Source organism: Chlorocebus sabaeus, chromosome 21 (assembly GCF_047675955.1).
Source record: "Chlorocebus sabaeus isolate Y175 chromosome 21, mChlSab1.0.hap1, whole genome shotgun sequence".
NCBI lineage: Eukaryota > Metazoa > Chordata > Mammalia > Primates > Cercopithecidae > Chlorocebus > Chlorocebus sabaeus.
This window is the reverse complement of record NC_132924.1, coordinates 101,633,967-101,879,852: the sequence shown is the minus strand read 5'-3', so window position 1 is coordinate 101,879,852 and position 245,886 is coordinate 101,633,967. Positions and strand designations below refer to the sequence as shown.

General features: G+C 50.4%; 10 protein-coding genes and 1 non-coding gene across 32 annotated transcripts; 3 read left to right on the top strand and 8 right to left on the bottom strand.

Annotated features, from left to right (window-relative positions):
* Window positions 1-4,393: 4,393 nt before the first annotated feature.
* IRF5 (interferon regulatory factor 5) lies at window positions 4,394-16,411 on the bottom strand. 7 transcript variants are annotated; one of them, XM_073009330.1, is made up of 9 exons: window positions 16,395-16,411; window positions 11,867-12,072; window positions 7,713-7,902; window positions 7,183-7,247; window positions 6,686-6,719; window positions 6,252-6,512; window positions 5,666-6,058; window positions 5,458-5,576; window positions 4,394-5,213 (listed from the first exon to the last, which is right to left on the bottom strand). In XM_073009330.1, exons 2-9 carry the CDS (start codon window positions 12,059-12,061, stop codon window positions 4,968-4,970), a joined length of 1,503 nt encoding a protein of 500 aa, XP_072865431.1. In that variant the 5' UTR covers window positions 12,062-12,072; window positions 16,395-16,411; the 3' UTR covers window positions 4,394-4,967. The 7 variants fall into 7 exon arrangements, with proteins under 7 accessions (XP_072865431.1, XP_007981056.1, XP_007981054.1 ...); XM_007982865.3 differs by lacking the exon at window positions 16,395-16,411 and adding an exon at window positions 16,180-16,281; XM_007982863.3 differs by lacking the exon at window positions 16,395-16,411 and adding an exon at window positions 16,180-16,264 and having other exon boundaries at window positions 11,867-12,224.
* A 27,021-nt stretch (window positions 16,412-43,432) lies between these two features.
* KCP (kielin cysteine rich BMP regulator) lies at window positions 43,433-78,890 on the top strand. Of its 7 annotated transcripts, none has more exons than XM_073009325.1 (42): window positions 43,433-43,545; window positions 45,879-46,021; window positions 47,084-47,273; window positions 47,360-47,436; window positions 48,176-48,260; window positions 50,381-50,463; window positions 50,683-50,776; window positions 51,645-51,727; window positions 57,767-57,860; window positions 58,005-58,084; window positions 58,161-58,254; window positions 58,584-58,669; window positions 58,741-58,822; window positions 59,039-59,191; window positions 59,266-59,372; window positions 59,453-59,546; window positions 60,214-60,387; window positions 60,495-60,577; window positions 60,761-60,854; window positions 60,943-61,134; window positions 61,353-61,523; window positions 62,799-62,975; window positions 64,453-64,538; window positions 64,787-64,877; window positions 65,016-65,098; window positions 65,196-65,289; window positions 66,505-66,678; window positions 66,907-66,989; window positions 67,643-67,763; window positions 69,868-69,947; window positions 70,159-70,258; window positions 70,799-70,887; window positions 71,163-71,265; window positions 71,356-71,498; window positions 71,804-71,976; window positions 72,060-72,171; window positions 72,266-72,367; window positions 73,162-73,326; window positions 74,084-74,390; window positions 77,320-77,406; window positions 77,482-77,634; window positions 78,824-78,890. In XM_073009325.1, exons 1-41 carry the CDS (start codon window positions 43,464-43,466, stop codon window positions 77,607-77,609), a joined length of 4,839 nt encoding a protein of 1,612 aa, XP_072865426.1. In that variant the 5' UTR covers window positions 43,433-43,463; the 3' UTR covers window positions 77,610-77,634; window positions 78,824-78,890. The 7 variants fall into 7 exon arrangements, with proteins under 7 accessions (XP_072865426.1, XP_072865424.1, XP_072865425.1 ...); XM_073009323.1 differs by lacking the exon at window positions 78,824-78,890 and adding an exon at window positions 78,258-78,363; XM_073009324.1 differs by lacking the exon at window positions 78,824-78,890 and adding an exon at window positions 78,233-78,340.
* LOC103226872 (uncharacterized) lies at window positions 78,722-83,100 on the top strand. Its single transcript, XM_073009329.1, has 7 exons — window positions 78,722-78,891; window positions 79,173-79,327; window positions 80,873-80,940; window positions 81,144-82,289; window positions 82,373-82,462; window positions 82,658-82,749; window positions 82,834-83,100. Exons 1-7 carry the CDS (start codon window positions 78,722-78,724, stop codon window positions 82,898-82,900), a joined length of 1,788 nt encoding a protein of 595 aa, XP_072865430.1. The 3' UTR covers window positions 82,901-83,100.
* SPMIP1 (sperm microtubule inner protein 1) lies at window positions 83,075-86,271 on the bottom strand. Its single transcript, XM_007982857.3, has 2 exons — window positions 85,384-86,271; window positions 83,075-83,248 (listed from the first exon to the last, which is right to left on the bottom strand). Exons 1-2 carry the CDS (start codon window positions 85,802-85,804, stop codon window positions 83,139-83,141), a joined length of 531 nt encoding a protein of 176 aa, XP_007981048.1. The 5' UTR covers window positions 85,805-86,271; the 3' UTR covers window positions 83,075-83,138.
* Window positions 86,272-86,367: 96 nt separating this feature from the next.
* ATP6V1F (ATPase H+ transporting V1 subunit F) lies at window positions 86,368-89,372 on the bottom strand. The gene is made up of 2 exons (XM_007982856.3): window positions 89,126-89,372; window positions 86,368-86,849 (listed from the first exon to the last, which is right to left on the bottom strand). The coding sequence occupies exons 1-2, from the start codon at window positions 89,281-89,283 to the stop codon at window positions 86,648-86,650; spliced, it is 360 nt and encodes a 119-aa protein (XP_007981047.1). The 5' UTR covers window positions 89,284-89,372; the 3' UTR covers window positions 86,368-86,647.
* Window positions 89,373-93,286: 3,914 nt separating this feature from the next.
* On the bottom strand, window positions 93,287-122,530 carry FLNC (filamin C). 2 transcript variants are annotated; one of them, XM_007982854.3, is made up of 48 exons: window positions 121,892-122,530; window positions 117,386-117,634; window positions 115,707-115,804; window positions 115,414-115,564; window positions 115,207-115,325; window positions 114,899-114,976; window positions 114,535-114,697; window positions 114,167-114,367; window positions 112,690-112,827; window positions 112,173-112,299; window positions 111,888-112,024; window positions 111,495-111,688; window positions 111,291-111,404; window positions 110,191-110,334; window positions 109,867-109,990; window positions 109,610-109,770; window positions 109,265-109,355; window positions 109,007-109,176; window positions 108,671-108,788; window positions 108,318-108,580; window positions 107,328-107,925; window positions 106,410-106,583; window positions 106,125-106,287; window positions 105,684-105,844; window positions 104,732-104,899; window positions 104,528-104,651; window positions 103,880-104,036; window positions 103,615-103,804; window positions 103,377-103,400; window positions 102,979-103,226; window positions 102,469-102,567; window positions 102,055-102,154; window positions 101,595-101,735; window positions 101,178-101,306; window positions 100,910-101,083; window positions 99,781-99,942; window positions 99,502-99,705; window positions 98,914-99,066; window positions 98,695-98,817; window positions 98,316-98,558; window positions 97,855-98,124; window positions 97,625-97,762; window positions 97,240-97,355; window positions 95,907-96,039; window positions 95,631-95,807; window positions 95,216-95,434; window positions 94,341-94,550; window positions 93,287-94,223 (listed from the first exon to the last, which is right to left on the bottom strand). In XM_007982854.3, exons 1-48 carry the CDS (start codon window positions 122,241-122,243, stop codon window positions 94,036-94,038), a joined length of 8,178 nt encoding a protein of 2,725 aa, XP_007981045.3. In that variant the 5' UTR covers window positions 122,244-122,530; the 3' UTR covers window positions 93,287-94,035. The 2 variants fall into 2 exon arrangements, with proteins under 2 accessions (XP_007981045.3, XP_007981046.3); XM_007982855.3 differs by lacking the exon at window positions 102,469-102,567.
* An 8,160-nt stretch (window positions 122,531-130,690) lies between these two features.
* Window positions 130,691-161,865, bottom strand: CCDC136 (coiled-coil domain containing 136). 6 transcript variants are annotated; one of them, XM_038004402.2, is made up of 18 exons: window positions 161,406-161,864; window positions 160,507-160,614; window positions 158,315-158,569; window positions 158,149-158,223; window positions 151,272-151,595; window positions 148,113-148,224; window positions 147,356-147,521; window positions 146,979-147,119; window positions 146,485-146,643; window positions 146,022-146,192; window positions 145,344-145,529; window positions 143,238-143,432; window positions 142,511-142,738; window positions 140,548-141,060; window positions 139,930-140,151; window positions 137,950-138,231; window positions 136,908-137,228; window positions 130,691-131,027 (listed from the first exon to the last, which is right to left on the bottom strand). In XM_038004402.2, the coding sequence occupies exons 1-18, from the start codon at window positions 161,461-161,463 to the stop codon at window positions 130,917-130,919; spliced, it is 3,627 nt and encodes a 1,208-aa protein (XP_037860330.2). In that variant the 5' UTR covers window positions 161,464-161,864; the 3' UTR covers window positions 130,691-130,916. The 6 variants fall into 6 exon arrangements, with proteins under 6 accessions (XP_037860330.2, XP_007981036.3, XP_007981038.3 ...); XM_038004404.2 differs by having other exon boundaries at window positions 130,916-135,057; window positions 161,406-161,865; XM_007982845.3 differs by lacking the exon at window positions 143,238-143,432 and having other exon boundaries at window positions 161,406-161,863.
* A 7,718-nt stretch (window positions 161,866-169,583) lies between these two features.
* On the bottom strand, window positions 169,584-169,655 carry TRNAP-AGG (transfer RNA proline (anticodon AGG)). Its single transcript has one exon. It is a non-coding gene; the product is annotated as a tRNA-Pro (tRNA).
* Window positions 169,656-179,811: 10,156 nt separating this feature from the next.
* OPN1SW (opsin 1, short wave sensitive) lies at window positions 179,812-183,445 on the top strand. The gene is made up of 5 exons (XM_007982851.3): window positions 179,812-180,223; window positions 180,507-180,675; window positions 181,000-181,165; window positions 181,785-182,024; window positions 183,316-183,445. The coding sequence occupies exons 1-5, from the start codon at window positions 179,869-179,871 to the stop codon at window positions 183,433-183,435; spliced, it is 1,050 nt and encodes a 349-aa protein (XP_007981042.1). The 5' UTR covers window positions 179,812-179,868; the 3' UTR covers window positions 183,436-183,445.
* A 1,077-nt stretch (window positions 183,446-184,522) lies between these two features.
* On the bottom strand, window positions 184,523-217,461 carry CALU (calumenin). Of its 2 annotated transcripts, none has more exons than XM_007982852.3 (7): window positions 217,358-217,461; window positions 208,071-208,302; window positions 201,957-202,150; window positions 197,059-197,225; window positions 196,281-196,341; window positions 188,317-188,516; window positions 184,523-186,928 (listed from the first exon to the last, which is right to left on the bottom strand). In XM_007982852.3, the coding sequence occupies exons 2-7, from the start codon at window positions 208,289-208,291 to the stop codon at window positions 186,824-186,826; spliced, it is 948 nt and encodes a 315-aa protein (XP_007981043.1). In that variant the 5' UTR covers window positions 208,292-208,302; window positions 217,358-217,461; the 3' UTR covers window positions 184,523-186,823. The 2 variants fall into 2 exon arrangements, with proteins under 2 accessions (XP_007981043.1, XP_007981044.1); XM_007982853.3 differs by lacking the exon at window positions 201,957-202,150 and adding an exon at window positions 201,690-201,883.
* A 7,628-nt stretch (window positions 217,462-225,089) lies between these two features.
* On the bottom strand, window positions 225,090-241,828 carry GARIN1B (golgi associated RAB2 interactor 1B). 3 transcript variants are annotated; one of them, XR_005242360.2, is made up of 8 exons: window positions 241,532-241,828; window positions 240,230-240,414; window positions 238,088-238,340; window positions 233,851-233,972; window positions 232,105-232,408; window positions 230,264-230,301; window positions 226,757-226,924; window positions 225,090-225,742 (listed from the first exon to the last, which is right to left on the bottom strand). XR_005242360.2 is itself a non-coding variant. In XM_038004405.2 (7 exons), the coding sequence occupies exons 1-7, from the start codon at window positions 241,775-241,777 to the stop codon at window positions 225,729-225,731; spliced, it is 1,032 nt and encodes a 343-aa protein (XP_037860333.2). In that variant the 5' UTR covers window positions 241,778-241,828; the 3' UTR covers window positions 225,090-225,728. The 3 variants fall into 3 exon arrangements, 2 of the variants coding, with proteins under 2 accessions (XP_037860333.2, XP_007981032.3); XM_038004405.2 differs by lacking the exon at window positions 232,105-232,408 and having other exon boundaries at window positions 230,264-230,307; XM_007982841.3 differs by lacking the exon at window positions 232,105-232,408.
* Window positions 241,829-245,886: the final 4,058 nt, after the last annotated feature.

Here is a 245,886-nt window from a genome sequence, read left to right as displayed (position 1 = left end):
CAATCTCTGCTCACTGCAAGCTCTGCCTCCTGGGTAGTAGTGAACATACTCTTTATTGCCAAAAGTTTCCTTGAACCCCTAGGTAATCCCTCCTTCCTGCCTCTTCCCATCTATCCCTATTTCCACGTAACCACTGGTTTTCTGTCACTGTAGATTAGTTTGCATTTTCCTGAGTTTTTAATAAATGGAATCGTAACAATCTGTTATGGCAGTGGGGCTTTGAGCTAATAACGGCGGAGCTGTATTCTAATGTGATACATCTGGCAGTGTTGTTGATATACTGACACTTCTCTGCCTTTTCTTTGCCTGTCACTTTAACTTTTTCACTCCTGGGCATAAATCCTCAAGCTATAGAACAATAGGAATTGGTGAAACAAATCTTCCAGCATAACATCAGTGGTACACAGGGTTTTAATCTCTAAAGAGGCAATAATAGAAAGAGAGAAAAAAACTTGAGTGTCTAGAGTGATAATCAGATTCCAAGGATTAGCACATTGCCCCAGCCATCCCTCTCATGCTCTGGCTAAATAATAAAACTTTTAAGTGTTGTCCAACCATAGGTCCTTGAAATAACCAGTTGATTTTGCTCTGTTTAAGGAATTTGGCTGTTTTCACAGGTAATTATGTGGGGAACTGAAAAAAACGTGTGGAAGACTTAATGCAACCCTCCCAAGCCACTGAAAAACATCCTGTGGAATGCATATCTAAAGCTATAGCTTTGCAAACAGCCCTGTGTTATTAATGGTGTCAGAACCTCACTGCTTACTTAAGCCTTACAGATTATTTGAAGGGGCTGCTCTGAAGCTTTTGGCAGAGCAAGGATGCCCATCTAGATTTTAATTTAAAAAGGAACTGTTCAGGATCAGCTCACCTAATGGAGATGCTGTGTTTCTGCATGGCATTGTCTAGTAGAAATAGGATGAGTATCTCCCGTCCACGTGGGCAGGTCAGCTAACTGCATCTGAACTTGCCTAAGTCATCTCCCCACAGAATTGTCTTCCCATGATAGGATTAGCCGTGAAATGTTGGTCAAGATTATGTGGAACACGGATCATCCATTGGGGCTATTTCCAGCAAGACTGTACTAAAACACAGTAACTTGTAATCCTTATGTATCTGAAGGGAATTGTTATAAAGAACAGTAACTGAGAATGCATGCCTAAGACATAAAGGAAATTGTGCTTTTGAATGGCATCAACATTCATGAGTTTATGTAAATGTCTACCTTCTGTGGCCCTGATTTAAGTGAATCATCAGATGAAAGCCACAACCAAGAGACCTTAAAGGTTCAAGATTTTGCAACCAGATGTGCCTGATTCTTTGGGATAGATTACCAGCAAATGAGAATATTGCCTTCCAAGAATGCTCCTTCAGCAAAAATGGGAAAAACCATTGATATCTTCTACTCTACAGAGACTGAAAAGGGTAGGTTTTTTCTTTCTTTTTTTTTTTTTTGAGATGGAGTCTTGCTGTGTCGCCCAGGCTGGAGTGCAATGGCGGCATCTCAGCTCACTGCAACCTCTGCCTCCTGGGGTCAAGCGATTCTCCTGCCTCAGCCTCCCAAGCAACTAGGATTACGGGCACCCAACACCACACCCAGCTAATATTTGTATTTTTAGTAGAGATGGGGTTTCACCATGTTGGCCAGGCTGGTCTCGAACTCCTGACCTTGTGATCCGCCTACCTTGGCCTCCCAAAGTGCTGGGACTAAGGGGTGAGCCACCGCACCCAGCCAGGGTAGGTTCTTTATGTCAAAGAAAAGCTGAGAGTCTTAAAAGGGTATATTTAGTTGGTTATAAGGATGAACTTGGTGGGGACAAGGAGCTCGAAAGAAGGGAGAGAAACTGCTGGGGCTAAAGGGCTGCGTTCATCCCCAGGGCTGTGGGCATCAAGGTCATGTGGGTTCCAACGTAAGCTCCAGCACAGGCCACCAGAGCAGTCAAAAGTTACTACCAAGGGGAGCCCTAGCCTGGCTTCAGAGCAGTGAATTGTACCACAGTGGCCTGCCCTTACCTCTGGAGTTTGTTACATTCATCACTTCTGGGTAATGTTCATCCACAACTGGCTACTACAACACAGAGATCTTATAAGTGACAGACAGGTTTTTTATTGTTGTTTTCATTTTATTTTTAAGAAACCAATAAATAGAAATTCAGGGAAGATTGTTGGCAGTTACTCAACTGCTAGCAGTACTGGGGAAGTCAGCCCACTCTGGTCGCGAGGGGCACCTGGCCCTTCCAAACCTCCCCAGTTCGTCTACACTCAGTCTCCCTGCTCCACCATTCATCAAGGGTTGCAAACTCAAATGCCCTTAGGGACACGGAGAGCAGTGAAAGGAAGCAGGCCAGGAGAGGACCATATTGAACTGGGAGAATATTCCCCACCCAGAGTTCCAGCTGATTATTGCCTTTGAGGAATGTGTGACAGCGTTTTCGTATTTGCCAGTGTTTTGGAAGAAGCTGGAAACCAGGTATGTGACATCTCCCATCTCCTAATCTCAAAACATTGAAAATTTCAAGAGGGAATAGAACTGCACAGGCCTGTGCGGAAAAGAGGTGCACACCTTTGTAAATGATTGAAAACTAAGAGTACAGACAAAAGGAGCGCTACGTAATCACTGTACTCTAGTTGGTGAAGTTTAAGAGGATGCAGGTGAACAATTCTAAAATCACTGTACCTGTGTACATATAGAACATCGAGGAGGATGAAGAGTAACTTTATGATAGAGAAACCTATCACTACCTCAGTCAGAAACAGTAATAAATAAGGTTAATAGTATGCACCCTTGACATGATATAGTGGGAATGATGCTTCACCTCTGTGGTCTTCCATACAAAAACCATGAGAAACAGGTGGGACACAGTGGTTCATACCTGTAATTTCAGCTGTTTGGGAGGCCACGGTGGGAAGATCACTTGAGGCCAGGAGTTTGAGACCAGCCTGGGCAATATATTGAGACGAGGTCTCTTAAAAAAAAAAAAAAAAAAAAAAAAGGCCGGGTGTAGTGGTGTGCACCTGTAGCCCCAGCTATGTGGGAGGATCGTCTGAGCTCAGGAGTTCAAGATTGCGCCATGGCACTCCAGCCTGGGCAACAGAGCAAAGACCCTATCTCTAAAAACAAATGAGAAATACATCAGATAAGCCCAAACTGGGGGACACGCTTTAAAAAATGGCTGGTATTCCTCAAAACCATCAAGACCAAAAACAAGAAAAGTCAAAGAAACTGTCATAGACCAGAGGAGTCTGGTCTATGTCACATCAAGTAATGACAAGTGAATGTGACAAGTGAATGTAATGTGATACCTTGGATAGGATCCTGGAACCGAAAAAGGATATCCGAAAACCTCGTGAAATCCAAATAAAGAAGTTGAGTTCATAGTAATTGTCCACATGGTTTCATTATTGTCACAAGCGTGCCATAGTAATGTAAGATGTTAACAATTGGAGAAACTGTGGGTCCTTGGGCACTCTATTAGGAACTTTTCCATAAATCTAAAACCATTCTAAAACTGTTTATTTAAAAAAATCTGTACGGGTCACTTAACCATGTGAAAAGCTACTCGACCTTGCTAATAACAAGAAGTGGCACTGAGATAATATCTCACCTGTCAGGTTGACAAAAATCCAGTGATAATATATTCTGTGGATGAGGCTGTGGGGCCAGGTATCCTTGAACATTTGTGGGGGTTTAATCCATTTTGTGTTGCTGTAAACGAAGACCTTTCTGGATTATTTACACAGAAAAAGGTTTATTTGGCTCACAGTTCTGATGGCTGGGCATCAAGATGGGGCATCTGCACCTGGTAAGGGCCTGGGGCAGCTTCCACTCAATGACTGAAGGCAGAAAGGGGGCTGGAGTGTGCAGAGATGACACAGAGGAAATGAGAGGGGGTAGGTGCCAGGTTCTTTAGCAACCAGCTCTGAGGGGACTAAGAGTGAGCACTCACTGCCCCCACCTCGGGGGACAATATAATAAATATATTAAATATATCAGGATGATTTGCATGCATTGCCCTGATATATTTAATAGCACAGGAATGTACACGAGAGAGTGACAGATTTGAATGGTCCCAAATGCAGCTGCAATGCTAGTCTGCCCTTTTTCACCATTTCTTATGGGAAAACTGATTCTGACAGTTTTCCAGACTGTGCACACATTTAAAAATCCACACCCTTGCTCAGCCAGCTTCCTCCTGGAAAGGAAAGCCAGCCAGGTGAGTGTTTATGAAGGCCCAACTGACTCATCAGCCCAGAATCCAGGCCCTCCCAGTGCCAATGGTTGCAAGCTGGGGGCAGGTGCTTGGGGAGTGGGCCAGCGGGCATCCGAAACAGGGCCTGGTGGAGCAGCATGGGAGCAACTGGTAGTAGAAAAAGGAAAGAAACAGCTGAGTCTGTTTTTAACATTTATTAATCCAAAAATACATAAAAATTCTTTCTACTCCAGGTTCTTGGGCTCTCAAGAAGGGGGGTAGCTGCCAGCCTTAAGCATCTGATGTGATACCTAAGTGCTCACTCATATTATCTCAGAGGAGAGGGAGATGAGGAAGTGAGGCTCAAACCAGGGAAATCAGGGCCATGCCCTGCAGAGGCCCTGTGCGGGGGACTTGGCCCACAACACTCTGGCTTTTTCTGCCAGAGGAAATGGGGCAATCACAAGAGTGGGCCACCCTTAGGCAATTCTTCCTATACAACTAGGCACCAAGGTTGGGGGAGTTCCTTCCCTGCTCATGGCCGAGTTTCTCGAGAGCCAGGCTGACCAGACCAGAAATAATTGAGACAAGGACAGATAGGCCTGGGAAGGCAGGGGCTCGGGCCTTTCTCCCTCTTCTTCTTGGCCCACATCCACTTCCAGGAAACCCAGAGGTAGGACCCTGCAGCCAGCCAGGTGCTCACTGGGGCTGTCACACCTCCACATCAGTCCACACAGCCACCCAGGAAGCCAGGGCCAGTCACCATCTGCAGCCTTGTTACTGCATGCCAGCTGGGTGCATGGGCCAGGGCCCCTGGCCAGCGCCAAGGCCTGCCCCAGGAGGGGCCTGGGCCACAGGCTGCAACCGCTGCTGGGACTGCCAGATGTGATGGAGCTCCTTGAACTGCTCCACCATGTGGTCTTTGAGGTCTGGGTTTGAGATCTGTAGCCGGATACTATCAGCTGACCAAGATAGCTCCCCTGAGAACATCTCCAGCAGCAATCGAGCTGCTACAGGCACTACCTGGGAGGCAAAGAGGAGATGAGACAGGGAGACCCATGACAGGGCTGCCAGATCCAGCTGTGCACGAGGGCAGCCATCAGGGGTGAGTAATAGACTGCATTCTCTGGCCCTGAGCCTTGATGGTCTCTGGCAGCCAAGTTCACACTGCTCAGGGAGCCCTGAGCCTCCAGCCTGGGGCAAGGGCCTGGCCCCAGGATTCCCCAGTTTTCAAGCCAAGGCCAACTTTGGGGCAGAGGAGACGTACCTGTACAGTAATGAGCTTCTTCTCTCGGGGTTTGCGGTCAGGCCATTCTTCCCCGAAGCAGAAGAAGATCTCGAAGGGTGGTGGGGTGTTGGTCTGGCCCTTCTGGAACAGGATGAGCTCTGCATCAAAATCAAGGTCCCTAGTCAGAGGCTGGAACCACACCCCTGGGCAAGTGGTGGCCAGGAGGACCACGGCTTCGGGCCCTCACCATTGAGAAAATGCTCCAGGCTGAAGAGCTTGGTCTTGACCTCCCGCTGGATGGGGTTGGGGCATGAGTCATGGGCTGAAGCACAAGGCCCACTCCAGAACACCTTGCACTGACACAGGCGGATGGCATACAGGTCCTGGCCCTGTAACTGGAGGATGAGCCCGCGGTCCAGGACATCCAGCAGCTGGTTCGTGTAGAAGCGCTGCTTGTCGCTGGGGATGTCCTCAGGGCTGGGGAAGCGCACTTGCTCCAGGCTTATGGGGCCAAAGAGTTCCACTTGCTCCTGGGTGGCCTCCAGCTGGCTGTAGAAGAGCCGGCAGCCGTGGGGGTTGCTGATAGTGAGGGCCCGGGGTGGCCGCCCCCGGTACTGAAACTTGATCTCCAGGTCAGTCACTGTGGGGCAGAAGGCAGGCCCATCCCGTCCTTGAGCCCCGTGCCTCCCCGTTCTGCAGCCCAGTGTCCAGGCCCAGCCCCATCAGCTCTCCCACTTTCCCCTCCCAAGGAGCTGCAGCACCCTCCACCCTCCTTGCCAATCCTACCCTAATCCCCCAGCACTGCTTCCCCGTGCCCAGCCGCGGGTCCTTACGAGGCAGCATGTGGGGGCTGATCAGCAGGTCAGGCAGGAGCTGTTCGCTTGCAGGGGGCAGGCTGGCAGCCAGGGGCCCAGGCTCCAGGACCTCAGGGAAAAGCTCCCTGAAGCCAGCAGGGTTGCCAGGGGGAGGAGCCAGGGGTCTGGGGTCTGGAGCAGGGGGACCCAGCACCACGGGCGGCTGCAGTGTGGGCGGCCACTTGACATCGTCTTTGAGTAAAGAATAGGGTGCCATGTGGGGGCCAGACTGCACTGCATCTACAGAAAGTGCATGTGGACGGCTGTCAGTGCCACCTCCAAGAACTGCCTCCCGGGCCCACCTACTCCCAGCCCTGGGCCACCCCAGCCTCCCATTAGCCCCCTCCCAGGTACCTATGGTACCTGTAGCTTCTCTGTATACTAGACCCCCAACCACCACCTCCCGGCCCCACCTGTGAGGCTCAGGCTTGGCAACATCCTCTGCAGCTGAAGGGACACCACCGGCAAGGGAGGGAAGAGATGGGAGAGAAGGGAGGACAAGTCATTCCACTGACCTGGGGCTGGGGAAGTAACATGCAAGAACCACGAGGCAACTGCCCTAGCCTCAGCTTAGCTCAGGCAAGACCCTGCCTCCGGTCCCAGCTTGTCCATCCCAGGCAGGTCAGAAAAGCCCTGTGCCTCACTTTCCTCATTTGCCTTCTACGGGGAGTCAGACCTACCAAGCCCCGACTGCTGTGTGGGTCACACATGCCGGGTAACGACAACGCCCCGGGAAAGAGCAGGTGGGGACTGTGCTCCTATCATTCAGAATTCCAGGAGAAGAAACAAGGAGAGGAGCCACTGAGAGGGCCATGGGGCTCCAGGGGAGTGGGACTGCGGAAACCTAAGGCCAATGGGGACAGCAGAGAGCCCGTCCAGGGCTCCACCTGCCTCCTCCTCCCACACTCACCTCTTCCTCTTCCTCCTCCTCCTCCTCTCCTGCACCTAAAGAGTAATCCTCAGGGGGCTGGGAGTCTGCACAGCAGGGAGAGAAAAGCAGGGCAGTAAGGGAGTCAACGTCAGAGGAGAAGCAAGATCCCCTGAGAGGCTGCCTGTAGCTCCTGTGGAGCTTCTGCCCTCCCCAAAGCTGTCCCAACACGGGGTGCGGTGGAGAGTACAGCCACCAGGATTGGGAAGGACCTCCCCAACTCCATGGGCCATGAGACCTCGGCTGGAGCCAGAAGCCAAAACGAGAGCAATGGTAAGGAAGAAGCACCCAGGTCCCTGACTGCATGCCAAGCCATTCCTAATCTGCTAGTGACCCATCCCAGCCACTCCTGGGAGCCCTGGGTGTCATGACCTAGCAGGAGCCCCCGCATCGTGTCCTGGACCACTGCCCACTAGAGGGGCCCTGGGCCTGCCTGCACCCAAGAGCTCATGACTGGGGGCCGGGACTTTGCACAGCCTCCCAGGTGGCCCACAGAGGGCTAGGCCTGATACCTGTGGGAGCAGGGCCATTGGAGCAGACCTCGTAGATCTTGTAGGGCTGAGGTGGCATGTCCCGGGGCCCATCGTAGAAGAGGCGGAAGTCCCGGCTCTTGTTAAGGGCACAGCGCAGGTTGGCCTTCCACTTGGCCGGATCAGCTTCATCCACACCTTCAGTGTATTTCCCAGTCTCCTTGGCCCAGGCCTGGGGCAGGAAGAGACAGCCACCACAGAGAACCTTGTCTCCACCACAACCCCAGTCTGCCTACTGTTCCGTAGGAGACCCCACTGTGTGGGGAGAACGTCGGCCACAAGCTGAGCCTCGCTGAGCCCCAGACCTGGTTTGCAACGTGGAAGTCTGCCACAGTCCTGCCCCAGCCCTAAGGCTGCCAGCAAGCTCCATGAAATCTAGGGCTATGAGATGCATCTGTAGTCCCTGCTCCTGGGAGAGTGAATCAGTGTGATCTCTAAGGAGGACAGCGTGGGGGATAAGGATGAGCACTCTAGAGCCAGGCTGGGTTTGAATCTGGAATGTGCCCCCTGCCAGCTGTGTGCCAGGCCACGTCACTGCCTCCCTTTGTCTTGATCTCCTCACAGTGCTCACCTCATGGAGTGGCAGTAAAGACTCAAGGGGTTGATGTCGACTGGGCACAGTGGCTCACACCTGTCATCCCAACATTTTGGGAGGCCAAGGTGGGAGGATCGCTTGAGCCCAGGAGTTGGAGACCAGCCTAGGCAACATAACAAGACTCCTGTCTCTACAAAAAATTAGCTGGGCATAGTGGTGGGTGCCTGTGGTCCCAGCTACTCAGGAGGCTGAGGTGGGAGGATTGCTTGAGCCAGGAAGTTTGAGGCTGCAGTGAGCCATGATCAATCATGCTCTGCACTGCAGCCTGGGCAACAGAGTGATACCCTATCTCAAAAAAAAAAAAAAAAAAATGAGGGGGGTTGATGTCCGTAAAGCACTCAGAACTATGCCCGCACATAGGACGGGCTTGAGACACTGGAGCTGCTGGTATTATTTTGAATGGCAATTAGGCGAGGTGAGGACTACCAATGCTTATTTCTACCCTTTAACCCAGCTCTTTGATTTCTAGGAATTCATCCTAAATATCATAGACGCATTCACACAAAATATTGCACAAACAAGGTTATTTGCAGCAGCACTGTGTGTAAAAGATGACTGAAAATACCCAATGCAACATCCATCAATGAGGGGCTGGTGAAATTATGGCCAACCCATTGAATGAAATACTGGGCAGCACAAAAAAAGAAAAAGCAGGAAACTGTTTACATACTGACATGTAGCAATCATCAAGAAGTATGAAGTATAGAAAAAATGCAGAGATCTAGCATTTCTTATGAAAATAGAGGAAAGGATAGTGCATATTTGCTTATATGTGCATAAAAATCTCTCAGGAAGGCTAAACAAGAAAATGATAACACAGCTGCCTCTAGGGAAAGGTTAGGGAGGGGAGTAGGTGGTGGTGAGCCAGGGAAGGAGGGAGACTTTTTGCTCTAAACCATTCTATGCCTTTTAATGTTGAATTTTGTGACTGTATTACCTATACAAAAATTAAAAATGGATTAGCAAAAGAATTTTGGAAAGGTAAGGATCAAGTCCAAAAACTAAGAAAATATGTATCCAGAGTTTTAAAAAAATAAGCATTGCCTTTGACCCAGCAATTTTTAAGTCTAGGAAATCAACCCTCAAAATAATTGAGGTTGAAAAAAGGGGAAACATTAAGACAGCCTGCATGACAATGGGGGTTTCAAGTTCAGGTTTTAAAAGCAACCTCAAGTATCCAAAAACCCAGACCCGGTGAGCAAATTGTGCTAAGCCATTCCAGTGGAAATTCTACAGTCACGAAAAGTGATGTGGACGTATGTTGGAAAGGAAAGCTGATCCTGATATAGGGTGAAAAAAATCCAGGTTACAAATCAAGATATATCACTTGATTCCAATTTTGCATTCTATATACACACACGTGCAAAAAAACTAAAAATGTAAGCAAAAACTGTTATGCTAGGTACGTCCTAGCATTAAGATTACTGGAGAGAGCACAGTGGCTTGCGCCTGTAATACCAGCTACTCAGGAGGCTGAGGTGGGAGGATCACTTGAGCCCCCGAGCTTGAGACCAGCCTGGGCAACAAAGTGAGAACTCATCTTTACAAAAATCAAAATCAAAAAATTAGGCTGGGCATGGTGGCTCACGCCTGTAATCCCAGCACTTTGCCGAGGCAGGTGGATCACAAGGTCAGGAGTTCAAGAACAGCCTGGCCAAGATGGTGAAATCCTGTCTTTATTTCAAAGACGGAAAAAAAAAATTCATAATTGAGGTTGAAAAAAAGGGAAACATTAAGACAGCCTGCATGGCAATGGGGGTTTTAAGGTGGCGGGCGCCTATAATCCTAGCTACTTGGGAGGCTGAGGCAGGAGAATTGCTTGAACCCAGGTGGCAGAAGTTGCAGTGAGCTGAGATTGCGCCACTGCAGCCAGGGTGACAGAGCAAGACTCCATCTCCAAAAAAAAAAAAAAAAAATTAGCTAGGCATGGTGGCTTGCAACTGTAGTCACAGCTACTCAGGGAGCTGAGACTGGAGGATCACCTGAGCTGAGTTGGAGGTTGCAGTGAGCTATGACTGCACCACTGCTCACCAGTGGTGCAACACTAGGCAACAGAGCAACACCTCATCTCAAAAAAAAAAAAAAAAAAAAAAAAGGAGGGGAGGGGGTATATATGTACAGTTGTAATATGTCAGTTAAAAAAAAAAGATTGGGCCAGGCACAGTGGCTCACACCTGTAATTCCAGCACTCTGGGAGGCTGAGGTGGGCGGACTGCTTGAGTCCAGGAGTTGGAGACCAGCCTGGGCAACATGGCAAAGTCTCTACTAAAAGTACAAAAAACTAGCCAGGTGTGGTGGCAGGCACCTGTAATCCCAGCTACTCAGGAGGCTGAGATGGGAGACTCACCTGAGCCTGGGAGGTAGAGGCTGCAGTGAGCCAAGACTGTGCCACTGCACTCCAGCCTGGGTGACAGAGTGAGACCCTGTCTCAAAAAAAAAAAAAAAAAAAAAAAAGGAGCTGGTCAACAGAGTTAGGCCCTGCCTCTAAAAAAAATTAGAAAATTAAAAAATTAAAAGATTGATGATATATCTGAATCTTATATTAAAAATAGTTTGTTCCCAACACAAAGAAATGACAAATGTTTGAGATTATGGATATGCTAAGTACCTGATCTGATCACTGTACTTATCAAATCATCACTGTGTACCCCATATATTTATGGGGGTATATTAATTTAAAAATAAAATTTTTAGAAAGATGATAGGTGGGCCGGGCGCGGTGGCTCACGCCTGTAATCCCAGCACTTTGGGAGGCTGAGGCAGGCGGATTACGAGGTCAGGAGATCGAGACCATCCTGGATAACATGGTGAAACCCCGTCTCTACTAAAAATACAAAAAATTTAGCCGGGTGTGGTGGCGGGCACCTGTAGTCCCAACTACTTGGGAGGCTGAGGCAGGAGAATGGCAGGAACCCGGGAGGCAGAGCTTGCAGTGAGCCGAGATCGTGCCACTGCACTTCAGCCTGGACAACAAAACGAGACTCCATCTCAAAAAAAAAAAAAAAAAAGAAAGATGATGGGTGATTGTTGGCTTCCTTTAGCATATGTGTGCACTGAACTAGTCCTCATGAGTAATAGCAATGAGACAAGAGCGAAGGGTGAGTAGGACAAATTATGGGAAGGCCTTCTGGGGACCCTCAGTTCCCACATTGCTCTAGGGTGAAGGTTAGAAAAGGTGTGCCCTAGGCCGGGCGCAGCAGCTCATGCCTGTAGTCCCAGCTACTCAGGAGGCTGAGGCAGGAGAATCGCTTGAACCCAGGAGGCAGAGGTTGCAGTGAGCTGAGATTGTGCCACTGCACTCCAGCCTGGGCTACAGAGCGAGACTGTCTCAAAAAAAAAAAAAAAAAGAAAGAAAAAAAAGGAAAAAGGTGTGCCCTGTGGCTACGTCTGCATCCCCTTAGTCCGGGCCTGGCATCAGTGGCAGCGTGCTAACTGGGTGGGTGGCCAGTCTTGAGGAGCTGCCTATGTGTGTGTTATATGCGATCCTCTTCTGGGGACAGGGTGCTCTGGAGGTCCAGCCAACCTCCTCGCCAGGGCTTACCTTGAAGATGGTGTTATCTCCGTCCTGGCTGGGACCATGCCTCGTGGCATGCCTCCAGGGGATGTAGAATAATTTCTTTTCCCCGTTGACCCATTGAAGCCCTGGGTACTGGCAGCTGTTCACCTGGGCCACCAGCCAGGGCTTCAGCCGCACGCGGCGGGGCGGGGTGGGAGCCCCTGGGATGGACTGGTTCATGGTAGAGGGGTCTGCAGGAGAAAGCCAGGGGGAGCCTCAGCAGGTCCACAGGTGGACGGGGACAGGGTGCTCAGAGGTCAAGCTGTGGGCCACAAGGGATGGTCTCTCCAGTCCATCTAGGTATTTGAGGCCAATCGTCTTTTCCAAGCATCAACTTTCTTGTCTAGTGTCATGGAATTTTGTGTTTGGGTGAAGGGAAAGAGAGTTACGAGTTAGTGAATGCTGCGGGCACAGCCCCAGACGCCCTTTACCGGGCGGAGGCATCCATTCTCCAACTGCTAACAGTAGCGAGCAGCCCATTGGCCAGAGAACTGCCTTCCACTACTTACCCCACAGGTTAGGCCCACCCCTCGCTCTTGAGGGGTCAGCCCACAGCCAGACTGCCTGACACAAGGGACAAAAGCCTGGCTATCTTGTCTCAAGCTAGGCTACTTGGGGCAGCCAGTGCTCCGTGGGATCAGCCTGAAGGCAACCTCCCGCTCAGTCCACACCCCTGGTTCAATTCTTCTCTGCCCAAGTTTTCTCACCCCCTATCCCCTGAGAATCCCCTCCGGAGATGCCCTCAGCAAGAATCTCATCTCAAGCTCTCAAGGACACCTGCCCTCAGAGGAAAGCAGAACATGTGAATGGAGGGTGGGTTTCTTCACCCAACTCTCAGAGCTACCTTTCTTCCTCAGTTTCCCTCCAGGAGGAAGTTCCCCAACCTCAACGTCTTTAGATGAATCCCATCAACCAACTCAACCACCTCCAACGACAGCGGCCACCAAACTTAGATGTTACTTCTCTAGGGCCATTCATCTAGATTCTTGGTCCTCTCCCTTCTCCTCCCACTGGACACGCATTGGTGTAGCACTTAGGAAGGCCCTAATGCCTGCCGGAGCCTGTTAGGAAGTCTGCAGGAAACAGAAACCACAGCTCTAACCACTACCTACCCAGGGGCACAAGCCCCACCTCTCAGGCCACAGCTTCGCTGCCTCCCTGGAGTCAGGCCAGAGGGACCCTGCCTCCTCCCCTCCACACGCCAAACTCCCTCTCCAGCCCAGAACCGGAAACTCTTCACAGTCCTGAGCCCCCTCCTCTCCCTCTCTCCTCCCCTTACCCATGCCCTTGGCCCTTCACTTGAGACCCCTGTGTGGAAGACAGAAAGGACTGGGCCATTATACAGCACAGCCCATCAGAAGTGAATGTGTCGCTCAGCAAGTAAGGAGCAAAGGTTCGAGCTGAACTCCCTCTGTCTTTCTGGGCCTGCTTGGGCCTTGCAGCACGGAACCTCAGTTTCCCCTGAAATTCCCTGCCCAGTACCTTTTGGGTTTGCACCTGCCTCGTGCTGCCTCTGAGCTGCTAGTGTCTCACATTGTAGGCCTCCCTCAGAGCCCAGCTCGGCTGCCTCCAACCCAGGAGATGTAAGGCTGGCCGGCCTTGCCTGGCCCAGGGGCTGGGACTGGGAGGTGTTCAGAACGCTCCAGCCCTGCCCCGACCTCAGAACATGGGGGCTTAGTTCCGCTTTCTGCCCCAGCCTCCACCCAGCCCCAGGGGAAACGAAAGTGGCTGGACTGGGACAACTCAGAAACCAGACTCACTGTGGGCTGAGGGAGGGAGCCGAGTGGGTCCCCCAGACCAAATTTCCAACCTCCCACCCAGAGCTGTTCCCCACACCCCACACCTGCAGGCAGTCTTTGTGCATTTAGTGTGGTTTGTAGCATGGGTGTGCGCCCACCCATATTTATATTTGTAGATCCCTGAGAGGCCTTGACCCTAGAATAGAGGGGTGCCAGTCACCAGCAGCACACAATTCTGGCCGAGTAAGGGTGGACAGAGGAAGCTCTGTCTGTGCAGAATCGGGGAGAGCTTCCCTGATGACCCCCTGGGCTGAGGCCGGGAGGTGCTGGTGCCACTGGGGAGATCAGAGGGTCCAGCTGCCTGCCCCCTGCTGTCAGTCCAGCAGTCTGGCCCTGCCCAACACGGCTGTTTAATACAGAGCAAGGTTTTGAAATGACAACTCCGGCCTCAGTGTCAGAGGGCTGCATCCATACAAAGAGCTTAGGGAGGGGTGTGGAGAAGGAGCTCCCGCGACAAGCCCGTCTGTGATGAGCGAGGGTCTGTCCACCATGCCACAGAAGGGACTCAGCCTCAAGGCTTTTGCCTGTAGCCAGGTCCACACAAGCTCTAACCCAAGCAGCATCCATCCTCGCAGAAGCTCCCTCCTGCCCAGAAAAGGGCTAGGTCTGATTTAGACCACCCTAATCAAGGCCCATGATTTTGGAAGTTTGGTGTCAGAACAGGTCTGCCATCGCAGGGCTCCGGAGGCTCTGGGTGAAATGCATGCAGCCCTAGACCTAAGTCAATGGACCTGAGCCCCAGAAAGTGGGGAAATCCAACAGCTGAGGGCCTGAGGAAGCCCCTACAAGTGTGTGAGGCAGCAAAGCATCCAGTGGGCAGTCCTAGAGGACCTGCTGAGGTGGGGCGAGCCCACAGCTCACCCCAGAACCCTGCTGGAGTCCCAGGAGACAGTCCCCCCACTACCCAGGAGCTGCAATTCGTGGGCACCGGGGAGCCACTAGGGAAGGAAGTGCCACAGCAGTCCTAGTAAGAGTGGCCAGACAGCAGGAGCCCTGCTGCTCCCAGGGTTGGTCTGGGTCACATGTCTCCTTGCAAATCCACACCCAGCTCAGGGAGAGGACAAGGGGTTCCCTGTACAGGCCCTGACCCCAAATCCCACCCCTCCGGGTGAGCTTCCCACACCCTGGGCCCTGCTGCCCACCTGGTCCGACAGGCTGAGGCTCTGGGGCAAAAGGTGCCCAGGAAGAAGCTTCCTCCCAGGGTCAGGGTAGGGGAAGACCAGGGTACAGGGGGAAAACCCCAAAGTAGGGCCTTTAGATAAAAAGGGGTGATTTCCCAGTGCTTCCCTAGACTCTTGGAGCCCCTCAGCCCCAGCACCCCAGGCCCCATAACTACTGGGGGTGGGGACAGGAAGGGGAGGTCATGCCAGAGGGCCTTCTGAGGGCCTACAGTTTCCTACATCGATACAGCCAAGCCCTCTCTGATCCTGGCCACTTATCCTCATTCTGGGCCCTCGAGGAGCCCAGGCCCAGCCCAGTCCTCCGCCCCTGCTCCCCCCTCCCCTCCGCCCCCACTCCTCTCGCGGGCTCCGCTGGGGCACACCCCTTGGGCCAGCCCGCGGAGCCATCCCCACCTCCAGGGTCGGCCTCTGGACCTCTCCTCCTGCTGCTGGAGAAGCAGCACCCCGTCCTCGCCCTGCTGTGCCCAGAGTGGCTGCGAGACTGGGAAAGTCCCCTACTCCCGCCTCTGCTCCCGGGTACCCGCTCCCGCCCCTCCCGGGGTCCGGAGACAACCATCTCCCCACGCATCCCGGCCATGCTAGCCTCACTTTTTTTCAACGTTTAGCCTCTTCATTGTTGCCTTCTTGAGTTCTGGGACAGGACCTACGGAAACCAGCCCAGGAGCTATTGCGCCCCATCCTTCTCCGCTGCTCGGGAGACCGGAGTCTACCATTCCCGGCCGCAAGCCCAGGGACAGACGGAGCCTCTACCTGACACCATCTTCCCCCAAACTCTTGCGCAGCTCCTGCCATTGGCCTGAAGATCCCGAGGGATGAACGCTTTAACCTCAACCTCTTTTCCAAAAGGGTGAGGGTGGCCCGGTAAGAGCGAGGGCGAGTGCATCGACAGTAAGGATCGGGCCTCGCTCCTCAGGGGCCCAAGCCAGTCTCCAGCAGGATGCCCAGGAGCCCCCATTCTGGGCGATGGCGAGGGAGAGGGAGAACAGCAGAGCCGGCGCCCCCCGCTCCCCGTAGCGGTGCCGACTCAGCCGCCTGGGTCACGGGACTCCCCGGGCGCCAGCACCCCAAACCACGCCTTGGAAGTCCCAGGCCGGTGGGGCGCACCCTGCTCTAGGTACCCACCCGTTCTCGGTCCTCAGGCGCAGCTGGACGCGGACCCCGCCCTACTCCAGTCCCCATCCCGCCGCCCGCGGGTGCCTGGAGGGCGCGGGCCCCAGTCTAGGCCTAGACTTGGGGGCAGTAGCCGGCACCGCTCCCGCCACCCTCAGGGCGCGCCAAGCGGGGACGCAGAGAGGAGAGCGCGGCGGACTGGACCCACCTGTCTGCGGTGCGCCTGCGTGGCTGCGCTCGGGAACACCGGCCGGGCGGCGGGACCAAGCTGGGCTCTGCCCAGGCTGCACCTCCCGCCGGTCCGCCAACCAGCCGGGCACTTCCGCGTCTCACCGCCCCCGCCCCTGGGCAGCTGCTGCCGAGCTCCGGGCGCGGGCAGTGCCCCGCCCCGCCCCGCGAATCCACTCCGGGCCCCGCACTGACCTGGCAACTGCAGATCCGGGCTGAGCCTCGGGCCAGGCCCAGGGCCTCCAGGGAGATGCCAGTCGGTGCGGTGCGCTAGACTGGCCACTGGCTCTTTTGGCAATCTGGAACCGTAAAACTGTCATTTGACAACCCCGTGCCTCCCGCTGCAGTGCTCGGTTGGGCCCTGGGAGAGGGTGGGGGTGCTTCCCCACGCTGGTCCTCCTGGGCTGCACACAAATGAGGGCGTAGTGTGGCCAACCCACAGCCCCAAGCCCTCCTGTCGCCTGTCTGCACCCCTGGCGAGGGCAGCTGTCGCCCCTAGAGCACAGTCGCTGCCCCCAGGATCCAGACACCCCTTCCAGACGTGCTTGCAGGCAGGAATCCTCTAGTCACTCTGTGCCTTTCTCATCCTCAACCCCTGTACCTGTCTCGCCCCAGCTCCCCTCCTAAGTCGCCTTCCAATCATCCCAGGGTCAGTGGCGTGGTCGCCTGTCCCACCTCCTCTCACTGCTACCTTGACCGTCCATCTGTGGTTCTGAACCGTTTTCGATTCCATAAAGAACCTCGCCCCAGGACCTCCACATTCACACCTCCTGTTCCTTCTCTTCAAAATTTCTGTTTCAGCATCACCTTCTCTGGAAAGTCTGCCTTGACTTCCCCTCCCGCGTGGGGTTCCAGGGTGCAAAAAGCTTCCTGGTTAATTTTGCTTATGATTTTGCTATGGATAGCCAGGGGTTTGGTCTAGGTCTGGCCTCTCACCGCACAGAAAGCCTATCACTGAGACAGCTTTATTGACGGGGAAGAAGGCTTTATTCTGGTGACATCGTCGGTGATCTGGTGAGAGGGAAGACAAACCTTCAATTCATCCCTCCCCTTGACTAAAGTTAGGGGCTTATATAGCAGGGAAGGAAAACAAGAGGGATAAGGAAGAGGAATTGGTCAACAGGCAGCAGGTGTACTGATGTAAGTGTCTCAAGCTTCAGTTCTATGAGCATCTGGCTTTTTGGAAAATTGGGTGGGTTTCAATTTAGATGTCTGATTTCCATTCGAATCAGCTTACTCAGGAACCCCCCTCCTGTCTTTTCATTGTTCCTTTTCTTTTCTTTTCTTTTCTTTTTGATATGGAGTCTTGCTCTGTCACCTGGGCTGGAGTGCAGTAGTGCGATCTCAGCTCACTGCCACCTCTGCATCCCCGATTCAAGCGATTCTCCTGCCTCAGCCTCCGAAGTAGAGATGGGGTTTCACCATGTTGGCCAGGCTGGTCTCGAACTCCTGACCTCAGGTGATCCACCCACCTTGGCCTCCCAAAGTGCTGGGATTACAGGCAGGAGCCATCGTGCCAAGCCGAGCCTTGTGTTTTTTTAACAAATAAAGTAGTATTTGTTGACGAATCAGAACTTTGACCTTCCCTCCCCTCCCTTCTCCTGGGTTGAACTTTACCTTTAACAAGTTAAAAAAAGACACTCACGTGTTGTGTTTTTTTTTTTCTATTCTGTATCTTTCCCTCTTTCCTGACCTTTGTAACCCTAATATGAAGTGGAAATATCATTATATATATGTATTTTATTATTTGTATCTGCTGAGTATTTCATTATTTCATATTTTTAAAATTTAAAGTATGGATGGGGGAAATGTGAATGGGTAGATCGTTTTCTATTTCTTTCTTTAAAAATGAAATTGCTAGACCAGGCACGGTGGCTCACGTTCGTAATCCCAACACTTTAAGAGGCTAAGGCAGACAGATCACTTGAGTCCACCAACCTGGGCGATATGGCAAAACCTTGTCTCTACAAAAAGTACAAAAATTAGCCTGGCGTGGTGACACTTACCTATAATCCCACCTACTTGGGAGGCTGAGGTGGGAGAATTGCTTGAACCCAGGAGGCACACCACTGCACTCCAGCCTGGATGTAGAAGTGAGACTTTATCTCAAAATAATAATAATAAAATGAAATTGCTGTTTCATTGAAAGTGGCTCCCCACAAAATGGGAACCTTTTCCCCTAGAGGTCAGTTATGCTTCATAGAAAAATATTCTATGCTGGTCCAGAAAATGTATCTGGAGCAATAGCTAAGAAGAACCTTCTTTTATTATCAAATGCCCCTCACCCACTCTGAGGGACCGTGAGACCGTAGAATTCTGCCGTCTGCCCCCTTCCCACTGTCCATCTTGCTCAGGTGAGGCCCTTTCCTTAGAGCCTCTGAACCTCAAGAAGCAGCACGGACTGCATGCAGAGAAGGGGCTGGCACCTGGCTCTGCTGTGTTCCAGCCAAGTGGCCTTAGGCAGGTCCTCAAATCTCATTTCCTCATCTCTAAAAGGGGGATCATGTTACTGAGCCGACAGCATTGATATGGGGCTCCTGGGATAGAGGCTGTTCAGGGGCTCAGCTTGGCTCGGGTCCTGCCTTCCCTCAACTGAAAGAACCTGAGCCAAGAATCACCTAGGGCCAGAGACATGGCCTGGGAGGAAGGAAGGACAGAGAGCAGCACTCCAGTGCTTCCAGGATCCGGGATCCCCTGGCCTCCCAGTGCCATCCTGGGGGTGGAAGAGCAAGTAGACGGGAAGTGAAGCCACACCCAGCCCCTGTGTGAGCGCTCCCAGTTCCCCCTTGATGGGGCAGGAGGCGGTGGGGACAGGGAGGTCTGTCCAGGCCCCCCACTCCCCACGGTGAGAGGGCCCCTTCCCCCATTTCCCCTGGCTGGAGTATCACAGACTGAGGGTGTGGTAGGAGGCACCCTCCCCTGACTCAAGTAGCAGCTACGCTGTGTGAGTGAGAGTAGAGTGGGGTGGCAGGGGTGGGGGACGGCAGGGGGAGGAGGGAAGCCGTGTCACCAAAGGGAACTGAAAGAAACCCAGAGGCCCATTGGGCAGCTGAACAATACACCCTGGCTCTGGAACAGCCCCCTTCAGTGCAGCCTGGGTGGATGATAACTGCCTTTGCCTCTCAAAACCTCCACCCCAGGAAACCCATCCCCTTAGCCTGGGCTCTCAGGAGTCCGTAGGATGGCCATCCTATTTCTCAGAAACCCCAAGTTTCTGAGAACTTGTTGGCTGGACATCAGGCTCTGAGGCCAACAGGTCTGAGTCAAATCCTCACTCTGCAATCTAGAATTGCGTGACCTGAGCAAGCCATTCACTCCCCCAGAAACCCCATTTCCCATCCATAAAGGAGAATGGTGACCCCAGTGTCACAGATAGGCTGTGAGTCTACATTCAACAATGCTTCTCAGGCATGTTGTACCTGCCAGGATAAAGTGGTGGACAATTTCTACTTTGTCTAAAAACCCCTGCCCTCCTAGAGCTTCCATTCTGCAGAGTAAGATAGACAATAAATCCTCAAGTAATGAAACTGGGTGAGGCCTTCAGGGGCACCTCACAGGCTATGACTTTGCTAGGGACAGTCACTGGAAGGTTCAGACCTGAGACATGACAGTCTGATTTAGGTTTTAACCCCTCTTGGCCAGGTGCGATGACTCACACCTATAATCCCAGCACTGTGGGAGGCCGAGGCAGGTGGATCACTTGAGGTCAGCAGTTCAAGACCAGCCTGGCCAACATGGGGAAACCCCGTCTCTACTAAAAAAAATACAAAAATTAGCCAGGCGTGGTGGTTCATGCTTGTAATCCCAGCTACTCAGGAGGCTGAGGCAGGAAAATTGCTTGAACCCAGAAGGCGGAGGTTGTAGTGAGCCGAGATCGCACCATTGCACTCCAGCCTGGGTGACGGAGCGCGACTCCGTCTCAAAACAAAAAAGAAGAAAAACCACCTCTGGTTCTTGTATTTGAAGTGTTCACTTGCTTTGAAGTTTCTGGCACATAGAAGTGGTATCTTTTTTAGGATTAATGCCCAGGACGCCACGGCTGGGCCTTCCCCCCCATTTCTTACTAACTAACACTGGCTCAGAGCTTTTTGGGGTGTGACCTGGAAGTCCCCCATTCAGCCAGCCTGTCACATGAACACTTCTACACTTGGAGTCCCCACCTTTCCCAATCCATGGCTCTGTCTTCACATGGCCTGTGAAGGAAGCTGCCCGGGCCCTTGCTCCAGGCCCTGACAGGTCACCTGTCCTCTCTGATGCCTGCAACCTGGCTCTTGTCCTTGTCCGTGGAATCTGTTCTGGCCTCACACCATCCTCCAGGCCTTGGATCCGCAGCTCAAGCAAGCCCTGAAACCCACCAGAACTCCCCGACAACTCCAGTCTCTGCTGGCCTCCTGTACCTACCTGTCTTTCTCACTTCAACCCTCAGATCTTGGGGTTTCACTCTTTCCTAGATTTCTCACCATTCCCTTTAAATAAATGTGCTGAAGCCCTCTCACTTTCCTCTGGGATTCCTCTCCCAGCTCAGCTCCCTGAGTCTGCGCCCCTGCCCCCCTGCCCCCTACTGCGGGCCTCCAGGACACCAGCCCAGAGGTTCTCTCCTCCCCTACTGGCTGCACGTGGTCTGATTCAGTGTTTCTAAAACTTGCTTAGCTCAGCACTGTGCTCAAACCACTTCCCTCCTGGCTCCTGGGCTCTGTCACGGACGGGGTGGGATGTCCGTCCTTCCCGCATGTCTCGAGGGCTCGCTGTGGAGCACGAGGCACCTGGACAAGGAGGAAAGGGAAAAGGACAAAGTCTAGCTAGAGACCCCAGCCTTCTGGGGCCCTTGCTTTGTGGGGACAGATGCCAACCCAGCCCCACAGGCACCAGCTGAAGACCTCCGGTACGCTCTTTTGTCCCAGAATGAGCCTGGTTGGAGCTCAGCATCTGCAGGTGTCCCCACCAGGCCCACGCGGTCCACCTATCTTTGATGTGCAGTGCAGGGGGCCCCCGGCCTCAGACTCCAAAACATTTCTGAACCAGATCCGTCTCAAGCCCTTGCAGCTTAGAACCAAGGCTAGGACTGCTCCTGGGCAGGATGGTGGTCCCTCCCAGGTGGGCTCAGATGGGAAAGGGGGAGAGACGCAATTCTCTCCAGGATGGCAGGGCCAGCCCAAGGGCATGGGGTGCTCTCCTCAGAGTGGTGGGGAGGTGACAGAGCCACCCTCTGCGGGGGACCTCTCCAGGGCTGACCCCGATACTCTCTGGCCTGCAGTCACTGATGTGTGAGGTCATGGGAGGGGTGTGGGGTATGACATTCCTCTTGTGTGGCCTCTCGACACTCAACCATGAGGAGGCATGTCCCAGCGGTCCCTCTCTGGCCCCTGAGGGGTGGGGTGTGGGGGTAGGTTGCGAGTTGAGCGTTTCAGGTGTGAGGCAGGGAGGAGAGGGAGCACTTGGGGGCTGGCAGCTGAATGGAGTTGCAGGGCCTGGTGTTTGGCTCTTGCCAGCTGCTCACCCCGGGCCAATACTATGACCCTGTGGGTCAGGCCTTGGGGGCTCTGGGTGGGGCACCTTCCAGGAGTCTCTCCTGTTCCTGTAGCCTCTGATTCTGGGGGCAGAAAGTCAAGAAAGCAGAGAGCCTAGGGGCTGAAGAACCCTGTGGGGGCCGTGGGCCAGGACCCCCTCTCCTGTCTTGAGCCCTTTCAGGGAAGAAAAGGGTGTCAGGCCTCATTGGAGGGGGTTCTGGGGGCAGGTTCTTACCAGGCCAGTGTCCTGGAGCCTTGATGCTTTGCAGCTCTCCAAGCCAGGAGCCAACTGAAGCCCGAAGCCCACCCAGACCCCCGTGCCGAGCAGACTGGACCCCTGAGCGCGCCAGTGGACCCGTGGATTCAGGAGCGTCTCCGCCAACCCGTGCCTGTCTCGAGGATCAGGTCTCCTCTGTGTCTTCCAGTCCGTCCTCCTCCTTTCTCTCCTGGAGCAGCACCTCCAAAGCCATGGGGATACTGGCATACCCTGATAACCTGTCCAGGGGCCATTGCTAGGGAGCGGGGGTGCAGGAGAAGTTAGGAAGAAGAAAGGGGCACCTGCTCAGGCAGGAAAGAGCTTATGGGGCCTCTTCACTGGCTCTAAGGAGGCTCTGCTTTGCAGTAGCAGACCATAGGAGAGCCCAAGAGGACTGTGCCAGGGGTCAGACAGCCGAGCTCAGAAGGGTGGGGCAGTTTACCCAAAGGCACACAGCAGCTAGTCACATGAGGCACTGGCACTTGAACCAGACTAAACCATCAGTGACATTTTATCCTTTGGGAACCAGACAGACTTGGGTTCAGGTTGTAGCTGGATGAGCTCAGCAAGTTGTTCAACCTCTCAAGTCTGGGTGTCCTCACTGTGAAATGGAACTAATGATACACCATCAGCAACAAAGAACTGCTGTTCCGTGGTGAGGATCAGGCCCAGCCCAGCGCTGGACACACAGTGGAAGTGATTCTACTAAACATAGCAGTAGCTGCTCCATAGAACATGTCTGGTGCTCCGGCGGTTCTGGGCGACTGCCTCACCATGACCAGCTGTCCTGCCTGATTCCCTGGGGCAGTCAGAGCCGGGAGGCATGCAGGTCCCCACTCTCCCTCAACTCAGAGATCCCTAGACTGCCCCTGGACCACGCCCTCCTTTTCCCCTCTCCCTCCACTGGGCCTGACACCTTAGGGGAAGGGTGGAAAGCAGCTGGCTGCTGGCGGCCTCCTTCCTCACCCTGGCCCTGGAGTGTTCTCTATGTAGAGAAGGAGGCCCATGTACTGAAAGAATGATCATGGACCCCCAAAGAGCCTGCCTGCCACCCCCTACACAGGCTGCCTTACTATAGGAACAGGCCCAAGAAAAATCAAGAAACGGGGAACGAATTAGGGGATGGGATGTGGGGAAGGGTCGACCACGAAGGGACGGCATGAAGTGATGGGAACTGTTCTGTCTCTTGACTGTGTCAGTGTTTACACAACTCTCCGCCTTTGCCAAAACTCCTAGAACCGTACGCTAAAAAGAGTGAATTTTACTGTATGTAAATGTAAAAATTTTAAAAATGTTTCATGATTCAGAAGATTCAAACTCCAAATGTCAAGAAGTTTTGGCTGGGCACGGTGGGTCATGCATGTAATCCCAGCACTGTGGGAGGCTAAAGTGGGCAGATCACCTGAGGTCAGGAGTTTGAGACCAGCCTGGCCAACGTGGTGAAACCCTGTCTTTACTAAAAATACAAAAAACTACTCAGGCACAGTGGCGCATGCCTGTAGTCCATCTAACTTAGAAGGCTGAGGCAGGAGAATCACTTGAACCTGCATTCAAAATAAAAAAAAAGGAGTTTTTAGGAAAAGCTTAACTAATTTATATGGTTTGCATTTTCCCTCATACCTAAACAAAAGACTTATATGTAACTATGTCTTAAATAAGTCTTTCAAGTATGTTTAAAATAAAAATTCTAAGTAATTTTCCTTTTTTTTTTTTTTTTTTGAAATGGAGTCTCGCTCTGTCACCCAGGCTGGAGTGCAGTGGCACGATCTCGGCTCACTGCAGCCTCCGACTCCCTGGTTCAAGCAATTCTCCTGCCTCAGCCTCCCAAGTAGCTGGGACTACAGGCACCCGCCATGATGCCCGCCTAATGTTTGTATTTATAGTAGAGACAGGGTTTCACCATGTTGTCCAGAATGGTCTTGATCTCCTGGCCTCCCAAAGTGCTGGGATTACAGGTGTGAGCCACTGAACCCAGCCCTAAGTAATTTTTTAAAAAATAAAAAAGAAAGAAAAATAACAGATCCGAGAGGCATCCTTCACAAAGAGGCAAGGTGGTGCTGTCTTCTCTCCGCACTCCTTCCCTCCAGTCTGGCTGTTCTGGGCCATCGCCGAGTTGTCCTGCCAGTCCCTCTTCTGCTTCCCTCCAAGCTCTTGGGAGACTGAGCACTGTCTCCAGGGATTTGGTTATGTCTATCAGGCTCCCTGACTGCCCCAGGGACCCAGGCCAAGAGTCCACCCTCCATGTGGGTGGCTTCAGGTGAGGGTCCTGGCAGGAGACAGGTGATATTGGGCAGAGGAGAGTTGAGTGAAGTGGACACTTGCAAAGGTGTACACAGGGTTCTGAAAGCTACTGTGGAACTTTCAGGCATCCAGGGCTTAGCATCAGCTGGGAACCACCTCCACCCTCAGAGGGGCCGTCCTTTGGGACCTTTGCCAGGGGAAGATTGCAGGCAGAGGGAAGAAATCCCTTTTGTCCCATTCTCTTGGCCTCCTGTCTCTTGCCCATACCTCCTGGTGGGAGGGGCAGAGCTGGCCCAGGGGCCATGCATATTCCGAGTGCCCTGGAAAACAGGACTGGTGGCAGCTAATGAGGGGAGGGAGTGCTTTCCTCTTGGCCCCTGGCAGGGCTGGGAGGGAACTGACACTGAGCTGGGCACCTGCACACCTGTGCATGTGCATTCTCTGACCTGCATACCCCACTGCAAGTCATGGTATGCTTGTTAATCACCCCTCTTGCTCCAGGTGCATCTCCCAGGAGAGTCAGGGGTTTGGTGGAGGCCACATGGGCCCACCAGCCTTGACTGTCCAAGGGTACAGGGGCAGAGAAGCAGTGAGGCCCGGATCTCATGGGGAAGACCTTGCAAGGGGCTCTTAGTCTTTGGGTTCCAGGAGCCAGCACTGGGATTGGGGGTGAGGGCCAGGGTGGGAGGTCAGAGGCCTAGGGCAGGCCCTCTCCTCTGCCGTCTCCCACGTGGGTCTTCAGACACTGTACCCCTACCTCTACCTTGGACCAGAGCGTGGCAGGCAGCACCCTGCACTACTGTGTAGTGGACGCCAGGAAGCTGAGCATCACTGGGATGAGGGGCAGGGGCCTGCAGTGAAGATGAAAGGGCAGTGCTTCCCTCCCGTTATGCACCCCAGCCCCAACCAAGAGCTGAACTCTGTTCCCGCAAGCCCTCAGTCGGGCCCCTGTGGAAGTCTGAGTGAGTGGCAGGGCACCCTGTCCTACTGGGTGGACTCCGGTGTGTAGGTGACCCTGGGTCTTCACCCATGGCACAGGTGTGCCGTGGTCTCTGGTCTGTTTCCAAAGATTTCCAGATGTGCGGAGAGTGGGTTCCAATAGGGACCTGGTGCTTTCTCAGCAGGGCTTCAACTGACCAGAGAAGGGAGAGCATTTCACTGGCCTCCACTCCCGATGCCTCCCCACATCAGATGCCCCGCTCTGCCCTTCATCCCCTCTTTGCCCTCTAGCCAGTCCCGGCTCAGGCCTTGACACATTTTAGGATGTGCAAGGGAAGGGTGGGGCAGCTGTCATTCCCACTGAGCCCTGCCCCGCTTTTATTGGCCCCTGGGGCAGAGGGGAGTGTGGACAGTTCAGGGCTTCATGATAGGAGGCAGTCAAGGTGTGGGATGGGGGTGGCAGAGGAAGCTGCCAAGGCAGCCTGACAGCAGTGGTGCCCAGACCCTAGGACATAGCCTTTAATGCTCACCCCTGGCCCCTGTCCTAGGGCCAGGACATCTATTTTGACTCATAAATCTGAGGTGATCGCCAGGGCCGTGCAGCCCAAACACATGCCCATCAAAGCCACAGCCGCTGTTTTGCTCACTGGGGCCACCCTGTGGCCATCTCAAGGCCCCAGTTCTCCTCCTTGGGGCTCCCTTATCCCAGGCCACGCATCCCTCTTCAGGCAACTTTCCTGCCGTGGCCTCCGCCCAGGACCTTTGCTGTGTGCAGCTTACCTGGACGGGACAGGAAGACAGTATAGTATGCTGCCCACAGGTAAGCCCTAGACCAAACATGACGAAAATCACTCAAAAATGTAGTTAAAAAATCACTAAAAGATTTAAAATGTCCTACTAGAAGTATTCACTTAATGTAAAAAAAAAAGCAGTGAAGGAGAAATAGAGGAGCAAAAAAAGACATGAAATGTTTAAAAATAGCAAATGGAAATTCAACTATGTATATTGATAATGTGAATGGATTAAACCAGGGGTCCCCAACCCCTACACCGTGGACTGGTAGTAGTGTCTGGTCTTTTAGGAAGTGGGCCTCACGGCAGGAAGTGAGCAGCAGGCAAGCAATGAGCATTACTGCCTGAGCTCCACCTCCTGTCAGATTGAGGTGGTATTAGACTGTTATAGGAGGCCAGGCACAGTGGCTCAACCTGTAATCCCAGCACTTTGGGAGGCCAAGGCAGGCAGATCACCTGAGGTCAGGAGTTCGGGACCAGCCTAGCCAACATGGCACAACCCCATCTCTACTAAAAATATAAAAATTAGCCAGGCGTGATGGTGGGCACCTGTAGTCCCAGCTATTCGGGAGGCTGAGGCAGGAGAATCGCTTAAACCCAGGAGGCAGAGCTTGTAATGAGCCAAGATCTTGCCACTGCACTCCAGCCTGGGTGATAAAGTGAGACTCTGTCTCAAAAAAAAAAAAAAGAAAAAAAATGATTCTCATAGGAGCTCAAACCATATTGAGAACTGCACATGAGAGGGATCTGGGTTGCACACTGCTTATGAGAATCTAATGCCTGATGATCTGAGGTGGAACAGTTTCATCCTGAAACCAGCCTGCCCCCACAACCACCCACCACCACCACCCTCCACTGTCTGTGGAAAAATTGTCTTCCACGAAACCGGTCCCTGGTGCCAAAAAGGTTGAGCACTGCTAGATTAAACAATCCAACCAAAAGGCAGAGATAGTCAGACCCAATTTAAAAATAAGATCTGTCCAGTTGTGGTGGCTCATGCCTGTAATCCCAATACTTTGGGAGTCCAAAGCAGGATGATTGCTTGAGGCCAGGAGTTTCAGCCTGGACCACATAGAGAGACCTCGACTCTACAAAAAATAAAATGAAATAGAAATTAGCCTGGCATGGTGGCACACACCTGTAAGTCCTAGCTACTCAGGAGCCTGTAGTGGGAGGGTCACTTGAGCCCAGGAGTTCAAGGTTACAGCTAACTGTGATGAACCACAGTACTCCAGTCTGGACAACAAAGAAAGACCCTGTCTCCAAAAAATAAAAATAAAATAAAAATAAATTAATTTAAAAACATACAAATTAAAAACAAAATCCAACAACATGCTATTTACAGGAGGCACACTTTAGATTTAAAGATATAAATAGATTTAATAAGAGGGTAGAAAAAATTGATACCTACCATCATGGTGACGCACACCTGTAATCCCAGCTACTCAGGTGACTGAGGCACGAGAATTGCTTGAACCCAGGAGGCTGAGATCACGCCACTGCACTCCAGCCTGGGTGACAGAGTAAGACTCTGTCAAAAACAAAACAAAACCAAAAAAAACCGAAAACCAAATATGCATCCGAAACTCTAGCTGAAAAGTAGTATTTCCCCTCCACTTTGAACAGCCCTTGAATGACCTGCAATTGATCAATAGATTTTGGAGCGAGAGAGCCAGCACACTGATCAGGAGCACTAACAAGGAGGTAAAAGATCCCTGGAGAGTGAGGAGTGAAGCCCCAAAACTGGTCCCCAAGGAGTTAGATACCAAGAGTCAGGAAGATGTGCTGTGGTAGGAAGCCGTGCATTAAGATATTGCCCATTCTTTTGAAGTGATAACCAAGAGTGAAATGTTTGCAAAACTTTAGGAAAGTAAATGGAGGTATTATCAGAGTCATATGGCATCTGTTGTCCTAATGTTGTATCATACTATTTCATATTAATTTAAATTTATTGTATCATGTTTCGTCATGTCACCAATTGTAATTATGCAAATATTTATGTACCACTAAGAAAAAAAAACTGCCAAATAAGCCAATACAGTATTTTTATCTGTGTTTTAGCTTTTCTTTTTAAATGGTCTTTTGAATTTATTTAGACAAACATGTTAATTATATATAATTCTTGTGAATAAACAAGGGGAAATGTAAGAGGAATAAAAAATTAAAATTCTTAAAAATATTATATATATATATGTACATATATGTGATGATGATGAAGGGGCTCAGAAGTTTATTAGTCAAACTTCCAAGCAGATGAGTAGAGCAGAGCCAGAAACTCTACCCTAAACTAGTAGTTCACAGTGACTATGCTGATACCCAGAGGTTTGTCCTGATCAGTTCCGAAATGTGTTGCAAGGAATTTCTTACAGCAATAAACCACCAAAGTTCTTGAATGATTTGCTTTTTAAAATATACAATGTTGATTTATCATTATCCACTTTAAAAAATGTTATTTACTCTGGTTTGATTTCCAATGTGTTTCTCATATATATACATATATATGTGTATGTATATGATTTCCTATATATAGAGAGAGCAAACAGCAACCATAAGAAAACTATCATACAGAGTAGATTAAAAATTTTTTTTAATTACTAAAGATAAAGAGGGACATTTTATAATGATAAAAGTGTAATCCATCAGGAAGATGTGATAATTATAAACATACATGCAACTAACATCAGAACCATACTTCACACAATATATAAAAATTAACTAAAATGGATCAAAGACCTATATAGAAGAGCTAATGCTATAAAACTCCTATAAATAAATATAGGGATAAATCTTCCTAACCTTAGGTTAGATAATGATTCCTTTAAAATGACACCAAAAGCACAAGCAACAAAAGAATAAAACATAAATTGGATTTCATCAAAATTAAAAACTTTTGTGCTGCAAAGGACACCATCAAAAAAGAGAAAAGACAACCCACAGAATGGGAGAAAATATTTGCTAACCATATGCCTGATAAGTGACTTGTATCTAGAATATATAAATAACTCTTACAATTGAATAAGAAGAAGACAAATAGCCCAGTTTAAAAGTGGGCAAAGGATTTGAATAGACACTTCTCTGATTAAAATATATAAATGTCTAGTGTGTATGTGAAAAGATGCTCAACATCATTATTCATTAGGAAAATGTAAATCAAAACCACAATAAAATACCACTCACACTTACAGGATGGCTATAATAAAAAAGACAGATAATAAGAAGTATTGTCAAGAATGTGGAGAAATTGGAACCCTCGCATACTGCTGTTGTGTGTGAAATGTACAACAGTGCAGCCACTTTGGAAAACAGTCTGGCAGTTGCTCAAAAGCTTAAACATAGAGATCGGGCATGGTGGCTTATGCCTGTAATCCCAGCACTTTGGGAGGCCGAGGTGGGTGGATCACTTAAGGTCAGTAGTTCGAGACCAGCCTGGCCAACATGGTGAAAGCCCGTCTTTACTAAAAATACAAAAATTAGCTAGGTGTGGTGACACACACCTGTAATCCCAGCTACTTGGGAGACTGAGGCAGGAGAATTGTTTGAATCCGGGAGGTGGGGAATGCAGTGAACTGAGATCGTGCCACTGCACTCCAGCCTGGGTGACGGAGCAACACTCTGTTTAAAAAAAAAAAAGCTTAAGCATAGAAGTACCATATAATGCCACAATTCTATTCCTCATTACAAATGAAAGCACACGTCCACACAAACTTTGTCTATGAATGTTTAAGCAATATTCTTCATAACAGCCAAAAAGTAGAAACAACCCAAATGTCTGTCACCTGATGAATGGATAAATAAAATGTGGTATATAAATGCAATGAAATATTATTTGTCAGTAAAAAGGAACGAAGTACTGCTATATGCTACAATATGGATGAGCTTTTAAAACATGCTACGTGAAAGAAGTCGGATATGAAAGACCACATATTGTGTGATTCTGTTTAAATACAATGTTCAGAACAGGCAAATCCACAGAGAAAAAAATGTAGATTTGTGGTTTGCTTTGGGACAGGATAGGGTACAGGATTTCTTTTTGGGATGATGAAATGTTCCAAAATTGGTTGTGGTGATGGTTGCACAACTCCGTGATTATATTGAAAAAAAATTTTTTTTTTTTTTTGAGTCAGGGACTCGCTTTGTCCCCCCAGGCTGGAGTGCAGTGGTACAATCATGGCTCACTGCAGCCTCGACCTCCCAGGCTCAAGCAATCCTCCTACCTCAGCCTCCCAAGTAGCTGGGACTACAGGCACGTGCCACTATGCCTGGCTAACGTTTTATTTATCTTTTTTGTAGAGACAGGGTCTTGTTATGTTGCCCAGGCTGATCTCGAACTCCTGGATTTAAGCAATCATCCCGCCTCAGTCTCCCGAAAGTGCTGGGATTATAGGCATGAGCCACTGTGCCCGGCCTAAACTATTGAATTGTACACTTTAGATGGGTAAATTGTATGGTATGTGACTTATATCTCCATAAAGTTGTTACCAAAAAAGGGGAGTGGCCTGAGATCACCACTGGGTGCCAGGACACCTGGTGCCCTGAGAGGGCCCCAGCTGCAGTTTTGATCCACTGGCCTCTAACTAGCCACTTGCACTGGACGCTCCTACTTCCCATTACTTAGCAACAGCAGCCGCCATTCCCACGGCCTCGGCCCCTGTCTAAGGTCCTGCTTGCCTCCAAACAGTGGGATGGGACTTATGGTGCTGGGTGAGGCCAGGCTGTTGTCCAGAGGCCCCTTGGCTAGTCTTGACCCAAGTTCCTGAGAGATAATGTCTCCTCTGGCCAACCAACCGGAGAAGGCAAACATTGGCAACTCAGGGCCTGACTGCTAAGGGAGTCAAGAGAATAGCGGAGAGGTGCTGAGCTGCCCCAAAGCATAGGGCCCTTGGCAGGTGTGGGCTATGCCCCTCCTCACCCAGCCCCCAGGCTGCTCAGCCCCAACAGGCATTGTCTGTTGGAGGTCTGAATTCTGCAGCCACAATTCAGGATCACAAGAGCAGGGGCCAAAGGGGCTTCTGAGTCTCAGGACCACCCCCCAGCCCAATTCCTGGGCACTGCATGTGGTTTGAGGCAGTTGGAGGAGAGACCCTTGTGTGTGCCCATCCAAATAACCCTCAGGGCCATTCCTCTCTCCAAAAAAGCAGGGAAGTGCAGAGATGGCAAAGCCCAGCTCCCAGGGCACCCCTGGCCTGGCGCCCCAGGAGATAAGCCTGGATGCCGTAGCAGAGGGAAGACACAGTGCTGTGGAAACTATGGAGAAGCTGAACTTCTCAGTGTGCAGAGAAGCCACTTGGAGGGTGTGGGGCAGGTGCAGGGGCTGAGGGGGGCAAGCAGAGGTCTGTGTTGTGGTGGAGAGTCTGGGGCCCACCAGAGTTGGGGTGGAGAATCAGCTCCTCTCCTCTGCCTGAGCCTCTTAAATTCTCCAAGTCCTGAGTTTGGAGTTTCCTGGGGACCATCGTAGCACCTACCTCCTAGAGCAGCTGTGAGCACAAATCACCATCATCCGTGTAGCCCACCTGGCATGGGCCTGGCACCCATTGAGCACTCGGCCCAGGAGTCGTTATCACTCCCCTATCGGGTGCAGGGGGGACTCCTGAAGCCGGGGCTGCCACAGGGGGAGCTTTGTGCCTTACAACCCTAGGGGGCCTTATTCACATCATAGCTGTTGTGGATCTGTTACAAAACTGTCTCAGCCCGTGGGAGTAAATTGTCTCGAGAATTGAAGTCTTCGAGGTCTAAAAATGTGCTGCCCAGTACAGTAAGTCACTAGCTACACATGGCTAGTTACATTAAAGTAATGAAATTAATTAAAACGGAAAATTCAGACACTCAGTTGCTCAGGTGCCAATAGCTTTATGTGGCCATTACATTGGACAGCACAGATCTAGAACACATCCATCATCGCAGACAGTCCTACTGGACTGTGAGGGGAGGCACTGTGGAAGCTTGAGAGCAAGGCCAGGAAGGACAGGAAGAACTGTGGTGGGAAGAAGAGAGAATGCCAGGTGGGGGCCACACTTCCCCAAACCTCTTAGCTTCTCCAAACCCTAATGGGATCCCCAGCCTTTGAGAAGTCAAAAGGGATTAAAGAAGCCCCAGGTGAGAAGAGGCATGAGGCTCTACTGGCAAGTTTTCCTCCAGCTGCAGAACCTCCAGGCTTGGGGGGTCACTGTGTGAGTGCCTGGAAACCTCCTGCCCAGCCCCCAGGGGCAGGCTGTGGCATGGCGTTCAGATATGCAATGTGATTGGGTGCAGTGGCTCGCACCTGTAATCCCAGCACTTTGGGAGGCTGAGGTGGGAGGATAACCTGAGTCCAGGAGTTCAAGACTGGCCTGGACAACATAGGAGGAGACCCCGTCTCTACAAAAATAAAAAATAAAAAAACTAGCCAGGCATGATGGCACACACCTGTAGTCCCAGCAACTTGGGAGGCTGAGGTGGGAGGATTGCTTAAGCCCAGGCAGTTAAGGCTGAGATGAGCTGTGATTGCACCACTGTACTCCAGCCTGGGTGACAGAGCAAGATCCCCCCAAAAATTAAATTAATGTGTGTGTGTGTGTGTGTATATATATGTTTAGTAAACTTTATTTTATATGCATTACATATATAAATATATATATCTTTATTTTGTATATGTTTATTATATATAGTGCAATACATTTATATATATATATAGAGAGAGAGAGAGAGAGAGAGCAATCTGATTGCCTTGGTCTTTCTATACTGGAAACAAAACAAAAAACTCACACTCACACACACTCCTCAAATCCCAGCAGGTTCCATCCAGCAAGGAAGTATTGGGTTCCAACCCTGCGTATGACCCGGCAGGCCGGCCGGGTGTGTGGATCGACATTTTGTACTTGAGTGGGCAACACTGCAGCTTGACACCATGCCTGGAATGCAGTGAGGTGGACCTGTGGGGCATTTTAAGGATGGGCAAACGAAATCCCTCCCGGGAGGGGACTGGTGGGCTACCTAGTCTGAATTTACGAAAGATGTCGCCAGGCTGTGAGATATGAGTTGTGGCATTAGAATCTCAGATCTCTGATAAAAAGCACATCCCCCCGCCCACTGCGGTTGCTCAGCTGGCCCATTAGCTGATTTCATTTGTCACAACTGTCGTGATTTAAAAGATATCAAATGAAGCAGAAAAATCTAATCATTTACTAATCCCTTCTCTGCCTCCCTCCCCACAGTGACCTTTTGCTTCCAGCCACCAAACTCAGAGAAAAATCAACCTGCTACGTGAGCGGTGCACCCCAAAGGCAGTAAGAATGGGAGTCACTTATGCTGGGGGCTCCTGTGTGCCAGGCACCACACGCACAGGAGCAAACCAGTGTATTAGGTTTGCCCAGTCTAATCCTCCCAGCTTAAGGTAGAGAGTATTACTTCATTTTACAGATGAAGGGTTTGGGCTTAGGGGTGGTTAAGTAACTGGGTGGAGCAAGTGGGTAAGGTTAGCATATCAGTTGAGGACCCAGGAGGAAACAGAATTCCCCCAAAAACGATTTAGCTAAAGAGAATGTGAAGAAGGAGCTGTTCACAGATGTGCAGACATGGTTATAAGGACCAGCAAGGAATGTTGAGGCCCCCCAGGGACTAACAGTAGCAGGAAACCACTGTCATCTCCCGGGCTGAGGGGACAAAGGGGAAGGAATAGTGTAACCTCGGGAGCCCAGGCAGAGCAGGAGGAGGGTGAGGAAGAAATACGCCAACCATTCTCCCTCCTGCCCGCTCATCCCCTGTTGGGGCCTGTCATTTGCGGAACCAACAGGAAACCAGAAGGCATGAAAGCACAGAGTGATGCCTTCTGTAGGAGACCAAGAGGGACAGGGAATAAATGCCAGAGGAGGAGAGGAGGGAGAATGAGAGGACACTCAGCGCAGTTAGTAAGTGGTAGCACAGGAGTTGAATTCGGAACTCACTGACTCTGAACTCCACCCGACTGAGCATCGTATGCTGCTACTGCGGCCATATGCCTCCCAGGGGTTCATGCATCATGGTAAGGGAACCAGCAGTGTCCCCACAGAGGGGCTTCCAGGCCAAGCGAGGACTCAAGCCTAGACCCAAGCCGTTCCTTCCTTCCTTCTCTAGCCAAATCCCCTTCTTCTAAAGAAAGAGCTGTTTCTGGTCAGAAAGGCTACATCAGGGCCCCCCACCGCCTAGCAGAGAAAAACAGACCAGATGCTTATTCCAAGACTGACATTTGTGTGGACCTGAATCTGGTGCTCATGCTGTTCCCTTTACCAGGAGTCTTGTTTCCTGGAAGGTTCAGGGCAGGAGCCTGTCTCATTCGCCACTGTGTCCCTGCATCGAGCACAGTGCCTGGCACCCAACAAAGAGGCACTCAGTGATCATACTCAACTGTGGAACTCAAGTGCCTTGCAAATAACACCCTTTCCTCGGGGCCCTGGGCTTTCACTTCATAGGGTGAGTTTTCCAGAAGCTTCTTTACCTTCTGTTGCAGATTTTTTAAAAATGTTAATATTGACGTTTCAGTTTGGACCTTAGAGGGAGATGATGATTATGACAATAAAGATAATAACAGATTGCGGTGCTTAAAATGTGCTGGGCTTTGTAAAAAGTTTTCTGTGCGTATTATCCCACTTAACACCTGTGCTGGCCACCTCTTAAGCAAGTCCTCTCAGTCGTACCTCATTCTAGTCGTACCTCATTCCAATCGTACGCAACTTGCAAGCAGCTCCACACAGTGCATCCTGACAGCGTCTCTCCTCAGGTCCTGGCTGCAAATCTACCTCTCTCATGTTGGAATTTCTCTGATGCACAGCATTGAATACACTCGGGAAACCATGTGAGCACTGGCTCATGCATAACTGGGAGCAGTTAACGCCCTGGGGGCCTCCCAGTGCCAATGGCTTCTACTGCCTGCCTCCCTTTCATATTGCTCCCCCAGACCTGCAGGACTGGATGCTGATGCCCACCGCAGTGGTCGGCGCCATTGCATAATGCACCCTTGTATTGGCTCTCCATCCTTCCCAGTTTCACACTTCCCATCCTCCCTCCTGCTCCTGGGGATCATATTCCAAAATCAGCCTGCATACAAGCCTTTATCTCAGGCTCTGATTTCCAGGAACTCAGGCTAAGACAATCGTTTTTTGTTTGTCTGTTTGTTGTTGTTTGTTTTATTTTGTTTTTGAGGCAGTCTTGCTCTGTCACCCAGGCTGGAGTGCAGTGGCACGGATCTCGGCTCACTGCAACCTCCACTTCCCAGGTTCAAGTGATTCTCCTGCCTCAGCCTCCTGAGTAACTGGGATTACAGGCGCCACCACACCCAGCTAATGTTTGTATTTTTAGTAGAGATGGAGTTTCACCATGTTGGCCAGGCTGGTCTCGAACTCCTGACCTCAGGTGATCCACCCACCTCAGCCTCCCAAAGTGCTGGGATTACAGGCGTGAGCCACCGTGCCCAGCCTAAGACAATCCTTAACGAGAGCAATGACAGAGGTGATCTTATTACCCCCGTTTCATAGGGGAGGACCTGAGACTGAGGTTCAATAACTTGCCAAGATCACATGGCAAGTAAGGGGCAGAACCACTGGAAGTTAAAAAAAAAAAAAAAAAAATGCTCCTCTCAGGAGAATGATTTGTCAAGAGATTATAGGAGGATTTCTGGCAGCGTCCAGTGCTCGTTGAGGTTTGTGGCCACGAATCTTCCATGGAAGCAATGGAGTGATGAGATGCTGTCCAGCAACACTCAGGGGCTCTGATAGAGGCATGAAGAGGGCAGGTGGGAGTGCTGGGGTGTGGGACTGGGCAGAGCAGGGGGTGAGCTGGGCAGGAAGCAGCTGAGAGTCACAGTGACCAGGGATGGTGAGGAGGCTCGGACTTCTCATAACAATAACTTTTCCAGGGAGAAGGCCTAGTGGGTCGTGCCAAGGATAGATCCACACTGTTTGGCTGGAGGTCAGTGTGGACAGGCCTGGCCAGCCCCCAGGATCCTAAGGACCTCAAATTGATTCCATTCTCTACAGCTTATTCCCACTGTGACTCTGAGCTTATGCTAAAAAATTGTGCTGTTTATTTGAAATTCAAATTTAACAGGATGTTCTGCATTTTTATTTGTGAAATCTGGCAACACTATTCCCCTGTAAACCAGTAACACCCCCCTGCGTAGCCATGACCTCCTCTTCCTCCCAGCTCTCTTCACGTCCCCGGCACCACTGCTATCCTAGTGTCCCAAACTTGGCCTCCACTATTCCAGGGGACCCAGCCAGTCACAGACTCCTGCCCGTCCTTTAGAAACATTCCCCTTTCTCCAGCCCACGGGATCCCTGGCTCCATGCCCAGACAACTGCTGTCACAGCCCCGATGCCTCTGTCTGCATCCAGCCCCCACCAGGTGAATATTCCTCAAGCGCCCCCTTGACCATGCCACACGCTGCTTCAGCCTTCAATGCCCCCCACTGCCCATAGAAGGAAGTCCTAATTGCAAGGCTTCCAGCAGCCTGTTCCCATGGCCTTCCCACATGGCCTCCTGCAACCCACCTCTCTCCACCCTGTCCTTGTGCAGGGAGGACCCTCACATACTCCCTCTCCTTCAGGTGGAAACCCACTTTCCCATGAAGACCCAGCTCAAAAGACCCATTGTCTGGAAAGGTCCCCTGACTGCCCAGCCTGGACGGGCTTCTGCTGCCTCCTGTGCCCTCCTCTGGCAAAGCACACACTGCAGTCTTCCACACCTCCTCTTAATTTGCCCAATGGTTCTTACATCTTGTGGTAGCTTGGCTATGAGCTTATCTTCTCAACTAGATTGGAGGCTCCCTGAGGGCAGGAAAAAGATTTTGTGCCTGTTTCCCTAGGGTCTCTGGCTCAGTCCCAGGCCAGAGCCAGTATTTGCTGACTTGTGCATGGGTTCTGCACTCCCCTGGCCACTGTCAGAGTGAGTGGGCAGGCACCCCTGGGCATGTCCCAGACTCGTTGACCCTCAGGTGGCAGGCTGTGGCTGTGGGCCACAGAAGGCATGCAGGAGGTGGTGTTGAGGTTGGCACATGGCTGACCTGGCTCACAGTGTGGGCAGCACTCTCCTGGCTTAGGGCAGGGTCCTTTTGGGCATGGCTTCGGGGTGCAGGTGATGGTCCCTTCCTGTGGGAGCAGACTGAGGTGGCTGCACAGGCGTCAGAACCCCAGAGGGCAGGGCCTCAGCCCAGGCTGGGACATGTCAGAGGGGCAACAGGATGAGTTGGCTCTGAGGGTGTGTCTACCCTCTGTGTGAAAGCAGAAAAGAGACATCCTGCCCCAACTCAAGTCATCTCTTGATTTTTTGTTTAGTTTTGTTTTGTTTGAGACAGGTTCGTAATGTATTGCCCAGCCTAGAATACAGTGGCTTCATCATGGCTGACTGCAGTCTCCACCTCCCCATCTCAAGTGATCCTCCTGCCTCAGCCTCCAGAGTACCTTGGGACTACAGGCGCTCACCATCATGCCCCCTAATTTCTTTTTATTACTTTGTAGAGACTGGGTCTCCTTATGTTGCCCATGCTGGCCAGCTTCTGGACTCAAGCAATCCTCTTGCCTGGTCTTTCCGAAGCCCTGGGATTACAGGCGCAAGCCACCACCTGGCATCCTAACGCTCTTGACACGGGAAACCATCTCTTTCAGGTGCCAGTCCCACCGAGAGCGTGGGCTAGGAAAGACCTGAGGACCCTTCAGAGCTGGGAGGAATCAGGGGGCGGGGCGCGGGGGGTGTTTGGGGTTGAGGAATTACTATTTCCCTGTTCCAGACTGCCGAAGGAGCCCAGTGGTCGTCTAGGCCACCGCGCTGTCTGGCCCAGTGCTCAGTCCAGGTACGTAGTCACCGCCGGTAAGTGCCGGCCGCCTTGAGTGGTCTGCCCGGGCGGGACCTGCGCGATGCAGAAGAACCCAGCGCAGTCCGGGCAGAGCCAGCTTTGCCCCGCCGTCCGGACCGGTGCTCCAGGGCGCAGCCACGCAAGCGCACCGCAGACAGGTGGGTACCCTCAGCCGCGCGCTCCTCTCCACGTCCTCGTCCGGTGCGCCCCGAAGGTAGGGGGAGCGGTACCCGCTGCTGCCCAACCCCAAGTCTAGGGCTTCACCAGGGACCGCGCCCCTCAGGCACCTGAGAGCGGAGGGATGAAGACTGGAGTACGGCGGGTTCCGCGTCCAGCTGTGCCTGGAGACCGAGCTTGGGTGGGTGCCTACAGCAGGGTGCGCCCCGCTGACCTGGGACTTCCCAGGCTCCCCTCACGCCCCATCAGTTTGGGGTGCTGGCGCCCGACGAGCCCCAAGGCCCAGGCAGCGGAGTCGGCGCCGCTGCGGGGGGCGCAGTCTCTGCTGCTCTCCCCCTCGCCATCGCCCAGGATGGGGGCTCCCGGGCATCCCGCTGGAGGCTGGCTTGGGCCACTGAGGAGCGAGGCCCGATCCTTACTTTCGATGCACTCACCCTCGCTCTTATCGGGCCACCCTCACCCTTTCGGAAAAAAAAAATGGTTGAGGTTTGAAGCTTTCATCCCCCCGGGAACTTCAGGCCAATGGCAGGAACTGTGCAAGAGTTTGCGGGAAGACGGTGTCAGGTAGAGGCTCCATCTGTCCCTGGGCTCGCGGCCGGGAATGGTAGACGTCGGCCCCCCAAGCAGCGGAGAAGGATGGGGCGCAATAGTTCCTGGGCTGGTTTCTGTAGGTCCTGTCCCAGAACTTAAGAAGACAACAATGAAGAGGCTAAACGTGGAGGAAAAGTGAGACTAGTGTGGCCGGGATGCTGGGGGAGATGGCGAGGACCAGCGCTGGCCTCGCGCAGTTGTCTCCGGACCTGGGAGGGGCGGAGCGGGTACCCGGGAGCAGAGGCGGGAGTGGGGTACTTTCCCAGCCTCGCAGCCACGCTGGGCACAGCAGGGTGAGGACCGGGGTGCTGCTCCTCCAGTAGCAAGAGGAACGGTCCAGAGGCCATCCCTGGGGGTGGGGGTGGCTCCGCGAGGCTGGCCCAAGGGGTGTACCCCAGGGGAGCCAGCGAGAGGTGTGGGGGCAGAGGGAAGGGGGGAGGAGGAGCGGAGGGGAAGTGGGGAGCAGGGGCAGAGGACTGGGGTGGGCCTGGGCCTCCGCGGACCCAGTCATCAGGGCCCGAAAGTGCACCGGCTGTGTCCATTAAAAAAACTGGCAAGACCTCCCCTCCCCCTGCCTCCGCCCTCCCCCTACCCCGTAGCTGTGGGGCCTGGGGCTGGGGCTGAGAGGCTCCAAGAGTCTAGGGAGGCACTGGGTAATCACCCCTTTTTACCTAAAGGCCCTGCTTGGGGGTTTTCCCCCTGTACCCTGGTCTTCCCCCACCCTGCCCCTGGGAGGAAGCTGAAAGAAACTTCTTCCTGGGCACCTGTTGCCCCAGAGCCTCAGCCTGTCTGGACCAGGCGGGCGGCAGGGCCGGGGGTGTGGGCAGCTCACCCGGAGGGGTGGGATTTAGGATCAGGCCCAATGCAGTGAAACCTTTGTCCTCTGCCTGAGCTGGGTGTGGGTTTGCAAGGAGACACGTGACCCAGACCAACCCTGGACACAGCAGGGCGCCTGCTGTCTGGCTACTCTTACTAGGACTGCTGTGGCGCTTCCTCCCCTAGTGGCCCCCTGCTACCCAAGCCTTGCAGCTCCTGGAGTGACAGGACTGTCTCCTGGGACTCCACTGGGGCCCTGGGGTTGGCTGTGAGATTTTACCAGCCCATCAGGAGCACTTGTGCATCCCCTCCTCATATTCCAGATCTGGGGCTCTCCCAACAAGTTTATCTCCTTTTTCCCTGGAGCCCCTCCAGTCCTCCCTGTTGACCCACCTCCTCCCCAAAGCCCTCCCAGGTTAGTCCAGCCACACTCAGCTTCCCACATTTGAGTGCTCATGCACCCACAGCTGACACAGCCCATCAGGCACTTGCCTTCTGCTCTCAGCCTGCTTCACACAGTGTGGGGCTCTGCCTTCCTCAGCCAGGACAGGGCACATCATCTCTCATTTGCCTGGTACCCAGCACAGCTAGGCTAGTGCCCCTCAGAGCAGGTATGCACCGAGGATTGCACACTGGACCCTGGTTCCTCCTGTCCCCAGGCTGGGCTGGCAGGCAGGGGCCAGGCTGGGCATGGGGAGGTGGCAGCTTCCCACAGAGGCTGCCGAGGGAACTGGAGCCCAGCCCCTTTTGGGCCACAAGCCCTTTCTGCCCTCAGCCTTGCTATCTCTGGCCTCTAGGTGTGTCATCAGAGTTCATCGTGAACACCCTGAACGCCGGCTTGGAGGCCTTGTCTGTCACCATTGATGGCCCCTCCAAGGTGCAGCTGGACTGTCGGGAGTGTCCTGAGGGCCACGTGGTCACTTACACTCCATGGCCCCTGGCAACTACCTCATTGCCATCAAGTACGGTGGCCCCCAGCACATCGTGGGCAGCCCCTTCAAGGCCAAGGTCACCAGTAAGTGCTGGCTTCAGGGAGGCCCATCCAACCTGCAGCCCAGCCCAGCCTGGAGGGCTCCGGTGGCCACGCACATCCAGACCATAGTCTGACCCCAGACATCATGGTCAGTTTACCAGGGCTAGAGGTGGGCCTGGCTCTACACAGCACACATTCTGTGGAGTCAGGCATGATGGTGTAAAAGTCCCATTCTTCCTCTCCATCGCGGCCCCTCACTCCTTCAGCTCTGGCCTGCGCTGGCTCCGCAGACCCTAGCATCACTTTCTTCCCTCCTGGCTTCCCATATTCCTCGGCTCCAAGAAGACACAGTCAGTATTGAGCAAGCTCCCCTCTTGAGGCTGTCTGTAGGATGCGTTGGGTGGGTGTTCCTTTGCAAAGTGACTCTTACCCTGTGAGTTAGCCTGAGCTCCCAAAGCCTGCAAGGGTGAGGGTCACAGCATCTGAGGCCCCAGCCCTGGGGTGGAGCACCAGTTGGAGCTGGCAGCTCAGGGCCCTGGCTGGGAATGGGGCTGTGCTCCTAGAATGGCCCTTGGAGGAATTTGGGGGGAGCCGCGAATGCAGGCAGTGAGTCCCACAGGGTGGTAGTGCTGTCTGAGGGTCCCCTGCCTGGGGAAGAACAGGAAGCCCTTCTGACCAGGTTTGTGCCCCCTCCAACCGCCCCTCAGGTCCGAGGCTGTCCGGAGGCCACAGCCTTCACGAAACATCCACCGTTCTGGTGGAGACTGTGACCAAGTCTTCCTCAAGCCGGGGCTCCAGCTACAGCTCCATCCCCAAGTTCTCCTCGGATGCCAGCAAGGTGGTGACTCGGGGCCCTGGGCTGTCCCAGGCCTTCGTGGGCCAGAATAACTCCTTCACCTTGGACTGCAGCAAAGCAGGCAGGTGGTGGGGGGTGCGAGCAAGAGGCCATCAGGGAGCAGGGTGTCGGTCACAGTAGGGGACTCCCTGGTGTGAGCCCACCCTCTGCCTCCCTCTCCAGGCACCAACATGATGATGGTGGGCATGCACGGCCCCAAGACCACCTGTGAGGAGGTGTATATGAAACACATGGGGAACCGGGTGTACAATGTCACCTACACTGTCAAGGAGAAAGGGGACTACATCCTCATCGTCAAGTGGGGTGACGAAAGTGTCCCTGGAAGCCCCTTCAAAGTCAAGGTCCCTTGAATGCCAAAAAAGTGCCTCCCCAGCCTCAGCCCCCACCTCCAGCCAAACACACATTAACACACACACACACACACACGTGCCACACCCAGACACACGCACAGAATCAGACACTACAAACACCTGCCTTGGGGGTGAAGTAAAGTCACAGCCTCCCCACCCCACTGCGCCCCGGGGGTTGGAGGACCTTGTCTGTGTCAGGACAGTGTCCCTCCCTGGGAATGTGACATGAGGGCAGACTGGGGCCAGGCTCAGGGGCAGAGGCTGGGACATGAGGGACTGGAAGGGGGCTGTGGGGCCAGGGAAGCCCTGTACGTCTTCCCAGTGTGGTTTAGAGCTGCTCACCCTGATTCTCCCTGATTCCTTTCTGTAAAATGGGGATGGAGGTGCCCCCATTCTTCATAAGGGAAGTAATAAGTGCTCATACCTCTGTGCCAGGCACCATGTGGTACTAACACTTACAAACACTCCATGAAGTGGGTGCTGTTAGAACTCCAGTCACAGCTCAGAAAAATCAGTCACCAAAAGTGAAGTGACCTGCCAGAGGCCCCAGAGCAGAAAGCATGAGCTCCAGGATGTGCCATGGCAACCCTGCCGGAGTTTGTGCTCTGAACCGTCCCACTAACTAGCCCTCTGCAGGACTTGCCTTCCAGAGGCACCCAGTCACAAAGCCACTTTCCTTAAACCTGCCAGGAATAGCGCTGCCGCTTCCTTGTTCCTATTCTGGCTGGCTGGCCCTGGCTTTCCTCTGTGACCCCAGATCCAGGCACTGAGGCCAGGTCTTAGAGTGGCCTTACAGCCTCTCCACCGCCTGTGGCAAAGGCTCAGGCCCACTAGGGGCCCAGACCCTGGGGCAGAGAAGCTGCCCTCTCCTTACTGAAGCTTTAAGCTCTGTGGAGAGTGGGTTGGGGAGACCTCAGTCCCCTCCTGGGCTAGGGGGAGGGGTGGCTTCTGACTTCTGGTCTTTATGGCAGGGAGGGAGAGCTTTGGAAGGGTTCACAGCTCCACCCTCAATGTCCCTTTTTGCCTGTGAGCTTCGCCTGCGAGATCCAACCCTCTGCTTCCCAGCTGCAAGGAGGAGTTTCCCAGCCCTGTGGGCCCACAGGGATGGCTGTCCTCACTTCCTCCCTTTGGCCCCCTCCGCCTGCTGAGCCCAGGGCCCAGCCCTGCCCCCTACCCAGGCTCACCCCACAGCCAGGCCTGAGCTCAGGCGTGGGAAATGGGGCTGAGACCAGCCAGTGAAGAGTGGCCTTGGCATTTGGGGCCAAGCCTGAGACTATTGGAGTGGGAAGGGGTGTTGAGTGGAGTCCAGGAAAGAAACTTATAGGTGGAGAGAGGAATACACTGGTCATGTCCATGATTTCAGAGATGAGGACTACTTATTGTTATTATTTGTTATTTACTGAGCATTTACCATGTGTCTACCGACTCTAAATTCTTATATAATCTCACTTAATGCTTACTGCAAGTCTATAAAGTAGATGTGGTGATCCCCAGTTTACAGATAGGGAAATTGAGGCGCAGAGAAGTTGGTGGTCTAAAGCCACGTGGAATTGGCTGAGCAGGGATTTAAACCCAGCTCAGTCTGCTGCTTCTGTAAACTTGTGAGAGAGGAAAAATCCATCTGGAAACTCCAGGCGATGGAGTAACTTAAAGGGGCAGGGAGACTGTCCAGGAGCCCCAGAGGGGTGGACTTGGGTTTATTTTCTTTTCGGGATCTCCTCCTGGATCTTAAGCGGAGACAGGGCCTGCACCCCTGTTGGGCTTCCTGCGAGCTGGAGCTGTTCTCTGGGGTCAGGACCGGCCGGGCCGTGGAGGGTGGAGGTATCCATGGGAAAGGCGCGCGCGGTGGGGGTTTGAGCCCTCCCTGAACAAAGCCTGGGTGGGAGCGGCCTGTGTGTCCCCACCCCGCCTCCCTCAGCGCCTGCTGAGCCGCGACGACAGACGACGGCAAGCGAGGCGGAGCTAGCATGGCCGGGGCCGGGGCCGCTGCGCTGTCCCTTCTCCTGCAGCTCGGGGGCCTGGCGCTGGCCGTGGGCGCGGGCGCGGGAGGTGAGTCCAGCCGCGGGAGACTTGGGGTCCGGCCAGGTGCGCCCCCTGCCTCCTATCAGCCCGGCCTGAGGGGGCCGAGCAGGGCCGGGCTGCTTCTCTTAGCCCTGCCTGAAGTTCACACGCCTCCCTGGCCAGCCCGGTCCTCCCCGTCGGGGGAGCGAGCAGGGTTGGGAAGACCGCGGCCAAAGCAGGGGGTTCAGGAGCGGGGGGTTCCTGCAGCCGGCGGCGGGAGAGAGCGCGGCTGCCCTGGCATCTGGGAGTCTGAAGTTAATTATTTGTCTTGACGAAGGAGGGGGAGAAAGCAGGCCCGCTGTGGAAGCTGACTTTGAGTCTGTGTCTGGCCCTCCCTGGAGCGGGACAAGCGGGAATGGAGGGCTCGGTGCCGGCAGGGGGCCAGGGGAGGCTGAGAGGGGAGCCCGGTACAGTTCCTTGGGGACCAGTCAGGTTTTGCCACTCGGAGCTCTTTCTGCAGGTCTCTCCAGGCAAGGCTGGCCCTAGCTTCACCTAGGGGTACCAGAGGATCCAGCTTCTCCCGGACTCCTTCTGCCTGCCTGCTTAAGCAGAACTGGAAGAGGGGCCTGGGAGGAGGGGCCCTGGGCAGCAGGGTGAGGTCCCACGGGAGTCCAGATTGGGTAGAAGGTTTCAGATGCTGACACGCCCTTTGTGGCCGCCCTCTGTGTGCTTGGGAAGGACTGAGACCGAGTGCCATTCCGGGTGACTGGATGCCCAGTACAGGGATGGAGATGGGAAAGGGTACCTGGGGTTTGGGGGCCAACATCCGCCCAGGGTGCGGGGTCGGAGTTAGAATCCCTGATATGAGCGGGCGGTAGCGGGGCTGGAAAGGTGGGCGGTGCTTGTGATCCGTTCCAGCGGGACTTACTCCTGGGAGACTTCAGCTGTGTGATTGAGAAAGGTCGAGTGGAGAAAAGGAACGCAGATGGAGGCACGGACAGGGCTTTGCCTTCTGAATGGAGAAGGTGGAGAGAGGAGAAGCGGGGGATGGATTAGGGGACAACTCAGACAATAAAATAGGGGAGCTGAGTCCCAGCTTTCTGGCTTAAGTAACTGAGTAAGTGGGATGGCATTAACCAAGCCAGGGAACTTGGGGCAAAGCAAGTTCAATTTTAACCTAGAATCCCCTCCACCTTTGATGGTGACAGTGAGTGACATTGTTCTCCTATCTCACAGGCCTAGTGTCTGTGAGAAACCCTTTTAAGCCACTCCAGGCCTGGCCTCACTAATGAGCTGCCATGGTGGGAAAGACCCAGCCCTCTCCCTCCTCCTCTCTCTGTTCCTGTTGCATCCCGCTCCAGACCCTCCACTCCCCTGCCGATCCCTGCCTGGAGGAGGGACCCATGTCTGCCTCCTCCCCTCCTGCCTTTACTTTCCTGGCTGCAGGAGAAGGATCAAAGTGAAAAGGTGAAAGTGACCATCCCCAACCCCAGGTCAGCGCTCAGAGGTGCCCTGTCCCCCTTTCCTGGACATAGTGTCTTCTAGAATCAGGGACAGGCTGCCTTCACTGGATCTGTTGTGTTCAAAGCTAGTGGAGGCCTTGCCAGCACCTTTCTCAAACCCTTCAGGAAATGCAGCCAAGTCCCACTTTTGGAGCCCACCACACCCATTGTGGGGGCCCCCAGGACCCCCTGTCACAAGCCTGGAAAACTGTGCTCAGGGTTGAGAGCAGGACCAGGGGGAGCAGTTGTCCTTCCCTCAGCACTTTCTCCAAAAGTGATGGCTTTTCTGACAGGTGTAGACAGAGAGTCAGGGGATGGGAGCTGCTCGTGTTCTCCCTGAAAAGACTCCCAGCCAGACCCCAGGCCCCTGAAAACAGCTCCACCTGGCACATGTCTGTGGCCTTCCCCTGCGTTTCAGCCTGTGCTGGTTTCCAGGCCCTCCCAGCATGACATGTCAGCTTCCCAACCATCCCTGGCCAAGCCCCTGGCCCAAGAGAGGTGGGATGATCCTGACATGCTCACCATGGCTGGGGACATCAGCCGGGGCAGGCTGCAGGGCAGCCCTGCTCCAGAGACTGCTCTGTGTCCCCCTGGTGGGTCGGGGGGCCTGTGGCTCACCCAGACAAGCGGGAGAAGCTGGTCTGGGCCACATTTGTCCACTCAGAACTTCCTTCCCCTTCTTCCATGCCCTCGCCTCCAGCTTTCACTCCCCAACCCTCACAGACCACATCTCCTTCCCTGGATGGTGGGTGGGCAAGTGGACAGGGTGGGGTGCACAGGATGACCCCCTTCCCCTGTGGGTCAGAAGACAGAACCCAGGAAATGTGGCCAGGCCAGCCCCTCACCCTCAGGCCCACATAGGATTCTTGTGCCCTTCAGGTGGGACTGTCCCCAAGGAGCCCCCTGGGCAGCAGATACCTGTCCACTCCTCAGCCCCTGCTGGGGACCCCCAGGAGCAGTGGCTCCCCCTGCGAGAGTGGCTGGGGCGGCTAGAGGCTGCAGTGGTGGAACTCAGAGAACAGGTACCATGGAGACAGGGCTGGTTTGCATTGAATGGGGAGGGCTTCTCATAATGGGAAGGAGGGAAGAAGTTAGCCTTGGAGGGGGGTTCCTAAAATAGAGCTTTTTTTCATTGCACATGGAAAGGAAAGGCTCTTATCTGAACAATTTCCTTCCTTCTTTTCTTTTCTCCTTCCTTCCTTTCTTCCTTCCTTCCTTCCTCTCTCTCTCTCTCTCTCCTTCCTTCCTTCCTTCCTTCCTTCCTTCCTTCCTTCCTTCCTTCCTTCCTTCCTTCCTTCCTTCCTTTCTTTCTTTCTTTCTTTCTTTCTTTCTTTCTTTCTTTCTTTCTTTCTTTCTTTCTTTCTTTCTTTCTTTCTTTCTTTCTTTCTTTCTTTCTTCTTTCTTTTTTGTGAGATGGAGTCGCTCTCTGTCACCCAGGCTGGAGTGCAGTGGCACGATCTCAGCTGCCTGCAACTTCTGCCTTCTGGGTTCTAGTGATTTTTGTGCTTCAGCCTCCTGAGTAGTTGGGACTACAAGTGTGTACCACCATGCCGGCTAATTTTTGTATTTTTAATAGAGATAGGATTTCACCATGTTGGCCAGGCTGATCTCGAACTCCTGGCCTCAGGTGATCTGCCTGCCTCAACCTCCCCAAATGCTGGGATTATAGGCGTGAGCCACCATGCCCGGCCTGAACAATTCTTAACATTTATTCTTCCATACAAATGAAGAACCTCCAGGCTATTTGTTTTGTCAGTTCATGTTTCATGCTGTTCCATGTATTTGGGAAATGTTATGGAATGTGTTCTATATAAGGCATCATCAAGAAATATTTTGGATGGGTAAAGATGTCTTTAATTCTTGGGGCAAGGGTTGGGTCCCCATTTTGCCCAAAGAAGAGAATGGGGCTCATGCTCCCCTGAGAACGGTGATCGTTTGAGTTGGATGCTGACTGAGGGGGACCCATCTCTGCTCTGGAACTGGCAAACTTCTTTCTCATCCTGCCTCATTTTCACACCCCTCATCTCTGCTGGAGATGGTGGGGACACTGAGCCAGTGCCTGCTATTCCATCTCCTTCCTCCAGAATAAGGACCTGCAGATGAGGGTGAGGCGGCTGGAGTCCTGTGAGTGCCACCCTGCATCTCCCCAGTGCTGGGGGCTGGGGCGTGCCTGGCCCGAGGGGGCGCGCTGGGAGCCTGACCCCTGCACAGCCTGCGTCTGCCAGGATGGGACCGCTCACTGTGGCCCCCAAGCCCACCTGCCCCATTGCGGGGGTAAGTGCCACCCTATCCGCCCACCGGGGCCACCTAACGGCCTGCAGATGGCATGGGGTGCTTGAGTGACACTGCTGTCTCCTCAGGCTGCAGCCAGAATGGCCAGACCTACGGCAACGGGGAGGCCTTCTCCCCAGACGCCTGCACCACCTGCCGCTGTCTGGTGAGCTCCCAGGACCCACCTGGGATGTCCCTCACCTTTCTGCCTCTCTTCAGCTACCTGTCACTACAATGTGGCACTCCAGATGTCACATAATGGGCTCTGCCTGCCACTCCCACACATTGCCACGGTGGCTTTCAGTTGATTTCAAGTAGGAAAAGGAGCTCAACACCCATGGACACTGGGGGGCCCTCCAGCCACTCAATTCAGACCCGGCCAACAGCGGCGTGGAGGGCAGAGAATGTATTAGGTTGGTGTAAAAGTAATTGCAGTTTTTGACATGACTTTAAATGGCCAAAAAACCGCAATTACTTTTGCACCAAGTTAATAGTTGCTTGTCCTCCTGTGTCACCTCCCACTCTTCCACTGCCCATCTTCTACCTCGGAACCCCCTCTCCTGCCTGTTGTCCCTCACCAGGCTCTACATCCACCTTCCCCCAGTCTTTCCTTCCTCTTTCCTCCACTGAGAAAGTCTTCGGTCTTCTTCCTAGGACCTCCCCTCTCTGGGGAATTTGCTGGCACCTGGAACAGATGGTTTCCCAGGGTTAAGAGCATCAGGAGACGATGGGAGTGGGGGCGGGATGTCTCTTTTCTGCCTTTACAGAGAGTAGCCCACATCCTCAAAGCCAACTCATCCTGTTGCCCCTCTGACATGTCCCAGCCTGGGCTGAGGTTTTGCTTCCAGAGGCCCTGCGCTCTGGGGTTCTGAGGCCTGTGCAGCCACCTCAGTCTGCTCCCACAGGAAGGGACCATCACCTGCACCCCGAAGCCATGTCCAAGAGGACCCTGCCCTGAACCAGGAGCGTGCTGCCCACACTGTGAGCCAGGTCAGCCTCCTGCCAGCCTTAGCTCCACCTCCTGCATGCCTTCTGTGGCCCACAGCCACAACCTGCCACCTGAGGGTCAACGGGTCTGGGACATGCCCAGGGGTGCCTGTCCTCTCACTCTGACAGTAGCCAGGGGAGTGCAGAACCCATGCACAAGTCAGCAAATACTGGCTCTGGCCTGGGACTGAGCCAGAGACCATTGGAAAACAGGCACAAAATCTTTTCCCTGCCCTCAGGGAGCCTCCAATCTAGTTGAAAAGATAAGCTCATAGCCAAGCTACCACAAGATGTAAGACCCAATGAGCAGATTAAGAGGAGGTGTAGAAGGCTGCAGTGTGTGCTTTGCCAGAGGAGGGCACAGGAGGCAGCAGAAGCCCATCCAGGCTGGGCAGTCAGGGGACCTTTCCAGACAATGGGTCCTTTGAGCTGGGTCTTCATGGGAAAGTGGGTTTCCACCTGAAGGAGAGGGAGTATGTGAGGGTCCTCCCTGCACAAGGACAGGGTGGAGAGAGATGGGTTGCAGGAGGCCATGTGGGAAGGCCATGGGAACAGGCTGCTGGAAGCCTTGCAATTAGGACTTTCTTCTATGGGCAGTGGGGGACACTGAAGGCTGAAGCAGCGTGTGGCATGGTCAAGGGGGCGCTTGAGGAATATTCACCTGGTGGGGGCTGGATGCAGACGGAGGCATCAGGGCTGTGACAGCAATTATTTAGGCATGAAGCCAGGGATCCCGTGGGCTGGAGAAATGGGGGTGTTTCTAAAGGACGGGCAGGAGTCTGTGACTGGCTGGGTCCCCTGGAATAGTGGAGGCCGAGTTTGGGACACTAGGATAGCAGTGGTGCCGGGGACACGAAGAGAGCTGGGAGGAAGAGGAGATCATGGCTATGCAGGGGGGTGTTACTGGCTCATAGGGGGATAGGGTTGCCAGATTTAGCAAATGAAAGTCTAGAATGTTTTGTTAAATCTGAATTTCAATAAACAGCATATCAGTTTTTAGTATAGGTATATCCTATTCAATATTTGGGATATTCTTATACTAAAAATGACATTTTATTAATCTGAAATTCAAATTTTACTGGGCATCCTGTATTTTGTCTGGCAGCCCCACCAAGAGAGGAGTCTCAGCTGGTAGTAAGAAAGGTGGGACAGGGACTCAGACCCATTGGGTCTGGAAATGCAGCCTGGGGTGTTGGCTGGAGAAGAGGACTAAAATCTTGAGGATTTTTGAATCTCAAAGAAAAGACACACAAAGAAAAGACACACACACACTCTGTCTCTTCAGGGCACGTGGTGCCTCAGGGCCACTGCTAGCCTATATAATGTCTTTGGTGAAATTTTAAAAGGCATCGTTTCCTCAAGACACTACTTCCATCTGTTGTAAAATAATGGAACCGTGCCGATGATGTGCCTGTCTGACACTTTACTGCCATCTGCTGGAAAGGTGTAGTAAATATTAAAATCGCTGATGTCTGTCATGTGAATGGTGTCCCTTTAATGTGGCACCCAGTCCTTTGGGTCTCTTACTTGTGGGCCAGGGTCTGGTTATCCAGGCTGCCCTGGGGCCACGGGGCTGGGGAAGCATGGCATCCAGAGCCCTGTGTCATCCACACCTGCCAGGTAAAGGAATCAGCCACCACCCATATCCCTGCTGCTGGGCAGACTGCCGGCCTGGCCATGCCAAGCCCAAATATGGGGGCTAGGCAGGGCTGCTACTGCTGCTGCCCAGGCATCAGGGCTGAAGCCTGCCAAGCCTACAGAGTAAGCCAGCTCTGGCAATGGAAAGGGACGGAGCAGGAAGGGATGAGGAGGGAGCGTGGAATAGAGAGAAAGAGGGAGGATGGTGTGGGGAGGGAGGGCTGGCTCAGTATCTGCCCTGCAGGCAGGGGCTGTGCAGTGCCAGCAGTTCTCATGTTCAGAGCTCAACTGCTTGGAGAGCTGCACCCCACTTGGGGAGTGCTGCCCCATCTGCCGGCCCGGTGACCTGCCCTGTCCTGCCCTGCCCTGCCCTGCCATCCCTTCAACCCCAAGGGTCCAGTACCTACTTGGGGTCACGCCTTCCCTCAAGTGATGTCCACCCACCCTGCTCCCTGGTAACCCACTTATCCTGCCAACCTTCGCAGGCTGTGAGTATGAGGGGCAGCTTTATGAGGAGGGGAGCACCTTCCTATCCAGTTCCAACCCTTGTCTGCAGTGCACCTGCCTGGTGAGTCCACCTGTCCCCTCGGCCTAGGCCCTGCTCCTCCCTGGATACCTGCCCTGCCACTCCTCCAGCCCCCTCACATGCCTCGCAAGAGCTGGAGCCAGCTAGGCTCTCTCTCCATCTCTGCCCTGTGTCCCCCTTCTCTGAGGGTGCCCAACACCCACCCACCCTGCCCTCTGCGGGAGCCAGATCAGAAGCCTCACAGCCACTGGTGCATTACAGAGGAGCCGAGCTCGCTGCATGTCCCTGAAGTGCCCGCCCAGCCCCTGCCCACAGCCAGTCCTGAGGCCTGGGCACTGCTGCCCGACCTGCCAAGGTGAGAGCCCCTGGCCCATCCCTGGTAGAGCCACAGGTAGGCTATCGTGCCATTTCTTGAATTCCAGAACCCACCTTGCTGGCCTCCGGTGGGTTTGGTCCATGGGGGAGCTGGAATGCCTAAGCTCAAATTCTGCCATTGCCACCTAGTGCTTGTGTGACTCTCTACCGCAAGTTCCCCATGTGTAAGGTGCAGATAATGATATTCCATACCTCATTGTGCTGCTTAATAAATGCTTGCTTTCTACTTTGTGCCCCCCAATCATTAGACATGGGGTCAGCCCTCAGGGATGACCACTAGAGTGTGTGACACTGAGTCAAACACTAATGCAAAATCCTGTACCAGTCAAGGGCAGGAGTAGAAGCAGGTACCAGCCACTGTGTGGATTCAGAGGAAGGAGACCCTATCCAGCCTGGGCACAGGAGGGAAAGCGGCCTGGAGGCAGCTGGTCCCAGGTGGCCCTTAAGGATAGAGAGCAGTTAGCTTGGTGAAGGGCTGACGAAGGCAGTGAACCTCCCAGGAAGTGGGGAGAAATCAAGCACAGGTGTGACCCTGACACTCAGGGTGGGTGTGTGATGTTGGCTGGGAAGGTGCGAGAGGTGACGAGGGGCCAGAGATAGGTGGGGCACATGGGTGTGGCCATGCTCTGTCCAGGGAAGACCAGAAAGGGCGGGCTAAGGAGCTGAGGCCTCACCCTGCCTGGGGCACTGGGAGCCACTGGGGAATCTAGGCAGAGATCTGACCCCATCTAGTCTTGGCTCAGGAGAGAGCCCTCAGACGGCATGTAGACAAGGAGGGCGGGAAGGCTGAGGCTAGGGTCTAGGCCAGCTCCTACCAGACCTCCCTCTGCTCACCCCCTCAACCCTAGGCTGCACAGAAGGTGGCTCTCACTGGGAACATGGCCAAGAGTGGACCACACCGGGGGACCCCTGCCGAATCTGCCAGTGCCTGGTGAGTCCTGAGGCTGCTCCTGGTCTGTCCCCTTCCCTGCCCTCAGGCCCACTGTATTCTTTCCCTCATTCCATGGAATACTTCGCAGAGGTGTTGAAAGGGGACCCAATGGAGAAGACCTAGGCACTGTCTGCTGGGGGCTGGGCAGAGCTCATCTGCGTGCTCAGCCCGGGTTAGTGAATGAACTCAAGGATCTCACAGGCTGGAGGAGGAGACTGGGCAGGATATGGCAGGCAGCAAAAGCTCCAGGGCAGGAGAATCACAGTTTGACTTGAGACATCTAGAACTGTGCTCTCCAATTTATAGCCACTACTACATGTGACTGGCTACCCAGCCCTTGATGTGTGGCCGGGTCCAAAATGAGATGTGCCATAAGTGTAAAATATATGCCGGATTTCAAAGACTTCCGATGAAATAGAGGAATGTAAAATAGTAATCTATTGCATATTGATTACGTGTTGAAATAACAGTTTGGATATATTGGGTCAAATGAAATATGTTTTTAAAACTTAATTTCATCTGTTTTGTCTTCATGGTGGGGGCAGTGTTTACTTAGGCCTCAAAGGGTAAGTAGGATTTGAGCAAGGAAAATGAGGGCAAGGTACCCCAGATATAAGGAATAGCCTGGGGGAGGTAGGAACATGTAAGCCGTGATGGCCAAGTGGGCACCTGAGGAGGGCTGTGTTTCATGGGAGCTTCCTGACAGCCTGCTAAGTACTAAGGACTCTGTGCAAAGGCTACGAGGCACCCAACCCCAATGCAATTGTTACAGGAAAGGGGTCCCAATCCAGACCCCAAAAGAAGGTTCTTGAAACTCGTGCAAGAAAGAATTCAGGGTAAGTCCACAGAGTAAGGTGAAAGCAAGTTTATTAAGAAAGTAGAGGAATAAAAGAATGGCTACTCCATAGACAGAGCAGCCCTGAGGGCTGCTGGTTGCCCATTTTGATGGTTATTTCTTGATGATATGCTAAACAAGAAGGGATTATTCATGCCTCCCCTTTTTAGACCATATAGGGTAACTTCCTGACATTGCCATGGCGTTTGTAAACGATCATGGCGCTGGTGGGAGTATAGCAGTGAGCACGACCAGAGGTCACTCTCGTTGCCATCTTGGTTTTGGTGGGTTTTGGCTGACTTCTTTACTACAACCTGTCTTATCAGCAAGGTCTTTATGACCTATGTTTTGTGCCGACCTCCTATCTCATCCTGTGACTTAGGATGCCTGACCATCTGGGAATGCAGCCCAGTAGGTCTCAGCCTCATTTTACCCAGCTCCTATTTAAGATGGAGTTGCTCTGGTTCAAATGCCTCTGACATTTTCCCCCTCCCTTTTATAAGAGAACCCTTTTTTTTTTTTTGAGATGGAGTCTTGCTCTGTCACCCGGGCTGGAGTGCAATGGCCGGATCTCAGCTCACTGCAAGCTCCGCCTCCCAGGTTCACGCCATTCTCCTGCCTCAGCCTCCCGAGTAGCTGGGACTACAGGCGCCCGCCACCTCGCCCGGCTAATTTTTTGTATTTTTAGTAGAGACGGGGTTTCACTGTGTTAGCCAGGATGGTCTCGATCTCCTGACCTCGTGATCCTCCCGTCTCGGCCTCCCAAAGTGCTGGGATTACAGGCTTGAGCCACCGCACCCGGCCTATAAGAGAACCCTTAATCCTAAGGGGTGCAAAGGGACAAAGGTCCATCTGTAATTTCTTCAGGCTGAATAGGGGCAATGACATTCCTGCCTAACTGTTAGGGTCTCTCTCTCTTGTGTTCAGGGTAGAGAGGTGCTTAATCAGAAAGCATCAGTATGGCAAGGGCCATTCATAACTCCGAGTTCTGACAAGAGTTGATATCTGGAAGATTAATAAATGTTTAATTTAAGAAAATGTTGAGTAAGCTTATCCTTATTCCTACCCAAAGAGTACAACAGAAACATATTCCACAAGAGTAAAGCAAAATCAGTAAAACTGTCTCAGGTAAACTAAATTAGAAGGCTTTCCATGAACTGGGCAACTGTTGGAACTAAGCTGATATGGGATTGCTAGATGATTCCAGCACATGCCTAGAATTAGAATATTGACTCCAGATTTTTACATAACCCATCCTTTTTGTTTCTTTTCTGCAGCAGCCAGAGATCTCTGGTTGGGTCACAGGAACAAGCAGTCAGTCTAAATTGCAAAAACAAACTTAAAAACAACTGCCAAGACGAGAATTTAATAACAAGTATACCATAGTTCTTGAAATATAATCTTTCTCTTTCCAGTTTCCCATTTTTACTAAAGACTAATCATGGTAACACTGATTTGCCTTATTATATTTGGCCTGATTATTTGTATAAAGTGTGGCAAGAATAATTATTTTTTATATAAGCTCTTTGAAATTGGCTTTGATGGAACTCTGTTCCATAAAGAATCTCAGATAGGTATTTCCCAAAAGATTACTTAAGTCACATGAACTAAAAGGCATTAGACTTACTTTTCTGACAAAATATTTAAGCTCTTATTATTATTAAACCAATTAGTTAAAGCTCTTTTCTATATAAGCATCACACACACCACACATATAAATACACAGGCAAAAGAAGATAAAGGGCTCATCCTCTAAGTTGTAAACTGAACCCTGAACCCAAGTCACCATTGTGATGGCAGAGACCAAGAGAGAGTACTGCCATGTGGTTACAAGGTCAAGCTCCCAAGGACATACTAGACAAGAGGGAAACCTTATCTAGTTTTTTTTTCAGGGACCTGCAGCAAAGTTTGTAACTGACCAGTTTGCTGGGTTGTGTTGAAAAGCAGGCTGACAGGTGTCCTAAGCCTGTGTTCTATTCTAAGGTACCTTTCTTTATGACAGAACAATACAGAAAGACACACAAAGCACACCAGATTCACTATAGCTTAAGACTAGCTCACACATTCTTTTTTTCCATTAATCAAAACAGAGGAAATAAATGGTGATTTTTACCATTCATTCAACCAACTTGCAGTGGAGGGCACAGGGGGAAGCATTGCCTGAGGCAGAGTGGGAAAAGCGAAGTGCTCAGGGAGGCCAGAGAAAGACCCACCTGTTGCTCAAAAGTTTGGGTGGCCGCGTATCAGTAGTGAAGGGATTTTTTTTTTTTTTTTTTTTTTTTTTTGAGATGGAGTCTTGCTCTGTCGCCAGGCTGGAGTGAAATGGCATGATCTCAGCTCACTGCAACTTCTGCCTCCTGGTTTCAAGTGATTCTCCTGCCTCAGCCTCCCGAGTAGCTGGTAGCTGGGACTATAGGCATGTGCCACCACGCCCAGCTAATTTTTTTTTTTTTTTTTTTTTTTTTTTTTTTGGTCAGATGGAGTCTCATATTGTCCATCGGGCTGGAGTGTAGTGGCGCGATCATGGCTCACTGCAACCTCTGCCTCCCGGCTTTAAGCGATTCTCCTGCCTCAGCCTCCCAAGTAGCTGGGATTACAGGCACCTGCCACCTTGCCCAGCTAATTTTTTGTATTTTTAGTAGAGATGGAGTTCCACTATGTTGGCCAGGCTGGTCTCAATCTCCTGACCTCATGATCCTCCCACTTCAGCCTCCCAAAGTGCTGGGATTACAGGCATGAGCCACCGCGCCCGACCAATTTCTGTATTTTTAGTAGAAACAGTTTCACCATGTTGGCCAGGATGGTCTCGATCTCTTGACCTCATGATCTGCCCTCCTTGGCCTCCCAAAGTGCTGGGATTATAGGCGTGAGCCACAGCGCCGGGCCACAAAGGGATCTTTTTTGGCAGTCCTATCAGCTCTTAAGTTTTCCCTTTTAGCGAGGAAAAAACTCCCCATGTCCCACGATCCTGTATTTGCCTAATCCTGTCACCCACAGATGTCAGCTGTGAGTACAAGACAGATTAATCCCAAGAGAATAGCAGTTAACATCCTGTAGTGCCAAACCCATTCTTTACTGGGAGAGACTTTACCCAGAGGGGCCTCTAATCGTTTAAATCTTAGAACAGACTCTAACCCTCCTGAGTTGGGCCTCTATCCCAAGGCCCATCAAGTGTCCATGCCTTTTATTAAGAGAGACCTCTAACTCCCCTAAGTGGGACCTCTGACCCAATCCCATTCTTTCCCTGGGTATATGCACCCCACTGGTGCAGCCTATTTAGAAGGTCGGGGGATTTCTTCAGTATTGTCCCTTCCATGGCTCACCAGAAAGACGTTACCAGACCCCATCACTTACCAAAATTAGCCTGTGGGTCGGGGATAACCACACTATCATCCCTTCAGTGGTCGCCAGAAAGATGTTACAGGAAAGGGGTCCTGATCCAGACCCCAAGAGAGGGTTCTCGGATCTTGCACAAGAAAAAATTCAGGGCAAGTCTATAGAGCAAAGTGAAAGCAAGTTTATTAGGAAAGTAAAGGAGTAAAAGAATGGCTACTCCATAGACAGAGCAGCCCTGAGGGCTGCCGGTTGCCCATTTTTATGGTTATTTCTTGATGATATGCTTAGCAAGGGGTGGATTATTCATGACGCCCCCTTCTAGACCATGTAGGGTAACTTCCTGCCATTGCCATGGCATTTGTAAACTGTCATGGCGCCGACAGGAGTGTAGCAGTGAGGACGACCAGAGGTCACTCTCATTGCCATCTTGGTTTTGGTGGGTTTTGGCTGCAACCTGTTTTATCAGCAAGGTCTTTACGATCTGTAGTTTGTGCCATCCTCCTATGTCATCCTGTGACTTAGAATGCCTAACCATCTGGGAATGCACCCACTAGGTCTCAGCCTCATTTCACCTAGCCCCTATTCAAGATGGAGTTGCTGTGGTTCAAACTCCTTTGACACAACCATGTCCTCCCTCTCCCCACCCATGAGAAGTCATTGGCTGCTCAGACCCTGACGGAGGTGGAGGCAGTGGGCCCAGGGATGTGGGTGTGAATTCAAGGCATGGGGTCTTTTGAAGTCAGGCCATTGGGGAGTGGCAGCAGTCACCATGCTAAGTACCAGCTTCTAGAGGTAGGCGCCACACCAGATCCCTTGTTTCCTTTGATCCCACAACAAGCCTATGAGAACAGGACTATTATTGTCCATTTTTTTTCAGATGAGTAAACTGAGTCACAGAGAGCTTAAGTGACATGCCAGTTTGTGTATCCGTATGAGTTTCTTGGGCTGCTGTAACAAAGTGCCACTTACTAGGTGTCTTGAACAATGTAAATATATTGTCTCACAGTTCTGGAGGCCAGAAGTGTGAGACCAAGGTGTGGGAGGGTTGGTTCCTTCTGGGACTGTGAGGAGGAATCTGCTTCAGCCTCTGTCCTCGCTTCTGGTGGTTCGCTGGTGATCACTGGCATTCCTTGGCTTCTGCAGCACCTGAACCTCTGCCTTCTCTTTTCCATACCGTTCTCCCTGTGTGTGTATGTGTGTGTGTGTGTCTGTGTGTAAATTTCCCCTTTTTAGAGGGATACTGCCTGGCACAGTGACTCACGCCTGTAAACCCAGCACTTTGGAAGACCAAGGCATGTGGATCACCTGAGGCCAGGAGTTTGAGACCAGCCTGGCTAACATGGTGAAACCCCGTCTGTGCTAAAAGTATAAAAAATTAGCAGGGCATGGGGGTGCGTGCCTGTAATCCCAGCTACCCGGGAGGCTGAGGCAGGAGAATCGCTTGAACCCAGGGGGTAGAGGTTGCAGTGAGCTGAGATCACACCATTGCATTCCATCCTGGGCAACAAGAGTGAAACTCTGTCTCAACTTACAACCTGTAAACCTGCAACTTGTTTTATCAGCAAGGTCTTTTTCACCATCTCAAAAAAAAAAAAAAAAAAAAAAGATACTAGTTATATTGGATTAGAGACCCACCCTGATCCAGTATGACCTCATCTTAACTAATTACATCTGCAATGACCCTGTTTCCAAATAATGTAACAGGCTGAGGTGCTGGGGGTGAGGAGTTCAACATATGGATTTGGGGGCGGGGCCACACAATTCAATCCATGACAACATCTAATAAGTGGATAGCGGGGATCCTAATGCCATTTCCTCCTCTCAGTTGAGCCCTGACAGCCCCTTCCCCTATTCATTCTCCCCACCAGGAGGGTCACATCCAGTGCCGCCAGCGAGAATGTGCCAGCCTGTGTCCGTACCCAGCCCGGCCCCTTCCAGGCACCTGCTGCCCTGTGTGTGATGGTGAGTCGGTGGGTAGGGCAGGGACCTGACCACGGGGGGCAACCTGGAGAAAGTTGATGGGTGGCCCTGCTCGGGAGCCCATGGAGGCCAGGAGAGGGCAGGGAGGGGCCCCAGAGGAACATCTAAGGCCCCCCTTCCCAACAGGCTGTTTCCTAAACGGGCGGGAGCACCGCAGCGGGGAGCCCGTGGGCTCAGGGGACCCCTGCTCGCACTGCCGCTGCGCTGTGAGTGTGGCTGCCTGGCAGGGAGGGCCTGGCTCCCGGGCCTGCCTCTGGTGTCCTGACCAGGCCCTGTTGGCAGAACGGGAGTGTCCAGTGTGAGTCTCTGCCCTGCCCGCCGGTGCCCTGCAGACACCCAGGCAAGATCCCTGGGCAGTGCTGCCCTGTCTGCGATGGTGAGTGGGGGCCGGAGTCACTGCGAGAGGGGCAGGCCTTGGCCACAGAGAGGCTCCAGCTGTGGGGGATTTGCTTCTCTTGGACCTAAGCCCCTGTTACCCTGTTCCCAAAGTGAGTCCTCACCACACCTTCTCACGACAAACTGGCACCATGCTGGGGCCTGTGCTTCTGTAGCATAGCTGTGGGGGGTGGGGGGCTGCTGGCAGGGCACCCTGGAGAACTCTGCTGGGTCTTCTTTGTCTGGGTGGGGGTTGGACGTCTTGGGGTGATGTGAAGCTTCCCGTCTGCTTCCAGTCCTATTACCCCACGCCCCTGTCATCCCATCCAGGCTGTGAGTACCAGGGACACCAGTATCAGAGCCAGGAGACTTTCAGACTCCAAGAGCGGGGCCTCTGTGTCCGCTGCTCCTGCCAGGTAGGTGGTTCCTCCGCTCACACCCAGATCTGCCTCATTCCTTCAGGGTGTCTCACCTGCTTCCCTCCTAGGCTGGCGAGGTCTCCTGTGAGGAGCAGGAGTGCCCAGTCACTCCCTGTGCCCTGCCTGCCTCTGGTCGCCAGCTCTGCCCAGGTGTGTGTGAGAAGGGGAGGAGCAGCTGCTATGGGCGCTGCCTCCGGGGGCTGCAAATGGAGGGTGCTCCTTCCCTGGACGGTGTACGGGTTGCTACATCCACTAGCCATTCTACAGTGTCAGTGGGGATGGTGAAGCTGGGGTCCCTGTGTCCTGGGAAGGACAGGGATGAGTGGGAGGTGTGCAAGCTGCCATATGACAGCCCCCTTACTACAGCCTGTGTGCTGGATGGAGAGGAGTTTGCTGAGGGAGTCCAGTGGGAGCCTGATGGTCGGCCCTGCACCACCTGCGTCTGTCAAGATGGGGTACCCAAGTGCGGGGCTGCGCTCTGCTCCCCAGCCCCCTGCCAGCACCCCACCCAGCCCCCTGGTGAGTGCCTGGGCTGATCCTGGCTTTCTTCCCCTGCATTACCCAGCTCACCCTGACCAGCCTGCCCCACCCAGGTGCCTGCTGCCCCAGCTGTGACAGCTGCACCTACCATGGCCAAGTGTATGCCAATGGGCAGAACTTCACGGACGCAGACAGCCCTTGCCATGTCTGCCGCTGCCAGGTAGCTGCCCAGCCTTGCTGCTGCCCTGCTGAGCCCCTCCTGGGCGTGCCCCCATTGCTCTCTCCCCTGCTGTCTCCCAGGATGGAACTGTGACATGCTCCTTGGTTGACTGCCCTCTCACGACCTGTGCCAGGCCCCAGAGTGGACCGGGCCAGTGTTGCCCCAGGTGCCCAGGTATGTGGGCACTCACTGTGCCTGAGGGGATCAGGGCCCCAGAGGCTGCTGTCCCACAGCCCCATGGACCCAACAGATACCTTAGAAAGCATTGGCCTTCTGAATTGTTTCAGTCCTATTTCAGAGCTTAGAACTCTCTGGAACTCAGGGGGTGTGCATGGGTGGGAGGGAGAGTAGAGATTTGTTTATTCCTGCTTGTACCTACACCACCCTCCCCTCCCATGCTGCATTTCCTCTTTTAGTAACTACTGTCCCCCACCACCACTCTAGAGCCCCCACCCCCCACCCCCTAGGTATCTACCTGGATAACACAGGTTCATGAGCAGACACTTGAGCCTGCCACATAGGAGGCCGGGTGCTGGGATGCATGGGACATGTCCCTGCCGGCATAGAGTCTGTGTGAGGGCGTGTGTCAAACACAGGTACACACGTGTGTAAGCACTCCCCTTCTTCCCCTGAGACACATCTGCCTGCAGGTGAATGATCCCCAGTGCACATGCACACACACGTGTGTGCTCAGAATGATACACATGTGCACATGGCCACTTCCTCCTCTTCCCTATCGAGTCAGCTTCCAAGTGGGCACTTGGGCAGCGGCTCCGGACTCCAGGGCTGGAGGGGCTCTCAGGCTTTGCCCTCATACCTGCCCCCACTGTCCACTGCCTAGACTGCATCCTGGAAGAAGAGGTGTTTGTGGATGGTGAGAGCTTCTCCCACCCCCGAGATCCCTGCCAGGAGTGCCGATGCCAGGAAGGCCATGCCCGCTGCCAGCCTCGCGCCTGCCTCAAGGCCCCCTGTGCCCACCCGCTGCCTGGGACCTGCTGCCCGAACAACTGTAGCGGTGAGCTGGGCGAGTCGGGGCGACCTTCTGGGATGATGTGGCCCTGGGAAGGCAGCAAGCCCTGGGGGAGTCGCCGTCTCCCAGGCTATAACCGCTCCCTCCCACAGGCTGTGCCTTTGGCGGTAAAGAGTATGCCAGCGGAGCGGACTTCCCCCACCCCTCTGACCCCTGCCGTCTGTGTCGCTGTCTGGTGAGTCTGCATCTGGGTGGGAGGAACCCAGGGGAGTGGAGGCGGGACTTGCGGAGGCCAGGAGAGGCCCGCCCAGGTGGGAGGGGTGGGACCTGGTGGCACCTGGTGGCAACTGGATGGGAGGGGTCTCCTCGGCCTCCCCCAACTAACCCACCGACCCATGGTGCGTCTGTCGGTCCGTAGAGCGGCAACGTGCAGTGCCTGACCCGCCGCTGCTCGCCGCTGCCCTGTCCAGAGCCTGTCCTGCTGCCGGGAGACTGCTGCCCGCAGTGCCCGGGTAGGGGCCGCATCCCTCGGCTGCTCCTCCCCCGAGGTCCCCTCGGAGGCCTGTTCCTGGGCCCCTTTGACGCGCGCTCTCGCCGCAGCCCCCCCGGCCCCCGCCGGCTGCCCACGGCCCGGCGCGGCCCCCGCCCGCCACCAGGAGTACTTCTCCCCGCCCGGCGATCCCTGCCGCCGCTGCCTCTGCCTCGACGGCTCCGTGTCCTGCCATCGGCTGCCTTGCCCTCCCGCGCCCTGCGCGCACCCGCGCCAGGGTCCTTGCTGCCCCTCCTGCGACGGTAACGCCCTGGCGGCGCCCCTCCAAGCCACCAGCGTCCTGCAGGCCCGTCCCGGCCCGCCCCGCCCCGCCCCGCCCCGGAGCGCCCTGTCCAGTCCACCTCCTCCAGGCCCGCTCCGCCCATCTCGTTAGGAATGTAATGTCCGGTCAGCAAGGCCTGGGAGACAGCCCGCACGGCCCCCAGCCCCCACGGCCCCCAGCCCCTGCCCTTCTCCCCAGGCTGCCTGTACCAGGGGAAGGAGTTTGCCAGCGGGGAGCGCTTCCCATCGACCACTGCCGCCTGCCACCTCTGCCTTTGCTGGGAGGGCAGCGTGAGCTGCGAGCCCAAGGCATGTGCCCCTGCACTGTGCCCCTTCCCTGCCAGGGGCGACTGCTGCCCTGACTGTGATGGTGAGGGTCAGGGGATAGGGAACTGCGGGGGTGGGATGGGGGGACCAGAGGGCTGGGTCAGCATAATCTTTACTGCCCCAGGGTGGATCTAAAATATTTATTACAGTAAGAAAAAGCCCTGAGGCTGGGAGCCTAGCTCGAGCCTGTGACCCCAACAATTTGGGAGGCTGAGGCAGGAGGATCGCTTGAGCCCAGAAGTTCAAGACCACCTTGGCAACATAGAGAGATCTTGTCTCTACACAAAAAATTTTAAATCAGTTGGTTGCGGTGGCTCTTGTACTACTTGGGAGGCTGAGGTGGGAGGATTGCCCAGGGGTTTGAGGCTACAGTGAGCCATGTTTTCGCCACTGCACTCCAGGCTGGGTGACAGAGTGAGACCTTGGCCAAAAAAAAAAAGCCTGAGACAAAAGCCTGGATCTTCTCCTGCCTCTGTTGCTATTTGATGCGTGGTCTTAGGCAAGTTACATAACCTCTGGGCCTAAATTTGGCTCTTGTAAAAAGACCCAGTCCCCCAGTCCTCCTGTCTTCCCTCACTCTTGTGCAATCTTGGCAGTTTTGGCCAGTCGCCCTCTACCAACTGTAATTTTGTTTACTACTTGCCTTCTGATTAACTCACTTATTAATTTAAATTGATTTAGAAAGGAGTTTTATATCATACTGTAAGTGGAAAAGTAGACTTATCAGGACCACATTACCATAAAAATGAATACAATTAAAATGATCATGTTGTTAAATCCTAGTCAGATACTTTTGCCCACCAAGGCTTTGAGCCTGAAATTCACCCAATCTTTTTTAAAAAGGGAGTTGAGCAAATGGCAGAGGTGCCAAAGGCAGGCTGCCACCACCCTGGGACCCCACCCCCTCCTGGATTCATCAGTGGGCTTGGAAGAGCGTGGGAAAGGTGCTACCTTGGGTTCGCACCACCTGAGTGAGCTGGGGCTACTCCCAGCTCTCCGGGTTGGAAAACTGGTGCCTCTGGCAGTGGCCTGCTGAGTATTTAACCCTGGGGCAGCAGATTCCTTGTGGGTGTTTTTCTACAAGTTAAATAGGAAAGTTTTTTGCAGGACAAAGGGGAGAAAGTTTGCCGTTTGGCCAATCCAAACCCCGCATTCCTCACGATTGCTTTGCTCCCTGGGCTTGGACTGTGACCCCCACCCCCTACTCTAGATCTTTGAGATCTTGGACGCATAACAGGCCCAAGCTCAGAGCCTATGACTGCTGTGCTCTGATCCCTTTCTGTCCCTCCCCTCAGCCTCTCTGTCTCTTCTCTGAAAGGCTGTGAGTACCTGGGGGAGTCCTACCTGAGTAGCCAGGAGTTCCCAGATCCCCGAGAACCCTGCAACCTGTGTACCTGCCTTGGAGGCTTCGTGACCTGCGGCCGCCGGCCCTGTGAACCTCCGGGCTGCAGCCACCCACTCATCCCCTCTGGGCACTGCTGCCCGACCTGCCAGGGTAGGGCCACACCTGCCCTTCCATTGCCCCTGCTGGGGTTCCCAGGAGTGCCTCTCTCACCAATTCCGCTTTCTTCCCAGCCCTCCCACTGCCTGTCTCTCCACCATACTTTCCTCTCACTCTCCGACTCCCTCACCTTTGATAGAGGTCCCGAGCAGGGCTGTGTGTTTGTGTGTATGTGTGGCTCTGTGTATGTGTGGCTGTGTGTGTGTGTTTGTGTGTGTCTGTATGTGTGTGTGCGTCTGGCTGTGTGTGTGGCTCTGCGAGTGTGGCTCTGTGTGTGTGTGGCTCTGTGTGTATGTGTGTGGCCATGTGTGGTTGTGAGTGTGGCTGTGTGTGTTTCTCTATGTGTGTGTGGCTGTGTGTGTGTATGTATGTGTCACTGTGTGTGTGTATGTGTGTATCTGTGTGTGGCTGTGTATGTTGCCCTGTGTGTTTGGGTGTGTGTGTATGTGTGTGTGTTGTGTTGCTCTGTGTGGGTGTATCTGTGTATGTGTGTGTGTTGCTCTGTGTGTGTGACCGTGTGTGTCTGTGTATATGTATGTGTGTGGCTGTATGTGTGTCTGTGTGTGTATCTGTGTGTGTGGCTATGTGTGTGTTTGTGTATGTGTGACTGTGTGTATATGTGTGTTTGTGTGGCTGTGTATGTGTGTGGCCCTGTGTGTGTGTGTATATGGCTGTAGCTGTGTATGTGGGTGGGTGTGTGTGTCTGTATTTGTGTCTATGTTTGTGTGTGGGGGGGCTGTGTGTGTGTGTGTGTGTGCCTGTGTGTGGGTGTGTGTATGTGGGGGGGCATCTCTGTATGTGTGTGGGTGTGTGCGCATCTGTGTGTGTATGTGGGGGTGTGTGTGGCCATGTGTGTGGTTGTATGTGTATGTGTCTGTGTGTGTGTGGCTCTGTGTGTAGGTGTATGTGTGCTTGTGTGTATCTGGATGTGTGTGTGTGTGTATGTGTCTGTGTGTATATGGGTATATGTGTGTATGTGGGTGTGTGTATGTGTGTGTGTGACTGTGTGCGTATGTGTGGGGGGAGGGGCTGTGCGCGTGTGTGTGTGACAGTGGCGGTTCCGTTGATGGCAGCTCTTCTGTTGCACTCCCCCCTGCTGTGTGTATGTGTGTGTGTGTGTCTGCGTATGTGTGTGTGTATGTGGTTGTGGGTGTGGCTGTGTGTGTATCTGGGTGTGTGTGTGTGTGTGGCTGTGAGTGTAGGTGTGGCGGTGTGTGTATCTGGGTATGTGTATGTATGTGGGTATGTGTATGTGTGTGTGTGGCTGTGGGTGTGGGTGTGGCTGTGTGCGTATGTGTGGAGGGGGAAGGGGCTGTGTGTGTGTGACAGTGGCAGTTCTGTTGATGGCAGCTCTTCTGGGGCACTCCCCGCTGCTGTGTGTGTATGTGTGTGTGGGGAGGAGCTGTGTGTGTGTGTGACAGTGGAGGCTCTGTTGATGGCAGCTCTTCTGTTGGACTCCCCACTCTGCCAGGATGCCACTACCATGGCGTCACTGCTGCCTCCGGAGAGACCCTTCCTGACCCACTTGACCCTGCCTGTTCCCTCTGCACCTGCCAGGTGAGGCAGCCCCTTTGGGACTTTGGTAACCTTTCCTCCCTTGATCCTCTTCTCCAGCCAGGAAGAGGCTGTCTCCTCCACTCAGGTGGCAAGGGCTACACTCTGCCCTTGACATCTCATGGGACAGGACTGGGCTCAGGTCTCCCGGGCCAAGGGAGGGTGTTTGGGCCCCTGCAGGCTCAGTAGGGGCTCCAGCCCTGGGGAAATGTGCAGCCCAGTTGAGGGTGTGATGGGCCTCTCTCCCCTAGGAAGGTTCCATGCGCTGCCAGAAGAAGCCATGTCCCCCAGCTCTCTGCCCCCACCCCTCTCCAGGACCCTGCTTCTGCCCTGTTTGCCACAGTGAGCTGCCTTCCTCGTGCCCGGCCCCCACACCCTTCTCCACCTCTGCCTCCCGCTTCCCTTCCTGCCAGGCCTAAGGTTGGGCTGAGCAGGGCAGGGTGGTACAGGCCCTCCACCCAGGAGGTATGTCCCCCACAGGCTGCGTCTCTCAGGGCCGGGAGCACCAGGATGGGGAGGAGTTTGAGGGAGCAGCAGGCAGCTGTGAATGGTGTCGCTGTCAGGTATAGCAGGAGGTGGGAGGCATGGAGTGACGGCTGGACCATAGCACCTCTGGGGCCCAGCCTAGGCAGCAAGTCAGTATCTCTGCATCTCCTACAGGCTGGCCAGGTCAGCTGTGTGCGGCTGCGGTGCCCACCCCTTCCCTGCCAGCTCCAGGTCACCGAGCCGGGGAGCTGCTGCCCTCGCTGCAGAGGTATGGCTGCCCCCAGCCCTACCCCTTGCTTCAGCCCCTTGGCCCTATGTCCCTCTGTCCACCCCACCTCCCTCCCCTCAGCCAGCTCTTCTCCCACCTCCCTGCCCCCACAATTGACACTTGCATACACCCTTGCCACCTTCAGCTTCTCCTACCTCTCCCTGTCCTGGACTGCCCAGACCATCCCTCTTCCAGGTGCTGGTTAGAGTTCCCTCAAAGCTGCCTCTCTTGGTTTGGGTGCAGCAGCTCACACTTGAAATCCCAGCACTTTGGGAGGCCAAGGCGGGAGGATCACTTGAACCCAGGAGTTTGAGGCTGCAGTGAGCTGCATTTGCACCACTGCGCTCCAGCTTGGGCAACAAAGAAGACTCTGTCTCAAAAATAAAATAAAAAGCTGTCCCTCTTTCTAATCACACCCCATTCATCATCATATCATCATCATCACCACCACCACCACCACCACCATCATCATCATCATCATCAAGATACCTGACATTCACTGAACAGGTAGCATGTGCCAGGCCCTGAGCACTATACGTGTATTATCTCATTTAATCAGCACAACAACCTTACCAGATAAGTACTCTTATTCCTCCTATTTTACAGATGAGAAAGTGGAGGTACAGAGAGGTAGAGAAGGTGGCAGAGCCAAGATGGGCACTTGGGCCATCTGGCTCTGAACTTGAACCTTTCTGACCTGCCCACTGCCCCCTCACCCCACACACTGCCCAGCCTGGTGGTGTTTCTACAGAACCACAGAACTGTCATAGCATTTCACTTGCTCTGTGAGGGAGGCAGGACAGAGGAAATCCCCATTTAACAGATGAGGAGACTGAGGCTCAGAGAGATTGAGTTACCTTGGGCACACGGTTAGCGATGGAGCCATTCACCTGGTCCACGTGCATTCATGACACAGCTGCTACATGCCAGGTACTGTGGCCGGTGCGGGCTGCACTGGGCAGTGCCCGCTGCCTGGAGCTTGGTCTTCAGAGCAGGCAGGAACAGAACAGGATTAGAACCCAGGTGTTCTGAACCCCACCCAGTGCCTTTCCCCTCCACAACAGACAGGAGTTCTGCCCCATCCTGCCTTCCCGCCACATCCCTGCAAACCCACTACTCCTGCCGCCACGTGCCTAGCTGACCACTGAGGGTGGGGGCAGGGCAGACGTCCAGATCTCAACCTCCAAGCTCGTCCCTGCCCACCTTGTACCACAGGCTGCCTGGCTTATGGGGAAGAGCACCCTGAAGGCAGTAGCTGGGTGCCCCCTGACAGTGCCTGCTCCTCCTGCGTGTGTCACGAGGGTGTCGTCACCTGTGCACGCATCCAGTGCATCAGCTCTTGTGCCCAGCCCCACCAGGGGCCCCATGACTGCTGTCCTCGATGCTCTGGTACTAGAAGCCTGGGACGGGAGGGAAAAGGCAAGGAGGGAGCCCTGGGCCCACACCTCCTTGCCTGTGCTGGGCCGGGTGGCAAAGACAGGCAGTTGGAGAAGTGGCCTCCGTCCTTGTGCACACCCCACTCCCTGGGGTCAGGGGGAGGCTGGGGACAGAGGACTCCACCCCGGCCTCGCTGCCAACCTGAAGGCCCCCTGGTCCCGTTCTGCTCTCACCCCAAAGACTGTGAGCATGAGGGCCGGAAGTACGAGCCTGGGGAAAGCTTCCAGCCTGGGGCAGACCCCTGTGAAGTGTGCATCTGCCAGGTAGGTGAGGGCTCAGTGGAGGGGCTAGGGCACCTCGAGGGGTGGGGAGTGGGCAGCATGAGATGAGGCCCAGCCAAGCTGGTCACTTCATGGAGCGGGCACTCTGGGGGCCAGACGAGTGTATCCCCTGTGGCCAGGAGACAAGGCAGGGCTGGGACCAGCAAGGCCTGGAGTTCTGGGTTTAGACAAGGAGCCCACGTTCCAAGTGTGCAGGAGACCATGGGTGGTCCCCCAGCTGCAGTGCAGGGTGAATGTGTATGGCCAGAGAGCCACCTGGAACGTGGCTAGGGTTGTGGAGATTCTATTTGCAAGGCCCTGGAAGGGCTTGGAGCAGGCAAATGACATCACAGGCCGGGGGACTAAGCCATGGGCCTGGGGAGGAGGATGGCATGAGCCTGCTGGAGGATCAAAGGTCTCATGAGGGCTCAGGCCCAAGTGACTGAAAGGAGAAGGAGACATCGTCTCGAAGACTAGGGCATGGGGTGAGGAGCATGTCTAGAAGACTCTGAGTCTCTCTTCAGCCTGGAGTTCAGGGCCCAAGATGCGTCCCGGAAGAGGTTGCAGCAGGCAGAGGGAGGGGCCGGAAGTCCCCGCCACGGGCAGCTCTGGGTTTTTGTGGCCCGGGACCCACCGCTGCTCACTCATTCTTGTAGCCACAGCCTGATGGGCCTCCCAGCCTTCGCTGTCACCGGCGGCAGTGTCCCAGCCTGGTGGGCTGCCCCCCTAGCCAGCTCCTGCCCCCTGGGCCCCAGCACTGCTGTCCGACCTGTGCCCGTGAGTACAGGGATAAGCCTGGTACTGGAAGCCTGGGGCAGGAGGGGAAATGCGGGGAGGAGGTCCTGGGCCCACACCTGCTTGTCTCTGCTGGGCCGGGTGGCAGAGACAGGCAGTTGAAGTGGCCTCCGTCCTTGTGCACACCCCGCTCCCTGGGGTCAGGGGGAGGTAGATGAGATATGAGTTATGTATTATGCCACCCCTCCGCCAGCCCCAGATTTTTCCTGACTCCAGTGGGCTGTTCTGGAACCCCATGCCAGGCCTGTGAGGGCTGCACCATCCCTAGGGGAACTGGGAAAGCTGGCAGGGACCCTTTGCCTCTCCGCAGCTGAGTGGCGTTTGTGGAGCATCTGGCCAGCAGGTGGCGCTGCAAGGCGACAGTTGTGCTGAGACGTGAGGACAAGACAGGCAGTGGGTGGCCCAGTCACAGGGGTGGGCGAGCATTTTTTTTTTTTTTTTTTTAGAGTAAAGATTTATTAAGATTGGGGGGAAAAGTAAGTAAAGAAACAGTTTTATTTTTATTACAAATATTGAAAGATGGCCAATTTCTGTCTCCTGGATTTAACACTTGTGGTTTACCCGACACAGCCATTTTTCATTTGTTGTGAAGGGAAATTTTTTCTGTTTCTGGTTCTATACCAGCACTGAAATGATAACCTACCTTTGCAATACAGGTGAACGTTAGTTATCCTTACATAGAAAAAACAGACCAGGGCCAGTAGCTCACGTCTGTAATCCCAGCACTTTGGGAGGCTGAGGCGGGAGGATCACAAGGTGAAGAGATCGAGACCATTCTGGCCAACATGGTGAAACCCTGTCTCTACTAAAGATACAAAAATTAGCCAGACGTGGTGGCGCACACCTGTAATCCCAGCAACTCGGGAGGCTGAGGCAGAAGAATAGCTTGAACCCGGGAGGCAGAGGTTGCAGTGAGCCGAGATTGCACCACTACACTCCAGCTTGGTGGCAGAGTGAGATTCTGTCTCAAAAAAGAAAAAACATACTCTTTTAAAATGATAATCCTCCTGTTTTCTCCAGTTTGGTTTTTTGATTTGGGTTTTGGTTTTTTTGAGACAGAGTTTCGCTCTGTCACCCAGGCTGGAGTGCAGTGGCACAATCTCAGTTCACTGCAACCTCTGGGTTCAAGGAATTCTCCTGCCTCAGCCTCCCAAGTAGCTGGGATTATAGGCATGCACCACCACGCCTGGCTAATTTTTTGTGTTTTTAGTAGAGATGGGGTTTTACCATGTTGTCCAGGCTGGTCTCGAACTCCTGAGCTCAGGTGATCCTCCTGCCTCGGCCTCCCAAAGTGCTGGATTACAGGTGTGAGCCACCACGCTGGCTTTTCTGTTTTTTTATTTTTTATTTATTTATTTTTATGGTGGTAAGACACTAAAATGTACGATCCTAACCATTTTTTAAGTGTACAGTTTGTGGTATTAAATATGTTCATAATGCTGTGCAGCCATCCCTGCCATCCAGCAGGGAGGTCAACACTTGCTTGGGGGTTCTTCAGGGGAAGGGAGGAAGGCCAACATTTATTAAGCACCTACTGCATGCCACACACTGTACCTGGTGCTCTTAATAAAGTCTCTCGCTTTGTTTTCACAGTTATCCAGTGAGGGAAGTATTAATCTCTTTTTACAGATTAAGAAACTGAGGCTCAGAAAGATGGATTAATCTAACCTAATGAGCACAGGCACTGAGTGCTGGCATCAGGATTCGAACTCAGGATGCCTGGCTGTGTGCTTCCCTGCACTGTTGTAGCCACACTGTATTACAGATACAGTGGGAGGGAGAGCAGGCCGTAGGCTGGCCATTCTTAGTGACCTCAGGCTAAGGAAGCCATGCTTGGTCTGTTTCCAGTCACCTTGCACCCCTACCCGGCCCCACATAACAACCTAGCAAAGTTTCTTTGCAAACGTGTGAACGTGACTGAATTAAAGAGAAAGAGAACTTGTCCTCCCCTGAGTCAAGGTGCTGGGATGCGGGTATGCCCAGGAGTTCAAGGTAGAAATCTGGGGACACAGTGCGTGGGGACAGCTGGGATTTCCAGCCCTGTGCCCCTTTTTCTGTCCCCCACTCTGGGTTCTTGTCTTCACAGAGGCTTTGAGTAACTGTTCAGAGGGCCTGCTGGGATCTGAGCTAGCCCCACCAGACCCCTGCTACACGTGCCAGTGCCAGGTGAGCCCTCCTGCCTTGGGGACTCACAGAGCCCCTCTTCTTCCTTCTGTGTAGGCTGTGGCTGCCCCTCCTCTCCCGCAGCAGCTCCAGGGCTCTCCACTCACCCTGACATTTGCCCACTTGTCCTGACTGTCACATCATGACTACGCCTTACTCCTCCACCAGCTCCCTGAGATCTGCCATTCTCTACCTCTTGTGTTCCCATGGGCAGGACCTGACATGGCTCTGCATCCACCAGACCTGTCCTGAGCTCAGCTGTCCCCTCTCAGAGCGCCACACTCCCCCTGGGAGCTGCTGCCCCGTGTGCCAGGGTAAGTGCTCAGCCCTGGCCTCCACCCTCAGAAAGGAGCCCAGGGGGAAGACAGGAAGGGGACACATTCATGGGCCAAGTGGGCAGTCTAGGGTTTGTACTCGGTTTTTAGAAAAGAATACAGGGTTCATTCTTTTCTAGAAATGGAGGGGGGCTGTTCTTGAGGTGGGGAAGAGACCCATGAGGCAGGGGGAAGCTGGGATGAAGCCTAGATTCTCAAGGTCTGGCCTGATGCCTCTCAGGGGGCTTGGGATCTCCAGGCCCATGAAGAGGGCATTGCACTACTGAGTGGGCAGCCGGCCCAGAGTGGGGTTCCAGCCTCTGGCCCTTTGGGCTCCTAGGACCCTAGAGACATCCCCAGCACTGATGCGAGGCCTGATATCTAATAGGCCCTGTGGATATTGGTTGAAGAAATCAACACCATCAGGGTGGTAGGGAAATTGAGTGGGTGCTTTCCTGCCATGAAATGCGGGGTAAGCTCCGAGGAGGGAGGATACAGCTGGAGGGACAGTGCCTGCCCATCCCATGTCTTCCTCCTCAGAATGTGTGGTGGAGGCTGAGGGCCGGAGAGTGGCAGATGGAGAGAGCTGGAGGGACCCCAGCAATGCGTGTATCACCTGCACCTGTCGTGTGAGCTGGGGTGGGTCTGGGAGGGTAGAGGATCTCACAGATGGATAAAGGGAGGAGTGTCCAACACTCCACCAGCAAATATGGGGTCTTTAAGGGGCAAGGGCATCCCTGCACCAGGGCACGGAGCTGAATGTTGGATTTCATTCTCCACTTGAACTGTGAAGAGTGTATTGTGGGAGGGGCAGGCAGAAGTCCATGCCCAGATGCCCCCAGAAGCATGAGGCCAGGGACTCCGGCCCTGCAGAAAACCCCAGAACAATGATGTCTGTCCTCAGCGGGGCCATGTGGAGTGCCACCTCGAGGAGTGCCAGGCCCTCTCCTGCCCCCATGGCTGGGCAAAGGTGCCCCAGGCTGACAGCTGCTGTGAGCGATGCCAAGGTGTGCAGCCAGGATGATGGAGGAGGGGGTAAGTCAGACCTTCTGGGCATGTGGGAGGGGCAGCTGACCTCCCAGCTCCTATCCCTTCAGCTCCCACCCAGTCCTGCGTGCACCAGGGCCGTGAGGTGGCCTCTGGAGAGCGCTGGACTGTGGACGCCTGCACCAGCTGCTCCTGCATGGCGGGCACCGTGCGTTGCCAGAGCCGGCGCTGCTCACCGCTCTCGTGTGGCCCCGTGAGTACCGCAATCTAAGGTGGTGGGGAGGGTCAGGGTGGGGGCACATGGTACCACCGTCCTGGTGTGATCAGGCATCCGAGAGGGAGGCTGGGCTCCTGCAGCCAGCTGGGAGCTGGGCACAGTGCTGTCCCCAGTGCGACCACAAAGTGGTGCCCTGACCTTGCTCACAGGGAGCCCAGGTGCTGGAGTCCTGGAGATCCCTGGAGACTCCTGGGAGATGCTTGGTTTTCTGGGAGGGTCTGCCAGAGGCATGGCCGGGAGGGCGGTCTGGGGTGTCTGACAGTGTCTGGGGCTGAATGCAGGACAAGGCCCCTGCCCTGAGTCCTGGCAGCTGCTGCCCCCGCTGCCTGCCCCGGCCAGCTTCCTGCATGGCCTTCGGAGACCCCCATTACCGCACCTTCGACGGCCGCCTGCTGCACTTCCAGGGCAGTTGCAGCTATGTGCTGGCCAAGGACTGCCACAGCGGGGACTTCAGGTGTGCATCCCCCGTCTCTCTTCTCCCCAACCCCTACACCCAGCCCTGCTGACCATTGGCACCTGGGACTTTCCCACCCACAGTGTGCACGTGACCAATGATGACCGGGGCCGGAGCGGCGTGGCCTGGACCCAGGAGGTGGCGGTGCTGCTGGGAGACGTGGCCGTGCGGCTGCTGCAGGGCGGAGCAGTCACTGTGAGCAAAGCCGATGAGCAGAGGAAGGTGGATCCCATGCTGTCCACCCATGTGCCTCGACATCGCCCCTCCTCCCACCTCCTTTATCCTCCAGGTGGATGGGCGCCCAGTGGCCTTGCCCTTCCTGCAGGAGCCGCTGCTGTATGTGGAGCTGCGAGGACACACTGTGATCCTGCATACCCAGCCCGGGCTCCAGGTGCGGCTCCAGGGCGAGTCTGGGTGGGCTGCCTGCTGGGAGCTTCAGTCCTGTTTAGGCCTCTGTATCTATAGGGGGGTGGGGATGCCAGCTACCTCCTGGCCAAAAGAGGCCAGGAGTGGGGTGCAGGGCTGTGAGGGGAGGTGGATCAGGGTCAGAGATCTCCCCGGGCAGTCAGAGGAGTTCTGAATTCTGAGACTGATTTCTAATCTTGACTCAGCCTCTTAAGTCACCAACAGCCTCCTCTGGGCCTCAGATTTCTCATCTGTAAAGTGGGGAATGGGAAGGGTCAGTGGCAGTGGGGAGGATGTCAGCTAAAGTCTCCTGGGGGGTGTCTCAGGTTCCTTCCAACCCTCATGTGGAAGGAGTAATTTGCCCCCTGCGCCCAGCAAGAAACACAACTTGTAAATTCATAGAATAAGGGTATACACTTCTAATCTGAACCCTAATTGTGCTTTGTCCTCTGCAAGGCCGGGATGCCCGTGAGAAAGTGAGTCCCTGGAAGGGGGTTGCATTTCACGTGGGGCCCAGTTGAGGGATGGCGGCAGGAGAAGGTGCCCTCATGCAGGAGCTGTGGGCAGCTCCTCCTGTCATCTTTGCCCAGGGCTGGCACAGAATGTATCCACTTGGCCTTGGCTAGGGCTGTGTTTCTTCCAAGGGAAGCCTCCACCTGTCCATTCTCCTCCCCTGCAGCACTGGCTGCGCTGAACACAGTGCCTGGGGCCATAATGGACCCTGGGCTTCTTCAGGCCCCTGTCCTTACCTGCTCCCCAGTCCCAGGCCTCTCCACACAGGTGCTGTGGGACGGGCAGTCCCAGGTGGAGGTGAGCGTGCCTGGCTCCTACCAGGGCCGGACTTGTGGGCTCTGTGGGAACTTCAACGGCTTTGCCCAGGATGATCTGCAGGGCCCTGAGGGGCTGCTCCTGCCCACGGAGGCTGCGTTTGGGAATAGCTGGCAGGTGAGTGGCACAGGAACCGGGGATGGGGGTTAGGGAAGACGCAGCTGAGCATGAGTCTCAGAGCAACCCTCTGGCATGGAAAGCGGGGAAAGGGGGTGAAGTCACACAAGATAGGCTTTTGGGCTTTCAGGGAGGTGTGTAGGCTTCTTGACTGTCTTGGTGCTGGAGAGGTAGGGTGGCTTGTTAAGGCCTCGTTGGCCAGGCGCGTGGCTCATGCCTGTAATCCCAGCACTTTGGGAGGCTGAGGTGGGTGGATCACCTGAGGTCGGGAGTTTGAGACCAGCCTGACCAATGTGGAGAAACCCCATCTCTACTAAAAATACAAAATTAAGTGGGCCTGGTGGTGCATATGCCTGTAATCCCAGCTACTCAGGAGGCTGAGGCAGGAGAATCGCTTGAACCCAGGAGGCAGAGGTTGCAGTGAGCCGAGATCGCACCACTGTACTCCAGCCTGGGCAACAGGAGCAAAACTCTGTCTCAAAAAAAAAAAAAAGAGGTCTCGTCACCTGAACCCCCAAGCCTTGCTTTGCCACTCACTGGCTGTGTGACCTTGGACAAGTGCTGATCTACTCTGGCCTTGGTCTGTCCATCTGTAAAATGGGGACAAAAAGAAGGTAGACAGTACTTCCTTTGCGTTCTTTTAGGGAGGTTTTGGGAACTAAAGCAAATGACTGGGTGGGAAGTGCTTTGAAGAGCATGGCATGCAGAGGCCAGCTGCCAGTGGTGCTGTCACATCAGGGCTGCTCTCCCCACCCAGGTCCCAGAGGGGCTGGAGCCTGGCCGGCCCTGTTCTGCAGGCCGAGAGATGGATCCGTGCCGGGCAGCAGGTTACCGTGCCAGGCGTGAGGCCAATGCCCGGTGTGGGGTGCTGAAGTCCTCCCCATTCAGTCACTGCCATGCTGTGGTGCCACCGGAGCCCTTCTTTGCCGCCTGTGTGTATGACCTGTGTGCCTGTGGCCCTGGCTCCTCCGCTGATGCCTGCCTCTGTGACGCCCTGGAAGCCTATGCCAGTCACTGTCGCCAGGCAGGAGTGACACCTACCTGGCGAGGCCCCACGCTATGTGGTGAGGGGGTGATGCCCGCTGCAGGCTGGGGGAGGGTCAGCACAGAGAAGAAGGTTAGCCCGGAGGGCTCAGGGCGGGTCCACGGTGGGTGTGATGAGTCTCGCAGTGGTACGCACAGCTACTGGGGCAGTTTCAGGTGCCTTGGTAACCCCGCCTCCCACTCCCCCCACCCCCCGCAGTGGTAGGCTGCCCCCTGGAGCATGGCTTCGTGTTCGATGAGTGCGGCCCGCCCTGTCCCCGCACCTGCTTCAATCAGCATATCCCCCTGGGGGAGCTGGCAGCCCACTGCGTGAGGCCCTGCATGCCCGGCTGCCAGTGCCCTGCAGGCCTGGTGGAGCACGAGGCCCACTGCATCCCACCCGAGGCCTGTCCCCAAGTCCTGCTCACTGGAGACCAGCCACTTGGTGCTCGGCCCAGCCCCAGCCGGGAGCCCCAGGAGACACCCTGAGCCAGGACAGTGCCTGACCAGGGTTCATCAGGCCAGGAGTCTCCCCTTGGCAAGCAGTTCCCATCCTGGTCAGGGCTGTGGAGAGAATGCCCTGCCTGGACAGTGGAGCCTAGGCCCCTGCCCTGCAAAGACCCCTGCCGTGTTGAGTCACAAGCAGTAAACTCTAGGCCTGCCCGAAGGCTTCCTTGTGTGTGTGTGTATTTCCTCCTGGTGCTGGGACAGAGGCTGGGCTGCCAGGAACATGGGGTCTAGTGATCAATGGCCCCAGAATCACAGCACCATGCACCCTCCTTGCACCTGCATGCCTGGGCTGCCCCACCCAGCCACTCCCTGGTGCTGTCTGGGAAACCCTGCAGTGGTAGAAGGAGGACCCTGGTGCCTTGGTCTTAGCCCTGTGCTCATTCTGTGTAGCAGGCATGATGCATGGCCCCGTGTGGTACCTTCTGTGGATCCATGTGGGATCCTGCAGGGGCTGAGGAACCATGGAGAAGGGGCTGCATCAGAGAATGGCCTCCCTTCCTTGTGGCTGGGGGATACTGAGTGTGCAGGCACCTTCTGGGCCACTCCGAGAGCTAGTGACACAGGGACCCAATGCCTGGGGTGAGAAACAGGAGAAGCAACAGACCACAATGCAATATGGACATGTGCCTGCGTATGCACACAGAAACACAGAAACACAGAAACACACACAGAAACATACAACCCTCAGAAGCCCAGATAAACACATGCAATGCATACCTGCCTGCCTTCACAACCACACCCAACCCGGGCAGATGTGTGGGCAGTAGACACTGGCAGCATGTGAAGACGTCACTGTAGGGAGGGAACATGGGTTTTGAGATAGAAAAAGTCCAGAATTCAAGTTTTCTTTGCCGCCTACTCTGTGACCTTGGTGTTTTAGGGACCTTGGTCATGAGGTCAGGGGACTCCATCCTCATTGCTCCCTGATATTCCAACAGGGAGTGAAGGGCTTTGTGCTCAGGCTGGGATGCAGGAGAGTGCCGGGTTGAATTAGAGGCCACTCAGCCTGCTTGCTCTTTCATTGAGGCTGTTCTCTCTTCCGGCCAAGAGGAGGGTCTGCTCCGTTCTCTCATGGAATGGGGACAAAGTAGCCAGCAGGCAAATCTGCTCACAACAGGGCAGGATGTAAAGATGGCAGAGCTCCTGCACTCAGCCCCACTTCTGATTAGATAACTTATACGACCTGTCTATTCATCTGTGAGGTGAGGATGATAATAACAAGCGTCAGGGAATGAACAGTGACCCATGGACAGCACTTACTAGGGGGACAGCATGGACAAGCATGTGGGCAGTGCTTGCCGGGGCAGGGCCTCTTACCACTCGCCTCTTGCTGATGGATGGCCTGGGCTCCCAGGACCACGTCTTCCCAGAGGGTATCACGTCCATCCATCTCCAGATGAAAAAAATGCTGCTGCATGTTAAGACAAGCTATTCTTTTTTTTTTTTTTTTTTTTTTTCCTAAAGAGACAGGGTCTTGCTCTGTCACTCAGGCTGGAATACAGTGGCACGATCACAGCTCACTGCAGCCCTGACCTCCCAGGCTCAATCAATCCTCCCATCTCAGCCTCCCATGTAGCTGTCACTACAGGCGCATGCTACCACGCCTGGCTAACTTTTTTTTTTTTTTTTTTTTTTTTTTGAGATGGGGTCTTGCTATGTCATCCAGGCTGGTCTCAAATTCCTGGGCTCAAGCCATCCTCCCACTTCATCCTCCTAAAGTGGTGGAACTGCAGATGTGAACCACCACACTTGGCCTAGGAGAAGTTGCTTTCTGAGTCAGTCTTCTTACCTATAAATTAGGGATAATAATAGAGCTTACTTCATAGAGTTGCTGCAAGAAAGGATTATATGTATGAAGCGTCTTCATCCTGGCACAAGCTGTGGATCTTGTGGGATGCACAAGATCCACAACTTTGGTAGCAGCTGCTATTGCTACCCATATTGGGCATATTGTGCGCCCAAATAATGCAGCTGTGAGGCTGATGTTCAGATGTACGCGTGTACAGTATATGTCAAACAAATGCTCGCTGGGGGCTGTAAACAAGCATATGCGTACACCTCCCTCTCTCAGGGTCACACTGCTCACTCCATGCTGCCACCCCTAGGGCCACAAAAGCCGTCTCTGAGGCAGGCCAGAGTCTATGAGGCTTGGCTGCGGTCTAGCCGGGGCTTAGATGTCAAGCCCTGCATTATTGAGTTCAGAGCCTTTGTCCCTCCTTGCTCCTGGCTCTTGGTTGCCTGTCCTCCGTTTCCCTCCAGGCTTTGCATGGCGCAAGCAGCCACTCCGGGGGGCTCAGGGCTCCCCTGTAGCCCCAGGCAGGCCTTGGCTTTGTACCAGTATCTCTTCCAGTGCCCCGCAGGCCCAGGCCAGCTCCAGGCTGCACTTTGGCAGGTGAGGGAGGGGCACTGCCTTAGAAGGAAGGAGACAGCCGGGGGCCTGACGTCGCCTTGCCCCTCCAGGTGCAAGAGGGCTGCGGGTGTCCCCCGGGGCTGGAGCTGCCCCTTGTGCTGCTGCAGATGGAGCTGAGCCGGTGGGCCCAGGAGCAGGTAGGGGCTGGCCGGGGATGTGGCTGAGGCCAGGATGGGTGCCCCCTCACGCCTTGGCACCCCATCTTCCTGCAGCTCCTGTGGGACTTGGAGCTGCTGACGGGTGTGGAGCTGGGCCTCTTCTGGCCACCCCAGGCCCAGTTTTTCGGTCCGAGGGGCCAGGCCCAGCATGCATGGAGCCAGCACTGTCAGCCAGGTGGTAGCATGGGTGGAGACCCCGAGCAGCTGGTGAGTGGGTGAGGGGGCACGGCGGGGACAGAGGTTCTGGGGACACTGGGGCCCTGCTGTGGTGAGGGCAAGTAGAAGGGGCACGGTTTTGGAGACAGGGCTGGGTTCGAATCTCCATGCTGAACCCCCTGTAGGCTCTAAGTCTACCTTTCCTCAGCTAGAAAATGCCCATGAGGCCGGGCACGCTGGCTCACGTCTGTAATCCCAGCACTTTGGGAGGCTGAGGTGGGTGGATCACCTGAAGTTGGGAGTTTGAGACCAGTCTGACCAACATGGAGAAAACCCATCTTTACTGAAAATACAAAAATTAGCCGGGCATGATGGCACATGCCTGTACCTATAATCCCAGCTACTTGGGAGGCTGAGGCAGGAGAATCGCTTGAACCTGGGAGGTGAAGGTTGCAGTGAGCTGAGATTGCACCATTGCACTCCAGTCTGGGCAACAAGAGCCAAACTCCGTTTACCCCCAACTCCCCCGCCAAAAAAAAAAAAAAAGAAAGAAAGAAAGAAAGAAAACACCCACAAGAAGAGATCTTTCTCCAAGGGCTGTCAGGAGGAACAGTGGACTACGCCTGGCACACAGGGCCTGCTCTTCCAGGCAGGCCGTTATTCTCATTCCACAGTTAATGACTGTCTTGGTCAAATCACCTGTGTGGTGATACCTGGAAGCCTTTCCATGTGACCGCCGCGTGGGAGGAAAGCAGCCTGGCAGGGCCCCAGAGAGCAAAGGCAATGAAGTGTGCCGCTGAGACACAGGCGCTGACCTCTCCCTCCAGGGCTGCAGCTGGGCTGAGACTCCAGGAGGGGATGCTGTGGTGACTGGGCCCAGAACAGAGTGGGGAACTGGGAATGTGGGTCCCAGTCCTGGCTCAGCCAGCAGCTGTCTGAGTCACTTTGGGCAAGTTAGTAGCCCTCTCTGGGCCAAGGCACCCTCCGCTGTAGCAGGAGCGGGTGTTCGTGGTGCAACTTAGGAAGGGTTCAGCGGACGTTGCTGGCAAGAACTGTGGTCTCATCTGAGACTCAAATGGGAGGAGGGATCCGTTTCTAAGCTCCTTTGCGTGGAGGGGAAGTGGCGGGCACAGAGGGTATGAATTCCAGGAGTCAGGGATCATTTAGGGGCCATCTTAAAGGCTGGCTGCCACACTGGGGGATGGAGCCATGTGGACTAGGTTGCCCCCAACCCTTCCAGAATTCTAGGCTGCACCCTCTACCCCAGGACAGGGACTCCCTGAGGCAGAACCATCAGCTCCTGGAAGGGTGAGTCTCCCTGGGGAATCCTGCCTTTCCCTCTGTGAACTGGGCTCTTTCTCTGTCACCTTCTGCAGTCCTGCCAGTGCCCTTCGTTATGCCTCCTGGGCTCTTAGTTGCACCCGTGGTTGCCCCACGGCCCCTGGAAAGGTTAATCTCCAAATTCCAGCTCCCAGGATCTGGTGATGGGGGAGGAGGGAGGGCACTGGGGGCGGCCACCTGGGACTCAAGTGTTTGTATGCTGGGGTGGGGTCTCTGGAGACTGGCAGGCAGACTCCCTCCCATTCCAGAGCCCATGGGCCCAGAGAGGTGCATCAGAGGCAGCCCTTGAACTCCTGCAGGGGGCAGGCAGGAGACCCATCATCGGCCCCAGATCTGGGTGAAGCCGGGAGTGGTGCAGGCCAAGGGTGGGAGAGCCCTGGAGGACATGCAGAGCCCACACGCGGTACGTTGTCAGACAGCTGGGAGGGCAGGGGCAGCCAGACTGGATTGGGATGAGGCAGGAAAGTCTTCTCCCCAAGTCCCAGGACTTCATTCTTCACTCATTCTTCATCTCACACTTCCTGATGGAGTGCCAGGACACCCAGCGATGGCAAGTAGGTTTTATTTGATGTGCCAATTCCACCTGGTTGGTACCAGCTGTCTCAGGCAGTGCGTCCAGTAGGATTCTGATGCTAAACTGGGGTTCAGGGGAGAAAGTTCAGGAATGAGCATCACTGGCTGCCCAGGGACGAGGGAACACAATACCAACTCCAGGCCGCCTACTTACCACCCTTCAGCCAGGCACAGGCCACCTTTTTGCCACCCTTCAGCCAGGCACTGGAGATATACAGAGATCAAGGAGACTGGGTGCCTGTCTTTAGATCACAGACTAGAAACAGCATGACAATAAACAGGCAGTGGAATGGATACTATGAGCCTTGAGCCTAATAATTTAAATGAAACAGACTCTCAAATTGTTAAATAATAGATGTAGCAAAGCCACAAGCTTTTTATTGTTCCACCATGCACATGAGAGAGAAGAAAACTGCCAATAATTATTTTCTGATTGACAGAGAAGTTTTTACAAGTATTTTACGTCTTGAGAAGACAGGGATATCAATTATAACATTACCAGAGAAATAAATTTTCTAGTAAGACAACTGATGAGAATTAGAGGTGGGAGGTTGGAGGTTGTTTTTGCAGTTTGTGGCAATTATTTCTAAAGGCCCAGGAGTCTTATAAGACTCCTTTGTTCAAACAACTCTTTGAAAGATGTGTTTTCACAGAGCGTGCACCCATTTGGTTACTGTTATGAATATTCACATGTCTGATATTGCACAAGAGAACAAGATGCAGTATTCTTGGGAAAGTTCTCAATTTCAGACCTTATGAAATCCCTTTTAACCAGTTTTATGGATGCAGAACAGCTCTCCTTCTTCCACAGCTGCAGGGGAGCGGCAACACATCATCTCTTTTTTTAGATTTCTTTTGTTAATTATGAACACTTGCAGTTTTTAGGCCAGCCTCTGGCCTAAAATTTCATCTTGAATTTCCTTTGATTTTGCTGTCAGAAACAAAGAAAAGGCTAAGGGAGGTTTCTTCTAAGTAAGAGTAAAAAGTAAGATGCCCAGAGCGGGTTTCTTCTCTGGGCCTGATGGGCACACCAGGACAAAGTGGGAGTAGCCGGTGCTGAGGGACCCAGGCGCCCGGCACCGTGATCCTTCTCACTCCCAGGCCTCCCGTGGCAGTCTTGAGGAGGAGGCTGTGCAGGTCCCTCTGGTGTGGTTTGCCTTGGCTGGGAGGATGAGAAAGATGGGGTGGGCTGCTGGCAGGCACACATGACAAATAAGTGCGTGGCTGGCTGATGAACTGTGACAGCCTGAGGTTCAGACAGCGCCCTCAGGGCACCCCTAGCCATGTGCTGGGACTCCCTAAGTTTCCTGGCTCTAGTCTAGGTGGACTGTGAATGAGGGGACATGAGCTCCCAACACTGGTCTTTCTTCCTCAGGCTCCTTACAAGAGCTGAACCCCACTACCAGGAGGAGCTTTGGGGTGCCAGGCAGCTCAGAGTACAAGGTGAAATGGTCAAGCGTCTCAGGTTGGGGATGGCAGGGGTGGGTCTGCACGGGAGGAGGCTGCTGCGGTGAGGGGGAGGCTTTTCAGTGAAGCACTACATTAAATGGCTTTAACAAATTCAGGAATCAGGCAAGGACTGGCCCCTGGGGTCGGGTCTACAGGTTCCCTCTCAAGCCTGGGCCCAAAGTGCTCTTCCTTTCCAGGACCTGGCCCAGAGGGAAGAGAGGAGTGAGGCAGAACCTGAGACCCAGGAAAGACAGCTCACTCCAGGGACCCCTGGGCCGGGGGACCTGCCATCCCAAAACCTGCCTTCCCAAGATGCCCTTGAAGGACTGGGCTGGGACCCGCACCTGGGCCAGGAGAGAGCAGAACTTCAAAGACCGCCAAGGATGGACACCCCTCAGAGTCTGAGAGAGGAGGACCCTCAGGATCAGAAAGCAGAGACCCCTCAGCATAAGAGAGGGGAGGCCTCCCGGGGTGAGATCAAAGATGCTCCTCAGCGTCAGAAGGTGAAGACACAGAGGGGCCAGAGCCCAAGGGCTCCTCAGGGTCAGAGGGAGGAGGCCCCCCTGGGTGAGAACATGGGCATTCCTCAGAGTCGAAGAGAATTTAGTCCTAAGTGTGGGGGAAAGGCGAGTCCCCAGAGTCTGGGGAAGAAGATGCTGTGGTCTTGGGAAGACAGTATCTCACAAGCCTGGGAGGTGGCTCCCGGGGAGGCCACTGTACAGCTCCCAGAGGAAGGTGGCTCCCGGAGCCATCGGAGGGACTCCTGCGGGTCCCTGAAAGCACAGACTCCAAAGCCTGTGGGCAGGGAGAGCCCAGACCTCCGGAGAAGGGCTACCGCGATGATGCAGAGCAGGATCAGAGGCGAGACACAAAAGTCGGCACCGGCGGTGGCAAAGCTGGGGGTCGCCCAGGAGGGGGCGTGGGCTGCGCTTCCCAGCCCGAAGCCCCCGGCCCAGCAGCTGCTTCCAAGTCGCGGAGCCGGAGCTGTGATGCCAGCGACGCTGCGCGCCAAGGTATCCGGGCAGCAGGGGCTCCCCGGGGGTCTCCGGGGCCCTCCAGACCCGGAGCACAATCCGCACGGGCTGCAGGGCCCTGGAGTGGGCCCCGGCCCGGGAGAGCAGGAGGTGGGCCAGGCTCGGCTTCTGGGTGCCCTCCGAGGTCGGGGGGGCGGTCCTGAGCGTCCCAAGGCCTCGAAGGCCGCGTGGCCGGCGCCCCTAGGCAGGGCCAAGGCGCCTGCGGGCTTGAGCGCGGCGCAGCAGGAGACGGCTCTGCAGCGGCTACTGGAGCTGCACAGCGCAGCCAGGTGGCGGCGCCGGCGGGACCGTGAGCAGCAGCGGCTCCGGGTGCGTCCCCACGCCGGGATTGGGGCCTGCCTGGGGCGGGCGGGGCACCGAGGGGCGGTCGGACGCTGACTGCCCCTCTGCAGGTCCTGGAACGCCTCCACATCGCCAGGAATCGCCACTGCCGGGTTCACCCCGTGGGGCTCCTGCCCAGCCCGGCTCAACTCCCGCCACAGGCAAGACCCCCAGAAGGCGGTGGGGCCACAAGGAACCTGCACGGGGCAGGGGCCGAGCTTGGTGCGCCCGGGTCCCTTTGAAGTGAGCGCACTGCACTCTGGCAGTGACTCGGACGGGGCGCGAGGGGCGGGTGTGCCAGGTGCTGCCCCGCCCGCCCCACTGAGCCGCGGACGCTCAGTGATCTGCACCGCCAGGAGGACGCGACTGGGCGGCGGCGCGCCCTGAGGGAGCAGCTGGAACAGATGCATCGGGAGAGGACCGGGCGGCTGCGGGCCCTCGGGGCCAGGTGAGGGGCGGGCAAGGACGGGCGTGGCGGTGGCAGGAGTCCCCTTTCCCTGGCCTCCGAGATGACAGGCCGCTGTCTCCGCAGGAACACTCAGAACTTCCTGGAACTACTGTGTTCCCCTGGTGCTGCGGATCCCGTGCCTGCAGAGTAGTGCTCGCCCTTCCCAGCCCCCTCTGGTCATTGCTGGGTACTCAAAGGAATGATTAAAGAGATGAGGGTTACGGAAAAAGCAAGAGGGCAACTTTTGCAGGTCAGATAGTTTCAGAAAGACCTGAATGCAGCCTCAGGGCCAGGGAGCGCAGAGGGGCACAGACACACACAACAGCTTTGCCCCACCAGGAGGCCTGTTATTTCTTCTTCCCTCCCCTAAGCCCACACCTGGCCCACCGTCAGAGGGCCAGGTCTCGGGGATCAAGCAGTGCGAAGGCCCCGTTCTTGCGGAAGAATGACTCAATGCGGCACATCTTGCAGGAAACCAGTTCTTGCTTCACTGGGGGTCCTGGGAAAAGATGTTAGAGGCCAAGCATGGGTTCCTGAGGGAAGGACACACAGAGCATGGGAGCCCTGTCTGTCTGCACAGCCCTAGGAATCCGTCAGTGGAGTAGCCACTTTGTGGGAAGAAACGGAAAATGCTTTGGAGGCATGGGAGCTACCTGCAAATACTGGGAGCTGGCTGGAGGCCAGGATACATACAGCAGCCATCTGCCAACATTACCCCAGCTTCAGGATCCTCTACCTGCCAGGAGGGGGGCCACCCTAGCCTGCTTGTCACAGGGACAGACTGTGAAGAGATGGGACTTCCTTCTGTCTCCTGCTCCCCCCTTCTAGGGCTTGCCTCCTGCTTTTGTTAGAAAGTTATTTCCCTGACTTTCCCTTTAGGGGCCTGGGGGAAAGGGATGTTTGGGGGCAAAATCTCAACTGAGTCAATCGCCAACCATCCACCTTTTCTGCAAGACACTCAAGCAGCTGGAGAAGGACACAGGACCGAGGAGTCTCACTTGACATTCATGAGCACGGACAGCAATGGGATGTGCAGCAACATCGCCCAGCAGCCCTCTCTGGCACACGCCTGTTCCACACCTTTCCTCTTCATCTCTGCTACTCCACAGCCTGAGCTCGGCTCCCTCCCCACTGATGGCCTTGACTCAACCTCACAGATAAAAGACTCAGCCCAGATGGACAGCCTTCCTGCCAGTGCCATTGCCTACCCGCCTCTGGCTCAGCCCTTCTGCCCCCACTCCCATCAGATTCCAGCAACTTGAGCTCCCTAGGTGATCTCACAGATTTAAATAGCACCTATAGGCCGGGCAGTGGCTCACACCTGTAATCCCAGCACTTTGGCAGGCCGAGGTGGGCAGATTACGAGGTCAGCAGTTGGAGAACAGCCTGGCCAATATGGTGAAACCCTGTCTCTACTAAAAATACAAAAATTAGCCAGGCATGGTGACATGTGCCTGTAGTCCCAGCTACTCGGGAGGGTGAGGCAGAAGAATCTCTTGAACCTGGGAGGCAGAGGTTGCAGTGAGCCGAGATCATGCCACTGCACTCCAGCCTGGGTGACAGAGTGAGACTCTGCTTCAAAAAGAAAAAAAAAAAAAGCACCTATATTCAAATGACCTCCGAATTTGCATCTTCAGCTCTGACTTCAATCCAGACTTATAGACACAGTCACCCTACAGACACTTCAAGCATAACATAGCCAAACACACATGACTAAATAGGACCTGTTCATGCACACTCCAGCCCTGACTTCTCCCAGTCTTCCCTGTCACTGCGGCTTTAGCTGAACACCTGGGCGATTGTTCTCTCTTCCCCTTATTCTCACATTCTATCCATGGGTGAGTTCCACTGAGTCTTCCCCCAAAACATCCTGAATTGATTTCAGCTCTATTGCTGATTCCTCAGGCCACTACCACAGGGTAACAAAATAGATGCCCAACTCACGTGCCAGATTCTACCATTTCCCCTGAAAAAGCCACTGCCTACATACAGGTCAGAGTGACTTTTTTTTTTTTGAGACAGAGTCTTGCTCTGTCACCTAGGCTGGAGTGCAGTGGCAAGATCTCGGTTCACTGCAAGCTCCGCCTCCCGGGTTCACACCATTCCTCTGCCTCAGCCTCCTGAGTAGCTGGGATTACAGGCAACCGCCACCACGCCCAGCTAATTTTTTGTATTTTTAGTAGAGATGGGGTTTCACCATGTTAGCCAGGATGGTCTCGATCTCCTGACCTCGTGATCTGCCTGCCTCAGCCTCCCAAAGTGTTGGGATTACAGGCGTGAGCCACCGCGCCCGGCCCAGGGTGACTTTTTAAAAGGTTCATCAGTGTCACTCTTGAAACCTGCTTAGAACCCTCCATCAGCTTCCCTGCACACCAAATAAAATCCAAACCCATCCTTATCATCTGGCTGTTGGCCTCAGGTCCTCAGAAAGGCCTTTCCTGAAAATCCAGTAAATAGCAGCACATGGCCGCTGCCTCCCTGCCCACCACCACTCCCTAGTTCTGTGGCACATGTTGACACTTCTTGGTCATCTCCTTGCTCTGTTTATGGTCTGGACCCTTCACTAGGATGCCCACTCCCTAGGACATGGCAGGTGCTCTGTCTTTGAGGTGATTTCCAAGAGGTTGGGCTCACCCAGCTGCCAGCCGTATGTGAAGCTGGTGGTGACGGGGAAGAGGTATCGCGTCTCTGGCATGTCCAGTTTTCGAGTGTTGAGGTAGCGGTAGCGCCCCTGGAAGTCGTGGGAGATGCCTTCATACAGCAGGGCTCGGGTGACAGGTGGTACTGGGTACATTTCTGACTGAAAAGGAGCCTCTGGGACAGGGCTGGGCGCCTTGGAAGGGGCTGACTTGGGGGCAGGTGGGGGTGAGAGTGGGGCTTTGGGGTACAAGGTGGGCAGTTTGAGGGGCAGGCGGGCTGCAGCCTTAGCCTTCTGCTTGGCCTTCACCATCGACCCATACTTGCGGTACCATTCACAGCGCAACATCTTTTCCCTCAGATATTCCTCCTTCCAGAAGTTCTGCCGTAACGTGTCTATGTTGAGCTGCCGTGACATGGTAGCCAGGGAAGGAGTGGCACCAGGGTGGCTGCAGCTGAGGGGTGAGCACAGCAAGCAGAGTGCTTCTGATGGCGAGTGGCTGCCCTGGCAGTCACCTAGCAACCATGCCTCACCTCACACAGGGCCAGGGTTCTACTTGCTGTGCCCCCAGTAGACCCCATGAACCCGGCTTCCTGAGGCAGCCTGGGGCCAGGGCCCACTGGCTAAGAGCCCTGCTCCCCAAACCTCCCGCAGGGCCCACGCGGGATCTGGCATCAGAGGCTCCCAGGTTTTGTGTGCTTTCTGCGTCTGTCCTTTGGGTCTGGCCCCCTTCCCAGCCCAATGCTGAGCAAGGTGTCCCCCCCCGAGGTGGGGGCTGGGCTCAAGCTTCCTCCCAATCCTTCCCAGACCAGAGCTGGTCTTCTCTGATCCAAGGACCAGTCCTTGAGTTCTGCCTCCCAGCACGATCCTCCTGGGCCAGCTCTTCTATGCCTGTCTTTGGCAGCACCTTTTTCCATCCTTGCCAGTTGAATCTGCCCCATGGCCTCACCCCACACATGTACTTTCCAGCACCCAGCCCGTTTGGAGAGAAGCAAGAATATGACTTTAATTTAACATCAACAATGACACTGTGTAACAGCACAGGGAACAGGTAGTGGAGGGAGATGGTCAGGCTTCCTGTTCCTTAACCAGCTTTAACAGCAGAGCCCCAGCAACCTAGAAGTGCCTCACTTAGCCTCTTAATGGAGTGGGAATGGGCAGGGAATTGGAAATCAGAGGCTCAAAAAGTAAAGAAGGCTGATGGCAAGCCTGGGGAGAGGCCTGGAAACGAGGGAAGGGCTGAGGGCTGTGAGGAGTCCCCTAGCGCAGGTCTTCAGCAGTGAACATGCCCCTGGCCCTGCGCAGAATGGAGTCCTTGGCGGCGTCATATGGGTGCTCCTTGGAGGGGATCTCCAGGACAGCAGGGATGGAGTGCTGGTGGGCGTCCAGGGCATGCCGCACCATCTCTGCGATGTACTGGTTGATGAGGATGATGCCAATGTCATCCCGGTTTAGAAACTGCCTGTGGGGAGAGATGAGACGGGCGGGAGTCTAGGGCAGCTCTGGGGGCTGCCTTCTCTCCTGCCTCCAAGTTGTTGGGCTGGGCAGTGGAGGGGAATGAGCGTGACCCAGAGGGCACAGAGGACAAGGGGAAAGGCGGCCACGCTCAACCCTATGTCAACTCTACCAAGAATCAATTTCATCCCAAAGCAGAGGGTCATGCTGACCAGGGTTGGCTTCTGCAACGCTGCCCGAAACGCTTCCAAGTGAACTGGTAATGAAAATTAGGGTGCACACTGGTGTATTGAATATGCAGTGATGGTGTCAGAAAGGGGAAGGATAAGATTATATGTATACAGATCCCTTTTTATGTGCAGATACTGAAGGCCGAGTGCAATGGCTCATGCCTGTAATCCCAGCACTTTGGGAAGCCGAGGCGGGTGGATCGCTTGAACCCTGCAGTTTGAGACCAGAATGGGCCACATAGTGAGACCCCCATCTCTACAAAAAAAAGAAAAAAAAATGTGTACATATGTACAAAAAATTGGCTGGATGTGGCGGCATGTACCAGCTGCTTGGAAAACTGTAGTCCCAGCTACTTGGGAGGCTGAGGTGGGAGAATCACTTGAGCCTGGGAAGTCGAGGCCACAGTGAGCTGTGATCACGCCACTGCACTCCAGCCTGGGTGACAGGAGTGAGACCCTGTCTCAGAAAAAAAAAAAAAGGACACATTAACTTTTGGAAAGAAAACAAATTTAACAAATTTAGAAAGAAAACAAAATTTAAAAATAGGGCTGATGAGACCACTGAAGGCCTCAAGGTCTATGCTGATGAGGGTGGTGGAGGGGTCAGAGGGAAAGTCTGGCATGAACCAAGATCACAAGCTAGGAAGAGGACACTCTGATGAAGGAATCATACTTTCTGCCCAAAAACAACCTGGCCTTGTGATCCTCCTCTCCTGTGATCACCCACCCATTCATTCGTTTATTTTTTTGAGACAGGGTCTCCCTCTGTCACCCAGGCTGGAGTGCAGCAGCGGATCTCGGCTCACTGCAACTTCTGCCTCCCAGGTTTAAGCAGTTCTCCTTCCTCAGCCTCCTGATTTGCTGGGATTATAGGCACCCTCCACGATGCCTGGCTAATTTTTGTATTTTTAGTAGAAATGGGGTTTCACCATATTGGTCAGGCTGGTTTCGAACTCCAACCAGCCTGGCGGGTGGAACTCAGGTGATCCACCCGCCTCGGCCTCCAGAAGTGTTGGGATCACAGGCGTGAGCCACCGCGCCCAGACTCATTCATTTATTTACTGGTTAAAAATTATTTACTGAGCACCCACCCCCCTCCAGTCACTGGGTTAGATTTGATCTCTGAGGTCCCTTTTGATTGGAAACATAAAAAATTCTTGAAGTAAAATTTGTCCTTCTCCCATGGTAACTTGGGTCACTTTACCAGACAGCTTAGAGATCGGCAGGTAACAGCCTACCAGGTCAGGAACTACCTAATACACCAGGCAGCAGGAACCAGTCTCAGCCAGCAGCCCTGGGCTGGACTGTTTGGGGGGAAACAGGTGAGTGGTTTATTCCTGAGACTTAGTACAGCGAACCTGAAGAAGGGGTGAGGGATAGAATAGGAGGCTGTTATCCTCAATTCCGGTCACCAGAACCCCTGGTGGATTAAAGGCATGTCTGCGCCCACACTCTGACCTAAGGCAGTGAGTGAGGGCTTGAGTGCAAGGTCTTAGCAGAAGGCTCTCACAGTCCTGACATTTTCTGCCTACTGTGCTCAAAAGCAAAGGGAAATTCCGAGGCCGACTGAGGAGAGCTGTACAGAATGTGTACCTGGCTTACCAAAGGCAGAAAGGGTTAGGATTAGGTTCAAATTCCAGCTCTGCCTCTGCCCACTTGTAACTTTAGTGTGTGCCTTAACCTCTCCAAGCTTTAGTTTTCTCACCTGTAAGTAGGACAAAATCACCCCTGCCTTACAGGACGATGGTGAGCCTGTAAAGGAGGGGAAAGCAGAACAAAGTCCGAGTCCACTGCCTAGCCCGTCACGAGCTCTGTTCCCCTTCTTTCCTGACACACGATCATGTGAGGTGGGGAGCTCGTGGACCTGATACAGCGTCGGTGCCACCCAGCCCCAAACGGGATCTTGGGGCGCGGAGGCGGGCGGGCGGACTTTCAGGACCGTCCGCTAATCCCCGTCCGGGCCTCACGCCTCGGTCCCCGGGCCGCCTCCACCCTCGCCCCGCACTCCACCAGGCAGCAGAAGGGCCCGTTCAGGCCTCGCGCGCTACCGTACCGGAAAGTGTCTTCGATCTCATTGATTGTTGTATCCTTCTCCACTACCAGGAAATTGGGGTGGCGGTTCTTGTTAAGCTCCCCTATGCCGCCCAGCAGGAAACCAGTCACCGTGTCCTCGTCTCCGATCACTGCGATGAGCTTCCCCCTCCCCGCCATCCCCGCAGCCCGGCAGAGCTCACCCTAGAGAACCAAAAGCCGCCGAAGGCCCGCCTCCGCCGTACGGCTCCCCGTCGGCCCCACCCCCCTTCGGGCATGCGCAGTTCTCCGAGCCGCATTCCGGGACATGCGCATGAACAGCAACACGGCTTCCATGTGAATACGCCTGCGCCATAAAGACAGGCCCGAAGCAGGGGACTACGATTCCCAGAAGGCTGCGCGGCACCACGTCCTTCGCGGGCATTCATTCGTTCATTCACTCTCCTTGGTTCATTCGTTCAACAAGCGATTTGAACCTGGCGCTGTTTAGATGCCGAGATCCCAGAGAAGAGACGCAGTTACTGATCTCATCGGAAGGGTCTGGGTCTTTATCGTGTATGTATGTACCTATGACACATATTTAACAAGTAATACGCATTTGTTCAATTAAAGGAATGCAGAAGTTAGTGATGATACTGTCTAGTGAGATGGAAAGTCAAGGGAATAGGCGACTACAGAGCTGTGTGTTAATGGTTAGAATGTGAAAAGTATATGGAAGCACACATCCATGGTAACTAACCCATGGAGAGAGGGGGCATCCAAAGAACCCTTCCCCAAGAAACTTGCTTCAGATCTAAGCTGAGACCTGAAGGACCTCAGGATGAAGGGGATAGAAGTGAGGACAAGACGGTGTTCTAGGCAGAGGAAGAGCATATGCAAAGGCGTACTGACTAGAGAGCGTAGGGCTTTCAAGGAAAGTTAAAGAATTGGTAAGGCCGGGCATGGTGGCTCATGCCACGCCTATAATCCCAGCACTTTGGGAGTGCTTCCCTGATGGGGGAGGATTGCTTGAGCTCAGTAGTTGGAGACCAGCCTGGGCAACACAGTGAGACCCTGTCTCTGCAAAAAATTTTAAAAATTAGCCAGGTAGGCCAGGTGCGGTGGCTCACTCCTGTAATCCCAGCACTTTGGGAGGCCAAGGCAGGTGGATCACCTGAGGTCAGGAGTTTGAGACCAGCCTGGCCAACATGGCGAAAACCTGTCTCTACTAAAAATACAAAAAATTAGTTGGATGTGGTTGTGGGCGCCTGTAGTCCCAGCTACTGGAGAGGCTGAGGCAGGAGAATTGCTTGAACCTGGGAAGTGGAGACTGCAGTGAGCCGAGATTGTGCCGTTGCACTCCAATCTGGGTGACAGAGCGAGACTCTGTCTCAAAAAAAAAAAAAAAAAAAAAATTAGGCCAGGCGCGGTGGCTCAAGCCTGTAATCCCAGCACTTTGGGAGGCCGAGACGGGCGGATCACGAGGTCAGGAGATCGAGACCATCCTGGCTAACACGGTGAAACCCCGTCTCTACTAAAAAATACAAAAAACTAGCCGGGCGAGGTGGTGGGCACCTGTAGTCCCAGCTACTCGGGAGGCTGAGGCAGGAGAATGGCGTAAACCCGGGAGGCGGAGCTTGCAGTGAGCTGAGATCCGGCCACTGCACTCCAGCCTGGGTGACAGAGCGAGACTCCGCCTCAAAAAAAAAAAAAAAAAATTAGCCAGGCGTGGTGGCGCACACTTATAGTTCCAGGTACTCGAGAGGCTGAGGCAGCAGGGCTTGCTCAGGAGTTCAAGGTTACAGTGAGCTATGATCAGGGCACTGCACTTGAGCCTGAGCAGCAGAACGAGACCCTGTCTGGAAAAAAAAAAAAAGGTATCTGCAGGCCAGGTACGGTGACTCAAGCCTGTAATCCCAGCACTTCGGGAGGCCGAGGCAGATGGATCACCTAAGGTCAGTCTGGCCAACATGGTGAAATCCCGTCTCCACTAAAAGTACAAAAAAAATTAGCCCAATGAGGTGGTGTGTACCTGCAGTCCCAGGTACTTGGGAGGCTGAGGCAGGACAATTGCTTGAACCCGGGCAAGGGAGGTTGTGGTGAGCTGAGATGGCGCCACTGCACTCCAGCCTGGGTGACAGAGTGAGACTCTGTTTAAAAAAAAAAAAAAAAGGATCTGGAAGTTATCCTGAGGACAGAGTTATCCTGAAGCCGCTGAGGGTTTTCAAGTAAGAGAGTGCTATCACCAAACTTACGTTTTAGAGCTGTCACTCACTGTGACTGTGCTGTGAGTGGAGGCGAAATTGAGGGAGGAAAAACCAGATTGGGAGGCCATTGTGAGAGATAATGGTGGCCAGAACTCAGGTGGTGATAATGGGAAACACAGAGAAGTAGGTAGAGCCGAGAGATATTTAGATATTCAGGACAAAACTGATTTCAGAGTGGCGTGTTTGGGGAGTGAGGTAAAAGAGAGACCTGGGTGACTTCCAGGTTTCTGGCCTGTACAGCACATGGACGGGAGTAACACTCTCGGGAAAGTGACCTCTGTGAGATGAGCAGGCTGAAGGGGAAGGGGCTGCTCTTTCCTCCTCCCTTTTAATAAACCGGCACTCCTGGTGTCTGGCATGGGGTTTGTGAGTTTGGAGTGCTTGAGACGTGCAAGTGGTCTGGTCTGGCGATTGTATGTGTGATAAGCTTGGGATTTGGGCATGCCTGGGTTTCAATCTGTACCCCACTACTTAGAGGTATGGTTTCAGACTCATCACTGAAATTCCCAGGGCCTTGGTTTCTTCAGATGGTAGTAGCCCCACCTCATAGGGCTGTTATGAGGATTAATGAGGGAGGGCCTTTAAGGCTTAGCACCCAGGGCCACACTGTGGCTGGCTGGAAGTGGGCAGGCTGGAGGTCTGTGAGCTTATCAGCCACACACAGGTGGAGGCAGCCGAAGCTGAGGGGGAAATTAGCACATCTAGGGGTGAGAGTGAGGAGGGGTGTGTGGGAAGAGGGAGGAAGCACAGAGGCTGGTGAGAGGTGAGAGAGGTGGGGAGGGTCAGGGATTAGGAGTTGGGGCCTCGTGGGTTTTTCTGCCAGGCCCACCATCATGTGCTGAAATGCCCAGGTGGGTCTAGATTGTGGGATCAGGTGAATGAAAGGCGTTTTCCCTGCTCCAGCTACTCAGCTGCTCATTTATTCACTCACTCATTCACACCCAGGGCCAGGGAGCTCCATCTGGCGGGGAGCTGTGGATACATGGCCAAGCTCAGGGTGGTAACTGCAGCTAGAGATGTGTCCCAGGGCAGTTTGGGAGCTGGAAGCACTGATCCAGGAGGGGTAGGGAGGGGTCCAGGAAACTTCCTGTTGGCCAGGAAGATGAAGAGGGTGGGGAGGCAAGGGTGTTTCCGGGAAGGGGCCCAAATTCAGCATGGGTGCCCAGTTAACTAGAGGTGGTGAAGGGAGGTTGGAGGTGGAGGGTACAATGGGGAGTGGGCTTGCTGCCCAACTCATACGGCTGGGGAGGCTGCTGTCTGAACCTGGGGGGCCTTGGAGACCTTGTCAGGAAGAAACTTTACTCTGGAGCAGGAGGGAGTCACGGAGGGCCCTAAACCAGAGAGGGGTATACTCTCTTTAAAGTGACCCCCCTCAAGCTGCAGCATGGAGAGGAGGTTGGAGGGAGCTGACCAGGGCAGGGCTGGGGCAGGAGTTCAGGAGGGAAGCCCTGTTTAAGCTCAGTGCTGGAAACGGGCATGAAACAGGCCAAGTTGATTCAGTACCAGACTCGGGGGAAGGTGCTGAGTCTGCAGGTGGTTCTGTCTGCCTGCTGGTTGAGGAATATTCCTGTTTGAGTCAGTGCTCACTGTTTTAAAGTCTTAATTTGAAAAACATCCTTGAGGTCAGGCTGAACTGAAATTGGCCTCCCAGGGGTCCTGGGGCAGTACTGTAGAACACAGTATCCACACCCTGTACTGTCCACGAACCCTCCCGCTGGGACCCCTTCCCACATCCCCGAGCTCCCGCCCCCACTTCTTTCAGGCACTCTGCCAACATCCCAGACCTCACTTCTGCCCCAGGACCTTCCCCTCGACCTGGGTCAATCTTCCAGGGGACAGCCAGGCTGCCTCTGCCTCCCCAGGGCCCAGTTTCTCGTGTGGCAGGCCAGAGGGCAGCCAGCCACAGAGAGCACACCCTCAAGGAACAGCCAAGCCTCTGCGACAGCCGCACTTTATTTGGAGTTTTCCACCTAAGCAGCTCCCAGCTGAGCTGCATGACATGTGCAAAAGTCCCCTAGAAAGCTGGGCCTCGCAGTGTGTACAAAAGGCCCCCCATGGGGCAGAGCCGTGCAACCATTTTAAAAAAAGAGACAGTGAGAGAGAAATCCGGCCCCCTGGGAGCCTGGCTTGGGCGGAGTGCACATCGCTCGGGCCGGTCCATGTGCCAGGCCACTCCTGCTGATTCAGGGGCTGTTTTCTTCTCTGATTGTGCTTTCCTTTCCAAGTCCTTAAAAGTCTGGGGTTGAAGCTACCAGAGGGACCAGACCAAGTCCTCAGGGACAGGAGGGTGGCTGGCCAGTGGTGCAGATTGAGGGTGACCTCACACACAGACACCCACAACACAATGCTCTCCCACTGCTCAGCCCTGCCAGAAAACTCAGGGCTTCCCTGGCCTCGAAGCCCACTTGTCAGCCCCTCATGTCCCAGCCTCTGCCCCTGAGCCTGGCCCCAGTCTGCCCTCATGTCACATTCCCAGGGAGGGACACTGTCCTAACACAGACAAGGTCCTCCAACCCCCGGGGCGCAGTGGGGTGGGGAGGCTGTGCCTTCACTTCACCCCCAAGGCAGGTGTTTGTAGTGTCTGATTCTGTGCGTGTGTCTGGGTGTGGCACGTGTGTGTGTGTGTGTGTGTTAATGTGTGTTTGGCTAGAGGTGGGGGCTGAGGCTGGGGAGGCACTTTTGGCATTCAAGGGACCTTGACCTTGAAGGGGCTTCCAGGGACACTTTCGTCACCCCACTTGACGATGAGGATGTAGTCCCCTTTCTCCTTGACAGTGTAGGTGACATTGTACACCCGGTTCCCCATGTGCTTCACGTACACCTCCTCACAGGGGGTCTTGGGGCCGTGCACGCCCACCATCATCATGTTGGTGCCTGGAGAGGGAGGCAGAGGGTGGGCTCACACCAGGGAGTCCCCTACTGTGACCCACACCCTGCTCCCTGACGGCCTCTTGCTCGCACCCCGGGAGACACCCTCCCCCCACCACCTGCCTGCTTTGCTGCAGTCCACGGTGAAGGAGTTCTTCTGGCCCACAAAGGCCTGGGACAGCCCAGGGCCCCGAGTCACCACCTTGCTGGCATCCGAGGAGAACTTGGGGATGGAGCTGTAGCTGGAGCCCCGGCTTGAGGAAGACTTGGTCACAGTCTCCACCAGAACGGTGGATGTTTCGTGAAGGCTGTGGCCTCCGGACAGCCTCGGACCTGAGGGGCGGTTGGAGGGGGCACAAACCTGGTCAGGAGGGCTTCCTGTTCTTCCCCAGGCAGGGGACCCTCGGCCAGCACTGCCACCCTGTGGGACTCACTGCCTGCATTCGCGGCTCCCCCCAAATTCCTCCAAGAGCCATTCTAGGAGCACAGCCCCATTCCCAGCCAGGGCCCTGAGCTGCCAGCTCCAACTGGTGCTCCACCCCAGGGCTGGGGCCTCAGATGCTGTGACCCTCACCCTTGCAGGCTTTGGGAGCTCAGGCTAACTCACAGGGTAAGAGTCACTTTGCAAAGGAACACCCACCCAACGCATCCTACAGACAGCCTCAAGAGGGGAGCTTGCTCAATACTGACTGTGTCTTCTTGGAGCCGAGGAATATGGGAAGCCAGGAGGGAAGAAAGTGATGCTAGAGCCTGAGGAGCCAGCGCAGGCCAGAGCTGAAGGAGTGAGGGGCCGCGATGGAGAGGAAGAATGGGACTTTTACACCATCATGCCTGACTCCACAGAATGTGTGCTGCGTAGAGCCAGGCCCACCTCTAGCCCTGGTAAACTGACCATGATGTCTGGGGTCAGACTATGGTCTGGATGTGCGTGGCCACCGGAGCCCTCCAGGCTGGGCTGGGCTGCAGGTTGGATGGACCTCCCCGAAGCCAGCACTCACCGGTGACCTTGGCCTTGAAAGGGCTGCCCACGATGTGCTGGGGGCCACCGTACTTGATGGCAATGAGGTAGTTGCCAGGGGCCATGGGAGTGTAAGTGACCACGTGGCCCTCAGGACACTCCCGACAGTCCAGCTGCACCTTGGAGGGGCCATCAATGGTGACAGACAAGGCCCCCGAGCCGGCGTTCAGGGTGTTCACGATGAACTCTGATGACACACCTAGAGGCCAGAGGTAGCAAGGCTGAGGGCAGGAAGGGCTTGTGGCCCAAGAGGGGCTGGGCTCCAGCTCCCTGGGCAGCCTCTGTGGGGACTCCTGGCTCAGGAAGCAGGGCTCCTGCCTCTGGAGCAAGGCAGCACCAGACTAGTGGCCAAGCACCCCTAGAAGTCACCCTGTTCCCCAGCTCCAGGCACTCACCGGTAGTGCCTCCCTCGAGCCCAGGACCATAGGCTGACACCAAGCCTGGGTCCCCAGCCTGGCTCTGCTCCCCAACGCGGATCTTGAAGGGACTTCCAGGGATGTGGGCACCATTGAACTTGACATCGATGGAGTGGACGCCATTCTCGTGCGGGATGAAGCGGATGGTATGCTTGTCTGTGGATAGAGGGTTAGTGGCTTACCCTCCATCCTTCCCCTCCCCTTCTTAGAAGGCCCCAGCCCAGCAGGGGGTTGGCAGGGGCAGGGCCAGCTCACCACTGTCTAGCTCAGAGACATAGCACTCCTCCACAGCCCCCGAGGGTGTGTGCACCCGGGCATCAATCACGCCCCGTGCGCCGTTCAGCTGCACCGCAAAGGACGCCGGCTGGTTCACCTTGAGCCCTGTCTCCTGCAAAGGCCAAGGAGGATGCTCAGACTGCTGGGAGACCAGGGCTGGGGCACTCTTCTCTGAAGCCCCACATGGTGCTCACCGTAAGCCCAGCCCAAAGGCTGCCACCACCCTATGCCCAACCTGGCCCCTGCCTGCCAGACCAGCCTGGGAGCAGGAGGAGCCAGGGTATGCAACCCTATGCGTGCACCTGCTATCCTAGCTGTGCTTTGTGTGTGGGCGATGAGAGATGATGTGCCCTGTCCTGGCTGAGGAAGGAAGGGCCTCACTCTGTGTGAAGCAGGCCGAGAGCAGAGGGCAAGTGCCTGATGGGCTGTGTGGGCTGGCGGTGCCAGAGAGCTCTGAGGTAGGAAGCTGAGTTTGGCTGGACTGGCCTGGGAAAGCTTCCTGGAGGAGGTGGACCAACAGGGAGGACCCAGAGGCAGCACAGAAGGGCTCTGGGGGAGGGATTGGAGCCTGCATTGGGGAACCCGGGTCAGGAGTGGAAGGAGGAGATGCACAAGGACCCTGGATGGGCTAATGTGACCACCCTGAGGGGCAGCCAGGAGGTGCGCGGGATAAGGAGCTGGGGTGAGGCCTGTTCTATGCCCCTGATGCACAAGCTCCTTTACAGTGTGTCCCCTGGACACCTGGCCCCCTGGTTTGCATGTTTCAGTGTGACTTGCTGAGAGCCTTCCTTGCACATGTCCGCTATGACAGAATGAAAGGAAGACACTACATCTCTAGAAGTCAGCAGCAAGAGAAAGCAAGCCAGGCTCCCATCGGCCTGGAGAGGACGCAGCCCAGGCTCTGCAGGCCATAGGCATTCCCTTTAGAGGAGCCTCTCACACCCTCTCTGCAAACTGGTTTACTCTTAGTTTGTATAGATTTTATACTCTCATTCTTATAAATGTTGGCATCTAGCATTCTTAGAACAGGAGAAGGTGGAACAAACTAACAAGAAATGGCAGGTGGCAGTAGGACAGGCAGACCCACCCTGAGAAAAGCAGAATGAGGCGTGGCATGCCTGAGTGTAGGGGCTAGCCCACAGGGTCGGAGCCCACCGTCCCCAAGGGCCCTGCCTTGTGCCTTACGGGAAGGGACTTCTAACTGGCCCTTCCAAGGTCACTGCTAAATCCCTGGCCCCATGGATCTGCTGTCCTCAACTCTTACCCGTCTCTCAGATAGCAGAAACCCTCCACCCCCACCCTGGGCACAAACCTGGAGGCTGGTGACGGTGAGACGGCGAGCGTCATCCGAGAGGGAGGCCACAGGCACCACAAAGGGACTGTCTGGGATGTGCTCATCATTGAACTTGATGGAAACCTCATAGTCACCTGGGGAGAGAGACCAGTCAGCATAGGTTCCGGGATGGAGGTTGGCAGGGCGGGAGCCTCCCCACTCTGGCTTTATCCCAGGATAGACTCCGTGGTCAGCACTCAGACCTGGATACAGACACATGTTTCCGAGGGTGTGGGGTAGAGGGAGATGGGGGCTGCGGGGAGGGGAGTTCTGTGGCCCCAAGCATCTCCTGCCTCTCCAGTGAGCAGAAACCCAGTCTGGAAGGTCAGGCAGGCCCAGCCCCACTGCCAGTGTGGACGCCCACCTGGTTCCTGGACAACATAGGAGACGCCGCAGGAGCCATCTTTGCGATCCTCAAATGCAATCTCCGCCTTGCTAGGACCCTCCACAGCAATGGACAGGCCCCCAGCACCGGCCTCCCGGGTCCAGATGCTGAACTCGGCTGGGGACAGGCAAGGTAGGGGACTTCAGCATCAACGCCCCTCACACTGGCTGTCCTGACTTCATCCCCACTCCTGGCCATCTGCCCCTTACCTGGCACGCCGGCCACACCTCGCTCCAGCCCTGTGCCTCCGGCCCGCACCTTGTGGGCCCCGCCTTCACCTAGCGGCCCCACAGTGAACTGAAAGGGGCTGCCGGGCACGTGCTGGCCACGGTACTTGACAGCGACCGTATGGGGCCCCATCTCCTGGGGCACAAAGCGCACACTGTAGGCGCTGTCCTCGCCCTCGACGATCTCCGCGGCTTCCATCTTGCCCGATGGGCTGGTCACCTGTGCAGTCATGTCCTGAGAGCTGGCCTCGCCTGCAGGGTTTGGGGGATGTCAGGGCAACACTGGGATTCCTCCTAGCTCTGGCTCTTCCCTCCCCATCAGTTAAACCTCCTCTGCTCAGACCCGCCTGGCCTTCAGGACCAATCTGCCAGCACCAAGCCTGGTCAGCAGCACCCTCCCATCCCACTGTGAAGACCCAGCCGGCCCAGTGCGCGGTGCTCACCCTCCTGCTGCCGGGTGATGCTGCCGAAGGAGCCCAGGCGCTCCCGGCCCAGGAAGTCCCCAAACACAGCAGGGAAGGGGTCCCCGCCGACCTGGGTGGACTCCTCCACCCGCACCTCACGCTTTGTCTCCCCGCCCCGCGTCTTGCTGATTTCCGTGCGCTCCGTGCGGGTGTAGGTGTGGCTGCTGCGTGTGAAGGTGCGTGTCAGGCGCTCCTGGGCAGACACCATCTGGAACCAGTTCCCTGTGTGGTTAAGGGAGCCAGGATGAGGGAGGGAAGCGAGGGGTAAGGAAGCAGGGTGGAGACCCGACAGGTGGGCTCTGGCCCAGGCCAGTCCTCTCCCACCACTTGCCCCACCCAGGCTCCTCCAGGCTTCTACCTGGGATCTTGAGGTTGAGGTCACAGGTGCTGCCAATGGTGGCGATGGAAGGCGCCTGTCTTCGCCGGGTAATGCTTTCCTTCATGCGGCCCTCACCGGTCACCTTCACAGTGAAGGGGCTTCCTGAAGTGGGGGGACAAAGGGTGGGTCAGGAACCTCAGACCCCCGGCCTCCTGGCCTCCCTGTCTCTCGCCACCCGACCTCTGCCCAGAGCCTTACCAGGCACGTGCTTGTCAGCAAACTTGATGTTGATGATATAGGTGCCGGGCTCAGTGGGGCAGTAGGTGACTTTGCATGTCCCGTCCTCCATGTCCTCACAGTTGATGTCCACCTTGCTTGGGCCTTCAATACTCAGCCCCAAGCCCCCATACCCTGGGGGAAAGCAAGGAACACATCTCCCTTAGTCCTAGGCTAGCCAAGCCACAGTGCTCTCCTCTCCCCCGACTGCTGGCTGCACCCAGAATGGGCCCAGATGTGTGTAGTGATCACTAACAAAAATGGCTCAGCGGGAGGAGAGGCGGTGCCACGGGCCAGGCGGTCTGGAAATTTCCCTAAGGTAAGCCTCTTGGATTCCAGTGAGCAAGAGAGGGACAGAAACTCAGGACAGCTAACCTTTCTCTTCAAAGGGAGAGAACTGATGCGGGGCCATTTACTTCCCCCAATGGGCCGCAGAATGCGAATCCTGACACAGACTGGCCAGGAAGTTTTCGAGAGGAGAGTGCAGCCAAGGGGGTGCTGGGCAGGACAGAAGGACAAGTGCCTGTGGGAGGCACCCGCTGGAATGGGGGTCTCTGGGGCAGGAGGTACCTGCATTGCGAGTATCCACGATGAACTCTGCCACCTGGAACGTGTGTCCCTCAGAAAGGCCCTTGCCCCAGACCCGCACCTTGCTGGCATCCCCGATCTCAGATGGCCCCACCAGGATCTTGAAGGGGCTGTTGGTGACGTGCTTGCCACTCTTGCGCACGCTCACCACATGCTCCCCCACCTCCTTGGGAGTGAAGGAGATTCCTGTGGAAAGGAAGTGTTAGGCAGAGCATCCTGTGGGTCCCCACCCCTGAGGTCTCCGTGAGGCCCCACGCTCACCGATGTGCCGGTTGGGCAGGCGCTTCAGCAGACAGGGCTCCTCGTTGCCCGAGGGGGCACGGATGCTGGCGGTTAGCTGGCTCAGATCACTCTCGGTGATCTTCAGCGACACATCCGTGGAGGTACCCACGTTCAGCTGTGAGGTCCTCATGGAGTCATCGCCTGGTGGGGGAGTTGGGGCATCAGACTGCTGTGACTCCAGACAGGCCCTGCCCTCATAGGGCTCAGGAATCCTCCTGGGCAGACCCTGCTGGACTCAACAGACATGGGGGGCCACTCCCAGGCGCACAGAGGCCCAAGGCCTGGAAAGCCCAGTCTGCACTCACATGTGAGCTGCCAGAGACTAAGAGGGGCCTGTACCCCAATTCCACTGTGGGTGCCTCAGTCCTTGTGGACTAAATCCCTAAAGAAAGCCTGCTGCGTTTTAACCCTGAGTCACATGGTGTGATAACAAAACACTAGACTGGACTGCACAGACCCCTTCCTTGCTGTGTGACTGTAATCACGTTGCTTGGCCTCTCTGGGACAGGGGTTCCTTATCCATCAAAAGGATTATCCATGCCCTAACTTCTTAAGAGTGACTTCAGGCTGGGCGCGGTGACTCACGCCTGTAATCCCAGCACTTTGGGAGGCCAAAGTGGGCGGATCACGAGGTCAGGAGATTGAGACCATCCTGGCTAACACAGTGAAACCCCGTCACCACTAAAAATACAAAAAATTAGCCGGGCATGGTGGTAGGCACCTGTAGTCCCAGCTACTCGGGAGGCTGAGGCAGGAGAATGGCATGAACCCGGCAGGCGGAGGTTGCAGTGAGCCGAGATTGTGCCACTGCACTCCAATCTGGGTGACAGAGCGAGACTCCATCTCAAAAAACAACAATAACAACAACAAAAGGTGACTTCAAAGACTAAATGAGGCAATGTGTTTTCAGACACAGGAGTGGCTGACTGCTTCTTAGCTGCCGTGGAGAACACAGTGTTTTTACATTTTTCAAAATATGACCCCTTACAACTTGAAGGGCCTCTGCCCTAATGTCATGAGTGACTTGAACGGGCTGGGCTTGCACATCTGTGCAGTGTATGTGGTGTGTGTGTCTCATGGGCTGCACATCCCCATACACCTGCCTCACCTGTGATCTTGGCGGTGAAGGGGCTCCCCGGGATGTGCTTGTCATCGAAGCGCACGATGATGCTATAGTCTCCAGGTGCGGTCGGCAGGTAGGACACGGTGCAGGTGCCATCCTTGTTGTCCTTACAGGTGATCTCTGCCTTGGATGGGCCCTCCACGGCCAGCGACAGACCCCCTGTAGGTGGAGGTGTGGCCAAAATAAGAGGTCCTGCCCTCACCCCTGCCCCTGGCAAGTCCCCACCCCAGCCCCCAGCCTGCAGCTCCCTCACCTTCTCCAGCATCTTTGGTGACAATGGTGAAGGTGGCTGGCTTGTTGACCATGCCATGGCTCAGGCCTGGCCCATAGGCACTGACATGGCGGCTGTTGATGGCATCTACATAGAACTGCAAGGGGCTCCCTGGGGGAACAGGGAAAAAGGGGGCTGGGTCAGCATCAGGGATTGTCTGAGCCCACCTTGGCCCCAGCACCTTCCAGCAGCCTCCCTGCCAACCCCCTCCGTCTGTGCCGTAGGGACCTGGCTCATGGAGGTCTGCTTCTCACCAGGGTATAAGCCTCCCTGGGGCCTCGCCTGGTGTCTGCACACAGCAGGTGCTCAATAAATATTTGTTGAAAGAAGGAAGGCAGGACTGCAGCTGCTGCCTGCTCCTCTCACCCAAGCCCCAGCCCAGCCCAGCCCTCAACTCACCAGGGATGTGGTTGCCGTCATACTTGATCCCCATCTGGTGCAGGCCTTTCTCGGTGGGTGCGTACCTCACTGTGATGGTGCCGTCCTTGTTGTCGGTGATGTTGGGCCGCGCCGTCTTCCCCGAGGGCATCCGCACCTCTCCTGCAGGGCAGACACAGTTACATGGGGACCCTGATTTCCCCCACTGCAACCTCCCTGCTGTCCCAGGCCTGGTCCTGAGTGCTTCTGCTGCCACCTGAGAGGCCACGCACCAGGAGACAGCCTGTGGCAGTGGCCTGAGCCCTGAACTGGGGACAGATGGCTTGCACCTGAGTTCTGGCTCTGCCCAACTTGTTGTGTGACCCTGGATAGAGCTCACTTCCTCTCTCTGGGCCTTGGTTTTCATCTCTAAGACACGGGGCTGGACCTGGAAGACGGTATCTCCCCTCAGCCCTCATGCCTGGGGGCCACAGGGCAGTACCTGTGAGCTCCCCTTTCTGCACCGCAAAGGGGATGACCAGGTTGAAGGGCCTCAGCATGGACTCCATTGGCTCCACAGGCACCACTGGCTCCTCTGTGGCCTGCAGCAGGTAAGAGGGAACAGTCAGTGACTGGGGAAGGCTCGGGAGTTTGGCTAATGCCATGACTGAAGCTGGAGAGTGAGGAAAGAACAAGGTAGTTAATGGTGAAACCAGTGTGGCAGGAGAGGTGCATCAGCTGCAAGAGAAGGAGTGCTGTGCCCAAGTGGGGTTCCTCATCTGCCCAGCCTGACTCCTGCCTGCTCCCCAAGAGGCCCCCAGACCGTGTCCCTGCCCTGGCTGCAGAGGAGTAGAGAGAAGAAATGAAGGAAGGGGAAGAGGAGAAGGAGGACATCGCCTGGTGGGAGGCGCAGTACCCAGTGTGTGGGGCGGGCGCCAGGCCGGGGAGGAGCGTAGGACTGGCGCAGCTGTGGTACTTCAGAGGGCTCCTCCTCATGCGGCAGGGGGTCACACGCCTGGGGAGGCAAGGCATGGGGGCACAGGGTGTGGCAGCCTCACAGGCCTAGGGGCTAACTCAGAGAATGGTCCAGGAACCTGAAATGCTGGCTGACACATTGGGTGCTCGCCCCTCAGAGGGCTTCATCTTCCTGCAGGGAAGCCTCTGGGGAGATGGAGCTGGGACGGTGGAGAACACAGTGGGTTCCTCCACAGAGAGCTGATAGCACTGGGCAGAGGACAGGACCATGCTCTTCTCCCATTTCGGAGGGCTGTGGGGAAAGCTAAGGCTCCATCCAGGAGCACTCTGGCCCCAGGAGCCCTCAGAGAAGTGGGATTCCTTGGGGACAGTTATTGGGGATCCCTGCTGCAGCTAAAAGGGCCAGGCCCCCTCCGCAGCCATCTAGTCTTGCTGTGGCTACAGAACTTACCAGCACGTGGAAGGGGCTGTTCGGGATGTGCTCGCCCCCGAAGCGGATGGTGATGACGTACTTGCCCGGCTCGGGCGCTGTGTAGTAGATGTCAAAGGTACCATCGTGGTTCTCAACCACGTCCACATCGAGCTCTGCCCCATCCGGCGTGGACACCGTGCATGTCACCTTCCCCTCGCCAGCTGCCTTGGCATCCACCGTGATCACCGTCTCCTGCCCAATCTGGATTCGGGGGCCCAGGCAGGCACCTGCCATGTGGGAGATCCTGCTCAGGGGGCTGGAGGGCTGGAGGGCTGGAGGGCTGGAGGGCTGGAGCCAGCCCTCTCTGTTCCCGCTGCCCACCCCCTACCTCCAACCACCCTGGCCCACGGCAAGAAGAGGAGAGAAAGGGCACTCACCCAGGCCGTGGCCTCCAATGGACACTGGAAAGAGAGAACAGAGTGAGGCCAGGCGGTGCCCAGCACGGGCTGGGGCATTGGGCAGGGGTGAGGGAGGGGCCAGAGCTAGGGCATGTGTGCTCTCTGACCTGGACCCCTGGGGACCAGGCCAGGGCTATGGAGGGGCTTTGAGGGGCTGGGTGGTGAGCAGGGCACAGGCAGCAGGTGGGCACCCACCAGGCAGCAGGTGGGCACCCACCTGTGACGAGGCACTTGCTGGCGTCCCCGGTGGGCAGCGCATGGATGCGGAAGGGTGAGTAGGGGATCTCGTCGCCGCCATACTTGATGGTGATGGTGTACCGGCCGCTCATGTCTGGCAGGTAAGACACAGTGTATGTGCCATCCCCATTGTCCCGGATATTGGCCTTCTTGGGCTTACCCTCGGGGTCCTGAGGGAGAAGCAGAGGTCAAGGCCCGCCTGTGCCTGGAGCATGACCTGGGGGGTGGGCTGCGCAGAGACTCACCAGGATCTGGACCGTGAGCAACCCCTCGCCCGCATCCCGTGCGTCAATGGTGAACTCCACAGGCAGACTGGCAGGGATCCCAGAGGCATTGAGGCCTGGGCCGCTGGCCCGTACCTTGCTGGCATCATGAGCTGGAAGGACCTTGATCTTGAAGGGGCTTGAGGAGCAGAAGGGATAAACAGTTGGCTGGGGGGCATGGACAGGGAGGAGGGGTGATCTCTACTTGAGCCAGAGTCCTCCCCATAGACATAAACAGGAAGGGGGACTGTGGGGCAGGCAGGAGAGGCCAGTTCCCAGAAGCCGATGACATTCCGAGTCTGGGGGCAGGGGCACTCTGGGACTCCCTCGACAGACCCAGGGCACTTCTCCATTCCCCAGGAAGGTGCTGTAGGAGGGTCCAGGAGGAGGCCCTGGCCCAGGCCTCCTGCACTTTTCCTAAGGTGCTAGTTTTGCTGTAAAAGCTCCTGGGGCAGGATAGCCTCAGGGCAGAGAGCCCTGGGGAAGAGCAGGATGGGGCAGTGAGACTGGACAAGGGTGACAGCTGGGAGGAGCTCTCCCGGGGACCCCAGCAGTGACCCTGCAGTGCCGCCCTAGCAGGAGCACCCCCAGAGCTCAGTCATAGCACAGGAGCCCAGTGCTGGTCCTCACCTGCGTGGCACCTCCTGGTCCGCATACTTGACAGCTACCGTGTAGGGCCCGTCAGTGGCTGGGGTGTAGTGGACAGTGTGGGTGCCATCTCCATTGTCCCGCACCTCCACAGGTTCAGCCATACCTGGGCAAGGCGCGCAGGGTCAGCAGAGCCTCCGGGCATCCTGCCCCACCTCCCTCCTCCCTGCCCCAGCCATTCTATACCTGTGGGGCCCAGCACAGCCACCTGCAGGGGCGCCCGGCCAGCTTGACTGCAGTCCACTGTGAAGGTCTGGGGGACCCGGGCCCTGACACCAGCCCCCAGCCCTGGCCCCGAGCACTTCACCTTCCCAGGGTCCACCACGTCCTTCACCGGCACCCGGAATGGGCTCCCTGTGAGGAGAAGGACATCAAACCCTGCCACCAGCCCTGATGGGTCCCCCTGATGCTGAGGAGCCTTGGAGGAGGAGGCCTTCCCTGCCTTTGAAATGCCCATAGGGAAGCCAGACCAACATGGGAAAATGCCTAGGAACTTGCTAAGAAAACACACACAAGAATAAATGAACTTGACTGAGGCTGGGCAAACCTCACTCATGTGGGTCCCAGGCCTGGAAGAGAAGGCCTTCCTAAATTAATAAACTGTGAAAATAAAATGTTTTTAAAAATGAAATGTATTTCTGACACTGTGGCTGAAATAATAAAAAGATGGGAAATTAGATAAGGGCAAATACTTCCAATTTCAGCAGTCCCAAGTCATACAATATTTGAAGACATAACCTGTCCGGGCAGCTGGGCCCGCAGAATGCAAGGGGAATTCTGCAGACGATGCGGGCAAGAAGGCCCAAGGCTGGCCTGAGCCACCAAGAGGAGTGGGCGGTGTCTGAGTTTCCGGACACACACTGAGCGGTGGACCTGCACAGCCGATGTCTCGAGCTCCAGGCAAGGGGCTAGGAGGCCAAAGCGTGTTCCTGGGATTGACTGGGGGGGCTGCCGCATCAACCCTCACTGCCTGCCTCCTCCACATCCTCCCTCTGGCTGGGCTCCAGCCCCGACCTGCTCTCGGCTGTCCTCTCTATGAATGTTCTCAACTAACTTCCTTCCAGTTTCCCCCTTGTGGGGTGAGCATCCTGCATCCTCCCTTGTCTTCCCTGAGGCCCCGACCACTCTCTCTGCACACCTGGGATGGGCCGCCCCCCGAAGGTGATGTTGACGTCATAGTCTCCAGGGGTGAAGGGGATGTACTCCACGGTGCAGCTACCATCCTTGTTGTCCTTGCAGGACATCTTGGCTTCCGAGGGACCCTCGATGGCTAGGCCAAGGCCCCCGGTGCCGGCTCCCCTGAGAGATGACACCCCCCCATCAGCTTCATAAGACCAGTGAGTGAAGATGGGGGAGTAGCTGAATGGGGGGACAGGGAGGAAAGAGGGCAGGCCGCTGGGGACCCAGCTGAGGAGAAATGAGCCAGGGGCTGATCTGGAATCCTGTCGGGGGGTCTGCTCCTGCCTCACCCCAGAGAGAGGATGGGGTGGGGCTGAGGTACAGACAGAGGGACGAGCAAGGAGGGCCAGGGACTGGGAAAGGGTGGTCACAGGTTTAGGCTAGCAAATGGGGAGGATACCTGGTCTCCACAGTGAAGCGGTTGGCCTTGTTAACCAAGCCACCCTCCAGGCCTGGCCCGAAGGCCCGGACACGGGTGGGATCACAGCCCTCGGTGACACCCACTCGGAAGGGGCTCTTGGGCACAGCGACCTCATCATACAGGACCTCCACCAAATGCACGCCTGGAAGCCAGCCACAGGGGCATCAATCAGGGAGTGTGCACCCCCACCACCCCTCCTGCCCCAAGCGCAATATCATCAGAGGCCGGCCCTGCCCACTCGCCCGGCCCTCCACCGGCCCTCACCCTCCTCGTAGGCGGTGTACTGTACTCGGTAGGTGCCGTCCCCATTGTCTGTCACATAAGTGTCTGTCTTGGCCCCCGAGGGGTTGAGCACGCGAGCCGTCACGTGGTTGCCGCCTGTGGCTGTTAAGGATCTTGCATCCACAGTGAACTCAGTGGTCACCTCCCGCAGGACACCTGGAGCCCAGGGGTGGCATGCTTAGCAGGGGTGGGGGCAGCCTTCACACAGATGCTCCCTCTCCTCTCCCCCTCCTCTCCCTCTCCTCTCCCTCTCCTTTCCTTCTCCTCTCCCCCTCCTCTCCCCCTCCTCTCCCCCTCCTCTCCCCCTCCTCTCCCACTCCCCAACTCCCAGGCTGCTCCTCTGATCAGAGGCTGGGCCCCCTACCCTCCCCTGCACCTCCGTGAGCTCCAGCCTCTGCCTTCACTCCCTTCTCCATGTAGTGACATTCTCTGTTCACATGAGTCACCCACCAGGCTGTGGGCCTGGGTCTTGCATCCCTCTGCCGTGCCCCATGCCTAGCTAGGGTCTGGCCCCGGCAGATGGCCCATTCCCACTTACTGTCTCCTGACTCTTGTCATCCTCTACCCCAAAGCTTTCCCCCTGCCCCCCTCCAGAGCAGAGTTGTAGCTTTTTGCATCAGAGTACCCCTTAAGCACATGAAAGAAGATACCTCTCCAGAAAAACGCCCAGAGGCAGGTGCAGTTTTGCTACAAGAGCGGAGGCCAGTCTCCACTCCCAGTCTTCCCCTCCACTCCTTCTCTGGGGCTTCTGGGCCAGTAAGGACTTTAGTGCTGCCCTGAGAGCCCTCCTTTCATGCCAGGTGGCTCCCCCAGCCCTCAGCTCTGCTTCCCTCCCTCCCACTGACTACCCGGCTCCTGCACCTGCCACTTGACCTCACTTGGCTCCTCCTGACCACTCACCATGTGGCTCAACACCAGGCCCTGAGACCTTGACGCCACTGGTATCAACCACAGGCTGCACATGGACGCGGGTGGGGAATTTGGGCACTGGATGCCCGCCATATTTGATGGTAATGGTGTAGGTGCCGGGGAAGGCAGGGCTGTAGGTGATGTGGTAGGTGCCATCCGCATTATTGTGAATCAGCACCTCGGCCTTGACCCCGGCATCCGACAGGATCTCAATGGTCAGCTCTGCCTCGCCTGCCTCTGAGCAGTCCACAGTGAAGGTGGCTGCCTCACCGGCCTTGCCGCGCTCCAGGCCCGGCCCACTGGCCCGCACCTTGCTTGGGTCAAACACGGGCCGGATGGTAGCTTTGAAGGGCGAGCCAGGGATGTGGGCTTCGGCAAACAGGATGTTGATGGTGTACTCGCCAGGCTCCGTGGGCAGGTAGCTGACAGCACATGAGCCATCACCATTGTCCTGGCACTCGATCTTGGCCTCGCAGGGGCCCTCCACGGTCAGCCCCAGGCCACCTGTGCCAGCCCCCTTGGTGTCGATGGAGAATGGTGCGGGGGTGCCTACCAGTCCACCCTTGAGACCAGGGCCGTAAGCACAGACCTAGGGGAAGAGGCAGGTGTGTGGGTTCCCTGCACCCGGCCTTCCCATCCCAGCCTTCATGGCCCCCACCCAACTCATCACCTCCAACTGTGGCTGCTACTGCAGACTGAGTGCTTATAACAATTCCAGGTGATGACATGGAGGCAGAGAGATGAAGCAATTTCCCCCAGGTAGTGGACCTGGGATTCAAGCCCAGGTCTGACTCCAAGGCCAGGCTCTTAATAGCTAAGTTGTCTCCAAGGAAGGTGGTGGGGTGGGGCTGGTCTCAGTCCCACGTTCTTGGCTGTGCCCACTCCAGGCAAATAAGTCCCTCTGGCCTCTGCCCCCTATGACTCTTCCAGCTTCCCGACAAGTCCCCAACTCCCAGCCCCAACCAGCTCCTATCTCCTCACCTTGGAGGGATCAGGGGGCAGGACACCCTCCACAGCAAAGGGGCTGCCGGGCACTGGGTGACCATCATAGGTGATGTCCACCTTGTAGGGCCCCTCCTCCGGGGGCATGTAGCGCACAGCCTGGGCTTCCGCTCCGCCGCCTGGCTCCAGCTTGCAGGGGATGGGCCGGCGAGAGGGCGAAGTCATCCGCACATCCAGTTGGCCTTGACCGCCAGCCCCTCGCGTGTTCACAGAGAATGCTTGTTCCTGTCCCACAGCCACCTCTGCATGGAGGACAAGTGACACCATGAGGAGACTCCGGTCCACCCCACCCAAACACCCGTCACTCCCAGGGTGGCTCTTGCCCCACTTACTGCTATTGAGGCCCTGAACTTTGATTTTGCTGAGGTCCAGCGGGGGTGCCACATTCACCACAAAGGGGCTCTTGGGGACAGGGTCCCCGCCGTAGGTCACTGTCACTGCCATGTTGCCCTGTTGGGTACAATGTTAGGTCAGAACTGGGTGTAAGGCACGGTCCTGCAACATCCTGGTGGTGAATATGGGCTCTGAAGCTCAGATCCACCACGAGAGTGAGGGCAGAAGGCAGCGAAGGCATGGAGGATCCAGTACTGGTCCCATGGGACTGGAGGAGGGAGACCCAGAGCTCCGACAGTCCAGCCGGGTGGGGGCATGGGAGGGGCAGAGCGCACCTGCTGGACAGCGGTGTACTTGACAGTGTAGGAATAGTCATGGTTGTCTATGATCTCAAAGTCCCGCACAGCCTCGCCCTTGGCTGTCCCTGCAAACTGCACGTCCAACTTGGCCTTGCCGGCTCCCTTGGTCAGCACCGTGAAGTGGGTGGGCTTCCCAACTTCCACACCTGAGGAGCCACCCAGAGATGTGGTGAGGGCCTGGTAGCCACTTAACCCCAACCTCGAGCCAGGCCCAGCCCCTGCCCAGACACTCACCTGTGCGATTCAGCCCAGGGCCCTCGGCCTTGACTTTGCTGGCATCGTGGGATGGGTCCACCTTGATGTGGAAGGGGCTGGCGGGGATCTCCTGGATGTGGAGGAGGCTCAGTCAGGGCTCTCGAGGGGAATACACCCCTGCTGTGGGCTAGATGCGGCTCAGGACACACCCAGGGGACCCAGCATGGACAGGGGCAGCCTCCAAAAGAGCCCCCTTTGCTTCCTCTGAGGCACCCTGCCTCACACAGGTAGGGCTCCACCATGTCTGTGGAATCATCCCTCCCTGTCCCGTGACAGCATCTCCAGCTGCCTTCTAGAGCTGGGAGGTACCAGGAGCTTGGGTACCTGGTTGGCAAACAGCACCATGATGGTGTAGCGGCCCGCCCCCGGTGGCGTGTACTTGACGGTGAAGGTGTCATTGTCATTCTTGATGATGTCGAAGTCGATGTCAGCCTCTGCAGGGCCCACCACGCCGGGGGCGCATTTGATGCCAATGCTCACGTCACCTGCAGAGAGGCGGGCACCGCTGTGAGTCAGGCTCAGCCCCCCAACCAACTCACCCCTGCCCCCCTCCCAGACCCGCCCCTTCCGGCTGGGCGCACCTTGCCCTGCCTCGCTGCAGTCCACGGTGAAGTAGGTGGGCTCGTTGGCCTTGAGGCCCGTCTTCTCCACACCGGGGCCGTACACCTTCACCCGCTCGGGGTGGCTGCCCTCGCCCACGTTCACCTGCGGGAGGGGTCACAGCTCAGCGCGGTGCCCTCCCTCAAGGCTCATCCTCCTGCCCAGCGCACCCAGCCTAGCCTCAGTGGCACCAGCCCAAGCCTCAGTCCCAGCCTGAGCCCAGGGACAACAGGGACTCTAGCGAGGCGTCCACCCTCCCTCAGGGACCTCTGGTGGTGGGCACGGGGCAGGCTGGGAGGACGCACCCGGAAGGGGCTCTTGGGCACGTTTACGCCTCCCCAGGAGATGATGATGGTGTGCTTAATGGGCTTGGTGGGCACGTAGGAGCAGCGGAAGGTGCCATCGCCGTTGGGGATCACCTTGATGTCGATGGGACAGCCGTCCGCGTCCTGTGGGCATCACCCAAGCAAAGTTCATAGCTGTGACCTCTGCAGAGCGCCCTCTGCTGGCCACAGGTGAACCCAGAACCTCCTTTCCCACTGCCAATGCGCAGGCACTCCCACCCCCACACCAGTCACTGAGGCCACCAGAGCCCAGGGCCACATGCTCTGGTGGCCAGAGCCCACCCTTGGAGCCTGGAGGCCTGGCTCAAGGCCATCTGTATGGCTTGCTCTCCCAGCCTAGGTTTCCCCAACTCTGAAATGTGTTGGACAGGAAGAGTGTGGACTAAATTTATGTTCCTAAAACTAAATCATGAGCCGTTCAAAGAAGAATCACTCTTAGATTCTCAAGACTATGTTCATTAACTTCTAGGGGGTCAATGGACACCAGTCTGAGAAACCTTGTCTTATTCAATGAAACAATCTTTCAATTACAAATTAGCACAAAAATGACTCTTTGGTAAAATACGTTTTTAGGTTATCATCATTAAGAAAACACAAAATTTGGCCCGCCGTGGTGGCTCACGCCTGTAATTCCAGCACTTTGGGAGGCTGAGGCAGGCGGATCATGAGGTCAGGAGATCGAGCCCATCCCGGTCTCTACTAAAAAACACACAAAAAATTAGCCGGGCATGGTGGTGGGCACCTGTAATCCCAGCTACTTGGGAGGCTGAGGCAGGAGAATGGCATGAACCCGGGGGGCGGAGCTTGCAGTGAGCAGAGATTGCGCCACTGCACTCCAGCCTGGGCAACAGAGCAAGACTCCATCTCAAAAAAAAAAAAAGAAAAGAAAACACAAAATTTAAAATTTTCCATGGTACTGATGGGCCCATGAGTATCAGTCCTGCCTGATCTTCTGTGATGTTGTCATTTCCTGCTGGAAGGTCTCTGCCTCTGGCCTGGCCCTGCCTTCCAGGGTCCCTGCCATAGGTAGTAAGGGCAGCAGAGACTGGATAATGACCTACCTGGGCATAGAGCTTCAGGTCTCCCTTGCCAGCTGCACGGGCATCAATGGTGAACTCAGCAGGCTTGTCCACGATGCAGCCTGTAGGCTCCAGGCCAGGCCCAAAGGCCTTCACCTGTGTGGAGGGAAGAAGGCTGGGTTGGGGATGGAAGGAGAACCAGCTTGCCCCACCCCTGGGGCAGGTGTGTGGAATCTGGGACCATACCTTATCTGGGAAGCAGTCAGGTGGGGCGGGCAAGATGTGGGCAATGAAGGGTGAGTCTCGGATGTCCTCGTCGTCACAGATGACATGCACAGCGTACTCCCCAGGCTCTGTAGGCCAGTACCGCACATCGCAGGAGCCATCCCCCTTGTCATCACATTCGATCTTGGCTTGTGAGGGCCCCTCAATGGAGAAGCCTGGGGCGAGGTCAGGGAGGGTCAGAGGGTCCAGCATCAGGCAAGACCCTTCCATCCCCCAGTTCCCCTCTGGCCGCCTCATGTCCCATCTCCCTGCTCACCCCAGCACTCCCCAGCATGCTCACTGCACCTATTACCCATAGTGCCCCCTGCTGCCCTCCCCCACAGCACTCCCTCCTCCTGCCCCTCAGCCACTTACCCAGTGTCCCCACCTCGGTGCCAATGGCTTCCACCACAAAGTCAGCTGACTTGCCCACCTGGCCAGTCTCCAAACCAGGACCCCAGGCCCGGACCTTTTGCACTCCTGCCTCTGGGCTCACCTGTACCTCAAAGGGGCTGAGCAGAGAGGGAGCTGGTGTCTACTCCAGGAAGTGACCCCCGAGGTCCCCCTCCATCTCCCCTAAAACTCCCCCACAGCCCACTGCCCTTCATCCCTCCCTGTGATGTCCTAGACAGGACAGCATGGGGGGCGCAAGGTACTTACCTGCGAGGGATGGCGTAGCCGCCCCACGTGATGGTCACCACATACTTCCCAGGCACTACCGGGTAGTACTCGCACTCGAACACACCATCCCCAGCCTCCCGCACCTTCACCGGCTCCTCTGTGCCCTCTGAGGAGAGGGAGGCAAGGTGTGGGGATAGAAGGCAGATCAATAGCCTTGAAGTCCCAGCTCCTCAATCCCCTCAAGGAGCCATGGGGACCCCGACCCAGCCTGAGGGCAGTGCTCTAGTGAGCAGTGCTGCAGCTCAGGGCAGGGACCACTTGTCATCCCTGTACATAACACCCCATATAGCACTTAGGGTGGAGACAATCATTCCTGGCTTGCAGACCGAGAAACTGAGGCAGAGAGGAGACAATGTGCCTGAGATTCTGGGGTGCCTCTGGTCACTGTGGAGCTGTGGTGTGGGCTGTCACTGCCCTCTGGGAGTCAGAACCACTGGCCATACTTCCCTCCTGATCCCCCAGCCTCACCCTCACGACCCTGGGCTCTGGCACTCACTTGGCCCCTTGACTGTGACCTTGAGCTCCCCGCTGCCGGCGCCCTTGGTAAACACTTTGAAGTCAGCCACCTCTTTCACACGAACACCCTTGGGCTGCAGGCCTCTCCCAGAGGCGCGGCAGGCATTGGGGTTACAGGCTAGAGAAGGAACAGAAAGGAGGTTGGGGGTGCTGAGGAGCCTTGGACTACTAGCCCCCACCTCCCTGTGCACAGTCCTTCCAACCCCTCCCAGGCACAGGCAGTGGCCCACAGCGCTGCTCTGGAGCCCTTTGTGCCCCCAACACAACTGGGGCTGCTGGGCTGGAGCTGGTACAGGCCCCAGATCAGGCAGGTTACAAGAAAGCTTCCGAGCCAGTGCCACTGGGGAAATGCATGGCAGAGCCTGGGCTGAGGGTGGGCTCAGAGAGACAGGGAAGTCCTCTTTACCCACCCCCAGGTCATCCATCGAGAGCCCTCTGGGCCTCTCAGAGCACCAAAGCAACCTTAGGATCTAAGTCATGCCACAAAACATCCAGCAATGCCACGGAACAAGAGCTACTTCATAGAACTCGAAGCCTGCCATAGAACACAGGCAACTTATGGACATCAGCCTACCACAGACCGTGGCCAGTGGCAATGAGCCCAGGCCTTGCCATGAAACACAGGCAAAGGAATAGGAATCTCAGCCTGCCACAGAATCCAGAAAATGGCATGGAACCCACAGGTGCTACAGGCAACGACACATATTCCAGGACTACCATGACCACAGGCAATGGCACTGCCCAAGGGGTACCACAGAACACAGGCAGAGCTCAGAGCCCAGATTTCATCACAGAAATCACCAGGCAAGTGGCAAAGACACTAGACCTGCCACAGAACACAGACAATGGCATGGGACCTGGGGCCTGCCACAGAACACAGACAATGGCATGGGACCTGGGGCCTGCCACAGGATGCCATGGAAGTGGGGCGATTCCACACTGCCCGGGCCAGGCCACACAGCGCAGGTGAGGCCAGTCAGCTACGGCCATGCCTGGCCCCGCCTCCACTGGAAAGCATTAACGTGGCACCACTCTCTTGGCCTGGTGGACGATGGACACTGAGTGTAGGGAGAGAACAAGTGGGGCAGTCACCACCCGAGGGCCTGGTGTGCGGACAGTGCTCCCCAGATATGCCCCCACCCGTACGGCCCTGTCACTTCCACTCAGCCCTCCCAGTGTGGCACGTGTTCTGGGACCCTCCACTGTGGCCTCCCAGCACTGCTCTTAGGGACTCCAGCCACCTTGGGGGTGGGGTGGAGGACTCAGGGAGGGGGTCTCTGCAGAGCCTGGCCCCAGCTCTTCCTCTTGCCCCTTGCAAGCCTCAGCCATTCGTGCCCCTCTGCACCATGGAGTTAGTGCTTCATGTCCCCCCAGTCCTCAGGACTAGAACTTGGTGGCAATTCTCTGCATCCTGGCTTTGGTGAGGGCTACCGTGGGGAGCGGTGAAGGGCCCTTACCTTCTGACACGTGGACAGGGAAGGGACTGCGGGTGATGGGGGCACCCGCAAAGGCCACATGTACGGTGTGTGGCCCCTCCATGACAGGTCTGTATGTGCAGCGGAACGTGCTGTCACCCTTGTCCTCCAGGGCGACCTCCACTGTGTCCCGCCGGCCCTGTGGGTCCACGATCACCACAGCAACATCGCCAGTGCCGGCCCCTGCCGAAAACAGAGGCTGTCAGCACCCACTCTGGACACACAGCTGCCCCAGTGCCTTCACCCTGAGGCTGCCCACCCTCTGGCTGGCATCCCTGCCCCAGCCCCACCTCCCACAGCCCCACACGGTCAGGGGCTTTCTGCCTGCACCCCTCTGGGGCCCGTCCTACCCGCAGTGTAGATGTCAAAGTAGGTGGGTTTGTTGGCAACATTGCCCACAGGTTCCAGGCCAGGACCACGGGCTGACACCTTGTTGGCATCTCCCAGGGCCATGCCCACGTTCACCTCAAAGGGACTGCGTTCAATGTTCTGGCCAGCAAAGAGCACGGTCACCTAGGGGTCAGAGGTCAAAGGTTAGCTTCTAGGGGAGAGCAGTCCTGAGGGGGGCAGAGGGGCACAGCCACACCAAGGAGGGTGAGAGGAGGGCAGCTAGGGCTCTGGGCAGGGACGAAGTGCAGGCTGAGAGAGGGGTCCATGCAGCCGGAGCCAAGGATGTGAAGAGCAGGGCAGGCAGGGGGGCCTAGAGGGAGATACCTTGTGTAACCCAGCGACCTTGGGCACATAGGAGACAGCATAGGTGCGGTCTTTGTCATTGTTGGGAACCACCTTGGCCTATTGGGAACGAAAAAGATTGGAAGCCTCTCCAATGACCATAGTCTCTCCTGATCACATAACGGCTTATGCACCCCAGCCCCACTTAGCCCCCACGGTGACACCTTCCCTAGACTGCACAGCACAGTGTGTGGCTCTAGCAGTCACCTCCGGGCCATTCCTGTTGTTGGCCCCATGCTCCCTGGTTCCAATCCCAAGCGAATCCCTCTTCCCCAGCGGCCTCTGCATACCTCCTCGGTGTGGCCTTCGGGGTCTTCGATGTAGACCAGCACCTCGCCCACGCCTGCGTCCACCGTCTGCACGGTGAAGTGGGCAGGCTGCAGCACTGTGTTGCCCTGTGGCTCGATGCCTGCGGGGTAGGAGCAGAGCCCAGGTTACTCAGGGAGAGCCGACATGTGCCCAGCGGCCCAGGAGGGCTGCCAGGGGCTCACACGTACCAGGCCCATAGGCGATGGCTTTCTTGGGGTTCAGCTGCTTGGATCGAACAGGGGCGCCGGGTTTGAGCTTGGCCTTGGGGAACTGGGACAGATATGTCATAACAGAATGCTCATCCACGTTGGGGTCGACGATCTCCTCAGGGGCAATGACCTGCGATGGAAGGGAGTGATGTCACATGGCGTCCTCTTTTTCCCAGCAGCCCCAGTCTCCCCCTGCACCCTGCTCAGGTAAACTTACAGAACCAACCTCTGCCCCTGCCCCCTGCCCCCCGCCGCCCCATCTGTGCAGGTACCTGGGGCACCCCAAGCCAGTCATCGGCCTGCTGCATGGCCTCTCGGGCGTTCTCCACGGGCTGGTTGGGATCCCAGGCCTCCCAGTCGGGGCAGAGACCTGGAGAGGTGATGGAGGGAGACAATGGTGAGGGGCAGCCAGCTGGCCAGGATGCAGGGCATTTGTTCACCCAACACCCTCGGAGGCTGTGGCTTCACACCCCTTCCCACCAGCTCTAGGCCTTGACCAGCCAGGTTCCTGTTGATCCCATCAGCTGTGAGGCCCCTCACCATGTAGGAGCACGACAGCCCTCCCCACCACCAACAATGAGGCCTTTCTGCCCTCGCTGACGCAGCCTGGCACCAGCCCTCCTGGCCAGCCTCCTGCCTGCCCAGGCCCCAGCTCAGACCTTGAGCCCCAGACCCTGGGAGGGTGTCCCCTCTCAGATACCTCTCGCCTCATTCAGCTTTCTCAGGGGTGGGCAGAGGAGGTCAGAGTGCTTGTCCCACATACACCCCTGACCCATTCCTAGAAGGCTTCCTCACAGCTGTCCTGAAGCCCTAGATTTCCAAACACTTTCCATACCGGTCTTAGGGGATAAGACTCCCTATTCCTTCTAACTGCTCACTTGGGGAAACTGAGGCATTAAAGGGCCTGTGGGGAGAGAATGACTTCTCCTCTGCCGTCCTCAGGAGCCCCGCCCTCCTAACAAGAAGGATGCTGAGGCAGCCCCAGATCACTCCTGTGAAGGCTGGAGGTGAGGGGGCACTTGGTTCAGGCCAGAACTGGAGGAGGGGGACGGCACACCGTTTCGGGGAGGGGGCTGGCTCAAGGCTGGAATCCATGACTGGCTGGAACAGCTGAGCTCACTGCTGGCAGCCACACCAGTTATGGGCCATGGCTCAGCAGCTGGGAATGCTTCCCAGGAGGCTGTGCCCCCGCCTCCCACCCCCTGCTCCCCGGCTGACCCCAGGGTGGAGGAGGATTCTCCCAAGGGGCTGTGACTTCAGGAGAAAACCTTTCTTTTCAGGAGGTGAGGGGCAGAAAGGGAACTGTCCATGGGGTGTGCTCTAGCCAGTGATGCCTCAGTTTTTCATGGCTCCTGAGCTGCCCCCACTTGACCAGGCCAGGACCTACATGGAGAAGGGGCAAGGCTGGGTCACCTGCCACCAGGCAGTGCCCCACTGGCCTCATCCCACATCATCCTGAGCCTCAACCCCTTCTCAAAGCCATCCCACGGTCTCCCAGAGAAAACCCTTCTCTGGATCTAACTCCCGGTCTTGCTACAAGTCCCGGTCACCACACTGCCTCTCTCTCAGCTCGGCAGGCATAGTGCCTCATGGCACAGTAAAGAATTCATGGGGCAGGGAGTCCAGGACCTAGGCCCTAGGTGGTTCTGCCATGGACAAGCTGTGTGATCTTGGATAAGTCACCAGCCCTCTCTGGGCCATGGTGTCCTTGTCTGTAAAATAAGGGGTTTTAAACCTCTCCCTGCCTCTGTGGAATCTGGCACACTCATCAGGTAGGGCCTGCTGCCAACCAGCAGACAGTCTCAGCTGAAGGAGGACAAACCCTGCAGGGGATCCTGCCCCCCAGGCCCCAGGGTATGCATTCTGACAACCACGCGCCTTGGCAGCCCCAGCTTGTCCCCTCTGTCTTTGGGAGCTAAGGACTCCATGCTGTGCTCGCTGGCCCACTCACCAGGGGCACAGTTGTCCACCAGGGCGCCCAGAGCTTTGCCATCCTGCCAGTCACGGTTGAAGTTGGTGATGGGCAGCTGGGGCACCTTGTTCTGGATCCAGCCGAGCAGTCGCTGCTTGGGTGTCTGTTTGCGGGCATCCTCATCATCTTCATCCTCCCACATGGGCATGGAGATGGAGTAGTGCAGGATCAGCGTCCAGATCAGGCCAAGGATCAGCTTCAGGTTCCCATCCACGATGGCCTTGCTGTCTGCAGAGGGGAGGGCACAGACAGGCTCAGGGGCGCCCCACCCTCCACTGCCCCAGAGCACCCTCCCTCACCTGCGCAGCTCCTCGGGCCAGAGCCCTGGGGTCAGGCCTCTAGTGTCTGCCTACCTGACCCTCTCCCTCCTGCGAGGCCCCACTCAGATGCCAAGTCCTTTATGAGGCCCTTCCGGTCAGAAGGCTGCCTCTCTGTGTTCCTATGGTTCCGGAAGGTACCCTCACCTCAGCTACAGCCAGTGAGTCTGCCTCCTGTTTATGTAATTACCTGGTTTCTGTCTGGCCTTGTGGGATTGTAAGGCTCCCAGGGCAGAGCCTTTTTGTTTTGTTATCAGTTCTACTGAGCTATGATTGACATAGAGCAAACTGCACATGATAGATAATGAAGTTTGAGAAGCTTTGACACTATGGATATCTCATGAAGCCGTCACCACAGATCAAGAATAACGAAGGTACCATCCATCACTCCCCAAAGTTTCCTTGTACACACCCCTTTGTGAGCCCTCCCTCCTGCCATCCTCGTCCTTCCATCCCAAGCAACAACTGATCTGCTCTCTGTCACGATAGATTACTCTGTATTTCCTAGAGTGTTATATAAATGGAATCACACAGTATATACTCTTTTTTTTTGGTCTAGTTTCTTTCATTCTAGACACTAGGTTTTATCTTTCTACAATGAAGGTCTTAAACATAGTAAGATCTCAATAAATATTAGTTGAATGAATGAGTATTTTAAGAACTGAAATTGGAGCGGAGTAGGACGAGTTTCCACTCACACTCTACCCTGAATGCCACAAAGGGCTTTAGAAACCAAGGGGTTCTGATAGTGGGGCAGGGGCGGGTGGGTGGGGTCCAGTACATTCTCGGTTAAGTCTTGAAAGTCATGTTGTCAAAGGCTAGGGGCAGAGGGACTCCAGCCTCAGGAGCTGACACACTCCACCCATCACCTCCTTTGAGCCAGAACTGGTTCCTCAAGATGTGGGGGGGGCCTAGATCCCACTTAACAATCAGAAAGAAATATCCAGAACCTGGGGCGGCCTAGCACATAGACAGATCTTTGGAATTCAGCTTACTTGTAAAGGGCAATGAAGTTCTGAAATCTATCAGCTTCCCAAAGCACTGCTTTCAGGAGGCTGGAAGCGGGTGGAGGACTCAGTCTTGTTTACTGATGTTGCCCGAGAGATGGGAGAGGGTGGAGTGGAGGCTTCCCCTTACACATCTTCTCCCCTCCACCCTTCCCCACATCTTGGGGTGAGTGTTAGGAGACCAAGAGCCTGGGAAATCCAGGGCATCCCCTGCCTCACTCCCACCTGCCATGGGAGGGGTGCCTCAGTCTCCCTGTCCCTCTGGCTGGGGCTCTGGCCTCCTGGGCTCCCCCACCCTGTCACTGATTCATCCTTCCTTCCCCAGCAGCTCCCCAGCCCGCCCCCTTCCCCTGGCTCCACTGCAGCACAATGGTTTGGCAGCTTTCAGATTCCATGACACACTCACTCCCTGCCTCCCGGTGCTTTCTCTCAAACACACAGGCTCCAACACTTTCACACAGTCTGGATGCCCCGGTGCCCCCAGTCTCTCACAACCCCGACAGACTCCAAAGCTCACATGCCCAGAAGTACTTCTTGCAAACTGGAGCCAGACCCCTGGGCAGGCAGCCTTGAGGTTGCAGGGGTTGGAGGGGGTGTGTACATGGGGAGGGTGGTCATTCATACTTGCTGGAGAGGGAGGTTTCTCCCCAGCAACTGGCCCTGGGCCAGACAGCAAGTGGTCCAGGCTTAGGGCAGGAGAAGGGCAGTGGGGCCCCAAGTCCCACTCTGGAAGCAATGGCCTCTCTCTCCCTCCTCCCTCTCGGAGGCCAGGCAGAGGAAAGGAGCTCAGCGCCACCAGGGCCCACCAAACCACTTCTCCATCTGCCTAGGGATACCCCCAAAGGAGTGGGAGGAGCCAGACAGCTAGTTCCCGAGGCCACCCCAGGCCTCAAATGGAGGGGGAGGAGAGGGCTGGGCCTAGGGAGGTGCTGGGACAGCTGCTGCCCCCTCCAGCCCCTCCCTCAGTTGTTGGCTCCAGGAGAAGGAATAGCAACTGGGGAACAGCTGCGGGACAGAGCTGCCTCATAGGCCTCTTTGTTCGGAGGGGATGAGGGGCGATGGGGGCCCAGGACAAGGTGGTGGGGATATGAAGGGCACAGCTCCTTTAGCCTGGGCTCAGTGCCCCTTCTTCAGGTGGACTTGGATCCCAACTGCTACTCCAGACCCTGACTTCCCTTCTAGAAAGAGAAGTGGGGAGTCTTTCTGACGCCCCCTGAGGTGCCCAGACTCTCGATTTCAGTGCTGAGACAATACTCAGAAGGAGGCCCCGTGGATCGCCCCTTCTCACCACTAAATGGAGTAGGGGAGCGAGCAGAAGCAGGATGCCCCCTCCTCATGGGCAGCCCCTTTGGACCTCTGCCGGTCGCTGCCAGTGTCCCCTCCCCTCCAGCCTCAGCCTGGGGCCGGCAGCTGAATTGCTGACAGCTTATCTCATCAGCGCAAGTGAGCCACTTGGCCCAAATGAGGACTGCCTCGCCTTCCTCCCAGCGGGAACCAGGGAGCTTCCCTCCCACCCTCAAACCAGCTTTTGCTTCTTCCCCTCAGCTCTAAGCTGGCCCCTCCTCCGCAGAGCCAAGGGGGCTGGAGCCAGGCACCGCCACGGGGGAAGGGAGAGGTGTGCTCAAGAAGGAGGAGGCCTGGAGAGGGGCCGGGAGCCCCCGCAGACTGGAAGGGAGGGGAAGGCTGAGCAGTTTCCTACACGTCTTGCCGAGGCCTCCGGCTCTTCCCTGAGACCCCACCTGGGACAGTCAGTCTTGCCTTTCAAACCCCAGTCTGCTGAGGATGCCGGCCCAGGACTGACTCCTCTGACCCCTCAGCCTCCATCACGTAGCCCTCAGCCTCACTACACACTCCAGGCCCCCTCCCCCACCCCCTGCCCTCAGCCTTGTCCTTCTGGAAAGCTCAGAGACATCTGCTGTGTCACGGAGGCAGGGCTATTTCCAGGCCAGGCCAGGCGGGTGGGGTGGGGGGGCAGTATAGGGGCAGGAGGGGGTAAGGGCTAGGGAGGGGACTGGATGGGGCAAAGGCCCCGGGCTGACCTCAGCTGCTATATCAGGAGGCCTAGAGATCGCCCCAAGGGAGAGTGGGGCTGACAGAGAAATCTCAGGGAACATACAGTGTGGGGCCCACCTGGCCCGCCATGAAACTCCTCTCCTGGGGCCGTGGGGTGCACCGTCCAAGAACCCCATCCTGCAAATCCCAGCAAGGTTCTTAAGAGCTCTCCACAGGGGTGGGGGGGGTCTTCCCCAGGCCCCCCAGCCTCAGGGATGACTGCAGGACTCTGAGGGCAGGACAGCCTCCTGCCACTCCAAGCCCACCCTTTGCGTCTTTGCTCCCAAGACTGGAGTGCCTCCCCGCCCCCACCCTGCACTACACACCTTCCAAATCTGGTTACACTCAATGACTTCCTCCCTTCCACAGGCCTTCCCCTCCCTCTCCCGCAGCCCAGACCGTTAGCTGCAGCCAATCCCGGGGTAGGGGGTGGGCTGGGGCAGGGCCTGGACTTGCGGAAGCCCCCTCCGCCGCAGGCTGAAGCAGGAGGAGGACAGTCAGGGGTTAAGTCTCCCCGCGCTCGCTCAGTGCCTTTTTAGGTTTCTGAGGCTGGGCCCTGCCTGTCCTGGCCCCCGGGCCTGAACCCAGCTGCTGAGCACATGCACGAAGAGGGCCTCCCGCGCCAGCTCCCCTCGGCCCCAGAGCCCGCAGACGCGGGCAGTTGTTGGGACCTGTCTTCAGCCCTCTCCTGGACCGCGGAGGGGTTGTGAAGCTGGGGAGCCACTTGTTTTGTTGGGGGCCCCCAGTAATCAGTGACAGGCACAAGTTCTGTCCTCCCAAGTGTGGGCTAGGGTTGCCCGATGGAAGGAAAGGGGACAGTGAGCGGAGACGGGCGGTAGGAGTGTGCATGGCGAGGCGGCAGCTGGAAGGCACGCAAACCCTAAGGCCTGGACTCCCCGGGGCACCCAGGGAGTGCTCGCTGTCCCCAGAAGGATGTGCAGACAGTGCCCGTGGCCCGCGTCGAGGGGCCAGGGTCTTCTCTCTGTACCAGGGGGGTGCCCTCTGCCCTGTCTCTCAGATCCTCGAGCGCCCACCCCGCACCTGTGTCCCCTGCCCCATGGGATGACCCTATCCCTGATGCGCCCGTGCCCTCGCCCCCCCGCACTGACCTATGGACACAAGCTTGATGTGCTCGCGCTCCAGGAACTCGAGGGCCACGGACACGTTCTCCAGCTTCATTTGGCGAAAGTTGGGGCGCGGGTGGAACTTGCGGTACATGCGCTTCTGGCTGAGCACCTCGAGCAGCGCGATGAGCCGGAGCCCGTCGCTGAGGTCGCGCTGCAGGTCGGTCAGGCGCTTGCCCACGCACTTGAGGTGCTCATTGCACCAGCGCGTGAATGTGTTCTGCTGGATCTTCTTCCACGGCGCGTCCTCCGCCAGGTCCTTCTCCGTGGACGGCATCTCGTCCGTCTCGTCGCCCAGGCCGAGGCCGGCGTCTGAGTAGCCGCTGTTGTTCATCATGCTGGCGCGGGCTGGGGGTGCGGCCGGGGCTAGGGCCGGGGTTGGGGCTGTCGGGGGCTGTAGGGCGCTATCGGGGCGCGACCAGGGAACTCGCTGCGCTGCGCTGCGCTCCTCTCCAACTTCTCTCGCGCCGGGGCTGGCGGGGCTCGGCGGGGCTCAGCTGGCCTCCTAGGTTCTCGGCCGCTCTCTGGCTCTCTCTCCCTCTGGGGGCGGAGCGGTGCTCGGGAAGTGCGGGCTGGGCCGGGGCGGGGGGTTTAAGAAGCCCCCGGGCCGCCGCCCCCCCGCCGCGCCCGCGGCCCCCGGGTCCACGTCAGAGCGCCGGCCTCTCAGGAATGCCGCCCGGCCAGCGGGTGGGGGCCGCGCCGCGCAGGACGCCCCGCCCCCGTCGCCCCTCCCCCGCGCCGCCCGAGCAGCGGGACAGGGTTGAGGGTGCCCACCCCCTGGGCTCCCGGTGCCACCGCGCTGGAAGGTGGCGGGGAGGGCCGACAGTTCTCCATCCACACCCAACACACCAAACTGTCAGGAATGAAATATGCTCCCTCCACACCTCGCACGGGCTAAAGAGGTAAATGGGGAAACTGAGGCCAGCGATTAGGGCAAAACCCACTGATCTGGTGTTGACAGAATTTTCTAGACTAGTTGGTGGCAGGCTGTTGACAGGACCTGCGAGGGCTGGCTCCTAGCCCAGGGCATTGTCCACCTGTGGACAGGGAAGAGAAGTGTGTGTGCTTGTGCAGAGAGGGCCTGAGAGGAAGCAGGGACCTTGCCCAGGCCAATGAAGGAGAATCCTGCGGGGGGTGGGGGGGGGGTGCCTCCCAGCCATTACTTGACTTTACAAATAGAAAAACCTCATGTGGGGCCCAAATCCAGAGTCCCAGGAGTAAAACTGGGCCCCCTGCCCCTGACTCAGTGTCCCTGTCAGCAGCCCGTTTGGCCTCACCACCTCAGAATGAAGCTCAGCTCAGGAAAAGGGCACCCAGTGACTCACACTGTGTGTACCCCTCCCCCAAGTCTGACTCAACTGAGGTGGTAAGAGGGGAAGGAGAGACTCTTCCCCCATAGTGCCAGGGAGCCCCCTGGGCAACGTGCCCATTTGGGCCATGGGGCAGATCCTGCCAGGGAAAGGGTGGGTCAGCCAGGCTGAAACAGGGAGAGCCCCAGCCAGAGCAGCCAGAGGGAAATGTGACCAGGCAGGTGGGCAGGGCCAGGGTCAGAGTGGTCAGGGAGAGCCCAAGGGAGCCAGCTGGGATGCCCAGGCAAAGCTGTACTCAGGGCAAGCCAAAAGCTGGAGGCCTGGGGAATAGAACAGCAGGGAAACTGAGGCACCCAGACCCTCTGGCCTGGGGTGAGGAGAAAGAGCTAGAGAACGTATTTATTTTTCTTTTCTTTTCTTTTCTTTTTTTTTTGAGATGGAGTTTCGCTCTCTTTACCCAGGCTGGAGTGCAATGGCTTAATCTCTGCTCACCACAACCTCTGCCTCCCAGGTTCAAGTGATTCTCCTGCCTCAGCCTCCTGAGTAGCTGGAATTACAGGCATGCGCCACCACACCCAACTAATTTTGTATCTTTAGTAGAAACGGAGTTTCTCCATGTTGGTCAGGCTGGTCTAAAACTCGCAACCTCAGGTGATCCGCCCACCTCAGTCTCCCAAAGTCCTGGGATTACAGGCATGCCCAGCCTAGAGAACGTATTTCTATAAGGAGGAGATCCATTCTGCAACTCTGTAGCATACATGCAGCCATATCTCCCAGTTCCCCCTTTTTCAAGCCATGTGTCCTCAGCTTTCCCATCCTTCTAGACCCAGTTAGTCGAGTTGAGCTGGGTAGGAGGCCATATCTGAGCCTGATAAGTTTCTTCAAGCCAGGGAAGGGTCTGGGCCCTTTTAGGTAAATCATTATATCTCATTCCTTTTCTACCCCTAGAACTGGCGTAAAAGACGGGATAGTGAGCATCTTTGGGGGCTCTTTCCCCCAAGGGCCAATGAGGGCACCCCCTGTTATGGAGCTGAGGAAAGTTTCAGGGTTCTGTGGGGGGCAATGCTTATGATGACAGGGGTCTATGAATAATTTCTTTCTCTTCTCATTGAATGAAATTGCCTGGTCCTTAGGTAGGGAGGGGGAGGAGTAGAGAAGGGACCAGAAAGAGCAAAAGGACCTGCTGTGCATGGCTGGGGGTGGGGGGAGCTCTAGGGACCCTGATAGTGACAGGCGAGGTATAAATAGCCTGGGCCCTGTGGCTCATGTTCTGTCGGCTGCCTGTGACGAGGTGCTCAGGAATTCCACTCTCCTGTTGGCAACCCCTTCTCTCTATCTCTAGAACTCTCATTCTCCCCAAGCCACCTTCAACTCTTGGCTAAATCCACCCGTCAGGCACCAGTGCTGTCCATACACTTGAGAGACTGAGCTCTGCTGTGGAGAGAGGCCTGGCTCCTAGGACACACAGCTGGGCCTCACAGGGGAACTGTGTATATACAAAGGCGGACTTCTGACAGCCAACCTGAGGTGCCAGGGGCTCAGGGTTCAGCAGTGCTGCCTCTGAAACCCTGGTGAGTAAACTGAGGCACAGATCTGAGAAAGGGTGCATTCCTCTTTGAGCTGCTAGGGTGGAGAAAGGGTTAAGGTGAGTTTGCTTGGAGTTGACAGCCCCTTTACAGACCCTAATAGTCCACAGTCCTGTTTTGCAGGCATTATCTGAGGTCCCCCAGCCAACTAAGCACCTCTGTTCAGGTGGGAGAGGCTGGAGGAAGCCAGGGAGGGGAGAAGGAACTCCCAGTGTAGCTTCCCTTGCTTTCCCTCTGACTCATGAGCTCACTCCAGGGGAGGTCAGTGTGCGGGCTCCAGGGGAGGTCAGTGTGCGGGCCCCAGGGGATCAAGTGAATGGTTGGCAGAGGAGGGTGCAGAGTGCCAAGGGATGATTCCCGTCACCCCCCCCCAACCCCCGCAACTGTCCTCAGAAACCTGAGCCTGTTGCTCTCCAGGATAAATCGGGGCCTGACTCAGGCCCCAGCATCCAGTGACAATCAGCCTGACCCAGGCGCGGGCTGGTGACTCAGCCCTCAATATAGCCCATGAGCCCAGGCCCCCAGCCTGGCCAGCCAGGCTGGAACAGACCGTGCACAATGCTGGGCCCCGGCCTGCCAAGTAGGGCCCCCTCCCCGAGGAGCGCTGACATGCTCCTCCCTAAGCCAGGCAGGGGCACACAGGGGCTTACAAGGGGTTTCATCAGCTGAGTATCTGGGCAGTGCTGGCTGGGGCCACAGGACATTTATAGCCCCCTGACTCACCACCTGCTGACCTATCTCAGGAGACCAGGTTGCCTGGCTCTTCACCTGGTCCTGCCTCTGCCATGGAGGGGCTCTGCTCATCAGCCACCAATATTGGCCATATTTATCTTGGGCTGAGCTGAATCCAAGTGAGCGGGTACAATGAGCCATGTTTGAAAATACTGTTTTTCTGGAACCAGGGATATTTCCACAGTCACCTGTGATGATACTGGGCTGGCCAGGTCACAGCAGGCACTTTCAGTGATACTGATACTGACTGTGGCACTGACCCAGTTGCCAGGGACAGTGTGGTAGAGTGGAATGATCCATGGGCTGAATTCCAGCCTCTCTACTTCTAGCTCTATAACCTTGGGCAAGTAACGTAACTCTTTTGGGCCTGTTTTCTCTTTTTTTTTTTTTTTTTTTAATGTGTGAAAATGGAAGGAAATCACAAGAAAGATGGTTAGCATGGTGCCTGGCATCTAATAGGTTATCCAAAACAGTTAGTTTGCTTCCTCTGATTATCTTAGAGATCAAGGGGTTCTGGTGAGAGACGCCTTCCCCTGCAGCTCTGTGTCCACATCCCCGTGGGGACCACTGCCTGGATCTCCAGGTTGTTCCCCTCTCCCCCCCTGCAACCCAATATTCCCTCTGCCACAATCAGAAGTGGCAGTACCTGTCATCTTTAGAATCACCCACCCTGCCCCAAAAGCAGCTAGTCCTTGACAGGAGTGGCAGCGGGTGGCTACTCTACCTCTTGACCTGGAAAGGGAAACCAGAGAGGGCTGGGCTGCAGGCAGCTTGCAGAAAGGAGGCAGTTATGCAGAGGGCAGCAGTGGGGAGAGATGGAGGCTCCTGAAGGTGCTTTGAGTCCCTGGTTCTAGCGCACCTAGACCCAGGTGCACGCCTGCCTGTGGTTTCCAAGGCATACCCCTCCAGACTTAAGATCAATCCTTTTTTTTTTTTTTGGTATAAATTTAGAGGGTACAAGGGCAGTTTTGATACCTGGATATATTGTTTAGTGTGAAGTCTGGGCTTCTAGTGTAACATCACCCAAATCATGTACATTGTACCCATTAAGTAATTTCTCATCCCTCCCCTCAGCCCACCCCCACCACTTCAAAGTCTCCAATGTCCATCAGTTCACATTCTATGTCCCTGTGTACACATTATACACATTTTTTAACTCTACTTTTTTTTTTTTTTTTTTTTTTTAAAGAAGGAGTCTTGCTCTGTCACCCAGGCTGGAGTGCAGTGGCGTGATCTCGGCTCACTGCAACCTCCGCCTCCCAGGTTCAAGCAATTCTCCTGCCTCAGCCTCCCGAGTAGCTGGGATTACAGGCGCCTGCCACCATGCCCGGCTAATTTTTGTATTTTTAGTAGAGACAGGATTTCCCCATGTTGGCCAGGCTTGTCTTGAACTCCTGACCTTGTGATTCACCCACCTCGGCCTCTCAAAGTGCTGGGATTACAGGCATGAGCCACTGCGCCCAACCTTAACTCCACTTATAAGTGAGAACATCCTACTGCGTTTTTTTAAGCTAGCTTAAGTGAATGTTTCACATTCAGCAGGAAAGATTCCTCTTCAATACACCTGGGTAACAGTGTATTATTAAGACAAGGAGACAAAAAGTCCAAACCAAATGAAAAGAATGGGATTCTAAAATGAACAGAGGGTCAGGTGCAGTGGCTCCCACCTGTAATCCCAGCACTTTGGAAGGCTGAGGCGGGCGATTCACTTGAGCTCAGGAGTTTAGACCAGCCTGGGCAGCATGGCAAAACCCCATCTCTGCAAAAAATACAAAAATCAGCTGTGCATGGTGGTGAGCGCCTGTAGTCCCAGCTACTCTGGAAGCTGAGGTGGGAGGATGGCTTGAGCCTGGAAGGTGGAGGTTGCAGTGAGCTGAAATTGCACCACTGCACTCCAGCCTGGGCAACAGAGTCAGACCCTGTCTCAATCAATCAATCAATGAAATGAACAGAGAAGGATATGTCCTAAAGGGAGGGGTTTTGTATTCTAAGCAAAAAGGTGGGAAAAGTAGGCCCACATTCCTGCCATTAGGCAGGCTCTAGGTTCAGGTCCCCTAGCTGGGGACCACCCTACTAGAACCTGACCTCTATCCTGGCTTGTAATTCCAGGTTAAATCAGTAATCTTTAGTGTCTTAGTCCATTTGGGCTGCTGTAACAAAATACTATAGACTGGGTGGTTTATAAACAACAAGAATTTATTTCTTACAATTCTGGAGGCTGGGAAGTTCGAGATCAAGACGCCTGCAGATTCCATGTCTGGCGAGGGGCCTGCTTCCTCACAGATGGCTGTAGTCTTGTTTTTTTTTTGAGACGGAGTTTCACTCTTGTTGCCTAGGCTAGAGTGCAATGGCAAGATCTTGGCTCACCATAACCTCTGCCTCCCGGGTTCAAGCGATTCTCCTGCCTCAGTGTCCTGAGTAGCTGGGATTACAGGCATGTACCACCATGCCTGGCTAATTTTTTCTATTTTTAGTAGAGATGGGGTTTCTCCATGTTGGTCAGGCTGGTCTTGAACTCCTGATCTCAGGTGATCCACCCCCCTTGGTCTCCCAAAGTGCTAGGATTCCAGGCGTGAGCCACTGCGCCTGGCCTGGCTATAGTCTTAGTGTAAACTTACATGGCAGAAAGGGTGAGGGATCTCTCTGAAGTCTCTTTAATAAGGGCTCTGATCCCACTCCTGAGGGCTCTGGTCTCATGACCTAATCACCTCCCAAAGCCCCCCTCCTAATATTATCACCTTAGGGGTTAGGATTTCAACATATGAATTTGCAGAAACATGAGGACCATAGCTTTTGGCTGTAAGTCCTTTCCACCACCGATACCCATGTTCTTCAGTCAACTGGTGGCGGCAGTAAAGTGGGGAAACAGCAGCCTCACTACACTCAAAAACAAGCAGCCAGTGGCACCAGGTCAGTTGTGAAATAATTTCTTTAGGTTACAACTGAGAGCATACAATCTAATGTAATTGACTAGGGTGGTGCCTCTCAAATCTTACTGTGCATACAAACTAACTGCGCATCTCATTAGAAATGCAGATTCTGCATCAGTAGGTCTGGGTTGGGACCTGAGATCTGCCTTTCAAATAAGCTCCTGGGCAATGCTGATGCTGCTGATCTGTGGGTCACATGGAGTAGCAAGGAGCTAGACCAGCCTAGGTCAGAACTGTCTTCAAAGAGGAGTCACTTAGAGCTGGGGTGCCCAACCCCCAGGCCATGGACCAGTACTGTCAGGAACTGGGCCACACAGCATTAGGTGAGTGGTGGCTAGGCAAGCATTACCACCTGAGCTCTGCCTCTTGTCAGATCAGTGGCAGCATTAGATTCTCATAAGGAGCAGGAACCCTATTGTGAACCGCGCATGTGAGGGATCTAGGTTGCACACTCCTTACGAGAATCTAGCTAATGCCTGATGCTCTGAGGTGGGACAGTTTCATCCCGAAACCATCCCCATCCCCCCTCCATCTGTGGAAAAATTGTCTTCCATGAAAACGGTCCCTGGTGCCAAAAAGGTTGGGGACCGCTAATTTAGACAAAGGCAAAAGAGGCATGTGGCACTGTCTTCAATTTGCCTAGTTGTAGTCACATTTCTAGGAGGCTAGTCACAATTTCAGCACTGGCCCCATGTCTGCTAAAATGGACTTTCAATTCAGCCGTTTCACTTCTCTGGGCTGAATACAACTTGAAAATCTCCTGATTCTAAATGTCCTTGCTACTCCCCGTAGGTAAGAGCTAGAGAAGGAATGAATTCATTTAGCTTGGCAGTGCTACTACAGTATACACTCTGTACATGTGTTTCTTTGGACGTTTGGTTGAATGGAACAAAGTCCTTTCGGGTGGGAGGGAGGAAAAAAGAGGGGTCCAAAGAAAGCCAGGAGTCATGGGGTCATTCTTTCCACTATGGCTTAAGAATATGCTTGGGGCTGGGCACTATGCCTCATGCCTGTAATCCCAGCACTTTGGCAGGCTGAGGCAGGAGGACTGCTTGAGCCCAGGAGTTTGAGACCAGCCTGGGCAAAATGGTGAAACCCTGTCTCTACAAAAAATACAAAATTTAGCTGGGCATGGTGGTGCATGCCTGTGGTCCCAGCTACTTGGTAGGCTGAAGTGGGAGGCGCTTGAGCTCAGGAGGTGGAGGTTGCAGTGAGCCAAGATGGTGCCACTGCACTCCAGCCTGGGTAACAGAGTGAGACCCTGTCTCAAAAAAAAAAAAAAAAAAAAAAAAAAAAAAAAGAAAAAGAAATAAAAAGAATACGCTTGGGGTCTTCTTTCGTATGGAAACATTCACGATGATAACCTCCAATCACAAAGGTTCCACAGGAATGAAGGTAAACAGGAACACACATAAACTACCCTCATCATTCTACTTGTCCCAATTAGATCCATCCCCAGGCTTCTGTCCTGCTCTAAGCTCCAGGAGGCTGAGCTTGAAAGATTACATCACCTGGGCACCTCTGCTCTTTGTCTTCCCATTGGGTTCAGCTGATGAGCTACCAGTAGAAAACTGGCAGGTGGGAGGAGAAGGTAGGGGAATACATATCCCACCTCATCACAGCTCTGGCGGGGGCTGCACCCCCTGTGGCTGCCACTCCTGCCTGGGGCCCATTTTCAGAGCTCCAGCTCTTGCTTCCTTTCCTTCCTGCTTCAGCCTGGGATGCTTTACACTGTTGCTAGTGCCTGGTACTTCACTATGTTTTGTTGCTTCTCCTAACTCTGCCTTTTGTACACAGTCCCTTCATTAAACTCTCTTCATGTAAAGCTTTGAGTGTGCCACCTGTTTATCGCCAGGACTCTGGCTGATTAAAGTCATCTCTGAGGGTGAATCCCTTGAGAAGTCACAAAGGCACACACGTGGATCTTCTTAGGGCAGCCTTCTCATGTAGGTAGGTGTGCACACAGAACCTAAGGGGAAGTCTCCCCAGCCCCCTGTTCATTCCATTTCTCCATGCTCAGGTGAGCACCTCAGGATGGGTTAATAAGCACAGACCAACCCCTCTGTGAGTCAGTTGTCAGCAGAAGGGGCCAGCCTCATTTCTGAGGTCATCTGCAGGGTGAGAAGCCGTATTTAGGAGTCAGACTCTTATGTGAGGTACTTGCTTAAAGGGGGACCACTCTGTTCTGGTTATGTTGTCAGGCATTTAGCAAACAAAAATCCACAGTCTCATGTAATTCAGTTGATATTTAATTACAAGGAACTCAGGTTCTTACACAAGGCAGGAGATGGGAGTCAGCCGCTCCCCACAAGCCTTTCCAGCCTGGGTGACTGAGGCTGAGGAGACGGGGACACATGGAACATATGGGGAGGGTTCTGGCACAGTGTGTCCTGCCCAAAGCTGAGGGTGGTGGCCACTGGGGATCTGCCCTCGCGCTGGCCAAGGTCTGCCATCACTCCATGAGGCAGAACTCTGACTCCTGCTGTCGCATGTTGGGTAACACATATAGAGCCACAGCTGCAATAGCCAAGAATACCATAGGCTTCCACAACCCAAACATGTTCTGTGGGACCAAAGAGAAACTGTGAGTGCCCAGCCTCCTGAACCCTGCCCTAAGCCAGAAATCACCTGCCTATGGGTGCCCAAGACACCTCAGGAACATTGTGGATCGGTCTCTCTTACCTCCTGGGTAACCAGTGGAGGCAAGTGATCTCTCAGTCCTGGCACCACTAGACATGTGGCCCAACACTGTATGCACCACCTTAGGTGACAGCCTGTATTCAGGCCTCCGTTTCTCCCCATGGGCTGAGAATACTAGCTCCCACGTGAAGACGCAGGCTCAGGGGCCAGACTTCCAAGTGGTTGCAGTGAGAAAGGACTGAATGCCATGGCAATAAAGAGGAGGGTAAACCTGGCGCTTTGGGAAAAGCAGCAGCACCTCATTAGTTTCACTGCAGTGAAATGAACTCAGAGTCAAGAGGATGGGGAAAGGGGAGTAAGACTGAGGGGAAATGAAGAAAGTGCACCACGGAGTGCAGGTAAGTAGGAGGTTCTTAGGCAGACAAACTTTGACAGAGAATGACACTGGTTCAAGGAAATTTAAGGAAACCTGTCACTAGGCCTGAGTCATTAAAACACTCCTAATCACCAGGTATGTTGACTGACTTCCTGGCGTATGTGCTAGAGTATGCTGAGGCTTCCAGACACTGCCGGCCACTAGGGAACCCTGCTGATTCAGGGGACAAGTGGCACCATCAGAAGATATCCAAAAAGCATCCATCAGGGAATATGAAAATGTTAGACAAGAAAATACATACTTGGGGAAATAGGTTTTATTTTTATTATTTTTTTGCTCTACTACCTGAAAGGTAGAATTTGGATTTTGAGTCATAAGCTATAGCATAGGTAAGAGAAGGATGGTTTCAAGTAAAAATGGAATATAGCCCATTAATGCTAATGACACATTTTCTCAGATGATAATTTATCTAAAAAGAGGATTTTAAGCCTGCTAAAGAGCAAAGAAAATCTCCCGAGCTTGTAGAAATAGCTACTAAGAACAACAGAAGATATGAAATGGAAAGCCAAGCAACGTTAGAGGTGGATATACAGAGTAATTCATGTAAGAAAACCAAGAGATCGGCTGATGGAGGAGGATCGCTTGATACCCGGAGTTCAAAGTTACAGTGAGCCATGATCATGCCACTGCACCGTAGCCTCGGTGACAGAGTGAGACCCTGTCTCTAAAACCAAAAACAAAAACTAAGAAGGGAGCTAGTTAGAAAAAAATATTGACATGCTCAGATGCTTCTATCCTAAAGTGCATTGCTAAGAATGTTAGTCTGGTGTTCTTAAAGGAGGGAGGAGCTGAAATCCTTAAATGTGACTGGTGCACCTCACACTAGGCAAAGGTAAGTTTCTGCATGGGATGGGGAAAGGGCCAGTGTGGGTGTCCCAAAGAGGTAAGTTGTGTCAAACTCTCCTTTTAAACTAGGTGAGCTAAGTGACAAATCACAGGAATCATGTTTTTGGATGTTGAGTTGTTTGACAGGATTTTCTATGATCTTTGCAGATAATATGCAGAAATAAGGATAGGATGACAGTACAGTATGTCGAATGACAGGTAAGTGACCAATGAGCTGAATAAAAGAACCCCATGAGACGACACTCTAGAGGCTCTGTCCTCACTCTGTCCTCTGTAGATGAAGATAGGGAAGGTGGGCTTGCCACCCCTGTAGACGACGTGAAGGTGGCAGAGGAAGCAAGTATTTTAAAACCACAGGGTCAAGATTAAAAACACATACACACAGAACCTTATAAGGTAAGAACAATGAACTATAATAGGGAAGAATGGAAAATTCTGCCTTTGAAGCCTCAAAATCAAATGCAGGTACAGAATGGGGAAAGGACACTTAGCATACACAATCTGCAGAGGGGCTTATAAACAACACATGAAATAAATTAATAATATATTAGTTACCTAAAGAGCTAATGTGATCTGAGGTTGCCTAAACAGAAGTATGGTGTCTTCCTCCTTGGGACCAATGAAGAGCAACTGCTCAAAATGAGAAGAGACGATAAGGGGAAGCAAGATTGGAATCTTATCTGTTGTTAATACTGAGTCCTTTTAATCTGATTCGCAGCTTCCTGGCTGTTTTACTTAACTTCTCTATGCCTTAGTTTAATCATATATAAAGTAATAATAGGAGTAGCTTCTTCACAGGGTTGTTGCAAGGCTTAAATCAGTTAATATACCTAAGTGATTAGAACAGTGCCTAACACATAGACTGCATTTTGTAAGTGTGTGCTCTTTTTATTAATGATGGGGTATTTTATAATTTATAGAATACTTTCATCTATTTTAACCCATCTGGTCCTGACAAAAACCTGTGAGGAGGGCAGAGGTTTGATCATCCTTTGTTTACATTTGAAGAAGCTAGAGTTCAGAGTGTGCATTTTGCTCCCTGGGACAACCGCTGTCAGTAGAGGCAGACTCAACCGAGTTCTCATGCTTTCTACACACTGGGCTCCCTCAGGTCCTGGCTGCACAGTTGCATGTTGGGGCCTCCCAGAGCTCTGGGGATAACAGGCCCTACCAGTAGAACCCTTCACCAGCAGTTCTTCCTCTCCCCTTGATTGGGCCAGGCTGAGTCTGAGGTGGTGGAAGGCTGTGGCTGAATGCTTTGGGTCTTACCTGTAGTGCCTTAAGACTTCTGGGGGAGGGGGGGCACAGGGGAGAAAGAGTCATATAGAGGGGTTCCATCACTAAAGCAATTGTGGACCAGGGAGTAAAGGGAATACCTAAAGTCAAGAAGAAAGGTGGAGGCTTGAAGATGAGTAATAGGAAAGCTGGGGAGGGAGCAGGAGGAAGGACAGAAAAGGAAATGGAGAGAAGTGCCACCAACAAATGCTCCAGCTGCCACCCTGTGCATTAAGCTACATTCTGTTCACAGGAATGTGAGAAGAGAGGGGAGTGGAGGGGGAGGCAGGGAGGGCATGAGAAAGAAGCAACACAGGACTAGAGAGAATACCTTATGGGTTCCAGAAGGCAGGTGGAACCCCAGTCTTCCACCTTAGGCCGTAAGACCACATTCTGCCTCCTGAATTTGGTATCCTGTTGACAGCCTAGATTACATGTGTGGGAGCTGACTGGAAAGTGGCCAGAATAAATCAGTCTTAATTTCCTGAGAACACAGATCTCTGGCTAGTAGAAACTTTTCACTAATACCACATTCTCTCCAGAAAACCTAGCTTGGGAAGCCAGTTACATGGAATCTGACCCACAAAAGAGATAAACAGAGAACTAATAAAATTTCCCGGCATTCTGTTTAGAAGAACTTTTCTGGAGACTGGAAGTCCAGAAGCAGAGAACTGTTCAGTAGAAAGAGCAGAATACAGTAAGGGTTCAGTTCCATTTCACCAAGCTTGACGGACCAACTTAGGTTGCCCTCCTACCAATGCCCCTGGGACGATCATGAGGATCAGAGCTCTTCAGACCTCCTCTCTCTCCCAACGGAAGAGGGATTCCTTATTTTGCCATCCTGGGTAGCAACAGTAGTGAGAACTTGACTCTGGAGTTAAAGACAAAGAGAGTCCAGGCCAGCCTTGCAGACAAACATCAGCTCATCAGAAGTGGTCAGGCTAGCCATCACACAGAGGATGAGCGGGGAAAAAGAAGTAGTGAGGCAGCTTTGACAGTAGCAACCGAGCTGGGCTTAGCCAAGTTTTTCCCAGCCAAGGATTGAAACTCAAACCATGTCTCTGGCAAGCATTCCAACCTCCTATGCATTACAAAGACATGCTCAGAGATGTCACAGGCTTTGCAGTAGCCCAAGGAAAAGTCAGAACTAAAACTCAGACCTGAGCATCACCTGTTGTAAAATAGTACAAGCAAGAAGCAAGCAGCTGGGAGAAAAGGGAAAGAGGAGAGGCCAGGGCAACCTGCACCCTCCCTCTATCCCTCAGAAGGAGAGGAAGCAATACCAGTACCTGCATTAGGACGACGTCTCAGCCCACCAGCACCAGAGCAAAGCCGAGATGACCACCAGGCCTACAAGAGGCAAGGAGAAGATGGGGGGATCGGGGGTAGGGGATGACTGCAACACACCAAAATGAGAAAGAAGCACGAGGAGAGACCAGGAGATGTGAGACATAAACACATGGATCCAACAGATAATGAAGATGAGAAAACAAAGGGAAAAGAGAAAGGAATCAAGAGGTTAAAAAACAGGTAAGCTAGAGCAGTTGCATGTCTTTTCTGCTGCCTGGGCCTTGGTTCTTTCCACCGGCAGTCTGCAGGAATTGCAAAATTGAATGGGTTAAGCAGCAGCTAGGTCCAAGTCAGGCGGTGAGTCCAGTTTTCTTTCTGTCTCATCATATACCTCTCATATCTTGTCAAGCAGGACGTATCTGCACCTAGACCTTTCTTGTGATACTGCAGAAAGTAAACGGCTTCCTTAGTGGAGTAGGGCAGATACTTTTCCTAGGTTGCTCTAGGAAGAGCCAGTCTTCTACCAGGCCACCTGTCCCTTTGTTCTAGCCTGCTTTCCATCAAGTTTCTTAGTATTTTGGGCTCTTGTCCCTTTGATCGCCTAGGAATCTAATGACATCATTGTAAAACAACATGCACCAAAACAAACTGACAAGGGAGAAGGGCTAGTTCTTTCACTGCAACAGTCTTCCGGAGAGAAACTGCTTTTACAAAGTGGTAATACGCATGCCCTAGAGCTGCCTGCAAAAGACGCAGGACCCACGGGGCAAAGGGATCTCTCCATATATAGAAACATAGAATGTATTTGAAGTAGAAAAGTCAGGTCTAGCTTTAGAAATGTGGCACCGAAGGTAAAGACATCTGTGAGGCTCTGAACCAGCACATGGTGGAATATGATGAGCTCAAGGAAACATGATAGTGGGAGGGGCTGCAGTGGCTCCGACTTTTCACATCTTAGGTAATGGTCCCCTGGCACAAGGTAAGCAGAGCACTGCACACTGGATCCTTAGCCAGTGCTGAAGACCCAATTGCCGGAAATTCCAGATATCCTCAGAGTTGACTGGACAAGAGGCTTTTTTCTTTACCTCTGTTTAGAACAGAAAGAACCTGTAATGTAAGCTGAGGACTTACACAGGAAATACTCTAACTCTGTAGAGACTCTGGCCCTGAGTTAAGCCCAGGGCAAGAATTCAGTTGCTACATACCTGCAGAGATGTACCAATTAATAAAATATGGAAGTACTTCTATATTCTTGGTAAGTTACCCCTGGCATTCTAGCATATATATCCCAGGATACCTCCACCCCAACCTCTCAGTGATCTAGCAACTGTAGGGCTAGGGATGGTCTCCTTGGACTAGTCTATGCTCCTACCGTACAGACGTGAAATATTTTCACTATCACTCTTGATCACTCCCAGGCCCCACCTTCATGTCCTGTGATACACATAATCCAGGGGGCGACACAAGCCTACAAAGAAGAGATTATCCCCCTGACACACCCCTAACAGCGACAACAAAGGTTAAACCTAACAGGGCACCATAGGAAAACCGGACTGAGTGACTTGCCCACGCTGACAAAAATGGCCTGAAGTAGACTTCACAGTCAATGTCCTTCCTGCAGTGCCGAAAGAGGGATGAGGGAACGCTCCCCACATAAGGAAGGTAACAAAGGCTACTATGTAAATGAAACGACTCCAGGGACCCCACATTGGTTCCCAGAAAAGGTGGTCATTGTGAGGTGGTTCCACAGCAAACGGGGCTGAGCCCGTGATTTCTTGCAGACAGACTGCTCTCGCCTCCCTCTTCTGCATCTCCACCTCCCCGAAGGGCCGTGCCTTACAGTGCGAGGCCTCCACTCCTGGAGATATCCATCCTTGGCAGGGCCACCCATTAACTCTGAGGTACCTGAGCCCAAGATCCCACTTCCCACTTGATCTAGCCTTTGGCTCTGGTTACCTTTTTGCTCTCGGAAAGTCTGAGGGGGTTGTTTTCTTCGGGACTTTCAAGGGAAGAGTCAATGTCATCTTCCTCCTCTTCACTGTCTTCTTCCTTCTCCTCTTGCTCTTTGTCCTCTTCATTTTCCTCCTGATCTTCTGTGGATTTAGCTTCCCCAGGATCTGCTGGCTCAGCAACTAGCTCATCCCCACACTGCTCCTTTGCTTCCTCTTTCACTTCCTCCTTTTTTTCCTCTTTCATCTCCTCTTTCTTTTCCTCCTCTTTTGCTAGTCCATCTAATTTCCTCTGGCTGGCTTTGTAGTACAGCACCACCTCCAGACTCTGTGGGGTGGGAGTAGGGCAGGATGAGGGCTGCGTTACCTGTGAAGCTCCTACTCTCATGACAATGCTGTACTAGCTCCAGGAAACATGACTTCCAGCATGTCAGAGTGCAAGGGTGCAGCCCGGTGCTCCAGGACTGTGAGCCAATCCTCTGAGCATATGTAGAGGGCATCACACCTCACCTCTCAGGACCACTATGTCTGTTGGCCATTAAGCCATTTCAAATAGCTGCCAGAACTAAAGAGTCTTGGGTCTGCACCTAAATTGTTGCTTCCCACCCCTACAGTGACTCTTCTTTTACCCAATCCTCTTTCACTTATTAGTACACAACTACTTTGAACAAATTCCTCCCTCTTCATCTATTTGGTCCTTCTCTTGGGCATGTAACCCAGGAAGAACAGGGGCCCCAGCAAATGGGGTTGGGTGAACTGAAGGAGTTGTCCAGCCTAGGGCCTGTGGTCCTTTAGGGCTGTACCTCCCAATGTGGTCCTTTAGGGCTGTACCTCCCAATGTGAGTTGTCTGTGTTCCACTCTCCCCATAGCTTCACAGGAAAAGGGAGCACCCACTTTCCATTAAGATGGGAACCACTGTAGACACTTCAGAGATCCCAGAAGCTTCTCTACAAATCCCTTGCCTGGTTGAAAGGGTGGTGGAGACAATGCTTCTTCCCAGGATCTCCTCCTCCTTTCTGCTTATCTGGCTACCAAGGTTACTACTCACCTTTCTGGTCTCAAAGTCACTCTCAGAAGTATCCGAGCACGGCTTGATCACCTTTTTCATTTTAACCCCATTGGCGTTCTTGTTCATGTTCTTATTAGCATTCTTCCCCCGGGCTTCTTTGACAACAGAAGGCCTCTTCTCCCTGAGCTGGCGGAGCTCCTCCTGGCAGCACTGCAGCTGCCCCTCTAGCTGCTCCTGCACTACCAGAAGCCGCCCCTGCTCATCCATGCTAGCCTGGTATTGCAGCTGCAGCTCTCGCAGCTTGGTCTGCAGTTCTTTGATCTGTTGGTAGTGGAGGGCCAGTTACCCAGAGTTGGCTGGTTACGCAACCAGTTGGCTGACCATGCAACCAACCTCAGCCCTGCTTAGGGGTCTCAGAAATCTCCCTGCTAAAGCCCATAGGAAGAGAAAATATTCAACTGTGAAAAATGAGCCTCTCAAATAGTTTTACAAATAGCCTCTCCTAACTTGAGGCACCTGATGACGTACATCTAATAAGATGAAAAAAATGGCAGGGCATGGTGGCTCACTTGCCATCCAGTGTAATCCCAGCACTTTGGGAGGCTGAGGTGGGCGGATCATTTGCGGTAAGGAGTTTGAGACCAGCCTGGCCAACAAGGTGAAATCCCATGTCTACTAAAAATACAAACATTCGCTGGGCTTAGTGGAGCGCACCTGTAGTCCCAGAAACTTGGGAGGCTGAGACAGGAGAATCGCTTGAACCCAGGAGGTGGAGGTTGCAGTGAGCTGAGATCGTGCCACTGAACTCCAGCCTGGCAACAGAGTGAGACTCTGTCTCAAAAAAAAAAAAAAAAAAAAAAAGAAGGTCAAAACGATTTAAATGGTGTTTTCTACTGTGACTGGGGAATAACAGGGCTGCTATCAATTCTGAACTTCGGGGATTTATTAGATAGAATTCTTTTTTGAGATGGAGTTTTGCTCTTGTTGCCCAGGCTGGAGTGCAATGGTGTGGTCTTGGCTCACTGCAAACTCCGCCTCCTGGGTTCAAGCGGTTCTCCTGCCTCAGCCTCCTGAGTACCTGGCATTACAGGCATGCGCCACCATGTCCAGCTAATTTTGTGTATTTTTAGTAGAGATGGGGTTTCTCCATGTTGGCCAAGCTGGTCTCGAACTCCTGACCTCAGGTGATCCACCCACCTTGGCCTCCCAAAGTGCTGGGATTACAGGGGCGAGCCACCGCACCTGGCCTAGAATTCTTTTTATGGGAACTCCTACTTCATCCAACCCATCTCTCTAACAGGAACAATTACTTAAAGAACTGTGTTGTACACTCCTGAAGTGTGTACTGGGCTCCTGCACCTCACCCTGGAAACAGAGGCAAGTCACATTCTGCTCCCTGATCTCGGGTTTTGTCTTCCTTGGCTGATGGCAGAACATGACCATCCCCTCAGTAGGTACCAATACTAGCCAATCTGGACCCATGTGTTCGCTGCTCTCTGAATCTCTCCCGTGTGTATATAAAGAGACCCCCATTGGACTGTGAACCCCTGGCCAGACACAAGACTTCTGTCCCATTCCTAGGGGGTGCAGAGCACTCTTCTTGGCATTGTGAGAGATCCAAAAGGAGACATGTCCCTGTCCTTGAGCTGCTTACAATCTAGTTGGTGCTCCCAGTTGGTGCACCAGGAGACAAGGCAAATGCACACAAAGTGATGAAAGAAGATTGGCAAATGCAAAAATACAGTTCTACAGAAGTGGTCTAGAACACAAAGCAAAAGAGAGAACAGAAGTGGCAAAGAGAGAAAGAGAAATCATTTGATGAGTGGAATCCTGATGACCAGTAAACCCCAGCTCCACGGGCACTTGGGAAATGTCATCAGGGATGCAGCAGACTGCCCAGCCTCTGAGGTGCATGCTGTCCCTGCTTTGTCCCTCTCTCTTTAGCCTCTCTGAAGTGGCCATGACCCCTCTGGCTCCAGGGGCTGCCAGAGGAAACCCTGCCTCCCTGACAGTGGTTACCTCATTCTTGTCGTTCTGGGGGGCCACAGGCTTTTCAAGGCATTCCATGCACTCCTTGAACTCCCTTTCACAGGCATCCAGCTCTTCCTTCAGGTCTTTCTGCTTGGCCAGTAACTTTTCCATCTGCTCTTGCAGCTGGCTGTGTTCCTCCTGGCTTATCTGGTACATGGCCTGCACCGCCTGCAGCTTGATCAGCACCTTCGCAACCATTTCCTCAAAGTGCTGCAGAGGGTGGGGGAGCAACAATAGCACCCTGAGGAGCACCTAAGCTCCGCCCCACTCTGCTGGGCCCTTCCCTGGATACCAAACAATGGCCTCCAGGATCCAGAGCTGCCCGCGGGGGAATACTATATTTACCCCCATTAAAGAGCACCATGGCTGTGGTGAGGAAATGGACTGAATCTTATGGGCCTCTGTCCAGACGGGGGCATCTCTCTACAAGAGGGCTGAGTGGGAGACCAGGCTGCCATGGGTAGAAGGCTTCGCTTACTTTCAGTAGTTCCCCAGGTCAGCTCTGACCCCATTCCCACACTTCTTGTCCCTTTCCCTGGCGATGCATCTCTTAAAAAGACAAGAGTCCATCGTCCCCTGCCTGACCTGTCACCTGGCAACCGTTACCTCCATGTCTTCAGGCTCAGCAGGTTCCTCGTCAGTGCAGCTGCTGACAAAACTCTTCTGGCAGGTGTCAGAGCTACTGGTGCTGCCGTAACTCTTCTTATAGGTAACGCTGCTGTCGCTGGTGGTGCAGTAACTCTTCCCATAGGCCTCACTGGCACTGGTGCTGCTGTCATAGCTCTTGAGAAAGCTCTCGCTGCTGGTCTGGGTGCTGGCGTAACTCTTGTTATAGCTCTCATTGTCATCCACAGTGGTATCATAAGTCTTACGGCAGTTCTCATTGCTGGGGGCCATGCTACCATAGCTCTTCCCGTAGGACTCAAGGCTCATTTTTATAGAAGGGGACTGGACTTGAAGCAGCTGCATTTCTTCCAGGCAGAGCTGCAAGTCTGCCTGCAGTCTCTTCCGCTCCTCTAGGAGCCTCCCTTGCTCTTGCTGCAAGAGCTCCTGCTCTGCCTGACTGGCCTCATACAGCACCTGCAGGACCTGCATCTGCTCCATGAGCAGCTTGGATTGCTGGGGGCAGGGGTGGGGAGACATTATCATTATTGTGACACTTCAGTCCTTCCAGCTGCACCTTTCCTGGTACAGATGTCTGAGAGCACACCACAGAGAATGGCATGCCTACATTTCCACCTCACCCCGGCTTATGTCTCTGACTTAAACTACAGGTAACTGGCATGTATCAGTTTCTTGCTCATTTGGGAAAATATCCCCAGGGCAGATATTCCATAATTTCCAGGCTCCCATTTCAGCTGGTTTCTGCACTTTGGTACATCCCTGTCTCCTTGGAGCAGTCCCGAGTGGGTTTCCAGAACACCTTGGCTCCCCATCACACCCTCTTCTCAGTCAGGTATACCTGTTATCCTGACCTTCAGGCTCAGTCTCCCTGCCCACCCCTAGTTGTAAAATCAGCCCGGCCTTGAACCCGGCAATATGAAGAACTGGAATCAAAGTCTTACTATTAGTTCCTGTATCTCCTGCCCCAATTCTGAATCTGGCCTCTGGGCATGTTTCCCAGGCTCTCTGGGCCTGGCTTCTTGGCGCTGATGTCCAGGATGAGATCTGATCAGTTAAGGAAATATTTTATACCTGGTTCCCAGCTGTGTTACCCAGGACTGCAGCCTGGACATCTGCTGCCCCTGGAATATGATCCAGCCTCACAGTGTTGACTTCTGCTACTCCCTGGGTCTCCTTGTTCAGAATAAGATCTGAATGAATAGATTCGGCCTAAACCAAAACTGTCTACCTGCCCCTCCTCGCCCACGCTGAGACCTCAGAACAACTTTAGCCCCCAACCCTGAATAGAATTGTACGGTGATCTCCACCTGTGTCACCTCATCGGTATGACCCCTTGCTGGTACTTGAGAGGCATCGATTTTCTGGTCTAACCCCTGTGACCTTGACCTTGCTCTGTTATTGCCACCAAAGTTCCAATGAAGATAGTGTGGTCAGTACTAAGAATCCCATATGCTAGGAATTCTTCTCTTGGAAATGAAAGGGCCCAAATTTGCCTCATAGATAACACCAAAGGTGAACGATTTTGATAACTGAGAACCGTACTTTTCCACTCAAGAAAAAGATGACATGTTTGGAGTCAGTCCAAAGGAATCCAAACACCCACCAAACTGATACTATACATCTTACTAGGAATGAGTCAAATGATCCGATGACAGACTTTGGGTCATCCCAGCTCTGCCCTGAGTGCTCACAGTGCTTCAACTGGGCACTGAATATCAATATGATAAAGGATAATGGCATCTAGGTGAGGTCCTCAGGCTGTATCTAAAAGCCACCTCTTAATGGAGCCTGAGAGAGGTCACAGGTGGTGAAGGGCAGGGCTTTAGCCTTATCCTTACCCCTGGCCAAACAGGCCTTCCCAACCCTGACCCTTCAGCGGTGCCCACTCTCCCTGTCATGCTGCTGTGCTCAGGAGAACTGTCTCCCTACCTCTTGCTATGGTTACCTTGTTTCGATTATATTTTGAGGACTTAGCCAATTTGGAATCATCGGGATTCTCCAGCACTTCCTGGAAATGAGACTCTTTGAAACGTCGCAGCTCTTCGTGGATCTCTAATTGTTCTTTTAATACACAGTCCTGGTTCTGTATCAGCTTCTTCTGTTCCTCCTGCATGCCTTGGTAGAGCAGCTGCAGCTCACACAGGTCTTCTAACTTGGTGAGCAGCTCCTGACTCTGAGGCGGAGTAGAAGGAAGGAGGCAAGGGATTGTGGTGGTTACACAGAAAGTCCGATGCCTCCTCGGTGCCTCATCCCCGCTGTGAACAATTCCCTGAAGAATCTCAGGGCTGGCTTCACAGAGCCCATCTGGGGACAGGGGGAGTCTTTCTATGGAGACCTGCTAAAAGTAGCAATGGTTTCTTACGTTGGGATATATTTTGTCGTTTACAAAGTGGTTTCAGGTGCATTTTCTCCAGATGGACTAAATATCTAAATATAAACTGCTGCACAGATTCCAGAGTATAAAAGGTATTTTAAGATTTAAAGCCCTTGTAAGAAAAACTCTAATTGGCTCTATGGAGCTTTTTGGTTTGGGGAGAGTGGTGAGAAAGTAAGGAGTTGTTGGTAAGAAGAAGAAAAAGTTCAACTTCCACCCTTCTATTTTTCCCTAGTCACACAGGGAAGCTTCTCAGAGCAGCTTCCCCACAGTTAGCAGCTGCCTCTGGCGGAGTTACCTTGAGTAAGAGGCCACTCTTGGGCAGTGGCAGTGTGAGCCTGTGCAGCTCTTCCTGCAGCTGGCCCTGCTCCTCCTGCATCCTCCTCTGGTCCTCCAGGAGCTCACACTGCTCCATCTGCAGCTGCCCCATCTCCTTCTGGCTGGCCTTGTACTTTTCCTGCAATTCTGTCAGTCTGGACAGCAGTGTGTCACACTGTGGGTGGGGGTGGGTGTGGAGGGGGTGGTTACTCTGTAAGGTAAGCTTCCTGGGTGGCTAACAGAGCACTTCTGCGCTCTCCTGCCTCTTGTGATTCTCTCCCTGTGCAGTCACTTTGGACTGGTCACCCCAAGCCACAATGCACCCTGGCTGTTTAGATACCGATTGTGGATCCCCCACAGGCTGCTCTTTCAGAGCAGGTTGCTCTAGACTGGTGGCTGGCCTTGCTCTAAACTTCTACCATTCCTTTCTGGGGGCAGTTTGATGGCGAATGCTATCGATGCCCCTTCCTCTTCTCTGGCCCTTTCCTTTGGTGTATACACCATATTCCTACCCTGCTGGGAACTCTTAGCTCCTGTTATTCTCATTAACCCCAGTTGTTTTTGAATGCAATTACACTCCTTACCAATAAGGACTTAATTTCACCCTAATTTTTCCCATTTTTGCTTTCCTAATTCTCTCTTTATATCTTTAGAAAATATGCGCTATTGCTGAATTTGGATTGAGAAGTCTAAATCATCCCATTTCCAAAAACCCAAATCTTCCAATATCAGACAGATCTCAATGCTGTTTTATGGCTAGAGAAAAAAACAGGTGCTGTCTGCCAGCATGCTTCTCCTTTCCCATCGTTTTTCCCATTAGGGGAAGAGGTGACGAGCAAGTCATGGATCCCCTGGGCTCCTAAATTGAGTAGAAGTGGAAAAAGGAGGAAACGTGAGCCTGGATATAGAAAGGCAAAGAGACTGTTGAGGTAGCCCAAATAACCTTCCCAGTCCTCTGTCTCCTGAAGGCCTTTCCCCAGGGACAGGAACTACTGAGTTTTCTGGCAGAATGTGACCAGCTCCACCATCTTTAGAGACTCTTGGGCCTTTTCTCCAACATGCTTCAACACCTTTCCATTTCCCATCAGTAATCAGGAGCTGAAAGTGCTCAACAGGATAAATGATAACGGCTTACATTTTATACACTATGGAAAAGAAAAAAAATGAATAAGCCCTTATTTACCACTATCAGGATTTACTACTAAAAGGAAGTGAGATAAGAGTAGAATTCTCTTCCATTTAAAGAGGGCACAATTCAACCTTCAACAATTTAATTACTGGCAGGGCATGGCAGCTCATGCCTGTAATCGAAGCTTGGGAGGCTGAGGCAGGTGGATTACCTGAGGTCAGAAGTTCGAGACCAGTCTGACCAACATAGTGAAACCTCGTCTCAACTAAAAATACAAAAATTAGCCAGGTGCGGTACGGCATGTGCCTGTAGTCCCAGCTACTCAGGAGGCTGAGACAGGAAAATCGCTTGAAACCAGGAGGCAGAGGCTGCAGTGAGCTGAGATCGTGTCACTGCACTCCAGCCTGGGCGACAGAGTGAAACTCTGTTTCAACAACAACAACAACAAAAAGAATTTAACTACTTCAAAGTCACAGAATAAATCCTGAAAGAGCCTAGGTCCTTCTCTTGCCTAGTGAGCGCTCTGGGCACAAGACTGTACCCCCTTATAAGAGCATTTGCAATCCGACCCAGAAAACTGGCCCCTTTCTCTAGTTCCAACAATAATAGTTGTGTAATGGGTCCATGTATATGTTCCTCTCCACGAATGATTAGTTATCACTACAGTTCTAACACGATTGTATAGATATCCCATTGTCTACATACATGGAATCATGTGTAAAACCTTCAGGGGTTCAGACTGGGATCCAAAGGTATTGATCCTACTGAGCTGTGGCTCTGGCTCAAAGTCAAGGTCAGGGCAAACTGTTCTGAAGTTAGCAGCATGTGGCCCTGCCTCTGCTTTCTGCCTAGGAAGCCCATCAAGCCCTTCGATTGGGTGCCTTCATCTTTTGCCTCTGTACCTCCTCTCTCTGGAGCAAGTGCCCAGGAGCTGTCACCTCTCTGAACGACAATTACCTTATTAGCACACTTTCCTTTGTCCTCCGGACTGGGCTGGGAGGCCTTGAGCTCTTTCAGCTCCAGCTGGCAGAGCAGGAGGTCCTGCTCCAGCTGGTCATACATGTGCTTCTGCCGCTCCAGCTCATCCTTGCTGGCCTGGTACAGCTGCTTCATCTCCTGAAGCTGAGCGTGCGTCTCTGTGTTCTGGGCAGGGGAGGCAGGCCTGGCCATCACCCCAGGCACTCTTGCTGAACTCTTCCTCCCAGGCAGGGACTAAGGGGACCCATCTTCCCTTGTCCTTCTCAGCCCCAATTTCATCCCAGCCTGGGATATACACCCAAGATGGACCCGTCCCTGACAGGCTTGAAACACAGACCTTCCCAGTGTAGCCTCTCCAGTTAAATAAATAAATAAATAAATATAAAAATAATTTAAAAAGAAACATAGACCTTCTGGGGCTTCCTTTTTTGGGAGGTAGGGAGGGAAAGGGACTTCCTTTTTATGTGCTGCTTTTCTGATTTAAAATCAAAGGAAGATGAGAGCCTTGTGACTCCCTGAGGTTACCTTTCTCCTAAGCACCTCTTTGGCCCCCTCACTGCCAGCTCCTCCACACTCCTACCATTCCCTCTCCTCCTCTGCACTCTCACCCCCACGCAAGATAAGGCTACATCCTCCCTCACCAGGAGCTTCTTTTACCTTCTCATTGCTCTCTTTGAAGGAGGCCACCGTATCCCTGAGGTGCTGCAGCTCCGCCTCATGACACTGCAGCTCCTCCTGCAGCTGCTGCTGCCGTTCCAGCAGCTTTTCCTTCTCACATGTGACGTTCTGGTGCTGGAGCTGCAGCTTCTGCAGCCGGCACAGTAACTCCTATGGTAGAGGGGGCTTTGGGCAGTGCCTCTGGGCTCCTTAACCCATTCACTCTTCTGTGTGAGTCACTTGAAGACACCGACAGTCTAAGATTTGCTTCTCCCTGCCCTTTACTTCCTAATGTCCTCATATCTAATGTAGTACTCGAGCAGGGCTGGAGTTCTTTACCTGTGGTGCTGTCTATGTGGTTGCTGGAATTATTTTTAACTCACTACTCTGATCCACCTTTCCCAAAACCTCAGAAGGATGCCCTTAGCACCTAAGTTGTCCCCTCACCTCTGGTTGCTGTTACCTTCTCACTCTGCTTTTCTACAAGTGTGGATTTCATGACTTTGAGCTGCCGGAGCTCAGCCTGAAGTTGCAGCTGCATCTTCAAGAGCTCGTTCTGCTCATCCTGGCTAGTATCATATTTTTTCTGCAGGGTACAGAGTCTGGACTTCAGCTCCTCATTCTGTGGTAGGGAGGATGTGAGTAGAATAGTTACTCTGGAGAAACAGCAGATCTTTTTACGGATCAGTTGGGTTCCTTTTCAGATGCAGACATCTTGAGGAGCTCCCACAGGTCTAGGGTTTGGTTTCTTCTGTGAGACAGACACTCAGTAATGACCACCATTTCTAGAATGCAGTGCTGTATGACTTCTACAGTTGGTTTCCAGCAGACTGTGCCCAGATGCAGGGCAAGAGTCAGCAGAGCACAGCCATACTCACTGTGCCCACCCTGGTTGAAGCAGCCCCTCCATGAGGCCCTTCTGCCCCCACCCCAGATGACTCCCTGGGCAGTCTTTACCTGAGTGACACTGTGGGAGGTCTGAAACCGAAGCACCTCATTCTGAGCACACTTGAGCTCCCTCTGCAGCCGCCTCTGCTCCTCCTCACTGACCTGGCGATGATGCTGTAGCTCTTCCAACTCACAACACAATTCCTGACACTATGCAGGAAATGGAACAGGGAGGCTTGTTTACTACAGATACCACATGTGCTCCAAGAACAAGCTTGGGGAAAGTATGGCATTCTTGGACTGGAAGATTTACATCAGGCAAGCAAGATCCCAGAATACGGTCTCCCGTCACAGTGCATGCCTGTGGAGATGTTTCTACCACAGGCTGGGAGAAGGTGAAAGAAAGACAAGAAATGTGCCTGCCCTCCCCACCCTCTGTGCCCTACCTTGTTCTTCATGCCATGCATCTGCTCTTCAGCATCCCGTAGCTGCTGCCGTAACAGCTGCATTTCAGGATCAGGCTCTAAGAAATCCATTTCCGAAGTCTGAGACTCTGCTGACGTCATACTTAGTGTTTGGGACTCCAGCCATCTCTCTGTTGCTCTCTGTGTCCTGCAATCCAGAACCCCAGAGCTGTGCTTGAAGGGAGTTCTGCCTGGCAACACCAGCCATGCATGCTTGGTCCTGATGCCTTCAATTTAGGCCAAAGATAGTAAGGGGCCTTCTATTGTGACTCACCGCTCAGATAAACATGCTTAGAAGACTACGGAAAGTCTCCAGCACCTCAATCTGCAAAGGTGTGTTTGACTCTGGGAGACCCTTAGAATGCCAGTCCAGTTAGTTTTCAGGCTAGGCCTAGTCAAGCCCACTCCAATCTGGAAGCATTGTGCCTGCCATTAGACTGAAACAAGTCTATGCGGACAATAAACGAATCTCTTCTGATCTACTTCGGGGCAGAGCAAACCAGAACCCAGTGCCTAGAGCAGAAGTAAACTTCAGAACTCACTCCCTCTAGTCTTGAGATAACTGGGTCGGATCCCCATGTCTGCTTGTAGATGTATTCTTTGGAAACCATGGAAAGGACTGGGTCTCCAGGAGCAGAGGAACGCTCACTGCCCTGGCATCTGCCTTCAGGGGAAAGCCCAAGGCAAGACAGAGTCCTGTGGAACCCCATGACCTCTCACTCTCCAGAGACAGCTGTACCTCTCACTCTCCAGATCTGCAAGCTGCCCCGTGAGGCTGCTGTTGCTCTCCTGCAGGGCCCGGTATTCCTCATTCAGGAAATGGTAGCGTTCCCGCAGCTCCTGCAGTTCTTCTGCAGAGGACAAGCAGAGAGAGATGAGACCAGGAGGAAAGGAAAGCACTGATGACCAGCCCCCAGTTTTCCTGTTTTGAAACATGAGAGCAGAAGGCTAAAGAGTTTCTCTTTTTCTAAAGACAGAAAAGAGAGACAGAGGTTTAGAAGACAGGGCCCAGGAAATTCCACAGTGCAGTGAGTCTTTCTCCTCTTCCCGATAGCTGTCCTCCTTCTCATCTGCCCTGAAGATCTGCCCTGTGTGCTCATCTTCAAAGCCTCAACCGAAGCAGACTCTTGAACTTTTAGGAATTTTTGAAGGTTTAATTAAGTTTGGGGTTTACTGTATGTAAAGTTTTCATTCAACTGTTTATGATTACCTTCCAATTATGCTCTTAGTACAAAAAGCTGAGAGATGTGAACTGTCAGATGTGACTGCCAGTACCTGCCTTTCAGGCATTCTGAGTTTCCTTGTATGTCCTTTATTCCCACACCAAATACATTGGTCTGGATGTGGTAAAGAATTCTTGCCAGGCGTAGTGGCTCAAGACTGTAATCCCAACACTTTGGGAGGCCGAGGTGGGCAGATCCCTTGAAGTCAGGAGTTCGAGACCAGCCCAGCCAACATGGCAAAACCCTGTGTCTACTAAAAATACAAAAGTTAACCAGGTGTGGTGGTGCACACCTGTAGTCCCAGCTACTCAGGAGGCTGAGGTAGGATAATTGCTTAAACCTTGGGGGCAGAGGTTGCAGTGAGCCAAGGTTGTGAGACTCTGTCTCAAAAAAAAAAAAAAAAAAAAAGAATTCTTTCTAATGGCCTTTTATCTGCTGACAGAAAGGGCCATCCTAACCAGACTCACATCCTCAAGCATTAGAAGAGATCTGGCTGAAATACCCCAGTACATGTCTGTAAGCACCAGTCACCTATACCTATACTTTTTCCTTTCTGGTTTTGTTTTGTTTTGAGATAGTCTTACTCTGTCATCCAGGCCAGAGTGCAGTGGCACAGTCAAGGCTCACTGCATCCTTGACCTCCCTGGACTCAAGTGATCCTCCCACCTCAGCCTCCCGAGTACCTGTGACTATAGGCACACACTGCCAAGCCCGGCTAATTTTTGATTTTTTTGTAAAGATAGGGTTTCACTATATTGCCCAGGCTGGTTTCAAATTCCTGGCCTCAAGTGATCCACCTGAGTCACCATGCCCGCTCTTAAGGCTGTGATGATACAAACACCTGTATCTGTTCTGTTTCTTCGTGATTAAGAATTACATTGGCCGGGTGCAGTGGTTTACACCTGTGATCCCAACATTTTGGATGGCCAAGGTAGGAGGATCATTAGAGCTCAGGAGTTCAAGGCCAGCCTGGGTCTTGAGCAAGACTCTGTGTCCACTTGCAAAAAATTAAAAAAGAATTATGTCTCTTAGAACACTAATTATACTGATATTTAAAGAACACTAACTTGCTCTAATTAGAACCCAAGACCTATCTTACCTGCTGGAAGATTCAACACCCTAAAAGTAACTTCAAATGCTTCCTCTTAATTCCAATCAGAATTCCTTAGAATACTGCAGATTACCATAGAAGGGAGGGCGGAAACTAATCTTTAAAGAAAACTAACCATGCACTAAGCATTAGACTTGATAGTTTCAGCCTCAGATTTGGTAAGTGTGCAAGTGATTTCGACATGCTTCACATTTCATTTAATTCCCAAAATAGTTCTGTAAGTTTTTTTTTTTTTTAAATAAACTTTGAATTTTAGATTAGTTTTAGATTTACAAAAAAGTTGCAAAGATAGTATGGAGTTTCCTGGGAGGTTTCTCACCCAATTTCCCTAATTGTTAACATCTTACATTACCATGGTATACCTGTCATGACTAAGGAATCGAATATTGATACATTACTATTAACTAAACTCCATAGTTTACTTGGATTTCTCTACATTTTCCCTAAGGTCCTTCTTCTGTTTCAGGATCCCATCTAGCTATTAGGTTTTATTAACCAATTTTGATTTAATATCCCAGATATAGAAACAGGCTCAGAGAAAGACCGTAACCAGACCTCCTATGTTCCTCCTGCTAATTAGTGGAGCTGAGATACTGAACTCAGGTCTGTTTGACTCCAGCCCAAGCCTTCCCACTGTGCCAACCTTCCTCTCCCAGCACCATTTAATCTAAAGGCTCTTCTGAGACGCTTGATACAGCTGGAAAAACTTGCAGTTCTTTTGATTCCTTGTTGATTGCCTCTGCTTGACCTGGCCAAATATAGGACTTCCATTATACTCAGATCATAAATCTAGCCGCAGAATAAAGGCAAACTCTCTTATGTCATGAATCCTAGCAACTAGCTGGGAGACTCACTGTCTGAAAGCAGGGCTCTAGGCTTTTGGGTAACTCATGTATTACTTGGAATAACTTTTCTTCTCTAGCTGTCTTGTGCTCTCATTTGTTGCCCCCTAAAGCTTCTATTTTGGGGAGAGCTAATGCAACCTAAGAATTAGCATCCCTGCACCTGGAAGCAGGGCCAGAAGTCCCCCATAAAGCAGTCCAGGCAAAGCACCATGATGCCTGGGCAGCAGGAAGAGTTTCTCAAGGTGACAAGTCCCTCTTTGCCCATCTTAGAGCTGGGAATTTTCCCAGGAAGGTTTTTCCCATAGTCAAATCAACAAAGACCCAATGACTCTCTGAAGAATTCCCAGGGTACCTCTCCATGGTGCTATTTCTTACACCACCATGGACTGGTTATGTAATATCTGGCTAGGTTTTCCCCCTTACTGTCTTTTTAAAAATTTTTATTTAAAATTTTCTTTTAGAAAGAGATAGGGTCTCACTTGGTTGCCCAGGCTGGTCATGAACGCCTGGACTCAAATGATCCTCCCATCTTGGCCTCCCAAAGTTCTGGGATTACAGGCATCAGCCATCATGCCTGGCCCCCTACAGTCTTGAATTCGACCTGGAGGTTTTTTCTAGAGATTCCTAATTCATGATCTAACACTACCTTCTACCATTTTCCTATGTATTATCTCCTTTCCTCTGTTTGACTTTACTGACCCACTTGACAGCTCTCATACCTTGCAACCCAGAGTAATCTGAGAGACCTAAACTACTGGATGGTTCAGAGTTCTTCATTTCCATTTCTGCACGGAGGGAGGCAATCTCCATCTCGTAATCTCCCCGAATGCGTTCCATGTCTTCAAGTTCATTCTGCATCCTGCAGAGATCCTCCTGCAGGGACGCTATGTCACTCTCATGTTCAGTTGCAGAATCCTCTGCTGCTTGCCGCAGACTCTGGATCTCAGCCTGGGCCAAATGCAATTCCCGTTCTATTTCCTTAAGTTCGCTTTCTTTCTCATGCTCTAACAGGGAAATCTCCTCACGCAGAGAACGCAGCTCACCTGCAAAGTCCAAAGGTTGAGATGATCAAGAGGGCGGGTGAACTAATCTACCGTGTTCTAGAGGCACAAAATTAAAGGGAGACTTATTTCTTGTCTGCAAAGTCCTGCAAACCTCGTCTCTACCCCATCAGAGAAGTATAGCATCATGCTGGATGGAATAAAAGGAGTACCTAAGAAGGGAAAAGAGAGTGACTCTATGTAGTAAGGTCCAATAGAAAAGTAGATTTTGAGGCCTGGCACCGAAAGCAATCACTTAGTCTACTGTAAACAAGAAGTATTACATGCTTCTAAGGAATTACCTGATTGTTAAAGACCTAACTTCATTTATAGTATTTTCTTGATGCCCTGAATCTTTCTAGAAATTCCCTGACTCAAAAAATGTATACAGACTATTTTCACCTATTCATCCTGAGAGCTCAGAAATTACAGAGCCTCAAAGTTCCCATGACCTACCTGTGGTAAGTACTGGACCTAAAACAATGTGCATTTAGAGTTCACAACTCAAATTCACATATAAGTTCACTGCATAATAACCAAACATGGGATAATAATCTAAGTGTCAGTCGATAAGGGATTGTTTAAACTGATGATAGTTAGGCTGGGCGCAGTGGCTCACGCCTATAATCCCAGCACTTTGGGAGGCCAAGGCAGGTGGATCACTTGAGGTCAGGAGTTCAAGACCAGCCTGGCCAACATGGTGAAACCCAATCTTTACCAAAAAAAAAAAAAAAAAAAAAAAAAATTAAATTAAATTAAAAAGTCAGGCGTGGTGGCATGCCCCTGTAATCCTAGCCACTTGGGAGGCTGAGACAGGAGAATTATTTGAGCCTGGGAGATAGAGGTTGCCATGAGCCGAGATCGCACCACTGCACTCCAGCCTGGGCAACAGAGTGAGACTCGGTCTCAAAAAATAATAATAATAATAATAATAAAATAAACCGATGATAGTTAAATAGAATATCATGCAGTCATTTAAAAGAAAGTATCAGATCTATGGTGAAAACAAAGAAGTTTCCATATTAACTGAAGAAAAGAGCTGTAAAATATATGCTATGATCTAATTTTTGCAAAAAATATTTTATGTATAGTATATAACACACAAATGGACAAACATATAGAAAAAGGCCTGGAAAGATCTATGCCCAAACCATAATGAGTAGTTGTTTCTGAGGTATGGGATAACATGTGATGAGGTTTTTACTTTACACATCATATATATCTGTGCTGTTTGGAGTTTCAGAACAAGCCTATATTTTCTATTTTTTAATTTACAAAATAATGGGTCAAGAGTTCTCTGTATCTATGGAGCATCTCAGAGTTTCTAGACACATGCACCCATCTGGGATCAGAACCAAAAAGTGGAGAGAGTAAAAGGCACTGATAACAACAGTGAATTTAGGATGAGGGCCAGGATGAGAGAATTAATGAGAATTGGGTTCGGAGGGTCAGGATTTTCCCATAAATCCTTTGCAAGGCACATTCTCTCACCCCCTTCCCCCAACTTCTGCTCATTCTACTCACCATTCAGACGTCAACTTTTCTAGCTTGTACCTCCAAAAAAACTAAGAGAAGTCCTCTATTAAATGGTCTCATAAAACCTTGTACTTTGCTGTGTGTGTGTGTGTGTGTGTGTGTGTGTGTGTGTGTGTACTTAGTCTCCCCTTCACCTGGTTATAAGCTTTATCAAGGCAGAGAGCATATCGGGTTTGCTCACCATTACAGCTCTAGGATCTAGTATTGTGCCTGAAAACGAAGCTCAGTAGATATTTGATGTATTCATGCATAAATAAGGCAACAGTTCATCTATTCAACAAACGTTTACTAAGTATCTCCTATGCGTACAGAACTAAATATTTGGGGGGGTTTCCTTTTTGTTTTTGAGGCACAATCTCGTTCTGTTGCCCAGGCTGGAGTGGAGTGGCATGATCATCATGGCTCACTACAGCCTTGACCTCCTGGGCTTAAGCAACCCTCCCTCCTCAGCACCTCTAATATCTGAGACTACAGGCATGGGCTACTCTGCCCTGGTAATTTTTTTTTTTTTTAATGTAGAGATGGGGGTCTCTTTCTGCTGCCCAGGCTGGTCTCAAACTCTTGGGCTCAGGTGATCCTCCCATCTTGGCTTCCCAAAGTGCTGAGATTACAGGCATGAGCCACCACACCTGGCCCTGTTTGGGTATTTTTTAAAAATTAGAATAGAATCTAGACTTTCAAAGAAGACAAATTTGGACATGCTTCATAGATAGATGCTGAGTGGTGAGGGCTTCTCAGGGGGAAGATCTACCCTGCTCCCCTGAGCTCACATGTGGAACAATGCGCATGTCTTTTGCCAATCTTTCCAGTTCTAGAATGATCCTAGCTGTTACATCTCCTTGATCTATTCAACAACTATTAACTGATCCTTAACTGCGTGCCAAGGCCAAGAATCTCCAGTTAGATTCTCTGACTTCCTATTGGAAGAAAAGTCAGCTCTACCCCCACTACTGAGCAGCACAGTGAAGTCGGTCTAGCTAGGGAGACACACAAGGAAACTGGCCATTAGGATAAAGGCCCTAGGGTCTGGGGTGGGCCTTCTGGAGAAACAGACCAACCTCCACTTCCCTAATATGCTTTTGATGTTAGGGTTCAACTCTCCCTTAGGTGCTTCTGGCCCTAAAAAAAAAATGGTATTCTCGGTCAAACACGGTGGCTCACACCTTTAATCCCAGCACTTTGGGAGGCTGAGGTGGGTGGATCACTTGAGGTCAGGAGGTCCAGACCAGCGTGGCCAAAATGGCGGCACCCTGTCTCTACTAAATATACAAAAAGTAGCCGGGTGTGGTGGTGGGCATCTGTAGTCCCAGCTGCTGGCGAAGCTGAGGCAGCAGAATCACTTCATCTCAGGAGGCGGAGGTTGCAGTGTGCCGAGATCACACCATTGCAGTGCAGCCTGGGCCACAGAGCGAAACTCAGTCTCAAAATAAAAATAAAAATAAAAATAAAAATTCTCAGATCCACTGGGAACAGAAGGTGCAGAGTCACCTAGAGTCGCCGGGGGCAGGACTCAAGGCCTGGGGGCAGAGCTACTCCGGGAGCACCCGGGAGTTGAAGAGCCAGGGTTCCCCGGGTTCCGAGGCGCTGGCGCCCGTTGAGTATGGGGCTGGGACCGTCGGGAAGAGGTCAAGGGCCGAGGAGTCGGGCTGCGGGCAGAAAAGTGGATTCTCACTCACTGGTTATAGCCTCCATCTCGCTGCCCCCCCTAGAGCAGTGTCCCTGGGGGGCCACCCAGCCGCTGGCCGGTCCCGGCCCCGGAGGGGCTGTGGCGGCCGGAACGGCCTCCGAACAGCAGCTGCCTCTAAGGCCGCGCGCGCCCCGTCCAGGCGGAAACGGGTGACGCGCGTGCGCGAGGGCAGCCTCGGTCTCTCCTGCAGGGCCGTGAGGGATCTCACCCTAGAAAGCACTCTACTGAGGACTGGGCGCGGTGGCTCACGCCTGTAATCCCAGTACTTTGGGAAGCCGAGGCGGGGCGGATCACGAGGTCAGAAGTTCAAGACCAGCCTGGCCAAGATGGTGAAACCCCGTTTCTACTAAAAATACGAAAAATTAGCCAGGCCTCCTGAACCCAGGAGGCGGAAGTTGCAGTGAGCCAAGATCTCACCACTGCACCCCAGCCTGGGTGACAGAGCAAGACTCCATCTCAAAAGAAACGAAACACCCTACGGAGGAGGGAAGCGCTGTAGAACCCTATTTTCCCAGGTAGTTCCTGCTACATCTGTCCTTCAATCCTGACTTTTCGCCCGTTTGAATGGAGGAATGTCCCTTCTCCAGGCAAAGGCCTTTTTTTGTACTGGATCTTTTCTTTCATTATACATGATCTAGCATTTCCTACCTCTGAAAAAAGAAAAGAAGTAATCTTTCGACCCTATTTCCCTTACTTCTCTGCTTCTCTTCAAAATGACTACTGGAGTTACCGGTACTCACCTTTTCCATTTCATCTCCCATGTCCTCTCCAAACCTAATCCAATCAGTGCCTCCATGCACTGAGATGTCTCTGGGTCCTCCCTCTTGCCAAATCCAAGACCATCTCACTTGACTTAGCAACCTGACACAGTGGATCATTGTCTCCTTGAAGCACTTTCTGCTCTGGCTTCCAGGGCATGACATGCTCCAGGAGTTCCTCTCACTTTACTCTTTTGTTCATTTGTCTTCCTATATTGGACCTCTAAATACTGGAGTGTCTCTGGGACTGGACCCTTTCTCCTCTTCTGGTGTCTCTCCATGTGACTGCACCATTACTTCCCATGGATTCTAATGCCAATTATATGCTAATGACTCCAAATTTACATCTCCGGCCCTGTTTTCTCCCTGGTTCCGCCTTTATATATCCAACTGCCTCAATATATTCACTTGGATGTCCACAGTTACTTCAAACTCAACAGTAGAAAACATGTCTTAAATGGCTCCCCTACCCCCAAAACTTACCCCTTGCCAAGTCTTTCCCAATTCAATAAACATCACCACCTTCCATCAATTTTCTCAAGGCAAAGTCATCTTTGATGTCTCTGTTGTCCCCTGATCCAATTCATTAGCATATCCCGAGGGCTTCACCTTCAAAATATATTCTGAATCATCTCCATTTCTACAGCCCTAACTCAAGCAACCATCATCTCTTGACTGGACTATTGCAGTAACTTGCTGACAGGACTCACTGTTCTGAGTCCCTTCCCTCCATCCTAAGTGTTTCCACTTAGTGGCCAAGTTCTCTTTTAAAAATGTAAAGCAGATTGTATCATCCCAGTCCTGGCTAAGACCCTCTCCTGGCTTTCCACCACACTTACATGAAAGCCAAGCCTCTTGGCTGGCCTATAAGATCCACTGTAATCTGGCCTCTGCCTGCCTCAGAACATTCTCTTACCAGGGTCCTCCACATGCACTTTGCTGCAAACACAGTGGCCTCTATTCTATCGCTCAAACAAATGAAGCTCATTCTCACCTCTGGGCCTCTGCAGTTGCTGTTGCTTCTGCCTGGTACTCTCCTCCCTCAGATCTTGGATGGCTGGATCCTTTTCATTATTCAGGTCTTAGCTCAAATGTCAACTTCTCAAAGACGACTTTCCTAACTGCCATATCCAAAATAAACTCCCTTCAAGACCAGTCTGGCCAACATGGTGAAACTCCATCTCTACTAAAAATACAATAATTAGCCAGGTGTGGTGGCACATGCCTGTAATTTCAGCTACTCGGGAGGCTGAGGCACGAGAATCGCTTGAACCCGGGAGGTGGAGGTTGAAGTGAGTTGAGATTGTGCCATTGCACTCCAGCCTGGGCAACAGAGTGAGACTCTGTCTCAAAATAAAATAAAATAAACTCCCATCCCATCTCCTCTCTATATCATATTATTATGCCGTGTTCATAGCATTTATTGCCACCTGAACTTGTGTTGTTTATTTTCTGCCTCTCTCCATTAGAATGTACTCTTCATTAGGGCAGGGATGTGATCTGTCTCATTTATAGCTGGTCCTCCAAGTATAAAGGCACCTCATAAGTAGGTGATAAATAAATTAGTCCCATTTTACAGATAGGAAATGACATCTCAGAAAGATAAGTGACTTGCCCAAGATCACCCAATTTGTAAGTGGTAGAGCTGGGCCCAGGAATCTAGGTCATCCCAGACCAATGCCCACACTCTTCCCTGTGTGACACGTTTCCTGCCACTTTCCTCCTCTGCAAGCCCCTTCATTGACCACCCTTCCTGTATCTACCTTTGCTTACATTTTCTGTCCCCGTCTCCTTTCCTCCCCCTCTCACACCTCTGCTTGCTACTGTCCAGGCCTGCTTCCCGGCCTTCCTTTTTTTTCTCCATTTATACTTTTCTTTTGGCTTGATCTCAGTTCTCCCCAGAGTCCCTGCCGTTTTCTAGGGCAGCTCCCCTAAACCTTCCGGAAGCCCACAGAAGTAACAAAAGCTGCCTCTTTATTTGGTGGTGCGGTGGAATGTGGGACACCTGCCTTGCTGCTTTCCAGAGATAAAGGGACGTGGGTGTTGGCAAAAAGGGATTTAAGGGCCACAAGCTCAGGTCCCAGGCAGCAAGAGAAGTGCTCTCATCTGCCTCCCTTAACAGGTGCAGAGAGGCCCCGCCAGTCACGTCTCATTGGCTTCATGCTTTCCCATGCTGTCCTTGGAGGAACCAAAAAAGGAATCTGGCTTGGAATTCAACTTGGATCACCCACCCCTGGCACTGACCAGGAGAACAAAGGGACAGGGATGCAGTATGAAGGAGGAGGCTGAAGGGGCAAGAGGAAAGAGCCCACCAGAGACAGGAGGTGACAGGGAGGTCAAGAAATGGAAGGAGAGGACAGAAGAGCCAGGTGGAGGTTTAAAGAAAGAAAACTGGGGACAGAGGGGGATGGAGAGACAAGGAGTGGAAAAGTGTGAGACTAGTAGAGGAAAATGAGGTGAAATTACTGAATTTGGTTATTTTTATCTGCTATGCTTCAGTCAAACCCTCAGGAAAAAAGTACTTAGGTGACCACTTGGATGGCCACCTCCCTCCGGTCCAAGTCCTGGGAATTACCTTGGAGCTGCTGAATCTGCTTGGTGAACACCTCTGCCTGCTGGGCGCTGGCTAGCCGTTCATCCTCCAGGAGCCCTGCAGGGAGAGGGGCACCAGTGTCAAGCTCGGATCCAGGGGAGTGCAGAGCCTCTGGGCCCAGGCACTGGGCCCTGGCCCAGGCACTCACCCTGTAGCTCCAGGGAGTCATCCTCATGCTGCCCTGCCAGTTCCCGGGTCTCCTCCAGTTCTGCCACCAGCTGCAGCACCTGAGCCCGCAGCTCCTCCAGCTCTGTCTCCGTGAGGCTCAGTCCCCGGTGCTTGTTGACTGACAGAGAGCCAACACTGCCACCTTTCTGCACTTGCTCTTCTTCTTCTTCCACCTCTTCTTCCTCCTCTTCCTCTTCTTCTTCCTCTTCATAGAGAGCTGGGAGTAACACCTCCCCTAGGAGAGACAGCCATCCCACCAGGGAGTCAGCACCAACTTCCTTTCCGCAGTCCTTCCAGGGCCCTCAAACTCACTATCCCAGGGCAGAGATAATATACTAGTGCCACCTGGTGTCCCCCAAGGAGCCCATGGGCAAGACCTATACTCAAGATGAATCCTCAGGTGTGAGGGTCAAGTTGAGAGGCAGCCCCTCCACCTCCCAGGCCCTTCCTGGACCAATGTTGCACGTGGTAGCCTCCCACCATTGCCTGTGGGCAGGCTGGTGCCCGCTCAGCCATGAGACACTTGCACAGGATTACCTCCTTCTTCTAGGCTGGCCTCTGAGTAGCAGGACAAGTAGTCAAGAAAGGAGACAGTGAGTGGATCTTTCGGTCAAATGGGGTAACAGTTACAGTTTGGAGATTTCTCAAAAGTTAAAAACAAAAACAAAACAAAACTGGCCAGGCATGCTGGCTCATGCCTGTAATCCTAGCACTTTGGGAGGCTGAGGTGGGTGGATCACTTGAGGCCAGGAGTACCAAACCAGCCTGGTCAACATGGTGAAACCCCATCTCTACTAAAAATACAAAAAAATTACCTGGGCGTGGTAGTACATGCCTATAATCCCAGCTACTTGGGAGGCTGAGGCAGGAGAATCACTTGAACCTGGGAAGTGGAGGTTGCAGGGAGGCGAGTTCGAACCACTGCACTCCAGCCTGGGTGACAAAGTAAGACTCCATTTCAAACAAACAAACAAACAAACAAACAAACAAAAACAACCAAACAAAAAACTATCCAGGTGGCTTGTGAAAAATCAGCCTTTCCGTAATAAGAAAGCATTGCCCGTCAGCAGGTAGAGAAAGAAAATATCTGATTGTAGAGGTTTCATTGGACAAACTCTGGTGCCCTTTCAAATGTATATTATTAAATACCTGTTTGAAATTTTCTACAAGGTCCACCTTGTTTTTCCCTGCTGCATGTCACAAAGTCTCCTCTCCCCTAGCTGAGCCATATGAGGCCCCTCCTACTCTGCTGACCACAAAGCAGCTTTCAGGGGAAGTTTTAGGCTGTACTTGTGTGTAAAAGAAAGCCTGCCATTTTGATGCATTAAAAAAACTGGGATTTGGTGTTGGCCCCCAGCCTCTGGTTGTGAGCACCCGCTCCTTTACTGCAATGCAGTCCCTATAAATAGCAAAATGTTGTCTGGATGATGATTGTTTGCTTTGTTTTAAAATTCTGAATCTCTGGTCTTACTTTATCTAACATCAGCAGCCTTAGGTTCATCTGGGACCCCTTGTGCCATCTGTCCCTCTTAGCGGGAGCAGGTTTGCCCATACTGAATGTGCAACGTGCAATACTTCACAGGAAGTCCTGGAAAATGGACCAGCGTCCTTCCAGGGGCCTGGTGTTGGCAGCAACTGCCAAGTCACATGGGTGTGGTGGGGATACACGTGTGTTGGGAGAATGGCCTCACGCGCCCCCTCCTAGGCAATCTCTTTCAGGCAGTAAGGTATCCTAGAGAACCAAAGCCACAGGCTTCCATTCGAAGTTAATGGTGGTGGCCCCAGAAAGACAATTCACATGCCCAGTTCCTGGCTTTTTATAATAAGAGACAGCTTGGGATCTGGGTCGGCAGGCAGTGAGGACAAACCCCCTGCTGAAAGGCTGCTTCAAAGCTCTGTCCAACCAGGCCTCTTTCTCTGTCTGGCAGCTCCCTTGGGACACACAACCTGGTTAGCTGGGGGCTGATTGGGGTCCCGAAGGGATGCACCCTAAACTTCCGTCAAAGCCTGAACCCTGGGAAGGGCTGGCGCTCTGAGCTGCAGGAAGAGGGGCTAAGATGAACTGAGGGAAGGGCTGTGTCCTGGCTTAGAGGCCTGGGGGTCAAAAGGCGGAAGGAAGGGAATTAAGGGAGGAGGGGAAGGGAAAGAAAGAAGCCTTCTGGGAAAACTCACCCTCCATAGCTTGCATCCCTCGTCGTTCCAGGGACCCCCAGCGTTGGCCCTTCTTCCTCTCACAGCCCTCGGAAGCCTCATAGGAGCCTAGAGTGGTCACTGTGGGTCCTGAGAGCATGGAGAAAGGAAGGGCTGGGGGATGGGGGACTGGCTGCGGGCTGGGGTGCAAAGAAGGGGACATGCCTTCCAGCTCCTCGGGGCTCTGGGATCTGTAATCCCAGTGGAGGTGCCTGACTCACTCTCCCGTCTCTGCGACTCCTCTCTCTCCGCCACCTCTCAAGCTCTGCCTGCGCAGACCCCAGTCCTGCCGCCCAGCCTCCTCAGAACCCCCTGTTCCAGGCCCCTCTTGCTTGCACAGAAAGAAAGAGGGGGTGTGCGTATTTAGTCCAGGGAGACAGGGAGGAGAGGGGCAAGACAGAAAGAGGGCGGGAGCCAGTGAAGAAGAGGCTGAAAGGGTGAGGTGGCCTACGGAGGGAGGGAGGAGTGGGGGGCGTGTGGGAAGGGGTAGGGCAACGACCGCTCCCCTCCCCTCCCCTCCCCTCCCCTCTCATTCTCTCGCTGGACCTTGCCCACCCCACCCTCGCCCCGTGCTCAGGAATGTCCGGGGCTGCAGGAGGTGCGGGGTCTGGAGCCCAGAAGGCTGGAAGCACCGTCGGACTGGAGTGGAGAGACGCGCTGGGGAGGGACCACCAGACAGGATGCGGCCGGTGCGCTGAAGCCCCAGCCCCAGGCCAGAAAGATGGAGACCGGGCCCCGGTGGAGGCCAGGATGGAGGGCGGAAGACTTTGGGCGGAGAAAGGGGAGCCGCGGAGGCCGGGAGCACCTGGGGGTCTGGAGGGAGGAGGGATGGAGGAGAGAAAGGAGGGGCGGTGTAGAGGTGAGGGAGGGGCGGCTCTGACCTGGTCCCGGGCAGCTCCAGCCCGCGGCTCCTGCGCCGGCTCCGGCGCCCGCCTCCATGACCGCTCCCGCCGCCGCCTTACGCCTCCCGGAGCAGAAGCCGCAGCCGCGAGCCCGGGGACCCGAGCCGGGTGCGCAGGAAGGAGGGAGGGCGGGAGAGGGGGCGGGGCCTGGCCGGGCCTCCTGACACCGCCCCCCGCCGCTCGCCGCCGCCCGGAAGCCCTCCCAGCACTCGGGAGCTCCGAGCCGGTGCAGGGGCGGTTTGGGAGGGTGAGCGCGACCCCGGATACGCCCCCAGTCTCTCCCCGAGGCAGCGCGGGGAGCTGCGGGGCCCGGACAGTGTCGGGAGCTCCTAGGCTTAAGGCTGTCCCAAGAGGGAGGAGCGAGATCCCCTGGTTCTGGCAGCGGGTCCCCCCTGGGGTCTGCTGTGCGCAGGGACCCTTCTGCACCAGGTGTCAGGGCCCGGTCATGCTCAGCAATGGGGACAGCAAAGGACGAGGTGGGACTGTTTCCTCTAAGCGCGCAGACACGCGCGCCCCTCCCTCCTTCCCTCCCCCGCCCGGCCGGCACCCCCACCAAGCAGTCGGCGCGGACTCCGGCCTCAGGCCCTGCTCAGCCCTGCCCGGTGGCCCCTTGGCAGCCTGGGGGCCGGAGGAGGGAAGTCGAGGCCCAGATGGGCGAACGGCAGGGCCCTGACCTTTCCGCTTTCCGCGACCCCCTACCGAACCAGGGCCAGGGACCCTCTTAGGGGGGCCCTCCGGTGGCCCCACCAAGCCTTAGGGCCCGAAGACCCCCTCTCCTCCGCCCTGCCTTCCCTTCCGGTCCCACACCAGATGGGCTGTGAGCCACGCCCCCACTGTAGCCCGCGAGAGTGGGCACGACTGATGTTCACTCTCGTGGAAGGGAGATTTGGAAGCCCAGGGGGCTTATTTCACGTCTTCCACCGTTTTTTTATTCAAGCTATGTCCACTGGGTGCCGGCTTTTGAAGAGGCAGTTCTCACATCTCGGCAGGTCTCAGCAAGGATAGAAGTGGGTACAGTTCGGAACAGGGGCTCCCCAGCACATCCAGGAAATGGCTGGGAGATTCCTAAGCCAGGGACACACGCAGATCCCTTCTCTAGCACATTCACTCACAGGTCGAGGGCTAGTATTGTCTGCGTTCCCCACGCTGCAGGAAAGGGGTCCGGATCCAGACCTCAAGAGAGGGTTCTTGAATCTCATGCAAGAAAGAATTCAGGGCAAGTCTGTAGAATAAGGTAAAAGCAAGTTTATTAGGAAAGTGAAGGAATAAAGAATGGCTACTCCATAGACAAAGCAGCCCCAAGGGCTGCTGTTTGCCCATTTTTATGGTTATTTCTTGATGATATGCTAAATAAGGGGTGGATTATTCATGACGCCCCCTTTTAGACAATATAGGGTAACTTCCTGCCGTTGCCATGGCATTTGTAAACTGTCATGGCACTGGTAGGAGTGTAGCAGTGAGGGTGACCTCTTGGTCACCAAAGATCTGCCATCTTGGTTTTGGTGGATTTTGGCTGGCTTCTTTATTGCAAGCTGTTTTATCATCAAGGTCTTTATGGCCTGTGTCTTGTGCCAACCTCCTATCTCATCCTGTGACTTAGAATTCCTTAAACGTCTGGGAATGCAGCCCAGTAGGCCTCAGCCTCATTTTACCCAGCTCCTATTCAAGATAGAGTTGCTCTGGCTCAAACACCTCTGACATCCCACAGACTTCCACGTCCACAAGCCATTCCTGTTCCACAGGAAGGAAGCCCTTCTTTGTCTAGACTTCCCCTACTTTTCAGCTGGGGGTCACCTCCAGGTGGCCTTCTCTGACTGGTACCCCTACTAGGCACTTCCGTGGCGCTCGTCCCTGTCTGTCTGTCTGTAACAGCACCAGGACCTCTTGGTTGTCCAGGCTCTGCCCAGTTTCTTGAATGTTATGGGGATCTCAGTTATCTTTGTATCTCCAGCATCTGACCGAGTTTCTGACACAGGATAAATGAGTTAAAGGTCGATCTCCCAGATACCCAGTTAATGCCCTATCTTATCATTTAACGTGATTTCATATGTGTGGTGTTAAATGTTGCCTATTAATGATGATATTGTCTATAAGTCTTTCTCCCTCCCCCCACTCCTTGCTCCTTTTTTCTTCCTCTGCCTCTCTCATTATCTCAGCAGAGAGACAATGAGCAGAGACCAAGGATGTTTCCTTTGCTTCCCAGATGACAGGATTCTACTCCAGATCCTGTGGCCAAGGTGACACAGTTGCGGGGAAAGTTGAATAAGCCCACCCAGACCCCTTCTTCAGAGGGTTTACTGCATGCAGACACCAAGGCTGTCCAGATGTGGGGAGCAGAGCATTTGTCAGGGGTGGTAGAAAGGAGCTGCACTGGGGGCTTGAGGGATGCAGTGCTCCAGGAACTGGCAAAGACTAGTTCTGGAAGCTTACTGGCTGTTCTTTCTGCCCAGTGCAGCTCCTCATGGTTCTGCCTCCGCCAGCAGGGTCACGTTAACAGTTGGCCTTGACTGCTGACCTCTTGGTGAATGGAGGGAGGCACAGCAGGGAAATTGTCCACGGTGACATCCAAGGTTCAAGCTCTCCTCAGGGAGCTCTGATCCTGAGTATTAAGACTTATCTCTCCCTGGCTTCTGGCATGCAGGTCACCTTTCACCCTTGATTTGGCCAAGAGAACATTCAAGGGAGACCTGAACCAGTCTATTTTCAGGAGCCAAACTTGGTCAAACCCTGGCCAGACCAGTACCGGGTTGAGGGAGAGGGGCAGTTAAAAGGTGGGAGAAAAGAGCTTAAGAACTATGAGGGAGGTGGACTGTGGTCCAGAAATGCATCTCTGAGGGGCCAGGAGTGGTGGGCATGTCAGCAAGGTGATCAACCTAGGGGGATGATCTGAATTAATCCCTGTAATCCCTGGACTCAGGGCTCAGCCTCCCTCCTAATCTCATCCCAGGAGATCATCCTCTTTGAGGACTGATGTAGCCATTTATCCCCCTTTACCCTTATTTCTAAATGCCTAGATCCTTTCATTAAAAAGAAAAAAAATATGAGTATTCGAAACATGCAAAAAGTATGGTAAACAGAATAACGTAACAAATAACCATGCACACAGAACTGAAATCCTACAACCAGTCAGATCTTGCCATGTTTGATTCGAGGTAGCCGTCTATTTATGGTTTTCCAGTTTTACCTGTATGTATGTTTTACCTTTTACGAATGTATCTACCAACAATACATAATTGTGACTTGTGTGTTTTAGGAATTTATCTAAATAGTGTTATGTTGTACGCATTCTTCTGCAAACTCTTTTTTGTTTATTTATCTATGTTGTTTCATATAGCTCCAGTTTATGAATTTTAACTACTGAATACTGTTTCATTGTTTGAATACACTGCAATTTATCCATTTTTCTGCTAATTGACATTTTGACTGTTTCCAGTTTTCCATATTAAAAACAATGCTGCACTTGACAATTTCATGAGTTCTCCTAGGATGGATACCTAGAAGTGGAATTTCTGGGTCATAGGTAGGTGCATCTTAAATTTCACTAGCCATTGCCAAATTGCTCTATAATATAGTTAGACCAATTTAAACACCACTAACAGTGGCTTTATTTATTTTATTTATCCCCTGGCCCCCACTTATTTGGAAGTTACACATTCTATTTCTACTCTTTTAGTGATTACCTCTTTATATATTTCTAAACATTCTTACTTAGGTCTACGGTGAATCAATATCACTATACTTTTCTGAATAATAGAAAGATCTTAGAACATGCTAACTCTGTTCTTCTTTCCCCACCATCTCCCATATTTCTATCTAGTATTTTAGTTTCCCCTTCTTTCTAACCCCAGGAAGCGTCCTCCTCACCATTATCACCACCACCACCACCATCTTTATCATCATCATCTGTCTCAAGGCTTGATTAGATCTACTAACATATTTATAAATTTCTCTGCTCACCATTCCTTCTTATTTCCGTTTCCCTCTTATAAAATCTACCCTTTGTGACATTTCAGTGTAAGTCTTTGAGGGGTCAGCACTCCCAGTTAATATCTTAAAATGTCTTTATTTCATGCCCTTTTAATGGAAATTTGGTAGGCATCAAATTCTAGGTGACAGTTATTTTCTCTTAGCCTTTTGAAGATGTTTTTCCCTATAATCTTTTGCTGGTAATAAGTGACAAAGTTTTTCTCTATAATTAAAAACAATAAGTCTTGTCTTTTCTTCCTTCCTTCCTTCCCTCCTTCCTTCCTTCCTTTCTTTTTTTTTTTTTTTTTTTTGAGGTGTCTCGCTCTGTCACCCAGATTGGAGTGCAGTGGCGTGATCTCAGCTCACTGCAACCTCTGCCTCCTGGGTTCAAGCGATTCTTCAGTCTCAGCCTCCCAAGTAGCTGGGATTACAGGTGGGTGCCACCACACCCAGCTAATTTTTGTATTTTTAGTAGAGACAGGGTTTCACCATGTTGGCCAGTCTGGTCTTGAACTCGTGACCTCAGGTGATCCACCCACCTCGGCCTCCCAAAGTGCTGGGATTACAAGCATGAGCCACCATACCTGGTTGAAAAAATAAGTCTTTTCTCTAATATTTTGTTTTCCATTCTTTTTTTCCCCTATAATCAATATCCTGTTGCTAGAAGTGAGCTGCAAATATAATTGTTATCTTTGTAGGCAGACAGGCATTTTTCTTTCCGGTTGTTTTAAGGTTTTTCTCAGGTGTGGTGGCTCATGCCTATAATCCTAGTACCTTGGGAAGATGGCTTGAGCCCAGGAGTTTGAGATCAGTCTGGGCAACATGGCAAGACTCTGTCTCTATAAAAATAAAAAAATAACTCCAGCCTGGGCGACAAAGCAAGACTCCATCTCAAAATAAATAAACAAATAATTAGCTAGATGTGACGGCACACATTTGTAGTTCTACCTGCTTAGGAGGCTGAGGTGGAAGAATTGCTTGGGCCTAGGAGTTTGAGGCTTCAGTGAGCTATGATCATACTACAGCAATCTAGCCTGGGCAATAGAGTGAGACCCTGTCTCAAAAAAAAAAAAAAGACTTTTCTCTTTCTTCAGTATCCTGCAGTTTCTCCACAGTGTTTCAGAGCTCAGGACTCTTCAACCTGAGGACTGTGTCTTTCTTCCATTAAAATTCTCAACCATTATCTATTGGAATATTGTATTTTCCCCATTCTCTCAGTCACATTCAGGAACTCCTATTAGATATATATTAGTCTGTCTCATTCTTTCACTCATGTTTTTTTAGCTATTCTTTCGTATTTTCTATCTTATCACTTTCCGACTTTTTCAGATTTTGAATGATTTCATCAGCTCTCTTTTCCAGTTCACTTATTCTCTCTTTGCCTGAGTCTAATAATCTCCTGTTTAATGCATCACTGAGTCTTTAATGTCTTCTTTGTTATTAAGTATAATTTTCCAGTGCTAAGAGTCATTAATTTCAGTGGTTATGTCTTTCATTTCTTCATGTTGTATTTGATTTTTTTCCCTATGGTTTATTTTCTTGTCTTTAATTCTTCTACATATATTTCTTATATAATGTTTTTCATGTTGTTCTATCATGTATAGTTCTTGGAGTGCTCTCCTGTTTGCGGTGTCCACCAACCCTTCCTTATGATGAATTGCTTCCTTGTCTAGTTTTGTTTCTTCTTAGCTGAACCTGTGGCTAGAATCACCCCAAAAGCAGGAATTCCACAAGGGAGTGTCCCAAACTATTCTGAAATGGGGCTGGTTGAGATTCCAAAAACACCAAGTGGTAAACATCAGGGGATTGGTCCAAAGCATTTATTAGGGGAATGTACATACAAAGTGAGCTGCCGTGGATCCTCAAGGCAGAGAGCAAGACAAGGGATGTTCTACATAGGTGTGTCCACAATGAGGGAGCTGGGTTATGAAGTTTAAATGAGGGTTTCAGGAATTTGACTGGGGACAGGGCTAGCTTCTATATGTTTAGCAACATGGTTTGTCCTTCAGTGTTTTCAGCAACAACCTAAACACCTTTATCAGTGCCTGTGAATGTTCAAGGCCCTAGCTTGGGTTCAAGCCTATAGGGAAAAACATTTCAGCTGGCTGGGTCACAGAGCACTTAAAGCATTCTGTATCTCTCTGGACAGAGGGAAAAGCAGGGAAAGTCTGTAATATTTAATATTATACAAGTCCATAATTTTTATTGTGAGCTCTTCTTCAGCACATTTTGGGTTTTTGTAATTTTGATGGGTTGGTTGGTTGGCTGGTTTTGGTGGGAGTCCTATATGCCCTTGTTATATGAAAATAGTCTTATAGAACTCTTTTTGCTTCTGTGTGGCTATGTGGTAGTCCTAAGGATTTCAAGCGTCATAAACCAAGTTTATATTTAATTTCTCACTTGGATTCAACACCATGAAAACAGAAATCCAGATACAATACTTGGTCAGACTTAGAACATCAATTTCTCAGGGTTGACTTGTATTTCCACCCCTTTTCTCTGCTTCCTTGCTGGTTTTTAGTCCACTTTTCTTTTCTTTTCTTTTTCTTTCTTTTCAGAGACAGGGTCTGGCTGTGTTGCCCAGGCTGGAGTGCAGTGATGTGATCATGGCTTATTGTGGCCCCAACCTCCCAGGCTCAAGTGATGCTCCCACCTCAGCCTCTGAAGTAGCTGGGACTGCAGTGCACACCACCACACCTGGCTAATTTTTAAAATTTATTTTTTGTAGAGAAGGGGTTTTGCTGTGTTGCCCAGGCTGGTATCAAACTCGTAGGCTCAAGTGAGCACCCCGCCTCAGCCTCCCAAAATGTTGGGATAGCAGGTGTGAGCCACCGTGCTCAGCCTTTAATCTTCTTTTCACGAACAAGATGGATCTTTTATATTCTGAGCTTTATGAAGGGGGTTTGGCTTTGGCTCCCTGCCTCTGGCAGGTAAGGCCACATATCCTACAGCTGGAAGCATTGAGACACAGCTCCAGATATCTTACTGTGTGTGACATCTACAATAGGCCATTGTGACATCCTTCTCCCCCCGCCCCCCATTTTTTTTTGGCCTGCTAGCCCTTCTTTCCTTTGTTTCTTCTTTCTTTCTCTTTCTTCCCTCCCTTCCTTCCTTCCTTCCTTCCTTCCTTCCTTCCTTCCTTCCTTCCTTCCTTCCTTCCTTCCTTCCTTCCTCTCTTTTCTTTCTTTTCTTTCTTTCTTTCTCTCTTTCTCTCTCTCTCTCTCTTTCTTTCTTTCTTTCGATGGAGTCCCGCTCTGTTGCCCAGGCTGGAGTGGTGCCATCTTGGCTCACTGCAACCTCCGCCTCCTGGGTTCAAGCGATTCTCCTGCCTCAGCCTCCCAAATAGCTGGGATTACAGGTGCATACCACCATGCCCAGCTAATTTTTGTATTTTTAGTAGAGATTGGGTTTCGCCTTGTTGGTCATGCTGGTCTCGAACTCCTGACCTCAGGTGATCCACCCACCTCGGCCTCCCAAAGTGCTGGGATTACAGGCATGAGCCACTGGCCCGGCTTTTTTTGTTTGTTTTTTACACTCCTTCTTTAATCCTGATAGCTGATAATTTCCTTTATTAAAAAAAAGTTGGGATTGTACCATTTTAATTTTTGAATTCCATTTTATCCAACATCCCTGTGTGTGTTTGGGGGCACTGGATAAAGGGATAGCTACCTTATTCCAGTCTTTCATGTTGCCAGAAGTTCCCCTTTAGATTCTCTTTATCTGTAACATGATTCCTAGCAATCCCTGCATCTTTAGGCTGCGTTTCAGTTTCTGATTTCATCCTCCCAACAACTCTGAGAAATAAGTTTCAAGACTCAGAACTGTAACTGTCGTCCTAGCTTTTGGACTTTGAGTCCAGTGCATTTCGTAGCTTGGGTTTTATGTTGAGAGCTTGCCTGATCCTGACCTCCAGCTCTGGCCCAGCCCGCTCCTTGTCGTGATCTCTCTGACAGGCTGTCTTTCTGCCAAATAAAATGCAGGCCAGCCAGATGCTCTGCCAGTCCTCTCCTGCTCAGTTTGGCCCCAGTGGAAATAATGGGGTAAGTATAGTTCATGGCAATGAGGCGACTGACTGCCAGCTTGTCCTCAGGGTCCTTTAGCCACACACCATGAGGCTATCTCTTTGCTTCCACCCTAGAAGGGGTAGGTGGTGTATATGTATGTGGCAGTGGAGAATGGACAGAAAAAGCAGGGCTCGTCCGGGATTTGAACCCGGGACCTCTCGCACCCTAAGCGAGAATCATACCCCTAGACCAACGAGCCACAGGCAGTTAGCTCTTGCCAGATGTGCTCTCCCTGCCACATTAGCAGCAGCCACAGCAGCAGTCTGTAGTTCTTAGAACGGGCCTCTCTCCTCCCACTTCCAGGCTGGCTCCAGGCCCAGGCGGCTGCGCTCCAGCAGGCGTTGCTCCTGAGTTCTCTCCTGCTCCTCCCTAGCTCGTTGCGGAGCCACACAGATGCTCCTCTGCCTGGGCCTACAGGCAGGGTCCATTCTTCCCCGTGACCTGCCAGTTACCCTGCCAGGACTCCCAAGCAGAGTTCATGGAGGTCCTGCTGGGGAAGAAGCCAGGCTCCAGGAACCACTACTTCCCTGAGGACCCTCAGGGCTGGTGAGCCCATCTGGGGTCTCTTGCACTCAGTTGAGAGCTACTCTTCTTTCTTACCTCATGATCAGACCACCAGAAAAGCATTCTCCAAACCCTTTAGACTCCCAGGTGAGGACCCAGAAGATTGTCCCAACTTGCTCTTGACTAGGTGATGTTTGCTAAAATCTGCAGTGTCTTCATCTGCTGGTTGGGGAAGGTAACACCTACCCTGTCTACCTTTCAGGGTGAGGATCGCATGAGACAATGTATATGAAAGCACCTTGCGAACTGTAAAGCGCTGTCAAAGGAAACGGGTTATGATGGCAACACGAGGGGGAGAGAAATACATAGTAGGAAAGCTGTCATTTAATGCTTGTTGTGGGCCAGGCACGGTGCTCCCTGCTTTACAGATCTTATTTAACCTTCCAGCAACCTTGTGAGAGCAGCATCACCTCAGTGTAAGATAAACAACTGCCTGAATTCAGCGTATACTTCATGTTTATCAGAATGCTTTAACTTGCCTAAATTCAGCTTATTCACATTTATCTGAATCCTAAGACTGTTTTAAATGCAGTACACACTGCTACCCAGACTTTCTAAAAAACCAGAAATGGGGACTATATCCTGTCAATACCCACACTCCCTCCCCCACAGTAGCCTGCCCTGCACATCCTACCCAGGGAAGCTGCCCAGGAAGGAGCTGCTGGCAGCCTAAGGGTGGCCTAGGTTGGGACGTTCCCCAAAAGAGTGAGGGGGGGGGTGATCACACCTCAGAAACTGGGGACTCGTAGGAGACCCTGATGGGCTTGGTTGGGCTCTCTGTCTTTTGTGCTTCCACCATCCCTGTACACATCCATCGCATCCTGGATTCTTGCTCACTTCCAGAGGGGAGGTCTTTTGTGAGCTGAGAGCTCCACGGGGGCAGATACTGTTTTATTGGTCTTTTGGGTCTCCCCCAGCGTCTGACCCTTGGCAGTACTGCTGACAATACAGGCTATTCCCAGGCATTTCTGTGTGCCCAGCCTTGTGTAAGCACTTTACCAGATTAATCCCACTTAATCCTCATAGCACAACTGTTGTCACAGTCATCACTTAGCACATGTCCGTGGAATGAACGAATGAGTGAAAAAAGAAAATCCTAGGAGTGTGCACAAAAAAATCACTAGTGGCAACAGATATGCAGGTGAGTCCTCACCACTTGGCTTGAAGTAGAAATGGTAACCCTGGAGAAATCTACCATACTCCATCCCTTTTTTTTTTTTTTTTTTTAAGACAAGAGTCTCACTCTGTCACCCAGGCTGGAGTGCAGTGGCACGATCTCAGCTCACTGAAACCTCTGCCTCCCGGGTTCAAGCGATTCTCCCACCTCAGCCTCCCAAGTAGCTAGGATTACGGGTGTGAGCCACTGTGCCCAGCCCACACTCCATCCTTTCAAGCAGGATTCCTACTGAACCAATCCCTCCCTTGGATAGGTGGGAAGAATGGCCCTCACTTTAGAGGATACATTGGCCAGCATTCTTTTGTACTCAGGGGATAAAGTTGCATGATTTCCATCGAAGTATCTGAGCCAGACAACTGGCTCTGCTAACTAATCCAGCCAGAGAGGAAGGCAACAGCTCATCTATTCTCAAACCAAAGAGACTTTTTTGGGTCGCTGTTCCCCAGCTTTAAACTGACTTATAAATAAAAGCGCACGCAACATGTCCTTCCATTACCTCAGCACACATTCCCTAAATTGTTCCTCTTGGTGAGTGTGCCAGAGAGTGATGTTGCTCAAAGCTAGGGCTCCTAGGGGGACTTTGCTGAAGATGTTTCAGAGCTGAGACCAGGGTTGGGTCCTAGCCAGTGCTTCTCTCAGAGGTGCTGTTGGAATTTGGGGCAGGATCATTCTTCTTTGTGTGGCTGATCTGGAGCTGCATCCTGTCCACTGAATACCAGTAATCCCTTCTCCACTGTTGTGATAGCCATGAAACACCCTGCATGCTTCCAAAAGCCTCCTAGATGGTGGAGTCGGCGGAGAGGAGCATGGCCCTGGTGGAAATCCACTGGCACATACCTTGAATTTGCTTCCAGGCTAAAATCACTGTGGCCTTCATCCATGCAGCGGGACTTCAGGCCGTCAGTTGCTCCTTTGTCTCTTAGGGAGAATCATGGCCCTCCCTCCAGGAGCTTCCTCACTCTCCTCCTAGGTGTGAGGATGACTTTTAGGCAGATCCTGTGTCTCCATTTTCACAAGAGCATGTCAGTTCTTCCCTTATCACTTCTCTGGAGAGCCTTATGGGTCAGTATTTAACAGACAACATTGTCACACACATCATCTCAATCACTGTCACTTCCTATATATATAAAGAACAGCAAGAAGCTACCACTGGTTGCCTCTGAGAAGGGTAACTGAGTAGTTGGGAGGCTGGGTGGGAAAGAAACTTCTTTTTCTCTGAATTCCTCTTTTTTTTTTTTTTTTTTTTGAGACGGAGTCTTGCTCTGTCACCCAGGCTAGAGTGCAGTGGCCAGATCTCGGCTCACTGCAAGCTCCGCCTCCCGGGTTCACGCCATTCTCCTGCCTCAGCCTCCCGAGTAGCTGGGACTACAGGCACCCACCACCTTGCCCAGCTAGTTTTTTGTGTTTTTTAGTAGAGACGGGGTTTCACCGTGTTAGCCAGGATGGTCTCGATCTCCTGACCTCGTGATCCGCCCGTCTCGGCCTCCCAAAGTGCTGGGATTACAAGCTTGAGCCACTGCGCCCGGCCCCTCTTCTTCTTCTTCTTTTTTTTTTTTTTAGATAGAGTCTCACTCTGTCTGCCATGCTGGAGTGCAGTGGCAAGATCTCAGCTCACTGCAAACTCCGTCTCCCAGGCTCAAGCAATTCTCCTGCCTCAGCCTCTCAGTAGCTGGGATTACAGGAATGTGTCACCACACCTGGCTAATTTTTGTATTTTTAGTAGAGACGGGGTTTCACTACGTTGACCAGGCTGGTCTTGAACTCCTGACTTCAGGCAATCCACCTGCCTCAGCCTCCCAAAGTGCTGGGATTACAGGCGTGAGCCAACACGCCTGGCCATATGTATATAATTTTTTTTTTTTTTTTTTGAAGAGTGTTTTGCTGTTTCCCAAGCTGGGGTACAGTGGCACAATCTCAGCTCACTGCCACCTCTGCTGGGTTCAAGTGATTCTCATGCCTCAGCCTCCCCAATAGCTGGGATTATAGGCGCATGCCACCACACCCAGCTAATTTTTGTATTTTTAGGGGAGACAGGGTTTCACCGTGTTGGCCAGGCTGGTCTCGAACTCCTGACCTCAAGTGATCTGCCTGCATCAGCCTTCTGAAGTGCTGGGATTACAGGTGTGAGCTACCATGCCTGGCCTGTATATTCTTTTGTACTTTTTGAATTTTGAGCTCAATGCATATGCATATATATGTACACATACTCCATTCAAACCAGAAATTAAATTATTAAAAACTGAACAGAGAGAAGCAATAAGAAGGATAGGGAGGCCGGGCGCGGTGGCTCACGCCTGTAATCCCAGCACTTTGGGAGGCCGAGGCGGGTGGATCATGAGGTCGGGAGATCGAGACCATCCTGGCTAACACGGTGAAACCCCGTCTCTACTAAAAATACAAAAAATTAGCCGGGCGAGGTGGCGGGCGCCTGTAGTCCCAGCTACTCGGAGGCTGAGGCAGGAGAATGGCGTGAACCTGGGAGGCGGAGCTTGCAGTGAGCCAAGATCGCGCCACTGCACTCCAGTCTGGGCAACAAAGTGAGACTCCGTCTCAAAAAAAAAAAAAAAAAAAAAGGATAGGGAGAAATGCATTTTGAGCCTCCAGAGAGCCAAAATTTCCTCTAGATCAGAGCAGCCCAGCAGTACTTGGAGCTCGCCCTAATGGTTTCGAATTGTGCTTTGTGCTGTGTTGAATCCATACTGAGGGGTCAGTACTAGACCCAATCCTGTGCAACTGGTTGTCCTGTCTACTCAAAGATGATGTTGAAGACAATGTTTCCTTTGTGAAGTCCCCAGGGAGGCATTCTTGTCTGTCATAACTCCAAGAACAGTTGGTTTGCATTTTTTCTCTGGACAATTATGTAAATGAGTAGCTGCTAGAAAGCCTGAGGCTGAGTGTGTCGCCTGTCGGTAGCAAGTTCACAGGGTCATCAAATGTCAGTATAATTCCTGACTCTTTAACTCCCCACTGTTGTTTCTCTTTCTTCTGCTTCTACATTTGATTCATTGTTTCTTGTTGTGTCCTATACATTCTTGCAAGTCTCCCTTAAACCACTTTAGGAAAAGGAAGGCATATAAATAAATACACTTCTAATAAGAATAAAAATTTTAAAACCCCTAGCTGGGTACATTGGCTCACACCTGTAATCCCAGCACAGGAGGCTGAGGAGGGAGGATTGCTTGAGGCTGGGAGTTGAAGACCAGCCTGCACAACGTAGTGAGATCTTGTCAGAAGGAAGAAAAGAAGGGAAGGAAGGAAGGAGAAGGGAAGGAAGGAAAGAAGGAAGGAAGGAAGGAAGAAAGGAAGGAAGGAAGGAAGGAAAAGAGAGAAAGAGAAAGAGAGAAAGAAAGAGAAAGAGAGAGAAAGAAAGAAAAAGAGAGAAAAAGAGAAAGAAAGAAAGAGGAAGGAAGGAAGGAAGGAAGGAAGGAAGGAAGGAAGGAAGGAAGGAAGAAAGGGAGGGAGGGAGGGAGGGAGGAAGAGAGGGGGGACCGGGCACGGTGGCTCACACCTGTAATCCCAGCACTTTGGGAGGCCAAGGTGGGCAGATCACGAGGTCAGGAGATCGAGACCATCGTGGCTAACACAGTGAAACCCCATCTCTACTAAACATACAAAAAATTAGCCGGGTGTGGTGGCACATGCCTGTAGTCCCAGCTACTTGGGAGGCTGAGGCAGGAGAATGGGGCGAACCCAGGAGACGGAGCTTGCAGTGAGCTGAGATAGCGCCACTGCACTCCAGCCTGGGTGACAGAGCGAAACTCTCTCAGAGAAAAAAAAAAAAAAAAAGAAAAATAAGAAAGGAAAGGGAGAGAAAGAAAGGAAGAAAGAAGGAGAGAGAGAGAGGAAGGAAGGAAGGAGGAAGGAAAGAGAAAGAGAGGGAGGGAGGCGGGGAGAGAGAGAGGGAGGGAGGGAGGGAAAGAAAGAACAAAAGAAAGAAAAAGAAAGAAAGACCTCCTGAAACTATTCAGAAAATATCCACTTTGGTAGGACTCTCCTTTTTTCTGGACAATCGGAACAAATGGAAAAACAAATTTTCACTTGATTGTATTATATTGGGTTCTGAACATTTGTAAGTCTAAAATCTAAATCAATGGTTGAATCTCAGCTGGAGGGGAAGGGAGTGAGGAAGGAAGGGTTTTGTCTCTCAGGAGTCATTTGGCAATGTCGGGAGACATTTTTGGTTATCATGACTGGGTTGGCAGTGTTAATTTTGGCATCTAGAGGAGAGGGATGCTGTTCAACATCCTACAATGCACAGGACAGCCCCCACGACAAAGAATTATCTGCGATGTCAGTAGTGCCGACGTTGAGAAATCCTGGTCTAAGTGTGTTTCACGTGATCTTCTGTAAAGCCTTAGTGTATTAACATGTTCTAAATTGATAAGGTGATTTTCAGCCTGGGAAGAGCACTGTATATACTAAATGCACCTAAAACACCTCTAGTTTTTATTTTTTATTTTATTTTGGTGTTTTGTTTTGAAACACGGTCTCGCTCTGTTGCCCAGGCTGGAGGGCAGTGGCACGATCTCAGCTCACTGCAACCTCTGCCTCCTGGGTTCGAGCAATTCTCCTACCTCAGCCTCCCAAGTAGCTGGGACTATGCAGCAGCGTGCCACCTTGCGCAGCAAATTTTTGTATTTTTTGGTAAAGACGGGGTTTCACCATGTTGGCCAGGTTGGTGAACTCCTGACCTCAAGTGATCCGCCCACCTTGGCGTCCCAAAGTGCTGGGATTACAGGCGTGAGCCACCGTGCCCAGCCTGCCTCCAGTTTTTATATTTTCTCTTCCTCCTTTACCCCATGCCCCTTCCTCAGAAGCTTGCCTCCTTCTACTCCATAGCTTCCATGACTTGGGAGAATTTTTGTCCGTGGCTTGAGTACCGGTAAGACTGTGCTTGGGTGAGGCTCTTTTTGGTCTGAGCTCCTTGGGGATTGGGTTGCCTCCAGCTTGGGCCCATTGTCTCCCTCTGCTGTTGGGGGAACAGGGTGGGAGGCACTGTCTAGGAAGGTGTGAGGACAGTATTAGGCGGGGCCAAAGACATGGCCACCTAGCCTTGTACACTGGATGTAAAAGGGCCCAGGGTGTCTTGGACCCTCGCCATTTAGCCTCCCATCAGAAACGTTTGCAGAGGTGGGCACCTCAGCAGAGCCCAGCAGACAGTGGAGGCTGGCCTGTTCCACTCAGGCCAGGCTCACACACAATCCATGTGCCCTGCTCAGGGATAGGCACCTTAAGGTGACCTCTGGCCCCTGGTCCTGAAGTCCTGCCCAGGGTAAGGGATGAGCAGCTCTGCTCATCCTGGCTCTGCTGAGGTGCCCACCTCTGCAAACATTTCTGATGGGAGGCTAAATGGCAAGGGTGCAAGATACCCTGGACCCTTTTACACCCAGTGTACAAGGCTAGGTGGCCACATCTTTGGCCCCTCCTAATACTGTCCTCACATCTTCCCAGACAGTGCCCTCCCACCCTGTTCCCCCCATAACTCCGTCTCAAAAAAAAAAAAAAAAAAATGAAGCCTCCATAAAACCCCCAAAAAGAACAAGGTTCAAGGAGCTTCTGGATAGCTGAACACATGGAAGTTCCTGGAGGGTGGCATCTGGAGAGGGCATGGAATCTTCATGCTCCTTCCCACATGCATGCCTCTCCTTATGCATCTCTTCATCTGTATCCTTTATAATACCTGTTAGAATAAACTGGTGTTAAGTGTTTCCCTGAGTTCTGTGAGCTGCTTTAGCAAATTAATTGAACCCACGGAGGGCGTTGTGAGATCCCCTATTTGTAGTCATTCGGTTGGAAGCACAGGTAACAAAACCCAGGAGCTTGTGATTGGAAGCTGAAGGTGAGAGGTGGGAGGTGGAGTTGCGGGGAGGGGTGGGTGGCCGAGCAATGGCAATCTTGGGGACTGAGCCCTCAACCTACAAGATCTGATGCTATCTCCAGGTAGTGCCAGAATAGAACTAAATTAGAGGACACCCAGCTGTGTCTGCTGCAGAACTGATTGTTTGCTTGTTGGTGAGAAATCCCCACACATGTGGTCACAGAAGTCTTCTGTGTTGCTGATCGCTGTGGTGTGACAGCAGAGGAAAATCAGTCTGGGTATTTTCCTAACTCGGTTTACCTCTCTTGTGCTATCTGGGAATCTTCAAAATGATGATACTGAGCAAGTTCCTATCATGAGGGGGTTGGAAAATCCAAAACTATTGGCTCAGATCCTACTGAGGAGATGCTGGAGACAGGAGAGAACTATGTTGTTTTGTGTCAGGTTTCATTGATTTTTCTCCATTCTTTATTCATTTTAAATTTCATTGTTTTATGCTCTGCTTTTTAGTATCTCTCCCTATTTATTTTAGATTTGATTCACTCTTTCAGCTTCTCAAGGCGAAAGTTTAAATTTTAAACATTTTCCAGCATAAATACTTAAAGCTATAAATTTTTCTCTAAGTACTGCTTTAGCTGCCTCCTTCAATTTCCAATACTTTTTTTATTGTTATTCAGCTCAAATTCTTTCAAATTTTCCTTATGATTTCTCTTTTGACTCACAAGGTATTTAGATGTATATTGCTTATTCATAAGCATTTGGGAATTTTCCAGATATCTTTTTGTTATTGATCTATCTGTAAATTCACTGATCCCTTCTTCTGCTGTCCAATCTGCTGTTGAGCCATCCAGTGAATTCTTCATTGGACATGTTGTAGTTTTCAGTTCTGGAATTTCCATTTGTTTATTTTTATTTTTCCCATTCTTCTGTTGAGATCCATTAACTCACGATGATCATCTTTTTCCTTTCAGTTCTTGAATATATTTATATCACTGTTTAAAGATTTTTCGGCTGGTGCCAACTTCTTGGGTCATCTCAGGTTCTGTTTCTACTGACTGCTTTTTCTTTTGGCTATGAGTCATATTTTCCTCTGGGTTTTTTTTTCTTTCACATGCCTTATAATTTTTCATTGTATATTAGACATTGTAGATAGTGAACTTCAGAGACTGGATTATCTTCCATTGAGGAGTGTTGATTTTTGTTCTAATAAGCAGTTAATTTACTAGTTGATCACCTTGAACCTGCTGAGGCTTGGTTTTATCTTTTGCTAGTGTGAGTTAGCTTTGGCTTTGCCCTTACTCTCAGAACAAATATTTAGTCCTGGGATATAGATTTTAGCTCTATGGTGTGCCTTTTGGGAGTTTTAAGTGGAAAGCCCTAAGTGTTTACCCAGACCCTCTGACTTGGGATTCAAATTCAAACTCTACAGTCAAAATCTGTGTAGCTCTTTCAGACCTCCAGTGGTTGTCTTTTACTGGGCTCTTGGAAATTCCTCCATCCAGTTTAGCAGTAAGCCTGTGATTTGAGGGGAGTTTATATGCAGATTTAAAGACTTCGCCTTCTGTGGCTTCCTTCATTCCAGGAAATCTACCTTCAGGTGTTCTGGAGCCCCAAACTGTCTTGTCCTCTGACTCTTCAAGCCAAAAAAGGCTGGGGCTTTCTGCTCAAGTTCTAGCTATCCTGTGCCATTTTTACTCGGGAGTACTCAGGGAAAAAAAACAAAAACAAAAACAAAACAAAAAACAATGTAGACGTTTCTTTTCATTGAAGAGTTGAGTTCCTTTCAGTTTCTGCCTGCTTTGGATACTTTAGGTGTTTTCAAAAAGTTGTTTTCATATTGTGTCCAGTTTACAATGCCTAAGGGTGCATTCATCTAATAAACCTTTCTGCCATTACTGGACCATCCTTTCACTTTTTAACTTATTTATACCTAAAGCGTGTCACATTTAACTCATCTATATATTTATGATCTGCTGAGGTGGAAAAGATTCATTCATAAAGCCTAAAGTATAGTACCGAGTACAAGTGCAGGTGGAACTTGTCACTGGGGTGGGCTGCACAGAAGAGGTCTTTGTGAGGTAGGCTGTGAGGGCTAGGTAAGACTTCAATGAACAGACAGGAGGAAGACTGTGGTGACTTGTTGAGCTGAGGGTAGGGGTGGGCATGAACATGGCGTGAGGACAGTGAACAGACCCGCCTCCCTGGCTGGAGGTCTGAGTAGGAAAGGCACACTCTTTGAGTAGATTCAACGCAAAGAAATGGAGGCAGCCTGGCTCAGGGATGCCCTAGACCTCTAGGCATTGTCAAGTTGCCTAAGTCCTGTTCCATCAAGGCTGTTTACTGATGTGCTTCCAGGGCACTTCCCACTCCCAGCCCTTTCCTCCAGCCCGAGGCTGGTTCCCAGCCTCTCAGGAGAATTAAAATGGGCACCTTCCACAAAGGGGCAGATGAGGTGAGGAAAACTTAACCGATACAGTTGTGCCAGAAGCCAAAACAAAAGGCGTGCCCTTTCTATAGCCCCATTAAAAGAACAGCAAAAAGGTGGAAGCATCTTCAGTGAATATGGGTCAGCACCTCCCAGACCTCAGGGAGTTCACTTCTATTCATTCCAGCACCCAGCATTGCATATCCAGATTATTTGAGCCCAATCTTTTATCCTCTGAAGAACATAATCAGCTTTGGGGCCACAAAAGGTTTAGGTAGTGGTTTAGCGATTTCTAATCCCAAACTTTGTCCTTGGGAGGTTTAGGATTAGTATTGATCATTCACAGAGCCCAAGTGTTTTCAGAGGAGGGGTTTTCTGGGGTGGGAGGATCACCTATAAGAGGACTCAGAGGGGGGTGTGGGGCATCCATGAGAAAGATGTCAGAGGACGAGGAGTTTTATCTGTTCAAAAATATCACTTCAGTGAAGCCGTGGGATGGGCCTCAGTACCACATTGCCCCTGTCTGGGCCTTCTACCTCCAGGCAGCTTTCATGGGCACTGTCTTCCTTGCAGGGTTTCCACTCAATGCCATGGTGCTGGTGGCCACAGTGCGCTACAAAAAGTTGCGGCAGCCCCTCAACTACATTCTGGTCAACGTGTCCTTTGGAGGCTTCCTCCTCTGCATCTTCTCTGTCTTCCCTGTCTTTGTCAACAGCTGTAAAGGATACTTCGTCTTTGGTCGCCATGTTTGTGGTTTCGAGGCCTTCCTGGGCACTGTAGCAGGTACTGCAGGGGAAAAGGGGTTACAGGAAGGCAAAGGTTGCTACTCCACTGGAGGGGGTCCTTAAAGAGGAGTCTGGGGGAAATGAGTCTGGTGCTTTTTAAAATACTGGGGTACAAAGCAACCCAGACTACAAGTTTGGCCAAAATAGGATGTTTGTGTCTTCACTCCAAATGTCAGTCCAGTCCTGTCTCTCTGTGCTTGCTCTACCCAATCTGTCTGCCACTCTGCCAGCCAGGCTGGGTGGGGCCCTGTCTACCCCATTATCCTCACATTTCACCACAGGTCTGGTGACAGGCTGGTCACTGGCCTTCCTGGCCTTTGAGCGCTACATTGTCATCTGTAAGCCCTTCGGCAACTTCCGCTTCAGCTCCAAGCATGCACTGACGGTGGTCCTGGCTACCTGGATCATTGGTATTGGCGTCTCCATCCCACCCTTCTTTGGCTGGAGCCGGTGAGAGTGCAGGGCAGCGATGCTGACTTAATTAGCTCAGGTTGATGTGGGTGGAAAGAGAGCTTGGGTATAACTATTTAATCTTTGACCTCTACTTTTTAAAGAGTTGTAGTATGAGGTGAAAGGGCAGTGGGAGACGAGTGCTAGCGTTTACTCTGCAGTTGGAATTGCTGTAGCTTCTCCCAGTCAGGACAGAAAACCCCCCTGCTTGAAGCCTTTGGGCAGTCTCTGGGTTCTAAGTGGAGAACACAATCCAGGCATCTCAGCTCCCACTGCACTAACTCTTGTGGAGAGTCCAGTGAGCAAGTGTTTGGTCCTTTGCAGGTTCATCCCTGAGGGCTTGCAGTGTTCCTGTGGCCCTGACTGGTACACCGTGGGCACCAAATACCGCAGCGAGTCCTATACGTGGTTCCTCTTCATCTTCTGCTTCATTGTGCCTCTCTCCCTCATCTGCTTCTCCTACACTCAGCTGCTGAGGGCCCTGAAAGCTGTGAGTGGCATTTGATAGTCAGGGAGGAATGGGTTTGGGGCTCCACATCAGAAGGAAGAGTGCTCTGGAACATAAGATGCCTAGAAATGTCCATAGCCGGAGAGGGTATCTAAAAGCAGCAAAGGAAGTGGAAGGAGGGAGAATGATGGAGATCCAAAGGAACCAGGTCAGGAGATGGGGCAGAAAAGAGGCATTCAGAGTGGACGTCCCCTCCCCCATCCCATAGAAAAGTATCCAGAGGCCGGGCACAGTGACTAACACCTATCATCCCAGCACTTCGGGAGGCCGAGGCAGGCGGGTCACCTGAGGTCAGTAGTTCCAGACCAGCCTGGCCTACATCGTAAAACGCTAAAATGCAAAAATTAGCTGGGTGTGGTGGCATGCGCTTTTAACCCCAGCTACTCAGGAGGCTCAGACAAAAGAATCACTTGAACCCGGGAGGTGGAGGTTCAGTGAGCTGAGATCGTACCACTGCAACTCCAGCCTGGGCAACAGAGCGAGACTCCAGTCTCAAAAAAAAAAAAAAAAAAAAATTAAAAAATTAAAAAAATTAAAAAAAAAAAAAGCATCCAGAGGGCCAGGAAAAAGAGGGATGTGATGCTCTCTGTCTTCACCCCAGGTTGCAGCTCAGCAGCAGGAGTCAGCTACGACCCAGAAGGCTGAACGGGAGGTGAGCCGCATGGTGGTTGTGATGGTAGGATCCTTCTGTGTCTGCTACGTGCCCTATGCAGCCTTCGCCATGTACATGGTCAACAACCGTAACCATGGGCTGGACTTACGGCTTGTCACCATTCCTGCATTCTTCTCCAAGAGTGCTTGCATCTACAATCCCATCATCTACTGCTTCATGAATAAGCAGGTAAAGCTCTCTATTCACATTCCTGTGGTCCAGAAGACCCTGGTTCTTCTTGACTTTTAACTCAGAGCACCCTGGACTCTACTCAGGTTTCTAGGAGTAGACGAGGGAAGCCACAAAACCCCTGAGGAGGTTGGGAAGCCCTTGGTAAGCACAGGGAGGAAGGCAGGGTTATCAAGACGAGAAAATAGAACCCCAGAGGAAAATAACTTGAGTCAGGAAAACGAAGTTGCTCCAAAGAAAAGGATGAGCGAAAGCACTTTATTGAAAAACTCGTGCAGCAAACCACTATGGCACATGTTTACCTATGTAACAAACCTGCACATCCTGCACATATATACTGGAACTTTAAAAAAAAAAGATTCCTCTGAATTTCCAGTCCTTTCATTTAATAAGTTCTTAATCATTTCCCTTCCAACTTTTAGCCTGCATGAGCATGTGTGAAGCACAGAAATCGTACCACATGCATAAATCTCTAAAATATCTTATCATCTGAAAGTACTGGGGGATCGCCTATCCCCTATCCTGAAATCTGAGCTAATAAACACCAAACCCTAAGTGGCAAAAACCCTACTTTCAGATGGTATTGTTTCCTCAATCCCAGAGGTAGACTCAAAAATAATTTGAAACCTCCCTGGATAGAACAGAATTGGCAGTCCTTTCCAGCTGGGAGCACCTGCTAGTAATGGAGGGGCCTCTGTTGGCAGTGCTTTTATGAAGCAGGATGGTTTGTGAATTTACAAACAGTGAGGTCTCAGACTTGACCAGAATATTTAGGATTACCATAGACCCTGGAGTTGTTCTAGACTGGGATCTAGACAGTTTTCACGACGGGGAAGATAGATTCAGAACCACGTAAGGGCATTCTGGTACAAAGCACTGTGCAAGGCTTTGGTGATACACAGAATGAGGTCTTTTTTTTTTTTTTTTTTTTTTTTTTTTTGAGACGGAGTCTTGCTCTGTCGCCCAGGCTGGAGTGCAGTGGCCAGATCTCGGCTCACTGCAAGCTCCGCCTCCCGGGTTCACGCCATTCTCCTGCCTCAGCCTCCCGAGTAGCTGGGACTACAGGCACCCGCCACCTCGCCCGGCTAGTTTTTTGTAATATTTAGTAGAGACGGGGTTTCACCGTGTTAGCCAGGATGGTCTCGATCTCCCGACCTCGTGATCCACCCGTCTCCGCCTCCCAAAGTGCTGGGATTACAGGCTTGAGCCACCGCGCCCGGCCAGAATGAGGTCTTTTTTCCCATACTTCCTTGTCTGCCAAGGCTATCTCCAATTGTGCCTTTCTCTCCAGTTCCAAGCTCACATCATGAAGATGGTGTGTGGGAAGGCCATGACAGACGAATCCGACATAAGCAGCTCCCAGAAAACAGAAGTTTCTACTGTCTCGTCTAGCCAAGTTGGCCCCAACTGAGGACCCAATATTGACCTGTTTGCAACAACTAGAATTAAATTTTAAGTAAGTTTCTATTGTCTCTGTCAGAAACCAAACTACTAAAAACACAAAAAAGAGGAGTGATGGCAGTTTGGGGAGTCAATTTTTCATTTTCTTACTATTGCCTTCTTGCCTACAAAGCTACTGTTTCCACTGGGTCTATTTCAGGCCACACAAAGGCCATTTCAACAATCATCAGTTTCTACTCCTAAGTGGCACCATTCACAGCACTTGGAGAACTGATTTTTACATACAAGGCAACTAAAAAGGAATATGGCTTTAAGTTTTCAGTGTATGGATACTTTCCTTTTTAGTAACTTTTTTTTTTTTCCTGCTGGGGATCCATTCTGAGATGATATATACTGAATTAGAACAAACTTAAGAAAACACCTTAGAAATGGGAAAGACATAAAGAAAAAAACCCCCCAAAAACAAAAAACGTTAGTGGTCCCAAATATGTTTGAAAGAACTTCTGGATAACTGCTACAGCTTTGGCAGGAACAACCATGTCCACAAGCCCCTGAGCAAGCACAAATTATTCCAGGTGCTTCCTCCCCATTGCATTTGGCTAAACCTTTGTATTTGTCTTAAACTGTGTGTTTACTAAAGTTAATAGTTTAATTCTCTTGAGGTTCTCAAAATGAATTTGCATGTCTTAGTACCATTTGTAAACAATACCATAATGTTAAATAAAATTGTTTTACCTTATGCTCTATACTCTCCCTCCAGGCCCCCCAAAAAGAGCCTTTTTGAAATAAAAATCAAGATAAACATGTGTGTACATTCAGAATCGCTTGTGTTTGGTATCAGATAATTATATAACGAGCAGCAGGTCTCTCCAGTTATACAGCCTAATGAAAGTAAAGAAAGGTCATGGCTCTGGTGAGAAGGATGCTAGAAAATACCAGAAAACAGGGAGAAAAGAATAACCATTTAGGAGAAGGCAGTGCTGTCTCTGAGTTTGGGAGAACTTCAAGGAGAGTTCCCTTTCTGACATTTTACAGCATCCATACTCCTAAGCTACAGTTCTATTTCTTAGAAAATGAAGGTCATACATACCCCATAATGAATGTAAACAGTTTTATTTAGAAACAGATAGGTACCTGTTCGCATTGCAGAATATAAAACTTGGTTTACACTCTATAAAAAATAACCAATATCCAAATTCAAGAGAGCTAGCATTCACAGAACACACAATATGGGTGTGTAGCTACTGTTCACCAGCCTCAGGCTTGATTTAAACCAAAAAAAAAAATCCAAAGGGATCATTCAAGATTACCGTACAATGCCTCCTGCTGTCTTAGCAGATTAAGGTTTGCTTTTCAAGTGCGTGATTTTAACATAAAGTCTGGGCTCTCTGCACCTAGTGAGGTGTGAGGCTCTCTTGCCACACAGTTCACACTCACTTAACTAAGCCAGAGTTGGTAGATTATTAAATTATCACTGGTCTTCTTAACAGTAAAAATGGGGAATCCAGAGGGCAGGAAATTTCCATTACCCTATATTGGGACTAAACTGAAAAGAGTATATCCATTATCAAGAGCTCAGTACAAAGGCTGGGGTGAAGTTGCATGATACCTGGCTTTTTAACCATACCAGGGAGCCCACCTCAACATGACTGTGGAAGACCAAAGGATATACCTAGGTTCAGATTATAATAAATCACCCAGCACCACCTGAATGTATTATCCACAAAGATATAGCAATAATAAAGGTTATATATACATATATTTATCTTGGTAACCTGAGGGCTAAAAACGTGGAATATGATAATTCTTCTCAAGAGGTCCATCTGTAAGAAAGGGACCCAAAAGGACAGTGTTTGTGTTGCATAAAATATGGGTGAAGTACAGTCGGGAACAGAGGGTGGTTTCTTTAGCTCTTTCCGCATCTCTCTCTCTGATAAGGACTGAAAACCTGTTGATTCATGATAAATTTTTCCTTTTTTTTTTTTTTTTGGGCAGCGGGGAGAGGGACAGAGGAAGAAATGGGGTATGATGGGTCAAAGGCAGGAAAGGTGAGCCATGGTCCTCAAACCAAAGAGCCCTCTCTGTAGGTCCTCTCATCTTTGAGTGTGAGCTCAAGCTCTCCAGCGGACACAGAAAGAGGCCTGGTAGTAAGTGGTTTGCATTGTGAGGTATGAGGATCCCTGGTAAATTCAGCAGCATGTGGTTTTTGGAAATCAGCCCACAAGATAAGAACACTGCAACCAAATTCATAACTAATACTGCTAATTTAACTATTGTCCAAAAGAGAAAGGAAAGAAGAAAAAAATCCCCACTATATTGGGAGGTTTTAGGCTTTCCTATAAGTTATCCAAATAGTCTTTTTTTAATCTTAGGGTTTTTTAAGAGAATTCCCATTCAGTCATCATTTCTTTCGTTAAAGGCACTTTCAATGACATGATTAGAAAGGAGTGAATTTTAATTGTGGTGAAACCAAGATTAATTCCTTGGCACACCCGGGAAGAAGAGGAACTGGATTGGGGCATTTACAGTGATTTCAACAGGCAAATAATTAAGTCGTGAGCATTTCAACAGATGCATACTGAGAAAAAAATGTTTGCCCTGAAAACACTTGTATTTTTCCTTTAGTTTTACAGCTGTTTCTATCTATAGCTCTGTAAAGAGATCACATTCACTACTTGAATGATTTTCAAGACACTGGCCCTAACTCTTCCCACTACAGCTGTGCTTGACAAAATTAGCCAACAGTCAGTACTACAAGGGGAAAAAGAAGAAAATCAATTTGGGCCAAGCTTTCTTAGAGCAAAGGGATCTTTCCTTGCCCAGGTAATGGCAGGTTCAGTTGCTGGACGTGTAGCAACTGAATGTAGTATGTGGCCCCTACTACCTATGAAATGTTGGACTTTTTGATAGGCAAAACTAAGTGTTCTCTCTCTAAATATAAATTGTGGAGTATATATTTTTTTCCTTTTCTCTCTTCTGCACATTTCTTATTGATCTCAGGCTTACAAAATTAGTTAAGTGAGAATTATTAAAATCATATAAGGGGTTGAGAAAGAGTAAAGAGCTAATGTTTGTCTACATGTGTGAGTTGAGGATCTTGATCCTTCATATCATACTCCCAACCAGAGAACAAATACAAAAATAAACACGCCATGTTATACATAATACAAAGTGTAAATCTACAAACACAAGTGTACTAGTAAGAGTTGTTCCTCAGAAGCACGGCTTCCCTCCAGTCCCTCAGAGAGGAGGAGGAATGGGGACGGGATGGTTTTCATTACGCCTTTTCATGTCTTAAAAAGTTTGTAATAACAGTCTCAGTAGCGCAAACAATTTCATGTGAAACCAGAAGCTGTAAAAATAAATTACTTTTGAGGAAATGAGGGTTCCTCCGCAGCTCAGAACTCATCATGCCGTACTAAGGCCTCCCCAAAATCTGTGGCCTGGCTGCCAACAAATAAGTCATACTTGTCAACGATCTCCTCCTTGGTAAGTTTGCCATCCTGAAATTAGAGATAGCAATGAATTGAAGCAGAACATATTTCCCATTAAAAATTCAGAAACACTGTTATAGAAGAATCGGGGTTAATCAGGAGTTAAGATTCTCACTTCTACTAAATTAAGTGTGAACTCAGCCCTCATTCCCCCCACATACGTACAAAGAGGGAAGAAAACAGCAATTACACATCCCCTTTTTCTTTTTTTGAGACTGAGTTTCGCTCTTGTTGCCCAGGCTGGAGTGCAATGGCGCAATCTCAGCTCACCGGAACCTCCACATCCTGCGTTCAAGTGATTTTCCTGCCTCAGCCTCCCGAGTAGCTGGGATTATAGGCATGCGCCACCATGCCCAGCTAATTTTGTATTTTTAGTAGAGACGGGGTTTCTCCATGTTTGTCAGACTGGTCTCGAACTCCCAACCTCAGGTGATCTGCCTGCTTCGGCCTCCCAAAGTGTTGGGATTACAGGCGTGAGCCATCGTGCCAGGCCCATTAAACATTTCTTTTATCAAGAAAGTTAAAAGTGAAAGGGTGGAAAGAATATAACACAACAACTCAATGATAGAAATAAAGCCTTCATGAGGAGAATACTCTCCCTTTAGAGAAAAATATGGAACATCTCCTAGACGGGGATGACTACATGCATTTCCTTTTCTCATACATCTCAGGACACAACACCTGGCTACTAAAGTGACTTTGAGCAAGAACTTAAAGCAGATCAACACTTAAAAAGGCTCTAAGATAAAAAACTGAATTTGAAATTGAAGACTAGCCTAGACAAAAGTATACTCAGAACACTAAAAATCTCCATTTTTAGACTGATTTTCAGCTTACTCCAAGCAAGGCATTCAAATCTCTGACACAGGTGACTGGGCTTAGGGACACTACTTTGAACAAAATACCTCAGATAACTAATTGATCAAGGACAATTTGAACCGGCTCCAAAGAAAAGCTGATTTATAGCCTACACAAAGGACCCAATTAAAAAAAAAGCATATTTGATTTAAGAAGGAAACAACCAGCTCTGAGTAGACAGAATGGGCCTGTGACAGGTAAAGGAACAAATGAAGTAACAAAGCAAAAAAAAAAAAAAAAAATTCCTGGGGATCTAAAAATACGTGATGATGCATGCTGGGCACAGGCTACACACAAAGGCTCTTTTCTGAAGCCAGATTTCCTACAATGCTATCAGCACTGGGCAAAGGGATTTCTAAAATGAGATCAGATAGCTTGTGCTGCCCTGAAAGGTTTTAATCACCAGATTCAGATACTTGGCTGACTTAAGACTAATTAAGACCCTAAATGCTCTTTGCACCTTAACATAAACTGTTTAGGTGATCCCCTAGAAGCATACTTCAATCAAGGATAGATTGTGTGGGCCTGGCCAGACTTACCTTGTTTTGGTCTGATTCATAGACCAGGTGCCTGGCTTCTGCCTCTGCATGATCATAGTCTGAGGGAAGGATCCAGTCTTTGGTCTCTTCCTTGTCCATCTTTCCATCACGGTTCTTATCCCGAAACTCAACAAACTGCTCTCGCTCTGTCTTTACCCATTCTGGCTCATCAGTATTCCCATCATGGCTGTACATGTCACCTGGGCACACAGACATACATACAAAAGAAGGGTTTGTCTTTTCCCAAAAACTGCCTCATGCTAATCTGGCCTAACCCTTTTTCCTCATCCATTTGTTTGGAACCCAACGGCAGCTGCGAGGGTATTTTAGGCCAGAGAGAGTTTAGAAAGCAAGGTATTTTCCTGAGGCTTAATTACTTATCTTGCAACAAGAATATTTCCAGCTGCTGATTTTAAGTCACATGAGAGCAAGGAGTCCTTATACTTTAATAAATGCAGAAATAAGAGGAGAGAACTACCATCAAGAAAGATTTAGACTCGTTCCCTACATTTCATTTCACCCTAAGGTAGCTAATTAAACTGGACCACTTGTTTTAGAAAGGTGTAGCCCAATTACTACAAAGAGTCCATTATACCAGTGGCCTTCAGTTGGGACAAGCATGCCCCTGGGGAAACAGGAACACTGTCAAGGAGTACACTGAGAAAGATCAGTCGAGAGAATCAAATTCCAGATACTTAGTTCCACATATAGTTTTTTCCAAAACTTAATCTTCATAAGAATGTACCTCTGGCCATCAAGGTTTTTTCCCCATCTCCCCCCTTTCACAACTGCCCTTGTCCCACTTCATAAAAGAAAGGCATATTTTCATCATTTTGAAACTACAGCGTAAAAAGCTCCAAGATAATGAAAAAGAAACAATTAGAAATACCAGTGTCTTGCCGGGCATGGTGGCTCACACCTGTAATCCCAGCATTTTGGGAGGCCGAGGCAGGCACATCACCTGAGGTCAGGAGTTTGAGACCAGCCTGGCCAAAACGGCAAAAACCCCATCTCTACTAAAAACACAAAAATTAGCTGAGCATGGTGGTGCATGCCTGTAATCCCAGCTACTCGAGAAGCTGAGGCAGGAGAATCACTTGAACCCAAGAGGCAGAGGTTACAGAGAGTCAAGATCATATCACTGCATTCTAGCCTGGGCGACAGAGCAAGACACCGTCTCAAAAAAAAAGAAAAAAGAAAAGAAAAAGAAAAAGAAATACTAGTGTCAGTCTTCAGAATGCAAATGTCTGAAAAAAATGAATAAATTCTTCTGCATGTCAAAAGGTTTTAAATTATTTGCTAAACAAAACAAAACAAAACAAAAAACCTTGAAAAATGGCCTGAGTTTTAGCTAAGGGATCATTAAACATAATTTTTGGGCCGGATGCAGTGGCTCACGCCTGTAATCCCAGCACTTCGGGAGGCTGAGGCGGGTGGATCACTTGAGATCAGGAGTTTGAGACCAGCATGGCCAACATGGTGAAACCCCATCCATACTAAAAATAAAAAATAAAATTAGCTGGGCGTGGTGGCCCACGCCTGTAATTCCCAGCTACTGGGGAGGCTGAGGCAGGAGAATAGCTTGAACCTGGGAGGCAGAGGTTGCAGTGAGCCAAGATCATGCCTCTGCACTCCAGCCTGGGTGACAGAGCGAGACTCTACCTTAAAACAAACAAAAAAAACCCCATAATTTTTGATGATAGATTACATGATTTCTGGCATGTAACTCAAAAGGACTTCCAAGAACTAAGCGACATTGCTATGACAAAACTTCCACTTCCATCAACTTATTTACTAATGTAAACAAGGTCTGTTAGTACTTCCTCTAAAAATAAAAATTAGGAATTGATGCTGAATCCCGTTTCACTCTAGCGATAAGTAATTGTCACCCATGGATATGAAACTATTTGAAAAAAAAAAGTGTCAAAGAAATGCATTTAAAAAATATGTAAACATAAAACATTTGCAATACATGTTATTTTGTTCAGCTGTGTATTAATAATTGTAATAGTAACTTAACCCAGAAGACTCTAAAAACACTTAAGAGCCAAATCTCAGAAAACCCTTTTCCATATTTCAATTTACATACACAATATTCTTGCAAATAAGAATGTCAAAATGACTAAGGCTTTCAAGACAAAATATGTCAGAATATAATTCTGTTGAGGAAGTAAACTGCAAATGTATCTAATAGAAGGCTGACTCATGAGCCTGAGATCAGCCTGGGCAACATGGCAAAACACCTACAAGAAATACAAAAATTAGCCAGGCATGGCAGTGCACACCTACAGTCCCAGCTACTTGGGAGGCTGAGGCAGGAGGATGGCTTGAGCCTGGGAGGTCGAGGCTGCAGTGAACCATGATCACGCCACTGCACTCCAGCCTAGGCGACAGAGCAAGACCCTGTCTCAAAAAGAAAAAGAAAAAAAGAAGTAGGAGGCCAGGTGGCTGACATGTATAATCCCTGCACTTTGGGAGGCCAAGGCAGGTAGAGCTCTTGAGCCCAGGATTTCCAGACCAGGCTGGGCAACGTAGGGAGACCCATGTCTACAATAATAATAATAACAAAAATTAGCTGGGTGTGGTGATGCTCTTCTGTGGTACCAACTGAGGTGAGAGGATCACTTGATCTCCCTACCTTGGAGATCAAGGCTGCTGTGATTGTGCCACTGCACACCAACATGGGCAACAGAATGAGACTCTTGTCTTTAAAAAAGAAGAAATAGGAAGAGTGTAAAATGTCCAAGTTGGTGAACAGTTTATTCATTTATTTTTTCAAGACAATACCATGTGGTGACTGATAAGTAGTATAAATATCCCCAAATCCCTATAAATTTAAACAAAAAAAAGGGCAATTGGCTGGGCGCGGTGGCTCAAGCCTGTAATCCCAGCACTTTGGGAGGCCAAGACGGGCGGATCACGAGGTCAGGAGATCGAGACCATCCTGGTTAACACGGTGAAACCCCGTCTCTACTAAAAAAAAATACAAAAAACTAGCCGGGCGAGGTGGCGCCTGTAGTCCCAGCTACTCGGGAGGCTGAGGCAGGAGAATGGCGTAAACCTGGGAGGCAGAGCTTGCAGTGAGCAGAGATCCGGCCACTGCACTCCAGCCTGGGCCACAGAGTGAGACTCCGTCTCAAAAAAAAAAAAAAAAAAAAAGGGGCAAAAAAAAAAAATACAGTACCAAAGAAACATTTCCTTTTTAACTATTAAGAAATGTAAAAAATTAGCACTTTGGGAGGTCGAGACGGGCAGACCACGAGGTCAGGAGATCAAGACCATCCTGGCTAACACAGTGAAACCCTGTCTCTACTAAAAAATACAAAAAACTAGCTGGGCGTGGTGGCGTGTGCCTATAGTCCCAGCTACTCGGGAGGCTGAGGCAGGAGAATGGCGTAAACCCGGGAGGTGGAGCTTGCAGTGAGCTGAGATCCGGCCACTGCACCACTCCAGCCTGGGCGACAGAGCGAGACTCCGTCTCAAAAAAAAAAAAAGAAAAGAAAATAAATGTAAAAAATTATGGATATTTTCTTATATACCCACAATGCCACTTTCATATTTTACAAAATCAATCCCTTGGTATCATCTAATACTCAGACTGAATTTAAATTTCCTGATTATCTTTTTAAAGTTGGCGTGTTCAAATTATAGAAGTTGCTATGGTATTTTGTATTTAAATTTTATAGATTTCTTTCAGAATTACTTTCAAAATATCAACGCTTATCACCAACAGAGATTATTCTTTTTCTCTTTTGAGACAGGGTCTTGCTCTGTTGCCCAGGTTGGAGTGCACTGGTGCAATAACGGTGCACTGCAACCTCAAACCCTCAGGCTCAAGTGATCCTCCTGAGTTGCTGGGACTACAGGCACACGCCACCATGTCCGGCTATTTTTTTTTTGTATTTTTTGTAGAGACAGGGTTGCGCCATGTTGTCCAGGCTGGTCTCAAACTCCTGGGCTCAGGTGATTCACCTGCCTCAGCTTCCCAAAGTTCTCGGATTACAGGAATGAGCTACAGCATCCGGCCCAACAGAGGCTATTCTTTATAACTGTTTAAATTTCTTAATTAAATATTTCAGATGCCAGCTTTAAAACACAAAGGGAAAGCTGTTGGTCAAATTCTTTGAGGAGTTATGTAAGTGAACAAGTCTGAAAATGCTTGAGTTACATGACATCTAAGTTAAGTGTAACTGCATTGCATGTAAGGTACGGGAAAACACCTAAAGAGAAGTCTAAATAGTTCCTCCAAGTGCTAAGCAAAGGTATTTAGTCAGTGCTGCCACTTTCCTGACCTTGAGTGTTAAGGGTAGAAGTACTCCTCTGTCTTAACCTCACAAGAGAAGTTCCTCAAAGTGGGACTTGCCAATTTTTTCCCATGCTACAGCACATTCAGAAAATGTAGTACTTGTATGGTCTACTGGACCAGGTCCCTGCCCGAGCTGTCCTGAAGGCCAAGAAGACTTACTCACAGGATACGGATTGGAAAGTTCTGAATTAGGAAATAGATACATGCTTAAAAGATATGGTTTTAAAGGAAGTTAGAATACACAATACACTACAATGTAAGTGCATTTTAAAGCTAGGTGACTAAAGATGACAAACTATTTTAATTTCTATTTTATTTTATTTTATTTTATATTTTGAGACAGAGTCTTGCTCTGTGACCCAGGCTGGAGTGCACTGGCGCGATCTTGGCTCACTGCAACCTCCGCCTCCCGGGTTCAAGTCATTCTCCTGCCTCAGCCTCCTGAGTAGCTGGGATTACAGGCACATGCCACCACACCTGGCTAATTTTTATATTATTAGTAGAGACGGGGTTTCACCTTGTTGGTCAGGCTGGTCTCTAACTCCTGACCTTGTGATCTGCCCACCTCAGCTTCTCAAAGTGTTAGGATTACAGGCATGAGCCACCATGCTTGGCCGAATTTCTATTTTTAAAAGATTCAGTCTATTTGATGATTTGAAGGGATTATTAATTTTCTTGGGTTGATATTACCTTTAAAAAAATGTTTTTAGAAACACATATACATTTTAGACATATATACCTAAATGTTTACAGATGAAATGAGATAATGATTGGGATTTACTTCAAAGTAAGAAGGAAGCAAGGAAGTGGATGTGGCTGAGAAAAAAACTGGCTGTAAGTTGATTGTTGTTGAGGTTAGGCATGGGTACATGGGGATTCATTATACTATTCTAATTTTGGGCAGGTGCAGTGGCTCACATTTGTAATCCCAGCACTTTGGGAGGCTGAGATGGTCAGATTACTTGAGGTCAGGAGTTCAAGATCACCCTGGCCAACATGGTGAAACCCCACCTCTATTAAAAATACAAAAATTAGCCAGGTATGCTGGTGCATGCCTGTAATCCCAACTACTCAGGAGGCTGAGGCACAAGAATCACCTGAACCTGGGAGGCAGAGGTTGTAGTGAGTGGAGATCACGCCACACCACTGCACTCCAGCCTGGGCGACACAGGAAGACTGTCTCAAAAAAAAAAAAAAAAAAAAAATCGTGTATGTCTGCAATGCTCTATAATAGATTTTAAAAATAAAAATAATTATCAGCATAACTTTGGGTGTTTTTTTTTCTTTTCTTCTTTCCCTATGTTTCCACAGGCACTGATGGGGGCGTCTTTTCAATGCTAAATTTATGAGGCGAAGAACTTTGTTTCTTCATGATCTCCTTCAACAGGGCACTAGAAGTTGAAAGATAACTGTTTGGGAGAATTTTAGGTTTACAAAGCCCAGCACCCCAGATGTAAAAGTATTTGCATTAGTTACTGACTTGTACAAAAAAAAAAAAGCACACATGCACAAGGTAGCTTTGGTAACTTCAAAATATAACTCCTCTGGTCCATGAATCTATATGACACACAGGGAGACAGAAATATCTCCTTATTTGGCCTCAATGCTTGATAAGTGACGTAGTTAACAGTTATACAAATTCCTCTCCTTGGGAGGTTCAAAAGAGTTCCTCAGTTTTAGCAATGGCAATAAAATGGCAAAAGCCAAGAATAAAAAGATTAAATCATTTAAAAGTAGAAAACCCTATAAACATCAACCTGGGCTCAGTAAATGCACCTAGGCGTTTATCCACTGTCCTGATAAACTTCTCCAAAAAAAAAACACAAAAAACCAAAAAAACCGTTTAGGGAAACACCCTATCCTATCTTCTATTGCTCATCCTTCTTTAAGAAAAGTTCAAAGTACGTCACTGAACCTAAGAAAAGAAAGGTGAACAGTCAAGGAGTAATTCAATTGGAGTAACTGACTTGTTCCACACAGTTTAATGACAGGTGACAGAGGTAAGGATTAAGTCTTCCTTTCAGGCTTAAAATAAACATTTCAGATAACTATCAGAGGTCTAAAAACAAACGGGTTTATCTGAAACACAAAACCAATGGTGTGCTAGAATAAGTTATTCCCAATATGTATGTGAAATATTAAAATATCTAATATCTTTCTAAACAAAGTATTTGTAACAATGACATTTGTAGTAACAGTCTTATACTTTCCATCTTTACTCACTTTTTTAAAGAGATGGAGTCTCGCTATGTTGCTCAGGCTGGAGTACAGTTGCTATCCACAGGCACAACCTCATTACTAATTAGCACAATTCTGACCTGCTCTGATTCTGTCCTAGGCTGGTTCACCCGTAATTAGGCAACCTGGTGATCCCCTGCTCCCAGGAGGTCACCATATTGATGATGAACTTGTGATTACAGTCCAGAACTGTTGGACTCAAGTGATCCTCCTGCCTCAGCCTCTCAAGTAACTGGGTATGCCACCACACCCAGCTCCTTTACTCATTTTAATTTCTGTCACAGTAATTGGGAAACAATTTGTTCAACTACTTGGTAAGAAAGACAGCTTTTTTTTTTCTTTTTAAGCAATGAGAATATCTTAAAATTAGTCTGACGATAATAAAACAGAGCTTTACTTGGGAGAAATTAGCCTTGAAGGTGTGACATCCAAAACAATTTTTGAAAAAAAAATTAGACACTAAAAAGGGAAATGTCAAAAGGGAGAAACTTAAAAAACAAAAGTAAAGTAGTCAGAGAATCAGACAGAAAATATAAACAGAACACAGTAAAAAGGAATGGCTACGAGAGGGATTAGCAACTCCCCGTCATTTATTTATCCATCTCTTAATCCATTCTCTATCTCCTTTCCCTGGGTTTCCGTATGTCAGTCTGGGCTCCCTGCAACTCTTTACCATCAGTTCCATTGAGCATGCAGGATATGCTATATCTGTGCTGTTGAGGATGGTAGCCACAGGTGCTTACTGAGCACTTGAAATGTGGCTGGGATATGCTATAAGTATTTAAAAAACCCTCAATAATTTATATTAAGTGGAAATTACAGTATTTTAGAATTTCAACACACTGTTGAAATTTCATCTGTTTCTTTTTACTTTTTAATGTGGCTATTAGAAATGTTAAAATTACATATGGGGCTCACATTTATATGTTGATTGGGCAGTGTGGCTATGGATACTTTATCACAACCCACTATCACACTGGTCTGGTTAATGATCTGGTGACAGCTAATGAGCTAGTGAGAATTGACCCTTGGGGTAAATTGTTTCTATGGGCAAATACATCTTTCTTTTTTTTTTGAGACAGAGTTTCACTCGTCGCCCAGGTTGAGTGCAATGGTGTGTTCTCGGCTCACTACAACCTCTGCCTCTTGGGTTCAAGCAATTCTTCTGCCTCAGCCTCCTGAGTAGCTGGAATTACAGGCGCCCGCCACCACACCCAGCTAATTTTTTTGTATTTTTAGTAGAGACAGGGTTTCACCATGTTGACCAGGCTGGACTTGAACTCCAGACCTCAGGTGATCCGCTCGCCTCAGCCTCCCAAAGTGTTGGGATTACAGGCGTGAGCGACTGCGCCTGGCCAGCAAATACATCTTCCAAAGCTTCTCAGCTTTTCTAAGAAAAACATTAGAAGCAGAGACTTACCAATATACTCTTCTAGATCAATGAAACCATCAGCATTCTTATCTATATCTTCCATTGTTTCCTAAACAGGAAAGAAAAAGAAGAGACTATTAAGTTAGTCTCTGAATTTGCCAGAAGAAAGTATCTAGTTTAGGCAAACATTTATTATTCATTAAACATACACATACATATATGTATGTATGTAGGTACGTATGTGTGTCTGTATGGTTAAAACCATTTCTAGCCAGGAAATGGTAAAACATGAGCAATTTCTTATGCTTCAATCTAGAACAACTGAGTCTTCCTGGCAGAACATTGACACTGCTTAATGACAAACTATCCCATCCCGCCCATGATGATCTACCTGGTAGCCTTAGTCATGCAGAAGTCACACTAACAGTAGATGTGACCAGTGATTATGTGTACAGCTATAGATAGTCTATGTTATTAGTAACTGCCTTCTGTGAGAGTTCTTTAGTATCACTGTTATTACTCGATGTCTGACTATTGGTCATGGGATATTTTAAATAATAGGATTTCCCCCCATTCTTACAATATGGAGCTGCCAATGAAATGGCAAAATATATTATATGATAGAGGTATTATCATACTAAACAGAATGCCCAAGGCACCTTGATCAAGGTCACAGAAAAAGTGACAGACCTTGGATTCTGAATTTGGGCAGTACTTATATAGCATATCACTCTGCCAAATACACAGGAAAGGCTAAAGGGGAAAGACAGAATAAGCCACAAAAAGAGAAACTGAGTCCCTGTTCAGAATCCTTGTTCTCACCCACCTGCACTACTATATCTTTCATGTAGTCATACTCCTCAGGGTGCAGGAAAGCTGTGAACTCCTCCTTTGTGGCAATGAGGTCTCCATCCTTGTCTGCCATTTTAAACCTCCGCTCATCTCTAACCATCATCTGTTTATAGTTAAATCCATCATCAGGGTCTGGATCATCTAGAAAACAAAAATTTAGGTCAAATCTTAAAAGGCTTTCAGAAAACATGAAAATGTGTGGGGTGGGAAACTTCCAATAAAGATAAACCATGCAATGAAGAAATAACTGATTACACAGGTAAAACTGCAGCAGTACAAAGACACTTAGTCTTGGGCTACAGCTCCAGTATTGGGATGTCAGAGTCAGCTCCAAGTTCACATGGAACTCTGGCTCCTGAACTATGTAACTCACTGTTATGCTTCACTATTGGTATTAAGGCTGCTAGAAGGCTTGAATTTTCTAGTTACATCTGGAAGGCAGTGGTGGCTCTCAAGTCCCACACTGCCTGAGTTTTAACTCTACCATTTTCTAGCTGTTTGGCCTGTGCCTTTGTCTCTTTTATCTGTAAAATGGAGATAGCAATGGTGCCAGCTTCACAGGATTGTTGTAAGGTTTAAATGAGAAAATATATCTAAGTGCTTAGAAACAATGCCTGGCACATAATTGGCTTTCAATAAATGTCAGTTATTGCTATTTTTATTAAACATTAGGATCCCATTAAGAAGATAGAAACCAAAGGCCTTCTTCTACCTCATATAATGGACACTTGGATTCAAGCAATAGAATGCCACCGCTTTGAAGGTCACGTTCTTTTTTTTTCAGTCAACGCACAAATCTACCAAGAGTTACAGGTATTGTTCACCCCCATTTAAGTGAAATTCCAGAAAATGCAAACGAATTTAAAGTCACAGAAAATAGATGAGTGATTGCCTATGGACAGGGGAATGGGGAGGATGAGGATTACCAAAGGACATGAGGAAATGTTGGGGGGATAATGGATACGCTCATTATCCTGATTGCAGTGGTGGTTTCACTGGTAAATACATACGTCAACACTCATCAATTGTGCACTTAAATACATACAGTTCACTTTATGTCAATAATGACTTGACAAAGGCATACAAAAAATAAAACCCTTAGATTACAACCAAATTGAATTGGGAACTACCCATCTGTTATGACACCGAGCTACACAAGCAGCAGTTACCTAGTCTCTATATAAGAATATAGAAAAGTGAAATTTAGTTTTTTGTTTTGTTTTGTTTTTTGAGATGGAGTCTTGCTCTGTCGCCCAGGCTGGAGAGCAGTGGTGCAAACTCAGCTCACTGCAAGCTCCGCCTTCAGGGTTCACGCCATTCTCCTGCCTGAGCCTCCTGAGTAGCTGGGATTACAGGCGCCCACCACCACGCCTGGCAATTTTTTTGTATTTTTAGTAGAGACGGGGTTTCACTGTGCTAGCCAGGATAGTCTCAATCTCCTGACCTCGTGATCCACCCGCCTCAACCTCCCAAAGTGCTGGGATTACAGGCGTGAGCCACTGCGCCTGGCCGAAATTAAGCTTTTTAAGCTGAAAAGATGTGGAGTTAACTGCAGAAAAGTAATAAAATTTTTTTCCAATCTGAGTTCCTGTATAAACCGAATTAAGATAACAGACATGAAAATTTTTTGGTGAAGATATTTTAAAAAGTAAAAGACACCACATTAATGTTAAGAAATTGTTGTTCCTGCAACATTGATTACATAAAAAGGATATGACACTGGTTTTATAAAAAAGACCCACAGGGCCCCTTTAAGAATAACATCATTACTGCTGACCTTTGAGACTGTTCAATCTTTCCACACTGTAAGCACAGTTTAAAGTACTGTTTTGAGAGTTGAGCATTTTGAAGCTTCATTCTTTATTGAGCATCAAAAATTCAGTAAGACAGCTTAATGAATCATAAGGCTTTGGGATCCTGTACGTACGTACGTACACGCACATACACACACACACACACACTCTCTCTCTCTCTCTCTCTCTCTCTCTCTCTCTCTCTCTCTCTCTCTCAAAGCCATAATAGGTTGAGATGGAGAATATAAGGCAAACAAGCCTTTCTCAGATACTAAGGTGTCTCTTCTAAACAGTTTCAGTATGATGTAACATAAATAAGAAACATAATAAGACCACATACTTTAAGACTAAATTCTTACATAAGTGCTCTCTTCCCTTGGGGTAAAACATGTTGACTGGACTCAAATAGCCTAATAGCAACATGCACATACATACATAAGGATGGAAATAGGAAGATAGTTTTTTTTTTTTTTTTAATTTATAGAGTCAGGACCTTGTTCTGTGGCCCAGGCTGGAGTGCAGTGCAGTCATAGCTCAATGCAGTCTTGGACTCCTGGGCTCAAGCAATCCTCCTGCTTCAGCCTCCCAAGTAGCTAGGACTACTGACAAGTACTACTACTCCTGGCTACTTTTTGATATATTTTTTTTTTGTAAAGATGGGGCCTAGCTTTGTTGCCCTGGCTGGTCTTGAATTCCTGGACTCAAGCAACCTTTCTGCCTTGGCCTCCCAAAGTGCTAGGATTATAGGCAGAAGCTGCTGTGCCTGGCCAAAACTTTATTTTTAATGACAAAACCTATATTCCTATAGCTCTGCTTGGAATGCCATATTTATCCTAAGCACCAGTTCTGGCCCTAGCTGGCCGGTATACAGCTTTAGGTAGGCTCTTGATCTAGTTTTGTTATAGGCAGGGTAGATCTCAGTATTTCATATTTTACTTGTGGCAGAGACAGTGTTAACCTTTCTCTCATAGATATTGGATTCATTGAGACAGATTTTAACTAAGAGCTACGATGATTTATACCTGAACTCCAAATTGAATCAAGAACACCCAGTAACAAATACTCCTCCTCACTTCTCTAAGCCAACTCATGACCCCCTCAGTGCTGTCCACCCTCATGCCTCTGGGGAAAGATGCCTTATAAAGACATTGCTTCTCCAGACAGTGCTTCAGCTTATGCAGTCTCAGGCAGCAGAAATACCCATTACGTTGAATCATCTGCCCTGTGAGGCAACAGAGCTCTCAACAGATTTTTATGCACATAATCATACACAGCGCTGAAGAATCATTCTGGGCAGCAAGTGAGTGCCTAGGTCAGAGCTGAGATTTATTTACACACCATTTTGTTTAGATCACCAATAGCCTACTCTTTGCTTTATATTTATCATTAATTCCAAATAAATCAGGAAGGTGTTGGGTCTCAGCCAGAGCAAGAAGCAGGATGCCTCTCCATCTGTGCTGTTTAATACATGTGTTCTTAATTGGGTGAAGGATATGTTTGGTTCTTGGCTAAGTGTCAAGCATTGAGAGAGAGTGCCACTTTAGTCTTAGGAAAGAGAACAAGCCTGACACAGAAATAAAAGTCTCTTCACCAGAAATGCATGCAGTCCTGTAATTAACGCAGACAGCTGGCTATCTGTGGGAAAACAGATCCATTATACACTCACTGTTAGTCAGTGGCAGAGAACGCTTGCTTTAACCCAGAAGGTTGCCTAATTTCCAGGATTAAAATGGAGAAAGTACCATTTATATTAATACGTTCTGGTCTTAAACTGTAACCATATACAACAGAGGAATTTCACGAATAAAAACACCCTGGGTCATCAACTCAGTAAGACACACTGCCTAGTATTCAGCAGCAGGCAAGTGTTACAAGTAAAAGAAAATTACTAACAGGTGGCCCGAGCATACAAGCTATCAAATCAACAAAAAGCAATCAAATTAACATTTATTTGCCTTAAAGCATTTGCAAAGCAGGCTGATAAACTCATGTGCCAGAGAAAACAAATGGGAAATTTTCATTTCCAAACTTCAGTAAGCAGACATACTGAAATAGTTGAATTTTATCAAGGAAAGCTATTTTATTAAGGAAAGACTTCTCACCAGTTACAAAGAAATCTAATTTGGTTTGAATTTTAGGTACAACACTTTATTGGGACCATGTCAAGAGACATCTCAAAGCCCCTTGCTTTGCACTGTTGGAACTATGTAGCCTTATAGTGTCTTTTTTCTTTTTTTGACAGGTCTTGCTCTGTCCCCAAGGCTGGAGCGCAGCAGTGCAATCATGGCTTGCAGCTGCCTCAACCTCCTGGGCTTAAGTGATCCTCCCATCTCAGCCTCCTGAGTATCTAGGACAGGCATGTGCCACCATGCTTGGCTAATTTAAATTTAATTTTTTTTTTGGTAGATACAGGGTCTCCCTATGTTGCCCAGACTGATCTCAAACTCCTGGGCCCAGGCAATTCTCCCGCCTCAGCATCCCAAAGTGCCTATAGGCGTGAGCTATCGGCACCCGGCCCAACGTATTCTTTTAAATGAATCTACTCCAAAAATTGTCTCTATGAGGGATGACATAAAGAAAAAATGGTAAAATATATGTAAAATGCTAAAAATGTAGAAGATACCAGACTTCAGAAAACGACAATTAAACATATGTAAAAATACATAATATACAAATTTAAAATTAATAAAGGGAATCAGCTTAGCACTGAATTGAAGTATTTAAGATAAGCTTCCTTTCCTTTACTGTGTGACCCATTTGTTTCTTTGACTCAAGACCATGGTCTCTGCCAGGCTGACATCTTGCCCCTTACCCAGGTAAGTGCCATAAGTCACGTTTCTGTACTCATCCCAGGAGATTAAGCCGTCTTGGTTCATGTCAAACTCCTGCCACTGGTTTTCAACATTGTCATATATGTATTTCTTCTGGGCGTGCTTAATCCAGGATTTCAGCTCCCCCTCCGTCACAAACCCATCTTTATCCGCGTCTATTTTATCTACAATCATTCTACAAGACAAAACAGTTACGTTTCAAGGTGCCAGCTCCACAAGGCTTTTTCCCCCAGATAGTAGGGACCTACCTAAAACGTAGCCGTAGGTGGCATTTTTATACTCCTCCCAGGAAACGAGGCCGTCCTCATTGAGGTCATGCCCCTTCCACTGTCGCTCTACATCCTCGTAAATCCAGCGCTTTTGTGCAAATTTAATCCAGTCTTTGAGCTCATCCACAGTGACAAACCCGTCCTTGTCGCCATCTATTTTACTTACAATCTTTCTGTAGAAAATGCAGAGAAATCCAGCAAAAGGTTAAAAAGACACAGAACTCTGGACTTAGCCAGGTGTGTGCCCAGGGCTAATGCACAGAAATAAAAAATTGTCTCCAAAACAAAACTGCCAGGCCAGCAACTGAAAAAAATGGTCCATTACTGGTCTGTAACAAGCCACGTGTATAAGGTCAACACAGTCAAGGCTGGTGCACTTGGATCCAAAAGCAAACTCAGCCTATCTCTTTAGAGGTAGATTTCAGCCTATGGTTAGAATTCAGGAGTGAATATCCACTCCTATCCAAGTTCTCCACTCTTTGTATCAAACAACATGTAAAACTATGTTTTTCGTTTTTTTCATTTTTATTTTTTCTAGTGAAGATGTGGCTGAACTTTATTTTTCTTTATTGCTTACAGAAGAGAAACTCCAATTCTTGGTAAATAATCATGGTTTTCTAAAAATTCATATTTACATCAGACTTAAAAAATTTAGCTGCTTTTAGAAAAAGTAACATTTTTGATAACAATAAGAAGATATCAAAAAAGTTCTGGGATCATTTATATCTCAAGGCAAGATTATTTTTAAAAAACACAAAAAGACAGGAAGATGCGTATCTAAAAAATGGCTAGCAGCTTTTAAATACTATGTTGAACTGGATTTTTACATGAAAACAGAGAACTCTGAGGAAATGATGTGGTAAGAATGTATATCTGATTATGAGAATGTTAATAAGCTGAGAGGGTTAGTATGTAGATCATAAAGCAAAACCACGAAGCTAAAGGATCAGTAGCTTTATGAAGCTTTGTAAGTGTCTTTCTTCCAGATCTGTCATCTTTATGGATTTAAAATATGGGCATGATACGAAAACTTCTGTTTAAAGGTGCAATCACTTAACTACAGAGGCAAAATCATCCTATGTAATGTTACCCAAGTAAGCAGCCCAGTTTGGAATATGAAGTTGAAGTCAAAACTTCCAACAGAAGTGAAATCTTGGTACACTCCTATGCTCTATTATTTGCAGGACTGAAAAGATCGTCACTTGGTAGCAAATAATGTCTTTCCCCAGTTTGTGTTCATTTCATGAATACAACATAGGAAAGTGATCAGAATTGAAGAGCACTAGTGACACTATGAAAAGAGACTCATCTTGATACAGATAGGGTGTTAGATACAACTATTACTTAAATCCTATAAGTAACCACCTATAAGGATTGAAAAGATTATCACTTGGTAGCAAGTAATGTCTTTCCCCAGTTTGTGTTCATGTCATGAAAAAACATAGGAGAGTGATCAGAACTGAAGAGCACTAGTGACACTATGAAAAGAGACTCATCTTGATACAGATAGGGTATCAGATACAACTATTACTTAAATCCTATAAGTAACTAGCATTTTCCTTCAGAGAATGTGTAATCTTGCTCCAAAATGTTAACAGGAAAGGTAAACCAGTAAGAAGTTATCTCTGGCCTGGTACCGTGGCTCACGCCTGTAATCTCAGCACTTTGGGAGGCCAAGATGGGCAGATCACCTGGCGGGAGGTGAGGAATTCGAGATCAGCCTGGCCAACATGGTGAAACCCAGTCTCTACTAAAAACACAAAAATTAGCTGGGCATGGTGGCGCATGCCTATAATCTCAGCTATTCAGGAGGCTGAGGCAGGAGAATCTCTTGAACCTGGGAGGCCGTGGTTGCAATGAGCTGAGATTGCACCACTGCATTCCAGCCTGGGAGACAGAGCAAGACCCCGTCTCAATTAAAAAAAAAAAAAGGTTATCTCTTATAAATATCCTCTTCTATCTACATAGACATAAGGACAATTTTTGTTGTTGTAACTTTAGTCCTGTAGAATTTTAACACTGTTCACAGATGAAGCTATACCAACATTGAAAAGTTCAACATTATTTATAATGGGATGCAGTTTGTGCTCAAATCATACTGGTTACTAATAGTGCCACTGTACAGTTCATAAAGGGCAAGGAAAAAGGGCAACCAGAACCCCTCCTATCCCCAAAAGGTATTTTTAAACTATTATAAATAGCCTAAGAGAAGGATCGCCCAGATTAAAAAAGACATGACTGTTCAAGACGGGCTTTTCTTAATAAAGCTGGCTAAAGAGCATTCTATTCAATGCAAACATCTCAGATGGTTTAACCTAGGGGTTGGCAAACTTAAGAAAAAAATAATATATATATTTTTTACTTAAACAGAAAAATAGTTTACAAGGCAAACTTCTTTTTTAAAAAAGGGACAGATAGTAAATATTTTTGACTTTGTGGGCAACATATGGTATGGTGTGTGTGTGTGTGTGTTTTTTTCTTTTTAAACAAGCCTCTAAAAATGTAAAAGCCATTCTTGCTGATCATCAAGCCTGCAGGCAGTTGTGTAAGTACACAGGAAGTGGGCACATCCTATTTTAGGCATAAGGCTCTAAACCATCATCTTTAAATGCCTGTGTAAATTTATAAAGCTAATGGTGTCATAGTCCTGTGACAGCGGAGAACCCTATGGATGTCACTAAATAAACCTTTATTCTAGGACAGACACAATGCATTAGTGCACCTCATGTTATTTCTTTTAGGAGGTAGCACATACCTCTACATTTCAAGGAGCATAAAGCAAACCCTTCAGTTGTTTAAGAATTTGGATCAATAAATGGGCTCCAGAAGGGTGACCAATATTCCTGAAATTTTCAGTACACAAAATTTTCTTATTTTTGTTATTATTATTTTTTGAGATAGGGTCTTGCTCTGTCACCCAGGCTGGAGGGCAGTGGTACAATCACAGCTCACTGTAACCTTGACCTCCCAGGCTGAAAGGATCCTCTCATCTTAACCTCCTCAGTGGCTGGGACTACAGGCACACGCCACCCTGTCCAACTGATTTTTTAATTTGTTGTAGAGAGGGTCTCCCTATATTGCCCAGGCTGGTCTCAAACTCCTGAGCTCAAGCAGTCCTCCTGCTTCAGCCTCTCAAAGTACTGGGATTACAGCCATAAGTCATTGTGCCTGGCCCAAAATTGTATATATAAGCGCGCACTTTTCTGAGGAAAAGTCCTTAGCTTTCATTAGACTCCCAAAGGGCCTGGGCTTGTGATCCCCAAAAGGATAATGAACTGCTCTAGTTCACTCCTATAATAAATATATCAAGGATTTATTTTTTTTTTGAGACAGTCTCTCTTAGTTGCCAGGCTGGAGTGCAGTGGCGTGATCTCAGCTCACTGTAACCTCTGCCTCCTGGGTTCAAGCAATTCTCCTGCCTCAGTCTCCTGAGAAGCTGGTACTACAGGCACGCGCCACCACGCCCAGCTAACGTTTGTATTTTTAGTAGAGACAGGATTTCACCATATGGGCCAGGATGATCTCAATCTCTTGACCTCATGACCTGCCTGCCTCGGCCTCCCAAAGTGTTGGGATTACAGGCGTGAGCCATTGTGCCCAGCCAGAAAACTTTAAATATTAAGAACCACTACCTCAAAACAAATCTTCATTTTAAGGATACATAAAATGGCCTATCTGTCAACATTCTTAATAAGAAAAAATACCTGAAACTTGTATATTGAATTGTTTTAAAATGCTTCCTGTGTTCTTTTAGCTATTATTGCAAATAAGGCATAAACAATGACTTACCTCTTAATAATTATGTGTCTTATAGACAGATGGAAAAAAGGAGGAACCTGTTGTTTCCAGTTCTGGTATACATTACCCTACCAAAACAATGTCTGGAAATGCCATAGTAAACAAGTTTTTTAAAAGGTTCATGTGGGATTCTTGCTCCCAACAGTATGTTACTATATAAAGTAGGGATATTTGTCACTACCAACAAAATTTGGGAGAAGCAAACAGTCTATTCACACATTCCATAAAAAACATGACTTTATCATCTTATTCTAATCAAATACAGAATCTGCATATGTGACGAACTTTTAATATTCACTGATCACAAAAACGAGTACTTTCTACTGAAAACTGCCAGCAGAGCTTTATCCCTACCTGCAAGAAGCCAGAATATCCTCATTAAAGTACCATCTACACTAAATGACACCAAACCTAAGGGCCTTTCATTATTTAAGAGTAATTCTGTGAAAAAATATGTGCAGAACAAAACGTGGGTTGGACATGCACAAAATTAATGGGCGTGACATAAAGAATTAGAATACCCTCTGCATTTCTATTTTCTTTTCTTTTTTTCGAGATGGAGTCTCGCTCTGTTGCCCAGGCTGGAGTGCAGTGGCACGATCTCAGCTCACTGCAAGCTCCACCTCCCGGGTTCATGCCATTCTCCTGCCTCAGCCTCCCGAGTAGCTGGGACTACAGGCAACCGCCACCACGCCCAGCTAAATTTTTTTTTTGAGATGGAGTCTTGCTCTGTCGCCCAGGCTGGAGTGCAGTGGCCAGATCTCAGCTCACTGCAAGCTCTGCCTCTCGGGTTTACGCCATTCTTCTGCCTCAGCCTCCCAAGTAGCTGGTTCTACAGGTGCCCGCCACCTCGCCTGGCTAGTTTTTTTAAAAATATTTTTTAGTAGAGACGGCGTTTCACCGTGTTAGCCAGGATGGTCTTGATCTCCTGACCTCATGATCGGCGCGTCTTGGCCTCCCAAAGTGCTGGGATTACAGGCTTGAGCAACCGCACCCAGCCCCCCCCGGCTAAATTTTTTTGTATTAATAGTAGTGATGGGGTTTCACCGTGTCACCCAGGATGGTCTCGATCTCCTGACCTTGTGATCCACCCGCCTTGGCCTCCCAAAGTGCTGGGATTACAGGCGTGAGCCACCATGCCCGACCTGCATTTCTATTTTCAACCTGGAATGTTAGTACGGTTATTAGATTAAAACTGAAAGTGAGGATGGTCTCTCAAAGGAAAGCAACCTAATAGAACACTAACTCTGTGATGCATTTCTATCTATATCTACTTTCAAATGTTATGTGATAGTACTCATTCTACATAGCAAAATATTTTTATTATTTCTGTCAATGTTGAAGAATAAAACACTGTACCCTTCACTCAGTAGATAACCCAATGAAAAAATAAATTCATTCTGCAGCATCTTCCAAAGCAAATCCTGTAACAATGTCTTATGATCAAAATGCTACCCATCAAGGCAAAATATTTTTAGAAATTGCTATGTGTGGCACAACTTTCCACACAAATCTCTCGAATACAGTTCAGAAAGTTGCACCAATAGTGCTCACTGAGAATAATATTTTTACAAAGTTGACCTGCATTTTCTTCAAAAGGAAGGCTTTGGAAGGACCAAAAAACACACTGTCAGATCCCCAATTAGAAATACTCAACTGGGATTCTACAAAATCAATTTTTCAGGTCAAAAGCTGTCTACCAAGAGAGCCAAAGAACCTGACTATGGCCCCGCTGTTACTGAAACAGTAACTCATACTCAGACATTAAGTTACAATTTTCTAAAAGACAAAGTTGGTTTGATTTTTGTTTTCTACTGAAGCAAATATCTGAGAATGAAAATAAAGAGGGTGAAGGACACCCTGGGAAACCATAAACTTCATAGGGATCCAATGTGCAGTTTATTAGCCCATCAATGACTTGGTTTGTGCCAGGTCAATAGGGCACAGTTTTTAAAAATTAAAAGCAGCAGAGATGAGAAGAGATGAGAAATCCCCCCATGCTATATTCTTCTGGGAGCAAGATAATGCAGTTCAAGTTGGGTCCTGCAGTACTTGGTACTTTTATGCAAAAACGATGCTTTGCAGAACAAGGCACAAACTGTTATTCAATTAAAAATGTATGAAATCAGGCACTTAATGAAATTTTAGAGGTAGTAATTCCATGATTAGCTTTCAGAAGATATATTAATAGTTCAATACAACTTTACTCATAACTGAGCCAGAAAAGAAGAAAAGAATTAGCCTTTATAAAGAATGTCATTACCCACACTAGACCCCTGAGAGCGGGTACCTTACCCAAGCCTTTCCTTGCTCTCTTCTGGTGTCAGCTGATCAAAGGTCTTTGCTTCTTCAGCACCCAAGAAGGCATCATGGTCATAATCAAAACTCTGAGCATCATTGTGAACCTTGTCACTGAGCTGAGGCTCATGATGTACACGGTCCTTCTTTTCTGTAGGCTTGCTCAAGGCAAAGGCTGTGCACAGGGACAGGCACATAAGAAACTGTCGCAGGTCCATGATAATTAGATCTTAAAGAAAATGAAAAGCAGTTAATTCAGGAGGCAGTATGCTTAATAATTAATAAGAAATTAAAAGCTCACATCCCAAATTATTAATGCGATACACACATCTATGCAAGTCTTTTATATTATCCCAATTACTTAATCCATAAAATAAGTATGGTGGAATATCGGACTCTTCAATTATTATGGTGAGAAATTTTTACCAGTTGCCGTCATCTGATTGTAGGCTGATAAGAAACTTATAGTTAAAATGTCCACTTTCTGTTTTCTTTCAAAAGATACCAAAGTAGAACTTTAATCCTTTTGCCTAAGTTCGTAAGAATTAAAAGTGAAAGAACCAAGATTTAAATACTGATTCCAAATCCTTTACTTTTTGTACGCATCAGTGGTCTGGTCTTCAAATATGGCTGATTATTAGAATCATCTAGGAAGCTTTAAGTTTCCCCTATTGATTTAGATTCTCTGAAGCTGAATTCAGACATTTGCAGCTTTAAATGTTTTTCAGGTGATTCTGATGTTCATGAGATTAGGAACCAGTGAAACACTTGGCAGCTTCCTTGGTCTATAGCACCAAGTCTCCAACATCCAGGCTCAACCTTGAGTCACCTTCAAAGGCCAAATCATTAAAATGGCTTGCCACAGATAAGAACTTCTTTATCCTTCTGCACAGTTGTTTCCGATACTTGCCTAGGCATAAATACCACCTGTAGTACTGTTCAAAGTACAGATTTCCAGGCCCTGATTCAAACTTTCAGAATCTCTGTAGTCACAGGAGACTCTAATGAACAAGCACAAAGCTGGAACACTTCACTGAAAAAATGTGACAAAAAACCTGCAAAGAAGCTGCAGAGTAGAAATCTGTTTAATACACTCTACTGATTCCCCACAGTACTATCCAGAGTGGTTAAAGTCTTAGAGGAAAAAATAAAATTAAAAATCAAGAAGAAGGTTTTCAGGATTTTACATTTTCTTTCATCACTGGGAAAGCAGCTCAGTGGGAGAGGGTGGGAGGTCCTGAAATGGCAGAGGACGTATCAGTGGAGAGTGGAAAGTGTTCTAGAGTAAATACAACGCAGTAAGACAAACAGAAATGTACCTAAGGAGATAATGGGAGCGGCGGGGGCAGGCGGGCAGTCATTCCCAAGTGCCCCAGTCTCAAAAAAGGTACTGTTACTGATGATGTGAAGGTTAAGACTTACGAAAATCCATCAGAAGCAGCAATGTGAAAGCAAGACCATGAAACCCACAGAAAAAGGGGTCGAAGATGGTACTTATCTTATTCTATTCCTATCAATGTTAGAACTTGGCTATGTTTCTCAACATTGTTTCATTCAATCCCATCAAAATACCCACATTTACAGACAAAGATACTTGTATTAAGTAAGATGTTCAATGATGACAGTTCATAATGATTAAAAAATCGGAAAACAAATACAAAGAGAGAATTGGCAAAATATATTAAATATTATGGAAAAATACACAAAGGTTAAAAAGAATGGGCCGGACGCGGTGGCTCACGCTTGTAATCCCAGCACATTGGGAGGCCAAGGTGGGCGGATCACGAGGTCAGGAGATAGAGACCATCCTGGCTAATGGGATGCTGAAACCCCGTCTACTAAAAATACAAAATATTAGCCAGGCATGGTGGCGGGTGCCTGTAGTCCCAGCTACTTGGGAGGCTGAGGCAGGAGAATGGTGTGAAGCTGGGAGGCGGAGCTTGCAGTGAGCCGAGATCGTGCCACTGCACTCCAGCCTGGGCTACAGAGCGAGACTCAGTCTCAAAAAAAAAGAACGACGTGAGGCTGGGCATGGCGGCTTGTGCCTGTAATCCCAACACTTTGGGAGGCTGATGCAGGTGGATCACTTGCATCCAGGAGTTTAAGACAAGCCTGGGCGACACAGCGAAACCCTGTCTCTACTAGAAATACAAAAATTAGCCGGGCATGGTGGCACGCTCCTGTAGTCCCAGCTACTCAGGAGGCTGAGGTGGGAGGATAGCTTGAAACCACCAGGTGGAGGTTGCAGTGAGCTGAGATTGTGCCACAGAACTCCAGCCTGGGTGACAGAGATCCTGTCTGGGGGAAAAAAAAAAAAAAAAAAGAAGCCAGGCGTGGTGGCTCATGCCTGTAATCCCAGCACTTTGGGAGGCCGAGACGGGAAGATCACTTGAGGTTAGAAGTTCGAGACCAGCCTGGGAAATACGGTGAAACCCTGTCTCTACTAAAAATACAAAACTTAGCTGGGTGTGGTGGCGCACGCCTGTAGTCCCAGCTACTCAGAAGGCTGAGGCATGAGAAGTGCTGGAACCCAGGAGGCGGAGGCTGCAGTGAGCTGAGATTGCGCCACTGTACTTCAGCCTGGGTGACAGAGCAAGACTCTTTCTCAAAAAAAAAAGAGTGCCAAAAAAAAAAAAAAAAAAAAAGAACGAGACGCATCTATCCACAGTGATATGGAGAACTCACCATGGTATGTCAAGTGAACAAAAAAAGCAAGGTGCAAAACAATGTGAAGATCTCATTTACATAAAAAGCAAAACAAAATTAAACAATCTCCCCAGCTCATTTTTATTTGTATAAAATACAACATGCAAATAAATGGTGTGGAAAGATAAACACCCATGTGCAAACAGTGGTAACCTCAAGGTTCATGGAAGAGACAGGAATGGGGTGGGTTGGTAAGACTGGTGTGAAGGTGAACTTTAATACCGTATCCTGCTGTATTGTCTAATTTGTATGAACAGCACACTCTCAGGTTTATTAGCTTTCTGTGTGTATTACTTGTAAAATATTGCTCTGGATGAATAACACCACTCTGGCTGACCCTCCAATAATTCAACTGATCAATCAAATCAGAGTAAACAGAAAATTCGAGATTTAGTGGCTCTATAAATACAACATTAAAGTGAGCATGCCTTTACTTCAGGGCAAAATGAAACTTCTATCTCAAACTATAAACAAGTCTTATTTTGAGAGAGGGTCTTACTCTGTCACCCAGGCTACTTGGAGTGGTGTGATGATAGCTCACTGCAGTCTGGACCTCCGGGGCTCAGACCATCCTCCCACTTCAGCCTCCCAAGTAGCTGGGAATACAAGTGTGCACCACCATGCCCAGCTAATTAAAAAAAAAAAATGTCAAGTCTCACTATGTTGCCCAGGCTGGTCTCAAGTGATCCTCCCGCCCTGGCCTCCCAAAGTGCTGGGATTACAGTCGTGAGCTACCATACCCAGCCTATAAACAAATAATGCTGTAGATAAACAAAACTTTGGAAACAAAAAACAGAATTATATGTTGTTGATGTTTTGGGATATATCCCAACAATATGTATGACAGAGGCTTGCAGAATCAAGTAAAATCAAGAGTCACTGCAACAAAGGATTTTCCTTATGCCTAAGGGGACTTTAGGAAAATTTTACAAACGATTACATTCTCAAAATAAAACATAGCATAATACCCTAACAATTCTTGCCAACCCCAAATATTACAATATGAATAAATGCTTATGCACTCTAATATTATCAGGGCCTGGAAAGGATACTATACCAAATTTTGAGACAGGTAGCATACAGAAATGTAATATATTGATTCACTTTGTGATTTAGAGGGAAAACTACATTTATGTTTCAGGCTTAATATCTTGATACCAGGATACCAGAATTCCAAAGAGGAAAAGCCAAGCGATTTAGCTTTATCATTCACCCATTTCTCCTTCCTTCCCCTCTCTCGATTAAATTTCCAATCGCACCCTTAAACAGGCTCCTCCATTCTGTCAATCAATGCTTCTCAGGTCTCCACTACCCACAGTCTTTCCCAGACTGTGCTATTCCTTCAAGCCTGTGCTTCCCTTTCCCTCACCCACACAGTTTCTACCCTGCTGCCTCTGCTTCCTCACCATCCAATGCTACCCTGAAATCTGGCTTCCTTACTATTTATTGATGAAACTGCCTACAAGCGTCATCAAGGACCACCAGATGGACAAAGTCAATGGTCCATCTTTAACTTCATCTTTCTGCAGGGAGGAATGAAAAATCTGCACTTTAAGTAAGTTCTACTTAAAAAAAACAAAATGTCCTTTGTGCCCACATATACCAACTCCTGGCTATTAGAAACTTTAACAAAAGGCCTCTTGTTTTATGAATACAGACACTAAAAACAAAAAACACCATCCATACCAAAAACTGTACTAGATTTATCTAAAACCATATGGTTTTTGGTATGGAGCGTGTGTGTATGTTCAAGCAGAAACAAAGGACATCTAAGACAAAGGATATTTTATGTGGGAAGATGTGAAAAGGAACAGTAAAAAAAAACTTCATATACAGCATTTGAAAAACTACATTAGTGCACTTCATTTTCTTTTGTTGAGACTGAGTCTGTCTCTGTCGCCCAGGATGGAGTGCAGCAGTGTGATCTTGGCTCACTGCAACCTCCACCTCCTGGGTTCAAGTGATTCTCCTGCCTCAGCCTCCTGAATAGCTGGTATTACAGGCATGCTCCACCACGCCCGAATAATTTTTGTATTTTTAGTAGATACAGGGCTTCACCATGTTGTCCAGGTAGATCTTGAACTCCTAACCTCAAGTGATCCTCCCGTCTCGGTCTTGGCCTCCCAAAGTGTCGGGATTACAGGTGTGAGCTACCAGGACCAGCCAGTGTACTTCATTTCTGAAGCATCTTTGTCTTTTCAACCAAATTGAAACCAAATGATACAAAGTTAATGGCCCTTCTCACCATTTTCCTCACCCACTTCAACACTTTATAAAAGTTTAGATTGGGCCAGCTATCTGGCAGTGGCTCACACCTGTAATCCCAGCACTTTGCGGGGCCGAGGTGGATGGAATGCTGGAGTTCAAGACCAGCCTAGGCAACCCCATCTCCACCAAAAATACAAAAAACTAGCTGGGTGTGGTGGTGCAGCTATAGTCCCAGCTACTCGGGAAGCTGAGGTGGGAGGATCCCCTGAGCCCCGGAGGCACCAGGTTGCACTGAGCCATGATCATGCCACCACACTCCAGCCTTGGTGAGGAAACAAGACCCTGTCTCAAAAAAAAAAAAAAAAAAGAAAAAAGTTTAAGTTGGATACTTTCGTCTAAAAAGTAAAAAAAGTTTAGAGGAATAGGTACAAATCACAGATCACTTCCAGCTGGAAAGATCTTTGTGCATCCATTGGGCCATATATATTGATCACAATACTGGTCCAATGGATATACTACGGACATAATGGACAACACAATATTAGGAAAAATATGATACACGTAAATGAAAGACTTAGCTGTATGAGCTTTTATCATGCGATCTAGAAAGTAAACCAATGCTTGTGAAAACTGAATCTCCCCACCCCCCATTTCTCAAATGAGTCTCTCCTTCTAAAATTTTGTGTCTCTTCCACGAAAGGCAACATCTAATATTTTTTTCTTGGGGGAAAAAAAATCTAGACCTGTACTGCCCAGCACAGTAGCCACTAGCCACATATGATTACTAAGCACTTAAAATGTGGCTAGTGTGAACTGAGATTGGTATAAGTGTTACATTTCATATCAAAAGAATGATATTTTATATGTATTAGATTAAATATTATTAAAATTACTTTCCCTGTTTTAGATTTTCACCTGAAAATTTAAAATTACATATATGACTAGTATTATATTTTTATTGGACAGCATGTTAGGCACAAACCAAAAGATTAGAAAAGATATCCAGTAGCTATCATCCTTTTGTAGTATTAATGTCACTAATAATGATCTTCTATAAAGTTGTTTTCATGAATCGTTCCAGTAATTTTTAAAAAGAAAAGATTAACAGGGTTAAGTGTGATTTTAACAACAACGAGTCTCAAGAATTGGTTTCTTCGATCCATCCAAAAATGTCCTTAAAAGCTCTAAATTCTTACCACTCCTCCCCGCCCCACCCTTCAGGTAAGAACTTAAGAGCTTTCAAGGAAATTTTTGTCCTTAGTGTCCATAGTGGGTATCCATTGGACCAGTACTGCAATCGATATATGGCCCAAGTTTTCAATTTTGGTTAAGTGCCATTGGTCACAGAATACTTAAATTGTTTCAGGGAAATTTAGATGTCTAAATTCAACTTCATAAGAATGTTAACACTGAGTGATCCAACAGTTATTCTGGTTGACCAAAGACCCATTGCTCAATGTTAACAATTGGGAGAAATGGGTGTGGTAGTAAAATTCCAGTTCTCTGAGCTGGATGGATATTCACCAGAAAAGGCATTTACTTCTCCATAATGCAGCAAAAGCAGGATCTCATTGTTTAACTGTCTACTTCAATTGGAGATTACAGGGAACAGCCTGATAGCAATTTAACTATACTAAGGCCCAGGTTATGAGATCTAGAAAATGAAGTTATCTTGTTATCTATCTGACATTCTTTACTTAAAAACTTTAGTACTATACCAATGGACCAACACATAAAAGTGATGGCATCCTTTATGATTTGATAAAAGTCATGACATCAAAACATAATTTATTTAACCTCTCTCTAGTGATGAAGTTACATCGGTTCATCAATATATTCTAATTATATTGTGTGATGGAGGGAATACATTTACAAGACAGCTGAGATAATAAAAGTATAAAATCTGGCTGCAGAAGAAAAACCCTGAGAATGTCTCAAACTATTACTCAAGCTTCATTAGTTCTATAACCAAAGCAACCAGCACAAACTAAATTTTTCTGGCTAGAGAATAAAACACTTTTTAAAGAAGGACAGGAGCCTTAGTTTCTAGCTGTAATTCTGCTGTGCATGTGTAACAAGCATGACATTGTTGAGAATTTGGTAGTTAATTTAGCTCAACCTTCCTTCAGTGCCAGATGTCTACAAATAAATTTAAGATCCTAGAAGACCTACCTACTATGATCACTCTAGCTGGAAGTGATCTGTTATTTTTTTCTTTTTGGACAAAAAGGGTATGATCCAATATAAACTTCTATAAAACTCATTTGAACCACTCAATAACAATGACCACAGGCTACTTTAAGTTGTCTCCTTAGCTCCCCTTTAGAATCTGCACTTCTGGAAGAATGTCTACGTATCAGCTAGTACAAATTATTATCCCTATATTGTCCCTAATACAGTGTCTTGCACATTTTACTGGATTAATACATCTTACTGAATTAATTGGGCGGTACTTGGCAGCAATGTGGTTCCTGCCTGCCTGTGTTCTCCAAGCTCCAATTCCGTTTACTGGATCTGGCAATCAGCCAGGAACAGGCAAGTGTTATTTCAGCTGTCTTAACTCTAATACATAAATTACAGCATCAGCAACATCCATACTTAAGAGTTCAGACAGTGACAATCTAGGGCCTTATGGTCTAGCTAGCATTTCCCATGACTATCCTTGGCTACACCTCTGTCCTTCCAATATCGCCGGTACAACTACGTTACAGAAAATCTGTGTTAACACCAATGTACTAGGGTGTGGTGTTGCAGTCTCAGCCACGTGGGAGGCTGAGGCAGGAGGACGGCTTGAGCTTGCGAGTTCAGGGCTCCACCTGGGAAACACAGTGAGACCCTCAACTCTAAAATAAATAAATTTTAAAAAATAACACCAATATATAGATCCCAATACTGCTCTAATGGATATAAAGTGCTATCAATAAGTATTTCTTGACACATCACTGGATGAATGAAAGCAAACAATGATTATATTGAGAGTGACAATGAGTTGGTTTCAAAGCTATATTGAGTACTATTCACTCAGGCATACTCAATATATGTTTGTGAGCTTGTGATTCTCAAAAGAATCCTATTGGAACCCCCGCCCCTAACCCCCAATCACCGTAAAACCTCAGATTAGGCCTTGGCAAACTCATTTTCTTGATAAATACTTGTCAACCCTTGACAAGTGTTAGTAGGTAGGTCTTCTAGGATCTTAAATTTAGAGGTTATATCTGGTTCCTCGTTTGGATTATACATATAAATTCTTCAGTGATGACTGTCGTTTGGTATTTGGTTAATTAAATCTACTGAGTGAGGCCAAACTTGCATTTATCTTGTGTCAAGTTCCATTTTATGGCAAAGACTAATTTTACAGAGATTCCAAGGTTCTCTGCCTCCAAGCTGAATAAGCTACTAGAACAAAAAACAACTAGAAGCCACCTTATTCCCAATTCAGTTACGTTGACTTCATAGTCCTTGCCAGAAAATGAACGCAATTCAATTCTCAAAGACACTATTCTAGAATTTTATACACTTAGGAATTCAGATCACAGGCTCAAAAGTTTTAGCAGGAGACCCAGGGAGCTTTTACCTTGATGCAAAAGCAGCTTTCGAAACTGCAAGCCACTCTACTATACGCTTAATCACGGCAGCTATAGGGAATTAAGTTTATTTCTGACCGCAGCATGCTAAAGATCAGTAGGATATGGGGCTAGAAGCAACAAAAAACGAAAAAAGGAAGATTAATTCCCCAACAAAGCTTTAAAAACTATTTTCTGTCGCTAACTGAAATACGTAGCCAAACATGGAAGCTCTAAACATTCGGCTTTTCTTTAAAATTACAGATACCACCTATTGTCTTCACTCGTTCTTTCCCCCGTTTCTGCACCCTTTAGGTGAGTGAACACGACCTTGGCAGATGCACCCTACTCTCAGGATGTGGCCTTGGGGCGGGGCTGGCACATACAAGCAGGCTGGTGAGTGGGAGGCAGCAAGGAGCTGTTACAATAACACTATCCAAATGCCCTCCGACCTTCCGGAGGCAAAAAGTGACCCTCTGGTGCCAGGGACTTGGTGAGTGGCGTGACCCAGAGACGGAGGACCAGGACGCAGCAAACCAGGCACAAAACAGTACCCAATGGGACGGAGTTCGACCGGACCAGCCCCCTTCCCAGAGCGCGCGGGAAGACGGGCGGCGGCCTCCATCCCAGGCTGCACACCGAGGGCCCTGGGATATCCAGCAGGCTCAGGCCTGGGACCCCGGCGCCAGCAGAGACAGGGGCCCCGAGTGAGGCAGTCCCCTGCCTCGCCAAGAACAAGACCGGGGACAGAAAGAAAGCGAATAAAGATGAGGCAGTGGTGAAGGGGCTGGGCATCACCGTACTTACCTTTCCTCGTAGCCCCCACAACACAGGATGCCGAGGACGCCGCTCACCCACCGGCTCAGCTCACGCGCGCAAGCACCGCCCAACCGGAAGCGGCTCCCCGCCCCGCCCTCATCCGCTTCGCTGGCGGCCTCCCGACCAATCATCAGCAAACTCGCCTCTGACGTATAGCTCCCCCGAGCAGCCATTGGTCTAACAATCGCATAGCCGGGATTGGCTGGAAAGCGCCACGTCCCCGGGACCGCGCCGAGTTGCGTGGACCGGATTCCCGCCCAACTCTAGTCCCTGGGCTTGTTGGGACCGCGGGCCGCAGCCCCAGCCCCAGCCCCAGCCCCAGCCTCAGCCTCAGAACCGTACTGCGGGTGGCGTGGGCGCGGCCGTTTGGCTGCCACGTCCCCATTCACAGCTCATGACTCTGCTTCCACACGGCTTCTTAGACTATCCTGCTAGTTATCTTTATTCCCACAAGGCCACCAGGGCGGAATTAATCCGATTGAATCAGTCACCAACTTTATTGAACAATCCCAACTTTTTCTTTCCCTTCAGCGCTGCGCCCTGTGCTATCTACAGGAGGCTCTTCAGTCTTTGGCACCAGCGTATCTTTCAGCTCCATCTCCCAACACTCCCCCTCATCTTGCGTTCTGGGCACCATCATCTGTTTCCTAACAGCCGGTCCTTTTTCATCTTTAAAATTTTTGATCAAGAGGCTTCCTCTGCCAGGATTAAGTGCGTTTTCCTGATTTTCTGCCTTGCCGATAGAAGTCCCAGTTCAGATGTTAGCTCTAGAAGCTTTCCCTGACCCCACTAAGCATAATTCTTACCTTATTTACCATCATAGCTGTTTATAGCTTCAGTACTCTTTGCCAAATTCTGCTATAAAATGTAGCTTATCCATCTGTCCTCTTCTAGAGTAAGCTCCTGGGTAGGTATCTGTCTATTCATCTTTATATCTGCAGCTCTGAGCTTACTGCCCAGCTCAGTAATGTTAAGTGAAGGGAATGGGACGAACCCGTTGCATGTCCCTGGTTTAAGAGGAACGCAGTAAATCATCCATTTAGTCATTTCATGTCATAAAATTAAAACAAGTATCAAATAAAGGATACTATAGCTTCAACACAAATGGAATGTAAACCTGTGGCGTTCTTAGCACATAAAGCCTCTATAGTTTAAAATCAAATTGAGACAAGTAGTAAGCTCATGAAACAGTTAAGCTCATGAAAGCAAGCTAGTTACTGTCAACGTGAAAGTTTTACAACTAGTGCTTATGGCATTCAGACAAAGGAGTGCCAGTGACCCTTGGTGGTAGTCAGAGAAGGCTTCAGAGGAAGATATGACTAAGGCTGGACTAAGGAAGTCCCAAATGGACTATTCAGCAAGAAGAGTAATAGGAATAAGGACAAGTGGAGGGCAGAGTGGAGGGTAAATCTCAGACCAGGTAGCAAATGAGGAAGGTAAAAAAAAAAGGAGTGAGGGGGAAGCAATGAAAGGAAAGCATGGATGGTAAGTTTGGAGAGGTAATGGAAGATCTTGCCAATTTGAGGAGCCTGAACTGAAGGCAGTGGGAATCGTGGGTCTTCTTGGGAAGGTTTCTGAGCTTGTGCCTACAGGGAAACATATCTAATGGGCATTAACAATAAAACAGGCTGCCTCAGGAGGCATTATTTCAAAAACAGTTTTAAAAATACCTCCTTAAGGATCACTTGAGGCCAGGAGTTCGAGACCAGCATGGGCAACATAATGAGACCCTTCCTCCCCTCCTCTCTACAAAAAAAAATTAAAAATTAGCTGGGCATGGTGGCACACACATGTAGTTCAAGCTAGTTGCTTGAGCCTGGGAAGTTGAGGCTACAATGAGCTGTGATTGTGCCATTTCACTCCAGCCTGGGCAACACAGCAAGACCCTTTCTTTTAAAAAATAAAAATAACAAATAACTCCTTAAAGTCAGGCACTGTGTTAGGTGCTGGTGAACTGAAAATAAATAGGACATCGTCCCTGTCCTCAACGAACTCAGCCTAGTGGTGAGCCATCCATCCTGGAATTGTCCTAGTAAAGGCTAAACAGATAGTGAGAGTGCCAGAGATGGAGCCCTCCAACCCTGAGGTTCCCTAATGGAGAAGGGCCTGGCCTAGTAAGGGTAAGGGAAATGGAAATGAACCCTTATATACAAGAGGTTTTTTGTTTGTTTGTTTGTTTGTTTCTGAGATAGAGCTTTGCTTTTATTACCCAGACTGGAGTGCAATGGTGCGAACTTGGCTCACTGCAACCTCCGCCTCCTAGGTTCAAGCGATTCTCCTGCCTCAGCCTCCCAAGTAGCTGGGATTACAGGCATGTGCCACCACGCCTGCCTAATTTTCGTATTTTTAGTAGAGATAAGGTTTCACCATGTTGATCAGGCCAGTGTCGAACTCCTGACCTCTAGTGATTCGCCTGCCTCGGCCTCCCAAAGTGCTGGGATTATAGGCATGAGCCACCGTGCCCAGCCACAAGACAGATTTTAAAAGTGGAAATAAGTCCTGAGCTTAGTGACCACTTGAATGAATGAAATGAAGAAGGAGCACTCAAAAATTAAAAGGTTTTAATCATGGGAGACTGGGAGAATGAGCTAGATGCATGGAATGAGGGAAGTCAATTGAGTTCAAGACATAGGAAGTCTATGTGATGGCAGAACATCTAAAGAGAAAGAGCCAAGAACCTGGAGGAGATACTTGGGAGGGGTTGTTGGCCAGGAGATGGCTGGTGGAGCCATGAGAACAGATAAACTTTTTGAAGAGACGAAAGCAGATTAGACCTCATGGGAGCCCAAGAGTTAGAAAGTGGGTGGAGGAAGGAAGAAAAGGACCTGGGGGACAACACATATTAGAAATGCCGCCAATAACTCACCCATCGAGTGAGAGCAGCACTGAAGGACTGCTTGTGGCCACATGATGGTGTCACCACCAAAGGCTGACATTCGTCTCCAAGCATCCCATCTGTGCTCATGGGTGCTACTGAACCTTCAGTGTTTCCTGTGTGCAGACACTGTTCTAGGACTGGGGATACAGCAGTGAGCAAAATTAAGTCTGTCATGGTGCTTATATTCTGGTGTGTAGAGGTAAGTGAGACAGCCCAAAAATAAGAAAAAAGCAACTTACATAGAATGAGAGGTGGTGACAGGTGCTGTTACCTGAAAAACCAGGATTTGTTCTCTTAGTAACAAACAATGCAAAACTCAGTTTTTGATCAATAGGAGTTTTATTACTTGGCATATGTAAGAAGGATACTGGGAATGTTCTCTAAAGCAGTGTCTCCCCAAGGGAAAGTGACAGGAGGGTTTTACGGGGTGATGGAGAGGGGAGAGGGTGCAAAATCACATGTAGAGGAGGGATCCCAGTGGCACAGACGATTGAGCCATTATGCCAGCACATAGGTGGCATATTATGGCAATGAAGCTATAGCTCCTCCTAAGGTGGAGACTTTGACATGGTCAAGAGAAAAGTTGACACAGTTCATCTATAAATTGCCAGGGTCTGCAAGGAGCTGGTTCAAACCAACAGGGTGACCACATTCCATGCAGGGTTTGGGGAAGAACAGGCCACAGGGCAGAAGGCTGTGAAACAGGCTGATTGCTCAAGTTGACTGAATTCCTTTTATCCCTGGAGACCCTGATATGGGTTGGATCTGTGTCCCTGCCCTAATTTCATGTCAAATTGTAAACCCCAGTACTGGAGGAAGGGCCTGGTGGGGGGTGATTGGATCATAGGGTGGAGTTCTCATGAATGGTTTAGCACCATCCTCGCTTGGTACTGTATAGTGAATGATTTCTCATGACATGTGTTCATTTAAAGTCTGTGGCACCTGCCCTGCCCCTTCCTCCTGCTCCAGCCATGCAAGACATATCTGCTTCCCCTTTCCCTTCCACCATAATTTCTCTGGGGCCTCCCAAGAAGCAGAAGCGGCTATGCTTCCTGTACAGCTGCAGAACTGTGAACCAATTAAATCTCTTTTCTTTATAAATTACCCAGTCTCAGGTATTTCTTTACAGCAATACAAGAATGGACTAATACAGACCCTCTCTGTTTGCTTACATAAGGAGAAAAATAAGGCAGGAAAGGAGAACAGTGAGTGTTGGGACTAGCAGGAGTGGTGTTACCATCTCAGAAAAGGTGGCCAGGGAAGCTCATGAGAGGGTGACATATGAGTGAACATCTGATGGTGGTGAACATTCCAGGAAAAGGGAACACCAAGGCAAGGCCCTGAGTTGGGAGTATGTTTGAAATGTTTGAGGAGCAACTGGAAGCCAGTGGGACTGGAGTACAGTAGCAAGGAGAGTAGAGGACATGAGGTCAGAGAGGGAGCAACAGGAATGGGGGAGGGAGAGAGGGACATCATGCAGGGCCTTTAGGCTATTGCAAGGACTTTAGCTTTCGCTATGATGAGTGAGAGGATATGGAAGACTGACTATTTGCTAAATTGTTTCTTCTTCTTTCTGTGAACCCAGCTAGACTACGTTTCCCAGCCTCCCTTGCAGTGTGGCCATATGACTGAGCTTTGATGGAAGGAAGGAGGGTGGAGATGTTGTACACTACTTCCAGTACTGGCCATACAGACCTGCCATGTGTAATTCTCCGAGCTCATTCTCTTTCTGTGGCTAGAAGCTGTGTGTTGCAGATGGCAGAGCCACAAGACGGAAGGATCCTGTGAAACTGCCACTCAGTTTTTGAACCAGGAACACCATTTTTGGACTCTTTGTGAATGAGAAGTAGAACTTCTATTAGCTATTTTATGCCATTGATATATTAGGATTATCTCTTTCAGAGCTAGCATTGCCTTAACTAATACAGAAGGGAAGCTATTGGAAGGGTTTGAGCAGAGAAGTAACATGATCTAGTATTTTAAAAGGATCACATTAGACTGAAAGGGAGTAAGATTAGGAACCAAGTGCATTTAGGAAGTGTTTGCAACAATCCAGGTGAGTGATGATGATGATGGTTTCGTCCAGATTGGTAGCAGTGGAAGTAGTGAGAATATCAAATTCTGAATATATTTTGAAAGTAGTTTGAAAAGATTTCCTAATGGGTTGGAAATAGGGTGGAGAGAAAGAGAGGAGTTAAGGATGACTCCAAGGTTTTGAGCAAGTAGAAAAATGAGGCTTCCACTTATTAGGATGGAGAAGACTTTAGAGAGATCAAAGTTTTGAGGGATAATTTTTTTTTTTTTTTCAAGACAGAGTCTCGCTCTGTCACCCAGGCTGGAGTGCAGTGGTGTGATCTCAGCTCACTGCAACTTCCACCTCCTGGGTTCAAGTGATTCTCCTGCCTCAGCCTCCTGAGTAGCTGGGACTACAGGCGTGCACCACCACACCCAGCTAATTTGAGGGATAATATTGAGATATTTGTTTTGGGCATATTAGACATTCAAGTAGAGATATCGACTAGGCAGTTGGATATGTATCTCTGGAGTACATAGTGGTCTGGACTAAAGATATAAGTTTAAGAGTATATTTGTAGCATGAAATCCATGTGTTTTGATTACAAGAGATTTAAGGACTGAATCCAGGGAATTTCTGATATTCAGACATGATTGGGGGGTGTTGATGAGAATGAATCAGCAAAGGAACTGAGAAAAAGGCCAATGAGGGAGGAGGAAAGCCAAGAGAGTGTCCTGGAAGCCAAGTGGAGAAAAGGTTCAGGGAGAAAGCATTCTGCTGACAGTGAGGTGGGGCCTGGTTAGCCATGGGCGTTAGCAATGTGGGAATCTTTGACAGGTTTGTTAAGGTAATGGATGCAAAAACCTGATTGAAGGGCTTCAAGAGATAATGGAGATTTTTAAAAGTTGGATCCCTTTCATGGAGTTTGCTTAAAGGGGTGGAGAAAACTGGAGCAAGGAGGCAGAGGGGCCAAGAGAGGTTTTGTTTTATTTTGTTCTTTTTTTAATGTAAGAAGTAAGTATGTTTAGGAGGCATACTAGTATGTTCCTTGCTGATGGGAAGGATCTAGAAGTAGAGATCAAACTGATGATGTAGGAAAAAGGAAAAGTTGCTGGTGTGACATCTTTGGGTGAGATGGGATGGGATCTACTACAAAAGGGAAAGAGCTGGACTTTGCTTGGAGACACAGTTCCTCCATAGTAACGAGGAGAGAAGCTAGAGTCAGTGGGTCTGGATCTAGGTAATTGGTAGATTCGGTGGTGAGAGCCTGAAATTCTCTTTCAATTTTTACTATGTTCTCAGTGAAATAGGAAGCGGGGTCATCAGGAGGCATCGGCAGTTAGAGGAGAGAGAACTTGTGAAATAGCCATTCAGCGGAGTGAACAGATTTAGGGGAATGTGTGATGATTTCCAGGCAACATCAAGGACCTCCTTGAGGCCATGATGATGACTTTGCAGTGAGACTGGTTAGTATGTCATGTGATCTTCTCCAGAGGGGTTCAGTGGCAAGCTTAGCAGCATCATACAGGCATGGAGCTGGTAGAGAACTGGATTTAGCCAAGGAAGGAAGTGAGAAAGACACAAAGATGTTGAGAGTGCATACCAGGAAGTGATAATAATAATGACTGATCACAGGTAATCTAGGTTACAGGGGAAGGAAATGAGAACATGAAGAGAGGGAGGGACAGTGAAAACCTGGTAGAAGCAATAGATTGTAGGATTGATGGGTCAATGGATTATTGGACTCAGGAAAACACAGGAGATGGTATAGCTAGGGAGTGGAAATAATGGGGTTAGGTGCAGTTATTAATGACAAGCTTTAGGGTAAAATCAAGGGAGACAATGGTTGAGGAGGGTGGAAAAAGTATTATTGGAAGGCAGGAGTTCAGGGAACAGAGATCAAAGTACGGGAAGGATCATCTATGTGGATGTTGAAATTACTAAGAATTAGGACATAACTCAGTCTTTGAGTAATGGTGATCCAGGAGCTTATGTTTTTAGCCCTCCAACCATTTCAGCCTGAAAACTACTTCAGTGAGGAAAAAGACACTGCTAGCATATCTTAAGTCAAATCAAAATACCCACCCCAGTTGGGGGATGGGCAGCTTTCCTGAAGTACTCAAAGTCTGTTTCTCATTAAATGTGAAATTTTTCTTTTTTTGAGACAGGATCTCACTCTGTCACCCAGGCTAAAGGCAGTGGCACCCTCACTGCTCACTGCAGCCTTGACCTCCCAGGCTCAAGCAATACTCCCATCTCAGCCTCCCTAGTAGCTGGGACCACAGGCACACGCCACCACTCCCAGCTAATTTTTTTGTATTTTTGGCAGAGATGGGTTTTCGCCATGTTTCGCAGGCTGGTCTCAAACTTCTGGGCTCAAGTAGTTCACCTGCCTCAGCCTCCCAAAGTGTTGAGATTACAGGCATGAGCTACTGCTCCTGACACTATTGCACATTTTAAACAAAGAGGCCAGTCCATAGACCATCTGACAAACACTCCTTCATGACTCCCTTCATCTAAAATTGGTAAACCTCTGATTAACCTATATGTTGAGCCTATATTTCCTATCTCTGGAATCTCTAATTTAAAAAGTACTAACAAAGTATGTCGACTTTTCAAGGGAGTGTTATACAAAAAAGAAGTTGAGCCAGTGTTTGCGGCACGGAGATAATAGCAAACTTAGGGAATTTGAACACAAAAGAGAAATTCACCCTTCCTTACACACCTTGTCTTACTACCTCCCGTAAGAACCTTTCTGCACCTCAAACCCAAACCTCTATTCAGAACTATAGGGCTAGCAAGTCCAAGTTAGGGAACAGACCAACAATGAAGGAATAAAGCTTTAATCAGAAGAGAGGAACTAGCAAGAAAAACAGACAGAAAGGGAGATGGAAGGTGTCTGGCAGTTCACATTTGTCCAGAATGGTCTGAGCAGGGAAGAAAACATATTTCTTTTTTTTTTTTTTTGTTTATGGCTTTACTTTCAAGTTTTAAATTAGATAAATAGAAGCTTGGTGAGCATCTCTCAGGGATGTGTCCCTTCTCTTGTCCTCCTTATCTCATCTGCCAAGTCTCTTCTGTTTCTTGTTACTGCTTCTCTTTGTGTCTGTCATCTGCTTTGACTTTCTCCCGCCACCTTTCACCTTTCACCTCCATTTTGCTTTCTTCCACTTCTCTGGTCCTACTTCCCTTTCACTCCTTTCCTCCATCTCTTGGACCTGGCCATTCTGAGAGCACATCTTGCTAGGCCAGCTCTGGCAGCGGCATGGAGGTAGCGTATGCCAAGGTGCAGTGGTGAGGACGTGGTTATGTACAGCTGGAAAGGCTCTGCTGTCACCGTGAGGTGACTATTTTTCCTTAGTTGCAGTTTTCTCCTCCTCTCCATCCCGATAATCCCTCAGAAGCTGAATGCTGCAAAGTGGTATTGATGAGGCTTGCATAGATTCTCCCCATTGTGGAAGGATGGCTCAAATAGAATTTCCTGTGAGTATAGGAGAGAAAAGTGTTTGATAGGATATAAATTACCTAAAAAGCTCTTTTGTGAGCACATAGATACTTATGCTAATTTTAAAAAATGGTCAACTATCTATAATAGGTATCTTATAAGAGTTGGTGGTGGCCGGGCCCAGTGGCTCACACCTGTAATCCTAGCACTTTGGGAGGCCAAGGCAAGCAGATCACCTGAGGTCGGGTATTCGAGACAAGGCTGGCCAACATGGTGAAACTCTGTCTCTACTAAAAGTACAAAATTTAGCTGGGTGTGGTGGTGCATGCCTTTAATTTCAGCTACTCAGGAGACTGAGGCAGGAGGATCACTTGAACCTGGGAGGCAGAGGTTGCAGTGAGCTGAGATCATGCCGTTGCACTCCAGCCTGGGTGACAGAGTGAGACTCTGTCTCAGAAAAAAAAAAAGTTGGTGGTTTATTAATGATATTTTACTTTAGAAAACAGAAATCACCCCTCCCTTTTAAGGAAATCTATCTCTGGTCAGACAGAGGCACGTAGGAAGTACTTCACAAATGTTTATTAAATGAATGTGTGGATAGACAAATGGGCCTTGAGCATGGAGAGAGAAGGACTGGGACGTTAGGGAGGTCTGACCCCATCCCAGACCCCTTAGCCTACTTCCTTTTCACTCTCTGCACTCCAACCCAAGCAGTAAGAAGGCTCTTCAAGAGCTCCAGGAAAGGAAAAGAGAGGAAAGACCACATGGGGACTCTGCAGAGGAGACCCCTTACGCCTCCCACACAGCAAGAGAAAGCAGCTGTAGCATCAACAGCATCTGGGGGAACTCTGGGGGCCCTGGAGGTGCCACACATCAGGGTTTTGCTCAGCCCAGTTGGGAAAAGAGGGCTGAGGTCTCTGTGGCTAGCATCCCTTGACCATACCACACAGCTTTCTGGAATCACTCTCAGGACCCCAGGACCTGACCCAGCCCTGAGGCTGAATGCCAGGGCTGCCCCACAATGGCAGGGGATTCCTCCCATTGCTGTACCTATTGGTGGGGCCAGCTGTGGCCCAGTGGAGGCTGCCAGAGTGCTGAGGAGTGACAGGGGCTGCAGGCCGGAGGGGTTCTCTCTTTCCCACTCTCCGTACGTGAATGAAGCTCTCCAACGTAGGTCACGGGTGCAAGGGATGCTGTCTTCACGGGAAGAATCTCTCCCTAGATCAAGTAAAGAAATGCATTTGTTTGTATGCTAGTTCACAGAGCACTCACAGGTAACAGTCGACATTTGGGGGGTGCTTATGATGTGCCAGGCACCATTACAAACAATTACATGCATTCATGGTCCTTTAATCCTCACCTCTGTAAGGACAGAGAGGATGAGTAATTTACCAATAGTCACACAAGGAGAGGCAGAGTCAGAATTCCAAGCCGGGCAGCCTGGCTCCAGAGTCCACGTTCTTACCACTATATCACATGAACAAGACAGCACCAGTAAAAGGAGAGACCTAATATGATTCAGATGGGTTAACTGAGTGAATTTCCCCAGGAGATTCATCTAGCTGAACTAGCAATGGCCTCGAACCTCAGAAGACCTTAAGCCAGAGCCTTTTCTTGGTCCACTTGGGCCCGGCTTTTCAAAGGATGGCCCATAGCCCAGCACCTTGGGCATTACCTGGAAGCATGGTAGAATCGCAGTCTCAAGCCCACTAGACCCAAGAAATTCAAATCTGCCTTTTAACAAGATCTATGGGGGACTGTTTGGATATTAAACTTTGAGAAGCACTGCAATAATAGGCCACACCACCTGCTGGTGGGGAGTGCAAAGAGTCAGCCACACAGGTGCTGTTGAGCCTCTGGTTTTTCCAATTGTAAGTCTCTCTTATTTATCCAAAAGTTCCAAGAGGCTAGGGTATAACAGTCTTTAAACTGAGAGAGTATGCTACCTCACCCAATGAGAAAAGAGGGCCTGGAGGCCACATGGGATGGTTAATTTCAATTCAATTTCAGCCTAGGAACATCTTGGGCATGGTAGGCCCCATGATGCCAGATACCCTGTGACCCTAAAATTCTGTTTTCTCAAGTCCCAGAAATGTTTGAAATAATCCTCACGTCTGTTTTCTTCAAGCCTAATGCCATGGGGTATGTTTTGAGTGTGTATGTTTATACATATGTGTGTTTGAATGTATGTTTAAATGCAGAGAAATTAATCACCATCATGTCATTAGTCGCATAACATGAGAAAACATTCTTAGGCTTGGACAAAATGTGAGGCAGCCACAGCTGTGCTCACCATTTAGAACAGGGGCTGTGAGCTGGCAGCCTCCAGGCTGAATGTGGTCTGCAGATATGTTTTGTTTGCCCACTAAGTGTTAGCCAATACTATGCTTTAATATTTTATAGGAAGGTGGTATGCCACATATGTCCAGATCTTTTGGCTTCTCTTGAAAAACCAGAATATTTGGCCTGGATTCCAGCATGGCAACAATTAATGGAAGTCTTAATTGAAACTTTCACTTTCTCATCGCCACTATCCCCACCGCTCCCTGCTGTCTTCTCAGTTTTGACACCAAGTGTCAGCTGCCAGCAGTTGTTTTACTTATAATAGAATTTAGAGAAAAGTTAACCTTTTCTTACATCCATGTCACCCAGCCCTTTATCCACTTTTTTTTTTTTTTTTTTTGAGACGGAGTCTCGCTCTGTCGCCCAGGCTGGAGTGCAGTGGCCGGATCTCAGCTCACTGCAAGCTCCGCCTCCCGGGTTCACGCCATTCTCCTGCCTCAGCCTCCCGAGTAGCTGGGACTACAGGCGCCCGCCACCTTGCCCGGCTAGTTTTTTTGTAGTTTTAGTAGAGACGGAGTTTCACTGTGTTAGCCAGGATGGTCTCGATCTTCTGACCTTGTGATCCGCCCGTCTCGGCCTCCCAAAGTGCTGGGATTACAGGCTTGAGCCACCGCGCCCGGCCACTTTTTTTTTTAAGTCTGAGTCTCACTCTGTCACCAGGCTGGAGTGCAGTGGCGCGATCTTGGCTTACCTCAACCTCCACTTCCCCAGGTTCAAGCGATTCTCCCGCCTCAGCCCCCCGAGTAGCTGGGACTACAGGTACACACCACCATACCCAGCTAATTTTTGTATTTTTAGTAGAGATGGGGTTTCACCATGTTGGCTAGGCTGGTCTCGAACTCCTGACGTCATGATCTGCCCGCCTCGGCCTCCCAAAGTGCTGGGATTACAGGCATGAGCCACTGCACCTGGCCCCTTTTACCCATTTATATCACCTGCAGACCTATACATTTGTAATCCCTGATTTAGACGAAAGTTAGCAGAGTTCCCCTGGGACCTATAGTCTTCTCTAAATTTATAAATATGTTATGATATTCTGGCTGCCCACTGAACCAACGTGAAGGAATAATTTATTGGTGGCATGGTATATGGGTATTTATTGCCTCCTATTGTGTTCTCAGCCCTCTGCTTCATGCTGTGGACAACTGAGAAGCATGAAAACAATTTAGTATTCACTGAAGAAATATCCCTCCAACCTATAAAACAACTAGGGAATAATGAAAGAGATGTTATGACCAAGGAAGGATTAGCCTGGCAGGAAGGTGTTGTGTGAAGGGTAGGATTCAGTAGGATAGGCAGGATTTAGAGTGAAGCATCGGGGAAAGGAAGTGGATGGGGGATGAAGGAGGCATGGGATGGCTAAGGTTTGCTGGAGCAAAAGATTTGGGCTGGAGAAGATGATTAGGCAGAGGGCTGCTATTAGAGGAACAGGGAGTGAGCAGGTGAGATGGGTGAGATGGGGGAAAATTGTGCAGGGCCATGCATGGCAAACTGAGTGGATTTGGGGTGAATAGAAGCTGGAAATAGGGAACTGGCTGCTTTTTCCAGAATGTGTCATGCTGCCTCATGCAGATTCTGTTTCTTCTTCCTGGAATGCCCTGCCTTATCTGTTTCAGCCAGCTCACTTGCATTCATTGTCTATGACTCAGTTCAGAAACCATGCCTCCCAGGCCAGCTTCCTGGCAGGAATGAGGGACCCCCTTCTTTGTGCTCCTTTGGCACCCTAGGCATAAGCTTTGAATGTTGTCTGGAAGAAGACGTTTTGTAATTCGGGGATTTCCCCATCTGACACTACCAAATTATAAACTTCTTGAGGGACCATGGGGTCTTTCTACATGGTGACCCTAAAGCACATCACAGTAATTGAGACTTACACAGTATTCAGTGCATGGTTTTGAATGAATAAATGGATAAATGAACTTGTGGAAGAGTGCTTCAGGCTTGAGATGAGATGGGCTGGGCTAGTGTAGGGTCTGTGGGTGTAGAAATGAAGTAAAGAATAGAAGATAAATTGCAAAGAAAGAAGTTGGTTAGGACTTGGTGCCAACTTGATTGTGGTGGCCAGAGAGCCTAAAGGAATTCAAACTAAGGCATGGAAAGACAATGTCAATACTGACAGCACCAGGACAACCAGGATGGGGGCTAGAGGGGATCTTATTCTTATATCCAGAGTAGAAAGCTCTTTGAGGTATGGTACCCTGTGCCCTCCCTTACCTGATCTGTTCTTGTTGGTCTCCACCTTTTTGCTGCTCCTGAAACTCGAGCCATTTCAGGATCAAGGAAATGAAAGTTGAAAGTAAAGGAAAAGAACATTAAATTTGTATTTCAGATCTTGTTCAAAAGTTCCTGATGCAAAGCTTTAGAGACAGATATAAATATGAAAAAGGCCAGCTGTGGCTATATTGGATGGGTGTGACGCATATTAAAGTTCCAGAAAAAAAAAAATCAGGAAGGGGGAGGTGGAATGGGGTGGGAGGTGGGGAGCAGAGCCCATGCTGCTGATTTTGCTGAGGAGGAGGGGGTGACGCCATCTGTTCAGTTCTGCATCTCAGCCATTTATTTTATTTGCTGTTAAGTTGCATGTTGTTGCCAGTATGCAAAAACTGGTAATAATTGCAACCAGACTAGAACCAGCCCAAATGAGAGAAAAATCATCACTCAGGGACTCCATTCTGGGAAACTGAAGAGAAGGCGCTAAATGTCTGTACAAAGCAATTATCAAGATAGCAGTGAAGCAAAAACGAATCCCTTCCTCCCCTCGTTTCTTACATCCTTCTGATCTGCCCAGACTAGGTTGCCATAGCTCCCTAACTCGTTTTTCCACATCTCTCCTTCCCTTCAAATTAACTGTCAGGCAACAGCTAGCATGACCTTTTCAAAATGTAAATTGGATCACGTCACTTCCCTGTTTAAAATGCTGCTAAGGCTTCCATGACACTGGAAGTCTAAATTTCTTCTCATGGCTTCCCAGGCCCCGCCTGGCTCAGTCCCTGCCCTCTTCTACTTATTCTCTTCCACCACTACCTGCTCTTCCACACTGGCCTTCCACCAAGCTTCTTTCTTTGCAGAAGCCTCAGCCTTGCACCTGCCCATTCCCTTAGTCTGCCTGGCCCTTCTTCACCCTTTCTTTAGCTGTCTATTGCCTATTTTCTACTTCAGATCTTAGCCTCCTCTCAACTTCTAGAAATATTAAAAGCTGTCTGTGCCAGAGAGTGCCAGTAGGCCCCCAGTGACCCTTTTTGCCTTCTCCCTGGGGGGCACAGTACCTAATTTTGTGTTGTGTACATGGCTATGCAAAATGAGGAATGCATTTCCCAGCCTCCCTTGCAGCTGAGTGAGGTCATGTGACTGAATGTGACCAATGAGGTATAAACAGAAGCTGTTCTTTAAATAGTAATTTAAAAATCAGTGATCTGGCCAGGCACAGTGGCTCAATCCCGTAATACCAGCACTTTGGGAGGCTGAGGTGAGTGGATCACATGAGGCCAGGAGTTCAAGACCAGCCTGGCCAACATGGAGAAACCCCATCTCTAATAAAAATACAAAAATTAGCCAGGCATGATAGTGAGTGCCTATAACCCCAGCTACACTGGAGGTTAAGGCATAAGAATCACTTGAACCCGAGAGGCAGAGGTTGCAGTGAGCTGAGATTGTGCCATTGCACTCCAGCCTGGGAGACAGAGTGAGACTCTGTCTCAAAAAAGAAGGAGAAGGAAGGAAGGAAGGAAGGAAGGAAGGAAGGAAGGAAGGAAGGAAGGAAGGAAGGAAGGAAGGAAGGAAGAAAGAGTCAGCGATTTGATATTTTGAGACAACCAAAAAGTAGTTTCAAACTACCTTGCTCTATTAGAGTCCAGTGCCCTCTAGCTCAGCAATATAACATCTCATCGAGCAGTTCCTTCATTACAGAGCTCTGTATGATATATGGAGTGACAATCTCTAGGATATATTCCTTATACTGGGAAACAGATCAGTCTTTCTCTTGTGTTAATAGTTTTCTACTTCCAGCCAAGTTAGAATTAATAATACAAGTTAATATTTATTGAGAGCTTTCTTACAATTTGCCTCTAAATCTCCTGAGGAGCATTCTAAGTGCTTGATGCATATGAGCTCATTTGATCCTGACATCTGGAGGAGGTTGGCACTATTTTCATTTCCATATTACAGATCTGAAAACTGAGCCCCCAAGTTTCGATATGCTCAAGGGTGCAGTCAGAGCAGTGACTTGGGCCCACGTCTATGTGAGCTCTTCGCTGCTATAAGTGCTTGCCTCCTCTGAGCTGTACTGGTTTTCAGTTTATTACCAGTGCTCAGAAAGAAAGGGAATTTGTTCTGCCTCTGAACTGCTGGTCCAACTGGTTCCTGTTGTGACAAAATTCTCCTCTCTAATACCTCATTTTTCTCTCCTGGTAACATTTACTAATTTATTTCTGTCCTCCCCTTTCTATTAAACCATAAGTAACAGGCACTAGGACCCTGGATCCCACTTTATCTGGGACTGAATATTCTGTGGTACCCTCTGGTCTAAGTACGCTCAACTCATGTTTCTTTTAAACCAACCGGTTTTATACCAAGACTTAATGCTAAGTCATCCGTACATACAGCGGCATTGCCTCAGCCATGAAGAAGACAGATCTGTAGCATGGAGCTTTCCAGAACAGACTCTATATTAAGAAAACGACCACAGAAGTGCCATAAAGTCCAACCAGAGACCTTGGGTGAGTAGGTAAGTAAATCCAATAAGTCGACAATGTTTTGAACTATGGTTTTGGTTATTTCCTGTAGGACTAGAAACTGGATTAGAAATAAGGTTTTACGTGACCAGGCATGGTGGCTCACACCTGTAGTCCCGACACTGGGAGGCTGAGGCAGGTGGATCACTTGAGGTCAGGAATTCGATATCAGCCTGGCCAGCACGGTGAAACCCTGTCTCTACTAAAAATACAATAATTAGCCGGGTGTGGTGATGTGCGTCTGTAATCCCAGCTACTTGGGAGGCTGAGGCAGGAGAATCGCATCAACCCAGGAGGCAGAGGTTGCAGTGAGCTGAGACTGTGCCACTGCACTCCAGCCTGGGTGACAGAGTGAGACTCTTGTCTCAAATATACAAATGAACAACAACAAAAAAAGAAATTAGGTTTTACTTTTTCACCTGTATACCTAACTTATCCTCATTGTTGGAGAGTTTTGTTTCATTTTTTATAGTAGTCCTCCTCTGGAGTCAAGCCCACCATGCTTGCTGTGTGGAGAAGGAGAACAAGGCAAGGAGAGCTGGAGGAAGGTTGTCCTGAATCAAAGATAAAGACTGAACAGTGACTGGGCACGGTGGCTCATGCCTGAAATCCCAGCACTTTGGGAGGCCGAGGTGGGCAGCTCACCTGAGGTCAGGAGTTTGAGACCATCCTGGCCAACATGGTGAAACCGCATCTCTACTAAAAATACAAAAATTAGTTGGGGGCGTGGTGGCACATGCATGTAGTCACAGCTACTTGGGAGGCTGAGGCGGGAGAATCGTTTGAACCCTGGGTGACGGAGTGAAAATCTGTCTCAAAAAGGAAAAAAAAAAAAAGACTGGATAGTGAGTGGCAGTATATCAAGGCCAGGCTGGTCTTGAATTCCTGACCTCAAGCGATCCACCTGCCTCGGCCTCCCAAAGTGCTGGGATTACAGGCGTGAGCCACCATGCCCAGTCACGTAAAACCCTGTGTTCATTAACCAAGATGTTTGGTTTCTGGATCTCACAGCCCAGACCATCTGGGTTGCAGGAAGGAATGTCAGAGGCTGGCCTGATTTAAGTCATGTACCTCAACTGGTTCTGTTGGTGTAAGTCGGCAAAAATTTGAGAGAGGGCTTCACTCTCCCCCTTGGCCATTAGTTGAATGAGACTCTCGCTGGGCTGGGAGGCTTGGAGTTTCTTCTGTACTAACTATATGAAGAAAAAAAGCAGAACCAGGTGGTTAAGGCCTTGGGGTCTTCACATTTTTGTAATATCATGGTTCAGACTCTAAAGTGTTAGAACTCAAAAATTTCCAAAGTGCAGCCACACCAGCTGCTCACAGAGGCAATTCTGAGGCCATATTTTTTGGTTTACACTCCTTGTATAGGTAAAAATGTCCTTTTGTGCCTTAAGGATAATATCTTCATTACATACTTTTAACATAACTTAGCAGATACTTATTCCTATTAGTATACCTTAATATAATGTATGAATAGCCTATTAATATAAGCTTTAATAAAGTTTATGCTGTTTGGTTTTATACTTAAATGTAGGGGAATCATATATTTGTTATAGAAATTTAGTGGGATTTTTCTTTTGAGACAGAGTTTCACTCTTATGCCTAGGCTGGAGTGCAGTGGCGTGATCTCGGCTCACTGCGACCTCTGCCTCCTGGGTTCAAGCGATTCTCCTGCCTCAGCCTCCCAAGTAGCTGGGACTATAGATGTCTGCCACCACTCCTGGCTAATTTTTGTATTTTTAGTAGAGACAGGGTTTCAGTATGTTGGCCAGGCTGGTCTTGATCTCCTGACCTTGTGATCTGCCCACCTTGGCCTCCCAAAGTGCTGGGATTACAGGCGTGAGCCACCGCACCCAGCCTAATTAGTGTTTTAAAATTTAATTTCTCTAAGATATATCCTATATATCCTATAATGTGCTGCTTCTTACATTGGGGCAAAATTAATTTCTTTCCTGCTGTTTGTGATACTCAAAAGTGTTCCAGTTGTGCTGTCCATGTCCATAGCCACTCATTCATTCCATATTTATTGAATGCCAACTAGGTGCCAGGTACTAGAGATATAGCCATAAAGAAGACAAATAAAACCCCCTGCCTTCATGGAGTTTCTGTTGTAGCTGAAGTCAGACTTACATTCATCATGTTCTGGGGCAAAAAGGCCCAGGTATCTTCACTGGTGAATTCTATCAAATATTTAAAGAAGAAGTAATAGCAATGCTTCATGAGTTCTTTCAGAACATAGAGGAGGCAATCCTTTCCAACTTCTTCAATGAGGCTAATATTAACTTGATACCAAAGCTAGGGTATCACAAAGATATCACAAGAAAATTGCAGACCAATATCTCTCATGAGCATAGATGCAAAATTCCTCAACATAATGTGAGCAAACTGAATCTAGTAACATGTGAAAAAGAAATATATGCACTGTGACCAGGCAGATTTTATTACAGGAACACAAAGTTGGTTTAACATTAAAAAAATCAATTAATGTAATATACTATATTAACAAAATAAAGGACAAACCACATAATCATCTTAATAGATGCAGAGACAGCATTTAACAAAATCTAATACCCATTCATGATGAAAGAAAACAAAAGAAAGAAAACCTTTTCAATAAACTAGGAATAAAGGGAACTTCCTCAACCAGATTAAGGGCATCTACAAATATTCATAATAAGCATCATACTTAATAGCAAAAAACTGAATGTTTTTTTCCTAAGATCAGGAACAAGACAAGGATGTCTGCTCTTGTTTCTCCTGTTAAACGTGTACTGGAGGTTCTAGCTAGTGCAATAGAGCAATAAACAAACCTAGATTGGAAATGAAGATGTGAAACTGTCCTTATTGCAGATGACATGAGTGTGTGTGTGTGTGTGTTTGTGTGTGTGTGTGTGTGGTGTGTAGGTAGAAAATCCCAAGGAATCCATAAAACTGCTATAATGTATAATGAAGTTAATATTTAAAAACCAATTGTATTTCTAATACTATCGATGAATGACCCAAAAATGAAATTAACAAAACACAAACAGTTCTGTTCACAACAGCATCAACAACAATAAAATACTTAGGAAAACGTTTAATAAAATAAGTGCAGAACTTGCAGAACTTGTCTACTAAAAACTACAAAATAGGCCAAGCATGTGGCTCACACCTGTAATTCCAGCACTTTCGGAGGCTGAGGCAGGAGAATTGCTTGAGCCCAGGAGTTCAAGACCAACCTAGGCAACACAGCGAGACCTCATCTCCATTAAAAACAAAACAAAAGCTACAAAACATTGCTAAGAGAAACTAAAATATTGAATAAATGAAAAGACATTCCATATTCAGATATTGGAAGACTCAATATTATCAGATGGCACTTCTCCCCAAAGTGATGTATAAATTCAACATGTGCTTATCAAAATTCTAACAGGTTTTTTTGTGAAATTAACAAACTGATTCTAAAATTTATATTAAAATGCAACAGATCTAGAATAGCCAACACAGCTTGAAAAAGAACAAAATTGGAAGACTTATATCACCCATTTTCAAACTTAATATAAAGCTACATTAACCAAGACATTGTTGTATTGACACAGAATAGACAAATAAATCAACAGAATGGAACTGATAATTCAGAAATAAATCCTTATATTGATAGTAAGTTGATTTTTGACGAAGGTGCTAAGACAATTCAATGTGGGAAGGAATAGTCTTTTCAACAAATGGTGCTAGGCTAATTACATATCCACATACACAGAAAAAGTACTTAGATCATTACCTCATTCCATACATAAATATTAACTCAAAATGGATCATAGACCTAGATATAGGAGCTGAATCTATAAAACTCCTAAAGTAAAACACAGGATAAATCTTTGTGACTTTGGAATGAACAAAGAGTTCTTAGATATGCATAGAAAACCTGATCCATAAAAGAAAGTTTCATGCCTGTAATCCTAGCACTTTGGGAGGCTGAGGCGGGTGGATCACTTGAGGTCAGGAGTTTGAGACCAGCCTGGCCAACATGGTGAAACCCTGTCTCTACCAAAAAATACAAAAATTAGTTGAGTGCGGTAGCGCATGCCTGCAATCCCAGCTACTTGAGAGGCAGAGGTGGGAGAATCACTTGAACCCAGGGGGTGGAGGTTGCAATGAGTCGAGATTGTGCCATTTCACTCTAGCCTGGGCAACAGAGCGAGACTGTCTCAAAAAAAAGAAGAAAAAAGTTGACAATTGTACTTTATCAAAATTAAAAACTTTTGCTCCTCAAAAACATCATTAAGAAAATGAAAGGCAATTCACAGACTGAGAGAAAATATTTTCATATATCTGATGAACAACTTGTATCCAGAATATACAAAGAATTCTTACAATGCAACAAGAAGAAAAAACCCAATTGAAAAATGGTCAACGCTAGGCACAGTGCCTCATGCCTGTAATCCCAGCACTTCGGTGGGCCAAGGTGGGTGGATCACCTGAGGTCAGGAGTTCCAGACCAGCCTGGCTAACATGGCAAAACCCCGTCTCTACTAAAAATACAAAAATTGGCCGGGCGCAGTGGTGCACGCCTGTAATGCCAGCTAGTTGGGAGGCTGAGGCAGGAGAATCACTTGAGCCTGGGAGGCAGAGGTTTCAGTGAGCCAAGATCGTGCCACTGCACTTCAGCCAGGGCAACAGAGTGAGACTCCATTTCAAAAAAGAAAAAAAGCAGAACAAAACAAAAAGAAACTACAAATACTCTGTGACTCTGCCCTGGAGTTGGCCCCATGCTACAATATGGATGAACCTGAAAAATGTTATGCTAAGTGAAAGAAGCCAGACATGAAAGACTATATGTTGTAAGATTCCATTTATATGAAATGCCAAAGATGAATGTGTAGAGACTAAAGACAGATAATGGTTGCCTAGAGCTGGGAGTAGGAACAGGGAATGACTGCAAATGGGCGAGGGGAATTTTTTAGGGTAATGGAAATGTTCTGGAACTGGATTGTGGTGATGATTACATGACTCTATACATCTACTGAAAGTGTTGAAACTGTGGTTTCAACATAATCCACAATAAAATCCGCAATGGTAGATTTTAGAAAACAATAAACAATTTACATAAAATTGTTTATATAAAAAATATATAAAAGCAAAAAACAATTATAAAATAAGAAAATCCCCCATACTGGATTTTATGGTTCTAAATGCTATTCAATAAAGCTGTTTAGAAAAGGCCTGGAGCTGAGATCACTTTCATAGGGTGCTCACATACCAGCTGGGTTAAGCTCTACCTCACTGCTCTGGCCTTGGCTGGAGGTTGGCAATGGTGATTACTTACCTTTGAATCTCCTGAGGGGCTGCAGCAGTTCTTGGGTACCAGGCAATGAGTGACAAGAATCCTAGGATCTTTGGTGGTGATGGATAGCCCCTTTTGCAGAATTTGAACCAGTCGGATCCAGAAGTGGAAGACAGTCTCAGGATGGTCAGGGTGGAGCTTTAGGTAATAAATCTTCTCGGTGACTGTCCTCAACTGCAGGATGCGTTGATGGTGGTCACATACCTGGAGCTCCACAAACTTCAATGGGAGAATCCTGAAGCCACCAGGGAAGACACACATTGACAACCCTATTGCCTCCAATCTGACCCTGTCTTCATTAAAATGAGGAAGGTCTTCTTTAGAACTAAGGCTTTTGGAGGTAGGAAAGAGGGTGCTTTAGCACAGTGCTGTTCGAATGCTGGGGAGACCAAATACACCGGCTGAGTTTGTTTAAAATGCAGACACCTGAAGACACCACTGAAGATTCAGATTCAGTAGGAATTGGGTATGGCCCTGGAATTTGCCTTGTAACTTCCACCTACCCTGCCATGATTCTCGTGTGCCCTAGACCCTATTTGAGAGAGACAGCCTAGGAGGTAAGGTGGCTGGAGTCATAAGATTTTGCAATTTCTTTCTTTCTTTCTTTTTTCTTTTTTTTTTTTTTTTCAGACGGAGTTTTGCTCTTGTTGCCCAGGCTGGAGTGCAATGGCACGATCTTACTCACCGCAACCTCCGCCTCCTGGGTTCAAGTGATTCTCCTGCCTCAGCCTTCTGAGTAGCTGGGATTACAGTCATGTGCCACCAGGCCCGTCTGATTTTTTATTTTTAGTAGAGATGGAGTTTCATCATGTTGGTCAGGCTGGTTTCGAACTCCTGACCTTAGGTGATCCACCCGTCTCTGCCTCCCAAAGTGCTGGGATTACAGGCATGAGCCACCACACCCAGCTGAAATTTCTTTCTTGAAAGCACCAAAAGAGCTTGCCGCACTGTCTGGCTTGTTCATTTATTGAGTTTAATGCCACAGTTAGTCTTCCCAAGGGAGTTAAAGTTCAAGGATCTGGCATTGGATCTAATATTAGTCAGCTGGGACTGGGCAGTACTTGCTACAGGTACACCAAGAACATCATGGAGAGGTGTATCACCAAGGTAGCATGGAGAAATGAAGGGCTTTCCTGGACTTTTGGGAATTTCTAGAGATTCTTGAGATATCCTACAGATTATCTAAAGAGGCCCAAAGATTTAAAAAGGCTACTTCATTCCAGACAAGCATGATGTCACTATATGCTACAGCTCTAAGTGAGACTTAGTCCCATTTATTTTACTGATTAAAAAACAAAACAAAACAAAACAAAAAAAACCTGGCAGGGCATGGTGGCTCACACCTGTAATCCCAGCACTTTGGGAGGCTGAGGCAGGTGGGTCATCTGAGGTCAGGAGTTCAAGACCAGCCTGGCCAACATGGTGAAACCCTGTCTCTATTAAAAATACAAAAATTATCCCGGCGTGGTGGTAGGTGCCTATAATCCCAGCTATTTGGTAGGCTGAGGCAGGAGAACCACTTGAACCTCGGAGGCAGAGGTTGCGGTGAGCCAAGATCCCACCATTGCACTCTAGCCTGGGTGACAGTCTTTTCTGAGATTCTCTCTCAAAAAAGAAAGAAAGAAAGAAGGAAAGAAAGAAATAAAGGAAGGAAGGAAGGAAGGAAGGAAGGAAGGAAGGAAGGAAGGAAGGAAGGAAGGAGGAGAAAGGAGAAAACTGAGGAGCAGCAAATAACTTGTGATTTTAAAAATTGAGTCCAGTTAGTTGCATACCAAGAACTAAAAATAATCTCCTTTCCCCAACCCATCTGCCAGACCTCATTGCCTCCTTGCCCTTGGGCCCAATGCTGAGAGATTTCCTATGAATTCAGTGGCGTCCATGCAGTGAGAAAGAAAGTGGGCAGGTAGACTGGCCCCTCACTCCTGTCCACATGACATCTCCCTTTGTCCCACTTGGCCTCTGTCCTTCCAGTGTACCACCTGTCTTAGGACACTGTTGTCTAAAAAAATCAGTGTCACTGCTGATGATATCTCTATCTTCTCCTTGAGTTTAGTAGTCAAGCAACCTCCACTTTGCATCCACCCCTCACCCCTCTTGTCCTCCATTCTCATCTGCGTTGCTCACCTCTTCAGGAAGATGTTCGGGGCTGTGGATGGTCTAGTCCATGTCTGGTTCTGCCCCTGGTGCCATTTGACACTGGCCATGAGTAGGATGTTGGGGAGGGGCAGGCAGGGCACTGAGGAGGTCACCCCCAGGGCCATGGTGTAGGAGGCTTTGTAGATGTCTCTCCAATTCCTGCCCCTTTTGACCTGCAACACAGCCCCCAGGCACAACCTGAGCATTTGGCAAAAGCCGCCATCTGTTTCAGCCCAGGGTTTCTCAACCTCGACACTATTAATGTTTTGGGTTGGATATTCTTTGTTGAGGGCAGGATACTGCCCTGCACACTAGAGAATGCTTAGTAGCATCCTTGACCTGTACCTACTAGTTCTAGTAGCACTACCAGCCAAATGGCGACAACAAAAAATGTCTCCAGACATTGTCAAATGTTCCCTGGCAGTTGGGGCCAAATATTAATTCTTGTTGATAGCCACTATATTGATTAAACAACTACTAGTATTTAAACAATATTTCAACCACCCTTTGTTAACAATTGCCCACAAGAATTACAGCCCAGGAGTTCCCTGCCATCTGTCATTTCTGCCAATCCTCCCTGGACTGTTTCCTGGCCTTCTCTGAAAAATTTATCCTCTTGTTCCTTCCTGAGGGGCCCTGTTATCTCCTGCACCTTCACTGAACAGGAAGGTCCTCTCTAACTCCAAAGTGATGTTTATTCTTGCTTCCATCCAACCAGAGGAGAGCCCAGGCAAGGAGACAAACATGCACCGAGTGCCTGTTAGACCAGGTGCTTTGCTTGTTGTATTAGCATTTCATCCTCAGGTCAGTTCAAATCTTTTACAATAAAGGGGCCAGATTCAGGCTGCACAGGTTACTTGCACAGTCACCTCCCAAGGAGAAGGCAGAAGACTGGAATCTGAGCCCAGCTGTCTCTGGGTCCCCAGGTGCTGTTCTTTCTCCAATCCGCATTTTTGTTCTCAAGAAGTGTCTCTTTTCACTGCCTCTTTTTTCATCTACTTCAGGTGACAGCCTGGGGGCTGAAGTAAACTGGGGGATTAGAATACCGAATTCTCCTCTCAGAGCAGAGGACCCCTGACCTTTCTCCCTGGGTGACAGCTATCTGTAGGAGAAGCCCTGTCTGAGGCTCAGCAAAGCCCAGGTCAGTGGGGATGGCCTTGTATTCCAGGTCACTATCTTCTTGCCTCAATTCTCACTCTGCCCCAGTTTCAGGGGTGGACTCTCTCAGTCATATCTTGGTAACAGGTTTAGAAGAATCAAAAAGTGCTATTCTGTGCCACCCAAGAGTACCTGGACGAAGTTGCTTTCAAACACCACGGAGTTAGGAAACAGGTTGAATTCTGGAGAATGAACCACCTGGCAGAGCAGTCCCTCCTCCACACCTAGGCCCACTCCAGGGTTCGGCTCTCGATCCACAGGAAAGAGGCCCCTGAATTCTTCCCAGGCATTCAGGGAAGGGAAGGTTGGATAGGATCTTGTGACTTTTACTGTCTTCTTTGATTTCCTCCAAGTCTTTCCATGTGGAACTGATGACATTTCTACACATGCTCAGGGGCCTGCTGCACATTTGTCCTGGGATCTCTCTCTCCCCTCCTGGCCTTGGGCAGCTGGCCAAGCCCTGGGACCGCCAGTCAGCTCACAATGATGAATGGATGACATCATGAAAAACCAGCACGGACCTGCAGGAAGGGGAAGTGCAGAGGAGCCGCCCTTTTCCTCCAGAGAGCCTGTGTGCCTTATCGGTGCCTTGATATCCCGCAGCCCTTTTCAGGACCCCAGGACATAGTCCTCCCAGAACTTGCAGAGAAAGCAGTGAGCCACGCAGAAAGCAAGCAAGGAAGGCTGTCAGGAAGCTCCTTCCACTGCTAAGAGGAAAATGCCCTTCCTGCCTTTCAACCCTTCCTTACTCTGAATGCAACCTATCTCACACAACTTTAAAAGCTGCGTGTCCATTGAAAACCCTGTCTTCCTAAGCTTTGCATCATGTGGGCCCCCGACACCTTGGTGGGTCTGCAGGTTATGGAAGCAGTTGCAGGGCAGTTGGTGCCTGCTCTGTGTTCTGCCGCGGCAGGCTGGTTACTTCTGCAGGACTTATTTCCCTTAAGAGGTCAAACTGAAGAAGCAGGGGAAGGAATTAGTTTCTTATCCAGAGGCTGGCTTTGTCAGGGCGCTGGCTGGGAGGAATAGAACCTCTGCTAGGTCCACAAGCTGTTCCCCCTCTCGGAGAGTGACAGCGTCCCTCACCCCTGAACCAGAGGAGGAAAGAGCCCAAATCATGGGCTGCTAGGTCAGGAGGAGAGAACCAAGCAGGCTGACCACTATGCAAGGCCATTCCCGGGAGAAACTGTTTTCTAATTTGGACCAAATTCTAAATTTTTATTTTTATTTTTGAGATGGAGTCTCGCTCTTACTGCTCAGGCTGGAGTGCAATGGCGTGATCTCGGCTCACCACAACCTCCGCCTCCTGGGTTCAAGCGATTCTCCTGCCTCAGCCTCCCGAGTAGCTGGGATTACAGGCATGTGCCATCACGCCCAGCTAATTTTTTGTATTTTTAGTAGAGACAGGGTTTCTCCATGTTGGTCAGGCTGGTCTCGAACTCCCAATCTCAGGTGATCTGCCCACCTCGACCTCCCAAAGTGCTGGGATTAGCCACTGTGTCTGGCCCAAATTCTGAATTTATTACATAATGAACTAACCATCAAGGTCAAATGTGACACATATAGAAAAAGGGTTTGACAATCATTACACACAAAGGACAAGCATGGAGGCTGACTTTTGTATTTCATTATAAAGTCAGAGAGAAGCCTAAAGGGCCTGGAGGCTCTCCCCGTCCAATTCCATCAGTCCTTCCCTCTGGTCCTTCAGATCACACTCCTGCTCCAGCACCTGTTATAGCTCCTGACTCAGTAAAGCAACTTCCGACCTCACTTTTCTCATTATCTTTTGTTTACCAGGTAGGAAAAGTGATTTCATGGTCACATTCTCTAAGGATTGGATTAGAGACCACATCCTTTGGCTTGTATTTCCCTAGAAATAACCTAGAAAGGGAACACACAGCACAAAAGCATAGTAATTAATAAATTGATATGTTGCTGTTCACAGTTAAAGCTTACCACAACAATAAAGCTCATTGGTTTAGATATACGGTTTGAGTATACTTGGCCATTGAGACACCCCCAAGAGTCAGTTGGGGAGATGACTTCTCTTTTCCGTACAAGTCTGTTAAGCCCACTTCTATGGTGTTCAACCCTCAGAGGAAGAAGGCTTGGGTGCCCAGTCTAGAAAGCTGATTGTGAGCAAATGATTTTTTAGCTCTAAACAAGATGCTAAGCAGTTGTGTAAATGGTGCTTTAAGGTGGCTCACACCTGTAATTCTAGTGCTTTGGGAAGCCTAGGCTCCTGGGAGGATCACTCTAGGACAGGAGTTCAAGGCTACAGTGAGCTGTGATCTTGCCACTGCAATCCAGCCTGCACAACAGAATGAGACCCTGTCTCTATTGAAACAAAAACAAAAACAAACAAACAAACACAAAGATATGCACCCCTTCCTACTTCCCCCACCGAACCTCAAAAACAAGCATATTGAATCTTTTTAGAAACCATGTGACAGATACTTAGTTGTCTGTTAGTTGTCTGTCCCAACACCCATTCTGTTTCTTCCTTCCTTCCTTCCTTCCTTCCTTCCTTCCTTCCTTCCTTCCTTCCTTCCTTCCTTCCTTCCTTTCTTTCTTTCTTTCTTTCTTTCTTTCTTTCTTTCTTTCTTTCTTTCTTTCTTTCTTTCTTTCTTTCTTTCTTTCTTTCTTTCTTTCTCTTTCTTTCTTTCTTTCTTTCTTCTCTCTCTCTCTCTTTCTTCTTTCTTTCTTTCTTTCTTTCTTTCTTTCTTTCTTTCTTTCTTTCTTTCTTTCTTTCTTTCTTTCTTTCTTTCTTTCTTTCTTTTTCTTTCTTTCTTTCTTTCTTTCTTTTGAGACAAGGTCTCACTCTGTGGCCCAGGCTGCTGGAGTGCAGTGGCACAATCTTGACTCACTGCAATCTCCACCTCCCAAGTTCAAGCAATTCTTCTGCCTCAGCCTCCTGAGTAGCTGGGACTGCAAACGTGCACCACTATGCCTGGCTAACTTTTGTATTTTTAGTAGAGATGGGGTTTCTGCCTCAGCCTCCTGAGTAGCTGGGACTATAAACGTGCACCACTATGCCTGGCTAACTTTTGTATTTTTAGTAGAGATGGGGTTTCGCCATCTCTACTAAAGGCTGGTCTCAAACTCCTGGCCTTAAGTAATCCGCCTGCCTTGGCCTCCCAAAATGCTGGGATTACAGGCCTCAGTCACCATGCCCGGCCCATTCTGATTTTTTTGTAATAGAATACTTGATCATGAGTTGGGCACAGGTCTCCTGTAAGAAAGATTACATTTCCTCGCTTCTCTTGCAGCTAGGTAAGGCCATGTGACTACCTTCTGGAAAAGGAGATGTAAAATTATTTACCAATAACTTTAAGCAATGAAGAAAATACGGTTAATTTACAGGAAATTAGGACTGTAGAAACTACAAACTTGTAGCTTCTGGGGAAAGTTATACAGATGTGGGTTCCAATAACTTGAGAAAACATTGCTTTTTCCTCCTTGTGTATTCAGTAATATTGATGCTGCCACAATCACTGCTGTTTGCACATTTAGTGATGAAAACTTTGGTGACAGCCTCAACCATGCTGACTGTCCTTTGATTTGAGGCCAAAGCCACTTTGGTAATGCAAGGTATCATTTCATAGCTTGCACAGGAATTACCAGGACATTCAGTTGTCAGCTGGGGCTTGACCCAGGTTTTGTGAAGCTAAGAGTTTATACAATTTTGGAAACTCTTAAAAATAAAAGGACTGGATGGAGGAAGTCATAGGGAGTTATTGTTTAATGGGTCCAGAGTTTCAGTTATGGAAGATGAAAAAGTTTTGGAGATGGATGGTGGTGATGGTTGCAAAACAGTGAGAATGTACTTCATACCACTGAACTGCATACCTAAAATGGTTAAAATGGTACATTTTATGATGTGTATATTTCACCACAGTGAAAAGATGCTAGGACTTAACAAATAAAATTAGGCCGGGTGCGGTGGCTCAAGCCTGTAATCCCAGCACTTTGGGAGGCCGAGACGGGCGGATCACGAGGTCAGGAGATCGAGACCATCCTGGTTAACATGGTGAAACCCCGTCTCTACTAAAAAATACAAAAAACTAGCCGGGCGAGGTGGCGGGCGCCTGTAGTCCCAGCTACTCGGGAGGCTGAGGCCAGAGAATGGCGTGAACCCGGGAGGCGGAGCTTGCAGTGAGCTGAGATCCGGCCACTGCACTCCAGCCTGGGTGACAGAGCGAGACTCCGTCTCAAAAAAAAAAAAAAAAAAAAAAAAAAAAAAACAAATAAAATTAAAACACCCATGAAAGTATGATACAAAATTGCTAGAGGTCCTCCTAGGGCCTCATAAGGCCCATATGAATTAGAGGCCCTGAAGCCTTAAGTTTTATTATCTTTGTGGTAAATCTGTCCCATTTAAATCTATGTCACTATTTAAAACACTTTATTATTACATAAGCAGTGCAAAGCTTTGTAGAATACTGGAAAATACAGCAAGGTGTCTGTTTTTGTTTTTGTTTTTTTTG

Bases quoted from the DNA above. Each gene is read 5' to 3' on its own strand.
- OPN1SW (XM_007982851.3), top strand. From the start codon at position 179,869: ATGAGAAAGATGTCAGAGGACGAGGAGTTTTATCTGTTCAAAAATATC. The intron at 180,224-180,506 runs GTACTGCAGGGG...ATTTCACCACAG, and splicing joins CTTCCTGGGCACTGTAGCAG to GTCTGGTGACAGGCTGGTCA. The intron at 182,025-183,315 runs GTAAAGCTCTCT...CTTTCTCTCCAG, and splicing joins ACTGCTTCATGAATAAGCAG to TTCCAAGCTCACATCATGAA.
- GARIN1B (XM_038004405.2), bottom strand. From the start codon at position 241,777: ATGTCATCAGTTCCACATGGAAAGACTTGGAGGAAATCAAAGAAGACA. The intron at 240,415-241,531 runs GTACTCTTGGGT...GCTGTGTTGCAG, and splicing joins TTGAAAGCAACTTCGTCCAG to GTCAAAAGGGGCAGGAATTG. The intron at 226,925-230,263 runs GTAAGGGAGGGC...TACTTGATCTAG, and splicing joins GACCAACAAGAACAGATCAG to GGAGAGATTCTTCCCGTGAA.
- LOC103226872 (XM_073009329.1), top strand. From the start codon at position 78,722: ATGAATTCCAGGAGTCAGGGATCATTTAGGGGCCATCTTAAAGGCTGG. The intron at 79,328-80,872 runs GTACGTTGTCAG...TTTCTTCCTCAG, and splicing joins ACATGCAGAGCCCACACGCG to GCTCCTTACAAGAGCTGAAC. The intron at 80,941-81,143 runs GTGAAATGGTCA...CTTCCTTTCCAG, and splicing joins CAGGCAGCTCAGAGTACAAG to GACCTGGCCCAGAGGGAAGA.
- CALU (XM_007982852.3), bottom strand. From the start codon at position 208,291: ATGGACCTGCGACAGTTTCTTATGTGCCTGTCCCTGTGCACAGCCTTT. The intron at 202,151-208,070 runs GTAAGGTACCCG...CATTTTCTACAG, and splicing joins GAGAGCAAGGAAAGGCTTGG to AAAGATTGTAAGTAAAATAG. The intron at 188,517-196,280 runs GTAAGTCTCTGC...CTGTGTGCCCAG, and splicing joins TGATCTAGAAGAGTATATTG to GTGACATGTACAGCCATGAT.
- ATP6V1F (XM_007982856.3), bottom strand. From the start codon at position 89,283: ATGGCGGGGAGGGGGAAGCTCATCGCAGTGATCGGAGACGAGGACACG. The intron at 86,850-89,125 runs GTACGGTAGCGC...CTCTCCCCACAG, and splicing joins GAGATCGAAGACACTTTCCG to GCAGTTTCTAAACCGGGATG.
- IRF5 (XM_073009330.1), bottom strand. From the start codon at position 12,061: ATGAACCAGTCCATCCCAGGGGCTCCCACCCCGCCCCGCCGCGTGCGG. The intron at 6,059-6,251 runs GTAAGGACCCGC...TCTGCCCCACAG, and splicing joins CAGCCCCCACATGCTGCCTC to TGACTGACCTGGAGATCAAG. The intron at 5,214-5,457 runs GTACGTCTCCTC...TTTGCCTCCCAG, and splicing joins AGAAGCTCATTACTGTACAG to GTAGTGCCTGTAGCAGCTCG.
- CCDC136 (XM_038004402.2), bottom strand. From the start codon at position 161,463: ATGGAGGCGGGCGCCGGAGCCGGCGCAGGAGCCGCGGGCTGGAGCTGC. The intron at 146,644-146,978 runs GTAAAGACTGCC...TCCCTACCACAG, and splicing joins CCTCCCACAGTGTCACTCAG to AATGAGGAGCTGAAGTCCAG. The intron at 141,061-142,510 runs GTAACCATAGCA...CCCTGCCCCCAG, and splicing joins CAAAATATAATCGAAACAAG to CAATCCAAGCTGCTCATGGA.
- KCP (XM_073009322.1), top strand. From the start codon at position 43,464: ATGGCCGGGGCCGGGGCCGCTGCGCTGTCCCTTCTCCTGCAGCTCGGG. The intron at 50,777-51,644 runs GTGAGAGCCCCT...CCTCAACCCTAG, and splicing joins CTGCTGCCCGACCTGCCAAG to GCTGCACAGAAGGTGGCTCT. The intron at 58,255-58,583 runs GTGAGTGGGGGC...CATCCCATCCAG, and splicing joins GTGCTGCCCTGTCTGCGATG to GCTGTGAGTACCAGGGACAC.
- SPMIP1 (XM_007982857.3), bottom strand. From the start codon at position 85,804: ATGTCACGGCAGCTCAACATAGACACGTTACGGCAGAACTTCTGGAAG. The intron at 83,249-85,383 runs GTGAGCCCAACC...ATCTTTTCCCAG, and splicing joins CACATACGGCTGGCAGCTGG to GACCCCCAGTGAAGCAAGAA.
- FLNC (XM_007982854.3), bottom strand. From the start codon at position 122,243: ATGATGAACAACAGCGGCTACTCAGACGCCGGCCTCGGCCTGGGCGAC. The intron at 111,405-111,494 runs GTATGGTCCCAG...CCCTCCACACAG, and splicing joins CTGACTGCTTCCCAGATAAG to GTGAAGGCCTTTGGGCCTGG. The intron at 96,040-97,239 runs GTTTGTGCCCAG...TGGCCTTTGCAG, and splicing joins TCACCGTCACCAGCCTCCAG to GAGACAGGGCTCAAGGTGAA.